This window comes from Hyperolius riggenbachi, chromosome 2 (genome assembly GCF_040937935.1).
Source record: "Hyperolius riggenbachi isolate aHypRig1 chromosome 2, aHypRig1.pri, whole genome shotgun sequence".
NCBI classification, from domain to species: domain Eukaryota; kingdom Metazoa; phylum Chordata; class Amphibia; order Anura; family Hyperoliidae; genus Hyperolius; species Hyperolius riggenbachi.
Window position 1 is genome coordinate 477894297 of NC_090647.1, and position 205234 is coordinate 478099530.

A 205234-nucleotide genomic window follows, 5' to 3' on the forward strand; every position below is an offset into this window, starting at 1 on the left:
ATGCGTTTTGGGGTGTATTTTTACACATACCCATGCTAAGTGGGAGAAATATCTCTGTAAATGACAATTGTTTGATTTTTTTACACACAATTGTCCATTTACATAGAAATTTCTCCCACCCAGCATGGGTATGTGTAAAAATACACCCCAAAACACATTATACTACTTTTCCTGAGTACGGCGGTACCACATGTGTGACACTTTTTTGCAGCCTAGGTGCGCTAAGGGGCCCAACGTCCTATTCACAGGTCATTTTGAAGCATTTGTTTTCTAGACTACTCCTCGCGGTTTAGGGCCCCTAAAATGCCAGGGCAGTATAGGAACCCCACAAGTGACCCCATTTTAGAAAGAAGACACCCCAAGGTATTCCGTTAGGTGTATGGCGAGTTCATAGAAGATTTTATTTTTTGTCACAAGTTAGTGAAAAATGACACTTTGTGAAAAAAAACCAATAAAAATTAATTTCCGCTAACTTTTGACAAAAAATTAAATCTTCTATGAACTCGTCATACACCTAACATAATACCTTGGGGTGTCTTTTTTTTCTAAAATGGGGTCACTTGTGGGGTTCCTATACCGCCCTGGCATTTTACAGGCCCAAAACCGTGAGTAGTCTGGAAACCAAATGTCTCAAAATGACTGTTCAGGGGTATAAGCATCTGCAAATTTTGATGACAGGTGGTCTATGAGGGGGCGAATTTTGTGGAACCGGTCATAAGCAGGGTGGCCTTTTAGATGACAGGTTGTATTAGGCCTGATCTGATGGATAGGAGTGCTAGGGGGGTGACAGGAGGTGATTGATGGGTGTCTCAGGGGGTGGTTAGAGGGGAAAATAGATGCAATCCATGCACTGGGGAGGTGATCGGAAGGGGGTCTGAGGGTTTGGCCGAGTGATCAGGAGCCCACACGGGGCAAATTGGGGCCTGATCTGATGGGTAGGTGTGCTAGGGGGTGACAGGAGGTGATTGATGGGTGTCTCAAGGTGTGATTAGAGGGGGGAATGGATGCAAGCAATGCACTGGCGAGGTGATCAGGGCTGGGGTCTGAGGGCATTCTGAGGGTGTGGGCGGGTGATTGAGTGCCCTAGGGGCAGATAGGGGTCTAATCTGATAGGTAGCAGTGACAGGGGGTGATTGATGGGTAATTAGTGGGTGTTTAGGGTAGAGAATAGATGGAAACACTGCGCTTGGGTGGTGATCTGATGTCGGATCTGCGGGCGATCTATTGGTGTGGGTGGGTGATCAGTTTGCCCGCAAGGGGCAGGTTAGGGGCTGATTGATGGGTGGCAGTGACAGGGGGTGATTGATGGGTGGCAGTGACAGGGGGTGATTGATGGGTGGCAGTGACAGGGGGTGATTGATGGGTGATTGATAGGTGATTGACAGGTAATCAGTGGGTTATTACAGGGGAGAACAGATGTAAATATTGCACTGGCGAATTGATAAGGGGGGGTCTGAGGGCAATCTGAGCGTGTAGGCGGGCGATTGGGTGCCCGCAAGGGGCAGATTAGGGTCTGATCTGATAGGTAACAGTGACAGGTGGTGATAGGGAGTGATTGATGGGTAATTAGTGGGTGTTTAGAGGAGAGAATAGATGGAAACACTGCGCTTGGGTGGTGATCTGATGTCGGATCTGCGGGCGATCTATTGGTGTGGGTGGGTGATCAGATTGCCCGCAAGGGGCAGGTTAGGGGCTGATTGTTGGGTGGCAGTGACAGGGGGTGATTGATGGGTGATAGGTGATTGGCAGGTGATTGACAGGTGATCAGTGGGTTATTACAGGGAAGGACAGATGTAATTAATGCACTGGCGAATTGATAAGGGGGGGGGGGGGGTCTGAGGGCAATCTGAGCGTGTGGGCGGGTGATTGGGTGCCCGCAAGGGGCAGATTAGGGTCTGATCTGATAGGTAACAGTGACAGGTGGTGATAGGGGGTGATTGATGGGTAATTAGTGGGTGTTTAGAGAAGATAACAGATGTAAACGATACATTTGGGAGGTAATCTGACGGCGGGTTTGCGGGCGATCTAATGGTGTGGGTGGGTGATCAGATTGCCCGCAAGGGGCAGGTTAGGGGCTGATTGATGGGTGGCAGTGACAGGGGGTGACAGGGGGTGATTGATGGGTGATAGGTGATTGGCAGGTGATTGACAGGTGATCAGTGGGTTATTACAGGGAAGAACAGATGTAATTAATGCACTGGTGAATTGATAAGGGGGGGTCAGAGGGCAATCTGAGCGTGTGGGCGGGTGATTGGGTGCCCGCAAGGGGCAGATTAGGGTCTGATCTGATAGGTAAAAGTGACAAGTGGTGATAGGGGGTGATTGATGGGTGATTGATGGGTAATTAGTGGGTGTTTAGAGGAGAGAATAGATGTAAACAATGGATTTGGGAGGTGATCTGATGTCGGATCTGTGGGCGATCTATTGGTGTGGGGGGGTGATCAGATTGCCCGCAAGGGGCAGGTTAGGGGCTGATTGATGGGTGGCAGTGACAGGGGGTGATTGACGGGTGATTGATGGGTGATTGACGGGTGATTGACAGGTGATTGACAGGTGATTGACAGGTGATCAGGGGGATAGATGCATACAGTAAACAGGGGGGGGTGGTCTGGGGGGGGGGGGGTCTGGGGAGAATCTGAGGGGTGGGGGGTGATCAGGAGGGGGCAGGGAGCAGGGGGGGGGGATAAAAAAAAAATAGCGTTGACAGATAGTGACAGGGAGTGATTGATGGGTGATTAGGGGGGTGATTGGGTGCAAACAGGGGTCTGGGGGGTGGGCAGGGGGGGGGTCTGATGGGTGCTGTGGGCGATCTGGGGCAGGGGGGGGAGAAATCAGTGTGCTTGGGTGCAGACTAGGGTGGCTGCAGCCTGCCCTGGTGGTCCCTCGGACACTGGGACCACCAGGGCAGGAGGCAGCATGTATAATACACTTTGTAAACATTACAAAGTGTATTATACACTTTGTATGCGGCGATCGCGGGGTTAACATCCCGCCGGCGCTTCCGTATAGCCGGCGGGATGTTGCGGCGAGCGAACGGTGACAGGCGCCGGCGGAGGATCGCGTCACGGATGACGCGATCGCTCCGCCCATGCCCTTAAATGGACCGCCGCCTCTGTGGGTGAGGCCGTCCTGCAGGGCTCCACTTCCCCGCCGCCCCTGTGTAGTGGGCGGTCGGGAAGTGGTTAAAGAGACACTGAAGCGAAAAAAAAATTATGATATGATTTGTATGTGTAGTACAGCTAAGAAATAAAACATTAAGATCAGATACATCAGTCTAATTGTTTCCAGTACAGGAAGAGTTGAGAAACTCCAGTTGTTATCTCTATGCAAACAAGCCATTAAGCTCTCCGACTAAGTAAAGGTAGCCATACACTGGTCGATTTGCCATCAGATTCGACCAACAGACAGATCCCTATCTGATCGAATCTGATCAGAAAGGGATCGTATGGCTACCTTTACTGCAAACAGATTGTGAACCGATTTCAGCCTGAAACCGATCACAATCTGTGGTGGTGGTGGTGCTGCCGCCGCTTCCCCCCATCCCGCATACATTACCTGCTCCGCTGGCGCGAGTCCCGGGTCTCCGCTCTTCTTCTCCGCTCTGGTCTGGTCTCTGGCATGCTTCCCTTCTTCCTGTCTGGGGGAAGTTTAAACAGTAGAGCGCCCTCTACTGTTTAAACTTCCTGCCGGGACAGGAAGAAGGGAAGCATGCCGGAGACCAGAGCGGAGACCCGGGACTCGCGCCGGCGGAGCAGGTAATGTATTGCAGCTCTATTGCGTCGGTCGTCGGGCACTCGAACGCCGCTAGCGATGCGCTCTTTACCCGCAGGCGCTCGACGGTTATTTTCCGCACGGCGCGATCGACGGGATCGGACGGAATGGATCGAAATTCAGCGTGTAGCGCGAACGATTGGCAGCAGATTCGATCCCAGTGATCGAATCTGCTGTCGAAACGGCGGCAAATCGGGCCAGTGTATGGCCAGCTTTAGTCGTGGAGAGGGCTGTTATCTGACTTTTATTATCTCAACTGTAAGTTAACTGTTTACTTTTTCTCTGCTAGAGGAGAGGTCATTACTTCAGACTGCTCTGAAAGAATCATTTTGAATGCTGAGTGTTGTGTAATCTGCACATATAGAATAATTGCAATGTTAGAAAAAACACTATATACCTGAAAATAAAAGTATGAGAATATTTTCTTTGCTGCTAATCTTCTAGTAATTATTCATAGTACACAACCAATTCATTATATCATATATTTTTTTTCGCTTCAGTGTCTCTTTAAGGAATGATGAGATAAGATAACTCTCTCACTGTGTGGAAGTAAGTTTTCTCTTGCCTTATTATTTCCAGCATGATCTAAGTGAATTGAGGCCAATAACTGAGCAAACTTCAATCTCTATTGTGTCAAAATGAGACAACACACAATGTTCACCGTATCATGTGCAAATATTATCTATATAATCATATATACCTGTTTGGAGTGGGATCATGCACTTTTCAAGAGTTTAGAGGCACAGTTGTGTATTACTGAGATCTGTGCTGAATGAAATGGAACAGATATTTTCTGTTTATAGGGAACCCTGAAGTGAGAGGAATATGAATTTGAAAGGGCATTAATAGGGGTTACACAAATATTTATTATGTTTAATTTGTTTCTTTATATATCCATACATACAGAATCCAGACTCGCAAACTGTCCGACACCTTTCTTTTATGGCTAGCATTATAGAGAAACCGTAACCAATAATCAGTAGCTGATACCCCTTTTACATGAGAAATCTATTCCTTTTCACAAACGGATGTTCAGGGGGTATGGCTGATATTGTGGTGAAACCCCTCCCACAGGAAACTGTGAGGACCATGATTCCTGGCAGTTTCCTGCCTGTGAACCTTGTCGCATTGTGGAAAATAACTGTTTACAGCTGTTTCCAACTGCCAAAAAAAAAGCAAGCAGCAGCTACTTCCACTGACATCACCTGCCAGCAGTAAAAATGTCACCATGTGATGAATGTCAGAATGTAAATCAGGGAGAGGAAATCTTTTACAATGAGCAAACACTGACTAATTCATTTATACATAATTATTGTAAAAATGAAGCATGAATGAATTATTTTCACTGGAGTTTCTCTTTAAGTTTTCAGCAATTTGTGCTACTGTAGCTCTTCTCTTAGGTCAAACCAAATGGGCAAGACTTTGCTCATTATTGGGCACCATAAGCTTTCTTGCCAGTTCAGCAGTTATCCTTCTTTGGGCCACTTTTCATAACTGCATGCCAGGAACACCCTACAGAGACTTTTTTTTTGGAGATTCTTTGACCCAGTTATCTTGCCATGCCGTCTCAACTTGTCCATTGTCAAAGACACTTGGGGATGGATTCACAAAACTTATTTCATAAATTCTATCCGTACAGTATACATAAAGCTGAACTGCATATTGCAAGAAAGCAAGGGAGGAAAAAAAAACACTTGTTCCTTTTTAAGTTAATTTTAATATTACTTTTCTTGCCTTATCTTGGTATTGTTTTTTCTTGTTGGATGCTTAATCAGACCCATAGAAATGGGCACATGTGCGCTGATCACATGGCAATATGTGTCTTCAGAGTTCTCTGTTCCATAAGTGGGAACAGACATTACATCTCAAAGACATAGGCCAGAGGGTAGATGAGCTAGAACACAGGACAGAATCTAGCAAATGCATTAGAACAGGGGTAGGGAACCTATGGCTCGGAAGCCAGATGTGGTTCTTTTGATGGCTGCATCTGGCTCACATACAAATCAGTAGGAGTTGATTCACAAGCAGTGCAAGTAAAATTTTTAAAGTAGGCACGCTACTGCTGTAGCATGCACTACTAACTTACTTGTGCTCCCCTCAAAACGTGCGACTGCTCAAATTGTCCCACTCTGGACCCTGTCATGTTCAGTGACTTTGTAGGACAATATCCCCACACTTTGATTGTCCTAATATTGAACCAAAGTGTGGGGATCTCATTCTCGTCCTACAAAGTCAATCACCAAGTCAGCTAGCTAATTGTACAAGCTGTTAGTCGGTATTTCTCCTGTCTGGCTCTCGGGGGAAATTGCTGATATTGTTGAAAGCCAAGAGAAACTGAAGACGTGTGTGACACTTCCGCTGCGCGGCGGATCAACTCTATACACATCACCATGGCAACAGGGTCGTAAGCCATATTGTCCCAGTTTGAAACATATTGTATGGCTCTCACGGAATTACATTTTAAAATATGTGGCGTTCATGGCTCTCTCAACCAAAAAGGTTCCTGACCCCTGCATTAGAAGAACACAACATGCAACTGAAGGCACAAGACACCAGGTTAGAACACTAAAATTCTAAGTCCAGCTTAAAAGGAAACCATGCTATACCTGGTATTTTCGCCACTCTAGTGTGCTAATTGTGTTTTTTGTTTTACTAAAACTCCATGCAAAACACAGTTCATCAGAAAAGCGTATTATTTAGTGAGCTGTGTGCAAAATGAAATCATCATTTCTAAAAACTTCTTATGACTAAAATATAGATAAAAAAAAAAAAAAAAAAAGTTTTTCAATATACCCTTACATTAGCAGCTCCTCCCATCTCATCACAGCTCTGTGATGCTGCAGTATAAAGAACAGGAAAGCAGAGCCAGAAGGGGGCAGACTGAATTCTCAGTCAGGGATTTGATCAGGGCTGATAACAAGCAGGCTGAGCAGTGAAGGATGAAACAGAGAGCAGGGTAGGTGTTTTCTCTAATGTTCCCACTGATATATATGGTAAATACATGAGGGTGCTTCGTCTCTGGTTCACTTTAAGGCCCGGGACCCACTAGCAGCACTTTGGGACCGTTTGCATTTGCCGGCAATCATCTATGTGCTATGGCAATGGAACCCTATGAGGGTGGTTCTACTGCAGCAGGTGCGTTTAGCGATCAGGCAGCTGCACTTCTGGAGCGATCCCATTGATGGGATACAGGTCCAAATCGTGATTGCTCTGGGAATTGCGGAAAAAAATCATGAACCCCTGCGATTTTGTGGATTGCCAGCACTTTTTGAGCACTTTACTGATCACAAAGCAACGGCGGTTCGTGAAATCTTAGAAGCCCAGTTGGTCCCAGGCCTAATGGTTGACAACACAGCATTTATACCCTTCAAGGAACGACCAATTTGGAAACCACTATCGTAGTAGAGATCCCTACTTTTCAACCAATGCCTCAACTACCACCAAGGCCCCAAAGACAATGTGGTACAGCCTCTTAAAGTAATAAATCACAGTAGACCCTCAGAGACAATAAAAGATAAGTGTATTTTTATGACCCTACTCTGAGAAGTGTCACACCAACACAGACAAATTCAGGAGTTTCTTTTTAACAAAGATGTTTTGTTTTCAATTCAAAGTTTAGAATTCATGCCAACATTTACACTGGACTGACTGACTGGCCTCATAGCTATCATTTGAAAACGATGATCATTCCTTACTTGCCCACATGAGGGCGACATAGTGCTTCTGCAGCACAGGCAGCTATGCTCTTCAACATAAATGTTGTAAACTAATGCAATTTCAATACAAGTAGCATCACAGCAATTCTGTTTTCTTGAAGATCTTGGATTATTTATGTTGTCACATGTGTCATTTTTACATCAGTGGACCATGCAACTTTTGTGCTTTTTTTTCCTACTGTTTCATAATAAAGTAAGGTGTACAGCAGGGGTGTAACAAAAAGGTATGGAGCCCCCTGAGAAATTAGCAAAGTGATCCAAACTTCACCTTCTATTCCTTACCCTCCCCTCCTTTCTTCCACAAGTGTGGGCAGCAAAAAAAAAATACACACAAGCAGACAAACACACGCAGACACACTTTCCCCCCCATCACCGTCCCCCCACCTAGAAGAGTAGCGCAGAGAGCAGTAAAATATTAACAAGCGCTGCAGGTCTCCTCGGTGCTTCCCAGTAACTGCATGATCTATGCCGCCATCCTCCGGCTACTGAGCATGTAACTTGCATCAAGCTCACGATCTGGAGGATGGCAGCATAGAGTGTACCACTACCAGGAAGCACTGGTGAGATCCACAGCACCGGAGCAGGTAAATATTACAAACGGCTCTCTACTCTGCCAGAGGAGGAGCGTGTCCCCATCATAGCTGCCGGCATCCCTTTGCAGGAGTCGCAGGGGCTATTGTTATATCCAGGGAAGATTGTACACAAAACGGGGCGCTGGTCAAAAACATGGAAACCCCCCCCCCCCCCCCCTGACCCTGCACCCACCCCAACATAGCAGTATTAGTGCACAGGAGGAATGGGAAGGCTCTGTAAGACCTGAAGCCCTCTGTCTCCTTAAGGGAGTATCTTTTTTTTAATTGGAATTTGTTTCAGAATCCCTTTAAGAAGCCCCCTGCAAGGTAGCAGCTAGGTGGCCCCTTTGTTCGCCACCCTACCTACCCTATTTGTCCAACTTCCCCCAGATATTATTAGGTTGTCCCATGCCCAAGGGCCCCAATTCACTGCAGAGTGAACACTGTTGAAAGATGGGAGTGTACCGGCTGGACAGGTGAGCACGCTACAGTGCTAGCGCTCTGCAGCTGTAAGGTCTAGTAAAATATAGGAAAAACTTTTTTTTTTTTTTTTTTACTAACAATCTGTAAAAAAAAAAAAAAAAACAAAAAAAAAAACCTGTGTGTTAACTGGGACAAAAGATTCAAAGCTTTTTTTCCCCTTTTTATGCACTCATCATTAACACAGCCTTTATATCCACTAACAAGAAAAAAAAAAACAACTTTATTGGAGGTTGCAACATGTTTGTACAGCTCACACAACACAACAGCCTACATAGTCGCTGTGTTCTCATCCCATCACAAGTATGAGTCTGGTCAGGCACAGCTGCCATAAAACTGTAAATAGTCCTGTAAAAAGTGAAATCTTGAAAGATGTACACAAGCAGCATTCACGATCTGACAGGTTTTTCCCCCATGTTGTTCAAATCTTAGTAAAAACTTTGCTTTGGTTCTACTGTAATTTGCGGTGGGTGTAACAATGAAGCATTATGGGAGTATGTTTTATACTGAACATTTGCAAATACCGTCTGTTTACAGAATGTGTTCAGTAAGCACAGTGACACCACTCAGTAATGACAAGAAACAAAAATCAGATTCAAAATGTGTCTTTTAATTAAAAAATATATATGTGCATTATTCTAGTACAACATGTACTGTATTCTTCTGATGCAGGCAACATTTCTTTTTACAATATTAAAAATTTCCATATTTACATGACTAATCTAGATAGTATAAAACAATGATTTTAAAATGTTTTTTTTTTCTCCTGTTTTAAATGAGCTGTCATAAAATGTTACAAGCAACTCATTAAACATTGGTTCAGCCATTTTTTTACGTAACATAATTGTGGGGCTGTAAAAACTATAAAAAATACCAAGTTTATAAAAATAATGCACTGTACATATTTCTGGGCTTTTTCATTATAAGATTTTCCAAATGGCAATGATGTTTTTGTCTGTCAGGGCGACCAGATACTGAAGCGCGGGATCCACAACTACTGTGTTGATTACTGTCTCTTCCACTTTCTCTTGTCTTGAAACAGAATCTGGCCAATTAACAACCTGTTTGTGAAAAAGCAGAAACGTTAGCACACACATGAAATATATAAGTATAATATTTCCCTGCTTAGTAGAGAGCCCACTACAGCACCAAAAAGCAAACGTGGACTGAAAGTACACGTATAAGAATGAACTGTATGTGTATTGCTAATGGTAAACAGAACAATAGGAACATGTAACTGAGTCTTATATTATTATTTACAGTTAAAGGGACTCCAAGCACCTCTCATGGGTATGCCTTTAACCACTTTTTCCACTGCTACAGTATATCTACGTCATCTGTGGCACCCTCCAAGCCACCATGACGTAGATATACTGATTCAGCTTGCAGCCCTGTTGTGCACAATTGGGTGTGCTGCAGAGCGCACCTCCCGGCATGGTCAGCTGCATTACTAATTGGTGAACGGGAACATGTTCCCTTATAGCCAATTAGTCCACCCCTTCGCATGAACAATCGCTGCAGTAGTCAACTGCAGCGATTCTTCATCTGTCCCTCTCTGTGCACAAATCATTAAAAAAAAATAATCAAGCAGCCTCACTCACCTTACCTCGTTGCTGTGACTATCCTGAAGCTCGATCCTCCAATCCCCGCTCTGCATTCAGCCCCGCTATGTCGAATATCCAGGTCCCGGCTTGATGACGCAAGTGGGGCTGACTGCAGAGCGGGGATCGGAGGCTCGGGCTTCATGATAGTCGCAGGAACCAGGCGAGGTGAGAGAGGCTGCTTGCTGGATGATTTTTTTTTTAATAATTTGCACACGGAGGTGGCTGCCTGATGAGGATGGGGGGGAACTGGCTATTGATCCTGGGGGGGTATTTAAAAGGGGGGGGGGACGTTAAGATAACTGGGGGACATCTGGCTAACCGGGGGGGGGGGATCTAATAGTGAGGCACATCTGGTTACCCTGGGGGGGGGGGGGGGGATATCCTAATACCGGGGGCACATTTGGCTATGATGGAGGGGGGGTCGGTGCTAATCCTGAAGGCATTTCTGGCTAAAATGGGGGAATGCTGATCCCGGGGGCACATCTGGCTATAATTAGGGGCACTATTGTTAGGGGACACATCTAACTATTCTGGGGAACATAATACTAGTGGCATGGTTTTTATGACAGTAGCACTTTTTATTTTTAGGCTGGAACCGGTAAAAACTGAGAAATCATGCATTTTTAATTTTTTTCCCTCTTTTTCCCATTAAAATTAATAGAAAACAACTATTTTCTTAGTACAAAATACCCCCCAATGAAAGCCTAGTTTGTTTTGAAAACAAAACGGTATATAGATCATTTAAGTGTCATGAGTAGGGATAAAGGTATTGTTGATTAATTAGGGTCATGGCTAAACCGTCAAAACGGCTCTGGTCCATAAGGGGGAAACAAGGTCTGGATGCAAAGTGGTTAAGCCAGACGACTTCCAACAAAGTCGTGCTATGACCCCTCTGGAGGAGCGTCTTGCAATGGCCATGCGTGTCACTACCTCTTCCTGCTTCATTCAGTGATGCACTTCTCTAACAGAGAAGACTGTGGCGACCCGGAAGTTATAACATAGCCAAGATGCCAGCCGCAATTTTTAAATTGAAATCTAACTAAAACTGTTTGGTGTAGAACGGCGATTTAGGCTTCAAATGAAAGAGAGGAGCACAAGCTACAGAAAGGCATGCATTTTTTAAGTACTTTGCAGTACTGGTCGGAGTCTAAAGGCGTACCCATGTGAGGTGCTCGGAGTCCCTTTTAAAGACGCAGGTGTCAAACTCAAGGCCTGCAGTCCAAATGCGGCCCTCCTTGCCATTTTACGTGGCCCTCAGGAGCTTCCAATGTTCATCATAGTAAGTAGCAAAAGAAAGACAGCCCAGCCTTCCTGCTCCAAGGAGCACACCCGGCAACAGTGATTCTGATTGAAACTTTGTTGGTTTGAACCAGGTGCAGCAATAACCCACAGGACATCACCCGACAAAAATTAACATTAGATCTCCCTCCATGGATCCAACAATGTGTTGTGTCTTCTATTCTTCCTGGCAGCTGCACGCTCTGTGCTTCCATACCTCCTTCTCCCAATCACGTGACATGCCTCTGGTGCCAGCGGTGTGCAGCATAGAGCATGTGGCTGTCAGGAAGATCAGAGGAGACCTGGAGCAGGTAAATATAAAACAGCTCCACTTAGCTACTTACTCCGCAGAAGGGGGAGGAGCAGACCCCCCCCCCCCCCTTCCCACCCAAGTTGCTATAGTTATGCCACTTAATTTGAGACTGTTCAATAAATGTTAAATCTTAATAAACAATTTGGCCCATGATTTAGACAATGTTTTCGGCCCCTTGCTTGATTGAGTTTGACACCCCTGGTTTAAAAGATTAATTTGTAAGACTGAAGTTTTGCACCCTCTCCTTCTAGCAGACTATAGCAGCTTATTGTTTTTCTTGTGTTATAGCATTGCAGCTACAATTAGTATTTTCTTCTTTTATATCTCACCACCTTAATGAGCCTAGTTGACTTTGCGCTCATCTAGTTTTTGTTACTATGCATTCTTATGGATTAGCTGGCAGGCATGCGCAGGGATTATTGGCCTAAGCATAAAGTTTGCTGGTAGAGATACAAAAGAACTCCCGGCACTGTCATTGTTCAGACTTTACTCAAATACATCAAGTTGCATAACAAATGTGCAGCATAAAAGACAGGGTACCTGCACCAGCTGTGGGATGCCAAGTGGTATGACAACCCAATGTCCGTTTCACGCTTCCACTGCTACTTCTGGGGCTCTGTATATGATCGAATTTAGCCTAATGCTCAGGCAAGGCCTGAGCTCATACATGTCAGGGAGCACGGGCGCCAGAACATATATCCGAAAAGCTCGTTGGGCATGTTCTGGGGTGGTTCTGTGTGTAGCAACAGTGGTCTCCAGGAGAGAGTGGGAAACCTCTGAAGGATCCAGGGGCCTCCCCCTTCTTAGGTAAGTAGCTACATTTATTTTAATCCGCCTCAGGTACACTTTAAGCTGACAGCAGGTGTTTTCATAAAAAAGTGAGCCAGTCAAACCCAGAAACTGCTGAATAATTGGCTGACAAGTGGATATTTAATCAGCAGGGACTGAATTGCCTCTTCTCAAGTCAGCAGAAATTTTTTATGAAAAGTTGGAACTGAAGCTCATTTGTATTTTGTCACCCAAATCTGACTACATTCATCTGTACATGGTGCAATGTAAGAACTGTGACCAGGACTGTGACATGAGCGCTATCCATCTCTGTCCGTATAGTCTGCTATAGTCTGTGTGGTTGAGCTTCAATTAGCACAGCCCTACGGTCATGGTTCCACTTTCTTATTTAAAGAACAACAATTCTACAAAGCACTTAATGAAAGGATCCCTGAGTAAAGGGTTGCTGTACTAGTGGTCCTGCTCTTATTGCTCTAGGCATGGTACATTAGGAGGGATGCCTGCATACATGATGTGTTTGTTGGCAACTGTGCACACCCATGCAGGCTTAAGTGCTCTTCACTCTGTTATTTCCTGCTAGCACCGCTGAAGTCTTTCACCTACTTGTGAAGTACAAACCTCTTCACAGACACATTGTATTTAAATGTGGAACAGAAGCGCCAGCAGGATAAAAAAGTTCATAAAATCTTTAAAAATGCTTTGAAGAAGTGGTGGGCTTTCCTCCCAGAAGCAGACAAGAGATCCTGTTTTCATATAAATCAATACATTTATTATACGGTACCCCAAACAATAGTGCAACGCGTTTCGCAGGTCAAGCCCGCTTCATCAGGCGAAAATTGGGGTCAATGTTCCCAATTTTTGCCTGATGAAGCGGGCTTGACCTGCGAAACGCGTTGCACTATTGTTTGGGGTACCGTATAATAAATGTATTGATTTATATGAAAACAGGATCTCTTGTCTGCTTCTGGGAGGAAAGCCCACCACTTCCTCCAAGCATTTTTAAAGATTTTATGAACTTTTATCCTGCTGGCGCCTCTGTTCCACATTTAAATACACCGTGTCCACTCCTGGTGGAGGGGAGTGCTACCCCCTATCTTGGTTCTTTTCTACAGAGAGCGACTTCTTAACCCTGAGTGAGGACAGGCCTAATCTCCTCATCTGCCTTTATAGTGGTTGCCTGAATGGTAACCCATGTTTGTGAGTATAATTTCTCTCACTTAACTATTAGACAAATTATCTTAACATACTAACACCGTATTGGGCTCTCGGTTTTCTCTTTTATTTTCACAGACACATGGTTTGTACTGTAATGCAGGACTGGCAGGGAATGTAGTCTGGAGTCGATTGTTCTTCCTACTTAGAGTGTTACCTGGACCTAACCAACCCACGCAGTATCTACATTTATAGAGAAGGGCAAGCAAGCAGTAGTGCAGTTCAAAGTACAGCATGTGGCTGGATAGTGTAATGGTTAAGGGCTCTGCCTCTGACACAGGAGACCTGGGTTAAAATCTTGGCTCTGCTTGTTCAGTAAGCCAGCACCTATTCAGTAAGGAGTTTCTTGGGCAAGTCACCGTAACATTGCTACTGGCTACTGAGTGCGCTCTAGTGGCTGCCTCGCAAGCGATTTGAGTCCGACAGGAGAAAGGCGCTATACAAATACTGCAATTATTATTATTATTATTTAGCCCATGAAAAAGGTGTTCTGCTCACCCCTGGTATTTTTTGAAATAGAAGATGCACTTTTCTTCTACAAAAATGGGGAGAAAAAGTCAGTGTCTTATATTCCAAATAAAGGAAGTCCCCGACTTAAGAATGTCTGCCGCTACGAACTGCTGCGATGTTGGAGACTACTTGGAGTCCCCGTGTCTCCTCCGCTCTCCCCATGTCCTCTTACGCTCCCCCTAAAAAAATTAAACCAGCTGAAGCACGGCTCACTTATTCCATCAGAGCCTTCGGCGATCAGAGAAGTCTCCTCTCTCTCACTGCTCCCCTAGTGCTGGTCCCGTGTATTGATGCGATCAGTGGAAGCTGACACTAGGAGAACAGTGAGAGATAGGAGAGGTCTCTGATCACCACGGGCTGCGATGGATAAGGAAAGCTGTGCTGCCGCTGATTTAATGTAATCGTGGGGGGGGGGGGGGGGGCGAGGGACAGAAGGGGACACAGGAGGAATTAGAATTTGCTTTGTTCAATTGAGTATTGTTGGCTTTTGTACTTTTTACATTTCACAGAACCACTTTAGTTACACATTAATTTACAGAGATGTTGACAAAGATACACAAGTCCTACCTTTGTGGGCTCCTTCAGAGCCTTGCAGGGGACTCCTTTCTGCAATTCAACTTTAGAGGATTCCAGATTGTAAATCCACACTTTCCCAGCATCATCACCACAAAACACACAAAGACCTCCTAGAAATAAAGATTACATATCATGGTGGGAACAAAAATGACAATTGCTGCTGCTTCATATACTGTAAGGGTTCAAACATCCTAAATAGCAGTGCTCATCCTTGAACGCATAAATTGTCTTCTTGTAGGCTGCTGCATGTGGACCAATCCGAGGGAGGGAATTTTGGCGATTTTGGTGGGTTGGCTCAATTTGAGAATGCTGCAACATTTTTGTACAACAAAGATCCTCCGTTTTGTTTGGCAGTTTTTATTGCTGTGTGCCGCTTGCAGCATTTTAGGTGCGATCCTGGAGCCGTTGCATTCGTGGCTACAGCAGCAAAACCACTATTGCTCCAGGAAATCGCAGCACTTCAGAGATGATGCAAGTTGCTGGTGTTTTGTGTTTCCACAAAGTGTTTGTAGTGGGTCCCAGTCCTTACCACGTTTGGCTCATACAGCACTATGTACAGAATCTTCTCATTTTTACTACTTCACTCGACGAGCTGTTTTACCCTTCCCACAAACAATTTTCACCTTTTAGCGCTCCTCTCATTCATTTAGCAATAACTATCATTGTTTACTAAACTTTTTTTTTACCACTAGATGTCCCAACATAGTCTATCCTGTGTGATGCGAACAGAGTTCGGAGCACACAGGCAGTGTGTGTTACAGGAGTGAACATTGGCTTCTTGCATGATTCTTCACTTACAGCGGCACTTGGATTGGCTCAGGGAACCCATGTTCCCGTTCGCCAATCCCAAATGTGTCAGTGTCGGCGGGTGCATGCGTTAAAACAGGATAGCAGCTGCAAACAACAGGTGTAAACAGCTGCAAACAGGATGTTTTAATACATCCAGTTTGCAGCAAGAGGTTAACAACTGGAAAGATAAATAAGTGCCCACAATACAATAGGACTCTCTACTGTTCACATATAAATTAGCTTATATCAGTAGGAAGTGTCCAGCATTTTCTTTTAACTAACACAGGTATTGTTGCAGAGAGGACTTAAGAGATAGGACGTACCTTGAAAAAATAAACATTACTGTACGGAAAATGTAACAAGAGTAGGCAAATGGTTCTCACAAAATTAGGTTGCTTGTGGTGCCCATTAAAGGTACAATCCCACAGCCAATTGATCGTTTCTGATTGCCATGGTAATCAATCCCAAGCGATCGGTTGTGTACATTAATGGCTGAATATACAGTAACCAGATCAATGGAATCGTAATTTGGGCTTTTAAATTCATTTTTTTATGAATACTGTGTCAAACCGGAGGAAAACCTCCTCCTTTTTTCCTTTTAACACAGTTTTATTATAACCTTGGCACCTGTTTCCCACTGTTTTTATTGCAGAGATAATGCTTCATTGCAAAGATATTGTAGAGATAATGCTTTACATCCATTGATAACATTCCACACAAGTCTGAAATATCATGGAGGGAATAGGTCACCAGGACTGATACCCGATACCATATTCATTTCATTTAATCCATGTACATTATTGAAACGTGTCTCTGTATGCAGATTGGGAGAGAGGAAAATATGAGCTATAACAAGGGTGTGAAATGTGGGAATATAAAGGGATGAGATTTCCCTCTACAGAAATGCCCTGGTGCCCAAGGTGCGTGCATGAAGAAGGGAGCTGGACATAGGCGCTAGTAGAATATATATATTTGTATATTGGTGTATAGCATAGTCTGAATTATTTTGTACCCCATGTTTGTTTCTTACTTTGTACAGCACCGCGGGATATGTTGGCGCTTCATAAATCAATATTAATAATATAAAGTTTGTATCAAAATCTAGCACACTATAAACCCTACGCCTAATACTACCCGTCCCTTTTAGCGGTCTATGTTGGCGCCGCGCGACTCCCAAATTACCTGCCTTGGCCAAGGTTCTTCTTATCTGCTTGACAGCTAACACAGAATAAACTGTACATTTAAGATAAAACGATGAGCAGAGGTGGGGTGTACTGTACCTGAAGAGGATGTGAGTGTGAGGTAAGGCAGGTCAGTCTGTGACCACTTCAGTTCTGCCAACACAGCTGCTTCCACGCTCTTGCTGTTTTTAGATCGCTTTTGCTTGACAGACTTACTCCAACTCCAAATGTATATAGATCCCTGCATTGCACTTTTTGATGCTGTTGACAAAAAAACAAAAATCTAGAATTCATAATGGCCAAATACAAATACATTAAGGCCACAAACAGAATTCAGCAGTGTAAGGAGATGACACAGACACTATAAGTAGGCATACACTATAAAACCGACTGCTCTGCATGAACTCTCCATCACCCAATTTATCTAGGCGGATTTATATACTAATGCTGGAGAATGCTGTAGAACATAAGTGATAAAGCCTGGGCAGCATTTATTTAAAAAAAAAATGCCTGTTAGGTGCCAAAAGTCGAGTCAGGTAAAATGGCAGTGCCACACAGCCACCAATAAATGGTCTCATCTCAATTCAAAAATTCTTCCTTTTGCCACAGCAGAGTGAGGAGTTTTTCAGCCTCACCCTGCACCCAAATCTCCAGGCGCATTCACTACATGTACACGTCAAAAGTATCTAACCTCTCATTGAGTCATATCAGAACATAGTGGAGGGGCTGCTGAGAGGTTAAGTGAATTAACAGTTGTCATGTACATGCACCCAACTATTAAATTTAGGTAGTTCTGCACGTAATAAATGTTGAGGGCAGAGTAAAATGATGGTGGGTGTGTTTGTGTGTAAGTGTGTATATGCCCCCAATTTCTCTCTCAAAAAATCCCCAGGTGTGTGTATAAGGCTCATTAGCTCAGTGTGGAATCAGCCCTCTTCTGGGTAGCACAATATATGCTGGATTGACAAACAAGATCATATTTCACATTATTGCTGATAAAGACTGCTATTAATTTCAGTTGTGTTTGGGAAAAACATTAGGTGTGTGCCTTTTAGAGAGGATGTGTCAACTGTAAGTTTGCACCAACAAAGTGGTTTCATAGCCACGCCAGTATCGGCATTCACAAGCCTTAGCAGTACCTCTCACTGGTTTGTAGTGCTAGGCTTAGGGTATGGGGTAGGGATCGAGTTTTCAGATTTGGACTAGTTAAACAGATATACTGCAGCCATTTAAATGGCACCAATATGCACAGTGAGAGCATGAGTGTGTTCTGCTAGCTTGGATTTTTAAGTAGTCGAATATGACCTACAAACTGAGCAACAGTGATTCTTCCACCACAAATATGGCTGTAGTAGAAACTCAACTAAGGTATATTTGCATATTGTAGGTCATAAATGCATATCTCTGCCCCACAGCCTGCATGTTAGCCCTGAACCCAATAAAACTGTCACACACATGACTATTTGGCAGTTCAGAGAAGAGCACAGCTGTCTAATAAGGGTTTGTGAGCCATGGCCTGCTCCTGTTGAATTCGGAACATAAAAGCATCCATAGATTTCTGCAGAGAGAACACGGCTTTGAACCCACCTATCAGATCATTGTCCAGGAATGCCAATCCATCGATAATCCGGAAATCACTGTCCTTCGATTCCTTATTATATACTGGAAAACTAATTTCCAAATCATAGGAGCTGTATAAAAAAAAAAAAAAAAAATAGAAGAAAGTCTAAAAGTCAGCCAAAACAGTTTAAAGAGAATTTGAGGTGGGGTTCTGACAATGCTATCCACATACAGAGGCTGGGTCTGCTTATATTGCCCAGCCTCTGTTGCTATCCAGATCCCCCCTAAGTTCCCCCTGCACTCTGCTATCCCCCATAAATCACAGCCAAGCTGCCGACACGCAGTGTGTCACAGCGGGCTGTGTTTACCTCTGTACTGTCAGTCTGCTGCTCCCCCCGCCTCCTGCATAGCTCCGGTCCCCGCCCGTGTCCCTTCCCTCCCCGCTGATTGGAGAGAAGGGTTGCGGGCGGGGACCGGAGCTATGCAGGAGGCGGGGGGAGCACGCAGAGTGACAGTGCAGATGTAAACACAGCCTGCACAGCGCGGCTGTGATTTATGGGGGATAGCAGAGTGCAGGGGGAACTTAGGGGGGGATCTAGATAGCAACAGAGGCTGAGCAATATAAGCAGACCCACCCTCTGTATGTGGATAGCATTGTCAGAACCCTACCTCGGGTTCTCTTTAACATAGTTGAAAACTAAGTAGCAGTAATAAATATTCTGCTCAGAAGAAAAACATCAGTTTATTGACTTTTAGCCTCTTACAAACACAGTATTTATACTGCATTTTACACCTCTATTGGGTCTTCCATTTAGTAGTCTCTGAACAGGTTTTATTACTGGGGAGTTTGCCGGAGCTCAGGTACAATTGATATACTTACCTAAAAAGAGAGGGAAGCCTCAGGATCCTATTGAGATTTCCCTCACTACTCTGTTGTCCATCGCTGAGTGCGCCCCCCCCCCCCCCCGGAAGATTAGCGACAAGGCATTGTCTATGTGCTCCATGCTACTCCATTGAGTTCTCCCTTTATCTAGTTGACACTGCAGCAGCAATCAGAGACCACCAAAAGAAAGCTCTATTTGTGACAAGAGAAGGAGGTAAGATTCATTTGGGTGCCAAGTTGTATGGCTGTGCAAAAAAACTGTTAAAGCTGCAGTGGGCTGAATTGTAAAAAATGTCCTGATCACTAGGGGGATAAACCTCTGGTCCTCAAGAGGTTAAACCTCGTCTTCTACCACCAGGCCTTTTATCATTATTTTTACATTTTTATGATGCCATTGTTTTAGTTTCCTTATTTACTCTTTTAGCTGAGCAATGCTGGTATGATTTTATTGTTCTATGGAAGGCCAGGACTTTCTTTTGGCCGCAAGAAATAAAAGCGACTTAATTTTAACCTCCTTGGCGGTTCAATTTTTCCGCCAAGGAGGCTGCATTGCACTTTTTTTTGTTTTGTTTCATGTAGCTACCTGAGTGGTAGCTACATAAAACACCACTAGAGGGCGCATGTGTCCCTCTAGTCCGATCGCCGCCGGCCACAAAAGTAAACAGGAGATCGCGTATAGAACGCGATCTCCTGTTTGGCTTCTCCTGTCGCCATGGCGACGATTGGAATGACGTCATAGACGTCAGCCGACGTCAGACCCATCCGATCCAGCCCTTTGCGCTGCCCGGGACTGATTGGTCCAGGCTGCGCAGGACTCTGGCGGGGGGGGGCCTCTTCCGCCGCTGCGTGCGGACGATCGCCGCAGAGCGGCGGCGATCGAGCTGGACGCGCAGCTAGCAAAGTGCTGGCTGCGCATACTGCAATTTACAGGACAGGAATCGCCCCATTAGGGGCTGAGATATCCTCAGCGGCGGCTTACCCCGAGCTTTACCGCTAAGGAGCAAAATTTGTGTTCAAGTGCTGGTCATTAGGGAGTAATAGGATGTAAAGAATACAAAGATCTATATATGGAGCCAGTAGTAAAGAGGTTAACTGCGCTGCCTCCTGACTATTCATACAGAGGAAAATGTCCAGTTATTACCGTCTTCCTTGCTGCTTGTTCAGTGTTACATCGAAAACAAAACAGCCTTTTTCACAAGCTGCCATCAGGTACTGATCTGGAGCGGGGGGAAGCAGACAGAGGCGCAGAGGGGTGGAGGTGGTGTCCAACGTCAGTAACTGGCTGAAATACAACACACATTAAAGTGAAATTTTAATATATCAAAGCTGACTCACACTGGCAGAACGGCAAGTCCACCTTTTATGCAATTAATATCAATCCCGTTGATTGCCTGATTAGTTATCGATTGGACGGACAGGAAAGCCAAATCAAGTACACAAAAGGTGAACAACGATTAATCCCATATACCAATGGGTTCTTGTTAGGTTACAGTGATCAGTACTTTGCACATGCAGACAGTGCAACAAGGGCTCAATCAATTAAACAGATTTGGGTGCTGGTGGGAATGATGCAGGAGCTCTCTAATAATGCTTAGTACATACCATACAATTTTCTGTAAGATTTTCTGTTAGATTTACCTGCCAGATAGATAATTTCCAACATGTTGGAAATTATCTATCTGCCTAGAAATTAGGCATTGTTCTACTCAACAGGAGATAACAGGCATTGTTCTACTCAGCAGGAGATAACCAGAAGACAATGCACAAGAGGTAATGACCAGTCTCTACCAGTACTTTACAGAAAATAATCTAATTACAGAAAATCTAACAAAAACATTTAACAGAAAATGGTGTGTACTAGGCATAAGGACTTGTTGACATTGTGTTCAGCTCGCGTGTCTGTCAGTAGGCTTTTTTTCTGAGTTTTCTTAAAGCGTTTTCTGGCGATTTTCTGCTCGTTCGCTTGCTTTTGTAAGCGCTTTTGCAGAGCGCTTTGGTCTTTTGATCCCGAAAAAAATCCGGAAACAATAAATACAATGTATTTTTTTTTTTTAAACGCTCATGCAATCGCTTGCCAAAGATTTTGTGAGCGTTTTGCGTTTTTCCTAAGCCTTCCATTGAGGCAAATCGCCTCAAAAATGGCCCAAGCACCGCTTAGAAAAGCGGATCGCAAACGAACCGCTCAGATATGAACTCTCTCATAGAGAATCATTGCACAAGCGTTTTCAGGGTGATTTTGAAAATCGCCCGCGCTTAAATTTTTACAAAAACGCCTTTAATGTGAACAAAGCCTAAGGGCCTTTTTCCATGAGCAGTTGATAGGCAGTGATATGCCTCTCAAGCTCTCACAACTGCTCGCTGCTGCCTGGTAACTGCTTGCTAAGAACACAGTTCAACTGCCTGTGGACATGGTCCCTAAAAGAGTAATAATAGCTATTTGAACCCCTCAAGAAACTCTAGTTATTATCCATGTTCCACAGATCTCCTTTCATTGTGTCTAAAGGCCTGTACACACGCTTGATGTGTAGGAACGACGGATCCGTCAGACCCTCCCGCTGGGCGGGCGTTCCAGCGACAGGCCGGCGTGTGTACAGTCTGTCTGCAGACTGATAAGGCTGTTTCTGAGCGATCCGCCTGACCGATAAGGCTGTTTCTGAGCGATCTGCCAGGCCGATCGCTCAGAAACAGCCTTATCAGTCTGCAGACAGACTGTACACACGCCGGACTGTCGCTGGCACGCCCGCCCAGCGGGAGGGTCTGACGGACCAATCATTCTTACACATCAAGCGTGTGCACGGGCCTTTAGGGCGCTTATGTGCACTAGATTGTTCCAGATCATCTTTTCTGAGCGCTGGTCGAGGCTATTGTTCTCCTCCTGACCCTTCCCACTCAAACGTGTCCAGCGTCATTGTCCCTCCGACACCTCCATAGCGTTAGAACGTAAGGTTAGCCTATAGCCTAGCAACGCACCTGTACAAAACTCCCTCTGAAATGTTGCCCAAGGGATTGAGTTTCAAGCAGTCCTTATGTGTGTATGAGCCTTTACTGTGTTCACATAAGTACTTTGTTAAAGAAAACCTGATACGTTGGGGGGGGGGGGGGGGGGGGTTGGAGTGGGGGGTCGATTTTACTTACTTCGGGCTTCTTCCAACCCCTATTGCCTTACAGTTCCATTTCCTCCTGCCCCCTCTGCCCCTCCATAAGAACTCTTGTCCTGGCCTACTAAGCATGCACGGAACTGGAGTCTCCTGTACGTAGCTGAGTCCCCACATGCGCAGTAGCCTGGGATTGGTCAAGTCGGCAAGCTTTCAGAGTAGCACAGTGGCACAACTAAGCGGTTAGGGGGGAAACTGAATAACCTGTTAGGCTATGGAGGCTGGCAAAAGCCCCTGGTAAGTAAAATAGAACTTGTTCCCGTCTCAGGTACACTTTAAGAGAGCGAAGCTCATTGTTCCTGCCATGATGGACCCAGTAATACTTACACAGGTGGAGCAACACAGCAGCTGGGGAGTGGAAAACATACCACACAACAGAAATCTAAAAGAAGAGGAACGGACATCATGGATTCCTCTAGACACTCATAACAGCTCTAGGCATTTAGAAAAACCCAAACAGTACTTTGGGCACACAAAAACAGGTATTTCAGCTTTACTAAAAATAACAAATCTGCCTCATGTACAATATGATAGTATTAATGGATAGGGTGCATAAATAGTTTGGAAACTGTCCATACATTAATGTGCGCTGTATGGAATAGAATTGTGCAGTTGTTATAGGTCAACATAGTCATAAGACTGGGTAAATAGCAATTAACCGTATAGCTTACCTAGCTCTGAAGTTGTATTCATGGTCGGGAACTCCAATATCCCACAAAATGATTCTCTTGTCATAGGAGCCAGCTTACATGAGGGGTACAAACAAACAAATCACTATGAAGTACAGTTCTTCAATAAATCTTTTCAAAGTGTTAAATCTTTTCATTGTGTTTCTTGATGGCTCAGTCTATCTAGTGATTGGAGATTGTATGTCTGTAGCATGAGGGAAGATTTCTTGTCATGGATCATGAGAGAGTTTCAGATGCCATTAGTTATGTTTGCAGAAAAAAAAAAGCTGTTCAAAATCTGATAAATGAAGCTTACAAGATGTTATGTTAAAAAACAATTTACGTTTTTTCAATATTTTTAATGAAATAAAATAGCCAAGATACTCCTAAAACGACAACAAATTTTGGAAGTCGCTCCTGACTGCATTTGGAGAACCAACCACGACAGGCTGTGTCATTTTTACCGCAGTGACTTTTCAGTAGAGCACAGCAGCTTAACAGCTTTTTGGTAGAACATTTTGAGGATGTTCTACATAGTAATGTCACTGTGTTTATCAAACATTTAAGGTTAGTAGATTCCCAAAGGTACTGTATTTTACAGGTCATATAGTTCTTTTATTCTTACTTACTGTAGAGGAAAGTGTCCTGTGAAGGGCTGAAGCACATGATGGCGATGGCTTTCTTATGAGCTTTTATCTCTCCGTAGCACAGATTGACTTTGGGATGCATGAGTCTCACTGCCCCACATTTCCCACCAGCCGCCAGGACATTGATCTTCCTCTTTTTTCCTTCATTACCGATGACGGTTAATGTCGTCCAGGCCAGTGAAAAGAATTCCTACAATATTTCAGTTTTATAATTAGTAGAACATTGTGTGCTCATTTTTAAGGATCCTTATCCTAAAACTAGCTCTAACTGTTGCACAGAAGATTAGAAAATAGTTTCAAAACATACTTAAAATACTATACAAAAATTGTAAGCACACTGCTATAAAAAAATAAATTGATATTGAATAAATAGGGCATGTGGTATTTAGCTTGACTGCTTCGTAATGAAACAGAAAAAGGATACACTACTACTCTCATAATACATTATTAACATTCACTACTTTCCTAATTTTTCATTTTGGTAGTTTATCAGTTTATAGATGCTATATTTTTGGTAACAATGTATAGGAATAAAATTTAAAGTGGATTTATACTCCTAAACTAAACTAAAAATTCAGCAATTACTCTTAGTTACATAAAAGTAACATTTGAAAGTATTCCCAAGCATTCCTTGAGTGTAAAGACATACTGAAAAGGGAAGTAGAAGCTTGCTTATGTCTGGTCATTGGCAAAGGCAAACATCTCCCTGTGCCTGTGACTTTACTCTGCCCCCTCCCTCTGCTGAACAGAAATATCACACTGGCAACATCTGCGTCTCTTCAGCAGAAAAAGAGGGGGCAGAGTTACGACACGTGAACAGACAGATTATTGTCTTTGCTGATGACCAAGATGAATAAGCTTCTACTGTTCTCTACAGCGAAAATAAACGATTTTACGCACAGAGAATACTTGGGAATGCTTTCTAATGCTCTGAACAATAAGATGCACCTAGGTTTAGATGACAAAACTCAGGGGAAAAAAATTGCTCCCGCCAAACTGCCTCTAAGCTACACTACACTAACCCCTGCTGTCCCCACCAACTAAACTACACTAACCCCTGCTGCCCCACCAGCTAAGCTACACTACATTATCCCCTGCCCTCCCTAGTTACACTGCACTACACTAACTCTTGAGACACTACACTAACCTTTGCTGACCACCAGCTACACTACACTCGCAGCAGGTCTCACCTGATCCTGCTGCCGTGATCCTCTCCTCCTCTGTCTCTGGTCATCAACCTTCTGTACAGGCGCCATCCTTTCTGGTTACTACATCCTTCCTAGTTACTGTTGCCGTGTTACTGTGCGACCGGACAGCGCCCTTGCATGACCCCAGCACATGAGTCAGTAACTAGGAAGGACATTGCGTGTACAGCAGGGATGATGTGACGGCTTCAGACAAAGACTGAGGGGAAGAGGAGCGTGGCGGCTGGGGTCCTGCAGTATATTCCGAATATAAGACGCACCTATTTTTCCCCCCAGTTTTGGGGAAGATAAAGGGCATCTTGTATTCTGAAAAAATATGGTATTTGTTGCAATAAACTTCAAAACTCTACTCACCTCTCCAGGATATTTGTATTTCTTGAGAACTTTTCCAGTTTCACAGTCTATAACGCAAACGGATTCTCCACCGCATGTTGCGATAACTGAAAAAGTGAAGCACACCATTACGTTTCTACTTTTAACTCACATTAAGGAAGTGTGATGATACCAGCAATGAAGCAGATTGCTTTGCAAAGGGTTTAACCACTTCAGCCTTCAGTGTCATATCACTTTATGCATCCGAGCAACTTCCACCTCCCACTCATTCGCCAATAACTTCATCACTACTTATCACAATGAAATGATCTATATCTTGTTTTTTCCACCATCATTTAGGCTTTCTTTGAGTGGTACATTTTGCTAAGAATTTTTTATTAGAAATCCATTTTAACAGGAAGATTAAGGAAAAAAAATTAAAAAAATTCATTATTTCTCAGTTTTCGGCCATTATAGTTTTAAAATAATACATGCTACCGTAATTAAAACCCATGTATTTTATATCCCATTTGTCCCTGTTATTACACCGTTTAAATTATGTCCCTATCACAATGTATGGCGCCAATATTTTATTTGGAAATAAAGGTGCATTTTTTTCAGTTTTGCGTCCATCACTTATTACAAGCCCATAATTTAAAAAAAAATAACAGTAATATACCTTACTACATACATATTAAAAAAGTTCAGTCCCTAAGGTAACAATTTATGTAATTTTTTTTTATTGTAGATTTTTTTTATTTTACCTATTGGGGAGTGTGGGAGGTAAGGGGCTAATTTTAAAAGTAAAAAAATGTTATTATCTGAAAATGTTTATTTCCAGATGTAATTTTACTATTTGGCCACAAGATATCCTCCCAGCTCACTTCTGAAAGCGTAGCATTGCTACGCAATACGGAAGTGATGCGAGGATGATACAGTAGGGGCTTTGTGAAAGACGGAGCCGTCTCTTAGACGGTGTTGGTCTTTCATACGGGGACTAAGATCAATGAATGGGAACTGTGTTCCCATTCATTGATCTCCGGGCTAATGGAAGGCGGCAAGAGCCCCTGGCAGCTGCAGCAGTGTAGTCTATCTGTATGGAAATATCCGTCCAGATAGGATTAAGTGGTTAACTAGAGCAATTAACAGATGTGGTCCCATAGTCAATTAACTTCTTCTCCTGTGTTTTCTTCTAGAAATAAGGTTTCATTGTCTCTTTAAAATAACTTTTCAGCAATTTGCAATGGAAAAAGTACTGAAAAGTAGGTGGAAAAAGTACTGTCAGGCAGGGAGCACACTTGTCTCAATTTTTTGCACACAAAGTGTGTTTCTATGCAGGAAAACACACGTTTTTTTCACAGCAGCTGATGTAATTGATAAAGAAAACTGACAAAATGTGCAGAATTATCATGCAGAATGTAAGTTTTTTTCCTGAGCGCGAAAAATGCGTTAAGTGTGAACTAGCTCATTGATTAACACGAGTTCTGATTTTTTTCTATGCAGAAAACGTGTACGAAAACAGTGTGTTCCCTGCCTCAAAATTATTTTGCTTACTGATGGTTTAAAGGCATTTCATTGGAAAGATGTAAAAAGTACAGAGAAAACTAAAGAGAAATGGTTAACAGGTGGTCCCCCAATCTACAAACGCCTGACATATGAACGGCCAGCCGATACGAACGCAGCAACGATACCATCGCAATAGTGTCCTTTCTGCATGAGAAAGCAGCTTCAAACTTCCCCCCCCAGTGCCGGCGCATGTACCTGTAGCAGCTGCACAGCATCGCGTCCTGTATGTCACATGACATACAGGAAGCAGTGCTGTAAACTAGAGGATGCAGGAGGCAGAGTGGCTGGCTAGACGGACAGTGCTGGATTTGGGCTAAAATGCCAGTCCAGCAATGCTACTTGGAGCAGAGGGAAGGGAGGCTAACCGAGGCAAAAAAGGCGGGACCAAACAAAGGCGGGGGTGGGTTAGAGACAAACAGAGGCACGGGGGGGGGGGGATGTCAAACAGAGGCACAGAGGGGGGATATAGAGAGTCATGTGTGTGTGTGTGTGTGGGGGGGGGGGATAAAAAGAGGTACAAAGGGGACAAACGAGCACGGGGGGGGGGGGGGGGGGGGCAAACAAGCACTGGAGGGGACAAACAGGCACAGTGGGAGAGAGAGAGGCACAGAAGAGGACACTGAAGGCAAAGGGGGGCACATAGGAGGCAAAGGGGACAGAGATACCACAGCGTTCTGACTTAAGAACTGATTCAGGTTGAGAACCAACCTACAGTCCCTATCTCATTCATTAACCAGGGACTACCTGTAAATAATCATATTCACATACTCCTGTGCTATGTCTGGTAAAGTAATCATTCAGCAAAATAAAAGCATGAATAAGTAACAAAAGTTGATTTCCAGAATGTTGTCATAGTTATTTATGGCCTTGTGAATGTAATTTCTTTCCCCTTATGAATTGTGCATCACCAGCACGCAGAACTGAAGGCTCCAATGTGTGTACACTTTACGATCCTTCTGGTGCTGCTCACAAATAATGAAAGACGCAGTAGACAGGTTCTGAAAATCAGCAGCACCTAATCCCATTCCTCTTTGATATATGCTCTTTCCAGTGATTTGAGTTACAGTGTACCAATTTATCTATCCTATTTATCTATGAGCAGTGCAGAGCAATCCAGGGAAAGCTGAACCTCACCCACCCACATTCTCGCCTTCTCTGACCAACTGCCGGTGGAAATTGAGCAGAGCAAGACAGAGACAGAGTAAAGCCTCAATGACCCAGAGCAGCATAATCACAATTTATCGGCATGATTTTCTGTAAGTGGGGACAACTCAGTACATATATCAGCTCAGGGCCGGATTTACCATAAGTCACTGTAAGCACGAGGCTACAGGCGCCTGATGATGGAAAGGCGGCTCACTCCCCTCCCCAAGTGCCTTCCTCCCTCTCTCTATTTCTATACAAAGTCCCAGGGTGAGTGTAAATGAGAAGTTACTCACCTGACTCAGCATTCCACTGATGAGATCTACCTTAAACTGGGCCACCTCAAGCTACTTAATACTTTGTGTCACCTCTAGCTACTTAATACCGAGAGTACCTCTGGATACCTAATACTAAAGGGCACCTGTAGCTACCTACGCAGGGAAGGGGAAGTAAGGGAGAAGTGACACCTGGGACAGCCTTGCGGTGCGGTAGGCATTTGTAGGTTCATGGAGGGCGAAGTCTAAGGTGCCAGGACATTTGTGCCTATAGGCTCCTTTGAGGTAAATCCAGGCCTGTATGAGCTGCTACCTGGACAGCTGTTTAAGGACTACAGAAAAAAAGGTCTTCACGCTTCTGCCTGTTAAGTTATATACTGTAGAGAAGAAAAAAAACTTTACAGATACTTTTTTTTTTTTTTTTTTGTCTTACCCCCACTTGAAAGAGAATCCAGAGCAGGTTCGAAAGCACAAGACCACAGCTGGGTGGAGAAATCATCACTGCTGTTACTTTTACTGTGGCACTGAAGAAAGTGAATTGGCTCCACATCAAAAGCTTTCTGAAATCAATTTAAAAAGTACAGGTTCACTCAAAATGTACAGTAACCCCCCCCCCCCCCCTCAGAAACACAGGGCTGCTGAAGTACTGTCAATACTGGACACTGGGGTTTAACTCGCATCTCTTCGGAAATTGTTTTTAGGCCAGTTTCACATCGGCAACCAGTGTTTCCATTGCGGTGCAATCGGATGGTCACATCGCACAGCACCGCTAAAAACAAGCTTTGTATCTACCTGCGGTAATGTAATTCTTGGCAGCAAAACTCACCATAAGCAAGACTCTGTACTGCTCACTTCCTGTGACAGAAATATGTGTTGGAAGCAATTTTTCTGGTGCACAACCAGATTAAATTGGCTTCCGCACAAGTTCAAGATATCTACAGCACCATCGTCTTACATGACTTCCGGACAATGCGCGTTATCGCAGATGCTGTCCCATAACGTGCTGATGACCTAGCGTCAGATCGGATACTTCCGGCGCATCGCACCCAATCTGAAATTTCCCATAGACAATCATTGCTTTAGCGTCACCCTGTGTTAAAAATGGGTAATTCAATGAAAACGTACCAGTGTGAAAGGGGCCCCAGAATTTTGTCTACCATCCCCACTATCCTTTTGACCATTCTGGGGTTGGCTCTCCTCTTGTGGCTGCGTCCACAGGGGTCGGCAAAAGTCCCATGATCATTTTAATTGCTTAATACTGTATTTTCAACTGCATCACAAGAATACCAAAAACTGCTTGTAGATGATTTTATAATGTATGCCCTTAACATTATTGTCATCTGCAATGAGGGGTTCATTAAATTTGGTGTATGTATGGTACATCTGCACATTCACTAATTGATAGAAGAGCTTCATTTGGAAGTTACACTGGTTTCAAAACAACAATGAGCAGGCACATTAATAGCCTAAAAAAATGTTTCACAATACCACAATAGAAAAATCTCCACCTGGCTATACTAACAGAAAGCAAGGTGCGAGTTGCAGTCATTCATGTATAGTGCAAATCAGCAATAAATGAACAAGCAACCAACAAACAAATATAGTTAACATGTACATAACAAAAAAAAAAAAGGAAATAAAGTGAAGCTATAGTTCTTTGAGCTGTACAGGATATATCAGATTTTGCAGGGCTATCAATGTGCCACTTGTTTTTAACCCTTTAGCATCCAATTTATTTTGAGTCTTCCAAGTGCTCCGGGCCAATTTATTTTAGCACTTTCCTGTTTCGTATCTGTTACATTTCCTGGCTTCTAACTAGTAGTGCTGTAATGTTTATTTTTGGCCACTTGTCACTGGGGGGAGGGGGCAGCAGGAGACAACAACAGAAGATTTCTGCTTTCCGTTTTTATATTTTCTGCTAGTATAGAGAGATCAAAGCATTCCAAAAATTTCCAGCACAACCAGTTCTGCCGACTGAGGTCAAAGGCAGTGCACTTATCTCAAACGAGATAACTCTATTGAATCTACTAATAGGTTAAATGATGAGTGGGAGAAGCTGACTCAACAATGCTTACTAGATAGTCTTTTGCAATGCGAACAAGAATTTTGCAAATATTTCTTCATTTGTCTGGATGACCAGACCAACCTATTTTTTGATCACAAACTGGTATTAGCATTTCTCGAGGAAAAAGTTGTATATGAAATCCTGTTTGGGAGAGTAAACTGGCAGTGAAGGGGTTAAATTATATAAGGTCTGGAACCAACTAGCAGCGCTTTTCCAGGCACTTGTGATTTGAAAAGCTCTTGCTCTGGCCCGATGCACACCAAAACCCGCTAGCAGATCCCCAAAATGCTAGCAGATTTTGAAACGCTTTTTCTTATTTTTCTGAAGCGCTTCAGCTAGTATTTTGTGGTTTTGGGTAGCGGTTTTTGTGTAGCAGAATTCAGATATTGTTACAGTAAAGCTGTAAATGAACAGCTTCTGTAACAAAAACGACTGCAAAACCGCTCTGAACTGGCGTGTTTCAGAGCGGTTTGCGTATTTCCTATACTTTACATTGGAGGCAGAAACGCCTCCGCAATCCAAAAAATGCCTCACCCCGGGAGTATGCGTTTCAGCAAAACGCCTCCCGCTCTGGTGTGGCCCACCCCATTGAAATACATTACCCTAGCGGATCCGCAGCAGCAAGCGGCTGCAAAAACGCCTGATAACCTGCTCGGTGTGCACCAGCCCTATGTGTGTGTTCTCACTTGTGGGATGGGAGTTTTAAGAAATCCCCCATATCATTGCATTAGCAAGAGGTTTTCAAATCACAAGCGCTTAGGAAAGTTCTGCTAGTGGGTCCCAGGCCTAACACCTTATAAAAGGAAGACTGACATCTAAGCACTGCCTTTTCTGCAGTTAATACTGTGCGAGCTAAACAAGATATAGGAAAAATAAAACATCTTGTGATAATTTATACTTTAGACCATCAAACAATGTAACCAAGCCTATACATTTCTTTGGGGATTTGGATATTAGGGGAGGGCCGTGGAGTAAAAAGAAATAAATACGATCGCTTGACTTAGATTCTGAGTATTTTATAAAATACTGATCCCCTGCCTGATTGGATAAACGTCACATAGTGTACAGTCAACTATATAAAGATGCAACCAACACGGTTCAATTTGAATCAGGAAAGAAAACAAATACAAAGAGGCATTACTCACTTTCTTGTTTATCTCTTCTTCCCGTCTTTCTGTGTCTTCTACCCTCTCCTCTTTGCATTTTCTTGATGGTGTGCTCCTAGGACTTGCAGCATGAAGTACAGATAATGTATCCTGAGCACGCTCACTGGCAGAAGTTATCACTTGACTCTTGCCTGGTGTCCTGTTTTGAGCACTCTGGACTGGTGTACCCCTGTGTGGGCGTTCACGAGTGCTGGATGACCTACTAGGTGTTAAAGGAGTTGCGAGCACATCAGCAGACCGTACGCGCTTTGAAGGTGTCCCTACTTCACTCTCCATTTCACGTTTTTTCCTTCTTGGAGTTAATGGGACCTTAGGAAAGATATAGGAGGACAAAAAAAAGCACTATTAAGTAAACTATTTATTAAAAAGGACTGGCCATACACCCTATAATCTTGATATTGATATATATATATGTGCATAATGGTCAAATATTAAAAAATGTTTGAAAGACGTTTTAGATAGGCCTTATGCTAAACAGGCATCTTAAAATCCACATAGGGAATTGAAAGCAACCTTCTGGGGTGAAAACCTCTACAATGAGAATTCCTCCGGTCCACCCACGCAATTTGTTTTCTTTGATCAAGATTCCTCCTCTCCCTCGCCTGCACGGTTTCCCCATGGAAGATTATCTTGAAGCTGCCATTTGCAAGATGGCTTCCATCTCCCACCCATTCTGCGATCTTGCAGCATGGGACAGTAAGTCACCTTGATAAACAAGGCAGCTACACAATCACCAATAAGGTGACCGAAAGCTACATGGTAGACAGACACGAAAACTCAATCAACCATCTGAGTAAGTCAGTGGCATTGAAGGAGGAGATGGATCTCAGTCAAAGAATATGCAGTCAGAGGGGGTCTACTTGGGGTGGCACAGCAGGAGGTTTCAGCGCATGGCGCTCAGCACCCAAAGTAGGCGAAGCCACAGCAGTAATGTTATACTGCGTGGAGTGCATAAGGGTAATTCGGAATTCAGGCGACCGCCAGATTCCGAATTACCTCTCCATCCGAGTTGCGACAACTTGGAGGGGGAATAGTATTTTACGCTGCTGGGATTTGAGTGGCAGCAGGGTGAGTCTGATACCTAATCATTGCTAAACTGCAGAAAAAAAAATGCTTACCACAGAATGATCTGTACTTGCAGATAGTGGTTCAGGTAATGTATCAGAATCCCTTTTCTTCTCATGCAAAAGTGAAGAGATGAGCTCCTCTGCTATTATTTTTACCTGGGTGAATTAACAACAGACACTTGTATTTAACAAACAGAAAGTGAGATAACAGACTTCACAGTTAATTACTATTGACATGTGCAAGCTGGTTAAGTGGCAAGATAACATATGTATATATGGCTTATGCAATGTAGTGGGTGGACTGGTAATTTGCTATGGTGGTAAATATATTGAGGACCTTTTATACTTACCGCGTCAAGTCACAATACGTTCCCCCCCTCTCGCAGCTCGTCACAGTGGCCATTCAAGTTATTAAAGCATAAGGCACTGCAGAAGTAATGCAGAACCTGCAGTGTGTTACCCTGCAACTTCAGGAAGTGCACCGGAAATCCTGTGTTCATTTTTTTATCCTTCAGTCACACCACAGGTATGCTGCGTGGTGCAGCTTTTTGGCTGCAATGCAATTTTTCTGAATCGCACCGCAGCACATTAGTCTAAAAAAGACCATGAAGAGAGAAAAACATGGATTTCTGGCTTTATGCTAGGTACACACCATACAATTTTGCGTTAGATAGATGGTTCGATAGTTAATTTCCGATATGTCCGATCTTATTTTCGATCGTTTTTCTTATTGATTTCTCACAGAAGTGAATGGAAATAGATAAGAAAAGATGACAGAATCGAATTGGAAAATCGATCAGAAATTTGAATCGGAAATCGATCGGACGGAAAATCGATCAAAAAAAACGCATCGTGTGTACCCAAGCATTTGAGTTGATCCTTAGCAACCAACACTTTCTGAATGATTGACCCAAAGTAAGTACAGTATGCAGATCCAGTGCTCTGAGTCCACAAGCTAGGAGATATAATCACATGAATGGACTACATCTCCCAGCATGCACTGCCGTGGCCAGAGGCACGCTACATCACCGCAGGTATTTCATCCTTCTGTAGTGCGGCACAATGACAGAGAAGATGCAAGCCCCCATATAAACATAGGTAAGTAAATGCACACAGCCCATCAAAAAACCCCACAGCATTTACGAACCTTTCTTAAGGGAAGGTTCGTTTTATATATTTAATTTAGGAGCACCCCGGGGGTCAGGTGCCTTTAATTTAGGAGCACCCCGGTGCTCAGGTGCCTTTAATTTAGGAGCACCCCGGTGCTCAGGTGCCTTTAATTTAGGAGCACCCTGGTGCTCAGGTGCCTTTAATTTAGGAGCACCCTGGTGCTCAGGTGCCTTTAATTTAGGAGCACCCCGGTGCTCAGGTGCCTTTAATTTAGGAGCACCCCGGTGCTCAGGTGCCTTTAATTTAGGAGCACCCCGGTGCTCAGGTGCCTTTAATTTAGGAGCACCCCGGTGCTCAGGTGCCTTTAATTTAGGAGCACCCCGGTGCTCAGGTGCCTTTAATTTAGGAGCACCCCGGTGCTCAGGTGCCTTTAATTTAGGAGCACCCCGGTGCTCAGGTGCCTTTAAGCCAGCAGGTTAGCATCACATACAATCAACCTGCATTTTTTTGTTCTTTATTTAAGTAAACCTGTAGTGGTGAGGGATATGTAGCCTGCCATACAAAATTCCTTTAAATTGCAGTGCCTGTGTGGCTGTCTTACTGATATTTCTGCCTTCATCAGTGTCTGAAACAAACAACTAAATCAAGCATGGCCTGCATCCTTGTTCTGGGGTCTTTGGCCTAAAGTACTGGAGGCAAAGGGTCAGCAAGGCAGCCAGGCAATAAGCATAATTTAAAAGGAATTAAATATGGAGGCCTCCATATCCCTCTCACAAGGTCAGAGTGCCTTTCATATTCCACTTATCTCAGGGTTCCTCTAGAGGGGTTGGTAGATAATAGAAAAACAGATTGATGCTGAGAACAACAATGCCTTTCAGTATGTAATGGGTGGACCTCCATAACAAACAACTACCTGAAAAAGAAAAACCATTAGCTTTGATGTGTACTATAATATAGTAGAGTTTGAGTGGAGAGGTTTTCGATTTTTATATTTGTTTGGCTTTGGCTTAGATCTACCAAACTGTTTATCATTTTAAAGTTCACTGGGGCATCTTGCAGCGATCCCCTCCAAGCGGAACAGCCACACGCCTCCTCATCACGTCCCCATGCGCGGAAAAGTTTAACGCATGCACAGTACAGGAAAACCGTATGCATGCGCAAACCGTTATTTCCGATGGTAGCGTGATCAGGGTGCGTACAGGCACAGGGCCGCGCATGTGCAGTAGCCTCCGACTGACCATGACCTGACAGCTTTGAGGGGGTCACCCCTGCTTCCTGGGGGGCCGCGGAAGGTCGGCGTAGGCACAGGATAACTGCTGAGGTTTTTTTTTTGGCTTAAGGCCTCCTGCACACTACATGCAATACCGATTTTTAATACGATTTGATTTATGATTCCGATTAAAAAACGTAGAAGCATGCAGTACTTTATTTTTTTAATCTGAATCAAAAATTGAATTGTAGAAAAAAATTAAAATCGGAATCGCATGTAGTGTGCAAGTATCTTTTTAAAGTGGACCGAACTCAGAACTTCCTCTCTGCTCTAAAAGATAAACAGCATAATAATCTTTACAGAAAAATATGTATTTGTTGCAGCTGATAGAAATCCTGCAATAAATCTGCAGTATGTCTACTTCCTGCTTTCATGGAAGCAGACATAGGGTTAACATCCTGTTTTTACAAGTTAGTTGTGCTGGCACAGCTCAGAGATCAAATTACAGTTGTGGAATTAGACAGGCTAAACTCTCTAAATACATACAGGGTGGATTAATCTGTGTTTTCCTCCTTGTGTCCTGTACACGATTTCATGTCCACGTTCAGCCACTCATAATCAACAACTAGTTCTGTCCTTCCAGAGCAGGTAGGACAGAGTTTCTTCTGCAATCTAAGGTTTGAGGTCTTACCTTCCACTTGGTGAAGTCTTTCAGAGAGTTTGGACCATACTTCACATGATTTTCCACAGACTTCAAAAACTCTTTACTAACAGATTTAATCATGGTTGGTGTGGGCTCATTGGGAAGCTTGTCCTTGTAGTTCTTTTCCCAGTAATTTTCCACCTATGATAACACATACATTTATATTAAAATGACCGTACTTTGCTGCCACACTGAACATTTAATGGCATGTGTGCGCCATTTCAGTATATAGAGGATGGCCAGGATTTATTTCCCCCTTTCAATGGCTTAGGTTTCTCCTCCCCATTCAATAAAAAACCCCTGAAAACCCCAATAACACAGTATCACTGGTGAAGATCCAGTGATAACATCAAGCAGCATCTTCTGGTTTGGTTCCCAGGGTGTTGCGGAGGGAAGCTGCTGTGGCACTTCAGTCATGCTTTCTCCCTAATGGTGCCCATACATGGAACAATTTTTTCCGATTAGATCATTTCGTGCGATTACTCCATTAGATTGAGTATAAAGATTTTTCCAATATGTCTGATAGATTTTTATTGAAAAAATAGAATAATTTGTTTGTCATGATCAAAAAGAAATATTCTTTTTGACTTTCATTCGATTTGAGCATTTAGGTCGATTAAATGGGAAAATCGAATGTTTTTATTGTACCATTTAGTGGCTTTTGGAAGCAGGCCATAAAACACACACACTAATTTTAATCTCCCCTTTGTTTGATTGACAGTCTTATAAAAAATCTGCTTTATTCAGTTGCAAAACAAACAGAACAACATTTAGCACTAAAACCTTATCAGCATTGTTTCCTCAGCTATATAAGAGTGTTTTGCTTTTTTTTTTTTTTTTTAAAGATTTTTATTTTTGAAAAAAGTTTTTGTTTAACAATAATAACAAAAAGACACAAAGCGCTTCACATCGTGCCCGAAATTCACATGTTTTACAATGACCAGGTGACCAACCAGCGTCACCATGCCAATAATAACAGGGCACAGTGAATATATCTAAAACATTTCAGCTAAAACAGGTATTCTATTTTAAATGACAATGAGAAATTGGCAATAACATCGCTTCTCTATAACACATGGCTGCCCCCATGTGTATGACTTAGTAAACCGGAAAGGGTTCCACTTAGGTTTCAATATTTCTGGTGCACCTGAGGCCCAGAGGGAACATACACTCAGGATACACCCTCCTAAGATATCTCGGTTCAAGCTGTCCAGGTACGTTTATTTCCCTGTTAGAGCTGGTTCAGAACAAAAGACAATACAAGACAGGACAGAAGACAACACAAACACAGTAAGAAGAAAAGAAGAGAAAGAGAGAGAAGGTCCGGCCGGCCCCAGATGTACAGGGAACCACAGATGTCTGTATAAAATTTTTGGTTTCAAAGAGTCTCCATCATATCTTATATAAAACAAGACGCTCACACTACGCCAGGGTGGTGGGATGGGGGGTGTGTTAATTCCCCATTCTATTTTTATATTCATCAGATTCAGTAAATTCAAACCAAGGTCTCCATGTTTTCAAGAACTGTTCGTTTTTTGAATAGATTGTGTGTGATAGGTCCTCCATGCGTTCGGTTGCTTTAATCTCGAGCAGCCATTCAGCTATTGAAGGGGCCTGGGGTGACTTCCAATGTCTGGCGATAATTATGCGGGCCGCATTAATCAAATGTTTGGAAAGGGATTTCTTATATTTCCCAAGTGTTCTCGGTGTGTTATGCAGCAGATAATAGGCAGGATCTTCGGAGGCCTCGACCCCAGTTACCTGCGTGATAATGGTCTTTATGGCATCCCAGAATGGGCCAAGGGCTGGGCAGCTCCAAAATATGTGTATCAGGGTTCCCGTATGTGTCCCGCATCTCCAGCATAAGGAACCTCCCCTTTGTTTGATTGAACGGCGTTGGCCATATTTACCACCCACCTTCCCCTCAGATAAAAGGGGCAATATACTTCACTCATCCAATGTTGGTCTATGGCGACGATAGATGTAAAATACCCCAGGGCCCATGAGCGCTGCTGGAGACACACACACACACACACACACACACACACACACACACGGGCTGTGGAGTCGGTCCAAAAATCCACCGACTCCGACTCCTCGACTCCTCTAATTTGCATATTACAATTTTGTTGATTAAAAGTATGTAACATGAAATTCGTCTCTTAACTGCCAACGCTTAGGAATTTTACAAGACAACTGAAGTGAGAAGGATATGTAGACTACTATATTTATTCCCTTTAGACTAAAACTAGTCCTTGGTAAGAGTACTTGTAAAAGGTACAAACCGGAACAAAGAACATCTATCAGGCCCTAGGCAATGTAAGTGTGGGTACATGTAAGAATGATGTGCAGGTACTCTGTAGGGGAATGAGGAGATTCTTCCTCTATTACACATTCTTCATGCACAATCTGAACAAGGTTTATGGGTGACAGACAACACCTCTGTGTTCAATGTGCGCAGCATTCTCAGTGGATTCCCTGCAGCTCTGTGGGGAGTGCATATGTAGAGTATAGTACTACTGTGTAACAAAGTAAACCTGAGACAGATGAAATTAAAGTTTTATACATACCTTGGGCTTCCTCCAGCCGCCTTCAGGATAATCAGTCCCTCGTTGTCCGCCTCCACCACCTGGATCTTCTGCTATGAGTCCAGGTACTTGAGCCAGTCGGGCATAGTGCGCATGAACACACTCCGCCGCCAGGAGCATACTACACCTGTGCAGCACTATTGCGCAGGTGCAGAATGTTCCTGGCTGTGGAAGCGGCATGTGGCCGGACAGCGCTGACTGGCTGAATTACCAGGACTCATAGCAGAAGATCCAGGTGGTGGAGGACAGCGAGGGGCTGATTAGCCTGAAGGGGGCTGGAGGAAGCCCCAGGTATGTATAAACAAACTTTACTTTTCATCCGTCTCAGGTACCCTTTAATTTGTAGTCACCAAACCAAATTTTAACAACATATCAAATTATTTGATTTCATCAGCAAAGGGAGTGCATACATTTGCATAAATCAGCATCAGTGCAGAATTATTTCCATCTCATTGACCATCTCTATTAGTGACACAGCTACACATCAGGCTTTATTCTTACAGCATAGATGTTATTTAGTATATATGTTACGGCCAGAACCCGAAGTCTGGCCACTTCGGGTTCTGGCCGGTCAGAATGCGAAGTGGCCGGCTCATGCGGCCAAAGTAAGAAATGTGTGTGATTATCGGACTTTGGCCGGCCAGAACGCGTTGTGATTTCACCCGGCCGGCCAAGTCCCGAAGTCCCCCTTACTGCCGGCCAGCTGCTCTCCTCTCCCCACCGCCAGAAATCTCAGCTCCCCTCTCCTCCCCCGCTACTCAGACCTCCGATCAGGGCGACCGCACCAGCGAGGCAGAGAGAGGCAGAGCAGCTGCCAGCTCACGCGAGACCCGCAGGACCCGAACACTTCAATGCAGAAGTGTCATTGAACACTTCCGCATATGAAGTGTATGGGTCCGGGCGGGTAGCGAGTGCGCTGCGCTGCTCTGCCTTTCTCCACCTCTCTGGTCGCCCTGATTGGAGGTCTGCAGCAAAGCTCCCCCAGCCCAGCAAATCACCCCCAGCTATGCAAGGCACCCAGCAAAGCCCATAGCCCCCCCCCCCCCCCCCGACCATGCATTTCCAGCCATCAAATACCCCCCAGCCATGCATAGCCCCCCAGCAAAGCACCCACAGCCATGCATAGCCCCCCAGCAAAGCACCCACAGCCATGCATAGCCCCCCAGCAAAGCACCCACAGCCATGCACAGCCCCCCAGCAAAGCACCCCTAGCCACGCACAGCCCCCCAGAAAAGCACCCACAGCCATGCACAGCCCCCCAGAAAAGCACCCACAGCCACGCACAGCCCCCCAGAAAAGCACCCACAGCCACCCACAGCCCCCCAGAAAAGCACCTGCATTTATGCATAGCCCCCCAGCAAAGACACCTCCCCGAAGCCATGCACAGCCCCCCAGCAAAGCACCCCCAGCCATGCATAGCCCCCCAGCAAAGCACCCACAGCCACGCACAGCCCCCCAGAAAAGCACCTGCATTTATGCAAAGCACCCAGCAAAGACACCTCCCCGAAGCCATGCACAGCCCCCCAGCAAAGCACCCCCAGCCATGCACAGCCCCCGAGCAAAGCACCCCCAGCCATGCACAGCCCCCCAGCAAAGCACCCACAGCCATGCAAAGTGCCCAGCAAAGCACCCAGAAAAGCCCCCTTCATCTATGACTAATCACCACTGTAATTTGATCTCTCCCCTGTGTCACCTGACTGCCACAGCAGAGCAGCTAATTTAAAAGCACAGGATGTTATCAATATGTCTGCTCCCAAGAAAGCAGGATGTAGACACACTGCCGATTTATTGCAGGATTTGTATCAGCTGTAACTAAGAAATGCTTTTCTTTAAAAAGATTATTATGCTGCATCTTTCAGAGCAGAGAGGAAGTTCCGAGTGCCATTCACGGTGCTGGACAGGACCCAGGATGTTCTGGGATTTGTGCGTTTTGGACTTTGGCCGACTGACTTTGGCCGTTTCTAGAACTGGCCGGCCAATGTCAGAAATTCCCAGCATTTTGGACTTTGGCCGACGTCAAATCGGCCAGTTCTAGAAACGGCCGGCCAATTCTAGAATTGGCCGATTTCTGGTTTTGGCCATAACATATATAAGAGATTCCTGTGTACACATCATATATAAAGTCACAATCAGATGTGTATATCTGACCTTAAAAATACGGGGACTGCTTTATTGAAGCAGCACAAGTAACTAATTTTGATTGGTTTATTTCATTTTTGTGGACTAAGCACAGCTATTACTGTATATATACTGTATATATACATTATTTTTAATGACTATTATCTGAGAAATAGAACATTTTATCATATTTTCTATTTTAATTACAGTTACAAATTCATTAGGAGTCGGTGCATTTTTTCCCGACTCCGACTCCAGGCACCCAAAATTGCCCGACTCCACGACTCCGACTCCACGACTCCGACTCCACAGCCCTGACACACACACACACACACACACACACACACACACACACACTTACACACTTGTGCTTCCTTCGACCCCTGCAAAGCCTTGTCAGCATAACAACTCTCCCGTCCTGCTGTCCTGGCACACTGCTCCGCTGGTGCTCCCCATCTTCATCTTCGCTGGCTGCTTCTTCTCCATGACCCCTCGCCTGTCAGTACGCAATAACATGTCAGGTAACTGAAAAGCAGTGCACCGGGACAGATGAAGATGAGAGTGCACGGATTGGAGCAGCACGTCAGAACAGTTGAGTTGCTATGCTGCCAAAAATGGTGCAGAAGCCCTGGGGAACACAGTAAATTTGAGGGGGGGGGGGGGGACATTGAAATCTTGGGGGGTAGCTGGCTCTGGGGGCTGAATATGATGTGGGGGGCAAGGGACGCCCCCAGGTTAATTTTACCCCAGGCCCCCATTATGGCTTCAACAGGCCCTGGGGACATGTCTAATTTAAAGAATGAGGGGGGAGGGGGGATGAAAGAGGGAGTGAGGATAAGGTCCACCATGAAGGGTTGATGACCTCATGGGGAAAGGAGGAATGTGGAGGGTACACTCCTTTTATTACTTAGGTGGGTGCGTTAAAAGAAACTGGTCATAAGCTTTGCATATTATTTGTTTACCTGTAGATTCCCTTACTGGGAGCTGTGGTCTGTATATTTGTGTGCCCAATCCTGGCTGATGAGCATAGACTTACCCTAGAGGACAGTTCTCGGTGGTTGACAAACCGAATGTGATTGGCTAGAGAAGTGATATCTTTATTGTTCAATCGTCGCAGCTTCGGTAGAAGACAGCAGACTTTGTAGTTATCACTGACCTGAGTGAAAAGGAGATTATATTGCAATAAGTATATGACAACCATTTAAAAAATGCAATTAATTAATATTTACATGTAGTCTTATTAAAAAAAATTATATATATATATATATATATATATATATATATATATATATATATATATATATATATATATATATATATATATATATATATATATATATATATATATATATATATATATATATATATATTTATTAATAATAATAATAATAATAATAATAATAATAATAATAAAAAACAAAACAAAAACATTCTCATCTGGAAAGCAGAGCATTCACCCGAGACATTGATTCCCTAAGGCCTTGTTCACATTGCGTTCGGCTCGCGTGTTTGTCCGTGGTGGGCTATTTTTGAGGCGTCTTTTTCCCGATTCCCGGCGCTTGTGTGGGCGATTCATTTTTGTGCTTAGCGGTTTTCTAAGCGTTTTTTCCGAGAGGTTTTGTAATTCACTCCCTGACGCAAGTCAGGAAGTGAACGCTTCGACTCGGAAAATAATAAATACAATGTATTTATTCTGAACACGAACGCAACTGCTACATAAAGCGATTTTGTGAGCGTTTTGAATTTCCCCTATACTTTCCACTGAGGCGAAATTACCTCAAAAATGGTACATGCAGCGCTTTACTGAACGGACAGCGCACGACCCGCGCTGATATGAACCTTCTCATAGACATTTATAGTCCACGCGGTCGGGGGGCGTTTTTAAAAAAAAAAGCCAAAAACGCCTGCAGTGTGAACAAGCCCTAAAACAACATCAATATTAGCTAGAGCGGCAACAAAATAAATCTATAATTATCAGACAGTCATTTACATTTAAGTGTGATAAATTGTCTGGTCCATAACAGCATAAAGCAAACCTGTCAGCACTGACTGGTCCTTCCTCAACCTGTCAGATCCAATGCATTGGACCTGACAGCTTAAAGCGGATCCAAGATGAAAAACTAACTATAACAAGTAACTTGTCTATATATCTTATCTAAAGTTTAGATAGTTTACACAGCATATCTAGCTGCACACAGCTTCAACGTTTTATGATTATTAATCCTGTGATACAATGAGGGCAGCCATGTTCTGTTTGTCACATTGTCACAGGCTGAGGGCTGAAGATGCTATCAGCTTGCCTGTGTGTAAATTCAGTCCCCTCTCCTTCTCCCTCTGAAATCTCTGGCTAGTAATCTCCTCCTGCCCAGACTGAGCTCCCATAAGCCCTTACTTCAGTGCCAAGGCACTGTGAAAAGTTGTGGGTGAGGCTTGTTTAGTTTATAGGGAATTAGAGTAATAAAACAAAACAAGTATTTGGCTTGAGGAATGCCCAATAAACTATATGAAAGGAACACAATTACGCAATGAGTAAAAGTTTATCTCGGATCCCCTTTAAGAAAGGATCAGTCAGTCCAAAACACTGTGTGTCGCGCCTTATGGAGACCCGGCACACTTATCCTTTGTGTCTTTAACTTCCTTAACGGTTATTCCGAGTCAGGCTAATCAACCCGGAAGAAGGAAGCATGGGAATGACGTGGAACGAGAATGAAGTACAACGTCTAAGGCAGACGCATTGGGTAAGTTTACCCCCCCCCTCCCCCCTCGCCATGGGCAGCCCGATCCCAAACTTCAATTCCAAATAGCTACGTACTCCTAGCTACTCGGTATGATAAACCCTACACCAGGGGACGGTTCAAGCACATCAGTGAAAGCTTATTGGTAATTAACACTTTGCTATACATTGATTTTCCAAAGACTGAAGGCACAATTAAATCTGTCACTTACTGTCAGGTAGAGATTTTCTTCATACAGGACTTCCTCCAGACTGGGAAACTGTCGCAGAGAGGTTACATCTTCAATCTGATTGTCACTGACATTCAGCACCTTCAGTTTAGGCAAGTTGATCTTTTCTGGGATCTCGGATAGTGAGTTCCCGGAGAGGTCTACTTCCTCCAGATTTACCATTTTGGAAAAAAGAACTGGGTCTATATCTTTTGTTTCCAACTGCATCTTAGTCAAGCTGAAAATAAACAGGTGGATAACAACCAATCACTTTTTAATGGTCAATTTTTTCAAGGCAGATTTGAAAATGGAAATCATTACGAAATGGTTAAAATGGGCAAAAAAACTGTTCAAAGTTCTTAGATCCCTGCAATGTACTGAGGAGCACCCGAAGTCTGAAACAGGCTGTCTACTTGTGGGGTTGATGTGGCTGCATAAAATTTAAAGCTATAGGCGTGATACACACCAGCGGTTCTAGATACAAGCCTGGCTACAAGGGCATCAAGAGATAATTTGCATATTCAGTAGCGGTGCATTGTGGGTAAGCATGGTTGTTCACTTAAAGCGGAATATAACCCTGCATTTCAACTTTGCTATAAAACATTATTTACAGTATATTATTTGCAACCAGCATTTTTTTTTTTTACTAGACCAGCATTGGAAGGGTTACACAGGCCTTTAAAGTTCCTGGAGATTTCTGCAGACGCATCTGAAGCTGAAATAGATACATTTTGTTTACATAAATGTATCTAAGTGTTGAATGTGACTCATCTCTCTGACTGAGAAGGAGCTGGAGGACAGCCAAAGAGTGTGTAACATTTATCAATAAATACATTCAACTAAATAGAATGTAGCAATCTGAACTTCTGCATATCTCTCCACGGAACTTTAAACCTCTGTGTTTAACCCTTCCAATGCTGGTCTAGTAAAAAAAATGCTTTTTGCATATAATATGCTGTAAATAATATTTTAGAGCAAAGTTGAAATGCAGGGTTATATTCCGCTTTAAAGCTGAATTATCCAAAGTACCTTCTGTTTTAGGAAGGCAAATCACACCTAGATTTTTAAATAAATCACACAATCAAATATGGTTCTGATCAAGCAATAGACGACTGCAAAAGATGCACAGATAAATGTTACTAAACATTAAAAAAAATTTGATTTTTTTAAATGTATCACAGTCACCCTTGTGAAGGGGTAGGATTAGGCATCTAGTGAAAAGTCAGGTAATAAATGTTGTTTTGTTGGAAGGAGGAAAATGCTATACAAATCTGATCGACATTGACAAGGGCCAAATTGTAAAAGCTAGATGACTGGGTCCAAAGTGTGATGATAAATACTCCGGAGTATACACCTGGCCTTTGGTTCCTTGTATAGTTGGTGAAAAAAGATCATAAATGCTCCTCCAAAACCATACGCAACAAGACTTGATCTAGCCAGCCCCATTGCACAGCGTCCAATGCTCTTTCCGCGTCTAAGGTAAACACAGCAGCTTGCCTATGGGTTTGTTAAGCTTGGAGGTGTAATCTCCACAGTCAGCATGCAACACATAAGCTGACGTGAAGGAGGTACACACACCAGCACAAGGAATCAGGATATCCCCAGTTTAGTGGAGGAGAGGACTGACTCCAATAGGAGATTGTGGTGCACAGAGCCGGTGCAGATCCGAACAGCCACAAACAACACTTTCGTAATAACGTCTCAGCGCAAAGTAGCGCTGAGCGCATAAACCAGGACTGAGGAGATCAGGACAGGTAGACAGAATGAACGCTTGCTTAACTAGCCACTACTTAATGACAGCAAGCGTCCACAATAAAACAGACTGGAATGAGGTAGTCAATGCGTTTGCAGCAATGGCGTGCCTCACAAAGACAGGACAGGATAGTCAGGAAATAGCAGGATCAAGATAGATGAACGTAACACAGATAAATATACAATAATTATGATTTCCTAGCGTATTACAATTACAGCTATCAATGAAACTATTTGTAACGTCTGACTAACATATGTATATATCGGCAATGAACCGATATATGACATAAGCAGGAACTCTGACTAAGACTGGAGTAATACAGGGAACAGGACTCAGAAGGATTCGCTATCTCTTCGCAGAGATGAACGCAATCCACAAACAGGACCAGGAACAGGATAACTAGCTCAGCGTGCTGGAACGCTGACTAACGGAACACAGGATATAAACAGTTCGTGTACGTATATATCAGCGACACTGATGTATCAACGTAACACGAATACAAGGAAAATAATAAACGTGCAAGTATGCGTATATATTGGCGATGAACCAATATATGACACAAGACAAGCAAAGTAACAACTTCTAGAAACAAGAGCAGAACTAGGAGGACTCGCTGACCCCTTCGCAGGAGTCAGCGCAGTCCACACGGACTAGGAACGAGGTGGGGCACGGGCAGAGTAACAGACAGGATCTGAGACTATGGTAGCCCATGAGGCATTGCAGGAAGCAGTTCTTTATACTGAGGTCATCCAATGGGAGCAGACCTGCAGATTCCCACACAAGTGAATGGTAATTAATCACAGGCTGATAGCAGGAAAAGGCAGACAATGATATGCAGCCTGCAGGAAAGGGATTGCCCCTCCATTGCAGCAGACAATGTTTGTTTACACAAAAGCATATTAAACTGTCATTAACTTCAGAGCGACTGCAGATGGAATCAGCAACTAGTTTAAGTGCAAACCAAACTATGCAAGCAAATGCATGTAATGACATTAGAACTGCTTGGTTTGCAATACCACTGCAGTCAGCAGTAAACGCTGCAGAAGCGATCATAACAGTACCCCCTCCCTTAAACGCGGCCTCTGGACGCCTATGAAAACTGACATATTTCTCCTGAACCACCCAAACCAAAAAATCAGAAGTGGGAAATCCAGCAAACTGATCTGACTGAAAATTCATGAAGGTCGGATCAGCCCGACAAAACCAAATTCCCGAATCAGTCTCACCAAAACTAGACCAATTGGAACCAGAACCTACCGAACCATGCCCGTCAGCACTACAAGCCTCAGTGTGACACCCATCAGAACCACGACTTCCAGAAAACAACCCCAAGAAACTCTCTGAGCGATACCCACCGCCTTCCAAGGACTGTCCTTTGCAATGCCCACCGGAACTGTCCTTACCAACACAAAACCCACTGTTGAACCAGTCCAAGGTACCAGGACAAGTTTCCTCAGAGATCTCCCAGAACACTTGGAAGCTCCAAAGAGATCCCCACAGGTCAGAACGCCCCTTAGGCTCACATGGAGAACTATCAAGAACCCCTATGGAACCCAGGGCAACTCCAGAGTCAGGGTCACAAGGACAAACATCAAGATCAGGGCTTTTAGGGACCAGAACCATCTCCGGGCATGCAGGCCAACCGGCAACATCAGAACATGTCTCCACTAGGGAAGCACGTGAGCACGCTAACACAGACACATCTGGGCACTCTGGCATACGAAGCACATCTGGGCACAACGGCACAAGAGAAACCTCTGGGCATGTCAAGGAACTGCGAACCTCAAAGTCAGTCAAGACAGGACCGAAACCAGAACTGGGCAAAAAAAATTCATCATGACTAGACTTCACAGTTACTGGATTCTCACTAAAAACTGCAGGATCAGACTTAGATGTCGCTGATTCCAGCAGGGTTATTAACAAATCATGTTCAGGGGCATTTACAAGACAGGGCAAATCTTCTGATGTATGCACTGAACTAGACAGGGTTCCCATAGCTTCTTCTGGACTAGACAGAGACTCATCAAATACACTGGACTGGAGCTCATGAAGGGCTGCAAAACAAGTCAATATTGCAGCAATCCCCACTGAACTAGGCAAAACTGAGAAACTCACTGGACAGGAAGGGGACTCTGGAACTACTGCCACACCGGGCAGAAAACCAGAATTTTCCAGGATACAGGGCTGGGTTTCAGAAACACTCATTAACCCGGACTGAAATTCTGAGATTTCTACTATTTTTTCCAGCGAGTCAGAATTATCCATGTTACAGGGCAAGACTTCTGAAACATTCAGAGGACAGGGCTGGAGTTCCTCGGCTGTTACAACACTGGAGAGGGACTCAACAATATTGGTTAAATCAGACTGTGTACAGGGCAAGGTATCTAACACACTTGCTAACGAGGACAATATTTCAATGGCTTCTGCTTTGCTGGGCAGAAATTCATCAAGTTTTATTAGAGCAGACTGTAATTCCAAAACAGCTGCTAGACAAGTGAATATTACTGCAACACCAACTGAGGTAAGCAGTGCCTCAGACTCCTCTGCTAGAGGGTTTGAAGTATCCAAAGTACTGGGTGAAGCATAAGACTCTGCGACCACAGCTTCACTGGACAGGATCACTGAACAGTCCATATTGCAGGGCAAAACCATGGAAGCACCTGCTGGACAGCATAATGATTCTGTGACCTGAGTTTCATTGGAGAAATCTACTGCACAATTCATGGTACAGGGCAAATTCACTGGAACATTTTCTGAACAAGGTAATAATTCTACGATTTCAGGTTCACATAGCAGATGCTCTGAGCTATTCACGAAACTAGAGCGAGGTGTAGAGACAGGAAGATCAAGACACAAAGTTTGTGCATCTGAAGCACTATTCAATTGTAAAATTGGAAAATTCAGATGCTGGGGTTCTGAGGTTTCTAGACAGGATTGCTGGGACTCAGAAACTAATGTAGTGCATCTATTGGCATCTGCTGGATCAGACAGGAGTTGAACTTTATTAACACAGGTAAATTCTACAGAAGTGTTTGCAGAGGCAGGCGATGATTTTCTAATGTCTGTTTCACTGAACAAAGACTCATGAGTACTGGCTAGGCTGGACTCAGAAGTCAGCAGGACCTCTGGATTCTCTGCTGAGAAATTTGTGCAGGGCAAAGTTAAGAAAGTATCAGTGGCTTCTGTTTTACTGGGAAGTAACACTGAGTTATCCATGGTACAGGGTGGAGTTACAGGAACATTCACAAGACATGGCAGGGACTCAGTAACTGGAGAAGTGGGACAGTCTCCAATTGACAGTGTGTCTTCCCTGGTATCAACTGATTGAATCGCATAAAAATCGTCCAAAATCATCTTCCACACATCGATCAATGGAGCCACAAAGTCATACCCACACACACCAGTTTTTATTAGGTTATAGGCAGACTTAATGCATGCATTCAATACTAATTCACTTTTTGCACTGTAAAACTGACAAAATGAACTTGCATCTTTCTTCCATTCATAGACCAGGGCTTCCATCTCTCCTTTCTCAAATGGAGGATCCCATGCATATTTAACAGCTGAGCATTCCGGCTGATCAGAGTTTGCAAATGTGTTAGTGGCAGAAACATACATTGGGTTATTTAGCAGGTGATTGGCTGATTTCTTATTCCTAAGGATCTCCAATACCTGTAGCAAGTGTTGAACTGTAGTGTATGCAAATTTCCCTTGCTGCACGAATAAATTGATCTGTTCAATACTCTGTAATATATCTTCATAATCATATTCAGATAATTCATTTAAACAAGAACTTTTATTTTCCCTGGCTAGCAATGAAAGTTCATTAGTAGTTTCATAGGTCCATTTGACTCCCCTGAATGGTGACTGAATTTCATTATCTGCTACTGGCGGAGTCTCATTACAGATCTGATGCGCAGTCGCCAAGGGCAACGACTCCGCTGATTGTAACGCTTTTCTTTTGGAGCGTTTACGTTTGGCTTTAGACCCTGCTGCCTTAGCAGAAGAAAAGTTATCAGAACAATTATCTGCTTGCTGATTATTTTTGTAGGCAGTAGAAGGAGCAGCTGATTGACAAGCTGCCAGGAGCTTATCAAAAGGGCTAGGCAAATCGGTTTTGCGCAGCCAGTTATGGATCACAAACGCTAGAAATTCCAGTGGTCTCTCTTTTAAATTGGTATGATCCAAGACATCGTAGGCCCACTGAAACAATCTTCCCTTAAATAAAACATAAACTAGCTGGGGGGCCCACGTTGAAACAGGAGTAGCCTGGAGCTCGGGATTGGCCAGGAACCTGGTACATTCAGAAAAAAACTCATTTTCTGTTTCAGAATTGAGTTTCTCAAATTTCTTAAAGGAACAGGAACCATAACAAACAGTGTCATTTTTGCTGGGAACCCCCCCCCCCCCCCCACAATGGGGATTGGTAATGGGGCTACCATAATGTTAAGCTTGGAGGTGTAATCTCCACAGTCAGCATGCAACACATAAGCTGACGTGAAGGAGGTACACACACCAGCACAAGGAATCAGGATATCCCCAGTTTAGTGGAGGAGAGGACTGACTCCAATAGGAGATTGTGGTGCACAGAGCCGGTGCAGATCCGAACAGCCACAAACAGGTAATAAATGTTGTTTTGTTGGAAGGAGGAAAATGCTATACAAATCTGATCGACATTGACAAGGGCCAAATTGTAAAAGCTAGATGACTGGGTCCAAAGTGTGATGATAAATACTCCGGAGTATACACCTGGCCTTTGGTTCCTTGTATAGTTGGTGAAAAAAGATCATAAATGCTCCTCCAAAACCATACGCAACAAGACTTGATCTAGCCAGCCCCATTGCACAGCGTCCAATGCTCTTTCCGCGTCTAAGGTAAACACAGCAGCTTGCCTATGGGTTTGTTAAGCTTGGAGGTGTAATCTCCACAGTCAGCATGCAACACATAAGCTGACGTGAAGGAGGTACACACACCAGCACAAGGAATCAGGATATCCCCAGTTTAGTGGAGGAGAGGACTGACTCCAATAGGAGATTGTGGTGCACAGAGCCGGTGCAGATCCGAACAGCCACAAACAACACTTTCGTAATAACGTCTCAGCGCAAAGTAGCGCTGAGCGCATAAACCAGGACTGAGGAGATCAGGACAGGTAGACAGAATGAACGCTTGCTTAACTAGCCACTACTTAGTGACAGCAAGCGTCCACAATAAAACAGACTGGAATGAGGTAGTCAATGCGTTTGCAGCAATGGCGTGCCTCACAAAGACAGGACAGGATAGTCAGGAAATAGCAGGATCAAGATAGATGAACGTAACACAGATAAATATACAATAATTATGATTTCCTAGCGTATTACAATTACAGCTATCAATGAAACTATTTGTAACGTCTGACTAACATATGTATATATCGGCAATGAACCGATATATGACATAAGCAGGAACTCTGACTAAGACTGGAGTAATACAGGGAACAGGACTCAGAAGGATTCGCTATCTCTTCGCAGAGATGAACGCAATCCACAAACAGGACCAGGAACAGGATAACTAGCTCAGCGTGCTGGAACGCTGACTAACGGAACACAGGATATAAACAGTTCGTGTACGTATATATCAGCGACACTGATGTATCAACGTAACACGAATACAAGGAAAATAATAAACGTGCAAGTATGCGTATATATTGGCGATGAACCAATATATGACACAAGACAAGCAAAGTAACAACTTCTAGAAACAAGAGCAGAACTAGGAGGACTCGCTGACCCCTTCGCAGGAGTCAGCGCAGTCCACACGGACTAGGAACGAGGTGGGGCACGGGCAGAGTAACAGACAGGATCTGAGACTATGGTAGCCCATGAGGCATTGCAGGAAGCAGTTCTTTATACTGAGGTCATCCAATGGGAGCAGACCTGCAGATTCCCACACAAGTGAATGGTAATTAATCACAGGCTGATAGCAGGAAAAGGCAGACAATGATATGCAGCCTGCAGGAAAGGGATTGCCCCTCCATTGCAGCAGACAATGTTTGTTTACACAAAAGCATATTAAACTGTCATTAACTTCAGAGCGACTGCAGATGGAATCAGCAACTAGTTTAAGTGCAAACCAAACTATGCAAGCAAATGCATGTAATGACATTAGAACTGCTTGGTTTGCAATACCACTGCAGTCAGCAGTAAATGCTGCAGAAGCGATCATAACAGGGTTATTGGGTATGCCTTCACTTGTTCCAGCACTGCCAGCAGCCTGCTAACATTTGCCACTGATGGATGGCAAATGCTATGTAATGTAGATGGTTGGTAAGGCCCCTGTACCATATGGAAAAGTAACTTGCAACATGTACCCCATATTTTGCCCAATATAATTTCTTTTTAAGTTTTGGTATATACTGTATATCCTCATATATAAGTCAAGAAATTTAGGTCTGATTCACTAAAGAAAAATATAGGGGGTCACCTTATACACAAGTCAGATCTATATTTCTGACTCATAGCCAGGGAACCTCTCTCTCCTGCTACTTATTGCAGAGTGAGCCGCAAGAGAAGCCTTTCAGGACCGAGAACCTTGTCTTTGATGCCTTCACAGTGTTTATTTTTCCTTATTTCAGCACCCACCTCTTGCTATACTCCCCATGTTGCAAGCTGTAGTAGCTGACAGTGACTGTAGCGCCAACGTTTCTGTGCATCTTTGGCTTATGACATCCTAAGCTGTAGTGGAAGTCACATATCTGTCAATGCAGGGTTCCGTGTCCTATGCGCTCATGCTGGTTAGCGTAATCAGTGTCTCTCCGACTGCCATGACAACAGCTGGAGTGACGCTGATTACGCTAACCAGCATGAGCACATAAGACGTGAGAGGAGATCACAGAACATGGAACCCGGCATTGACAGATAGGTGGCTTCCACCGTGGCTCGCAACATGGTTGGGTATAGCGAGATGCGGGAGCAGAAGCAGGGGAAACTAAGCATGGTGAAGGTATCGAGGATACGACACCCGGGGCTGAAAGGCTTCTGCTGCAGTTTTTTGTATTTTTATTTTTAAAAAAATGTTCTAATTGACTTGCATTAAAACCGCAGTAAAATCACGGCAAAATTGCCGCATTCGTGATTTTTTAAAAAAAATAAGTTATCGATGCAATTTTGCTGCTATTTTAATGCAAGTCAATGGGGGCATTTTTTAACTGACTGATAGAAAAAAAATGCTCGGAGGTGAGGCTCAGCCCTAAGATGGAGTATTCGACAAAAACTTATATTGTTGCTGAGGTAGCAACTGACTAAGAGATATTACTGCTTTCCTGTTGTGTGCTGCAGCCCATCTTTATTTATATATTTCTTATGGAGACTGGGGATCTCCAGGCTGCGTGCATGCTTTGCATACTATTGCATATCATTTGGTTTGTGTTCACTGAGTGAGCCTATACAGCTTGAGGAAGGAGTTTGCCTCCGAAACAGCGTCTGTCACTGTCCCTGGGCTTTACTTCATGCAATAAAGAGCGTAAATACATCTACGTGGTGTTGCTGATCTCTACTACTTATAATATTTTTTTTCATACATCAAATGTCTAAATTATTAAAAACGTCTAATAATGTTTGCCCACCTTAACAGACGGACTTAAAGACAGAGACCTGACTGAAGTAGAGTGACTCCGAGACAGACACACAGTGATGGCTTGTTCACACTAGGGGCGTTTTTGCCCTTTTTCCAGTGCAGGCAATTTTCAAAATCGCCCACAAGATGTTTGTGCAATGAATATCTATGAGAAGGTTCATATCAGCGCGGTTCGTTCACTGCGCGTTCAGCAAAGCGGTGCCTGGAGCATTTTGGGAGCGGTTTTGCTATAATGGAAGGTATAGGAAGAGCGCTAAACCGTCACAAAACCGCTTTATGTGGCGATTGCTTTCGCATATTTTAGACCAAAAACACTGCATTTATTATTTTCCGGGTCAGAGTTCACTTCCCGACTTGCGCCAGGGAGTGAGTGAATGACAAAACCGCTCTGGAAAAGCGCTTTTACCAGAAACACAGCACGTAATGGAGCACCGGGAGGGGGAGAAAAACCCGCCGCACAAAATCGCAAAACGCTTGTGATTACGATTTTAGGTGTGAATGAGGCCTGACTTAAGTGATAGGGTAGAGCACACAGGTTAGATGTAGGGTTAGACAGACAGTGACTGTAGTGATAGGGTAGAGCACACAGGTTAGATGTAGGGATACACAGACAGTGACTGTAGTGATAGGGTAGAGCACACAGGTTAGACGTAGGGTTAGACAGACAGTGACTGTATTGATAGTGTAGAGCACACAGGTTAGATGTAGGGTTAGATAGAAAGTGACTGTTGTGATAGGGTAGAGCACACAGGTTAGATGTAGGGTTAGACAGACAGTGACTGTAGTGATAGGGTAGAGCACACAGGTTAGATGTAGGGTTAGACAGACAGTGACTGTAGTGATAGGGTAGAGCACACAGGTTAGATGTAGGGTTAGACAGACAGTGACTGTAGTGATAGGGTAGAGCACACAGGTTAGATGTAGGGTTAGACAGACAGTGACTGTAGTGATAGGGTAGAGCACACAGGTTAGATGTAGGGTTAGACAGACAGTGACTGTAGTGATAGGGTAGAGCACACAGGTTAGATGTAGGGTTAGACAGACAGTGACTGTAGTGATAAGGTAGAGCACACAGGTTAGATGTAGGGTTAGACAGACACTGACTGTATTGATAGTGTAGAGCACACAGGTTAGACGCAGGGTTAGACAGACAGTGACTGTAGTGATAGGGTAGAGCACACAGGTTAGATGTAGGGTAAGATAGGGTACCTGAATATGTACCTTAAAGGTAGCCATACACTGGTTGATTTGCCATCAGATTCGACCAACAGATAGATCCCTCTCTGATCGAATCTGATCAGAGAGGGATCGTATGGCTACCTTTACTGCAAACAGATTGTGAACCGATTTCAGCCTGAAACCGTTCACAATCTGTTGTGGTGGTGGTGGTGCTGCCGCCGCCGCTCCCCCCGCCACATACATTACCTGCTCCGCAGGCGCCACTGTCCCTGGTCACCGCTGCTCCGTCTCCGCTCTGGTCTCCAGGTCCGGCATGCTTTACTTCTTCCTGCCCGTCAGGAAGTTTAAACAGTAGAGCGCCCTCTACTGTTTAAACTTTCTGCCGGGCTAGAAGAAGTGAAGCATGCTGGACCCGCAGACCAGACCAGCGCGGAGACGGAGCAGCGGTGACCGGGGGCATTCGTGCCGGCGGAGCAGGTAATGTATGCGGGCTCTATTGCGTCGGTCGTCGGGTACTCGAACGCCGCTAGCGACGCGCTCCCTACCCGCGGGCGATCAACGGTAATTTTCTGCACGGAGCGATCGACGGGATCGGACGAAATGGATCGAAATTCGGAGTGTTGCGGGAACGATGTGACAGCAGATTCGATCCCAGTGATCGAATCTGCTGTCGATCTGGTGGGAATCGGCCTAGTGTATGGCCAGCTTAACTCTTGGGCCCATATGCAATTCCCCTTTTCTCCTAAGTTTTCTCTTAGGTGATCATTTTTCATCTTCTCTTTAAAATAACTTTTCAGCGTTTTACAATTCAAAAATGACCAAAAGTAGTAGAAAAAGTATTATCAAAATGATTTGGAGTATTTTTATTATTTGCTGGGGGTTACATTGGCATTGTATTAACAAGGCGTGAAAATATCAACTTGGAGAAAGACTGAATTGCATATGGCCCTGGATGTCTTATTTACAAAATGATATTTGTATGTTCTCCTCTGAAGCATGGAATACCTTTGTTTAGTGTCTGTGAAGTCCCATTCTGTAGTTATTCCCACTTCCTGCTAGCCTACGGGGGAGAAGTGGGAATACCTGAGAAATGGGGCATCAAAGTAAACATGGTATTTTCCTATAACACATAATTAGCTACCTACCTTTGTCTCTGTGAAGTCTCTTTCTTTAGGTATCCCTACTTCCTCAATGTAGATTTGCTGCTGGTCTTCACAGAGGAAGAGGGAATATTTGAGAAATGGAACATCACAGAGACACAGCTAATCATGTACCAGAAGAGAATATAAAAATAAATTTCATTAAACCCCCCCCCCCCCCCCCCCCAAGAAAAAATAAATTAAAAAAAAAACCACACAAATGTGAGGTAAAAGATGACTAGCATCTATTAGATTAGGGTAGTGTAGTGTAGGACCTGCCCTAGAGGAGTCAACCTTGGCGTGGTGGGCAGGCTTAATATCTTTTGATCAACGATCTTTATGTTAAAGTATCTGCAGCATTTAAGGTTCCCATACATGTGTTGATTTTACCCGGCAGATGCAATCAAAAAATTATATTGGCGTCAATTCACAAATCTTCTCATAAATTACTTATTTTTCACTTATTTAATAAAAATAACCTTTCAGCAAATTTACAAGCAAAATAATCACTCAAAGTAAGTTGTTTAACTTAATCTCAATTTTACTTTTCTTACCCTAAGGCCTCTTTCACACTAAGACGTTGCGTTTTAGGGGATGTTAAGGTCGCATAACGTGCCCCTAACGCAACGCATGGTGGTAATGAAGTTGGACCTCAGATTGAGCTGCGTTATGAGGCTCTTAGTGCTATCCTGGGAAGTTCGGATCTTTTCAATGATTCGGATGATTCGAATCGGATCATTGAAAAGATCCGGATCTTTTACCACGGGGCGGTGCGGTATTTTTACCACACCGCATCTCCAGGCAATCAAAGTCTATGGAAACTTTCATACTTCCATGAGGCGATGGAAGTAAGGTTTTCGCCACATCCCTGACGCAGGTCCAAAACTATGTTAACACTGCGGTGATGCATCTGCGTCGGCCTGGAAGTCATGTTAGTCTATGGCGACACCTGGATTTAGAAAAATTACTCACGTGACATGGAAGCATATTTTAACATTACGCTTCTGCATACCCAAAGCAGGAAGTGATGGCAAGCGCGCGTCACTTCCAGCTTGGCTAGTGGCCAGACAGGGTACATTGCGCCAATGCTGGTTTATAGTGTAAAAGCAGACTCAGATGTCGATTTGGTTGTCTGGTGCTGGTCTATATCTATAAACAATTATATTAAACTAAAGTCCTGCTTACTTTTTAGAAGCTGCAGCGCCAACAGACTGTGTAGTTACTGGTGACTAATGAGTCAGGTCCTTATTACCAGTGCCAGGGATGCCTGTAAGTATGCTGTGACTCTCCTGTCATCCTGTCCTGCTCTGACTGACATTGTGCAGCCTCCAGTGAAGACGATCTCCCTCCTTCTGCATCTGTCTCTGTGCTGCTGTCACTGCAGGGCTGGTCTCATAGCAACACACAACTTCCTCCCCAGCTCAGTGCTGCTGGTATCCCCCTCTGCCATCAGATGCAGTATCTGTATGCAGAACACAGTGCCTGCACCTCAGGCCGCAGGATCTCTCAGCAGAGCCCAGTATTTCAATCCTCCCTCCTCAGCTCAGTCCTCAGCATTACTGGCTAGCAGGCATCAGATGACTGCAGAGGCAGCTGCTGATTGGCTGGAACCTGCTGCGTGACAAGGAGGTGGAGCCAAATGGGACAAACACAGCAAGAGACAGCCAGGTGGGCTCCCAGGACTGCTATTGGCTTGGGGGTGGGACTTAGAAACTAGCAGCCAGTGCAAAACTGTAAGTAACCTAATTTACTGTAATTAGGTTACTTACAGTTTTGCAGGGGCTGCTAGGTTCTGTGCCCTGTCCCCCCGTCAATAGCAGTCCTCAGAGCCCTCCTGGCTGTCTCTTGCTGCCAGTCATCTGTGTTTGTCCCGTTTGGCTCCACCTCCCATTCCTCATAGCACAGCAGGTTCCAGCCAATCAGCAGAAACCTCAGCAGTCATCTGATGGCTCCTCCTAGTTCACACTTCTTTTCTTGCCTTCCTTTGTTGCCCTTCATGGCCTTGGGTCTCATCTCACAAGGGTCATGAAACAAGTGTGGGCATCATGATCTTCACACCCATAACAAGGCTAGCCACACAAACACCTGATCTGAAGTATAGTCCCCTGTATCGGAGGAAGGGAAGGTTAGTAGTTGGGGCCCCCCACAGCTCTGAGTTGCTTCTCTCTAGTTATGCCCCTGGGAGGGGGTGGGGGGGGGGGAGGTTTGCCAATTTAAGGGCTTGTTCTCACTACGGCGATTAGCAGGCGTTTCCCGCTAATCACCGAAGCGCTATCACTTTTTAAAGCACTAGTGCTATTCTAACCCTATTGGCAGTGATCTCACTGCCACGATTGGCACGGATCGGGGCGATTAGCGCCAATCGTAAAACGTGTTACCTGCAGCATTTTGCTGCGATACTAGAGTGATCACAGTACAGTGCTTAATAAAGAGCTGATCACGATCACTCTGAATTGCAGAAGTGTACAGCGATTTTAACTGCGCTAATCACTGTAAAATCACTTGTACAAAGCGGTAGCGCTACCGTTTTGCGCTTTTAAATGTGAATGTGGCCTAACAGCACACGACAGAGTGGGAAGGAATGGGCGGGGTGAGTAGGAGAACAATAAGCTCAATAACCTTGTGGCCGATACCATCCGCGATCTGGATTGCTAGCCAACACATCGACAGGACCAGTTTTTTTACCCATTAGGAGCCACATATAGCAAAGTTATATGTTGCTGCGTGTCCGTTATTTTTTAGAGGGGGTGGAGGTGAGGGGGGGGGGGTTGCCACTGGGGAAGTGTGCCTTTCCCAGCCTGGCAGGGTGTGTAGAGTGGCATAGGGTGCTTCTCTATAATTAACCTGTTCCAGGTGGCTGAATGACATCTCCTCTCCTCCACCGGCGGCGCTGCAATCTCTGCATCCTCCTCAGAGTTTCGATCACATGGTATGACGTGATCGTAACCCAGGGGAAGGTGTCAGTGATGCAGCGCCGTCTGGTGGTGGAAGAGGGGTAATGGAAGTTTTATTTCAAAACTATATAGCTGAAACGTAAAAAGTGATTTTTTTTTTCTCCCATTCTTCTTCCCTTTAAAATGCATATAAAATAAAATAATGCTAAGCAAAAAGTACCAGCCTTATTTGTGGGGAAAAACAATGTAAAGATCATTTAGCTGTGATAAGTAACGATAAACATATTTGTGAAGGAATGGGAAGCGTGTGAAATGTGATTTCACTTTTTCCCCTTTCTTTTATCTTTTTCCTCCTATACTTTCAATCTTTCCCCTTTTTCCTCTTTCCTCTACGTTCCCATCCAACTAAGTCCCCCTATTTCTTTTTCTACCCCTCCTTTATTTTCCCTACCCCCCTCTCCCCCATCCTTTTTTTTTTATCCCCATCCTTCCATCATAAATTGTATTGGACATAATTTTTATGTTTGAGAGCTTGGCTTGTTTATTATGGTAGTGGTTCTTGAGGGGGCTCACCCCATTATTAACTACTGGCCAAACACATAACTGCATATGGATTTTTTGAGGATTTATAGAACAGCATTGTTTTGGGACTGGTTATTGTAATATGTTGGTAAATAGTGTCAATACAATATTTGTAGTGTGTAAACAGACATCCCAATTATGGGGGGCAAAGGCGGCCTGTAAAAAGAAAATTAAAATATTCCCTTTTTCCTCATGATACGCTGTATATGGCGATGCAGGAGGAGGGGGCAGTCGCCTCTAGTCCACTCCGATGGGCGCGTTGTCATGGAAAAAGGGGAGGCGGAGAGTACATGTAATTAGAGAAAGAGCCTGGGGGAGTGGCCGCATTACGTAGGCCTGACCTTGGGATATGGAGGTTAAGAGGCAGCGTTCCATGAATGGATAACTAAAACTGCGCAGTAGCGGAAGTGATGTCATAAGGAAATGATGTATGCACTCCAGGATGGGAGCAGGGTGATGTCTCGTAACAGGATAGGACGGCGAGGAATAAGAGCGTTGTACCCATTGTGGCCAATGCACATCCACACTGGATTAAGGGGTGGAGTAATGTAGCCTAAAAAGCTCTGACATTAGGTAAATCAGTAATCTTACTCATAGATCAGCCTGACCCAGAATCTCCTGTACCTACCCCACCATTGCAAATTGTAACATTTAAGTATTTGGGAGTTACCATCCATCTAGATCCTAAGCAATATATACAAAATGAGGTATACCCTCTTCTTCAGCTGGTCAGAGATAAGAGCAGATCCTGGACCAAACTTCCCCTCTCAGTAACTGGTAGAGTGAACCTCGTAAAAATGATCCTTCTCCCCAAAATTTTATATGTCCTGCATCATTCTCCAGTATATATTACCCAACACTTTTTTAAACGCTTAAGGTCATTAATACTTAGTTTAGTATGGAATAATGGGCGAGCGAAATTACGCTATACGCTAATGCAAAACCCCAATGGTGAAGGCGGACTGGCCCTACCCTCATTTCAAAAATACTATATTGCGGCACAGTTACAGCAAATAGCAGCATGGTTTTCCTCAGATATGTCTTTTAACCCAGAATTATATGGCTATGATAGGGACCCTAGATGCGCTTCCCTTGCTCTAGACCTTATGCGGGGTACTCTACCTCATGGCCCAAAATCACATACCCTTCTTGACCAAGCAACTAAAGTATGGCAGTGGATTCTCCGATACTTCCCTACCACCCAAACGGAATCCCACACACCCCTTTGGAATAATAATCACCTCCCCAAATTCATGGGCCTCCCTGATGTCCACCTCTGGGTGTCAAAGGGTATAGTCTTCCTGGGTCAGATTTTGGAGAAAGGCAAGCTCCTTTCATTTGGAACTCTATCTTCCAGATTTGACCTCTCTTCTAAACTCTATTTTAGATATATCCAGTTATCCCATGCCTTCAAAGCCCAATTCGGTACTTCAACAGTAGCCACGCACACATCCCTCATTCTAGATAAGATTCATAATGGTCAGCAGAAGCGTATGGTGGGAGAACTGTACTCCATTCTTATTCAACACAAGTCGGACATATATAACGCCCCATCTAGGGGAAAGTGGGTGACATGTGGCCTTGAAATTAATGATGAAGACTGGGACGATATCCTGCAGGCGGCTAGACTTACTTCCCCTTCTATTAGAGAACGCCTTACTCAGGTGTATATGATTCACCAAGCCTACCTCACCCCCCCTAAAGCTAGCCAAGTTTGACCCCAGTGTATCCCCTATCTGCCCTAAATGCTCCTCCACTACTCCTACTTTCTTCCACTTAATTTGGGAATGTCCCCCTATTGCAATATTTTGGAAACAATTAATACAATTTTTACATGACAAAATGGGCTGCCCTGTGAAGATGGATCCGGCTATGTGTATCTTAGGTTTAATTACTGATGATTCTATGCCTAATAACACCAAAACACTGATTTCACAAACCTTATTTCAAGCTAGACAAGAAATAGCCCAAAATGGCTCTCAGCCGAATCTCCTACACTCCAAGCTTGGATAACTAGAATAGATCGCACTCTCTCATACAAGAAGCTTATCTATCTTCGCAGAAACGCCATAAACAAATTTTATCTGGTATGGGATAGTTGGATAGAGAGATAGTCACTTTAAAGTTTTGGTCCTTCTCCGCCATAAGATGCTTCTCCATCTTTCAAGCTCCCATCTGACCTTCAATATTATGATGTATTATACCATCCGGGTTACAATAGTAATGTGTGCCTCAAGTGTATGTTAAAGCCCTCTTTTCTTCACTCTACAATGTATAAGATTCATAAACTCTTAAATTACAACATTTGACTTATGTATATCCATACTCTTTTTATGCAATTATACATCCTGTCTGTTAATCTGCATGTATGTTCTATATACACTTCTGTATGTATGTTCTGCCTTGCACCAGGCAGTGTTGTAATATTTGCTGAATTGTTCTCAATAAACTTCGTTTTGGGTTAAAAAAAAAAAAAAAAAAAAAAAAAAAGCTCTGACATTGGCATCCATCTCCGTGTCCCTGTTGAGTCATTTATGACGAAATATGTCGGGCGGAGCTTGGATGTCGCACTTAGAGCTGATGTGTGTGGAACCTGGCATCTTGGTGTCCTTAAAAACTGCAGCGGGAAGGCAGATGGTGGAGCAGGAAAGAGCCAGCCAAGGCCCAACACACGGGGGAGAGCCCTGTCATAAAACTCTGAGCGTATTATATCAGCAGACAATTGTGAGTGCAATATTTATTCTATAATTTTAATAAAATATTACGGTTTTACACTAAGATTTTTCCCCAAGGTTTATTTGGCAATTTATAATGAAGATTCCTCCCAGTAACCACAGCTTCCAGTTAATCCAGAGTGGTGTAGGACAGCCCTAATGCTAGGTACACACCATACAATTTTGTGTTAGATTTACCTGCCAGATAGATAATTTCCAACATGTTGGAAATTATCTAACCATCTTTCTGCATAGCAATTAGGAATTGTTCTAATCAGCAGGAGATAACCAGAAGACAATGCATCAGAGATAATGACCAGTCTCTACCAGTACTTTACAGAAAAACCAATGCTGGGAATACACGTTACGTTTTTTGCGGAGAATCGTTCTGATAGATGCCTTCGATTATAAAATTCCGACATGTCCAATTGTCCGCTCAATTCTGTAGAAGATGAGAAAAATGAGCGGAAGATCGAACGCGCAGAGAATCGAACGTGAAAAACGTAACGTGTATTCCCAGCATAACAGAAAATCTAACAGAAAAATCTAACAGAAAATTGTATGGTGTGAAAAATGAATCAAGATAAGAGAATCGAGCCCAGAATCGAGTGCAGAATTGTGCGGAAAAAATGATCGGGTCGCAAATTCGCAAGGAAAATTTTACTGTGTGTACCCAGCATAATTTTCTTAAGGCACAGCTAGACTTGCTCAGTGGGTCACTGCATCTGGTGAGTTCGTTAACATTGGGTGTGGTGGGGCTGACATCTGAGGATCTGATCAGTGTACCCATTATATGGATCTTTTTATGATCAATTTCTCAGAGAAGTGAATGGAAATTGATAAGAAAAACTATCGCAAAATCGATTGGACAGTAAATCTGCTGAAAAACCGCATTGTGTATTCCCAGCATTATGCTGGGTACACACGTTGCGATTCGCGGGATCGATTCAATTATTTACAACATGTTCGATCATGTTTCGATGGATACAGCCGTCGATTTTGCATTAAACAGAGCTGTTATCAGCAGTAACTGTCAGCCAGGAATCTGATGGCTTTGGAATGCATCCATCCTACATCTTCATCACCAGGAGGCTCACCGGCACAAACTACTGTACTCGCTGTAACGTTATTCCAAAGGGATTGCATATACAGCAGACTATAAGCCTCTGCTTCCATATAAAACTACAGTACCCAGCTATTGTGCACGGAGGAGATGCAAAGAAAGAAAAAACACCTTCCCAAAGGCTGGGTATCTAGTAGAAAAGTAAGTATGGCCAGCGGTGCAGAAAGATTCATGGTAATTATCAGTCATAAAATAAATAAATGCATCAAATAAGTAACACTTACTTAAGTTTCTTCAGATCTTTCAAATGGTTGGATTTAGGAAGGCCCTTTTTTAATAGAATGTCTGCTGTTATTTTCACCATTGTGGATCCTTACTGACTCCCACTCCTGAACGGTTACCTAAAAATACACAAATCATTAGAATGCCACAGCATCTCAAAAGGCTGGAAAAAGAGTAAAACAAATTGGGTTTAAGAGAATGCCAAAAATGTATATACAACAAAGAAGTGTTGCCATTCGCCAATCAACTTCAAAGTGTAGGTTAATTTACACTGATCTAGATCGGTGCAATTCCTATTATAAAAACTCATACACACATCCAGCTACAGTCCTGGTCAAAAGTTTTGAGACTGTCAAAATGTTAGTTTTCACAAAGTTTGCTGCTAAACTGCTTTTACAAACAACACAGAAGATTTATATTGCGCTTTTCTCCTAGTGGACTCAAAGCGCCAGAGCTGCAGCCACTGGGACGCACTCTATAGGCAGTCGTAGTGTTAGGGAGACTTGCCCAAGGTCTCCTACTGAATAGGTGCTGGCTTACCGAACAGGCAGAGCCGAGAATCGAATCCAGGTCGCCTGTATCAGAGGCGGAGCCCTGAACCATTACACTATCCAGCCAGCTTGTTGTTTATGCGATGTACTGTAATATTATTATAAGCACTTCATACGTTTCAAAAGCTTTTATTGACAATTACATGAGATTTATGCAAAGAGTCAGTATTTGCAGTGTTGGCCTTTCTTTTTCAGGGCCTCAGAAATTCGACTGGGCATGCTTTTAATAAACTTCTGGGCCAAATCCTGACTGATAGCAACCCATTCTTTCATAATCACTTCTTTGAGTTTCTCAGAATTATTTGGTTTTTGTTTGTCCACCCGCCTCTTGAGGAATGACCACAAGTTCTCAATGGGATTAAGATCTGGGGAGTTTCCAAGCCATGGACCAAAAATTTCAACGTTTTGGTCCCCCGAGCCACTTAGTTATTACTTGTGCCTTATGACACGGTGCTCCATCGTGCTGGAAAATGCATTGTTCTTCACCAAACTGTTGTTGGAAGAAGTTGCTGTTGGAGGGTGTTTTGGTACCATTCTTTATTCATGGCTGTGTTTTTTGGCAAAATTGTGAGTGAGCCCACTCCCTTGGATGAGAAGCAACCCCACACATGAATGCTTTACAGGATGCTTTACTGTTGGCATGACACAGGACTGATGGTAGCGCTCACCTTTTCTTCTCCTGACAAGCCTTTTTCCAGATGCCCCAAACAATCGGAAATGGGCTTCATCGGAGAATATGACTTTGCCCCAGTCCTCAGCAGTCCATTCACCATACTTTCTGCAGAAGATCAATCTGTCCCTGATGTTTTTTTGGGAGAGAAGCGGCTTCCTTGCTGCCCTTCTTGACACCAGGCCAGCTTCCAAAAGACTTCGCCTCACTGTGCATGCAGATGCACTCACACCTGCCTGCTGCCATTCCTGAGAAACCTCTGCACTGGTTGCACTCTGATCCCGCAGCTGAATCCTCTTTAGGAGACGATCCGGGCGCATGCTGGACTTTCTTGGACGCCCTGAAGCCTTCTTAGCAAGAACTGAACTTCTTTCCTTGAAGTTCTTAATGATTCTATAAATTGTTGATTTAGGTGCAATATTAGAAGCCACAATATCCTTGCCTGTGAAGCCATTTGTATGCAATGCAAGGATGGCTGCTGAATGCGTTTCTTTGCTGGTCACCATGGTTAACAATGGAAGATCAATGATTTCAAGCATCACCCTCCTTTTAACATGGCAAGTCTGCCATTCTAACCCAATCAGCCTGAGAAAATGATCTCCAGCCTTGTTCTTAACATTCTCACCTGAGTTAACAAGGCGATTACTGAAATGATCCCAGCAGGACCTTTAATGATAGTGCAGTGACTGAAATGCAATTGTAAGGTTTTTTAGGGATTAGGTTAATTTTCATGGCAAAGGACTATACAATTCATCTGAACACTCTTCATAACATTCTGGAGTATATGTAAATTGCTATTGTAAAAAAACTTAAGAACTAACTTTTCTAATTTCCAATATTTTTAACAGTCTCAAAACTTTTGGCCAGGACTATATGCCTGTAGCCTGCTTATTAAGATGTCATGGTCAACTGTATCAAAGGCTGCCGAAAGGTCTAGTGGTCTCAGGATAGAGCATTCACCTCTGTCTCTTGCCATGAGCAGGTGGTTGCAGATTTGGATGAGGGCAGTTGCAGTGCTGTGATATTTCTGGAAGCCAGACTGGAATGGGTCATATACAGTGGCTTGCAAAAGTATTCGGCCCCCTTGAGTTTTCCACATTTTGTCACATTACTGCCACAAACATGAATCAATTTTATTGGAATTCCACGTGAAAGACCAATACAAAGTGGTGCACACCTGAGAAGTGGAACGAAAATTATACATAATTCCAAACATTTTTTACAAATCAATAACTGCAAAGTGGTGTGTGCGTAATTATTCAGCCCCGAGTCAATACTTTGTAGAACCACCTTTTGCTGCAATTACAGCTGCCAGTCTTTTAGGGTATGTCTCTACCAGCTTTGCACATCTAGAGACTGAAATCCTTGCCCATTATTCTTTGTAAAACAGCTCCAGGTCAGTCAGATTAGATGGACAGAGTGTGTGAACAGCATCTTGCCACAGATTCTCCATTGGATTTAGATCTGGACTTTGACTGGACCATTCTAACACTTGGATATGTTTTGTTTTAAACCATTCCATTGTTGCCCTGGCTTTATGTTTAGGGTTGTTGCCCTGCTGAAAGGTGAACCTCCACCCCAGCTCAAGTCTTTTGCAGACTCCAAGAGGTTTTCTTCCAAGATTGCCCTGTATCTGGCTCCATCCATCTTCCCATCAACTCTGACCAGCTTCCCTGTCCCTGCTGAAGAGAAGCACCCCCAGAGCATGATGCTGCCACCACCATATTTTACAGTGGGGATGGTGTGTTCAGAGTGATGTGCAGTGTTAGTTTTCCGCCACACATAGCGTTTTGCATTTTGGCCAAAAAGTTCCATTTTGGTCTCATCGGACCAGAGCATCATCTTCCACATGTTTGCTGTGTCCCCGACATGGCTTGTGGCAAACTGCAAACCTGACTTCTTATGCTTTTCTGTTACAATGGCTTTCTTCTTGCCACTCTTCCATAAAGGCCAACTTTGTGCAGTGCACGACTAATAGTTGTCCTATGGACAGATTCCCCCACCTGAGCTGTAGATCTCTGCAGCTCGTCCAGAGTCACCATGGGCCTCTTGACTGCATTTTTGATCAGCGCTCTCCTTGTTCGGCCTGTGAGTTTAGGTGGACGGCCTCGTCTTGGTAGGTGTACAGTTGGGCCATACTCCTTCCATTTCTGAATGATCGCTTGAACAGTGCTCCTTAAGATGTTCAAGGCTTTGGAAATCTTTTTGTAGCCCAAGCTGGCTTTAAATTTCTCAATAACTTTATTCCTGACCTGTCTGGTGTGTTCTTTGGACTTCATGTTGTTGCTCCCAATATTCTCTCAGACAACCTCTGAGGCCATCACAGAGCAGCTGTATTTGTCCTGACATTAGATTACACACAGGTGCACTCTATTTAGTCATTAGCACTCATTAGGCAATGTCTATGGGCAACTGACTGCACTCCCCACTTTGCAGTTATTTATTTGTAAAAAATGTTTGGAATCATGTATGATTTTCGTTCCAATTCTTACGTGTACACCACTTTGTATTGGTCTTTCACATGGAATTCAAATAAAATTGATTAAGGTTTGTGGCAGTAATGTGACAAAATGTGGAAAACTTCAAGGGGGCCAAATACTTTTGCAAGCCACAAACAACAGTATGTTGTTTTGTAAGATTTTGGCTTGTAGCTGGAGGTATACAGCTTTTTCAATTACTTTCCCCAGGTTAGAAATAGGTCTGTAGCTTGTCATTGCATATGGGTCCAGGGAAGGTTTTTTTGAGGAGAGGCCTCATTATTGCTTCCTTCAGTAAAGCAGGAAATATCCACGATTTTAAGGAGCAGTTTACAATTTTGAGAAATATTAGTATAAACAGGTCGGGGCATTTCAACATGAACTGTGTTGGGCCAGGATACAGGTCACAGGTAGTTTGGCGGAGGTGAAGGAGGATGCTTGTTGTGACTTCTTCAATTTCCTTGAAGTTTGACCAAGGTGTTTTCTCTGCTAATGGTCTTTGGCCATGTATTAGGCTCAGATGCTGTAAATTGAATGGTGGACCATATTGCAGAGACTTTGGGCTCTATTCTCAAAGACTTCCCGCATGCGGTAAAGTACATGCGGGAAGTTTGCACCCAAAATACCGGCAAGTTGGGATTCTCAAAATGTTCCGCATGTTTTTTCCGCATGCGGAAAAAGTGTGATAAAAGTGCGGGATTCATGCGGTAAAATTTCCACAAAAGTCGGTATTTTCCGCAATAAAAGATCAATTCTCAAAGATGTTCAGGCGCATCATTTCTTCGTTAATTACCGAATTTTTATCACCTACAAGTAGTAGGTGATATATTCCGCATCCCATTGACTTTAATGAAGTGTGGAGGCTTAAGGGCTGTGCTTGGTTACATAGTTACATAGTTACTTTGGTTGAAAAAAGACATACGTCCATCGAGTTCAACCAGTACAAAGTACAACTCCAGCCTGCTCCCTCACATATCCCTGTTGATCCAGAGGAAGGCGAAAAAACCCTTACAAGGTAAAAATTCCTTCCCGACTCCAGATGGCAATCAGATAAAATCCCTGGATCAACATCATTGGCATTACCTAGTAATTGTAGCCATGGATGTCATTCAACGCAAGGAAAGCATCTAAGCCCCCTTTAAATGCAGGTATAGAGTTTGCCATAACGACTTCCTGTGGCAATGCATTCCACATCTTAATCACTCTTACTGTAAAGAACCCTTTCCTAAATAAATGGCTAAAACGTTTTTCCTCCATGCGCAGATCATGTCCTCTAGTCCTTTGAGAAGGCCTAGGGAACTTTAACTTTTTTTTTTAAACACTTTTTCATGCGACCTTTTTACCGCATGATTCCCGCATGAATAATGCCTGTTTCCGCATCTTTTTTCCCGCATGCGGAAAACATGCGGAAAATGTTAGTGAATGCTGAAAAAATGCGGAGTTTACCGCTGGCGGGAATTTAGCGCTAAAATTTTGCGGTACTTTTGGCTCTTTGAGAATAGAGCCCTTTGTCTGATAAGAAATGGGCAACTTGGTCACCGAGGTCCTGGATATTACATTTTTGGCATGTCGGATTGCAGAATTTTCTAGACAAGACAAATAACATTTATATTGCGCTTTTCTCCTTGCGGACTCAAAACGCCAGAGCAGAGCAGCAGCCACTAGGGCGCGCTCTATTGGCAGTAGCAGTGTAAGGGAGACTTGCCAAAGGTCTCCTACTGAATTAGTGCTAGCTTACTGAACAGGCAGAGCCGAGAGTCGAACCCTGGTCTCCTGTGTCAGAGGCAGAGCCCTTAACCATTACACCACCAGCCACTGCTGTGGCTGGTGGTGTAAATCCAAATTAAATCCAGATTAAATCCAACATGTCCGATCAGGATTCGATTTGATCCAAAACAATGGCAAATCGAACTGAATCGAATCGGATCCCTATCGGACATGTCGGATTTAATCGGATCGTAAATAGAATCGTAATCGAATCGTAAAAAGAATCGTATTGTGTAGATGGGGCTTTAAACAATGCCCATTGCCTGGCTGACCTGGTGATCCTCTCCCTCTAATAAATTTTGATTATACCCTGAACAAGCATGAAGACCAGATGTTTGACTTAAGTTTGACCGCATACTTATTTCAGGTGTGTGATTCAGACACTACTGATGCATGATAGATCAGCAGGATGCTAGAAAACTGGCATTGTTTAAATGGAAATAAATCTGGCAGCCTGCATATCCCTCTCAGGTCAGTTGTCCTTTAAGTTACTGGCCCAGAATGAGCATTCAGATAACATGCTCTGACTCTGGTAGGACTCCAGTAGCTGCATGCTTTTTGCAGGTGTGTGACACAAAAAATCTAAAGCCTAAAGCTCAGCATGTCAGCCAGGCATCTGGCATAGTTTATAAGAACGTAGGTATCCACATTTTTTGGACCAATGGCCATATACCCTTCTTGAGATTGCTAGGGAGCCGAGCTAGGGGGGTTGCATTTCGGCGTGAATCAGCGGTGCTAGCATTACTTAACCAGATGAAAAATAAATCACTTGCGCCACGTGATAACGTGTTTCCCGGTGCATGGGAAAGCTTTATCTACTGTGTGCTTGTTGCACACAATGTGTGGTGCTTCATAATGGACAGTACCACGATAAGCGTGAAAGGGTTCTCAAACACACACACTCCTGCTCCAGTGCAGTGACTCTTCTCCTGCAATCACTCCTTAGTTCTGGGCTGGCACTTTGGCTGCCTTCACATGCAGAGGCCTATGATCCACTGCTCCATCAACACCAGCAGCAACATGCTGCCACTCAGAGCAGAGGTGGAGCTATTGCGTTGAGGTGGCGGGGCTAGTCACAGGGGTATTTCAGGCGCCTGAAGGGGCCACATGCTATTAAATACTTTAGAAATTGTTGGGGGGACACTGGAAAGGGCTTGTTGGGACGCAAATGGCCCGCAAGCCGGACTTTGGGCTTCACGGTTATAAGAGAATTAAAAAGGCAGCCATCGTATTCCTCTCACTTCAGATTCCCTCCTTCAAAATAGGTAAATGAGGGCTGGTTCATACTACGAGTGCTTTTCTAAGCACCAGTGATTTGAAAAGTGCTTGTTAATGTAATGCGATGTGTGATTATTAAAAAAATAAAAAAAACAACTGCTCAATTTGGAATACATTACCAAGCACTTTTCAAATCGCTTAGAAAAAAGCTCATAGTGTGAACCAGCCCTTACTGTTGCACCGGGCTCTTTTCTGGCACTCTCCATCTACAAGAATGAAAAGAATGACATTTGTGCACAGGGAAGAGCTTGGAATGGATTTCGAGTAGCTACCTACTTGAAATCACTCGGATTCGAAGTGTTAATTAGTGCACCTGAGCGGGCGGGTGAGTGAGGGTTAACTTACCCACGCTGCCTTCTGCTTCAATGCGTACCAATCGCGTCCCATGCCGCATTCTCGTCACTGCCACGCTTCCTCCTTCCGACTTGGAACGTGGAGTAGGACACGATTGGTAGTCACTGAAGCATAAGGCAGCATCGGTAAGTTAGCCCTCACTCACCCATCCCCTTATGTGCACTAACGCTTCGAATCTGAGTGATTTAGAGTAGGTAGCTACTCAAAATCCATTCCAAGCTCTAATTGTGGATAATGTTTTAGCCAAAATTAGGAAATTGTTCTATTTGTTTTTACTAACAATAAAGGCCAGGAACTACTACCCATGACCTGAAAAGTAGACTGGTATTGAAGCAGAATAAATGCGTATACAGACGTTACCATAAGTACAGGGAGCTGTGAAAGATATAATGCCATTTAAATTGATAGAAAAGGCAGACAATTTTTTTTTTTAAAAGACACACAATAGTTACTTGGCACCTAGTCTTTGTGAAACCTGGCCATTCAAAGACTTGTATTGAAACTTTTCAGGCACACAATTATCAATTGTAAACCAAATTAGAAGCACATACACATAGGGATTTTGTGCTGTCTGTCTGGACCTGCAGGGGATTGGAGACCACTATGAAACACAAGCTGCTTTATTTTCTCAAGTGGATACATAGACAGGTTTTTACCTAGAAACGATATAAATGAAAACGTAATTTGTCAACCCCCACTTCTGACATAATGGAGGCCTAAAGAGGATAGTCAGAATTTAAAATTGGAGCATATAACCCTTATAGACAGCCTACTAAATCAAATGATGCCCTCTGTGTCCCACATGTAGGGTAGTTGAAAGAAGTAAATAAACAAGTAACCATGTGTCTATATAGTACACGAAAATGTGCCCATACATGTAGCGATGAGGCTGATTATTGATTGATTTCAGCATAAAATCATTCGTTACAACCCCAACCCACCCAATGTTTTATATGCCCGTTGATGCATTTATACTTTCTCCTGAGTGTCTACTTCTATTTTGGTGCCCCACATGGCTGCTGACATCAAACACGAGGCACACCTGCTGTATTCCGATAGCAGCGTTAGGCCCCAATGCAAAAGTACAGTGGACACAGTGGCTGACATGCAGCAGACAGCATGACAAGTATAAATGCACAGGCACTGAAGGGGAACTAAAACATTTGGGGGGGGGGGGGGGGGGGCAGAGGCCAGGGGATTCCATTGCATTCGCCGATCCCGATTGTAGCACACCATTACCGCCACACACTCAATCAACCATGTCAGCCAGAGATTTCCCAACATGTCCAATCGATACAATAAATCAGTTTCAGGCCAATATCAGTCTTGGCAATCGGGCATGCTTGGGGCAGCACCAATTTTCATAATTTCATAATTGAATCAGATAGTTGATCGGCAGCTAAATGGATAGATGACCTATGACCCCCTTTAAATTCCAAAGACAAAATTACTTGTGCTTTACACTTAACTAATAAACCTGATATGAGAAAGAACACAACTTGCTCAATATTGGGCTTTCACATGAACGTGCAGCTAAAATGATGCAGAAACTGTAGCCTATAATAAGTACATACTTTAGATCACCTAGGTCCCCGGATTGCAGGACGTCCTCCCTCCAGATCTCCTCTCTCCAGTATGCTGCTTGCTTGCCACACTACCATCAGCACAACATTGCAGCTCCCGCCGGGATGTCGTCACTTCTGGTTACAGTCATGTGATAAGGAAGAACTTTTGTCCCGGAAGTGTCTCTGGCTCTGCCGCATGTGTGTGTTCTCCCTATGGCTGGAAGCGCTCCAGGCTGTGGCTGTAAGGGTATCCGCTCCTGCTTGTTGTGTGAGTCCCCTGGCCGGGAGCTGCAGACACAGAAGGTACATGAGCCAGTCATCAGCCTGTGTGCTGCTGCTGATGGCAATGCTGCTCTGCAGTTCAGCACATGAATGTGGCCGCCTGTCCACCGTATCAAAAATGCAGTTCAATAGATTTTTGTCTGCACTATACCGAACCAAAGTTTGTTCATGAAACGCTGTGAATCGCAAATGTTAGCAAAGTAGCGGGTGTTCCAACAAGCTAGCCTACAATAGGCATAATTCACAAAGTGGTTTCATCTTTTTCCACCTTATCTATGTTATATTTTTAAACTCCCAAATAGTAAAAATATAGTATAATTATGGTAAGAAAAGTAATATTGAAATGAAGTTAATCAGGAACAACTTACTTTTGAGTACTTATTTTTTTATTAATTAGGTGATAAGTCATGAATTTTTTTTGTGAATAGAGCCCATTGTCTAAATATCATACATTTAAAGTGATATGCCCCGCTTTTAGAGGAATCAGGGCCAGTTTCCACTAGCTGTCCTGCGAGTCGTGTGGCGGCACTTCCTGTTGTGCGAGTACGCAGCCAAATCCCAGAAGCCATGCCCAGCTATGGGATTCGCTGCCACTTGCGCTAAAAGATGCTGCAGTGTCGTCCGAATCGCTAATGCGATTCACACTGCTGCTGCAATATTACCTATGGCAGAGTTTCTCCATGCGATTTGCCTGCAGGGAAACTGCGGATTTGGCCCGATTTCTGCAGAAGTGGAAACAGGCCCTTAGGGCCCTTTTCCACTAGCGCGTTTGCGCTGGCCGAATCGTAAAGTCGCAAACCGCTAGCGATTTTACAATCGCTACGGTTTGCTTTTTTACATAGGAATCGCGGTAGGTCATTTCCACTACCGCGATTCGTTTTTGACAGGAACGCGAACGCGCGGCGGAGCGATATTTGCCGCGATTTTGCTATGCAGTGCATAGCTTAGCAAAATCGCGGCCGCAAACGTTGGGAAATCGCCGGTAATTGCGATTCGTTCAGCGTGAACGCTAGCGACTGCTAGTGGAAAAGGGCCCTTAAAGAGAACCCGAGGTGTGTTTAAAGAATGTTATCTGCATACAGAGGCTGGATCTGCCTATACAGCCCAGCCTCTGTTGCTATCCCAAACCCCACTAAGGTCCCCCTGCACTCTGCAATCCCTCATAAATCACAGCCATGCTGTGAGGCTGTGTTTACATCTGTAGTGTCAGTCTCCGCTGCTCCCCCGCCTCCTGCAGAGCTCCGGTCCCTGCTCCACGTCCCTTCCCTCCAATCAGCAGGGAGGGAAAGGATGCAGGCGGGGACTGGAGTTCTGCAGGAGGCGGGGAGAGCAGCAGACTGACACTATAGAGATAAACACAGCCAGCTCTGACAAGCTGTTTGTCAGCAGTGTGGCTGTGATTTATGAGGGATTGCAGAGTGCAGGGGGACCTTAGGGGGGTTTGGGATAGCAACAGAGGCTGGGCTGTATAGGCAGATCCAGCCTCTGTATGCAGATCACATTCTTCAAACCCACCTCGGGTTCTCTTTAATGTCAATACATTCTCTTAATACCATACATTTAAAGGGAGTCTGAAGCAATATTTAAAAAACAGATACTTAAAGAGAATCTGTATTGTTAAAATCACACAAAAGTAAACATACCAGTGCGTTAGGGGACATCTCCTATTACCCCGCCGCATTAAAAGTGGTTAAAAACAGTTTTAAAAAGTTTGTTTATAAACAAACAAAATGGCCACCAAAACAGAAGTAGGTTGATGTACAGTCTTCCTTTTGAATCTCAAGAGATCATTTGTGTGTTTCTTTACCCCTGCATCTCTCATGCACTGAAGTTTCAGGCTGCTCTTTTCTTCCTGCAAACAGCTTTGCCCTTGTCTGTAATTCCTCACTATGTGAAAGCCCAGCCAGCTCAGAGGACGATTTATCCAGCTTGTAAAAGATGAGAGAAGAGAGAAGCTGCTCTAATATAAATAACACACAGGCAGTGTGCATAGAGGGGCCTGGAAGGGGGAGTTCATAGCAGAACCACAACACTGAAGAACTTGGCAGCCTTCCAGACACAGGCTGACAAGTCTGACAAGAGAGAGATAAGTTGATTTATTACAGAGACTGTGATAGTACAAAGTGCTGCAGTAAGCCAGAACACATTAGAATAACTTTTGGAACTTGTAGGATGATAAAAAACAGGATGCAATTTTTGTTACGGAGTCTCTTTAAAGGAGTTAGCAGGCTTTTGGGCCCCCCCCCCCCCTCCCCATCTACTTACCCGTGGCTTCCTCCAACTCGTTGCCAGCGACATGTCCCACGACGCAGCTCCGCCCACGGCCCGGAATCCCCGCCGTTACTGAGGCCAACCTCAGGGTCGGCCTCTTACTGTGCCTGCGCAAGCGGCGCTGTCAATCACCACCACGTTGTCCGTGCTGACAACGTGGCGGCGATTGACAGCGCCGCTCGCGCAGGCACAGTAAGAGGCCGACCTAAGCGACCCTGAGGTCGGCCTCAGTACCGGCGGGGATTCCGGGCTGCAAGCGGAGCTGCGTCGTGAGACATGTCGCCGGCAACAAGCTGGAGGAAGCCACGGGTAAGTAGATTGGGGGGGGGGGGGGGGGGGGCAAAAAGCCTGCTAACTCCTTTAAGCTGTGTGCACACTTAAATGATTAATGAAAGGTCACAGACCAATTGTACCACCTTCCATTTAGTATGAGAGCCATACTATACACAGTCTATTCTATTGAGCTTAACTCTCCATCAGATAAAAATCTTTGCAAGATGATATACACTAAAATGCTGTAATCATTCAAAAGATCTGTTCCTGCAAAATGCATTCATAGTCTATGATATCTGCAGATCCTCATACACACCTTGTTTAATGGACAATCATCTGCAGATCAGATCCACCAGGATGGATTTTCAGATCGGCAGATGATTGTCAGATCTGCAGATGAATGTCTGTTAAACAAGGTGTGTATGAGATCTGCAGATACCATAGACCAGGGGTCTCAAACTCAATTTACCTGGGGGCCGCAGGAGACAAAGTCAGGATGAGGCTGGGCCGCATAAGGAATTTCACAAAAAAAGTCAATCAGCAGTGACCGAACCCCCCCCCCCCCCCCTCTCTCCCTTGCATTGATTTTTATTTCAAAATCAAATTCACAGTGAAGCAAACTATTTTGCCTATTTTACCTTATAGTTCTCTTCAGTGCTCCCATTACAAGTAATCCGCCGTGTCCCCGCCGCAAAACGAGGGCTGCAGAACCCCCAAATCGCCCGGGGGCAATCAGCCGGCATTTCCTGGAAGGGGCAGAGCTGAAGCTGAAAGCTCTGCCCCTCCTGACGTCAATCGCGGCGCATCGCCGCCTCAGCCCGCCCCTCTCTGTGAAGGAAGAGTGAGAGAGGCGGCAATGCGGCACGATTGACGTCAGGAAGGGCAGAGCTGAACCTGAAAGCTCTGCTCCTTCCAGGAAATGCCGGCGGATTGCCCCCCGGGCGATTTGGGGCCCTCGTTTAGCGGCGGGGATGCGGCGGATTACTTGGGAGCACTGAAGCGAACTATAAGGAAGCTTTTGCCGGCGCGGGCCACAAAATATTGTATCGAGGGCCGCAAATGGCCCGCGGGCCGCGAGTTTGAGACCCCTGCCATAGACTATGAATGCATACATATGGCAGCCTCCATATCCCTCTCGCTTCAGATGTCCTTTAACCTCCTGAGCGGTATGGACGAGCTCAGCTCGTCCATCACCGCCGGAGGCTGCCGCTCAGGCCCTGCTGGGCTGATTTTCCTCAAATAAAAAGCAGCACACGCAGCCGACACTTTGCCAGCCGCGTGTGCTGCCTGATCGCCGCCGCTCTGCGGCGATCCGCCGCGAGCAGCGGCGAAAGAGGGTCCCCCCAGCCGCCCGAGCCCTGCGCAGCCGGACCAATCAGTTCCGGCCAGCGCTAAGGGCTGGATCGGAGGCGGCTGACGTCAGGACGTTGGCTGACGTCCATGACGTCACTCCACTCGTCGCCATGGCGACGAGGAAAGCCAAACAAGGAAGGCTGCTCATTGCAGCCTTCCTTGTCACTTATGCTTGCCGGAGGCGATCGGAAGAACGCCTCCGGAGCGCCCTCTAGTGGGCTTTCATGCAGCCAACTTTCAGTTGGCTGCATGAAATAGTTTTTTTTTAATTAAAAAAAAACCCTCCCGCAGCCTCCCTGGCGATCTCAATAGAACGCCGGGAGGTTAAGGGATACTGTAGGGGGGTCGGGGGAAAATGAGTTGAACTTACCTGGGGCTTCTAGTGGTCCCTTGCAGACATCCTGTGCCCGCGCAGCCACTCACCGATGTTCCGGCCCCGCCTCCTGTTCACTTCTGGAATTTCAGACTTTAAAGTCTGAAAACCACTGTGCCTGCATTGCCGTGTGTCCTTGCTCCCACTGATGTCACCAGGAGCTTACTGCACAGGCACAGACCATACTGGGCCTGCGCAGTATGCTCCTGGTGACATCAGCAGGAGCGAGGACACGGGAACGCAGGCGCAGTGGTTTTCCGACTTTAAAGTCTGAAATTCCAGAAGTGAACAGAAGGCGGGGCCGGAGCATCGGTGAGCGGCTGCGCAGGCACAGGATGTCTGTGGGGGACCATTAGAAGCCCCTGGTAAGTTTAACTCATTTTCCCCCCCCCCTCCCCTACAGTATTCCTTTAAGCTATGCTTCCCTAATGACTGCTAGCTTATTTTTAGTTCACTTATGCAGACTAACTAAGTTAGAGTTGCTGTGAAACTATGAATTGCTGTAACAGGTACCTTTGTATATGTTGCAAATTTAAAAATGTTGTTCTACTGCTAGAAATTTAGAAAACCAAAGCCCTGAACTGGGGCTTTCATTTTCTGATAACTATCTTTTTCTACACATTTGAAATTTACATATCTTTCATTTTTTAGCTGATTTTTCTTCTTGTGTGTTTCGTTGTTTTGCAGACCAGGTCATTTATCTACATCCCAGAGAGAGGCATAGCTCAGGGCATAGAAAACACATATTTGGCTGGCTGGTGGTTTCCATTCCCTGGAGTTTCCTTGATAGAAGATTTTGTAACAGAAGATGAGGAAATGGAAATGGTGCAAATCATGGATAAGGACGAGTGGAGACCTTCACAGTCTGGCCGTAGAAAACAAGTAAGTTCACGTGGAGTCGGTACAAAAATCTTCCGACTCCTCAGTTTATGAAACCTCCGACTCCAGGTACCCAAAATGGCTCTGACTCCTCGACTCCAACTCCTTAGTCTAATACTTACCAGGGCTGTGGATTTTGTACAAAAATCATCCGACTCCTACTCCCGACTCCTCAGTTTATGAAATCACAGACTCCAACTCCAGGTACTCAAAATTGCTGCGAGTCCGACTCCACAACCCTGCTCTGATCATGGTATGTGAAGCAAGCAGTCTCTAGAAAGAACAATGGAGAGTGAGAGTACACACTTTCAATTATGATTGGCCAAACACTGACCAATTTTATGACCTCCATGTAATATGAGGATCAACAGATATTAAATACTATGAGCAAATTGTGTAGGTAAACCCACTTACTACATGGAGGTGATAAAATTGTTAAGTGATTGGCCAATCATAAGGCCTAAGGTTGGTCATACACTGGTCAATGTGGCCAACAGATTGGTCCCTCTCTGATCAGATTATGATCTAAGAAGGATCTATCTGACTGAATCCCTCCACTCACTGCACATATACTGTAATTGTAATAGATTTCATTGTGAAATCTATGAAAACATTTTTAACTGCCCAGTGCAGTGCAGCGCTATGAGCCGTCTATCTCCCGCCACTCTCGACCAGCTGTTGTTCAATTAATATCTTTCATGTAAATGACTTTGGCTGAAAGTTGGTGAATTGGACCATGCTGACATGTTGGGGCAATGATTTCTTGCAGATTCAATCAAATGTTTAAAGAGAGTCTGAAGCGAGAATAAAACTCGCTTCAGCTCTTATATTCAGTAGGGGCATGTGTGCCCCTGCTAAAATGCCGCTATCCCGCAGCTGAACGGGGGTCCCTTACCTCCCAAATCCCCTCCGTTCTTTGCGGGGATCTCTTCCTGGTGAGGCAGGGCTAATGGCCGCAGCCCTGCCTCACACGCATCTGTCAGCGCGTATCTCCGCCTCTCGCCCGCTCCTCTCAGTCTTCCTTCACTGAGAGGGGCGAGGGAGAGGCGGAGATCCGCCGCTGATAGACTTGCTGAGAGGCAGGGCTGCAGCCGTTAGCCCTGCCTCCAGCAGCAGCAAAATCTACGACCAAGTTGGTCGTAGATTTTGCAAGGGGGGATTTGTGGGGTAAGGGACCCCCGTTCAGCCGCGGGATAGCGGCGTTTTAGCAGGGGCACATATGCCCCTGCTGAATATAAGCTCTGAAGCGAGTTTTATTCTTGCTTCAGTGTCTCTTTAAGTTGGCCAGATATCGGTGGTAGAAATCGACCAGTGTATAGCTAGCTTGTTCATTTAGCCAGCCATTTAAAAAGATCCCGATGTGAGAGACATACGGAGGCTGCCATATTTATTTTCTTTTAAACAGTACTAGGTGCCTGGCAGTTCTGATCGTTCTTGGATCAGTAGTGTCTGAAACATCACACACCTGAAACAAGCATGCAGCTAATACGGTCAAATTTTGTCAGAAACATCTGGTCTCCATTCTTGTGCAGGGTCTATGGCTTGAAGTATTAGAGGCAGAGGATCAGCAAACTAGCCAGACAGCTAGAATTGTTTATAGTGTACCAGAGCTGAATAAAGAAGAAAAATCAATACTTACCTGCTGCTTCCTCCAGCACCATAAACGTTTGTGAGACCCTCGGCATCCTCCCTCTGACGTTCAGCCGCAATCAGCCCCGGCAACTGCCTCAGTCGCATCCAGTCTGGGTCCAGGTCTCTGATTGCGCTCCCGTGGACAGCAAGGTTCTTCGCTTGCACAGTAAGTAAAAATCACAGGACGCTACTGGCCCTGGAAGCGCAATCATGGAGGAGCCCAGGCTGGGCATGCGCAGTAGCCCACGACTGACTGAGTCGAACAGCTTTCAGAGGGGTGCTGCAGCTGAATGGAGGAGCTTGGAATGACAGCGAGGGCACAGAAGTACTAAAGGTGACTAAATGTCTTAGGCTTGTTTGTCAAGCAGTTCAGCCGCCCGACTGCCGGCCACATGCACCATTCAGCAGCAGTTACATGCAGCCAAATGGCAGAATATGGTTACACTGCCTATTTCATGGATGACGTGGCAGCGTTTTCCAGGGGCAAAAAAAAGAAGCTGCATGGGGTGGAGTGCCTGTCCACCACCTTTGCTGACCGCTAGCTAGCAAGTGCTTGGCCAGTGAGCAGAAGCAGCTGACAAGTGGAGAGTTCACCACCTTCAGCTGCTCATAGAAAAGAGGTCTAATATTGATCTGTTGCACTAGGGGACTCAGACATGAAAAAAAAAAATAGATTTATACCAACCTGGGGCTTCCTCCAGCCCCATCCGCATGGATCGCTCTCACGCCGCCGTCCTCCGCCACCTCTAACGCCGGTACTGAGTCTTGTAACTTCCGCCGACCGTGGCCAGTTGTACGCATGTGCAGGGACTCCCTGCGTCTCGCCGGCGTCTGCTTTATGCAGGTGCCTGTGCAGTACGGAGGTAGCGCACTGGCCAAAATGATGGGTCCCAGCGATAGAGACAGCGTGGGAGCAATCCATGCTGATGGGGCTGGAGGAAGCTCCAGGAATGTATAAATCTATTATTTTTCTCGTCTCTTTAAGTCCGGTACACACGCTAGTGTATTCTTGGCTGAGACTATCTCTGCTGAGAATCTAGTATGTGTAGAGCAGCCAAAACTCATCGACCTTTCCAGAGTGCCAGATCATCTCAGGCAAGTACAATGTTTACTCTCCTTACCCATGCTGCGGGAAGCCGCTCGGTCATCACTTCGTAGCAACAGCTTAGTGTGTTGGAATCAGGAAAAGTCAGGAAAATCTATGATAAACGTGTTGGAGGAGATGCAGGGATTTTGTGCCATTATTATGATGATGATGATGATGATGCATGGCTTGCATAACACCTTGCTGTAGTCAAAATGTAAAAAAAACTACTTTTGCATATGCAGGATTTTGGGCCAAAGGTGAACTTCAAAAAACAGAAGATAAGGGTCGGTGCTTTTACTGGGCTTCCTAGCTTCAGCAAAGTCCTCTGGGAACGCATGAAGACTCACAAGGTCCTTGAAGGGTTCCTGCCTGTGGAGCAGTGCAATCTGGATTATAACTCTGACAGAGGATCGGCCATTGATCCTCACTTTGATGACTCTTGGCTGTGGGGTGAAAGACTAGTCAGTTTGAACCTTCTTGCAGATACTGTGCTCACTATGACACATTCTTCTACAGATACACTGCAGATTACATCTGGGATCTTTCCTTCAAACAATAATGATAGTAACTGTGCAAGTAAAATACATGGTGTCCTCCAGGAGTCCACGATACCAAGTGGAGCACACACTGCCCTGATTCCACTAGCAGAAGTGGAAGTAGCCATACATTTACCCAGAAGATCGATGGTGATTTTATATGGGGATGCTCGGTATGATTGGAAGCATGCAATTCACAGAGAAAACATCATGAAACGGAGAGTCTGCAGCACCTTCAGAGAGCTGTCATCTGAATTCAGTACTGGAGGAAAGCAGGAGAAACTTGGACAGATGCTGCTGGAAGTAGCACTGGGCTTTCAAGGAATATCTGTTTAATGTGACTTTTATTATATATTGACTCCCCCCCCCCCTTTCAAGTGTACCCGAGGTGGATTCGGGGTGGTAGCATAAACAGAGGCATGTTCCCTGCTCTATATCATGCCTGTTTCCACTACGGGCCGTGTCCCCCAAATATTGTCTCGAGTGAAAGGGGTGTGTCACTTGCAAGAGAGGGACTCCTCCAAAATGCCTACTCTGGGTGTCAGGAACACCCCCTCCCTTCTCTCAATGACACTTCGTTGCCTATCCCCCCACATGTTCCTTGCCTTTCTGAGCTCTGTGCTTCTCAAATGAAAGCAGAGCTCCGCTTGTAGCGTTGTGACCCCTGAAAGTGAAACTAAGCCATTACATGCTTCGAGGGAGTCGGGGAGCAGTAGTGACCGCCGCTACCTGATGGCGGCTCGGGTACGTTTTCAGTCTTAAAGTGAACCTGTAGTCTCAGGAAGCACACAAAGTTATATACTTACCTATGTAGAGGGAAGCCTCTGGATAGTCCAGAAGCTTCCTGTGTCCCTCTCAACACTGCCACGTTTTGACCATTTTACCGTATCTGACAAGAGCTTGTTGGATGTGTTCTCGTGGCCGTGCAGCAAGCCGAAGCTAGTTGAGCAGCTCTGTGTTACTTTGCAGATGCAGCTGTACTTGGGCAAGCACAGTATGGCCATACTCGTTCCTGAACAAGAATGCAGCCAAAAACTGTAAAGAGAATCCAGGAGGACACAGGGCTATCTTCCCTCTACCTGGGTGTGTAGCTAACGGTTTGTCCCCTGGAAAGTACAGGTTGACTTTAACGCATCATTAGGGATAGTCAATCAGATGCTGATTTTATGCAAATATATGCAGCTTGAAAATGGACTAATCAAATCACACAATGGTTCCCTTTTGGTCCATTTTTCAAACTACAAAAAAACCTCTTTTATCCATCCCTACTAGTCAATCATATCATCGTCGTTTGTTAAATTAATATATTTGATACTAGATTGTTTGAAAATGTTTAATAAAGTATAAATTGCATCAGTGTATAGAATATCTGCATTGGCATTTTACTTATTGCTTGGGCAAACATTGAACTTCAAGCAGCCATTGGAGAGATGTAGCTAAACATGTAATGCTGTTGCTCTTCCTAAATTTCTTTCTGAAACTACAAAATAATGTATACTTACCTGGGGTTTCCTTCAGCCCCCTTCAGGCCATGGACTCTGATCTACCGCTGGCCGGACAGTAATTTTGTCCAAACATACAACTATACAAAGTTACCGGGGCAGCCAGCAGAGGACTGGAGTGGCCCCATGGGACGGCGAGGGAGCCCATGGCCTGAAGTGGGCTGGAGGAAATATAAATATCACCAACTTTAAATTCAAATAAAGAGAAGTTTATCGCGCTTCAAACTCCCAAGGCAATTTCAAATGCTGCAGAGACCAACAATTATCCAGTTGATATGCCCAATCGAAATTTCACGAAAAGCAGAATCATACATAGTGTGGTACTGCAAATATCTGTGTCCCATTACCATTCCACCTTACCAGTGTCCTTTAAACAAGGTGTATTAATCACTTTATGGGTAGCAGTTAGCATCAACAGGCAGCATCATCCAACACAGACCTCCACTCAGCAATATACTAGGACTCAAGCATATTAAAATAGTGAAGTACTGTTTATTAAAAAAAAAAAGTTAAACAGACACTGCACTCACAATTGTAGGAGTTTAGTCAGAGCACCTGATCTGCATGCTTGTTGAGGGGCTGTGGCTAAAAGTATTAGAGGCACAGGATCAGCAGGAGAGTCAGACAACTGGTATTATTTTAAATGGAAACATCCATATACTTCTCAATTTAGGTTCCCTTTAAAGAAAAACATTTCTCTGTTACAGCTCATACAAATCCTGAAAGAAATCTGCACTTTGTACTTCCTGCTTTTATGGAAGCAGACATATTGTTAAAATCCTGTGCTTTCAAATGAGCTTATCTGCCATGGCAGAGGGGAGAGATGAAATTGCAACTTGTGATTAGACACAAATGAGCGGGATTTAGACAGGCTAACCTCTCAATACATACAGGGTCTATTTCTCAGTTTTCTTACAATCCTGTGCAAGAGTTCAGGTCCACTTTAACTACCTAAGGACCGCCTCACGCCAATGGGCAGGAATGCGGCGGCAGTCCAAGGACCGTCTAACGCCAATTGGCGTCAAGTCCTGGGGCTGCAGTTTCTCAGGGAACGGCCGTGCACATGCGCGATCGTTTCCTGTCCATTCACGGAGCGGAGTTCCGTGAATAGCCTGCTAGCCGACGATCGCGGCTAGCAGGCTGCTTGTAAACATAAGGGGAAAGAAATCCCTGTTTACAAGCATACAGCGCTGCCGGGGGCCGCAGCGCTGTACGAGATCTGTGATCCCTGGCCTCTGATTGGCCAGGGAGTGCCGTCCTCCCATTGGCTGATGTCTATTAAAGGCGGCACAGGACGGATCGCCGTCCTGTTCCAATTTAGACACCAGAGGGAAGAGGAGGGAGATAGAGCCTCGTAGAGGCTCAGGAAAAAAAAATACAAACTGCCGCAGCGATCAGACCCCTCCGGCGGCATGTCCGATTTGGGACAAAAAAAAAGTAGGGGAGTCCGATCGTTGGGCTCTTTAGCTGGGCTGTGCAGGAGGCTGAAAAGCCTGCACAGCCCAGTGCTGCAATGAACAGCCTGGTCGTTAGCGCTGTGGTCATCAAGTGGTTAAAGGAGTCCTCAAGCAAGATTAAAGTGGTCTAACACCCAGCATTTCAATTTTGCTTTAAAAGATTGCTTAGCTTATGCCAGATTTTTTTTTTTTTAGCAGAAATTCACTGAATGGGTTAAACATGACGTTTTAGTGTTGCATTTAGCTAGAAATGTGTCTGTGCTGAGGTTTAGGTACAAATGTATATTTACAATTTAAATAAACAAACGCCTCTCAGAGCACAGAGGGCTTCTCAGACAGGCTTTTCAGAGGTCTATTTGCATTCCAAACAGATACATTTGTATCTAAACCTCAGCCTCCATGCCGATTTGTAGCTAAATGCAACACTAAAATGTCATGTTTAACCCATTCAGTGAATTTCTGCTAAAAAAAAATAAAAAAAAATCTGGCATTAGTTTCTAAGCTGTAAGCAATCTTTTAAAGCAAAGTTGAAATGCTGGGTGTTAGACTGCATTACCTACCCCCAATCTACTTACCTGGGGCTTCCTCCAGCCCCTTGCAGCTGACCTGTCCCACACCACAGCTCCGCTCTCAGCCGTCGGCCCAGGGTCCCCGCATGGTGTCTCACCAGGCGTCCTCTACTGTCCCTGCGTGAGTGCTGCTGTCACGTCCACAGCGTACGGCACAGTAGTTCAGCGCTTGTGCAGTACACTGTGGACAACGTAGACTTGATTGACAGCGGCGCTTCATGCAGGGGCAGTAAGGATGACCTCGAGGTCGCCCTCTGCACTGGAGGGGACCCTGGGCCGGCGGCTGAGAGTGGAGCTGCGGTGTGGGACAGGTCAGCTGCAAGGGGCTGGAGGAAGCCTGAGGTAAGTAAATCGGCAGGTAGTTAATCTTGCTTGACAACTCCTTTAAATTCACACTAAAGAATAAAATGTAGGAAAAGGGAAAAAACGGACGGTAAACGCATCCTATTTTATTATTACTGCCAATCAAATGTGCACCAACCTGATGCATTTCTCCAACTGTATTGCAAATGTAACACAAATTGGATGCAATGGAAGGGTGTCAGTTCCCAATAGGCTGGTCACTACATGGGAAACGCACACTTGTACCATGGATTCGGTTCCAGCGCCATTCAGTCCACTGTAGGGCAATAGAGACCAGAATAAACATGGGGCACCCCAATGGAAATCCTGCGGCAACAGGGAAATTCTCAGTTTATGGTGGAACAATGAGAATCTTCCCTGTTGCTATGTAGGATTCATATAGACTTTTCTTTAATCCAACAAGGCGCCCCATGCTTCTCTTGTTCTCCAATCTGTTTTGGAAAGAGTGGTGTTGCGAATGCAGTGGATGAAAACTGCAGCAATGTTACTGATGCGGCAAGGATGGGCTTACCGCACTGTTTCCACATGCGCTGAGTTTGCACTGTAGTGTGAACCAGCCCTTACACTATAGGTTATAAACAGAGTTTAGGGTTAACAGGCTATGAATTGTGCTGGAAAATCCTTTTAAATGAGTAAAACATTTACTGACATGAAAAAATAAATACACTAGTCAATGTTTAATTACGTGGTGAGTTACTTGTATGGGCGGCAAATGGAAAAAAAAAAAAAAACAATCTGATTCAGTGCTGGGTTTAATATTGACCATATGTCAGCTGTAACTGTAAAGCCCTTTACAGACTATTGTAAGCTACTTCAAATAATTGTTCTGAATGTATGGGCTAGCAGCCCTGTGACAGTCATACACATTTCATTCTGTCCAATGGAGAAGAGAAGAAGCAGGTCGGGCTCTGTAGTACCAAGGACAAAGGCATCAGCGGAAACATGCCACTGCAGCCCCTGGCATGTCAGCCAAACATTTTACAGGTGCAGGAGGAGGATGGCTATACAGACAGCAAACTGAGGGCCAAAACAATCACTTATGAAAATCAAATGCACACATCTTTAGGGTCACTCCTGAGCATTTCTGGCAATCTTTTTTTTCTTCCTGTTGCGTTTTGTGGGAGTGATCCAGATCAGATAAAATGGGATACCTTTATTCATGATTAAGTCCGTTCTTGGCATGTAATACAAATGTCTATTCAGATTCCTCTTCTGATTCTGCAGTACTGTGTTCTGAATCCTGATCATTTTCAGTTTTCTTCTCTGGTCCTGAAATAATACAAGCAATTAGGTGAAATGCCCCAAGCTACTGGATTTGTAAGAAGTGGTGATTTAAATCTAGGCAAGCATAGTCATCATAGCTGATACTAAATGTGCATACACATGTGGCAACTGTTGTTACCCATCGGGGATCACCTGAGCAACATTGCTGGGGCAGCCTGTACAGACGCCTGTTAGCGGTGTGGCAGATGAAGCGACCCATTGCCACGGGGGGGGGGGCGTCGGAGCGGCGTCTCTGCCAAGTTGATCTGGCAGGCGGATCGCCTGCTGAGTGGCCGTCACTGGTCGGCGACTTCTGTACACACGCCTCTCTGCCCATAATCTATTCCCTCAAAATGTCGGATCGATCAACATTTGGTTCATTTTTTTTTTTAATGAAAAACAGGGCTCTCTTACAGCAAGCCACAAGCGAATAGTTCACAGCTTAACATAGTACATGGTGAAAAACAAGCAAAGATTATAGTGACTTTTTCCTAATATTGTCCTATGTTTAAAGTATGAAAAAGTGTGAAAAAAGTCCACAGAGATCTTCTTCCAGCTTTCTTAAGGATAAATACTTCAAACTTCCTGAATCATATGGTTATAGTATACGCTCACCAGAAATGACAGCTGCCCCTCTCAGGATCAGCCAACAGCGCTTCTGGCCCAGCCAGTGTTTGCTCAGTGTTCCAGCGTGTCTTCCTTCCTCTATTTTGCTCAAATCATGAAAGACAGAAGAGACTCTCCAATAGTGTAACACTGTATATTGCAAATAGATTCTATTTCACCCGTGCTCCCGGTTTAAAATCAGCACCCAGTGCTCCACCACCGAATGCTCAACAAAGCCTCTCACCGCACAATCTGGCTGACCCAGCACAGACCAGCAATATTCACTTCACAGATGACATCAGGCATGTTCCCTTATTGGCAACTCTCCTAGGGCTCAAACAAGGCCAGACATAGTGTAAAATCTTCTTTTATTAAAATGGTTAAAACGTAGTGCACTTACAATTTAGTGGAAACAAATGCGCATGTAAAATCCTGTAGAGCTCTTTCAGCGTCCCTCGCTCCTTAGGCCACACCCAACTAGTTTCGTCCTATGACTCATCAGGGGCTAGGCGTTTTAACCATTTTAATAAAAGAAGATTTTACACTATGTCTGGCCTTGTTTGAGCCCTAGGAGAGTTGCCAATAAGGGAACATGCCTGATGTCATCTGTGAAGTGAATATTGCTGGTCTGTGCTGGGTCAGCCAGATTGTGCGGTGAGAGGCTTTGTTGAGCATTCGGTGGTGGGGCACTGGGTGCTGATTTTAAACCGGGAGCACGGGTGAAATAGAATCTATTTGCAATATACAGTGTTACACTATTGGAGAGTCTCTTCTGTCTTTCATGATTTGAGCAAAATAGAGGAAGGAAGACACGCTGGAACACTGAGCAAACACTGGCTGGGCCAGAAGCGCTGTTGGCTGATCCTGAGAGGGGCAGCTGTCATTTCTGGTGAGCGTATACTATAACCATATGATTCAGGAAGTTTGAAGTATTTATCCTTAAGAAAGCTGGAAGAAGATCTCTGTGGACTTTTTTCACACTTTTTCATACTTTAAACATAGGACAATATTAGGAAAAAGTCACTATAATCTTTGCTTGTTTTTCACCATGTACTATGTTAAGCTGTGAACTATTCACTTGTGGCTTGCTGTAAGAGAGCCCTGTTTTTCATTAAAAGTTTTAGAGAGTGATACACACACTTTTCGCAGGTGCGATCCAGTTTAAGCTGGGATATATTGAAAAAGGGAACTATTTGAGGAGCGCACATTTTTAGGTTGTGATTTTGTTTAATTTGGTTCATTTTGCCAAAGAAAGGATCGAAAGTATCGACAGCGGACAGGATGGAAGACATAGGTCCATCAGGGGTGTTGGTAGATAGACGACCCATAGCGCTGCACCGAATCGAACAGTGAATACAGCAGTTCGTTCGATTTTAAATAGATACAATGCTGGTGTGTGGTAGCAATTGATACTTCCCTGAATAGATTCCTTTCAGAGAGGAATAGATTCCATCCATAAGGCTAGCTTAACCACTTAAAGTGGATCCGAGATGAAAAACGAACTATAACAAGTCACTTATCTATATACAGTGGGTTGCAAAAGTATTTGGCCCCCTTGAAGTTTTCCACATTTTGTCACATTACTGCCACAAACATGAATCAATTTTATTGGAATTCCACGTGAAAGACCAATACAAAGTAGTGTACATGTGAGAAGTGGATCGAAAATCATACATTATTCCAAACATTCTTTACAAATAAATAACTGCAAAGTGGGGTGTGCATAATTATTCGGCCCCCTGAGTCAATACTTTGTAGAACCACCTTTTGCTGCAATTACAGCTGCCAGTCTTTTAGGGTATGTCTCTACCAGCTTTGCACATCTAGAGACTGAAATCCTTGCCCATTCTTTGCAAAACAGCTCCAGCTCAGTCAGATTAGATGGACAGCGTTTGTGAACAGCAGTTTTCAGATCTTGCCACAGATTCTCGATTGGATTTAGATCTGGACTTTGACTGGACCAGTCTAACACATGGATATGTTTTGTTTTAAACCATTCCATTGTTGCCCTGGCTTTATGTTTAGGGTCATTGTCCTGCTGGAAGGTGAACCTCCGCCCCTGTCTCAAGTCTTTTGCAGTCTCCAAGAGGTTTTCTTCAAAGTTTGCCCTGTATTTGGCTCCATCCATCTTCCCATCAACTCTGAACAGCTTCCCTGTCCCTGCTGAAGAGATGCACCCCCCGAGCATGATGCTGCCACCGCCATATTTGACAGTGGGGATGGTGTGTTCAGAGTGATGTGCAGTGTTAGTTTTCTGCCACACATAGCGTTTTGCATTTTGGCCAAAAAGTTCCAATTTGGTCTCATCTGACCAGAGCACCTTCTTCCACCTGGTTGCTGTGTTCGCCACATGGCTTGTGGCAAACTGCAAACGGGACTTCTTATCTTATGCTTTCTGTTAACAATGCCTTTCTTCTTGCCACTCTTCCATAAGGGCCAACTTTGTACAGTGCATGACTAATAGTTGTCCTATGGACAGAGTCTCCAACCTGAGCTGTAGATCTCTGCAGCTCGTCCAGAGTCACCATGGGCCTCTTGACTGCATTTCTGATCAGCGCTCTCCTTGTTCGGCCTGCGAGTTTAGGTGGATGCCCTTGTTTTGGTAGGTTTACAGTTGTGCCATACTCCTTCCATTTCTGAATGATCGCTTGAACAGTGCTCCTTAAGATGTTCAAGGCTTTGGAAATCTTTTTGTAGCCTAAGCCTGCTTTAAATTTCTCAATAACTTGATCCCTGACCTGTCTTGGACCTGTTGTGTGTTCTTTGGACTTCACGGTGTTGTTTCTCCCAATATACTCTTAGACAACCTCTGAGGCCCTTACAGAGCAGCTGTATTTGTACTGACATTAGATTACACACAGGTGCACTCTATTTAGTCATTAGCACTCATCAGGCAATGTCTATAGGCAACTGACTGCACTCAGATCAAAGGGGGCCGAATAATCATGCACACACCACTTTGCAGTTATTTGTAAAAAATGTTTGGAATCATGTATGATTTTCATTCCACTTCTCATGTGTACACCACTTTGTGTTGGTCTTTCAAGTGGAATTCCAATCAAATTGATTCATGTTTGTGGCAGTAATATGACAAAATGTGGAAAACTTCAAGGGGGCCGAATACTTTTGCAACCCACTGTATCTTATCTAAAGTTTAGATAGTTTACACAGCAAATCTACCTGCAAACAGCTTTAAAGGAATACTTAACCACCCTGGCGTTCTGATTAAATCGCCAGGGTGGCTGCGGGAGGTTTTTTTTTAAATAAATAAAAAAACTATTTCATGCAGCCAACTGAAAGTTGGCTGCATGAAAGCCCACTAGAAGGCGCTCCGGAGGCGTTCTTCCGATCGCCTCCGGCGCCCAGAATAAACAAGGAAGGCCGCAATGAGCGGCCTTCCTTGTTTTGCTTACATCGTCGCCATAGCGACGAGCGGAGTGACGTCATGGACGTCAGCCGACGTCCTGACGTCTGCCGCCTCCGATCCAGCCCTTAGCGCTGGCCGGAACTGTTTGTTCCGGCTACGCTGGGCTCGGGCGGCTGGGGGGACCCTCTTTCGCCGCTACACGCGGCGGATCGCCGCGCTGCAGCGGCGATCAGGCAGCTCACGCGGCTGGCAAAGTGCCGGCTGCGTGTGCTGCTTTTTATTTCATTGAAATCGGCCCAGCAGGGCCTGAGCGGCAGCCTCTGGCGGTGTTGGACGAGCTGAGCTCGTCCAGACCGCTCAGCAGGTTAAGTAATCAAAAAAAAAAAAAAATGACTTCTACTCACCCGGGGCTCTCCTCAGCCCCCTGCAGCTGAACGGTGCCCTCGCCGTGTCCCTCCGATGCGCCTGGACTCGCCGGCGGGCAGTTCCGGTTTAACCGTCACCGTCCGACAGGCTGGGAACACGGCTTGTTAGCCGCGTTCCAGGCCGCAATAGCATTATAGATGGCGCTATTGCGGCCGGGGACACGGCTAAGCCGCGTTCTCAGCCTGTCGGCCGGTGACTGCCAAACCGGAAGTGCCCGCCGGCGAGTCCAGACGCATCGGAGGGACACGGCGAGGGCACCGTTCAGCTGCAGGGGGCTGAGGAGAGCCCCGGGTGAGTAGAAGTCATTTTTTTTTGATGACTTAAGTATTCCTTTAATAGAAAATTATTATTTCTTCCTGTGATACAATGACAGCAGCCATGTTACATACAAATTCATCATACTGTATGACCGTCATCAATATGGCGGAAATCCCTTGACGACTGTGTACGTGTGTGCGTTCGCGATGAACCGGCGCTTGCAGGCGGTTGTGGCGACATATGAGCTGTGCTCTCCACGCAGGACCTTTTTAGTCCCGATTTTTGACCACTCTTGGCCCCTCCGTATACTTTTGCTATGGAGTGTGCCAACCTTGGCACTTATGTGCCATGCTTACTGGGACCTTTTCTTCTTTTTCCTGTTTTTTTTTCAATATTTACATTTAGTTTTTTGATTCTGCGTGTTTGTTGGTCCCCTTTTTCTGGGCACAGTACCTGCCTTTTCGCAGCATTATGTCCGCCGCTCGCGCTGTTTTCTCTCCGCCGCGATCGCACACACCATGCGTATGACGCTATGAGTGTGCGGAGTAAGAGGTGTGTCTGCTTAGCATTGTAGATAAGTAGTGTTGGAATCAATGTGCTGGCAACCACGCCCCCTTGAGAAAGCCGGAAGCCGGCGAAACGTCGGGGGAGCTGCACTTTCCCTGCATGGGACGCCACGCCGTCCCGATCTTCACCTAGCCAGTTACCACAGCTCTGTCCGGCAGCCACCCGGCCATGCATGCTATCCGGGTGAGCCTACCATCAACCACACTGCCTGGACCCTGAGTACTGCCGAGTTCCTGTTATCCCAGGAAACACATGCGGATTACTACCACCATCCAGCATTGATATATCAGGCCATCATCAGGAGCCCTCTCAATCACGAGATCGAGATGAACTGACAGTAGCTCCACAGCGGGCCTTCAAGGTGTTGGTGAGACAAGCTTGGCTTGACATTGATCACGCTGTCTGTTTGCTGCGCTGCCATGCGCTTATACAGTATGAGCTGCTGCTAATAGTGCCTGCCTTTTGTGCTACATGTGCTTACGCTATTGTTGTCTGCTAGTGACATTTGATCGATTTCCATCAGCCTGTACGTTCATGTCAGTTTTTCATTCCTTTCTGATGACAGCCAGTATCCAAGTTCTTTGATGTTATGAGAACTTTTGCCTCTTTTCAATGCTGACGCCAACTGGATTGCTATTTCCATCTTAGAGTTAGATGCCGGCGTACGGATGTGATTGCATGTGGACTGCCTGGGTGGATGAGTTGTGACGGGGTGGCCATCCCATGTGCTTTTAATAATAATTTTTCAGTAATCTTCTTCAATAAATCTTGATATGACATTTGGCATATGTTTGTAATAACTAGTGTTTATTTATTAACTTAACTATCTGCCCGGGTAACATATATCCTGCTCTTTCTATTATCACTGCCACTATATCGATTATTATTACAGCAGCCATGTTGTTTGTAAACATTACACAAAGGCAGGCTTATCTGCACCATCAGCACTCAGACTGTGAAAAAAAACCTAATCCCCCCCTCCTCCCCTCTACCTCTGAAATCAATGGCTAGTAACACCTCCTCCTCCCCCTGCCCAGACTGAGCTCCCATGAGCCCTTGCTACTGCCAAGGCTCTTTGAAAACCTGTGGGTGTGGTTTATTTAGTTTATAGGGAATTAGGGTATTAAAACAAAAACAAAAAAGTATTTGGCTTGAGGAATGCCCTATAAACAATAGGAAAGGAACACAATTATGCAACGAGTAAAAGTTCACCTCGGATCCACTTTAAGTCTATCTGGACGGGTATATCCGTCCAGATAGACTGTGCAGCACCTGCTGCCTAAGGCGCGCGATTGCGCACGCTCCCGCCGCCTGCTGTTAGCCCCCCGATCAGTGAATGGGAATATAGTTCCCATTCACCGATTTAAGTCCTCTGCAGAAAAACCGACTGTCTTATCAGAAACCGTGGTCTTTCTGCAAAAAAAAAAAAAAGTTTCTCATACTCTTTCTAGTTCATGGAAGCAAGATCGTTCGCTTCCAGGACTTTGACTGTGGCCATCTTGTGGCCAAATAGTTAACAACACCCACATACATTTTTTTTAATTAAATAATTACATTATATTACATTTAAAATTAGCTGTTTACCTCCCACACCAAAAATTACCCAAATACATTTTTTATTTAAAAAAAAATGTACAATTAAAAAAAAAAGTTTTACCTAAGGTAGTTACCTAAGGGTCTGAACCCCACATACATTTTTTAATTAAATAATTACATTATATTACATTTAAAATTAGCTGTTCACCTCCCACACCAAAAATTACCCAAATACATTTTTTATTTAAAAAAAAAAAAAAGTACAATTAAAAAAAAAAAAAAGTTTTACCTAAGGTAGTTACCTAAGGGTCTGAACTTTTTAAATATGCATGTCAAGAGAGTAATTTTTTTTTTTTACTTATAAGCTTGTAAATAGTGATGGACGCAAATTGAAAAAAATGCACCTTTATTTCTAAATAAAATATTGGCCCCATAAAATTGTGATAGGGACATCATTTAAACTGTGTAATAACCGGGACAAATGGGCAAATAAAATACATGAGTTTTAATTACGGTAACATGTATTCATTTCAAACTATAACGGTCAAAAACTGAGAAATAATGAATTTTTTCCATTTCTTTCTTTATCTTCCTGTTAAAACGGATTTAGAAAAAAATAATTCTTAGCAAAATGTACCACCCAAAGAAAGCCTAATTATTGGTGGAAAAAATGAGATATAGATCAATTAATTGTGATAAGTAGTTATAAAGTTATTGGCGAATGAATGGGAGGTGAAAGTTGCTCGGATGCATAAGATGAACAACACTGTAGGCTGAAGTGGCTAAATTGGATTTTTAAAAAAAAAAAAATCTAAAAAAAAGACTAGAAAATAAAGAGAGAGTTTTTCACTCTCTGACAGTTTTTATTAGTGCAAATAAATATTACATAAAGCACTCTACTTTTGATGCTACAAGTGCGCTAACCTGACTATAATTTAATATTTAAATTAAATACAAACCTTTTTCTTCTTTGACTTTTTTAGCCTTTTTCTTCTCTTTCTGTTTTTGTCTATAAATAAGAGATCAAATATCTCTATTTAGTTCCATACAGTGAATACATTTTCACCTATGCCACAATTATAGGCAGAAATTATAGTGTGTGATGTTTCCTACCTTTTCTCCCAATCTATGCTGTAAATAGAGTAAATCGGATATAAAAAGCAGCTTTAAAGCAAATAAATGTGAATCACTCTCAATGCACCTGATATAATAAGCTGGATAGTAAGCTCAGATTGTACTCATTTACAACCATGGCAACACTATTGTGTTTTGAATGGGGGGGGGGGGGGGACCTGTGGGTTCCTATTATTACTGTTAACTTATGGCGCTGCCTGCACTTTAAGCACTCTATTCAGGTTGAACAGTCACCTCCTACCCCTACATTCCAGAACCCCGATTTCCCCTCAGGTCACTGTCCGACATCATACAAATGGTGGATCTCTCAGAATCTTTTGAACGCTTCCTTTCAGATGGTAAAAGGCAGTCGTTAATGGGCATGATTTCACAAAGCTTTTTCACCTATTTTCACCTTATCCATGTTACATTTTCAATCTCCCAAAGAGCAAAAATATAATATAATTAAGGTAAGAAAAGTAATATTGAAATGAAGTTAATCAGTAACAACTGCCTTTTAGTAATTATTTTGCTTGCAAATGTGCTGAAAGGTTATTTTTATCACTTAGGTGATAAATAAGTCATGTTTGAGAAGTTTTGTGAATATAGCATTGTCCTTTAGAACTGGGTTTCTCTTATCCCCTGCAAGGTTTTTAATGAGGAACTCCAGTGAAAATGTAATAAAAAAAGTGCTTCGTTTTTACAATTATGTATAAATGATTTAGTCAATGTTTGCCCATTGTAAAATCTTTTAAATCCCTGATTTACATTCTGACATTTATTACATGGTGACATTTTTACTGTTGACAGGTGATGTAGCTGCTGCATGCTTTTTTGGCAGATGGAAACAGCTATTTCCCACAATGCAACAAGGTTCACAGACAGGCAACTGCCAGGAGTACCACGGTCCTCAGAGTTTCTTGTGGGAGGGGTTTCACCACAATATCAGTCATACAGCGCCCCCTGATGGTCTGTTTGTGAAAAGGAATAGATTTCTCGTGTAAAAGGGGGTATCAGCTACTGATTGGGATAAAGTTCAATTCTTGGTCTGAGTTTCTCTTTAAAGCCAAGCAAATTTTCCACTATTTCCACTCAGTGGCAAAGCAAGGACGGGAACTTCAGTTAACTTTTTTTGAGGTGGTCAGTGGGACCCGGAACAAAAGGATGTCTTTTCCTGCTTATATTCTACGCTAAATAGCTCTTCTCAGCCACAGTTATAATGTTGTGCCGGCATGGGAAAAGGATTTTCACATAGCAATGGACTCCGAGCAGTGGTTTGATTGTTTTAAATCCCTGTCATGGGGTAGCTTTAAATCTTTACACCTGGAGGTAGCACTCAAATTGTTGCACAGAACACATATAGTGCATGAGAGGTTACACAGATTGGACAGAGCAAACTCTCTCTGTTTTTTTTGTTGTTGTTTTTTTTGAAAAACTTTTTATTTTTCATATATAAACAGGAGGTAAGAATGCAAAAAATAGCTGGTACATCAGAAGCAGGTACAGAACATGGAGATACAAAAGGTGACTTACAAAGGTACTTTAGCTGAGAGTGAGGTTCATGCCACAAATAGATGTGAGCCTTGGGTTTAAATATAGGGACAAGTCATTCTTGAGAAAAAGAGAAAAAGAAAAACCAAGGGCTTCCCGAGTTCCAGATCTACTGACCTGAGTAGTCGAAGGTTTATAAGCCTTCTCTTGCATTAAGTCCAGATATTATGTTGCGGATTGTTCTTGCATTGTATTTCCACCTCCCCTCCCCCCCCCCTTATAAATTACTAAAAACTCCCCCTCCCCCCTTTTCTTCTCTTTGCTCTCTCCCAGGCTCAAACTGACGTTAAGAGTCTTCAATTGACCGTGAGAGTCTCAGATCTCCTCTCATGAAATTAGTAGCTATGGTGTGCTAGGGGTCTACTAGGTCAGGAATACAACATAGGTTTGGCAGGTTTACGGGTTCAAGTATGGTTGGGTTCAGGGACAATCTCCAGAGCGCCAAGTGTTCCCAATAACTGGTAATAGGCATGCCACTCTGAGTATTTGAAAGGTTCCATAAAGTCTCTGATGTCCTTTGGAGGGATGACATGTAAGATATATGGTTTCCACATATTGAAAAAGCGTTTTGTACCTTTAGATATGTTTAAAGTGGCATCTAGTCTTTCCAATTTCATCAGATAAGAGAGTTCATCGTGGACGTCCTGTAGGGAGGGGGGAGTTGGATATACCCATCGGTTAAATATGGATTTTCTGGCAGCCAGTATGATGAGGTGTGCAATGTCCGGTATTGAGGTATTAGGGAGTCCTTGTTGGGATGCATCAATGTAGTTGAACAAAAGGAGTGATGGTTGCTGTGGGATTGATTTTTTGCAAATAGTTTTCAATAGGGAGACCACCTCAAACCAGAAATTTCGAATTTTGGGGCAAGCCCATATGCAATGAAATAGATTTGTGTTTTGTTCAGAACACTTGGGGCATTGGTTCTTATAATCGGCTGGGGGTACAGTATAGTGGATATCAAAAGCATATTTTGCGCTAAACAAATAGAAAATGCGAATCTCGCCACTTCTCACTTGTCATGATACTTCTAAGTATATTATTTCCCTCTACAATTTTGGTCGCAATTTGCTCATCTTCCATATTAGATACCCAACTTTTAAAATTCTGTTTTATTTTGGACTCCACATTTAGTAGTGCTAAGGATTTTGAAGCTCTGGTAGGCCTGAAACACACCACAGGAGTTTTTCTGAGCGTTTTGAGTTTTTAAATCTGCTGCTAATGTTATCCTATGTGTCTGTGCACACTGGAGCAATGAGGTTTTGTAAAAAACCCCATAGCATTACATTGGGAAGAGCTTTTAGAGGTTTCAAAAGCTCTTCCCAATGTAATGCTATGGGTTTTTTTTTTACAAAACCTCATTGCTCCAGTGTGCACAGACACATAGGATAACATTAGCAGCAGATTTAAAAACTCAAAACGCTCAGAAAAACTCCTCTGGTGTGTTTCAGGCCATAGAGATAATTTAGTGCCTCCTGGTTTAAGAAACGAGTTAACCACTTGAGGACCTAGGGCTTTCTACCCCTTAAGGACCGGCCACTTTTTTTCCATTCAGACCACTGCAGCTTTCACGGTTTATTGCTCGCTCATACAACCTACCACCTAAATGAATTTTGGCTCCTTTTCTTGTCACTAATAAAGCTTTCTTTTGATGCTATTTGATTGCTCCTGCGATTTTTACTTTTTATTATATTCATCAAAAAAGACATGAATTTTGGCAAAAAAATGATTTTTTTAACTTTCTGTGCTGACATTTTTCAAATAAAGTAAAATTTCTGTATACATGCAGCGCGAAAAATGTGGACAAACATGTTTTTGATTAAAAAAAAACCCATTCAGTGTATATTTATTGGTTTGGGTAAAAGTTATAGCGTTTACAAACTATGGTGCCAAAAGTGAATTTTCCCATTTTCAAGCATCTATGACTTTTCTGACCCCCTGTCATGTTTCATGAGGGGCTAGAATTCCAGGATAGTATAAATACCCCCCAAATGACCCCATTTTGGAAAGAAGACATCCCAAAGTATTCACTGAGAGGCATAGTGAGTTCATAGAAGATATTATTTTTTGTCACAAGTAAGCGGAAAATGACACTTTGTGAGAAAAAAAAAAAAAAAAAAAGTTTCCATTTCTTCTAACTTGCGACAAAAAAAAATGAAATCTGCCACGGACTCACCATGCCCCTCTCTGAATACCTTGAAGGGTCTACTTTCCAAAATGGGATCATTTGTGGGGTGTGTTTACTGTCCTGACATTTTGGGGGGTGCTAAATTGTAAGCACCCCTGTAGAGCCTAAAGGTGCTCATTGGACTTTGGACCCCTTAGCGCAGTTAGGCTGCAAAAAAGTGCCACACATGTGGTATTGCCGTACTCAGGAGAAGTAGTATAATGTGTTTTGGGGTGTATTTTTACACATACCCATGCTGGGTGGGAGAAATATCTCTGTAAATGACAATTTGTTAATTTTTTTTACACACAATTGTCCATTTACAGAGATATTTCTCCCACTCAGCATGGGTATGTGTAAAAATACACCACAAAACACATTATACTACTTCTCCTGAGTACGGCGATACCACATGTGTGGCACTTTTTTGCACCCTAACTGCGCTAAAGGGCCCAAAGTCCAATGAGTACCTTTAGGATTTCACAGGTCATTTTGAGAAATTTCGTTTCAAGACTACTCCTCACGGTTTAGGGCCCCTAAAATGCCAGGGCAGTATAGGAACCCCACAAATGACCCCATTTTAGAAAGAAGACACCCCAAGGTATTCCGTTAGTAGTATGGCGAGTTCATAGAAGATTTTATTTTTTGTCACAAGTTAGCGGAAAATGACACTTTGTGAAAAAACACAATTAAAATCAATTTCCGCTAACTTTTGACAAAAAATAAAATCTTCTATGAACTCACCATACTCCTAACGGAATACCTTGGGGTGTCTTCTTTCTAAAATGGGGTCATTTGTGGGGTTCCTATACTGCCCTGGCATTTTAGGGGCCCTAAACCGTGAGGAGTAGTCTTGAAACGAAATTTCTCAAAATGACCTGTGAAATCCTAAAGGTACTCATTGGACTTTGGGCCCTTTAGCGCAGTTAGGGTGCAAAAAAGTGCCACACATGTGGTATCGCCATACTCGGGAGAAGTAGTACAATGTGTTTTGGGGTGTATTTTTACACATACCCATGCTGGGTGGGAGAAATACCTCTGTAAATGGACAATTGTGTGTAAAAAAATCAAAAGATTGTCATTTACAGAGGTATTTCTCCCACCCAGCATGGGTATGTGTAAAAATACACCCCAAAACACATTGTACTACTTCTCCCGAGTACGGCGATACCACATGTGTGGCACTTTTTTGCACCCTAACTGCACTAAGGGGCCCAAAGTCCAATGAGTACCTTTAGGATTTCACAGGTCATTTTTGTTTCAAGACTACTCCTCACGGTTTAGGGCCCCTAAAATGCCAGGGCAGTATAGGAACCCCACTAATGACCCCATTTTAGAAAGAAGACACCCCAAGGTATTCCGTTAGGAGTATGGTGAGTTCATAGAAGTTTTTATTTTTTTGTCACAAGTTAGCGGAAATTGATTTTAATAGTTTTTTTTTCACAAAGTGTCATTTTCCGCTAACTTGTGACAAAAAATAAAATCTTCTATGAACTCACCATACTCCGTACGGAATACCTTTGGGTGTCTTCTTTCTAGAATGGGGTCATTTGTGGGGTTCCTATACTGCCCTGGCATTTTAGGGGCCCTAAACCGTGAGGAGTAGTCTTGAAACCAAATGTCGCAAAATGACCTGTGAAATCCTAAAGGTACTCATTGGACTTTGGGCCCCTTAGCGTACTTAGGGTGTAAAAAAGTGCCACACATGTGGTACCGCTGTACTCAGGAGAAGTAGTATAATGCGTTTTGGGGTGTATTTTTACACATACCCATGCTAAGTGGGAGAAATATCTCTGTAAATGACAATTGTTTGATTTTTTTACACACAATTGTCCATTTACATAGAAATTTCTCCCACCCAGCATGGGTATGTGTAAAAATACACCCCAAAACACATTATACTACTTTTCCTGAGTACGGCGGTACCACGTGTGACACTTTTTTGCAGCCTAGGTGCGCTAAGGGGCCCAACGTCCTATTCACAGGTCATTTTGAAGCATTTGTTTTCTAGACTACTCCTCGCGGTTTAGGGCCCCTAAAATGCCAGGGCAGTATAGGAACCCCACAAGTGACCCCATTTTAGAAAGAAGACACCCCAAGGTATTCCGTTAGGTGTATGGAGAGTTCATAGAAGATTTTATTGTCACAAGTTAGTGAAAAATGACACTTTGTGAAAAAAAAATAAAAATTAATTTCCGCTAACTTTTGACAAAAAATTAAATCTTCTATGAACTCGTCATACACCTAACATAATACCTTGGGGTGTCTTTTTTTTCTAAAATGGGGTCACTTGTGGGGTTCCTATACCGCCCTGGCATTTTACAGGCCCAAAACCGTGAGTAGTCTGGAAACCAAATGTCTCAAAATGACTGTTCAGGGGTATAAGCATCTGCAAATTTTGATGACAGGTGGTCTATGAGGGGGCGAATTTTGTGGAACCGGTCATAAGCAGGGTGGCCTTTTAGATGACAGGTTGTATTGGGCCTGATCTGATGGATAGGAGTGCTAGGGGGGTGACAGGAGGTGATTGATGGGTGTCTCAGGGGGTGGTTAGAGGGGAAAATAGATGCAATCCATGCACTGGGGAGGTGATCGGAAGGGGGTCTGAGGGTTTGGCCGAGTGATCGGGAGCCCACACGGGGCAAATTGGGGCCTGATCTGATGGGTAGGTGTGCTAGGGGGTGACAGGAGGTGATTGATGGGTGTCTCAAGGTGTGATTAGAGGGGGGAATGGATGCAAGCAATGCACTGGCGAGGTGATCAGGGCTGGGGTCTGAGGGCATTCTGAGGGTGTGGGCGGGTGATTGAGTGCCCTAGGGGCAGATAGGGGTCTAATCTGATAGGTAGCAGTGACAGGGGGTGATTGATGGGTAATTAGTGGGTGTTTAGGGTAGAGAATAGATGGAAACACTGCGCTTGGGTGGTGATCTGATGTCGGATCTGCGGGCGATCTATTGGTGTGGGTGGGTGATCAGTTTGCCCGCAAGGGGCAGGTTAGGGGCTGATTGATGGGTGGCAGTGACAGCGGGTGATTGATGGGTGGCAGTGACAGGGGGTGATTGATGGGTGGCAGTGACAGGGGGTGATTGATGGGTGATTGATAGGTGATTGACAGGTAATCAGTGGGTTATTACAGGGGAGAACAGATGTAAATATTGCACTGGCGAATTGACAAGGGGGGGTCTGAGGGCAATCTGAGCGTGTAGGCGGTCGATTGGGTGCCCGCAAGGGGCAGATTAGGGTCTGATCTGATAGGTAACAGTGACAGGTGGTGATAGGGAGTGATTGATGGGTGAATGATGGGTAATTAGTGGGTGTTTAGAGGAGAGAATAGATGGAAACACTGCGCTTGGGTGGTGATCTGATGTCGGATCTGCGGGCGATCTATTGGTGTGGGTGGGTGATCAGATTGCCCGCAAGGGGCAGGTTAGGGGCTGATTGTTGGGTGGCAGTGACAGGGGGTGATTGATGGGTGATAGGTGATTGGCAGGTGATTGACAGGTGATCAGTGGGTTATTACAGGGAAGGACAGATGTAATTAATGCACTGGCGAATTGATAAGGGGGGGGTCTGAGGGCAATCTGAGCGTGTGGGCGGGTGATTGGGTGCCCGCAAGGGGCAGATTAGGGTCTGATCTGATAGGTAACAGTGACAGGTGGTTATAGGGGGTGATTGATGGGTAATTAGTGGGTGTTTAGAGAAGATAACAGATGTAAACGATACATTTGGGAGGTAATCTGACGGCGGGTTTGCGGGCGATCTAATGGTGTGGGTGGGTGATCAGATTGCCCGCAAGGGGCAGGTTAGGGGCTGATTGTTGGGTGGCAGTGACAGGGGGTGATTGATGGGTGATAGGTGATTGGCAGGTGATTGACAGGTGATCAGTGGGTTATTACAGGGAAGAACAGATGTAATTAATGCACTGGTGAATTGATAAGGGGGGGTCAGAGGGCAATCTGAGCGTGTGGGCGGGTGATTGGGTGCCCGCAAGGGGCAGATTAGGGTCTGATCTGATAGGTAAAAGTGACAAGTGGTGATAGGGGGTGATTGATGGGTGATTGATGGGTAATTAGTGGGTGTTTAGAGGAGAGAATAGATGTAAACAATGGATTTGGGAGGTGATCTGATGTCGGATCTGTGGGCGATCTATTGGTGTGGGGGGGGTGATCAGATTGCCCGCAAGGGGCAGGTTAGGGGCTGATTGATGGGTGGCAGTGACAGGGGGTGATTGATGGGTGATTGACGGGTGATTGACAGGTGATTGACAGGTGATCAGGGGGATAGATGCATACAGTAAACAGGGGGGGGTGGTCTGGGGGGGGGGTCTGGGGAGAATCTGAGGGGTGGGGGGTGATCAGGAGGGGGCAGGGAGCAGGGGGGGGATAAAAAAAAAATAGCGTTGACAGATAGTGACAGGGAGTGATTGATGGGTGATTAGGGGGGTGATTGGGTGCAAACAGGGGTCTGGGGGGTGGGCAGGGGGGGGGTCTGATGGGTGCTGTGGGCGATCTGGGGCAGGGGGGGGGAGAAATCAGTGTGCTTGGGTGCAGACTAGGGTGGCTGCAGCCTGCCCTGGTGGTCCCTCGGACACTGGGACCACCAGGGCAGGAGGCAGCCTGTATAATACACTTTGTAAACATTACAAAGTGTATTATACACTTTGTATGCGGCGATCCCGGGGTTAACATCCCGCCGGCGCTTCCGTATAGCCGGCGGGATGTTGCGGCGAGCGAGCGGTGACAGGCGCCGGCGGAGGATCGCGTCACGGATGACGCGATCGCTCCGCCCATGCCCTTAAATGGACCGCCGCCTCTGTGGGTGAGGCCGTCCTGCAGGGCTCCACTTCCCCGCCGCCCCTGTGTAGTGGGCGGTCGGGAAGTGGTTAAAGGGCGTGAGTTTGGCAATAGTAGAGATATTGTATAGGTGTGATTTAGCATATGACCTCATTTGTGCATACATGAGATAGTGACGATTTAGGAAGTGGTGTTCCTGTTGCACTTCTTTAAAAGTAAACCATCTATTCTCCAAGATTAAAGAAGAAGGTTCCCAACTTTACTAGGCCCTTATCTTCCCGGATGTTGTAAGTTTCGTGCATCAAACCTGGTGTAAAACCCGTGTGTCCCCAAAGGGGCATATACAGTGGTGTGAAAAACTATTTGCCCCCTTCCTGATTTCTTATTCTTTTGCATGTTTTTCACACTTAAATGTTTCTGCTCTCATCAAAAACCATTAAATATTAGTCAAAGATAACAAAATTGAACACAAAATGCAGTTTTAAATGATGGTTTTTATTATTTAGTGAGAAAAAAAACTCCAAATCTACATGGTCCTGTGTGAAAAAGTGATTGCCCCCCTTGTTAAAAAAAATAACTTAACTTTGGTTTATCACACCTGAGTTCAATTTCTGTAGTCACCCCCAGGCCTAATTACTGACACACCTGTTTCAATCAAGAAATCACTTAAATCGGAGCTATCTGACACAGAGAAGTAGACCAAAAGCACCTCAAAAGCTAGACATCATGCCAAGATCCAAAGAAATTCAGGAACAAATGAGAACAAAAGTACTGTAATTGAGATCTATCAGTCTGGTAAAGGTTATAAAGCCATTTCTAAAGCTTTGGGACTCCAGCGAACCACAGTGAGAGCCATTATCCACAAATGGCAAAAACATGGAATAGTGATGAACTTTCCCAGGTGTGGCCGGCCGACCAAAATTACCCCAAGAGCGCAGAGAAAACTCATCCGAGAGGCCACAAAAGACCCCAGGACAACATCTAAAGAACTGCAGGCCTCACTTGACTCAATTAAGGTCAGTGTTCACGACTCCACCATAAGAAAGAGACTGGGCAAAAACGGCCTGCATGGAAGATATCCAAGGAGCAAACCACTTTTAAGCAAAAAGAACATTAAGGCTCGTCTCAATTTTGCTAAAAAACATCTCAATGATTGCCAAGACTTTTGGCAAAATACCTTGTGGACCGACGAGACAAAAGTTGAATTTTTTGGAAGGTGCTGGTCCCGTTACATCTGGCGTAGAAGTAACACAGCATTTCAGCAAAAGAACATCATACCAACAGTAAAATATGGTGGTAGTAGTGTGATGGTCTGGGGTTGTTTTGCTGCTTCAGGACCTGGAAGGCTTGCTGTGATAGATGGAACCATGAATTCTACTGTCTACCAAAAAATCCTGAAGGAGAATGTCCAGCCATCTGTTCGTCAACTCAAGCTGAAGCGATCTTGGGTGCTGGGGCAGGACAATGACCCAAAACACACCAGCAAATCCACCTCTGAATGGCTGAAGAAAAACAAAATGAAGACTTTGGAGTGGCCTAGTCAAAGTCCTGACCTGAATCCTATTGAGATGTTGTGGCATGACCTTAAAAAGGCGGTTCATGCTAGAAAACCCTCAAATAAAGCTGAATTACAACAATTCTGCAAAAATGAGTGGGCCAAAATTCCTCCAGAGCGCTGTAAAAGACTTGTTGCAAGTTATCGCAAACGCTTGATTGCAGTTATTGCTGCTAAGGGTGGCCCAACCAGTTATTAGGTTCAGGGGGCAATTTATTTTTCACACAGCTCCATGTAGGTTTTGAGTTTTTTTTCTCACTAAATAATAAAAACCATCATTTAAAACAGCATTTTGTGTTCAATTATGTTATCTTTGACTAATAGTTAACGGTTTTTGATGAGCAGAAACTTTTAAGTGTGACAAACATGCAAAAGAATAAGAAATCAGGAAGGGGGCAAATAGTTTCTCACACCACTGTATTTTGAGACTGCCCAAGGGAGACCAAAAAGCTTACAAATTTATTTCCATGCAATAATTGTGTCGCGTAGCAACTGGCTAGGTTTGATTCTGGTTGGCAGGATTGCCCATGGGGAGTGGAGTAGGGCACTAAGGTGCCAGGGTCCAGCTACGGCACTTTCTAGATTATAATTTGAGAAAGAGCTGGTCTTCGATACACAGTCTCGAACATGTCTTGTTAAGCAGGCTAAATTATATTTTCTGACGTCTGGGAGGTTTAGTCCTCCTGATTCCTTAGGTAGTTGCAGTCTATTAATTTTAATTCTGACTTTTTGCCAGCCTATAGGAAGGATGAAAAGGCTTTGTTTAATTTATTCAAGTCTTTATGCTTGAAGAGTAGCGGGAGGACCTGCATTGGGTAGAGTAGTTTGCCAAAGCTTATCATTTTGATCCATCCAGCTCTTCCCGCCAGTCCCAAGGGGATATTTGCCCAGCCTTCTAGTTGGGTTATTACCTTGTCTATAGTAGGAGTTATATTATCAGAATATAATTGGAAAGGGTTTTTATTTATTTTGAGGCCTAGGTATATGATTTGGCTTTGGGCTATCTTCACTCCCAGAGAGTGTGGCTGAGCTAAATTTGCTTTGTGGGAGGGAAAGAGGAGCTTGCTTTTATGGGCATTTATCTTAAATCCTGATTCCCTGCCTACTTTTTCTATTATGTCTAATATAGTAGAGAGACTTGCTGGTGGGGATTATCTAGGAACAAGAGTATGTCATCTGCAAACACTGCAGAGGAGACTCTTTTGTCACCTGTTTTGATACCATTGATATTGTTATCTAGCAGTCTGGCTAGTGGTTCTAGTGCGATGTTGAAGAGCAGCAATGACAAGGGGCACCCCTTTCTCATGCCACGGCACAATGGGAATGGTTTAGAAAGAAAGCCTGTGGTAGCAATTCTAGCTCTAGGGTTTGCATAAAGAAAATGGTAAAATTCAATGAAGGAGTCTTTGAAGCCCATTTTGATGAGGACTTGTTTGAGCCAGTTCCATTGTACAGCGTCAAACGCTTTTTCTGCGTCTAAAGTTAGTATCGCTGCGTTTTTGTTTGAAATGGGATAAGCTTTGACTTGCTCCAGGATCACAAGGAGACATCTCACATTTGTCACCGCTGCGCTTCCCTGTATAAATCCTACCTGATTGGGATGGATTAAGTATGGAATACCGTATATACTCGCATATAAGCCGACCCCCCAACTTTTCCCTTAAAAACCAGGGAAAAATGATTGACCCCCATATAAGCCGGGGGTAGGAAATGCTGGATTGGTGCAGCCCCCCAGTGTGTCCCAGTATAGCTAGTATAGTCCCCAGTATAGGTAGGTAGTGTCCAGTATAGCTAGTATAGTGCCCAGTATAGCTAGTAAAGTGCCCAGTATAGCGCCCAGTATGGGTAGGTAGTGCCTCAGTATAGCTAGTATAGTGCCCAGTTTAACTAGTATAGTGCCCCAGTATGGCTAGTATAGTGCCCCAGTATGGCTAGTAAAGTGCCCAGTTTAGCCAGTATAGCGCCCAGTATGGGTAGGTAGTGCCTCAGTATAGCCAGTATAGTGCCCAGTTTAGCTAGTATAGTGCCCAGTTTAGCTAGTATAGTGCCCCAGTATGGCTAGTAAAGTGCCCAGTTTAGCCAGTATAGTGCCCAGTTTAGCCAGTATAGTGCCCAGTTTAGCCAGTATAGTGCCCCAGTATGGGTAGTATAGTGCCCAGTTTAGCCAGTATAGTGCCCAGTATAGGTAGGTAGTGCTCCCCCCGCTCCCCGCTAGAATTTGGTTATAAATCTTAGCTAGTGATGGAGCTATGTCTTGTTTTAGAATTTTAAAGAACTCCGCGGTTAAACAGTCAGGTCCTGGGGCTTTGCAATTGTGGAGATTCGTTATCCGAACTTCCTCTACTGTTACTAGGGCATTTAAGAGGTCTGACTGCGCTTCCATTAGCTTTGGTAGGCGTATGCTATAGAGGATAGAATCTGTGGAAGGAAGGATCAGGAACTCATGGGTTTTTATAGAATTCACTATAGTAATCTGCAAATAGGTTGTTGATGTCTTTAGGATGATGAACGATCACTCCATTTCTGTCTTTAAGCCTGTATATACGTGATTGGGTTGAATCCTCCCCCCCCCCCCCCCCCCCCCCAGCAAGTCTTGCAAGAAGTCTAACCAATTTACTTCCATATTTATGCATATATAGGTCTTTATATGATTTTGCATGTAGTTCTCTTGTTTTTGCCCATATGTCTAGAGTTTTTTTTTGCTTCTCTTCTGTTTTAAAGAACAACTGAAGTGAGAATATGGAGGTTGCCATATTTATTTCCTTTTAAATAATACCAGTTGCCTGGCAGCCCTGCTGATCTATTTGGTTGCAGTAGTGAATAATACCAGAAATAATCATGCAGCTAATCTCCCTGAATCTGACAATTTTAGAAACCCCTGATCTGCTGCAAGCTTGTTCAGGATCTATGGCTAAAAGACAGAGGATCAGCAGGATAGGCAGGCAACTGGTATTGCTTAAAAGGAAATGAATATGGCAGCCTCCATATCCCTCTAGTTCAGTTGTTCTTTAAGGTATGTTCCTCCACAGGCAGTATGGTTCACACACTGATGATATAACTGACGTCCTCCAGTCTAAGTTATCTATTGATCCTAAGATACTTTTCATGGGGTATAGGCCTAGTCAAATGAAACATGCTCCCCATAAGTTGATTCAATTTATTACGATTGCTGCAAAACACCAGATTGCCTCACAGTGGCGTAAGCTGGATCTCTCTTAAAGGGACTCCGAGCACCTCTCATGGGCATGCCTTTAAAGGTGCGTAAACACGCACTACCAGCGGCAACGACGGGTCCACTGGACCCTCCCACTAGGCGGTCCTTACCCGACAGTAGCGCGTGTACGCGCTGTGGGCGGACTGATAAGCTCAGCGGATCGTTCAGAAACAGCCTTATCAGTCCGGCCGCGCTACTGTCGGCTAAAAGACTGCCCAGTGGGAGGGTCCGGCAGACCAGTCGTTGCCTCTGGTAGTGCGTGTGTACACACCTTAAGCCAGACGACTTCCAACAAAATTGTGCTATGACCCCTCTGGAGGAGCCTCTTGCAATGACCATGCGTGTCACTTCCTCTTCCTGCTTCATTCAGTGATGCACTCCTCTAACAGAGAAGACAGGGGTGACCCGGAAGTTATAACATAGCCAAGATGGCAGCCGCGATTTTTAAACTGCAATCAAACGAAAACTTTTTAGTGTAGAACGAAGATTCAGGCATCTAATGAAAGAGGAGAGCAAAAACTACAGAAAGGTATACATGTTTAAGTACGTTGCAGTACTGGTCGGAGTCTTAAAGGCATACCCATGAGACGTGCTCAAAGTCCCTTTAAGCTTCCTTTAGAAGTTAATTCAATCCTAGTGTGTGAAAAAAGTGTGGCCACCTACAATGACACCATACTCCACTTTGACAAGGTCTGGTCTCCTTGGATTACTAAGATGGGAGGTTCTGGTGTTCAGTCTACGTGCTAGCCAGTCAAAATGTTTTGTTAAAAGCTATCCCATAACGAGTACGCTAACCCTCTGGGTCACACTGTCCATATAATATTTTGTGAGATTTGAAATCTGGGCCCTTTATTATGCAATTTTATTGTTTTCTTTTTCCTGTTCTTGTGTTTAGTCATAGGTTATGACTTTTATATGTAATTTCCAGAAAAATGCTCTACTACGCTCTAGCTGTAAGTGGAGTTCTGTTGTAACTCTTAAGTATGCCTTTTCCAAACCAATAAATACTTTGGAAACTAAAATAGAGCCTCAAAAAAATAAGTTCTTGTTTTTATTTTAAAATATGGGCCGTTATCCAATTAAGATTTTCTTCGTCTGTTTTTCCAAGGAGATCATTTCTCATCTTTTGTTTAAAGAAAACCTGTACTGAGAAAAAAGGCCCCCGGATGGGGGGGGAAGCCTCCGGATCCTATCGAGGCTTCCCGCGTCCCACGGGGGTCCCGCTGTGCCCCTCCAAACGTAGGCGATGTAAATAATTACCTTCCCAGCTCCAGCGCAGGCGCCGTATCGGCTCTCCACTCGGAGATAGGCAGAAATACCCGATATCATTCGGGTCCGTTCTACTGCGCAGGCGCAAGTCTCTGGCACCTGCGCAGTAGAACGGCCCCTACTGAGATCGGGTATTTCCGACTACTTCGGAGCCGAAAGCCGAAACAGCGCCCCCGCTGGAGCCTGGAAAGGTAAATATTGAACAGGCTGACGCATTTGCCGGGCCGGCTTTGAAGGGCTGCAGCGAGACCCTGGTGGGACAGGAGGACGGGGGAAGCCTCATTAGGATCCAGAGGCTTCCCCCTCCCGAGGTGAGTACCCCCCCAGGGGCCGTTTTTCTAGTTGCAGTGTCTCTTTAAAATAACTTTTCAGCACTCTCTGCAATTGAAAAAGTACCAAAGTAGTAAGTAGTAAGAAAGTACTGTCAAAATTACTCTGAGTATTCTATTGCTTGCCGATTACTTAAAAGGCATTTTATTAATATGGTGTGAAAAGATCACCTATGAGAAAACGTAGGGGAAAAAGTGAATTAAATAAGGGCCAGGGTGTATGTATAAGTATTATGCAGTGGGTGATGAGGTGCCAGTGTCCAATGTGTTATGTTACTAAAGAGTTTGATAAGTATTATGAATCTTATCCACAATTATAGACAAAAAGACGTGTAGCAATTACCTTTTTAATCTGCGTTTTGCTGTTCTCTCCTCTGCTTTGATCTGGTTCTCCTTTATCTTTCTTTGGAATTCTTCATCTAATTGTTGCTGCAATATGACAAATCGTTAATGTATGCTTGTTTTATTACGAGTCACAAAAATTATGAAAATACATTTCTTTTTATTTCATTAACCTCCTGAGCAGTATGCCAGACACTCTGTCGGGCATGCCGCATCAGGGATTTTGCTGGCCTCAGGAGTCCACCGCTATGAAACTTACTCACCTCCCCAGGATCCAGCGCTGCAGTTCTCTGTCCATCCTCCGGGTGGCGCTATAACCCTGTAGTGAGATCGCTTGGTGTCGTCATGACAAAAGACGGCAATCTCACCAGGGGGATGCAGAGTTTCCGAGGACTGGAAGGAAAATGGCTGCCAGCACCTGGAGCCCGAAGGAGGTGAGTTACAAAGCCTGCTGCGCATAAGGCTCTGCACAGACCTCCTGGCAGCTACCACATGTCAGACTCGGGGTTACCGCTCTGAGCTGCGGTTTTCTGTCCCAAGCCTGACTCGGGGTTACCGCCAGGGAGATTAAAGGATACTCAAGCCAAAGTGGTCTGTTAAAATGGAGGCTACTGTGATTTGTGGGCATGAATACGGAGGCTTTCCGCTCCTCCCGATCACTCCCATGCCGCTTGGTTCTGCTGCAAAAGGCCCAATTAGCAGCAGCGACTTGGCCAAGCCGCCAACCTTTAACCTGGACATAGTAGGCTGCGCATGCATAGTATATCCGATCCACCCCCCTTGTAAAGCAATAACGCCAAAATCTAAAAAATACTTTGTAGGTGGTCTAGACTGGAGTGTGTGCTTTGGGAACACAGGACCTAGTAAAAAGGGGGGGGGGGCGCAGTCACAAGTGTGGATTGGACATACTACTATGTCTGGGTTAAAGGTCGGCAACTTGGCCAAATCACTGCCACTAATGGGGGCCTTTTGCAGCGTAGCAGCATGGGATTGATCTGGAGGAGGTTAGCCTCGAAACTCATGCCCACATATCACATTAGCCTCCATTTTAACAGACCACATCAGCTCAGGTATCATTTAACTGATTGTGGACTGACTTTTTAAAAAAAAATTCACTTCCCGGTTACTGCGATTGGCTCACAGTGATCAGGTGGTCTGACCATGGTAAGGACCTCAGCTGTCTTTCAGGGATGCCCCATGTCTCCCATGCACGGGAACTGGCGGCATTAAAACGACACCGCATCAGGCTTAGGCAGCCACAAGTGCAGCGTAATTTTAAACTACAGCCAGTGCAGAACCAGTTAAAGAAACGGTAAATGTTTGTTGTAAAATGTATTACTGCATTACAGTGCACCTATTTATGTCATGGAACATCAGAATCACTTTGCTATGAGTCATCTGGGTACTGTTCTAAAATCCCTGTTTCCCCAAATCCTATCCACCATACTTCCTATGGGTAGGACTTGGGGAAATAGAGATTTTAGAACAGTATCCACACCATCCGAATTATGTGATCTTGAATGCTGGCAGAACTTTTATTCACGCGTCTATCAAAAATAACATCTTAATATTTACAAACAAACCACACTTCTGTATAAGCAAGGAGTAGATGATCCCCTACAAACCTCCCAACTCTTAGAACACTAATACTAATCTCTTCTTTGAAAATATTGTAGGGCTGATTTCTCTAGACTGGTGACTACAAGGCTGGAGCAGGCACCCCAAGCAAGCAATCTGGTTTCTACTATGAGAAACAAAACAAATCACCTTTTCAGATATAACATCCATGAATTCTTGCCTCTGATACTCTCTGCGTCGGAGGTGACGATAAACATGGAACTCCCCACTGCCAGCACCAGCACTGGAACCTGAAAAATAATGTTTCAGTAACACTGCTTTCTTCCTGTAACTATGGTAATATAATTCACATCTACATCATTCAATGCACACAGAAAGGTACCAAAGAATAATGTTAAATATGAATGAATAGCCCTTTCAGCCAGTGTATATCAGGTGATGCTTGGTCTAAGAGTGCTGACATTTTTTTTTTTTTCTACAAATCCAGGGTGGGAGGAGGCGCCCCAGTGTGAGTGTAAGCTAACAATATGGGAGTTAATAATGAACAGTGTTACCTCGATAAGGAGATTAAAGACTAATTTATTGGACACCAAAAACCAACAACACGTTTCTTGAGTTTCAGCTACTGCCTCAGGTTAATAGCACAGTGTGTTTAAACACTGTAGCATGGGCGCGTCTTAGGGCCATTTTCCACTCCTCAGTTTCCTGAATGAGTTGTCTGACAGTTGCATTGCTGTCAATTATTTTTCTGCATGTGAAAAACTGTTATTAACCCCAGTATGAGTTTACACTCACACAGGGGTGGCTCCTCCCACCCCATATAGTCTACTCCCCCTCTTAGGGGTTACCCGTGCCAATGATATCCAGTGGTTCCACTCAGGGCTGTGGAGTCGGAGTTGTGGAGTCGGGCAATTTTGGGTGCCTGGAGTCGGAGTCGGGAAAAAATGCACCGACTCCGACTCCTAATGAATTTGTAACTGTAATTAAAATAGAAAATATGATAAAATATTCTATTTCTCAGATAATAGTCATTAAAAATAATGTATATATACAGTAATAGCTGTGCTTAGTCCACAAAAATTAAATAAACCAATCAAAATTAGTTACTTGTGCTGCTTCAATAAAGCAGTCACCGTATTTTTAAGGTCAGATATACATATCTGATTGTGACTGTATATATGATGTGTACACAGGAATCTCTTATATATACTAAATAACATCTATGCTGTAAGAATAAAGCCTGATGTGTAGCTGTGTCACTAATAGAGATGGTCAAGGAGATGGAAATAATTCTGCACTGATGCTGATTTATGCAAATGTATGCACTCCCTTCGCTGATGAAATCAAATAATTTGATAGGTTGTTAAAATTTGGTTTGGTGACTACAAATTAACCACTTCAGGACCACAGTCTTTTCGCCCCTTAAGGACCAGAGCCTTTTTCTCCATTCAGACCACTGCAGCTTTCACGGTTTATTGCTCGCTCATACAACCTACCACCTAAATGAATTTTACCTCCTTTTGTTGTCACTAATACAGCTTTCTTTTGGTGCTATTTGATTGCTCCTGCGATTTTTACTTTTTATTATATTCAGCAAAAAAGACATGAATTTTGGCAAAAAAATGATTTTTTTTAACTTTCTGTGCTGACATTTTTCAAATAAAGTAAAATTTCCTATACATTTGAGCGCGAAAGTTATTCTGCTACATGTCTTTGATAAAAAAAAAACCATTCAGTGTATATTTATTGGATTGGGTAAAAGTTATAGCGTTTACAAACTATGGTGCCAAAAGTGAATTTTCCCATTTTCAAGCATCTCTGACTTTTCTGCGCACCTGTCAGGTTTCATGAGGGGCTAAAAGAGGAAAGTACAAATACCCCCCAAATGACCCCATTTTGGAAAGAAGACATCCCAAAGTATTCAGTGAGAGGCATGGTGCGTTCATAGAAGATTTTATTTTTTGTCACAAGTTAGCGGAAAATGACACTTTCTGACAAAAAAGAAAAAAAAAAAAAAAAAGTTTCCATTTCTTCTAACTTGCGACAAAAAAAAAATGACATCTGCCACGGACTCACTATGCTCCTCTCTGAATACCTTGAAGTGTCTACTTTCCAAAATGGGGTCATTTGTGGGGTGTGTTCACTGTCCTGGCATTTTGGGGGGTGCCTAATTGTAAGCACCCCTGTAAAGCCTAAAGATGCTCATTGGACTTTGGGCCCCTTAGCGCAGTTAGGCTTCAAAAAAGTGCCACACATGTGGTATTGCCGTACTCAGGAGAAGTAGTATAATGTGTTTTGGGGTGTATTTTTACACATACCCATGCTGGGTGGGAGAAATATCTCCGTAAATGACAATTTTTTATTTTTTTTTTTACACACAATTGTCTATTTATAGAGATATTTCTCCCACTCAGCATGGGTATGTGGAAAAATACACCCCAAAACACATTATACTACTTCTCCTGAGTACGGCGATACCACATGTGTGGCACTTTTTTGCACCCTAACTACGCTAAGGGGCCCAAAGTCCAATGAGTACCTTTAGGATTTCACAGGTCATTTTGAGGCATTTGTTTTCTAGACTACTTCTCACGGTTTAGGGCCCCTAAAATGCCAGGGCAGTATAGGAACCCCACAAGTGACCCCATTTTAGAAAGAAGACACCCCAAGGTATTCCGTTAGGGGTATGGTGAGTTCGTAGAAGATTTTATTTTTTGTCACAAGTTAGTGAAAAATGACACTTTGTGAAAAAAACAATAAAAATCCAATTTCCGCTAACTTTTGACAAAAAATAAAATCTTCTATGAACTCATCATACACCTAACAGAATACCTTGGGGTGTCTTCTTTCTAAAATGGGGTCACTTGTGGGGTTCCTATACTGCCCTGGCATTTTAGGGGCCCTAAACCGCGAGGAGTAGTCTAGAAAACAAATGCCTCAAAATGACTGTTCAGGGGTATAAGCATCTACAAATTTTGATGACAGGTGGTCTATGAGGGGGCAAATTTTGTGGAACCGGTCATAAGCAGGGTGGCCTCTTAGATGACAGGATGTATTGGGCCTGTTCTGATGGATAGGAGTGCTAGGGGGGTGACAGGAGGTGATTGATGGGTGTCTCAGGGGGCGGTTAGAGGGGAAAATAGATGCAATCAATGCACTGGGGAGGTGATCGGAAGGGGGTCTGAGGGGGATCTGAGGGTTTGGCCGAGTGATCAGGAGCCCACACGGGGCAAATTAGGGCCTGAACTGATGGGTAGGTGTGCTAGGGGGTGACAGGAGGTGATTGATGGGTGTCTCAAGGTGTGATTAGAGGGGGGAAATAGATGCAAGCAATGCACTGGCGAGGTGATCAGGGCTGGGGTCTGAGGGCGTTCTGAGGTGTGGGCGGGAGATTGGGTGCCCTAGGGGCAGATTAGGGTCTAATCTGATGGGTAACAGTGACAGGTGGTGATAGGGGGTGATTGATGGGTGATTAGTGGGTGTTTAGAGGAGAGAAGAGATGTAAACACTGCACTTGGGAGGTGATCTGATGTCGGACCTGCGGGCGATCTACTGGTGTGGGTGATCAGATTGCCCGCAAGGGGCAGGTTAGGGGCTGATTGATGGGTGGCAGTGCCAGGGGGTGATTGATGGGTGGCAGTGACAGGGGGTGATTGATGGGTGATTGACAGTTGATCAGTGGGTTATTACAGGGAATAACAGATGTAAATATTGCACTGGCGAATTGATAAGGGGGGGTCTGAGGGCAATCTGAGCGTGTGGGCGGGTGATTGGGTGCCCGCAAGGGGCAGATTAGGGTCTAATCTGATGGGTAACAGTGACAGGTGGTGATAGGGGGTGATTGATGGGTGATTGATGGGTAATTAGTGGGTGTTTAGAGGAGAGAAGAGATGTAAACACTGCATTTGGGAGGTGATCTGATGTCGGATCTGCGGGCGATCTATTGGTGTGGGTGGGTGATCAGATTGCCCGCAAGGGGCAGGTTAGGGGCTGATTGATGGGTGGCAGTGACAGGGGGTGATTGACGGGTGATTGACAGGTGATCAGGGGGGATAGATGCATACAGTACACGGGGGGGGGGTCTGGGGGGGGTTTGGGGAGAATCTGAGGGGTGGGGGGGTGATCAGGAGGGAGTAGGGGGCAGATTAGGGACTAAAAAAAAAAATAGCGTTGACAGATAGTGACAGGGAGTGATTGATGGGTGATTAGGGGGGTGATTGGGTGCAAACAGTGGTCTGGGGGGTGGGCAGGGGGGGGGGTCTGAGGGGTGCTGTGGGCGATCAGGGGGCGGGGGGGGGGAATCAGTGTGCTTGGGTGCAGACTAGGGTGGCTGCAGCCTGCCCTGGTGGTCCCTCGGACACTGGGACCACCAGGGCAGGAGGCAGCCAGTATAATAGGCTTTGTATACATTACAAAGCCTATTATACACTTTCCGTGCGGCGATCGGGCAGCTAGTAACCCGCCGGCGCTTCCGAACGGCCGGCGGGTTACAGCGAGCGGTGGGCGGAGCCAGTCCCCGGCGGCTGATCGCGTCACAAATGACCCGATCGCCGCATAGCCACTCCCGCAGCCGCCCCCGCCGATGGGCGTATTGCGGTCGTTTGGGCCCGGACTTTGCCGCCGCCCATCGGCTGGGGGCGGTCGTTAAGTGGTTAAAGGGTACCTGAGACGGATGAAAAGTAAAGTTTTATACATACCTAGGGCTTCCTCCAGCCCCCTTCAGGCTAATCAGTCCCTCGCTGTCCTCCACCACCCAGATCTTCTGCTATGAGTCCTGGTAATTCAGCCAGTCAGAGCTGTCCGGCCGCATGCCGCTCCCACAGCCAGGAACATTCTGCACCTGTGCAATAGTGCTGCACAGGTGTAGTATGCTCCTGGCGGCGGAGTGTGTGCATGCGCACTACGCCCGACTGGCTCAAGTACCTGGACTCATAGCAGAAGATCCAGGAGGTGGAGGAGGACAACGAGGGACTGATTATCCTGAAGGCGGCTGGAGGAAGCCCCAGGTATGTATAAAACTTTAATTTCATCTGTCTCAGGTTTACTTTGTTACACAGTAGTACTATACTCTACATATGCACTCCCCACAGAGCTGCAGGGAATCCACTGAGAATGCTGTGCACATTGAACACAGAGGTGTTGTCTGTCACTCATAAACCTTATTCAGATTGTGCATGAAGAATGTGTAATAGAGGAAGAATCTCCTCATTCCCCTGCAGAGTACCTGCACATCATTCTTACATGTACCCACACTTACATTGCCTAGGGCCTGATAAATGTTCTTTGTTCCGGTTTGTACCTTTTACAAGTACTCTTACCAAAGGACTAGTTTTAGTCTAAAGGGAATAAATATAGTAGTCTACATATCCTTCTCACTTCAGTTGTCTTGTAAAATTCCTAAGCGTTGGCAGTTAAGAGACGAATTTCATGTTACATACTTTTAATCAACAAAATTGTAATATGCAAATTAGAGGAGTCGGAGTTGAGGAGTCGGAGTCGGTGGAATCCTAAACTGAGGAGTCGGAGGATTTTTGGACCGACTCCACAGCCCTGGTTCCACTGGACATTTTCGATTAGGGTGCAACCATTCTCTGTATAAAACATATGGACATTTATTTCCCCAGGTGACAACTGATTTATCATGTATTCCAGTTGGGTAATCACAGAGGTACAGGACAGTGGGGGTGCCAAGTGCCTGACAGGCTGTTTCACGGGCTAAACCTGCTTCTTTAGAGGCAAAAAACAATTTTTAATATTAATAACAATATTCACCCATGACATCTCTGACAAATTCTGGTGGAGCTCTTGGATTCCATTCTTTTGGCCTTTCTGGTATTTGTGTTACTTTGTCCTGTAAAACAGAAGATATTCATCCAGATTAATTAATAGAGGTTTGCCAAAGTCCAGTATTACAATTACCCAGCAAAACAAGCATTACCTGCATTTTAAGCTAATGTCCCTCTTGCTCTTTATTTCTCTAATTAAGTAGTGGAAAAATATTTATTTTTACCTTCAAGTTCTCATCTATTTTATTTTATTAATTACTCACTGTAGTCATATCAGTCAAGTTTTAAGGGACAACTGGAATGAGAGAGATATGGAGGGTGCCATACTTATTTCCTTTTAACCTCCTTGGCAGTATGATTCTTTCTGGATTTTAGGGTCTAAAAGCAGTGCAATTTTTTCACACGCTTTCAGACCCTAAAACTGGGAACAAAATACCTACCGCAGAGAGATCTGCAGCATCCCCTGCACTTCCTCACCTCCCTGGGATCCAGCGCTACAATCCTCCCTCTGTCCTCCGGGTGAGATATATAGTGAGATCGCCAGAGGGATCCAGAGCCTCCAAGGACCGGAAGGAGAATGGCTGCTGGCGTCTGGATCCAGGGGGAGGTAAGTTAACAAAGCCCACTGTGCGCTGTGCTCTGCATTAACCTCCCGGCGGCTACCACGAGTCAGGCTCGAGGTTACGGCTCTAAGTTGTAGATTTCCAGCCTGAGACACACACGGGGTTACTGCTAAGGACGTGAAACAATGCACATAGCCTGGCTGTCCTGCTGACCCACTGTTTAGAATACTTTTAGCCATAGACCCTAAAAAAGCATGCAAATCAGGTGTTTCTGATATTAATATGACAAGATTAGCCACATGTTTGTTTCAGGTGTGTAATTCAGACAATACGCCAAAGAGATCAGCAGGACAGCCAGGCAACTAGTATTGTTTAAGAGGAAATAAACATGGCAGCCTCCAAATCCCTCTCACGTCAGTTATCCTTTAAAGAAAACCAGAGCCCACGCAAAACAAAGAATCAATACTTACACAGGGCTTCCTCCAGCGCCATAAGCACATGAGAGTCCCTCGCTGTCCTCCTACGATCTGCCGTTCAACCGCAATCAGCCCCCATAACTGGTTCAGACGAGCCAGTCGTGGTCTTCTGCATATGCATGGAGGTCCCGCGAATGTGCAGAAGACCACGACTGACGCAGTTAAACCAGTTACCGGGGCTGAATGGCAGACCGCAGGACGATGGTGAGGGACTCTCACATGCTTATGGGGCTGGAGGAAGCCCCGGATACGTATCGATTCTTTGACTGCTTGAGCTCTAGACCACTAACGGTTAAAAGAAAAGAAAAAAAAAAAAAACCACGAACCCCACAATTTAAAATAAAACTACAAATGCCATGAGACGTCAGCTGTTCTGAAATTTGCTGTCTGATCGCAGCTCTGCACTGTCTTCTGGAAAGTATGGTGAATCTGCTGCCCACAAACCCTCCCTATCAGGGTATGGGAGGGGTGTTTGACCAGTATGCCACCAGACTCTTCTCTTGCAGGAGTCCATGGAGGGAGTTAGTGCAACCAGCAGGGGCGACGCGGGGAGACTTTGGACAACATGATTCTTTTTAGTTTGCAATATTAAAGCTGCATCCTCAATGAAGGACAAGGACCAGAGAGTCAGGGACAATCATGAGATTACGGCTATCCCTTTAAAATTGTTTAAAAAAATAATGATACTTTTTAACCATTTAAGACTTAACTTACAATCTAGAGTGATGGAGCAGGAAAGGATAGTGTGACAAGATATGGATTTAAAGGGAAACTGAACTGAGTAAAATTTAAAATAAACACATGATGTAGCTGCAAATAAATATTACATACTTACTTCGCCATCAGTTCCTTTCCAGGTCTGACAAAATTTTGTCAGGACTAAAATATACCAGTTGCTGTCAGTTAGAACTGAATGTGCAAGGTAATGTCCATGTTTCCCTATGGCTCAAGTGGGCGATATAACAGTTTAACAGTATGCTGACCAGGAAGCTATTATGGGGTAATGGCCATTTTCAAAATGGAGGATGGAGAATTCCAGCGATCACAGTGGACAAATGGGACGCAGGAGAGGAGAAAGAGATTGATGAGCAGACTACATGGGAGGCAAGTATGACCTGTGTATGGTTATTTTGACTTTTTATTTTCAGTTCAGGTTCTCTTTAAAGTGAACCCGAGGTGAAAATAAACTGAGGAGATAAGCAATTATATTTATCCTCCTCCTCCTTAAAATGACTTTTTTAAACACCCCATGATTTTTATATTATATTTACACATTTAGAAAGTAGATTGAATGTTTTGTTCTTTTTGCTCAGTTGCAGTCTATTAAGTGTCCCTAAATGAAAATACATGAACTATATTGACCATATTCTCTCCCCCCTGCTCTCAGAAATATGTAGAGAAATGTATTGTGTCAGGAAAACTTTTATGGCTGTAATTTGTTTATCAGTGATGTTTACTATATTCCTGACAAGCTACTGACAAGACAGAAGCTGTCACTTCCATCTTTAAAAATTAACTCTTTCAGGGAGCAAAATAAAACAAGTAAAACATCCTGATTATTAATATGTTTAGTACTGTACATACACATGTTTATCTCACCATGTCACATGTCGCCTCGGGTACACTTTAAGCAGTGGCTTTAAAATAAGTTCTTCAGTATTGGTCATGTGAACACCTAGTCTCTCTCCTCCCTAGATTTGGATGCATAGTCTACCTCTGCAAGTTTAGGATATGCATCCACAGCTTGCAGAGGATAAGAACATGCTGTCACAGGACTAGCGATGGTCAGCGAGATGCAAACTAAGAGATAACTAATAACAAAAAACAAGCCAAAGTGGGAATTCAACTTTAGTATATACTAGTTAACTACCTCCATATTTCCTGGATAATAGTAAAGTGTCACTTCAAACAAGTTGTTAAATAACATAACCATGGGGGAACTACAAAACCAAACATATAGTAGATAGATAGATAGATAGATAGATAGATAGATAGAAGCAAAGTTCATCAGCTTCGTTAGAAGCTGAGTTGGGCATTTGCGCCACATTCATTCCCCATATCATTACCGGGTTCCTCATCAGCCTCTCCAGCTTCAGCCTCTGCTCATCGGTGGCATTTTTTGGTATAATGAGCGGCTGAGGCTCTTTTTTGGGCCGCACTGGCTTTGCAGCTTCTTTCTCTGCCGCCATAGAGAATCCTCTGTTTGCATCGGCGCGGAGAGATGACGACACTTCTTCATTGCAGGTCTTCTATCACAGCCATTTTCTCGTAGACTAATTCGCCCACAATTAGGGAACTACACACCGTAACTTCCTAGAGAGCAGAAATAGTACGTGAGAGAGCCCGACCTCTAGTGGATGGAAAACAGATCAATAGACTACAAAATCTTAGCAATAGTCCATGCTGTAACTCAGCGGCTTACCTGGACTATTCATAGTTGGTGCTCAAATATTTTGAACCCCCCCAATTCTGGACAAAATTGCGATCATGACAACAGAGAGAAAATATTCAGTGCATGAAAAGGAAAAAAAGATGAATTATGGATGGAAGGTTTCACTGGAAAGCAGAGCCTAGATGAAAAGTCTGTACAGTCACAACAAAATGTTGCAGGGGAAAATAACAATGGAGGAAAAACGTTTTAGCCATTTATTTAGGAAAGGGTTCTTTACAGTAAGAGTGCTTAAAATGTGGAATGCAAAGTCGTTATGGCAAACTCTATACCTGCATTTAAAGGGGGCTTAGATGCTTTCCTTGCGTTGAAAGACATCCATGGCTACAATTACTAGGTAATGCCTAATGATGTTGATCCAGGGATTTTATCTGATTGCCATCTGGAGTCGGGAAGGAATTTTTCCCTTTTGGGGCTAATTGGACCATGCCTTGTAAGGGTTTTTTCGCCTTCCTCTGGATCAGCAGGGATATGTGAGGGAGCAGGCTGGTGTTGTACTTTATACTGGTTGAACTCGATGGACGTATGTCTTTTTTTTTCGTGTCAATTATTTGCGTGGGCTTTCAGTCCTAATGTGTGTTCACATAACAGAAAACCTCAAAAAGATGGATGAAGTAAGAAATAACCCTAAATATGCTCATTGTGCTTAACTGCTTCTTCTGGTACCCGGATTGTTTCCAGGTAAACGACATTAATCCTAGGAAAAAAAATATAAGAGTTACCTAACAACAACCTACCTAAAAAAAAAAAAAAAATTTTGTCTGTGGCTCCTTCCCAGATCCAAGACAGCTGCTGCTACAGTAGTAGTCAAGTTGAACCCCCCACCACCACATGAAATGACATGGGCAGGATGCACCGCTACTATGGCAACTAAGAGCCCAAAGCATCTCTGTGGTAGGAGCAACAGTAAAAGGAGGACATTGTGCCACTCTCCGTCGCCACTCCCTCATCACAGTGGCCATTAGTCTCTATGAGACTGACCACAGTACCCACGGTCCGATGAAAGTACTACGGAAGATGCAGAGGCGACGCAGACTCTGCATTGCAGCATGGTACAAGAGGTACCGCTCGGCGCACAACTGCATTGGAGTCAATGGCACTGCAACAGTGTGGTGCACAAGCGCCACTCGGTCAAAATCCAATGACTCACTTCCTGTCCATCACTGAGCAGGGGGTGGGGCTAAACAAATAACCCTGATGGTGCAGTCTGCCGCAGGGTGTGTGAAATAGGAAATAGTGTGGTGCTATTTTCCTATGGTGGGCTCTCCTGCTACAGGACAATCGCATTGCACCAAGTGCGCAATTAGCCTTACTGTTTTCCTTGAGGATTTGAGTACTTTAATGTGCTGCCCTTTATCCTATATAATAATACTCAAGTTCATCTGCGTCCCCTGTCCCTGTGTCCGTGTGTTTGCGCTAATGCGCATGTGCTGCACACATGCTTTTGGCACAGGAGGATGATTAGGGTAGGGGCTGGGCTGGCATGCATGGCGGTCATGTGCGAGGGTGCGTGCATGTGCGTAGACATGCGGCGATCACAGGGGCAGGAGGGGGGTTGTGAGACAGACCTAGAACCCGTTATATTAATGGGCTTAGGTCTACTAGTCTACTTATAAAATATGTCTTATTTATTACTGGCCACAAGTGTAACGCCCTCCTATGGAAAATAAATAAGTACAAATAAATGTACTTGTGAACAGAGCTGTGGAGTCGGTACAAAAATCATCCGTCTCCGACTCCTCAGTTTATGAAACCACAGACTCTGACTCCAGGTACCCAAAATTGCTCCAACTCCTCGACTCCTTAGGGCATGTTCACACCTAAGCAGGAATCGTGCAGTTCCCGCTAATCGCTAAATTGCTAGTGTTTTTTAAAATGCTAGCCATTTTAGCCTATGGAAGTGTTCACACTTGAGTGATTTGCGATAATCACGGGCCTTCCACGATTATCGCTAATCGCAAATGTGTTACATGCAGCATTTTTCCGGTGATTTTGGAGCGATCGCGATTCTATATATGCTAATGGCGATCGCTCCAAAATCACCGGAAAAATGCTGCATGTAACACATTTGCGATTAGCGATAATCGTGGAAGGCCCGTGATTATCACAAATCACTGAAGTGTGAACACTGCCATAGGCTAAAATAGCTCTAGCATTTTTAAAAACGCGAATTAGTCCAGTGATTTTTCCACGTTAAAACCTGGAAAAATCACCCGCGGAAAATGCTAGTGGTTAGTGATTTTAGGTGTGAACGAGCCCTTAATCTAATTTTTACAAAGGCTATGGATTTTGTTCAAAAATCATCCAACAGATTCCGACTTCGACTCCTCAGTTTATTGAAACCTCCGCTTACAGGTATCCAAAATTGCTCCGACTCCTCGACTCCGACTCCTTAGTCTAATTTTTACAAAGGCTACGGATTTGGTTCAAAAATCATTTGACTCTGACTCCTCAGTTTATTAAAACCTCCGACTCCAAGTACCCAAAATTGCTCCAACTCCTCGACTCCGACTCCACAGCCCTGCTTGTGAAAAGCTAAACAGATAAAAACACTGAAAACACAAAGGGCTTGATGCACTAACCGCCATTAAGCGGTGCAGGCAGCACACAGCAGTATTACTGCTACATTCGTCAGCAGTGTTAGGCAATTAGCACTATTCGCCGTACATGACTGGTAATTGCGTAATGCTGCTTGCGGTAGTATTATTGCCATGTGGTTAGTGCATCAACCCCATAGTATCTAACTAAACTAGCATTGCTTAGTAAACATCTGTCCTGGACAGTTTTAGAATTTTGTATCCAGCTTGATGATCACTTACAAGCTTGTTTTTTAGCGGGCAGAGGCCAGAGAGGCTCCAGCCTCAGGGCGCAGTGTAGGAGGGGGCGCACAACTCACTCAGCTATCATTCCCCTATTGTGTTTGGAGCAGAGAGAAATAAGAAAAGGGGATACATGGCAGAGACTGCAAGCCAGATAACTAGAGATTTAGGTGTTGGGGGCCCTGGGGCGCCTCTTAGTCTAATAGTAATCAGTGTGTGACGGCTGGGGTGGTAGGGATGGAGGGGCGCGCTTTGGTGTCTCAGCCTTAGGTGCTGGAGGACCTTGTCCCAGCTCTGCTGCAATCCGCATAAAAAAGTGGATCACAGACGTTTTGCCAATCAAAAGAGCACCACGATTAGTGATAGGCTCAGGAATACTTAACTAGCCGCATTTGTGATTCTAATGAGGCTTTACAGCCTCAGGTGTGCGGCTGAGAGAGAGGGGGTTAATTGCGATCATGACAACAGAGAGAAAATATTCAGTGCATGAAAAGGAAAAAAAGATGAATTATGGATGGAAGGTTTCACTGGAAAGCAGAGCCTAGATGAAAAGTCTGTACAGTCACAACAAAATGTTGCAGGGGAAAATAACAATGGAGGAAAAACGTTTTAGCCATTTATTTAGGAAAGGGTTCTTTACAGTAAGAGTGCTTAAAATGTGGAATGCAAAGTCGTTATGGCAAACTCTATACCTGCATTTAAAGGGGGCTTAGATGCTTTCCTTGCGTTGAAAGACATCCATGGCTACAATTACTAGGTAATGCCTAAGGATGTTGATCCAGGGATTTTATCTGATTGCCATCTGGAGTCGGGAAGGAATTTTTCCCTTTTGGGGCTAATTGGACCATGCCTTGTAAGCTTTTTTTCGCCTTCCTCTGGATCAACAGGGATATGTAAGGGAGCAGGCTGGTGTTGTACTTTATACTGGTTGAACTCGATGGACGTATGTCTTTTTTCAACCAAAATAACTATGTAACTATGTAACAAGGGTAGTAATGTGACAGTAGGGGCAGGTCAATATTGTCTGGAGTAGTTACTATGTTGCTCTACAAAAGAGGTCTTTGTTTATTGTCACTTATGTTACTTTTCTTCTCTTTTCTCATCTTTGTCTAGTGTGGGTCCATGAAGATTTGAGAAAGGACTGTGTAAGTCTGAAACGCCTGTGCGTCATCTTTGACCCACGCTATTTTAGCATGTTTTAACTTTATACATTTAATAAAAGATATTATGTTGATGGTGCGGATCTTGAAGATTTACTACGTATTGCTTGTGACTCCAAAGTGGATCCCTGCACATCACTTCATTACATTGGTGCAAGAACAAATCTGACATTCTAGTGGTTGAACTCGATGGACGTATGTCTTTTTTCAACCAAAATAACTATGTAACTATGGGTAGTAATGTGACAGTAGGGGCAGGTCAATATTGTCTGGAGTAGTTACTATGTTGCTCTACAAAAGAGGCCTTTGTTTATTGTCACTTATGTTACTTTTCTTCTCTTTTCTCATCTGTGTCTAGTTATTTTCCTGGTTCTGTTTACAGTTACCTATAAGTAAAATTGAAAAAAATAGAAGTCATTAACAGTTTTCTATACATTCTAAAGTTGAATGATAAATGTACTGTCAAATAATGGTTTACCTACCTTTGCGCAGTTCAAATTTATAAAAAAAAATGTTTGAAAAGAAAGAGTATGTGGCCCAAAGTTACATGTAGTAGCTGCTATATTGAAGAGTCAGGCCTCTTTCAAAACTGCACACGTTTTCAAGTGGGACATCTGGGTAATTAACCCCCTCTCTCCCAGCTGCACATCTGAGGCTATTAAGCCTCATTCGAATCACAAATTTGGCTAGTTATGTGCTTGTAAGCCCATCACCAACCACGATTGGCAGCGGTGCTGTTTTCCCACTAGCGCAATTTTTTTTTCAAATTTCCAGCCTGCACAATTTTTAACAGATTGCGGCACAGTAGCGGCAGTGGAAATGGAAGGTAATGCTGGGCATACACGGAGCGTTTGTCCCTTATCAGTCGAGCCGCTGATGGCTCGAGTGATAATATCCAACAGGTCTGATGACCCACCGGATAGATTCCCCGCTCGATCCCTGCGGGCGGACAATAGCAGGGAATCGAGCGGAAGATAAGGAGCGCCCGCGGGGATGGGCAGGTATCGATCCGGAAGGCGGCAGGAGTCGATCCGGTGGCTAATCGAGCCGCCGGATTGGACCGTGTATGCCCAGCATAAGACAATCACAAGGCAGCGCGATTGTACTTCCTAGTGGAAAGGGGCCCTTAACGCTGGGCATACGCGGAGCGTTTGTCCCTTATCAATCGAGCCGCTGATGGCTCGATTGATAATATCTGACAGGTCCGATGACCCGCGGGATAGATTCCCCACTCGATCCCCGCGGGCGGACAATAGCGGGGAATCGAGTGAAAGATAAGGAGCGCCCACGGGGACGAGCAGGAATCGATCCGAACGGCGGCGGGGACGAGCGGGAGTCGATCCGGTGGCTAATCAAGCCGGATTGGACCGTGTATGCCCAGCATACGACTTATTTTTAATAAGTTGCCCGCACTGTGCTTCTTTGACAAAATATGCTTGAGTTGTACAAAAAAAAAAAAGAAAGAAAGGAATGTAGGCTGTTTTATGCCTCTGACAAAACATGGGAGGCAAAGAGTTGTTTTTTTTTTATAGATTTAGGTTATGTTCAGATTAGTTAGTTATCCGACAACAGACATATAAGGGGCCATAGAGGTACTGTGATTTCTCTACAGTTCTGACACCGTTGGAGAAAATGATGTGCCTAAAGAAACAACCCGTGGTCAAGCTGAAAAAAAATGCATTCTTATTTCATATTGCTCCAGCTGGTTCGATGACGGTTGGTATAAACTATAGGCCGTTATTTAGGAATGTTTGTGGAGGCACATGACGGGCACACGTTGAGATCAGTGATATAAACCATTTTCGTCGATTGCTTCATCAACAAATACACAAATTGGACAGAACGCAGCCAGCCACAGGAGGAAGCAGCTGACTTCCGGTGACTCATCTCTGTAGTAGCTACAGCTCCCGGAAGTAGTCACAATCATGTGACAGTTGTGTGTGTAACATGTCAGCACCCAGGAGAGGGAGGAATGAAGTGCTCTGTTCTGATGGATGGTTTCGCTGTATCCCAGTACCGAGAAGCAGGAGCCATGTCCCACACAGTGCTGGCTGGAAGGACGTGCTGAGGATCATACTGATGGTGCACTGCTGGCTCTGTGTAAGCGCCAGGTAAAACGAGGAAGTTGTCCAATGCTTACGTAGACTTAAGTTTCACTTTTCCTGCTTGTAGTCAACTCTGATAGTAAACGTATACAGTGGAATGGACGCGTTGCTGCTGCAGTAGTACCGCTTACATATCACTGTAAATATGTGTCATGCTGCAGCAACTCCAGTCAGGCATGAAGTTACTGATTTGCAGACTGTAAGCCATACCTCCCAACTTTTTGAGATGAGAAAAAGGGACACTTAAGCCAGGCCCCTGCCACACCCTCACCACGCCTCTATTCACGCATACCATAAAGATTTCATAAGAAACGTTTTATAATTCAAACCACACTGTTTTTTTTTCTATCCTGGTTCATTTTCCTTCATATTCGCATTTTAAAATTAGTAATATATCAATTTAAAAGTTGGTAATAACGTTTAGAGTCAATCAAACACATTTTTAGTAGATAAATCTATATATTTACATAGAAAGAGGGACAAAGTCCTGGAAGAGGGACAAAGGAGGGTGAAAGAGGGACAGAGGGACAGGGCTCCCAAAAAGGGACTGTCCCTCCGAAAAAGGGACAGTTGGGAGCTATGTGTAAGCCACTGCAGACATAAAGTTGGGGAATTAGGTACACATGCGTGACAAATGTCGCCCAGCAGGGATTGGGATTTTATCTGTCCAGTGAAAGTTTGGACTGAGTTCTATACTGATGTGTAGCTATGCTATAGGCTAGCGGTGTGTCCTTTAGCTACGGCAGGCTCTGGCCCCTTAACCCTTTCCACTCGTATGTCCCGCATACATACGGCAAAGCTAGAGGTGCTCGTATGTCCCGCTATGCGGTACATCCCTGCAGCAGCGGTTTGCAGCACATCGGGACCACTGTAAACCCCTGATCACTCTGCGCCTATTAGTGGACATGTAATACTACATGCCCACACAGGTAGTGCCCCCCCAGCCACCAACCAGAAATCCTTTGCTGTGTTTTTTTTTTTTTTTTAAATAAAAAATGGTTGCCGATTTGAATCTGCAGATTCCTTTCTGCAGATTCCTTGCAGATTACTTTGCAGATTTCTTGCAGATTGTCTGCAAAGTTGCACAGAATCAATGGAATCCTATGGAATGGGCTGGGGGGAGTGTAAATAGTAGCCAGTATTTTATTGCTAATATGCCCAATCGAAATACCAAAGATTGCATTGTGTGTAGGGACAGTAAGACCCCGGGTGACCTATTATTGCGAAACTTGCTCATGCAGGCCCGGATTACACCCAGGAAACTGTTTTTCAATTTACCATACCTTGGCTTTCTCCTCTGCTACCAGCCAATAGTAGATGCCAAACTGTCCAAACAAGGTATCAAATTAAACGTTGTGTTCTTTAAAATAAGATATACCATGTTACGGTGTTATGTTCCATGTTAAAATGAGAGAGAGAGTAAGAGGGAGAGCGCATTTCTTTAAATAAAAAAAACTCCAAGCAGAAACCACTTCCTTTAGGGCTGGTTCACACGGGCGTCTGCTGAGCTTTTGCTTGGCATTGCGTTCAAACGCCAGCGTTTAAACGCCAGCGTTTAAAAGCTAGCTTTTGAAAGCTTTTGAAAAGCGTTCAAGGCTAGCAGTTCTGGTCTCTGCTATTGTTTCCTCGCGTTTACCGCCTCTGAAAGCAGCATGTTGCTTTTGAGACTAGACGCAACGCTGAGATCTACTGCCAGGCTTTCATGAAAGCCTGCAAAAGCCAGCTCTAAACGCTCCCATTCACTTGCATGGGATGGCAGTAGATCCCAAAAAACGCTGCGTCTGAAACGCTGCGTTAAACGCCACAAAAACGCCCGTGTGAACCAGCCCTTAGGAAAGAACGCCGAGTGGAAAGGGTTAAAGACTAGAGGCTTTTTTTCATTGCTTCATTTGTTATCACTGTGATTGACTTACCTGCTAAGGCAGAGTTCCCCAACCCTGTCCTCAGGGCCCACCAACAGTACATGTTTTGAAGAAAACCAGAAACATGCACAGGTGGGGTAATTAGTGGCACAGCAGAGCTGATTACCTACCTCTGTGGATTGCCACAAAATATGCACTGTTGGTGGGCCTTGAGTACAGGGCTGGGGAACACTGTGCTAAGGAGTCTTTCCTTGTTCCCCCAGTCCTCATAGTCACCTCTTGAAAAATCTGACTTTCGGCTACAATCAACTTTTTGGGCAGGAAGAGGCAGGCTTACTGCGATATTCCCTTAAAGTGTAACTGTCGGGCATAAAATCAAAAAACAATTATTTATTTTTATCTCTTATTGGCCAATATATCTCATGCTGAGACAATGCACTTTTTATTGAAGAGCTGAGTGGGAGTGCCTGAAGACTGGGAGAAGGGCGGGCAATGCATACACAATTCAGGCAGAGGAGAGTAATGGAGGAAATGACATCAGAATTGGCTTTAAGATAGACAGTTAAAATGGAGAATCCTAAGAAGGATTTTCTCTTTTTTCTTTTCTTACTACAGAACAATCACTAAAATCAAAACATGGACAGTGCAATACATATGTTATGTAAGTAGAGCAAGCATTTATCTACTTAAATATGTGGGGGGGGTCTGAGATAGTATGGCTGATGGCTCCTCTTTAAAGTGGACCTGAACTCTGGCACAGGACAGAAGGAAAACATAGAGAAATGCACCCTGTATGTATTTAGAGAGTTTAGCCTGTCTAATTCCCCCTCATTTGTGTCTAATCGCAAGTTGTAATATGTTCTCTACCCTGTGTCACATGACTGCCTATGGCAGAGATGGCAGGTAAGCCCCTTTGATAGCACAGGTTGTTAACAATATGTCTTCTTCCATTAATCTGGAAGTGGAAACAGTGCAGATTTATTTTAGGATTTGTATCAGCTGTTACACAGAAATGAGAGGACTTTCTGAGTTCAGGTCTGCTTTAAGGAGAGTGAATGGGACAGAATAGAGGAGTGTGACAGGAGGGGACATTGCAGCACGCCTGCCTCTTCCTGTCTGAAGATTTAACTTTAGGCCAAAGTTTGATTTTTTTTTTTTTTCAAGGCGTTATTAGAGATCGGGAGATTGTGTAGAGGAATGGACAATGCACATAAGTATGTGGATCCAGCAAAAACATACCTCTGTGCTTACCTTAGGTAGCTTTGCCTTGGGTTAGGTGTACTTTAATTACTACAAAGTGACCTGAATTCATTTTAGTTAGAAGTTTGTCAGTGTGTCATTCTGTTTTCTGTTTAAGAAGCCACATAACATTCTCTTGTATTTGTTTTATTGCAGAACTTCATTGGCTGACGACATGCTGTTTCCATATCCTCATCTTTCTAAGCATGGCCCACGTCGTAGCCATCGTGAGACTAGAGACTGTTTGGGTGTTGCCCATGGTAACACAACACATGAAACATGGCCAAGCAATAATGACACTGCAGGGCCTGTGGCCTTAACCAGGACTTACATCTCAGTATTTTCAGGTACTGCTACTGAGAAAAAGACTATCTATGGGCACTTTACATTCATAAATAACCCCCTCAGAACTGTATCTGTAGTGGAGCCCAGTGGTCCTGGAGGATGTGCTAAAAATGTTACTGCAACTGTTAAAGAAACTGCACAGTATGGAAAGTGCCTTGTGGCCCAGAATGGAGGATTTTTTAATACTACGACTTTACAGTGTCTTGGTAATGTCATCAGTAATGGCAAACTGGTGCAGAACTCAAAAGGGATCCAAAATGCTCAGTTTGGCATTAGGGCAGATGGCACAATGGTGTTTGGGTAAGAAATTCACGTGTATAAATGTTAAGTCTAATTTGTTTTTCTTCTACAATCTAAAAATAGAAACACTGATCTGTGACTTAAAGGGAATCTGAAGTGAAAATAAACGTATGAGATAACCATTTGTATATGTAGTACAGCTAAGAAACATTAGAAAAGTCTCATATTGTTTCCAGTACAGGAAGCGTTTCTGAAACACTTATACATCAAAGAAACAGTGAAAGACTACTTCAGATAATGTTTTACTGCAGGGAAGTTCAAAGGGTTATTAGCTCTGCTCTGTTTCTTAGTTTAAAATACAGAGTGCAGTTTGTAAATTGCAAATATAAGGCCCGGTTCACACTTGCGGTTGTCTGCCAAACGGACCGGATGACCTGACCGGATCCGGATCGGAACCGTACGGTTCTGATCCGGATCCGATCCGGATCCGGTCAGGTTGCATCAGGTGTCCATCAGGATGCGATCCGGATCCGTTTGGCAGAAGTAACGTAAAACACCAAAAAAAAGTTGGGGTCTGGGAGGTCAGCAGAAGGGGGACCTGTGGAATCAGGCCCTCTGCTGTTTAGCACTCACCTCCACCTGCGACATGCTGCCAACATCTCCGGATCCGGATCCAGCTGTGCTGCTCCACTCCAAAATGCTTGCCCACGTGTCCCCATCCAATATCGCCGCAACAATCCGCATAGGAAGTGGGGTAGAACATCCGGATTTCTCAGCCAGTGTGTTGTGCGCTCTCCGGTTCCCATTGGTTTGTATTGGCCGGATGGTGCAGTCCGGCTCCGCCCCGGATACGGCTGCCGGAGGGGCCGGATGAAAAAATAGCGCATGTTGGAACGGAGGCCGGAGTCCGGATCCGGCCCGGATCCGGTCCGGCTCCGGTTCTGCAGAACGGACCCATGTGAACGGACGCATAGGCTTTAATTGCTATGCCGTGCGTCCATTCCGTCCGTTCTGCAGGCGGTGCGGCTCCGGCACGGCGATTCCGGAGGGCCACCGCTAATGTGAACCGGGCCTAACAGAATGATCCAATGTTAATAAAAAAAAAAAAAAAAAAAAAAAAAGCTATATAACTGAAAATAACATTAGACTCTTTTCTTTGCTATTAATGTTCTATTATTCCGTAGTACACATACAATTCAGTATAAGTTTTGGGTTTTTTTTCGCTTCATTGTCACTTTAAAGTATTTTGAAAATAAATGTAGGGCTAGGATTCCTTAGTGCGATTCACTGAACACACCAAGGATCATCCAATAAAAATTGTGGTTTTAACTCCAAGGGCCTCTCCACATAAATCCATTGCTCTTATGCTTGCGTTCATGCACTGCAAGTGTTTCCGTTGCTGGCTTTGTTGTAGAATTGTGCTGAGGCATCATTTGATGCCCACACATGATAGGAAAATCTGTGCAGTAATAGTTTACAGAACTATAAGCGTGCACAGGAATGCAACAGACGTGTGTGGAAGGGTCCATACCACTCATGAACTATGTACAGTATGCACTTTGTACTTGTGTTGCTGGATGTTCTGATTGTACAGTCCCCGCTGTTCTTTCTGTTTTGCACTTTGTACAGCACCTCAGAAGAGGTCTGTGCTATGTGATGACCAGTGATTACCTGATTCTTTAAAAAGAATCTGCCCACAAGTGCCCCCTCTCTGCTCCCTTCCTCGCCGTGAGCACAGTAGGCGGTTGCAGTATGTGTGTGCAGCATTGCTTCTACGCCATGTTACAACTGCCTTTTAGTATACCGTATGGGATAATAAAGTGTGCTTTCTGATTTGTAGTTCTGGCCAGAGCAGGATCTTCCATTAGGCAACCAAGGCAGGTGGTTGGGGCCTTGTGGCTCTCAAGGGGCCCATCTGCCACCTTCTTTGACCTCTCTCCATTCCAGCTTACCAAAAGGATCACAAGGAGGGCCCAAATCTACTACCTTGCCTAGGACCCCATTACATCTTAATCCATGTCTGGCGCTGGCAACATACTAATGTTTAACCCATAAGTGCTCCTCCGCCCTGCGCCTTTTCATGTCATGTCACAAAAAGCAGGCGTTCAAAAACTAGAGGTCTGGCATGTATGCTGTTGGTGTGTGGCCACCTGGACGGGTGATATACCAAGCTGTTTTTATCACCACAGTTTGTATTGTTTGCAACTTGTGCCCACATGATCTACAGAAGTGTTTAGTATTGTAAAAGTTATTGCTGTATCAATCAGGGCTGTGGAGTCGGTACAAAAATCTTCCGACTCCTCAATTTCTGAAACCACGACTCCAACTCCGACTCCAGGTACCCAAAATTGCTCAGACTCCGACTCCTCGACTCCGACTCCTTAGTCTAATACTTAACAGGGCTGTGGATTTTGTACAAAAATCATGCGACTCAGTCCTCAGTTTCTGATACCACGACTCCAACTCCGACTCTGGGTGCCCAAAATTGCCTCGACTCCACCTCCGACTCCACAGCCCTGGTATCAATAGCGATAAAGCTGAATTGCCAAAATTGCCAGGAAACTTAAGGGGTAAAAAATCCTGTAACCTGAAGTGGTAATCATGGCTGAAAATCTTTAGAGTGATTTCAAGTCATTATTTCAACCAGAAGAAATCTAAAGTGTGTGTAACTTGAAGCTTTGTACCCATGTATGAGGGCTGTGGCCTGCAGAGGACGGGACTTAATCCCTCCATGAAATAATGAGAGGAAGAAGAGTAGGAGTCACTGCAGGTGCTAGGCAATAGAAATTAGCCAAGGTTTTTTCCAACATAGCCAACTGCTGAAGAGGAAAGGTCTGAAGACAAGGGACACCTGTATACACAGTAGACTGTTACCTGAAATGATCACATACTAACATTTTGTGTGATAAAACTATCAGGTTGATTCACTAAAAGAAACGCGCACATCAGCATGAGTTAATTTGAACAAGCGCAAGCTAATTTTAACAAGTGTACGCTACGCACTGTCCTGTCAGCATAGTGTGCGCTATTTAGTTACGGTCGATCGTTCTAAATGCTGTGCGATAGTGACATAGCACAACCGAGATACTTCACTATAGCAGTTGCTTCTACATTAATTGACATAGTAACGGCCGCAGTAGTGAAGTATCGTGGTATGCCTGCGTCACTATCGCGTGGCATTTAGAAGGATTTGCTGTACCTATAGAGCACATGCTATGCTGCCAGGACCGCGCGTAGCTTGCGCTCCATAAAATTAGCTTGCACGTGTTCAAATTAACTTGCGCTGATGGGCACATTACTTTTAGTGAATCAACTTTCAAATATGCAGCTTTTCATTTTACTAAATTCTAAGTGAAAACAGTAGTTAAAGCTCTAAAAATATCTTCATTTGTGATATGTATAAAGAAAAAAAAAATTAGAAAAAAGTTTTTATTACTAAACTTGGTAAATTAAAACTTGGATGTGTATGCATCTACTTCTGTATAGTCTGGTAGAGATTATATAGAATGAGCTCACCTGAAGTTTGTGTGAATACTTTTTTTGAACAGTAAAGGTGGCCATACATCAGGCGGCTTGGCGGCCGATTGTCCATCCAATTCAATTAATATTATCGAATTGGATGAAAATCGGTGCTGCCAAGTGCATGCCCAACTGACAAAGCGACCAGTTTTGACACGAAAATTGGTCACATTGTCGATCACGCGTGCTGCAACATGTCAGGCTGAAGTTGGTTGGTCGGGTGTGCGGCGGCCGATTTCAGAACGATCAACAAAACCCCTGCCGCTGTAATCTATAAGATGTGCCCCCTCCACCCCCCTCACCGTGTGTGCATTTATAGATTACCTGTCTTGTAGCAGCCTCTGCGCAGGATCCGTCCATCTCACCGGGTTCTTACAGCCGCAAACACGCTGGCAGCGCATAGCGTCTGACATCAGACTCTTTTCGCCGCCAGTGTGTATGCGGCTATAAGAACCCGGAGAGTAGGACGGACGCCTTTGAAGGCTGCCACAGGACAATGCACACACTGGGGAGGGCACATTTGTACATGGGGGGGGGGGGGGCAGCAGCGGGGCAGACGCAGCGGGCTCAGCCGATTCCCTGAAGATTTCATGCTGACATCGGACGGGAGTCTGCTTGTAGTATATGGGCAACCTCGACAGAGACAAATCCCTCTCTAATCAGATGCGATTAGAGATAAATTTGTCTCTTTGTTGAATCCGCCCATAATTTGTATGGCTACCTTAAATACATGTTTTATGGCAGTACAGTATATTATGTGCAATTGCTGTGCAGATCAATACTAACCTGTTGAATTAGCACTTATTTCAGTATTGGATATTATTCTATTTCTGGGCTTCCTATTCTTATGTCTGGTGCCTTTAGTGGAATTTTCTTTGCAATCAATTATACATTGTTGTTCATTTTTAATTTTCTTTATGTATATATTTTAGTTATTTGTCAGAAGAGGAAGTCTTGGATACTGAAAATCCCTTTGTGCAACTTGTGAGTGGAGTTGTTTGGCTGTTGCGAAAAGGGGAAGTCTACGTGAATCAGAGCAGGAATGTAGAATGTGATGAAACTCAAACAACAGGTATGAATACAGTGTGCCCTGGCTTTCTTCTAGCTGAAGGATATGTATCAGCAAAGGGGAAAATATCAGGAAACCAGCTATAAAGATGAACTTTTTCTTTCAATATTCCAAAAAGTGCAAAAGATATACAAACATTCTTCAATCCATAAATTCATCCACGGACAAAGAGCAATAATGATTGTATAGTGTAATACAAGTGGAAGAAGATTTTTTAGTGCTCAGACACACTATAAGCACTTTCTGATCACTTTTTAAAAATCGCTCTCATTCACTTGCATTAATATTGGGTAAGAATCGCCACGTTTTTTACGCGTCCGTGATTTTATGCAATCCCTGCCTTTTTTTTTTTTTATTGCAGTTTTAATGCAAGTGAATGGGAGCGATTTTTAAAAAGCACTGATCAATAGCATATGCTCAGAAAAGCACTTATAGTGTGTCTGAGCCCTTAAGGCAGGGATGTCAATCCGGTCCTTCGAGGGCCGAGGTCCTCACACAGTTTTGACACAGCTCAAATTAATTGATGGGACTGAATCAGGAAAGGTGTGGTCCACCAGATAGAACACATTTCTCTTTCTCAGTCCATCCTAAACACTGGCATGGATCTGGCCCTCCAGGCCTGGCGTTCGACATCTGTGCCTTAAGGTTTAAAAAATGCTCAGATCTGTGTAGAGTGTAGGTTTAAGTCTGCAGATAGAGGATGAGTTGGGAGACTTCTCCCCACAATGCATGTCTTGAGGAGATTATTAAAACTTTGGCAAAGCTGTCATATCTGTGTAGTAAGTCTTCCTCCCATGAGCAAACGTCTGGGGATTGTTTGTTAATTTTGGGATAGGAGATGTTGGATAAACCTATTCACTTGTAGACAGGTCAGGTCTCGTTCACACCGTTCATGATTTGAGTTATCACGGTTTAGTGAAACAAGCCTTATATGCGCTGCGCAGCATATAGTCGCACTGCTCCTTGCATTTTTGGCAAATTGCAGCACTTTCCCGCTCCGCCTTCAGTCTCCCACCGGCGAACGCCGCTCGGAGACTGTTAGACGGGGAAACCACTGTCTAATAGGGCTGTACAGCACTGCGATCTAAAACAGCACTGTACTGGGGACAGCCGTATGACACAGCTGTCCCCCTGGGGGACACAGGAGCGATCTGCTGTGATAGGCTGAAGCCTATCTCAGCCGATCGCTGTGATAAGCTCACTCTGGGATGGAGGGGGGGGGGGGGGGGGGGACAAAAATAAATATAAAAAATAAGTAAATTTTATAAAAAAAAATAAATATAAAAAAAAATAAACAACCCTGGGGGCGATCTGACCCCACCAACTCTGAAGGGGGGTGATCACTTGTGTGCTGAGTTGTGCGGCCCTGCAGCAAGCCCTTAAAGCTGCAGTGGCCTAATTGAGGAAAAATGGCCTGGTCTTTAGGGGGTTTAACACCGCGGTCCTTAAGTGGTTAAGATGGCCTTCCTGAGAAATACCCTATTCCACACCACAGGACAGGAAGTAAGAGAAAGAGTTACATTGCGATCATTAAGCAGTTACCTCATACGGTGCAGAACAAAGCTAGAGGCACTATAGTGACCAATAAAAGAATGCATTAAATTATACACTATACCTACTTTTACAGTAATTATCCAGATTTCTATATCCAAAACACTTCCTATATCTATACATAGCTGTATATTGGTTTGTAGCCCCGCCCACCCAGTGTTGCTTAGCCTAGGCTGTTTAGCTATTCTCCTCCCAGAGTACTCTGGGAAACCAGGCATTATTTTCACTGGCTTTGGAATTCTCAGAAACAAACATTTTTGCAGTGATGCGCCTGCTCTTCTCATATCATAACCTGCAGGATGAAAACCTGTACATAGTGCATTACTGTTATATTTTCACACTGACACCCCAGTGATTTAAAGTGCTCCACACGTGCTCCACACTTGGTGTAATAATTGCCACGACCCCTTCAGAATGCAGGCTCACCAGATATGGTCCACCTCACTTTTCAGGTGGGTCTCTCGCATGAATCAATAAGCCAGCGAACCAACAGCCTCAAATCTTCAAAAGAGTTTAATCCAGATTCCTCTTATAATCACAATAAAACAACAAGGCCAAACATAGCGTAAAACCGTAAAACATTAGTAGCCAATGCCCTGCGCTAAAATGCACTCACGTCATATAGGTGGATAATGCGCATATCAGGCCCAGATAAGCCTTGCGGTGTCACCTCCAATGCGGTTTCGGCGTCCCGTCTCCGCTGCGGCGCTTCCGCTTGTGTATAACTTGTAACCGGCTCGTGCTTCCCAGTATGCTCCCAGTGACGTCAGGCGCTCCAAGCTCCGCCTTACGCGTTTCGTCCGCAAAGGACTCATCAGAGGCTGACGTCACTGGAGCGTCCGACGTCCTTTATACCAATTTCCCCCGCGCTGACTCCAACGCGACCCGTAGGTCGCGTGCGACCACGTCATCACATTCTGATTAACATATGCTGAAGCGCATCATCCATCTTGTCATGCGCCTCAGTTTCGCTTCCGCATCAGTGGGCCTTTGATCTTATATCAGCCATATATCTCCTGCACTGACGCCATCTACTGGATGACTACCTAACTGCTATCATTCTATGTTTAATGCACATAAAAAACACTTTAGATTTGCAATTAAATTTTAAAATTTGTACATATCTTTTCCTGACTACTACATCAAAACCTCTAAAAATGGCTCATCTAATGATCAATGCCCCATTTGACTCGTCATGCATGGAGGTGGCACCCTGGTGATTAACCCGCAAATCACCATTTATTATTATTAATTTTCATTTACTTCACTTCTCAAACATCTATTCATGTCTGTGCAAAATAACCTTCTTAGGTTAGTAACCTCCTATTCAACCATGGATGTCCCAATCAAAGGGGCCCCATTTACATGTGTACCATATATACTATGGCCACCCATGGGGGAGAAACCTGTGTCCAATATTTACTTACCCTGTGCCCCTAAGGCTTAACTACTCCCCATTCGCCCTTCTAAAATAACACGGGGTGAAACAGTGCAATGTGCCCTCATATTAATTTATACTACAGCCACAGATTTCTCGCATCTTTGTATACATATCCTGTCCCCCTGCCCCTCTAAACAATGTGGAAAGCTGTCTCTCACTAGTCTACAACCTCATACCCCCATATGGGATCCAATATACCAAATTCAAACCTACAAACCTCACAGGTCATTTGTTATAAAACAATTTAAATCGAATTCTACATTCATACCCTGGGGCGTCATAGTTTTTAAATTATAAATCCATCGCCCCTCTGCCTGAGAAATGTCCCGGACCAAGCTGGACCCCCTCCATTTCTTCACATGGGCCTCTATACCCATGAATTTCATATTTGCAGGATTACTATCATGAAATAACCTAAAATGGTTCGACACACTATGCGTGGCCAAGCCCTTCCTGATATTGGCCACATGCTCCCCGATTCTTTTATGCAATTTCCTGGTGGTACGGCCAACATATTCCATGTTGCAGGGACATTTAAGTAAATATATTACCCCTTTTGAATTGCATGTGATGCATTGTCTTAATGTCACCATCTGTCCCGTATTATTTGATATGAATGAGCTTCCCCTTTGTGGTAATGCCTCTCTGCATCCCCTGCAGCTCCGGCACGGGAAGAAGCCCTTTTGTCCCAGCATGTCACCAGATCGAATTTGGGGTGGGTTAATAAAACTGGGTACCAACTGTGATTTTAAATTCGGGGCCTTCTTATATATAAACCCCGGTTTGTCGGGTACCACCTTACTCAAGGCACCATCCAACCGCAAAATATTCCAGTGCTTCTTAATTATGCCTTCAATGTCCCTATATTGACCATTGTAATTTAACAATATGTCAAAGTCCCTGTTTTTTTGTGGTATTACATTGTTCACTTTATTTTTCAATAGGTCCCCTCTATTCATTGCTGTTATTTCTTCCACCAGTGTATTGAGGGTATTCTCCTTATATCCCTTTTCCATGAATCTTTGTGTGAGTATTTTACTTTGTTTTTTAAAAGTCTCCACCTCAGTACAATTTCTCCTTATCCGCATCAGTTGTCCCTTGGGTATGTTCTCCAACCACCTCTTATGGTGACAACTTTCTAGCGGGATATACCCATTTTTATCCGTGGGTTTAAAAAAGGTCTCTGTATTCAGTAAATTATCTTTTTTCTTAATCACTAGGTCTAGAAACTCGACCTGGTCATATGCCTGGGTAAATCTCATTTACCCAGGCATATGACCAGGTCGAGTTTCTAGACCTAGTGATTAAGAAAAAAGATAATTTACTGAATACAGAGACCTTTTTTAAACCCACGGATAAAAATGGGTATATCCCGCTAGAAAGTTGTCACCATAAGAGGTGGTTGGAGAACATACCCAAGGGACAACTGATGCGGATAAGGAGAAATTGTACTGAGGTGGAGACTTTTAAAAAACAAAGTAAAATACTCACACAAAGATTCATGGAAAAGGGATATAAGGAGAATACCCTCAATACACTGGTGGAAGAAATAACAGCAATGAATAGAGGGGACCTATTGAAAAATAAAGTGAACAATGTAATACCACAAAAAAACAGGGACTTTGACATATTGTTAAATTACAATGGTCAATATAGGGACATTGAAGGCATAATTAAGAAGCACTGGAATATTTTGCGGTTGGATGGTGCCTTGAGTAAGGTGGTACCCGACAAACCGGGGTTTATATATAAGAAGGCCCCGAATTTAAAATCACAGTTGGTACCCAGTTTTATTAACCCACCCCAAATTCGATCTGGTGACATGCTGGGACAAAAGGGCTTCTTCCCGTGCCGGAGCTGCAGGGGATGCAGAGAGGCATTACCACAAAGGGGAAGCTCATTCATATCAAATAATACGGGACAGATGGTGACATTAAGACAATGCATCACATGCAATTCAAAAGGGGTAATATATTTACTTAAATGTCCCTGCAACATGGAATATGTTGGCCGTACCACCAGGAAATTGCATAAAAGAATCGGGGAGCATGTGGCCAATATCAGGAAGGGCTTGGCCACGCATAGTGTGTCGAACCATTTTAGGTTATTTCATGATAGTAATCCTGCAAATATGAAATTCATGGGTATAGAGGCCCATGTGAAGAAATGGAGGGGGTCCAGCTTGGTCCGGGACATTTCTCAGGCAGAGGGGCGATGGATTTATAATTTAAAAACTATGACGCCCCAGGGTATGAATGTAGAATTCGATTTAAATTGTTTTATAACAAATGACCTGTGAGGTTTGTAGGTTTGAATTTGGTATATTGGATCCCATATGGGGGTATGAGGTTGTAGACTAGTGAGAGACAGCTTTCCACATTGTTTAGAGGGGCAGGGGGACAGGATATGTATACAAAGATGCGAGAAATCTGTGGCTGTAGTATAAATTAATATGAGGGCACATTGCACTGTTTCACCCCGTGTTATTTTAGAAGGGCGAATGGGGAGTAGTTAAGCCTTAGGGGCACAGGGTAAGTAAATATTGGACACAGGTTTCTCCCCCATGGGTGGCCATAGTATATATGGTACACATGTAAATGGGGCCCCTTTGATTGGGACATCCATGGTTGAATAGGAGGTTACTAACCTAAGAAGGTTATTTTGCACAGACATGAATAGATGTTTGAGAAGTGAAGTAAATGAAAATTAATAATAATAAATGGTGATTTGCGGGTTAATCACCAGGGTGCCACCTCCATGCATGACGAGTCAAATGGGGCATTGATCATTAGATGAGCCATTTTTAGAGGTTTTGATGTAGTAGTCAGGAAAAGATATGTACAAATTTTAAAATTTAATTGCAAATCTAAAGTGTTTTTTATGTGCATTAAACATAGAATGATAGCAGTTAGGTAGTCATCCAGTAGATGGCGTCAGTGCAGGAGATATATGGCTGATATAAGATCAAAGGCCCACTGATGCGGAAGCGAAACTGAGGCGCATGACAAGATGGATGATGCGCTTCAGCATATGTTAATCAGAATGTGATGACGTGGTCGCACGCGACCTACGGGTCGCGTTGGAGTCAGCGCGGGGGAAATTGGTATAAAGGACGTCGGACGCTCCAGTGACGTCAGCCTCTGATGAGTCCTTTGCGGACGAAACGCGTAAGGCGGAGCTTGGAGCGCCTGACGTCACTGGGAGCATACTGGGAAGCACGAGCCGGTTACAAGTTATACACAAGCGGAAGCGCCGCAGCGGAGACGGGACGCCGAAACCGCATTGGAGGTGACACCGCAAGGCTTATCTGGGCCTGATATGCGCATTATCCACCTATATGACGTGAGTGCATTTTAGCGCAGGGCATTGGCTACTAATGTTTTACGGTTTTACGCTATGTTTGGCCTTGTTGTTTTATTGTGATTATAAGAGGAATCTGGATTAAACTCTTTTGAAGATTTGAGGCTGTTGGTTCGCTGGCTTATTGATTCATGCGAGAGACCCACCTGAAAAGTGAGGTGGACCATATCTGGTGAGCCTGCATTCTGAAGGGGTCGTGGCAATTATTACACCAAGTGTGGAGCACTTTAAATCACTGGGGTGTCAGTGTGAAAATATAACAGTAATGCACTATGTACAGGTTTTCATCCTGCAGGTTATGATATGAGAAGAGGAGCACTGTCTGCATATGTATCAATAGACTGTCTGTGGATTGATGATAGCGAAGACTCTGAACTTGCTGTGGACATAACTACTAATTAATCTTGGGAAAGTTTTAGTGGGTGGGCGCATTCTGTACCATTATAATTCCAGTGATGCGCCTGACAGGACTAAAGATGTCACCACCAGTGATACATTTCAGAATGTGAATCTGGGTGAGGAAAGAATTTACAATAGGCAAACACTGACTAAATAATTTATAAAGGAATAGTATAAAAAATAAGCAATTTCATTACATTATTTTCACTACAGTTCCTCTTTAAGTGAGCAGAGATCTCCAAAATAAAGCATACAGCAGCAGCCACTGTATGGAAATGTATTTATTGTATTTATAAAGCGCCAACATAATAAAAAAAGCGCTTGAAAAAGCGCTTTGTATAGCGATTTACCCAGCACTTTAAAGAGACTCTGAAGCGAGTCTCAATTCTCTTTTTAACCTATATTGATGTTAAGCCCCATCAGCACAGCTAAACCGCCGCTATTCCTCTGGAAAAAAAGGGGTTAATACCCCCAAATCCCCTCTCCTGTGTCGGGGGAGCGCTTCCTGATTGAGGTGGAGCTACAGCCATAAGCTCTGCCTCAAGCGCATCAATACCCGCTGATCGCCGCCTCCCCCGCCCCTCATCTGCGTACACAGAGATGGGCGGGGGAGAGGTGGAGATCCGCGCTCATAGCTCTGCCTCCAGGAAGATCAAAATCCACGACCAAGAAAGTCGTGGATTTTGCTGGGGGCATTTGCGGGGTATTAACCCCTCGTTTTGCCGCGGGATAGCAGCGGTTTAGCTGTGCTTATGGGGCTTAACATTAATACAGGTTAGAACACAAAAGGGTTTGTCAGCACCCCAAGTAATATTGACTGCATGTGCTGGGGTAGAACATGTATACATAATACTATAAGAGAAAAGATACCCCTATAAACAGCACCACTGCAGACCGTATATATCAATCAAAAAGTTCTTTATTACAATCTTTGCAAACACATATCAATGATACACAAAATTAAAAACATCTAAAAACAGCATAATAATGTATTTCCAGCCATATTTACTATAATGGGCCTGCAAGATATAATAATCTGTTATGTTCAATCTCAGTGAATGTACAACCTGTAACCACTGGGGGCTCAGAGAATGAGCCCCCTCGTGGATGAACCCCGGGTTCAGTATGAATTATAAAGTGCAAAAAACCTGTGTATAACAGTGCATATCAGCCCTACTTGGAACCATGAAAGTGCATATAGTGCTATATTATCACAAACAAACAATCATTCAGCATATGCAATAACCAGGATGAACCCGGGTTCATCCACGAGGGGGCTCATTCTCTGAGCCCCCAGTGGTTACAGTTTGTACATCCACTGAGATTGAACATAACAGATTATTATATCTTGCAGGCCCATTATGTTTAATATGGCTGGAAATACAATAGTATGCTGTTTTTAATTTTGTGTATCATTGATATGTGTTTGCAAAGATTGTAATAAAGAACTTTTTGATTGATATATACGGTCTGCAGTGGTGCTGTTTATAGGGGTATCTTTTCTCTTATAGTATTATTAATACAGGTTAGAAAAGAGAATTGAGACTCGCTTCAGAGTCTCTTTAATGAATAAATAAATTGTATTTATTAATTCCCGGGGGCAAAGTAATCACTTCCTGACTGACGTCAGGAAGTGATTTAAATAATTGCTCTGCTAAAGCGCTTACAAAAATGCTTATAACACGCAGAGCGATTAGACTGCACTGATCGATTTTTTTTTTTTTATTTTTTTTTTTTTTTTTTTTTTTTTTGTATAGAAGTGACCAAAAAAATGATTGGAAATCAGATCAGACTTGATGGGAATTATTAATTCAAACTGTCTGACAGGATATTGCATGGTGTGTACCATGCATACCATACACCATGCGTTTTTGAGGCAGATAGATGGTTCGATAGGTAATTTCCAACATGTCCGATTTCACTTTAGATCATTTTAGTGCTTGATTTCTGATAGAAGTGAATGGAAATTGATAACAAAAGATAAGAGAATCGAGCGTAAAAACAAATCGAAACACGATCGAATGGCAAATTGACTGCAAAAACGCATCGTGTATTCCCAGCATTAGACGCTTGACTGGTACACCTGGTCTGATCAGTGCTCTGTGCTTAGACAGGAACAGAAACGGATGCGCAGAAAGTATCAGACCTCAGTACCAGTGGCGTATTTAAGGAGCTATGGGCCCCGATGCAAGTTTTACAGTGGGGCCCCCCAAGCACTCTATACATAACAATTGATACGGCACACCAAAACCTGTCAATGCCAACTACAGTGTCAGAGATGCAAAAAGGGGATGGGGAACAGTTTAATGATTACCACTATTCAAAGCATCTATAGAAGTGATTCTTATGAGCACAGGACCAATAGAGAGCTAATACTGTAGTTGAGGGAGGGCCCTTCAGGCTCAAGGTCCCTGATGCGGTTGCTACCTCAGCAACCCCTATTGCTACGCCTCTGCTCAGTACACATATGAGAGTACAGCGTTTACACAGAATTGAGCAGCATTGAGAAGCAAGGGGATTCTGAAAATGTACAGAGATATTATCAGGGCTGTGGAGTCAGAGACGGGGCAATTTTAGGCACCCGGAGTTGGAGTCGGAGTCATTGATTTCATAAACTGAGGAGTCGGGAGTCGGATGATTTTTGCACAAAATCCACAGCCCTGTTAAGTATTAGAATAAGGAGTCTCGGAGGCTGAGCTATTTTGGGTACCCGGAGTCGGAGTCGTGGTTTCATAAACTGAGGAGTCTGAGTTGGAGTCTGAAGATTTTTGTACCGACTCCACAGCCCTGGATATTAGACTTGTTAGCCTTTTTTTTACCATTTCTTTATTTCAACACCTTATTGTTCCTTTGTTCATTTCCAGGAAAATTTGATGAATTTATTAATAAGATATCAGCTAGGACAGCAGTTGGACATGATCGATCTGGGCGACTGATTCTGTTTCATGCGGATGGACAAACTGATGGAAGAGGGTGAGTGTTGGGTGGAACCGGCAACATATTTACTTGTAAAGCCCAGCTTAAGGTTTGTTTCTAAGTTTTTGGATGGCATGGAAATGGAATCGGGCTTAAATTGTTTCCCGGTCCCATTTTAGGCTAGCAAATGCCCACTGAAATGTGACATGAGCTATTTAGGCATGTTTCTCTTACAGCAGAAATGAAGAAGCATGTGTTGATGATGTAATGAGTTTGTACGTTTCTGGCTGATAATGATCCCCAGTCATTTCTAGTGCCTGAGTAGGTTAAAATCACCACTACCAGTCATGCACTGGCTTCTCATTGTTGCTAGTTTTGTTTTGCCAGCTCTAGAGGCAGATGATCCGCAGGACGGCCAGGCAACTGGTACTGTTTAAAGGAAAATAAAAAGGGCAGCCTCCATATACCTCTCAGTTCAAGTGTCCTTTAACAATCTCTGGATACCATTAGTTTTTGGTTTGTTTTTTTCTATGATTATAATAGCCTCAATTCTTGTAGCTATGTGCAGTAAATATTTTTGTTGCTAAAATACCTCATGCTGTATTTTCCTCTTTGTTTAGAAATGTTGAAAAATCTTTCAGAATTGCTAAACATGCGGTAAATGTATAAAGTGCGGTTAAAAAGTGTGTTATTTCAGCGGTAAGCATGTGGTAAATAAATAATAGTAGTCTTTAATTGTCTTCCATTAGTTACGACCTATGAAAAGTATTAATTAGGTAGAAGAGGCGCCCTGGTGTATAATAAAAGCATTTAAGAACAGTATACAATCAACAAAGGATTGAGGTAGCTTACCCCACAGACGAAAAATCTCTGTGTAAACAAGACTTTTGTAGTGGTTGCCCAGGCAATGCGTTTCATGGGTCCGAGCCCGCCCCCTCAGGCCAATATCCATGTCAAACTAAGCAAAAGGTTTAGCATAGGGAGCCTCACTATGCTAAATCTTTACACCAGGGCGCCTCTTCTACCTATTTAGTGCTTTCCATACCCCCATACGCCACCCGTTTGAGGGGTGGAGACAAAGTACCCGTGGTTTCACCACGGTGGAGATCTGTTTCCCTTCTTTTCTCGAAGAGAGTGACAGCATCCAGGTCTCTGGCGATCTCCCCGAGTGGAGTCGGGTTCATTGTCTCCACCTGCTTCCTGTGGTCGGTTGCCCCTCTGCAAACCCACCTTTGTGTGTAGTTCTTTTACTTTTACATTTACCATTTTACTTTGACGTACTGCACCATTGGGCTCCCTTTTTGTCTTCTGTGCCCTCTTCTAGAGGGTGCCCCGACACCCACACCCCACTACTATGAAAAGTATATTTATAGGCAACTCCTGTAAAAAAAAAAATCCAGTAAATATTTGGAGTTTTATTTCTATTACTCTTTTCTATTACACAACCTGAATAGGAACTCCACTAAAAAAAACTGCAAAATGCATACACATAGACTTTACCGCCAAATACAGACAGGTCTTAAACTGATTGGTAAATTAGGTGCTAACATTCCCCCTAATTTCCCTGAGAATTCCGGTGGGGGGGAGGGAGTGTTTGCGGTAATTCATGACTAAAATTTACTGCATGCGGTAAAACATCAGTAAAATCTAACAGAATTGCTAACTATCATTACCGCATGATGCGGTAAATTACTGTATATGCGGAATTTTGCTCGAAAACCCTACCAGAATTGAGGCTATTATGTTTGGAAATATTTTTGAGAACAATATATCTGCAATTAAAAATACTGTGTATCCTGGAGCAAGTATTGACTTTCAGAAACCTTGTTTTCACAACTCTGCTGTGCTAACAACAACATAGTCCTTGAAGCTGTAAAGCAAATATAACTTGTTTCTTGTCTTTGCTTATCTCCTGACTCCTCAAAGCAGGTGAGTCAGCCAGCTGGCTAGATATAGCATTAAAGAGAACCCGAGGTGGGTTTGAAGAATATTATCTGTATACAGAGGCTGGATCTGCCTATACAGCCCAGCCTCTGTTGCTATCCCAAACCCCCCTAAGGTCCCCCTGCACTCTGCAATCCCTCATAAATCACAGCCACGCTGCTGACAAACAGCTTGTCAGAGCTGGCTGTGTTTATCTCTATAGTGTCAGTCTGCTGCTCTCCCCGCCTCCTGCAGAACTCCAGTCCCCGCCTGCATCCTTTCCCTCCCTGCTGATTGGAGGGAAGGGACGGGGGCAGGGACCGGAGCTATGCAGGAGGCGGGGGAGCAGCTGAGACTGACACTACAGATGTAAACACAGCCTCACAGCATGGCTGTGATTTATGGGGGATTGCAGAGTGCAGGGGGACCTTAGTGGGGTTTAAGATAGCAACAGAGGCTGGGCTGTATAGGCAGATCCAGCCTCTGTATGCAGATAACATTCTTTAAACACACCTCGGGTTCTCTTTAAAAAACAGATAGCTGCTGCACATGAATTCTGAAGGATTGTTTTAAAGAACAAGTGACACCCATGCTAACCTAGAAATAAAAAACACATATATAAGTAGATACATACTAGTTCTACTTACATAGGAAAAGCAGAGAATCCTATTCTTGACAGTTTCCATCTAAGTTACCTTTGAATGAAGCTAATCCTGTCATTACCTCCCTTTTTTTTTTTTTTTTTTTTTTTTTTTTCCCCCTCCTCTCCTCTTGCTTATTGTGTATTTGTTATTCGTTATCCGCCTTCCACCCAGAGTATTCAGACACTCCCACTGAGGTCTATACTAGAAAGTGCACGGTCTTATGTCATTAGGAGTGGGAAATAAAGGGAAGAGGAGGAATATATTCTAGATAAAAAGTCTCCCAGCATGCAACTGTTTTGCCAGCCGATGGCAATGGCAATTAAAGGGCCAGTGCTCCTAAGCTGTGTGATAATGCTAAACCATAACTGCAGAAAAAGTTTTCTGAAAGTTTTCAAAGCAGGATTAGCATCTTTATCACTTAATACACTCAGACCAGTTGTTGTTGAAATTATATTTTTATGGTGAACTGCTTTTAAAATGTTTAAATATCGAATGGCCAATCCAGTGATGTTTCATGAGAAAAAAACATGCGTTTTTACAGCCTCCCACCCTCTTTTATGCAGACTAGTTCTTCTGGAAGCTGAGGGTAGAGCCATTAAATCAAATATCTAGGTATAAATCTAAAAATCATGTGTAATAGCTTCTAATCAAAGTTCACAAATCTTGCCGCCTTGTGTGAAATGCGGCATCTGCAACTGTCTTGAAATTTTGCCAACACAAGAAGAAGCAGCTTTGTGAGAGGTTTTAGACTTTGGGTGTGGCTGCTGCAGATTCCTTTATTGCATCCTCTCCACTGTTCAGACTGCAGGTGGAACGGCACAGTCCAAATCTATGAGAAAAAATTGCAACCTACTGCACAGTCAGTCAGTCAGTGAGTGGTGCAGGAAGTCTAGGTTTCCTGATCAGGGGCCTGATGCACTAAACTGTGGTAAGGTTGCCGTGTGCAGGCAGTGCATGACAATTTTTACCGTTTACTACTGCTGGCAGTTGCCTAATTAGCGCGGACTGTGAGTATTGTATTGCTAGGGTAACCCTAGCAACGTTTTCCTTACTTGGGTAATGCAGGTTTTGCTAATTGGGTAACTTGCACTATGCTGCCACTGGTAGTACAACTATGACTAAGGGCAGATGGTAGGCCCGATATGCGTCAGTTGATACGGTGGTTTTATTGCACCCTGTAATGTGGAGTCTCTAATAAAGAAAACCAGCTTTTTGCACCGACCTCATCTGGTTTGCGGATCCTTTTTTGCTTCTATGTGTGGATTGGGCTGGCTTGCCTGATCCTCCACTGACTGTTATGGTCTAGGGGGTTAGAGCATTTATGAACTCACACCTTGCCAGTGGTAGTAGCGGTAAAATTCTTGTGCACTGCCTGCACAAGGCAATCTTACTGCAAATTAGTGCGTTGCTTACGCGCTTGTATAAAAACAAGCTCTGCAACGGAGTTCTCACACAGCTCTAGGAAGACCTCTGTACCTGAAATAGAGCATCCATTTCTGTATGCCTGACTTTGCTCACAGACCCAGAACTGCAGGGTTTACAAGTAGGATTCATATTTTCAACTTTGTTTTGAAAAAGCATTACTAATTTAATCTTTTTTATTTATTTATTTTAGTCTGAACTTGTGGGAAATGGCTGATTTCTTAAAGAGTCAAGATGTTTACAATGCCATAAATCTGGACGGAGGCGGATCAGCCACTCTGGTTCTTAATGGGACGTTAGCTAATTATCCTTCTGATCACTGGTGTGTACTAAAACTGTGCATGTGTTTGTGTGTCATTTCTATTTTTTATTATTTTTACTGCATGAGAGAAATCTAGATACTCCTGAAAATGCTGTTACCTGGGTGATGATCCTCAGGACTTGTTTCATTTGAGTTAAAATCACTATGTTAACTAGGATAGTAGCTTTTTATTTAAAGGATCACTATCTCAAAAGAAGTAGGCAGTTTAAAATCTGACAGAACCAGGTTTTGGGCCAGTCCATCTCCTCATGGGGGATTCTCAGGGTTTTCTTTGTATTCATTAGCATTTCCTGAACAGCAGTTGCAAAGTCTGACAAAATAGTGTGCCAGTGAGTAGGGAGGCTGGTATCTTACTATTTTGGCAGTTAAACTGCCGTTCAGGAAATGCTGTAGAAAACAAAGAAAACCCTGAGAACCCCCATGAGTAGATGGATTAGTCCAAAACCTGTCGGTTCTGCCTACTTTTTTTTTGCAATAGTTGTCCTTTTAAGTAGGTGAGCAATAGCTGCTTGTATACCACTTATATGACTGGTATACTTTTAATTAAAAAAAAGACACTACAGTTTAAGCTTATGACACAACACTGAACTGAAAACCCAATCTCCAGGCCAATTACCAAATGTCATAAATCTGCACAGCGAAGGCTACTTTCAACCTATGCACATTGAGTTGCAATGGAGGTGAAAAGTCGCATTGCAGGTTAGGAGTGCAAAGTGAAGCTTACAGTACATTTAAAGAGACTTTGAAGCTAGTCTAAATCCCCTTTTTGAACTTTTGAACCCCCCAAATCCCCTCTGATGTGTCCGGGGAGCGTTTCCTCATAGAGGCAAAGCTAATGGCGGTAGCTCTGCCTCTTAGCGCGTCAATCCCGGCTGATCGCCACCTCTCCCCACCCCTCTCAGTCTTCCATCACAGAGAGGGGTGGGGAGAGGCAGAGATCCGTGCGGCGATTGACACGCATGGAGGCAGAGCTGCAGCTCATAGCTCTGCCTCCATGAGCAGCAAAATCCATAACCAAGAAAGTCGTGGATTTTGCAGGGGGGATTTTGTGGGGTATAAACCCCTCGTTTTGCTGCGGAATAGCAGCGGTTTATCAGGGATTATACTGCTTAACATAAATACAAGTTCTAAAAGGGGATTTAGGTTCACTTCAGAGTCTCTTTAAGTATGCTTCACTGCCACTGTAAATGTGGATGTTGTCTGTTAATGCGCAATATGCTGCATGTTATTCCGATGGCAAATGCCTCACTGTTGATGTAAGCATACATTGCGATTATATTGTCCGTTGCGATGGAATGCAATGGCTGCAGCTTAAAGAGTGACAATCCCACTCATGAAGCATCTTCCACCAGCACTCACTAACTTGATCATGCTCCCCACATCTTTCTTTAATGAAGAATCGGTACAAATCATTCCTCCATTGGTGTCCTGACAGTGTCTGGATCACCACAAGTGTCCATTACAGATGAATAAGTGACAACTGTGCCTACTGCAGCCAGGTAAGGTTAAGCTGCAACTGAGGCTCAGCTGTTTAAAGTGGACCTGAACTCTTGCACAGGACAGAAAGAAAACCTTGTGAAATGCAGCCTGTATATAGTTAGACAATTTAGCTCGCCTAATTCCCCCTCATCTGTGACTAATCACAACTGTAATTTGATCTCTCCTCTGTCAGTTGACTGCCATGGCAGAACAGCTAGTCTGTAAATACAGGATGTTAAAAACATGTCTGCTTCCATGAAAGCAGGAAGTAGACACACTGCAGATTTATTTCAGGATTTGTATCAACTGTAAGAAATGGTTTTCTTTGAAGGCTATTATGCTGTTTCTTATCTTTTAGACTAGAGAGGAAGTTCTGAGTTCAGTTCCGCTTTAAGGTGGCTATGTACTATTTTAGATGATGTACACGTATCTCCTCTAGATCTAGATCTAATATTGAACATATTGTGGATGTTACTAGCTTTGTATTGCTTGGTGCAGTACACAGCTATGAAGCAGTAGATCAAGCGCTGCTCCTGTCTTCATGTCTGGAATATCAGCTTCAATGCACAGAAATTCTAGTGTTTATAAAATATTTTCTCGAGAAAAGTCCTGCCCATCATCTGTAATACCAACTTTCACTTTGCTGGTCTGCAGACTGTAAGAAATGTTTTGTTTTTGTTTTGTTTTGCGTGTCTCTCTCTAGTCCAGATAATGGTATGTGGCGTTGCCCTAGAACTGTTTCCACCATTGTGTGTGTCCATGAACCCTACTGTGATCCTCCTGACTGCGGCGGTCATGGGAAGTGTGTAGCAGGGGAGTGTCATTGTACTGGCTACTGGACAGGAAGCTCTTGTGACATCCTCCAATGCGGAGCTTCCAACTGCACTGACCATGGGATCTGCACACACAGTATGTATAGTTTTATTTATTATTATAACTTCCATTTCATGTCCTAGCGCAGTAGCAGTGTTCTCCCCAGAAATGTTTTCCAGCCGGGTGGCATGAAATAGTAACCGGGTGGCATGAAAAGGTAGCCGGGTGGGGCGAGATGAGAGAATGCAGGCTGGAGCTTCTGTGCACAACTCTTACAGCAGAGGAGGAGGTGACTGATGACAGCCGGATGCTCACCAAAGCTTGCTGGGTGGAGCACCCTGCTTAAAGAGCCTGGAGAGAACACTGCAGTAGGCATCAGGTGATGTGATACACAGTCACCAGCAGGGGCTTTCAGGTTTGCAGTGGGAACCTGGAGACTGAAGAAAGGTGCCAGTAAATCACTGGTGCTCCTGTTCTGTAGGAGTTGTTGGAATGATCCAACATAACTTCTACAGCCCCACAGGAGGAATTGCATATATCTGAATAGACGGCTACACTTTTCCTCCTCTCTGGGAGAATTTACTGACTGAAGTTTGTCAGGAAGTGATTTTGCTGACAATAAAGATTAGATTAGAGCATTCAAAATTACGGTACTTCTTTTTTTTTATTATTATTATTATTTTGTTTTTACGGATTCCATAAATGATGTTTATTTCTTAAATAGTTATAATCAATCCATGCCATTATTTTCAGAATTGATTTTTTTTATTAAATTTGTTATAGTGCCCCTTTTAAAGAAAACCTGTAACATCAAAAAGTTCCCCTGGGGGGTACTCACCTCGGGAGGGGGAAGCCTCTGGGTCCCAATGAGGTATCACACCCGTTCCTCGGGGTTTTTGCTGCAGCCCTCAGAACAGTGGCGATGTAAATATTTACCTTCCCGGATCCTGCGCAGGCTCTGTGGCGGCTCTTGCCTCCGAAATAGGCAGAAATACCCGATCGCCGTCGGGTCTGCTCTGCTGCGCAGGCACAAGTCTCCGGTGCCTGCGCAGTAGAGCGGCCCCGACTGCGTTCGGGTATTTCCGTCTACTTCGGAGCCGAAAGCTGCAACAGCTCCCCCGCTGGAGCCTGGAAAGGTAAATATTGAGCAAGCTAATGGATTTGTCGGGCCGCTGTTCGGAGGGCTGCAGCAAGACCCCCGTGGGACAGAGGACGGCGTGGGAAGCCTCATTTGGGACCCTGAGGCTTCCCCTCCCGAGGGGAGTACCCCCCCAGGGGAACTTTTTGATGTTAGTGTCTCTAAGGTTTTCTTTTGCTCTTTGTACATTAAAGGGTATGCGAGGTGGTGGATATATGGAGGCTGACATATTTATTTTCTTTTAAACAATGCACATTGCCTAGCTGTCCTGCTTATCCACTACCTTATACCCTAATACTTTTAGCCAAAGACCCTGAACAAGCATGCAGATTAGATATTTCTGACAAAAATCTGACATAAGCTGCATGCTTGTTTCAGGGGTGAGATTTGGATGCACGCTGCTGACCAGAAAGGTCAGCAGGTTTGCCAGGCAACTGGTATTGTTTAAAATGAAATAAATATAACAGCCTCTAACCTTGGGTTCCTTTAAAACTGTTATGAAATCCTGGATTAAACATGCCGGTTTTCAGTTGATTAAATGAACCTGCTAGTGTTTGTCTCTACCCACCCCATGTCATGCTACAACCTCTGCAACAATGCAGAGATCATGCCATGATCATACAAGATGGAGGGTTATTGGGAATTGACAGCTATTAAATCTGATTGCAATTTTTTAATTTACATTTCTTGCTAATAATTCCCTCCTTGTATTACAGATGGGTGTCTTTGTGATGCTGGCTGGACAGGCGGCAACTGTTCTGATGGTAATTTTTTTTAATATCAGTGTGTTTAATTTTTTTGAAAAGGTGTCATTTTTTTGCTGCATTAGTATGCGTCTCCCTCTGCTGAACTGCAAATATATCCTGAAAGTGGTCATGGTTTTCTACCCCCCTGAGATGTGGAAGAGCAATAAATCCCATTCCTATTTCTGTACTCAGCAGTTGCAGCCAGTGCCAAGATGTTTTTAAAGAGTTGTCTATCTTGACATATTTGAACATGCTCTGAACCTGGAAACCTTCAAATCTACACACCTGTTCAGACAAGCCTATAATTTCCTATAGGTAGCCTAGTAGGTTCACTGCCTCACCAACTAACCCCTCCTTCCCTAATGTCTCCAACCCACTACCCTATTCATTGTAAACTCACAGGGACATTGTCCTGGAGTTTCTTATTCTTATCATATGAACGTGCACCAGTATTGGTGATGTTTCAAACCACAAATCAACTTTGTAGAATTTAGGACATCCAGCAATACAAATACAGAGTTTTAAACTGCTCATGGATCTCTATGCTCCCAACTGTTTTTTTTGTTCTATGTACAGCGCTACATAAAATGTTGATGCTATATAAAAATTAATAATAAATACTAACCAATCACCTTCTTTCTGAGTTGAAGGTCCTTTCCCCTCAGTGTTTCTATTGGCTGCTCAACTGATGTGACTCTCCTCAGAGCTACAGCTGATAGCTGTCAGCAAGTTTTCCTCATAGCAGAGTCTGCTGTTCAAGTCTGTCTAATGCGTTATACTTAGGACATGATTAAGCCCAGTTATGACTGATAGTATTATACCTACAAATGAATAACACTTTTTTTCTATTCAAACTATTATAAATGCTATTGATCAGTACACAGGGGTGGATACAATAAGGCAGCCTCTGAACAATATTCATTTCTACGCACATCATCCAAATATGCTAGCTAGTAAATGGTAAAGCCATTCTTTGGCTTTAGAACAGCCAAATGTCTTATTAATCCAGCGTGAACTTCATTCCATTCTTCTTGAAGATGCACTCATGTAGAGATCTGTATCACTTCAAGGAAGTCCAGCATAGCTTCTGTGGTGTTCTGGTATTTAGAAGGACCATGGAAGGGGTTTCATTGAGTCCAGTGTGGCCAGTTTTCACATACGAGTTTATAGTTTTTCAGTAAGTTTTCTGACCAACACATTATCTTTTGTCCAGTGTGTATTCAGGGTTACTATGGAGATGGATGTGCCAGCAAGTGTCTGTGTCAGAACAATGGAACATGTGACCACGGTAATGGGAAATGCACCTGCCCGGCTGGATTCAGAGGGCTCTTCTGTGAAGAAGGTATAAGTGAAAAAAATAAATGGAATTTTCCTTCACTCTTTTAACATAGTTTAAAGCACACCTGAACTGTGCTTAAAGTGTACCTGAGACCAGAATCGTGTCAGGTACCATACTGACCTGGGGCTTCCTTAAAGAGGAACTCCAGTGAACAGTTCTACTGTTAGCAGGTGATGTAGCTGCTGCATGTTTTTTTGGCAGTTGGAAACCGCTGTAAACAGCTATTTCCCACAATGCAGCAAGGTTTACAGACAGGAAACTGCCAAGAGTACGTACTATTCTTGTTTCTTGTGGGAGGGGTTTCACCACAATATCAGTCATACAGCGCCCCCTGATGCTCTGTTTGTGAAAAGGAATAGATTTCTCATGTAAAAGGGGGTATCAGCTACTGATTGGGATAAAGTTCAGTTCTTGGTCGGAGTTTCTCTTGAAGTCCGCTCGTCCCTTGCAGTCTCCCCTGGTGGCTTCGGTCCCCCACGGTTCAGCCCAAAAGCCTGGCCGAGTCGCACTTCATTGGCAGACGCGCTCCTCTGTTGCGCTTCCATGGCTGGGAACATTCTCCATTTGCGCAATACACTCCCAGGGACAGGAGCACAGTGGGGGAGTGCGCCTGGCTGGGCAACGCATGCACAATGTAGCGCCACTCAGCCAAGCTTTCTGGGCTCAGCTGCAGGGGATTGGAGACGGCGAGGAATGAATGGCCTTAAAGGACAGGTCCGAGCTTGAAAAAAAAAACGGGGCTTCCTCCAGCCCCTGGCAGCTGATATGTCTCTCGCCACAGCTCCGGTGTCCTGGGATCCCCTCCGTTGGAGATGCAGATCTTGCAAGGTTGGCATCTTCTACGTGCGGCCGCGGCGTTTAGGATCGCGCTCACATGCCTGCAGCGAGGGACATATCGGCTTCCAGTGGCTGGAGAAAGCCCAGGGTAAGTAGATCTGTTTTTGTTTTTTATGCTCTGATGTGTCCTTTAAGGGGGCTTAAAGTATGGAACCTGAGATGCTTCTTGTCTCAGGTTCCCTTTAAAACAGTTGTCTTTTACTTACCTAGGGCTTTGTCCAGCACTCCGTAGTCTTGTAGGGTCCCTCAGTGTCCTCTGAGCCCTTTCCGTTGCTCAGGAATTCCTGCTACTATAGATCCAGTCGTGCTGACTGTGGATGCGCCGTCCCTTTCACTTGCGCTCCCAACCCCAGCAGCAACTACGCTTGCGCAGTTCTCAAAAGAATGAACCGCACATGCACAGAATGGTCCCGTCAATAGGAGCATGATCATGGAACATGCGCGAACAGGAATGCACATGCGCAGTTGGAGCGCTGGTTGCTGGAAGAAGCCCCAGGTAACTAAATGTCAACAGTTTTAAGCACAGTTCAGGTGTGCTTTAATTTAGAGATCACTAAAGCATTAATGTATGTAAAAATGTAACTGTACCTTTTCAAATGTAATCTTCTCTGTAGTTTTAAAAGCAACAGTATATGTTCTGAGGATGTAGAACTATGCTGTGTGGTCACTCTGGAACTATACAGCCGCTCCCTTAGCCAAAGTATTAACTATAGTATATGACCATTCCGTGAGAGATTGTGTTGTCAGTTTGCTGCATCCACAACGCAGCTTTACTTCCACTCTATGGGGTTCATTTATAAAAGATTGAACGGAGTATTTTCCACTATTCTTGCATATTTGACAATCCATCACAAACGATACAATTCTTAATAAAGTTGGTCTGAAATTTCCAACATGTCCAATCTCCCAAAAAAAAAAAAAAAAAAAAAAGAAAGAAATTCAATCGGATTTGTCAATTAAATACTAATAAAAGCTCTCGATTTTTCGGGACAACCGATCGAATTATTATCGAATTGGTGAAGAATTGGATCTTTTAATTGCATATGTGGCCACCTTTACAATTTGTAACTGTATTTGCTACTTCTTTTTTTCCCATTGGACAAATGATCACCAACAAATGTGAAACTTTTTTTGTAAAGTAGACCATATTTAAAAAGGGTAATGTAGTCCCTATTTTTTAGGAGTGGAGAAAACCTTTATTATCTTTTTGATGCATGGCGTGGCATGTGGTTGGATAGTGTACTGGTTAAGGGCTCTGCCTTGACATGGGAAAGCAAAGTTTGAATCCTGGCTAGATTCGGTACCTATTCAGTAAGGAGTCCTTAGGCAAGACTCCTTAACACTGTAGGGTGGCCTCTTGAGCATGCCTTTGGTGGCTGCAGCTCTTGAGTGCTTTGAGTATGAAAGGAGAAAAGCACTATACAAATGTGGTGATGATGATGATTATTGTGTGCTCTGTTGTATAGCAAATAAAAAGGCTGGATTTAGCTGTAGGATGATGTAAACAATTTAACAGCCCTTAGCGGCTTTATAGATTCTGTTTATGTTTGAAGCTAAGGAGTGTATAGAATCTGCTGCCTCTTCTTATTAGCTTCTCCTTCATATGTGACCTGATGATTATTTACTTTATTTTCTGTTCTGTTTTAACCCTTAGATTGCCAATATATTTTTAACAAAGCTATATGCCAGTGCCAGCTATGTTTGAATTGTTAGTTAAATGTCTTGCCCCATTGTTCTCACTTGAGTGAATGAGCCTGGATTCTGTGTCTTTCTATCTTTTGACAGGTTCATGCACTGTATGCTTGCATGTCAGAATCAGAATCAGCTTTATTCGCCAAGTACGCGGAATGACGTACCTGGAATTGTTTTTGGTACACATGGCATGGCAGTCGAACATATACAAACATAGCATGTACTACATCAAAAATAACATGACACACATGGTGTGAGCCTAGGGAACATGCATTCAGAGCAAGGACCAGGGGATGGCTGAACTGGTCATGGGGGGCTCGAGGTTGAGTTCAGAAGGTGTACCGCCTGAGGGAAGAAGGTATTCCAGCATCTGGTGGTTCTGGATGGGATGGCTCTGAAACGGCGGCCCAGAGGGAGAAGCTTGAAGAAGCGGTTGTCGGGGTGGGAGGGGTCTTGCGAGATCTTGATGGCTCTTGTCCTCATTCTGGTAGTGTGGAGAAGATCAAGGGGCGGCAGGGGCACTCCGATCTTTTCTGCGGTGCTGATTACTCTATGCAGTTTGTACTTGTCCCTGGCAGATGCCCCTGCATGCCAGACGATGAGAGGAGCACAGGATGGATTCCACGGTAGCCGTGTAAAAGCTCTTAAGCAGTTCACACGGGATGCTGAATTTTTTCAGCTGGCGCAAGAAAAATAACCTCTGCTGTGCCTTCTTCTGGATTTTGGTGGTGTTCTCCCCCGATCTTAGGTCATTAGTAATGGTTGTGCCGAGGTATCTAACGCACGGAACCCTGGAGACCTCGGTCTCCCCAATGTGAACTGGAAGAAGGGGGGCGGGCGCTTCCTATAGTCCACAATCAGTTCAACAGTCTTTGCCGCATTGAGGACGATATTGTTGTCTTTGCACCAGTTGCAGATCCTGTCTATCTCATAACGATAGGCATGCTCGCTATTCCTGCTGATGAGACCGATGATTGTTGTGTCATCTGCAAATTTAATGATCTTGACAGAGTCATCGGTTGAGGTGCAGTTGTTGGTGTATAATGAGAACAGGAGCGGGGACAAAACACACCCTTGCGGTGCTCCTGTGTTAGTTGTTGGCTCGCTGGAGTAGCAATTGCCAAGCTTAACCTTCTGCGATCTGTTTGAAAGGAAGTCTCTAATCCACCTGCAGAGGTAGGGGGCTACTCTCAGCTGTGCAAGGTTGGCAAGCAGGATGTCTTGGCAGATGGTATTGAACGCAGAACTGAAGTCCAGGAACAGGAGCCTAGCATAAGAGTCAGGTCTATCGAGGTGCTCCGTGATGTATGCCAGACTGATGTTGATGGCGTCCTCTACCGACCTATTGGCCCTGTAGGCAAATTGATGTGAGTCCAGGAGGGCGTTTGTGGATAGCTTCAGCGAGGCAAGAACGAGCCGCTCAAAGATCTTCATGATGGTGGGGGTTAGGGCTACTGGTCTGAAATTATTGTGATCTGTGTTCCCCGTTTTTTTGGGGGACTGGCATGATCTTGGATCTTTTAAAGCAAGAGGGGACCTTGCCTTCTGTTAGAGACCCATTGAAGATGGAGGTGAGGACCAGAGCTAGCTGGACTGCACACGTTCTCAGACAGATTGACAACACGCCATCCGGGCCTGAGGCTTTCCTGGGGTTGAGTTTGCGTAGGTGACGTAGCACCTCCGCTTCTTGGACTGCCTCTGAAGCTGCGGGACCACTGTCCTCTAAGTTAGGTGGAGGGAAGTGTGCCTCTCTAGCCATGGACCTAGAGACTCCAGGCTGCTTGGGACTTTGCTCGAACCTGCAATAGAAGCCATTGAGTTCATCAGCCAGCTGAGTTCTAGGTAACGTTTGCTGCGGGGGGGGGGGGGGGGGGGGGGGGCTTGAAGTTTGTAACTGCCTTCAGGCCTTTCCAGACCTCACGTGAGTTGTTGGACTGAAGGCTCAGACTCAGCTTGTCCGAGTAGGCCCTCTTTGCATTTTGTTATAGGGCTTACATTAGGAAACCTACAAATTCAAGGGAGTTTTGGGAGCCTTTGTGTGGCGTATGTGACTACACAAAATGGTGCAATTTTTCTGCAAACGAAGACCTCTGCTTTTAGCTTAATTGTAAGGACAGTAGTGGTTCCTGGATGGCTGGTCTGCCGTGAGTATTTGTGAGTGTGTGCAAAGCTTTGAGTGGAAGGGATATACTTGTGTGCCAGTTTTCAGGTGACAAGGCTGCTCTCACAGAAGAATGTGACCAGCGCTGCTAATGTACCTCATAACCTCTTTAGTAACCCTTTATTAAAGGACATCCGAAGTGACATGAGATAGACATGGGTATGTACAGTGCATAGCACACAAATATCTATGCTGTGTTCCTTTTTTTTTTTTTCTTTCTCTGCCTGAAAGAGTTAAAAATCAGGTATGCAAGTGACAGTTTGTCTGGGTTGGGACCGGGTCGGACTGTAGACCAACCCTCAGTGTTAAGGAATTGCAGCCATACAAACATTTCCCAGCAGTAAATTGCTTCTGAGAGCAGGAAAGACATAAAAAGGGTCAATAGTTCACAGATTGTTAGCTCTGGCATACTTTAATGAATGTGTCATTGAGAAGAGGTCATGAAACAGTAAAAACTTAAAAAGTAGATTTAAATATAAAATAAAACTGAGATCTCGTAAAAAAAAAAAATTGAGGAGGATGATGGATGCAATTGTTTATCTCATTCGTTTTTCACCTTGGATGTCCTTTAACCCTTCAGCAGCCAATTTATTTAGAGGCTTGCAAGTGCTCGAGGCCAATTTTTATTTTGGTACTTTTTGTTTTTTTGGTTTTTTTAATATATATCTTTATTTCGTTTCCCTGCTAACAGTACTAGGGGGCTGTGTGAGACAATAACAGAGGATTTCTGCTTTCAGTTTCTATATTTTCTTATGCAGAGAGAGATCAAAGCAGTCAAAGAATTTACACCACAACAATTTATGCCAACTGCAGCTAAAAGCAGTGCACATATCTCAAACGAGATAACGCTATTGACAGCTGCTAATGGGTAATAGGATTTTCTGTTAGTAAAAAGGCAAACTGACCCGTCACATTTTCAAGTGCAGCAATATAAGTCCTTGTAAGATTTCATTCTGAACACAATTACAAATGTACACTAAATTCCCTAAAACCCTTTACAGCATTGGGGGTTGAATAATTTTGAACACAACTGTAAGTGAATGGGCATCTTAACTTTACAAAGGAAGTAGTCTGTGTCTCATACTAACCCTCCATGTGGTGTGATGTGTTTTTTTTGTAGTGTGCCCGTTTGGTTTTTATGGTTTACAGTGCCAAGAGGCCTGCCATTGCGAGAAGCATTGTTACTGTGATCATGTGACAGGAAACTGCAATGTCACACAGGAGCCTACAGTGAAGGAACTGCTAACAAAAGGTTTGCTTCCGTTGTTTACTTATATTTTGAATCAAACATAATTGTAACCCATGTGATTGCAACTAAGGTTTTCTCACCTTGTATTTCAGTTGGACATTGTATGGAATCGGTGATGTATTCAACCTGGTGGAAAGCTGTGCCATCTGATGCCAAGATGATCTATTTCACCGAGTAAGCTTTTGTTTATTTTTAATTTTAATCAGCCCCAAACAATGATGCATTAGCTAAAACCTTGATTGTGCCACAAGACTGATATGTTGTTTTGAATTTTGAGGCTTGGATCATGCTACAGACAAGAAAGCAGGGGTGTAACTAGAGGGGTGCAGCCCCTTCGATCACAGGGAGACCCAGAGCTGTGGGGGCCCAAAATACTAACCTTCCTTACCTCTGATACAGGGGACTCTACTTCAGATCAGCTGTTTGTGTTGCTACACTTGTTACGGGCGTGAAGATCATGATGGCCACACTTGTTTTATAACCCTTGTGAGATGGGCCCCAAGGCCGTGATGGGCACCAAGAGGCGGCAAGGGAAGGCGTGTGCACATTGGGGGGCCACCTGGATATAACGCCTAGTATTATTTATTTCCTAAGACCGTTGTTCCTGTATGTATTCTAGCTTCTCCGGTTATTTTGTGGCATGTTGGGACTGGGTGATGGATTCCCTGCACTAATCGTACCTTTCCATTATGTTTTTGCAAATAGCTGGATTATTAGGTTCTTCTGTATTATTTTTTTCTTTGTGATTGCCTATTCTGTCATTGTATTTTGATGCTGTGTATATTGCACTGTCGGTTGTTTGTTACTTTGTTTAAAATCATAATAAAAATTTAAAAAATTGGGGGGACCCATCAAAGTTTTGCTGGGGGGGGGGGGGGGCATGACTGCCACTGCAAAAATGTCCAGTTTTTGGCATAGAAGAGCATTGGCTGGTTCTTTACACATTGAGCACCTTCCAAGGGAAATCCTGAAAAGGTGGCTGGAACTGCACAGGACACTTGGAGAGATTACATCTGTGTGTGAATAGAAATAACTTGACCAGTGTTTCTGGGTGTAATACTTTGTGAGTCGGCTGTTGTCAGCAGTGGTGTGTTGTAACAAAGCTGCTTTAGATCAGGTAGCAGGCTTCTGCTTGTGAAATTCATGTTAATTCTATCATGTGTGCATCATGTTTGTTGGTTTTGCTAAACACATAAGGCATTTGTTGTTGTTGTTGTTTGTTTTTTTTCTTTATTCCTGCTTCTTCTGCTTGTGATATTAGTTTTTTTTTCTGCCTGTATTAAGCACTCCAGGTCTGTGCTAATGCTGGGAATGAGGAATTGTGTCAAGAAAGGTAAATTAAATGTGTTTCCAGGTGCGTTGCTGTGCTCTGTGACATGGCTAGATTGCTTTTCGGTGTGCGGGTGGGTGTTGCAGCGGCGGGGATCTGGTGGGTCTCTACCTCCTCACACTGGAGCAGAAGATTACCCAGCGAAAGGGGAGGAGCTGGACTGACATCAGCTCACACACTATAGCTCTGCTACCATTGCACTCGCGCCAGCATAATTCCTTAGTTACTCACCATAGTGTGGTGCCGGATGGTGCAAATTAACCGGCACCCCCAGTGACAGGCCTAAAAGCCTATAATATGTAAATTACATGGAGGAGGATGGGGTCAGCAGCCATCAGTGTCTGACTTTGATCTAAAGGAGCTGATGCTGTGCCAGGGTTTATCCTGCAACAGCACCCCTAGTGACAGCCATATTTTCCTATGTCGGACTAATCTGTTTCTTTGTAGCATATCAAGATTCTAAGTACAAGGTTGCAAATATTTTTTTTTTTTTATTTTTTTTTAACAAATCGATTTTTATTGTTTATATAAAAGGAGAACATAACACATACACTATAGCACCGCATCCACGCAGGGAAGGTAGGCATAAGAATCCTGTATCATAATATTCATACATATTACATAGATCATAGTCATATACAACATATGCTGAGGTTGCAAATATTTAAAGCACACTTGAACTGAAAAAAAAACTGATGAGATAAACAAATGTATCGATAGTCCTGCTAATAAATAGGATTTTATTGGAATCTCAAAGTCTTTATTTTTACGTTTAAGTTTATAAACGCAAAATAAATGTTTAAATGATCACAGCTGTAGATGTTTAAAGAGTAACTAAAGTGAAAAACAAAGAGCAGTTTAACTTACCTGAAGCTTCTTCCAGCCTCCTGCAGTCCTTCTGTGCCCTTGCCGTCCTTGCGACCTCCGAGTCAGCCGCATTGTCCCTCTGAAAACTGGCCATTCATGGGCTACTGCTCAGGCACAGCCTCGAGCCGCATGCCTCCTGATCACGCTCCTGTGGCCAGGAGTGTTCAGCACATGCATAGTTGCAATTTTTATGTACTGCACAAGCTCATAACACACTCAATTAAAGCTGACTGATGGGTGCTGCAGCTGACCAGAGGATTGCAGAACGACACTGGCACAGAAGGCCTGCAAGGTGCTAAAAGTCCCAGGTAAGGTAAACTGCGTTTTTTTTTCCCTGCACGCTGCACTTGCTTCATTCTACTTCCTGTTCTTGCGTCTCATTTCCCTGAAACGGCGCCCCCTGTGCGCTATTACGAGATGATGATACGCAAGAACAGGAAGAAGAATGAAACCACTACAGCGTGCTGGTCCCCGGAAAGTGAGTATTTGTACCCCTGACACTGCATCCCCCCCCCCCCCCATCCTGCCTATACCTATCTCTGGCTACTTCTGCTGTGGCCACCTATCCTACCTACGCCTATTGCTAGCTACCTATGCTGCAGGCACCTATCCTGGCTACACCTATCCCTGGCTACCTATGCTGCGGCCACCTTTTCTGTCTATACCTATCCCTGGCTACCTATGCTGCGGCCATCTACTACTGGCTACACCTATCCCTGGCAAATATGCTGCGGCCACCTACTACCGGCTACACCTATCCCTGGCTACCTATGCTGTGGAGACCTACTACTGGCTACACCTATCCCTGGCTACCTATGCTGCGTGCCACCTACTACTGGATACACCTATCCCTGGCTACCTATGGTGCTTCCACCTACTACTGGCTACACCTACCCCAGGTTATGTATGCTGCGGCCACCTAGTACTGGCTACACCTATTCCTGGCTACATTTTCTGCGGCCACCTAGTACTGGTTACACCTATCCCTGGCTACCTATTCCACAACCACCTACTACTGGCTACACCTATCCTTGGCTAACTATGCTGCAGCCATCTACTACTGGATACACCTATCCCTGGCTACCTATGGTGCGTCTACCTAGTACTGGCTACACCTACCCCCAGGCTATGTATGCTGCGGCCACTGGCTACACCTATCCTTGGCTACCTATTCTGCGGCCACCTAGTACTGGCTACACCTATCCCTGGCTACGTATGCTGCGGCCACCTACTACTGGCTACATCTATCCCTGGCTACCTATTCCGCGACTACCTACTACTGGCTACACCTATCCTTTGCTAACTATGCTGCAGCCACCTACTACTGGATACACCTATCCCTGGCTACGTACGCTGCAGCCACCTACTACTGGCTACATCTATCCCTGGCTACCTATTCCGCGACCACCTACTACTGGCTACACCTAACCTTGGCTAACTATGCTGCAGCCACCTATTACTGGCTACACCTATCGCTAACGCCCCCAGGACTTTTGCAGGAGCAGGGTGAACCTTTTTACAGTTTTATCCGGCGCCCCAAATCTCCCAGCGGGGTAATCATATGTATGCCGAGGGAGTGGGGGCACGTTATTTAATTATGTACTATATTGATTCTGGCGGCCACATCCAATTATTTATGCACTACCCTCTAAGGGGAGATACTCGGGTACCTGTGTACAACTCCTATCTCAAAAATATATTAACCCGAGTGTCTACTTGTGCTTAAAACAACATTTTATTGATTATCTGCAAAATGGCAATGTATAATACTTAGTTCACACATAATTAAAAACTTTTCTAAAAACCAAGGATGGACCGATGAGCTTGCTTCTATATAATTCCCATCATCCTCATGAAGGTATGTCGCCGATTTGATCGCCCAGCCAAAGCCTATGCAGATCAAACGGTTACCCTTTCATGTATGGACTCCTGTGGGCCCACCACCAGGCGCACACCCTGAGGCCTCCACATGCATACACTACACAGTGCACTGTGTTGTTATGTTGCTCATTAAGGTATCAATCCATTCGATATCTTCCCTGTTGTCCATGAATATAAAGTCCACAAGATGGGGGATATGTGGAATATTACTTGCACTCATGCTTCCCTGAAGGGTCTCACAGTTTTTGGCAAATCAAAACAATCCTCAAAGTAACAACAGGTCAGCCCAGAATGACAACCAATGCTGCTGCAGCAGCTTCACTTTTTTTCACAGCAACTCTTCAACATCTCAGATCACTGCGGAATGACAATTTGCAGATGCCAGTTGTAATCAAATTACTCACGGCCACCCGACAATCCAGCGTGCACTCTGTGCTTCCGAGGGAGCTAAGCTCAGGGCTCATGCGAACTCCACCGCCCGACGCTGTATCCGCATCACCTCTTTCTGCACTTCACACTCCGATCAGTATGCCACCAGCTTGCGGGGGATTCACTGTAATGAATTTGATGAACGTCTATTCTGCCTTATCTAGATGACAATACATGTATATGTTGCCCTCTTATATGCCAGAAAGGAAGATGGTGGAGTGACAGCAGGGAGGAGTTGGGCAGCTACAGATGACAGCCTCTATAAGGAGAGAAGGCTGCGTAGGAAGCCAAACCCCATGACACTTTGAAAAAGCCCTGAGGGAGGGGCGAAACGCGTCAGTGGGCGAGGCTGGAAGGACACATGTGAGCGCTCACATACCCGGGACGCCGGGCAGCACTGTGAATCCCCCGCAAGCTGGTGGCATACTGATCGGAGTGTGAAGTGCAGAAAGAGGTGATGCGGATACAGCGTCGGGCGGTGGAGTTCGCATGAGCCCTGAGCTTAGCTCCCTCGGAAGCACAGAGTGCACGCTGGATGGTCGGGTGGCCGTGAGTTATTTGATTACAACTGGCATCTGCAAATTGTCATTCCGCAGTGATCTGAGATGTTGAAGAGTTGCTGTGAAAAAAAGGGAAGCTGCTGCAGCAGCATTGGTTCTCATTCTGGGCTGACCTGTTGTTACTTTGAGGATTGTTATGATTTGCCAAAAACTGTGAGACCGTTCAGGGAAGCATAAGTGCAAGTAATATTCCACATATCCCCCATCTTGTGGACTTTATATTCATAGACAACAGGGAAGATATCGACCGGATTGATACCTTAATGAGCAACATAACGACACAGTGCACTGTGTAGTGTATGCATGTGGAGGCCTCAGGGTGTGCGCCTGGTGGTGGGCCCACAGGAGTCCATACATGAAAGGGTAACCGTTCTGCATAGGCTTTGGCTGGGCGATCAAAGCGGCGACATACCTTCATGAGGATGATGGGAATTATATAGAAGCAAGCTCATGTGTCCATCCTTGGTTTTTAGAAAAGTTTTTAATTATGTGTGAACCAAGTATTATACATTGCCATTTTGCAGATAATCAATAAAATGTTGTTTTTAAGCACAAGTAGACACTCGGGTTAATATATTTTTGAGATAGGAGCACGTTATTTAATGCAGGGGGGTGGGGGAAGCCCGGGTCCAAAGAATTGTATAACGCCTAATACCATCATACCGTGGTACTCTTTTAGACGGTTATCATACCGTGGAATTTCATACCGTTGCAACCCTAGACTGTACATGCATGTTTGTCTCATCATATGTCAGTTCATGTGCCATTGAAAGATGCAGCAGTTCATTAATCTTCTGAGATGTTGGTGGAATTCTTACCAATTATCCATAAAATTACAGTTTTCCAGCAAGGTTACAAGCTTTTTTTTTTTTTTTCTTTTTTTAGCCCGTTAATATATCGTAAGCGGTCTTATGCCACGTACACACATACGGGGATCAGGACCCAATCCCTCAGGTGACATTGCAGGGCCAAGGCTGCATAGACTCATTGTGGAGGGCTGATGGAGTGGCATGATAGTGACGTCACACGGTGACCGGGGTGAGTGGCGAGAGCAATGCTCTCAGCCGATGCCCGGGCAAATTGATCCACTACACTGAGTGCCGCCCAAGGTGTCCGGTGCCTTTTGTGACCACTGTGCACACGTTAGGTTTTCGACAGAGGTTGTCGTCATCTGAAACCTTGGCTAAATTTCATGTGAGTTGTGTACGAGGCTTCAGTTGTACCGTGCATATACTTGACTATTAGTCGAGAAATGTACAACTGGCTCAGTGTTAAGGTCGCCTTATACTCATGTCAGTCCTAAATTTTTAGACTTCTAGCCTGGATGGGGGGGTGTCCTCCCTCTCCTGTCCCCAGTCCATCTGTCCAAGTGCTAGCTCCTTTGAGCTCCCCTCCCACCCATTACTATGCACAGGGGAGCTACCTCTCTCTCCCAATTTCCCCAGGATTTCTGTGCAAAAAGTGATCTAATTATTTTTCATAACCTTTATTTCCCTGTAACTTGCCAAAACGTGTCAAGCAAGGGTGTAGTATACAGTGCAGGAGAGTATTGACGTGTATGCAGGTCAATACTGTTCACAGTATGTTTTGTATTGACTTGTATAACTGTCATTACTGCTAGGGAGGTTAAAGGTAACCTGAAGTGAGAGGAATACAGTGGTTGCCATCTTCTATAAACAATTGCCTGTCTTATGCCTTGATGCTCTGCCTCTAATACCTGGTCACTGGCCCATAGGGGAGCACGCAGATCAGATGCTTTGACTCTGGTCGGACTCCACTGCCTGTATGCTTGTTGCAGGTGTGTGGCTCAAAGCAACTAAAGCCAAAAGTTCAACATGGACAGCCAGGCAACTAGCATTGTTTAATATCAAAATACTAGCCTTGCTGGAGTAATTACTAAAGCTTAACTTTTAATAATACGTTTAAAAATGTAGTTCCTGACTTATAGCCTATACGCTATGTTATAGTGAATTTATTGTTGTTGTAATGAATGTAAATGTCACTTTAGCACTGGGCACTTTTTCACCCCGGACGAAGCTCCCAATTAAGTGAAACATGTAGGGTATTGTGTGGGGTTGTAACTGTTTACATTACAATCAGAGCTAGGAGGACAATCTAGTGAATATGCAACAAGAAAACTGTACTGATTCTAGTCCCCTACCCATTGGCCTCAATTCACTAAGCTTTATCAAACACTTTATCAAACGTTTGATAATTTATCTCATGAGTAAAATCTAATTTTGAATTCACTAAGGTGTTATAGATCCATCAAATCTTTTAACAATAAAATGTTCAATAAATCTATAACACCTTACTGAACTCAAAATTAGATTTTACTCATGAGGTAAATTATCAAACTTTTAATAAAACTTAGTGAATTGAGGCCATTGTGCAATCTTTTTCACTTCTTGCTAGTCAGCAACTATGTTTTTATATGTATTATTAAAAGTTACGTTTTAGTAATTATTCTCCTCTAGCAAATCTAAAGCCGCATCTACACGAGTAGATGCGGCCGCGATGCTCCTTATCAATCGAGCCGCTGATGCGGCTCGATTGATAAGATGCGACAGGACGGATCTCCGCACCGCCGATTCCCTGCTCACTCCCCGCGAGGGGACAATGGCAGGGAATCGAGCAGAAGGTAAGCGGCGCCGGCGGGGATTAGCGGGCACGAGCGGGGAATCGAATGCGGCGCGCGAGCGGGGACGCGGCGGGCACGCGGAAGAGGCGATCCGGTGGCTAATCGAGCCGCCGGATCGCTGCAACATCTTATAGTGTAGACGGGGCTTTATACTCTGATATTGCATAGTTCCGGTGTGTATTTTATAACTAGCATTGTTTATAAGATAATGAAGGTGGCAGTGTCCATCTTCGCCTCACTTCAGGTTACCTTTAACTCAAGTCTCCATATACCACACAAGATGTACATAAAGACAAGACGAAGTATTGTTGGGATTGGCATGGTTTCTGTGGACTTTTCCAACAGACATCCCCATTGAACATTACTTGCTTCCCTGGCATTCAATTTCCCAAGGATTTCTGTGCAAAAAGTGATAAAATTAAATTTTATAACTTTTTTTTTTCCTGTAACTTGCCAAAATGTGTCAAGCAAGGGTCTGGTATACAGTGCAGGAGAGTATTGACGTGTATGCACGTTTATACTGTTCACAGCATGTTTTGTATGGACGGATATATCTGTCAATACCGCTAGGGAGGATGACTTTAGTAACATTGGTAACTAGTATAGTGTTCTGCATAATAACCCCTTGCTCCTCTTTTTGCAGGAAGACCTGGGTGATAATAAGCAGCACCCTTGCTGTGCTCCTTGTGGTTAGTGGTGCATTGAATGTCAAGCAAGTGTGGACATGCAGAGAGCGACGTACAGGCTGGATCTATTCCTATCATCAGCTGCGAGAAATGAATGGGAATGTGGAAGTTCCTGATATGTATGAGACCTGTGACTTGTACAGCCCAGATCTCGAGATGGACACTTCTCGTGTCGAAAGAGGAACTTGAAGGTTTTGGGTAACCTAAAGCAGATGGATCATCATTACTTATGCAGTCTGTGACATGCAACACCTTGTGCCTTTAACGCAAAACATGCCCTCTACTGGGTTGTAAAACTTGAAGATGACGAATGAGTAACCATCACTTAAAGCAAAATTAAGTCAAATTTAAAAAAAAAAAGACAGCCCAACAGATAGCAAATCCACAATAGTGACTGTGTTTAAAGGGAACCAAAACTGAGAGGGATATGGGTGTTTCAACAATACCAGTTGTCTGGCAGTCCTGCTGATCTCTTTGGCTGCAGTAGTGGCTGAATCGCACACCTGAAACAAGCATGCAGCTAATCCAGTCTGACTTCAGTCAGAGCACCTGATCTGCATGCTTGTTCAGGGGCTGTGGCTGAAAGTATTAGAGGCACAGGATCAGCAGGTCAGGCAACTGGTATTGTTTTAAAAGGAAAAATCCATCTACTTCTCAGTTTAGGTTCCCTTTAAAGCCCCACCTTTATAAAATGTCATTGTTTTGAACAAGGCCCTTATTCAACTTACTTTTTATCCTAAGTTTTCTCCTAGGTTACATTGTCACACCGTATCAATAATATGGCTTTTTAAGCCACCAGCAAGCAAGAGAATACCCAGGATAATTTTTACAATAGTTTTTTTTTATCTACTTTTTAGTACTTTTCCAATGGCAGAGTGCTGAAAAGTTAAGATGAAGAATTATCTCCTGAAGGAAAAGTGGATTGAATAATGGCCTATTCTAGTTAGGGATGATCAATGAGATGCAAATAATCCTGCTGAGGAAGTATTCAATTGGTCCATTTTCAAGCAGCATAAATTTGTCTATAAAATTTGCATAATCCTGCATCATCTCAAAAGTATTTGCATTTCATTGCCCATCCATATCTGAAGTAGTGTTTGAAAATATACCTTTTGTAAGTGCCTGGTGCTTTAATTCGATGTGGTAATCCACACATTGGCCCTTGTTCAATTCACTTTTTCTCCAGAGTTTCCTCCTAGGAGATCATTTTTCACCTTATGTTTAAAATAACATTTCAGCCCTCAGCAATTGAAAAAGTAGGCAAAAATTTATTCTGAGTAGTTTCTTGCTTGCGGTTGGCTTAAAATGCATTTTATTGATAAGATATGAAAAGATCACCTAGTCGTAGGAGAAAACGTAGGAGAAAAAGGGAATTGCATATGGGCCATTGTTTTTACCTGTGCTTATTAGATGTCCCTCTCCCTGCTCTGCTGCAGCAGAATGGAGATGGAAATTCAAGCCCATTTAAAACACGTCTGTTTACATTGTTGTAGTTTTAAAATGATGTCCTTTTAAAACTTTGGACATTATTGCTGTGGCTTTTCTGTATGTTGGGATGGTTTCTTTATTTGAGCTTTGTTTTGTTTTCATTGAGCACATGCAGCCTTCAGAAATGTGGTGTTTTTTAACTTTAAAGAATGTATACTGTTTCTGCTTCTGCCATCTGCACTGCCCTGCACTGGATTGCTTCTGTATTTTCTGTGAAAAATTATGTAGTTTGAACTTATCTACTGTTAAAAGGTGCCAAATATATGTGCGACAATGGGGTGCCAATCCTCTCCATGCTGGCAGCCACAAGCAGTCATCTTTATGAAGCATTTACTATTAAGGCCCAAGTTCAGGCACTTACAAGCACATGCTATATCATTTTCTCACTATAAAGTTACGACTTCACCAGTTGTTGTTTTTTCTATCTCCCTCCGAGACTGACTTCTGGCACTTAGCCCTGCCCCCTTACTGATGCAGGCACTTGGCTCGTCCCCTTGCAGACGAGTGCTGTGGTACTCTTTTATTGGAGCTACAGAGTGCCATAGAAGTGTCACAGCACTTGTCTGCAAAGGGGCGGGGCTAAGTGTTAACGCATACGTGGGTGTGAAGTCATTACATTTGTTTTTTATTTTATAGTATCTAAAGTTTTGTTGTGTGTGTTGTTTTTTTTTTTTGTTGCTTTTTTAATCCAGAATGTAAAAATGAATAGACTGCACCAGTTGATAGATCCTAATGCCCACTCATCAATCTCCAGGTACCCCTCCATTCAGTTCGAAGCCACGCTTCTCTGTTTAATGCCAACAGTTCTAATCGGCTATCAGTCAGCAGGGGGGCACGGCTTCAGCAGACAGAACAGTCACTCTCCTCCATGTGTGACAAGAGTGTTTCAGGATCACTGGCAGTGAGCAGGCAGCTGTAGATCACAGAGGAGGAGGTGAGGCTCTGTGGATTGGTGTAACTAGTATTTTCCTATTTCATTTTTCAAAAACTTTTTTTTTTCCTTAAATAAAAATTGTTGGGGCAAAATTATAGCAATGCTCTATTTAGTGCGTAAAAAGCATATGCCTAAACCTATGCTTTAATAAAACCAGCAGCACAAATAATTATTTGACTAGGTAAATGAAAATGTAATAAAAAAAAAGTTTGATCAGCACCTGCCTGTCAACCCAAAGCAACAGTACAGCTCAGCAAACCACTTACATTGGAAAAGCTAGAATTCTGTTGTGTCACCAATTCTGATATCTCAGTACATAACATCTAAAAAAAATATGACACCTGCAGTGCTTTATGCAAAATAATACCGCGCTACTGCAAATTGAATTCCTTTCTTGCAGTGTATGAGATTTAAGGGGCATAGAAAGATAATTTGCATATTCAGAAGTGATGTATCATGGGAAACCACAGTTGCTCACTTAAAGCTGAATTATCGCAAATACCTTCTGAGTGTTGCTTTTTGGTAGGAGGGCTTTTCAGTCTCTTAGTCCCATATACTTTGCTACTGGTTCTGGGTCACCCTGAGCTGTTTTGGTATTCCATTAATATGGGCTGTGATCCTTCTAGTGCCATACTTCTAACTACAGCAGTTTTGTTTTTTGTAGATACCATGGCTACTGATATTATGCATTCAGAGAACTGTGTATGATTTCAGTGCTCTGAATGGTGACCGCTGTGGCACAGTAATTGTGTCTTAGAAATATGTGGCTCTTGCTGTACTTAACTGATTGATTTCTCTTAAAAAAAAGAGTAGGAGGTGCTAAAACAGCAGCCACTTCAATGTAGGCAAGTGTGCCCACAAAAGTGCAATCTGGATGCTATTTTTTTATCAGTTAGATCACTTGGTTGCGTTTACTGAAAATTAAGACTGATCGTTTCTGTTGGATTCCATCCACATTTCACTCTTTTGTTGAAAGAGAAATGTTTTGTAAAACCACAATTTTCCATCATTTTGGATTGAAATGGTGTGTGTGTATCATTTGGCAATTCAACAGTTTTTTTTCAGTTGGCATAATTGAAAATGACTGATACCGCCATCTCTTCCTGTGCCCTTCTTCCACCACCGGGTGGCACTGTAGTGCTGACATGATCTCCTGGATCCCGATCACATGTATGATGTGATCGGAACGGAGAAGACATGTCGGGATTACATCGCCACCGAGGTGGAGGAGGGAAGAAGCCAATCCAGCCGTCCGGACTGGTAACTATAAACGCTCCCTGGTGTTGTGGCTGGCAGTATAAAGCAGGCTGAAGTAAATGTAGAGTCCGCCTATTGGCCGTGCACACAGCCTGTGCTACTAAATCTTATTATTTGAACTAAGAAGTTTTGAATAATTGCTTTATTGTAATTTAAGTGTGTGGATGATGGGTTTGTCTACGTATTTTTTATTTATTTATTTTTATTTCCTGGTTTTGGACTATAAACAAACCTTTACTCTGTATTGAGAATGAATTCAGGGATAAAATGGCAATAGATAATTTAATTAGCTTAATTAAAAGATATTTCTAATTTAAGTGGAAGTCACTTTGTGCCTCTAACCCACCAATATACAGGGGCCCTTACTCCTGCAGCTTTGTTTTCATTGCATAATTGGTAAATGTGACTTTGGGTTACAGTATCTATTTTTATGCTGTTGCATTCTGGGAAAATCGAAATTTCTTGAGTAGACAGTACTGTATGTAAAGTAAAAAGATGTACTGGAGGTTGATAGGTGTATACACATGCCCGTCACCTATAGGGATTGGGACCCAAACCCTAAGGTGATAGTTTTGGGCACAGACTTCATGCAGACATCATGTCGCTTGGCAACAGTAAACAGATGTGTAATTTTTCTGTGGATAGGGGAAGGGGCACGACGGCACGTTGCATGATGGGAGTGGCTTACAGCTGGCGGGGAAAGAATTTAACAATCCACTAATTTGTCACTGTCCTCTTTAAAGTGTACCCGAGGTGAGAGTGATATGGAGGCTGCCATATTTACCATATATACTTGCGTATAAGCTGAATTTTTGAGCATAGAGAGCACAACATCCTCGCTGCCCCATCGGTGCTGTCACCTATCAAAACGGAGGTGCCGTTTCCGTTTCCCCCAGAGCTCCCCCGCTTTGCCGTTTCCACCGGTGTAGCTATGTGTAGAGAGCAGCAGCGTCACGTGCAGCAAGGACAACAATGGTTGATTTGCATATTTTAGCAATGATGCACTGGGAAACCTCTCAGAGCTCACTCCAACCTGAATTATCGCAAATACTTTGTTTTAAGATAGCAAACTTTTTTTTTTTATTTGTGTGCAGCTCTGGGGATTCCCTTGCCTGTTACTCTGCTCGCTGTGTCTCATATGATGCCATCTAGTGGCGCCTGGAAACACAGCGAGTGGAGAGAGGGGCAAGGGAATCCCCAGAGCTGCACATGACGCTGCTGCTCTCTAAGCATAGCTACACAGGTGTAATGTCAGAATGGGCAGCCCGGAAGCAGCCTTCCTCACGGAGTATCACGCATGCTCAGTGGGAAGTTAGACATTATTTACCTGAAATATCTCCGCTTCCGCACCACGTACACTCCCGAAATATTCAGGGGAGGGAGGGGACCCCCAGATCTAGCTCTGTGTCGAATTGCAGCCCCCGAGCCCCGCTAGTTCCCGAGATAGGTTTGCTGCAATCAGTCTCGGAAACCAGCGGGGCTCGGGGGCAGCAATTCAGCACAGAGCTAGATCTGGGGGTCCCCTCCCTCCCCTGAAAATTTCGGGAGTGTACGTAGTGCGGAAGCGGAGATATTTAGGACGTTTTACGTGGCTGCACAATTTAATGGGACGCAGGCTCCTACTGCGCATGCGGGGCTGCCCATGCTGACACTACACCAGCGTAGCCACCACGGAAATGGCAAAGCCCTGGGGGAAACAACTCCTGCTGCTCTCTAGTCTCTACGCATAGCTACACCAGCGTAGCTACCACGGAAACTGCAAATCGGGGAGCCCTGGACTGTGGCCGCGGGCGTGCCAAGACATAAGAGGGGGGGGGCGGGGGATGCAGCACATGAGTGCGTGATCACTGCATGATCCCTTACAGACTAATAAGCTCACCCTAAATGCATGCTCTTTTTGAGAGATAATACTGCGTAATAATCTAGACTGATTATAGTATCGTCCCTAATGAGAACAGGACCTGGGAACCTCTGTCAGCTACTGCTACAGCACAACTTGAATCATATGAAGAGTTGAAGTGGAACTAAAGTGGAAGTGGAACTAAATTAAAAAGGAAATAAATATGACAGTTTCCATATTCGTCTCACTTCAGTTGCTCTTTAAACATGCAGATAGGTCTGCTTTAAATTCCTTCAGAAAAGTGAAGGCAGACACAGTTTTGAAGCATACATGGTAATGTTGCACATTCACTCACTTATAGAGCATTACCTCAAGATAATGTATCCATGCAGATTTTTTTTCTATCTTATACATGAGAAAGATCTTTAATTGTTATTATTGGTCAGCTTCGTTTCAACCAAGCCAAGTATCAAATTGGGCAGGGACAGTCAAGGAGACACTAATGATTCTGGCCAGCATGCAGATAAAATGCAAATTGTATGCAGCTTTGAATTGGGCCAATAAAATGCACTTCCTGCTGATTTTTGATTGGCTGTGCAGTAGCAGCACTGCCTCTGATGAAGCCCATAGTCCCGAAACAGCTGTCAGGCTTTTTTTTTGTCACCCCCCACTGTTGATGTCGTATTAGCTGAAATAAAGGGCTTTTATGGTAAGCTGTGCCTTGCTTCCTCTTCTCTACTTTGCATTAACATTGGACTTTGTTAGAGCACGCTACCTTCTGCTCTTTCAGCTTCTTCAAACTCACGGCTGCACCTGGTGACGGTACATGCGTCGCCACGCCTACTGATTTTGATTGGCACATGAAAGCTGAGTACACTTTGTATTACATTTGTATATAAGACAGAATTATTTGCGACCTTGTGACGACCACTACACCAGTGTCAGATGAGATGTTAAAGATCCTCTTCATTCTTTTTCTTTTTTTTTAAGATGTGTGATGGGAATACTTTGTATTATTACCTGGGTCAGAGCCAGATAGTTAGTTATTTTTAATGGAAATTCAACGGTGCAAAATAATTTACCGTTGACAAGCAGACCTATTTCAAATTCATCAGCTGTTTGGGAACAGGGCTATGGAGTCTATACAAAAATCATCCGACTCCTCAACCCTGGTTGGGAAAGGGTGTGCTTTAGATGACCTGAGTTTTTGGTGGTGGTGGTGGGAAGTAGTGTTAGATGTTGTTTTCAGTATGTTTACTATACGCACAATTGTTCAACATTGAAAGTTGACTTTGCAGATGTTTTTGAGAACTACAGTGAAGGCAAAATGTAGTTGTGTTTCAGTGTTCCTATTGGATATTTTGTTACAGTTGAATCTGAAGTTGTTTACATTTACCTTACAATGTTACATTTCATACCTGCCTTATCTCCCCTGTCTTTTGGTTAATGGGATGGTAATTTTCTTGCTGCTTAATTTTGCATTTTTTTCTGAAATAAACAACCTATAATCTAGTTTTGGGTGTAGTAGGCATGGGGCTTCTTGCTTTTCTTTGTGCTAACAATTCTTACAAGTTCTGATCAGAAGAGCTCTTAATGAAACCTTCTAGCCATTGACCAATACTGTTGAAAACCCTGCCAAGGCAAAATATTTAAACCTGCAACCTCCCTCCATTAGTAGTAGCAAGAGATTCGGCATGCTGGATCATCTCGCCCAAAAGAAGGCTGACTGGGTTGTTTTCCTTGTTCTTGCCCCTCTGTCATGGGCCACATATTGTCCCTCTGCCACCCTCCATGGTGACAGATTGAGCCACTAGCCAGCAGAAGAAAAAAAAATATGTCAATTGAGTTTAACCATTTTAGCCTATCTGGACGAATATGTTCGTCCAGATAGGCTGTGCTGCTGTGCAGCCAGGGCCGGCCCGAGGCAGAGGCTGGAGAGGCTCCAGCCTCAGGGCGCAGTTTAGGAGGGGGCGCACAATTCATTCAGCTGTCATTCCCAATTGTGTTTGAAGCAGAAAGAAATAAGAAAAGAGGATACATGACAGTGACTACAAGCCAGATAACTAGAGATTAAGGTGTTGGGGAGGTTGGGGGCCTTGGGGCACCTATTAGTCTAATAGCAATCAGTGTGTGACGGCTAAGATGGGAGGGGTGGGGGGGCGCACTTTGGTGTCTCAGCTTTGGGTGCTGAAGGACCTTGTCCCGCCTCTGTGTGCAGCTGCGCTGTGCACGAGACACTGCCTGCCGTTAGCCCCCCGCTCAGTGAATGGGAATCTTATGTACTACAGTATTTATTAAGAGTATGTACCCAGCTTAATATGTAAATAATATTTAGAAAATTATCTGACTTACCTGAATTGTGATATCAGTGATGGTCATGTAACTGTTGCTGCTACTTGTAGTCACTCCCCTTACTGTAGTGAGGGTAAGGCATGGGCAAGTTGTTAGTCAACAGCTCATCCAATCAGTGTGAGGATGTCAAGCTGGCACTCAACCAGCCTTCTACAAGGGTCAATGAAGGAGGGACATGTTTTGGATGGCATGGCTCTTTAGAGTTAAAAATGAAAGGTGGTGTTACATCATTTGATTACAGCCAGAAACAGACACCTGGGATATATGCATTGTGCAGAAAATATCAGGGGTCATGTGATTATAGACAACATGTCTGCTGCCAATGATAGTGGTTTCCACATGGCTCCCATTCACCTGTATAAGAATAGATGTGCATCCCAATACAAGTGGATGGAAGCTGACTGCACACATCATGATGCAAGCAAATAAAAGCTGTTTGTGTTTCAGTCAGGTGTGCACATCCTCATATAAGTGAATGTGAGATGACCACGATCAAGCCAGGTGCAAGTATCCCAACACAAGTTAAAGCAGATTGCAATAGACCCAGGTGTGCACATCCTTATACAAGTGAATAGGAGAGGGAACAGTATTCCTCTGAATGGCCTAGTGCACACCAGAGCGGTTTGCGATCCGCTTGCGGGTGCGGATCCGCTAGGGTAATGTTTTTCAATGGGCTGGTGCACACCAGAGCGGGAGGCGTTTCGCAGAAACGCATACTTCCGGGCTGCTGCAGATTTTGGATTGCGGAGCTTTTCTGCCTCAATGTTAAGTATAGGAAAAACGCAAACCGCTCTGAAAAACGGCAGTTCAGAGCGGTTTTGCAGGCGTTTTTTGTTACAGTAGCTGTTCAGTAACAGCTTTACTGTAACAATACATGAAATCTACTACACCAAAAACGCTTCACAAAACCGCAAAACGCTAGCTGAAACGCTACAGAAAAAGAAGAAAAAGTGTTTCAAAATCTGCTAGCATTTTGCGGATCTGCTAGCGGTTTTTGGTGTGCCCCAGGCCAATGAAAGTAGCCGTCACTGCATGCAACTGACTGCTCAGACAACACCCAGGCTAAGATCAGAACTTAGTGAGATCTTTTTCTTTTTATTATTGTTAATAGTTTTGAGGTTAAAAAGTAAATTTAGTCTAAATAATTTTTAAACTTCCCTAGAAAAGCCCTTTACCTCATTTTACCTCATTGCTCCTGACAAACGTTTGTCACAGATATAACTCAACTGTAATAGAAAGTAGTGGTCTATTCTGTCTGTATAGTTAAAGCGGATCTGAGATGAAAAACTAACTATAACAAGTAACTTGTCTATAAATCTTATCTAAAGTTTTTAGATAGTTTACACAGCAAATCTAGCTGAAAACAGCTTTAATAGAATGATTATTTCTTCCTGTGATACAATGACAGCAGCCATATTGTTTGTAAACATTACACAAAGGCAGGCATATCTGCATCTTGAGCAAAAAAACCTAATCCTCCCTCCTCCCCTCTGCCTCTGAAATCTTTGGCTAGTAATACCTCCACCTCCACCTGCCCAGACTGAGCTCCCATGAGCCCTTGCTACTGTCTGAAAGTGCCTTGGCTCTCTGAAAACCTGTGGGCGTGGCTTTTTTAGTTTAAAGGGAATTAGAGTATTAAAACAAAAGTATTTGGCTTGAGGAATTCCCTATAAACAATAGGAAAGGAACACAATTATGCAATGAGTAAAGGTCCGTACACACGCCGGACTGCAGGCAACGAAGGGTCCGTCGTCCCCTCCCGCTGGGCGGGCGTTCCAGCGACAGTCCGGCGTGTGTACAGTCTGTCAGCGGACTGATACGGCTGTTTCTGAGCGATCCGCCCGGCGGATCGCTCAGAAACGGCCGTATCAGTCCGCCGACAGACTGTACACACGCCGGACTGTCTGCTGAAAACCCGCCCAGTGGGAGGTGACGACAGACCCGTCGTTGCCTGCAGTCCGGCGTGTGTATGGACCTTAAAAGTTCATCTCGGGTCCACTTTAAGGAGACCAACAATTCATTACCATAATTTGTGTCAACAATGGTGATTTCTGGGTAGTACACCATAAGCTTCCCTCATACATAAGGTACTATCCACTCTACTCGAAGCTTGTAATTGCACTTCAGTGTTTTTCATATTGTAGGTATAAATAATAATACTGCACCTTAATGCCAGGCATATTTAAACCAGAGTCACAAAGTAGCTCTGGGATTAATAGGGTTTTAATTTTTATTTATTTTTTAAACATGAAGGGTTTGGGTTTTTCTTACTTTTTGTAATTTGCTTTGTTTGAATAAATGCAATACTGAACCACAATATATTCTGCTACTTTGAAACACAGAAATAAACTATTTTTAAACCAAATGGTCCTATGATTTATTTATTATATTGTTTGAAAGTTGGTTTGTTTTCTTACTGATCAGCTTATGGTTTTGCATGATTGTGCAAACCTCCCTGGTTTGTATAGACGAGCCCGACTCATACAGGGAAAAGTAGCTGAAACTGGTATGGACAAGCCCGACTCATCCTAGCAGTTCCTACGCAGGGTTCTGATTTTTCACACTAAAGTTCACAAATTTTTGCATATGAAAATTTGCACATGAACATGAATTTTTCTTGACAAAAAGCTGTTTTATATAAATTTGTGTTTGAAACTTTTATTATACCAAAATGTATACAAGACCCTTGCTTGACGCATTTTGGTAGGTTGCAGGCAAAAATTGCATGAGAATTAACTGAACTACTTTTTGCACAGATATTGAACACCAGGGAGGTTAAAGTCACAATTTAAACTGTTTGACTTCAAAGGATACCTGAAGTATTAAATATACTAATATGGTGTTGTCCTCTTTAGATAAACTCACCTTAGAACATTCCTGGTTTGCTCCAGCTTCGCTCAGATTCTCAGTTCTTCGCAAATGTTTTACTTCGGAGCAGTCTAATAACATGCTGGGTGGTGGCTGGAAAGTGTACTGGTTAAGGGCTCTGCCTCTGACATGGGAGATCAGGGTTCGATTCCTGGCTAGGTCAAGTACCTATTCAGTAAGGAGTTCAAGGCAAAACTCCCTAACACTGCAGGGTGGCCTCTTGAGCGCCCCTTAGTGGCTGCAGCTCTTGAGCGCTTTGAGTCCAACAGGAGAAAAGCGCTATACAAATGTTCAGATTAATATTATTAACATTAGCCACACACTCCCCTCAGCACAGAAACCGCTATGAATTGCATGGCCGAGTTCACGAAATACGCATGCCCAGTAAAAGGCACTACTCTCGCACAGAGGAAACAAGACGTGTATGAGCAGTTCATTTTACTCGTCATGCACAATTCATGATCTCAAAAGTGCTCAGTAAAAGTATGGTCATTCGCAGCCACATCTGCTGCAGCAAGGCAGGTAGGTTGGGTGCCGCATGGCACTAGCCTTTACCCCCCCCCCCCCCCCCCTTAAGGACCAGCACTGTTTTCTAAGATCTGTGCTGGGTGGGCTCTACAGCCCCCAGCACAGATCAAATACCAGGCAGAGCGACCAGATCGCCCCCCTTTTTTCCCCACTAGGGGGATGATGTGCTGGGGGGGTTGGGGGGGGGGGGTCTGATCACTCCTGCATGCGTGTGGGTGGTTGGGGCACCTCAAAGCCCCCTCCACCGCAGGATTCCCCCTCTCCCTCCCTGCCCCAGAGATCGGAGGCTGCACAGGAACGGATCTGTCCTGTGCAGCCTCTAACAGGCTCCTGCCTGTCATGTGACAGCGATCCCCGGCCGCTGATTGGCCGGGGATCGCTGATCTAAAACAACGCTGCTACTGTTAGCAGCGTTGTAAAAATGTAAACAAAGCGGATTATTTCCGCGTGTTCACATTTAGCCTGCGAGCTGCGATCGGCAGCCCACAGGCTATTCACGGAGCCCCCGCCGTGAATTGACAGGAAGCTGAGCGGCGGTTTCCTGATTAGCCTGCAGCCGGAGTTGCTGGTCCTGCAGCTACCACTTTGCCGACGCGCGTTATGAGCGCGCGGTCGGCAAGTGGTTAAATTGAGCAACTCCAATGTTAATTTCAGCTATAGCGGCACCCAGTGTATTATTAGGGCACGGGACTTATAGCTGAAAGGAGATTAAGGTGTAGCAAGGTACTAGTAGTGTTAGGCATAGGGAAAGGTTAGTGCTATGAGTCGGTAGGGGGCAGGTTAGTGGTTAGGGTAATGCCTTAGTAGAATATTGGCAATACTGCTGATGTTCTACTTGCCGCTTCTCTCAGTGCCCAATTTACTTGCGCTCTTTTCTTATGTATGTGTGCTGCTTAAAGTAAACCCAGAGATCAAGCGTTAGTAAGTTTTTGGCCCAGGTTTAAAGAAGAGCCTACCACGTCTCATCGTTCAGTGCATTTCTGCGGTCAATTCATGGGTCCCATGTTTAAAAAATAAATAAATAAATTGTAGTTTGTTGTCACTGTGGCATTTATTTATTTTTAGATCGTATAAGTATATTTAAATCTGAATTGTGAGATTAACCCCTTCGGGACCACCAATGGTTAAAACACTGCGTTTGCGGCTGTTTAAGACTGATGCAGCATAGTTTATCGCTATGTTTATAGGTGGCTCCCGGGCACGAAATGCAATAGCACGTCCCCGCCGGGAAACAGATCTTGGCTGTCTAAAGACAGCAGAGTTCCGCACATTGGTCAGGATCCGTTTTCATTGCCTCCTGACCCTGAGCAGTCCAAAAAAATGAAACTGGTACTTACCTGGGGCTTTCTTGAGCACACCGAATGCCGCAAGGTCCCCCGGCATCCTCCTATCTCCTCTCCCAGTCCCGCTGCTGGCTCCATTACCGGCAACGTTGGGCTGAAGGTTGGCAGTTTCATCCTGAACAGCGTCATCGCGCCGGCCAGTGTGACAGTCCTGCACATGCACGGTTCGGAGTCAGAAAACCATGCAGGTCTGTCATGCCGTCCAGCGCAATGACGCGTCCCCATGCAGGAAGAAACTGCTGACCTTTAGCCCAAAAGTCGTCAGTAATGGAGCCGCCAGCAGGACCCGGAGAGGAGCCAGGATGCTGGAGAACCTTGCGGCCTACGGTGGTCTGGAGGAAGCCCCAGGTATGTACCAGTTTCATTTTGTTTTTGACTGCTCGGTGTCCCTTTAAATTTAAAAATAAATGTATATGGAGACTTTATCCATCCAACATTGTTTTTTAATTTGCAGAGAGAGCCCTCAAACATTACCAAAAGGGAGCTGCACATTATTGGACCACCCAATTGTTCCCCACTAGTGTGGTGAAGTTTCAATTGCATATCAGTGTTATTGCACTCTGCAAGTTCGTCTTACAAACCTTTTTGGGTTAGGTTTAAAGCCCAGTACATACATACAGGATCTTCTCAAAAAATTAGCATATTGTGATAAAGTTCATTATTTTCTGTGATGTACTGATAAACATTAGACTTTCATATATTTTAGATTCAAATATACACAACTGAAGTAGTTCAAGCCTTTTATTGTTTTAATATTGATGATTTTGGCATACAGCTCATGAAAACCCCAAATTCCTATCTCAAAAAATTAGCATATTTCATCCGACCAATAAAAGAAAAGTGTTTATAAAACCAAAAAAGTCAACCTTCAAATAATTATGTTCAGCTATGCATTCAATACTTGGTCGGGAATCCTTTTGCAGAAATGACTGCTTCAATGCAGCGTGGCATAGAGGCAATCAGCCTGTGGCACTGCTCAGGTGTTATGGAGGCCCAGGATGCTTCGATAGCGGCCTTAAGCTCATCCAGAGTGTTGGGTCTTGCGTCTCTCAACTTTCTCTTCACAATATCCCACAGATTCTCTATGGGGTTCAGGTCAGGAGAATTTCGCTTGGTACATTGAAGTGGCCGGGGCTGTTCCCATATGTGCGGCGTGCGGGAGCGATTTGGCGGCGGGCCAAATCTGCACGACGGGACCCACAGAATTCGCCTGCGTCGGGAATCCATGCGAATCGCCGCTAATGTATTTAATAGGAAAAACGCATGCTTTTTTACATGCGTTTTTATCCGCGATTCGCGTGCAATTTTGCACCTTTTTCAATGTTATTTTGCCCTGGCAGAGTCATGGTTAATTTCGCATGGCACCCTGCCATGCGAAATCGCAGGTAAAAACGCATGCGGAAACGCATCCGCATGCGTTTTTACAAGCGTCGGCATGCCGGCGAAATCGCGTCGCAACAGTGGAAACGGGCCCTAAAAGATATGCAACAGAATAATAACTCTTCTTTGTTACAGCTGATACAAATCCTGCAATAAATCTGCAGTGGGTCTACTTCCTGCTTTCATGTAAGCAGACAAAACATAAACATCCTTTGTACACCAATTAGCAGCTTCTGTGGCAGAGGATATTCCTGAGCTGACATGGCTGACAAATCAAATTAATTATTAGTCACAGATGAGGGGAAATTAGACATGTGAAACTCTCTACATATATACAGGGTGCATTTCTTTGTTCTCCTTCTGTCCTGTGCAAGAGTACAGGTCCACTTTAAAGCATGTAAAGGAAGTCTTAGGGCCCGTTTCCACTGTTGCGACGCGATTTCGCCGGCATCCCGACGCTTGTAAAAACGCATGCGGATGCGTTTCCGCATGCGTTTTTACCCGCGATTTCGCGATGAAGTCAGACTGGATTAGCTGCATGCTTGTTTCAGGTGTGTGATACAGCCACCACTGCAGCCAAAGAGATCAGCAGGACTGCCAAGCAACTGGTATTGTTTACAAGGAAACCTATCCCTTTAGGGCGGGGAATGTGGGAGGAAACCAAAAGCCAATATATGGCCAGTGCACACCAAAAAGCGCTAGCGTAAAAGCAAATGCTTAGCACTTTTTGATTTTTTTTTTTTTTATGCAATTCTAGGCATGTGCCTAACGATTTTCTAAGTATGTCTGTTGTTTTTTGGAACGTTTTGGTTTAGCGTTTATATTTTGTTACAGTAAGGCTAGTTACACACCGGGACGTTGTGTTATAGTGGACGTTATGGTCGCATAACGTCCCCTAACGCAACGCCTGCCGGTGTTGGTAGAGGACGTTGAGTGAGCCGCTCTTTCTGCACTAGGGCACTCCGCATCACGTGGTACCGCCAGCCAATCAGCGGCCACCAGTGCAATGCATATTGAGTAGCCATGTGCGCGGCTACGTAGCGGTCTCTCCCCGCCCCAACACTGAGCATGTGCAAACAGTCTAACGCGGCTTAAGCCGCTGAAACGCTATAGTATGCTGCATGTTCTGCAGAACGTGCAGCGTTACATGTAACGCAACGTGGGCAGTGTGAACAGCCCCATTGACTTAGTATTGCTGTGGGTTGGGGAGCGTTACAGGCTGCACTAACGTGCGCCTGTAACGTCCCTGTGTGGAAGCAGCCTGAAGCAGTCACTGAATAGCTTATGTGACAAAAATGCTTGGAAAATTGCTGTGATCTAGCACATTTCAGAGCAATTTTCCTCTTTCCTATACTTAACATTGAGGCTGAATCGCCTCAGAAATCAGCAAAAATGCTGCAGGACCCGTGTTTGCACTTGGGAAAAAAAGCACATCACGCTGGTGTGCTCCATCCCATTCAAATACATTAGCCAAGCGCTTTTCAAAGCGCTAGAGTTTTTAAAAACGCTCAGAAAAGCTCTTGGTGTGTAACAGCTCATAGTGTAGTTTGTGACATGGATTAAAGGACAACTGTAGCAAGAGCGATATGGAGGCTGCCATATTTATTTCCTTTTAAGCAATACCAGTTGCCTGGCTATCCTCCTGATCCTCTGCCTCCTAATATCTTCAGCCATAGCCCTGAACAAGCATGCAGCAGATCAGGTGTTTCTGACATTATTGTCAGATCTGACAAGATTAGCTGCATGTTTGTTTCTGGTGTTATTCAGACACCACTGCAGCCAAATAGATCAGCAGGGCTGCTAGGCAACAGGCATTGTTTAAAGGAGAACTGTAGTTAGAGGTATATGAAGGCTGCCATATGTATTTCCTTATAAGCAATACCAGCTGCCTGGCAGCCCTGCTGGTCTATTTGACTGAATAAGTGTCTGAATCACACCAGAAACAAGCATGCAGCTAATCTTGTCATATCTGTCAAAATTGTCAGAAACGCCTGATCTGCTGTATGCTTGTTCAGGGCCTATGGCTGAAAGTATTAGAGGCAGAGGATTAGCAGGATAGCCAGGCAACTGGTATAGCTTAAATGGAAACAAAAATGGCAGCCTCCATATACCTCTCACTACAGTTCTACTTTAAAAGGAAATAAACATGGCAGCCTCCATATTCTTCTCACTTCAGTTGTCACAGCACACAATAAAGGGTTAAAAAGTCGCTCAGCAATTATGGACAAAACAACAAAGGGAGATTTTACTCTTTATATACCTGAAGAAGCGGAAACCTACCCCTGAGAAGCGCATTGCAATCTGATCATTTTGTTTATTTGAATCATTAAATTACAGTTCTTAAATTCACCGTTGAGTTTTTTTTTCCCTGAAGAAGGCTAGTTTACCTTTACCTCCTCTTTGTTTAAACTTTTTAATAATTGTATTTCACTTTGGTGCCTCTAAACCACGTACATAACACAAGAACTCAACATTGACATCTCGCTAACAATCTGCTACTTGTGTTGCAGATACGAAAAAATGACTTCTAAAGTTCCTGGTCCACAGTCTGCTATTACTATAGGTTGTTATGGTTGTTGATCGATGCAGTCCGTGCCTGCCCCTTCGCACTCTAGTGTAATGATGCAATCCAAGCATCAGCCACAGCCAGGGTCGGGCTGACACATAGACTGGGGAGGCTCCACGATTTAGATTGATGACTGTGACTGGTTATAGAAAGATCTGCAGGCCAGGCAGCATAATCTGCCACCCACATGTGTTTATTAGATGCAGCGCAGCAGAATGAGCAGTTTTAGGATATGTGACCAAGGGTTTGATTATTTATTTGTAACACGGTAAAACAGCGAGAGTTACCTCTTCTTGATACCTCAGGGCATGCTACACGTACTAGTGTCCGCATAGCATGTGTTACTTAGCAATAGCAGATCATTTCAATAGTCGCATATATCGATACCGTGATTCTTCACTAGCATGGCCAGCCGCTACTACGTTAAAATCGGCTGTGCTAGTGAAGTATCGTGGTAGCGATATGTCACTACCGCACAGCTATTAAAAGGATGGGTGTTTGCTAAGAAAAGCACACTACGCTGCCTTTAGCACGCATAGCGTGCCCCGAGATATCATTAAATCACGTTCATTTATTAGTGCGCATAACAAGAGGTAGCTCACACTGTTTCAGTGCATTACTAATAATGAATCAGGCCCCAAATGAGAGTCTATACATTCACCTATCAGGCTGCAATCTCTTATGTGTGCTGTACCGCGTCTCAGCAGTATCATTTTTTGGCATAAGGCCCCATAAACGTTCTTGATATAAGGGTTTGTGATCACGTCAAACAAAATCTAGTGTCAGTTCAGGTTTCCCTGGTGTCTAATGATTAAAGGTACCCATACATCTAGTGACTTGGTGGCCCAATTAGATAATTATCAAATTGGATGAAAATTGGTGCCACCATGTGCATGCCTGATCAACAATGCAACCAATTTCCGGCCGAGCATGTCAAACGGATATGCTGCAAGCAATATGGAACAAGCTATGAAACACCGGGCACTGCCCCCCCAGTGCATAATTTATTGTTACACTTAACTGGGAGGGGTGCACTTGGGTAGCTCAGCCTCTGTTGGTTGTGGAACTTGTCCTGGCCCTGGAAATACCCACAGAGCCGGAAAAATCACTGTGCTCTAAACTTATGATACAAATTTCAAGGATTTTTCTTGCAAACACCATTTTACATAAAAGATGACATATGAACACTTTGATTCAAAGGGAATGTGCAGGCTCCATTAAAACAAAAAAAACTACTTACTGTATATTCCTGCATATAAGACTACTTTTTAACCCTTGAAAATCTTCTGAAAAGTTGGGGGTCGTCTTATACGCCGGGTGTCATTGATGCTGGGTGATACGCCCTATCCTGTTACCGCCTCTCGGATCTCCCTGCTGAGGGAGAATCTATTCTTCCATACCGCTCTGATAAACAGGTAGACAAGGAGAGCTGACCAGTCTACATAAGGAGAGTTGACCAATGCAACAACTCAATTGACTATATACTGTTATATACTGGGTAACACATACAGTACAGCACCAGTATCTGTTCCTACACAGCACCAGTACATGATTTTTTTAATTTTTATTTTAATTTGGTGTGCGTTGGAAGAGGGGTAGTCTTATAGGGCGAGTATATCCCAAACTCTATATTTTAACTGCAAAGTTGGGGGGTCGTCTTATACGCCCAGTCGTCTTATACGCCGGAATATACGGTACCCGGGGCTTCCTCCAGCCTGTGGCAGCCGCTATGTCCCACACCGCAGCTCTGCTCTAAGCCGCTGGCTCCCGGTCCCCTCTGCTGCAGAGGCCGAGCACCGCTGTCAAATCCACGTTGTCCGGAGTATAGTGCGCAGGCACAGTAGTCTACACAGTACACACTGGACAACGTGGACTTGATTGACAGTGGCGCTCGTGCAGGTGCAGTAGAGGACTACCTGGCAAGGTCGGTCTCTGGACATAGCGGCTGCCAGGGGCTGAAGGAAGCCCCGGGTACATAAATCTTTTTTGTTTTGTTTTTAGGTTGCATGGATATTCCCCCTTTAAAAAAAAAAAAAGTGTAAGTGTATACTCACACCATATCAGCTGCAGATAAGATAGAAAATACACACCCAGGACATCCAAATTCCTTGGATCAGAACCATTACAATACCAATTTAATTTGCACACTGTGAAAATGACATAACTGCTGTGTCCTTCCTCTTGTCTCCTGGATGTTCACTGCTCATTTGCAGCTGCAGTACAGACTGTACCTCAAAGCACCATCGAGAATAATGAATTGTTTTATTAGTATGACATCAATTCCCTCTTTCTGGGGCAAAGGAGACCACTATGTTGGTACTTGAGTTAAATTAAAAAGCAATCTTTTTAAACCTAAAAAGCAATCTTTTTAAGCCTTCTCAGTAATTCGGAGATAAGCAAAAGTCACGTACATCATAAAATGATGAGGAGAACCATTCAGTTCACATTACTAGGTGGTATCATCATTCTTCTGGTGAAGTCCAAACATAAAATCTGCTGGTAAAGTCTCTGGAGTCATCCGAGATAACTGATCATCATGTGATCGCAAAGTCCAAAGCTTCTCCAGTTCATAGGTGTTCCTGGCTTCTGGCAGCATAAAGTGCACCACAATATTACCTAGGTGGAAGAGCGCAAGAAGTCACATGGCATGAACAAATGGCTTAGATAATGCTTGTGGGCTTATTTATAGAGTACAGATAGTCCCCAACTTACAAACGGCTCTAGTTACAAATGTCTCCTACATACAAACCAAGTTGTCCTCATGTACAAAATATTTTGCAATTTTTGATATTATTACAAATATTTGTTGTTACATTTACAGTATCGTATAAACTGTTGTAAGTAAAAGAAACCTTAAAAAGATAGATACTCACCTATGGAGAGGGAAGGCTTTGTGTCCCACAGAGTCTTTTCCCCGACCACTGTCCCCCTGTGAAAGTTATTCAACCAACTGGTCAAATACGCCTTCAGAGTCTTTGTGAAGGCTTCAGAAGTACTTGCCTTCGCGAGTACTTCTGAAGACGAGCGGGTCCGTACTGCGCACACACAAGCTCGAGGATGTGCAGTACAGATGTGGCAGTCTTTGGAAGCGCTCAGGCACACAAGTGCTCCCAAAGCCTTCTGATGACTCCCAAAGGCATGGACTTTCACAGGGGTGGGGGGGGGGGGGGACGACAGCGGAGGGCCGAGGCACAGAGAGAGGACTGGGAAGGCTCTATGGGATGCAGAGCCTTCTCTCTCCATGCGGGGGAGTGGCGTGAACAAAGAAGTTGGTCATGTTGATCCGCTGGGTGGATATTTTGTGGAGTGGGGTTAGGGATCGCTGTACACACGCCTATCAGCAGAGGAGGTCGTTATCCCATGCCTTTCACATTTGTTTGCTTACCGGAAAAAGGAACTTGTCATGTTGATATTAGGCAGAACATGTAACTTAAAGGGACACTTAAGTCTCTGAAAAAAAAGAGTTTTACTCACCTGGGGCTTCCAGCAGCCCCCTGCAGCTATATAGTGCCCATGCCTACTCCATCAGATGCTCCTGGCCCCGCTGTCAGCCACTTCCGATTTCGGCAACAGGAGCCTACAGGCCGGGAACGCGAGTGATTCTTCGCGTTCCCGGCCACAATAGCGCCCTCTATGCTGCTATAGCATATAGCAGCATAGAGGGCGCTATTGTGGCCGGGAACATAGCATATAGCAGCATAGAGTGTGCTATTGTATTGTAAGCTCAATTAGATTGTAAGCTCGCAAGGGCAGGGTCATCCTCCTAATGTTTACTGTTCTTGTAACAATATTTGTGCTGCTTGGAACTTTGCTGTACATTTGTTAGTGTATCTATGTTCCCCTTGTCGTCTTATTGTGCTTTGTAAAGCGCTGTGGAATATGTTGGCGCTATATAAATAAATAATAATATTTGTGTCGGCTCCCGTTGCCGAAACCAGAAGTGGCTGCCGGCGGGGCCAGGAGCATCTGATGGAGTCGGCGTGGGCACGATATAGCTGCAGGGGGCTGCTGGAAGCTTAAAGCGGAATATAACCCTGCATTTCAACTTTGCTCTAAAACATTATTTACAGCATATTATATGCAAAAAGCATTTTTTTTTTTACTAGACCAGCATTGGAAGGGTTAAACACAGAGGTTTTAAGTTCCGTGCAGACGTTCAGATAGTTACATTCTATTTAGTTAGATGTATCTATTGATAAACAGTTACACACTCTTTGGCTGTCCTCCAAGCTCCTTCTCAGTGAGAGAGATGAGTCACAATAAACACTTAAAAGATACATATTTGTAAACAAAAAGTATCTAACTGAAGTTCGGATGCGTCTGTAGAAATCTCTAGGGACTTTAAATCCCTGTGTTACCCTTCCAATGCTGGTCTAGTAAAAAAAAAATGCTGGTTGCATATAATATACTGTAAATAATGTTTTAGAGCAAAGTTGAAATGCAGGGTTATATTCCGCTTTAAGGTGAGTAAAACACATTTTTTTCAGAGACTTAAGTGTCCCTTTAAGGCCAATGCAAAAAAATGACACACAAAAATTTGGATACATCAACACCATGCTTTTATTCATTTTCAGAAAAATCGCATGTGATTTTCCTGATGTGTAAACACAATGCTACCATGGAAACGTAGCCTTACTTCGCCAATAGACAGCCTAGCAATTGGTACGTATTATGCAGTTGTTGAGTTCCCTGGCTAAAGGTGAGCATTATCTTTAGAACATTTAGGTAAAGATAATAAAGGAATATGGTATGTGGCTTATGGTCTCACTAGTGTGACATCACACACGCTTCTACGTTACTCTGGCAACCACGTGGGGCTTATGTATGGACGGCGGATGGCGCCTGGAGCCAGCAGTGGACGTGGAAGGTAATGTATAGTTCACCAGAGGGGGGCACAGCGTCGGGTCAGCGAGGTGGTGGATGCAGCGTCACAAGGCTGATTCCAGATCGATTTTAGCATGACATTGACCCGGAATCGGCCTGTGGTGTATGGGCAGGCAACAGATCTCTCTTCAATCAGATTTGATCAGAGAGAGATCTGTCTCTTGGTCGATCTGCCAATACATCGTCTGATGTATGGGCACCTTAAATCTCTCAGCAGCCATAAATTAAAATTATTTTACGCCTGAAGCATTTGAAAACCTACCACCCTGCTTCATATAATGCATAAAAAAAAATATGCTTTCCATATTTACCCAGTTAAAATAATGAGAAAGAAAGTGATCTCTTTCTTGGATAAATATAATAAAGTAGTAGAAAATGCTATACAATCCAAGGACACTTACCAAAGTCTACACACATCCAATCATCTGTGTCTCTTCCCTCTAAAAGGACATGTGGTTGGTTTCTTTTCTTTAAATACTTGTACTAAAAAAAAAAAAAAATTGGAAAACATTTAGTCAAGGTTCAAACCATTCTCGTTTTCTAATTTCCTTTAAAGAAAACATGTAATGAGAAAAACCTCCCCTGGGGGTACTCACCTCGGGTGGGGGAAGCCTCCGGATCCTATTGAGGCTTCCCCCGTCCTCCTCGGTCCCACGGCGGTGGCGAAAATCCTCCCAGAATGGCGAGGATGTAAATATTTACCTCCCGGGCTCCAGTGCAGGTGCAGTATTGGCTCTCCGCCTCGGAGATAGGCAGAAATAGCCGATCACTGTCAGGCCGCTCTACTGTGCAGGCGCAAGTCTCCTGCGCCGTAGAGCGGACCCGACAAAGATCGGCTATTTTCGCCTATTTCCGTGAGTAGAGCCGCAACAGCGCCCCTGCTGGAGCCAGGAAAGGTAAATAAATCAGCGCTTATCCACCTTGTCGAGAGGATTTCGGAACACTTCGGGGGAGCCAGCGCTGGACTGCCTGCAGCTACAGCAGAGAGGGAAGACTCGTTGGGACCCTGAGGCTTCCCCCTACCGAGGTGAGTACGCCCCAGGGGACTTTTTTTGTTACAGGGTCTCTTTAAAAGGCATATATTGGAAAAACACTACATTTCCCCTAAATCTGGGCTCTCTATTAAACCTTCTTTATGCCACTATTGGACTATTATATGTTTGTAACATGCTGTTGTGAAATAAAATTAAAAAAAAATCAGATACCTATGGAGAGGGAAGGTTCCAAATCCTATAGAGCAGTGATGGCTAACCTTGGCACTCCAGCTGTGACAAAACTACAAATACCATCATGCCTCTGCCTCCCCGAGTTATGCTTAAAGCTGTCAGAGTATTGCAATGCCTCATGGGACTTGTAGTTCCACCACAGCTGGAGTGCCAAGGTTAGCCATCGCTGCTATAGAGCTTTCACAGTGCTCTCATGGTGTCCGTGTTTCAGTGTTGTCTTTGTTTCAAATATGCTGCCTCCTGGACCTTTTGGAAGTCTTTGGAAGCACTCGTGTCCCTTAGTGCTTCAGAAGATGGGCGGCTCCATACTGCTCATTTTTGGATGCACTCAGGGACATGGGTGCTTCCAAAGCATTTGAGGATCCCCAAAGGCGTATTCAACGAGTTGGCTCAATAGGTGCAATGGGGGTGACAGCACAGGAACGAGGGGGCCATGAGAGGACCAGGAAGACTATAGAAACCAGAGCCTTCCCCTCTCCAGGTAAGTATTTAACTTTTTTTGTTTTTTGTTGAGTTTTCTTTAAAAAAAAAAAAAAAAAAGAATGCTGAATCTGACAAAAATAAATAAATAAAAATCGATTTTCAATCAAAATAGGAATCTAAGTGATTGGGAAGGGTCTTTCTTTCTTCAGGATTATGTGGGTGGTGAGAGGGGGACACTTGAGTTTCTAATCCCTCCCCAACCACTGATGGCGAGGTTGCACTGAAGACCCCACCAGCACACACAGCAACAGCATAAAGTGATGTGGGAGATTTAAAAAAAAAATGGATGAGAAAGGGTTAATTCGCTGTAGTAATTTCTTTCCAATCTTGCATACAGGGTTTCTCACTTGGCTCGCTCATCTTCTGGAACTCCCCAAGGACTCTGAAATGTGTAACATTTTCTGGATGGAGTTCAGTCAGGGATGTTCTGACAATGACAGATACTCTAAAGTTAACATGTCAAAATATACAGGCCCTACCAACACACCTACGTAATTTATGTGAGCTGAAAATTGGACCTTACCACTTGCAGAGTGTACTGTGCCATTGCTTGCAGATGCCTCGTAGAGGCTGCTCCAACTATTACAAAATACTCTGCATACTTCATCTCTGGAGGCGTTCTGATTACACAAAGGTCCTTGCCATTCTCCTGCCGTAGCAGATTCACAAGTACGTTGATGTTAAACTCTGGGAGATCCTTGGCTGAAATGAAAAGTGAGGACACATTTTATTACATGAACCATATTTAACCAACAGTAAATGGACAAATAGTATAACTGTTCTTTGCTGGTCATTGTTGAACATTACAGGTGGCCTTTTCCTGACTAATAATGCTGCTCGGCTGTCTGCTTAGTGGGTCCTGCTTTCATTTTCATTAAAGTGGACTCTTGAGCTCTTGCAATGAACAGACTTAAAGTGTAACTGTCGGGCATAAAATCAAAAATCAATTCTTTATTTTTATTTGTTAAACAAGTAATAAGCATGCTAACCAGGCAATCCAAAAGTTAAAATCTCTATTACTTTTCTTGTTTATAAATGATCATTCCCAGGTTTACCTGACTCTTATTTGGTACGTTGCCGCAAAAAGAAGTTGCAGGGCATGCTGGGTTGTCTTTTTTCGCTTCTTTATTTTCCCTCAGACTAAACTAATGTACAGAAGCAAAAAAAGACAATCCAGCACCTTCCCTTGTGCGGCAACGTTCCAAATAAGAGTCAGGTAAACTGGGGAATGATCATTCATCAACAAGAAAAGTAATAGAGATTTTAACTTTTGGATTGCCTGATTAGCATCCTTATTATTTGTTTACCAGATAAAAATAAAGAATTGATTATGGATTTTATGCCCGACAGTTACTCTTTAAAACTGTTCATTCCACATAGAAATGCTGTAAAATTCAGCTGCACTGAGCTGTTTGTTTATTTAGATACAGTTGAGTGTAACCAGTGTGTAATCAGTAGGCATGACTCACAGCACCTCAGTGTTAGCTGTACATTAAAGACAGATGCTTTAACCCTTCCTTTGCTCCCTGAAAGGTTATCCAGTACATTCTCAGGGCTTTTTGGGGGATTTCTATAAAAATGTAATAAATAAGTTTTTTCCCTGATTGTTTTCATACTGTCCCTAATCTTTTAGAGCAGAGTGGAGGTTCTGAGCTCAGGGTTTGTAAAATCATATTAGGACACAGAGGCACATTCTGTATACAATGGCCAGCCTCTGTGTCCTTACAGTGTGCCTCCAGGCTCCCCCCGGGCTCTGCTGTCCCCCATTTAAAATACCGCCAAGCTAGCGACACGCAGATTGTCGCTAGACTGTTGTTTACCTCTGCCTGTCATTCAGCACTGCTCCCCCGCCTCCTGTATAGCGCGTCTCCCCACCTCTGTAAGCCGATTAGAGGAAGCTTACTGAGGCGAGGAAGAAAGGGACAAAGGCAGGAAACCGCGCTATACAGGAGGTGGGGGAGCGGCAGTGACTGACAGTCAAAGGTAAATACCAAGCTAGAGACAATCTGCGTGTCGCTAGCCTGGCGGTTTTTTAAATGGGGGACAGCAGAGCCCGGGTGGAGCCTGGAAGCACACTGTAAGGACAGAGAGGCTTTGTATACAGAACGTGCCTCTGTGTCCTAATATGATTTCACAAACTCTTTAAAGGAATACTATCGATTCACATATTTTTTTCAATTGACACAGGAATTGTTTGGGAAGTGCTGCTAAGTACTGGTGTATACATTTTAGTAGAAACTTCTTTGTTTACTGTTTGCAAAATACTTTCAAACTTTACTGACACCAAAACTGAGGGCTGACTGAGCCATGAGGAGAGGGGAAATTCCCCTCACACTTGATCAGTTAACTCTATGTGTAACTCTGTGTGTGACACAGAGAGCAGCTGCAGCTCCTGTGTCCTGTGTTTCTGACTGAGGTGTCTGAAGAGAGCAGAGGAAATGTAGCTAATTGTCACAGCTTTTCATACTGTTTTGCTTTCAGAGTTTGATATGTTATTTGCTTTCTGTAGTCTGAAATGCAACTCTGGCTGTGCATTGAAGCAGACACCCCTTCTGCAATTGATTTGTCCCAATATAGCTAAATCCTACCCTCAATAAATTAAAGCTTTTGCTTCTGATATTTAACATGAAAAGTAGGAAAATGTTTACACAGCTACTTAGACATTAATTTGCACACTTTCATTTTAGAACACTTGGGTATCGATAGTATTCCTTGGATATAAGGACATGGAAAAGTACTACGGCAGCATAATTTGTGTGGAGAAAATGGATGCCGTATGGGCTTGTTCACACCTAGGGCTTATTCACTTCGCACGAAAATGCCCATGTTTCATGAGAAACATCGAAAAATTCATGATTGCGCACAGAAACCGTTACACGTTATAGCGTGCAACAAAATGCACGCACGAGTGTGATAAGAGTTATCACGGCTTTGTGAATCACGCCCCTAGGGTGTTTTTGGTATTTTTTAAGGCGATTTTGAAAATCACCTTAAAAGCACTTGTGCAATGAATCCTTATGGGACTGTTCATATCTGCGCGTTTCGTCAGCTTTCCGCTGACCAGTTGCTGTCAGTTACAGTGGCTTGCAAAAGTATTCGGCCCCCTTGAAGTTTTCCACATTTTGTCACATTACTGCCACAAACATGCATCAATTGTATTGGAATTCCACATGAAAGACCAATACAAAGTAGTGTACACGTGAGAAGTGGAACGAAAATCATACATGATTCCAAACATTTTTTACAAATAAATAACTGCAAAGTGGGGTGTGCGTAATTATTCGCCCCCCTGAGTCAATACTTTGTAGAACCACCTTTTGCTGCAATTACAGCTGCCAGTCTTTTAGGGTATGTCTCTACCAGCTTTGCACATCTAGAGACTGAAATCCGTGCCCGTTCTTCTTTGCAAAACAGCTCCAGCTCAGTCAGATTAGATGGACAACGTTTGTGAACAGCAGTTTTCAGATCTTGCCACAGATTCTCGGTTGAATTTAGATCTGGACTTTGACTGGGCCATTCTAACACATAGATATGTTTTGTTTTAAACCATTCCATTGTTGCCCTGGCTTTATGTTTAGGGTCGTTGTCCTGCTGGAAGGTGAACCTCCGCCCCAGTCTCAAATATTTTGCAGTCTCCAAGAGGTTTTCTTCCAAGATTGCCCTGTATTTGGCTCCATCCATCTTCCCATCAACTCTGACCCGCTTCCCTGTCCCTGCTGAAGAGATGCACCCCCAGAGCATGATGCTGCCACCACCATATTTGACAGTGGGGATGGTGTGTTCAGAGTGATGTGCAGTGTTAGTTTTCCGCCACACATAGCATTTTGGCCAAAATGTTCTATTTTGGTCTCATCTGACCAGAGCACCTTCTTCCACATGTGTACTGTGTCCCCCACATGGCTTGTGGCAAACTGCAAACGGGACTTCTTATGCTTTTCTGTTAACAATGGCTTTCTTCTTGCTACTCTTCCATAAAGGCCAACTTTGTGCAGTGCACGACTAATAGTCGTCCTATGGACAGAGTCTCCCACCTGAGCTGTAGATCTCTGCAGCTCTTCCAGAGTCACCATGGGCCTCTTGACTGCATTTCTGATCAGCGCTCTCCTTGTTCGGCCTGTGAGTTTAAGCGGACAGCCTTGTCTTAGTAGGTTTACGGTTGTGCTATACTCCTTCCATTTCTGAATGATCGCTTGAACAGTGCTCTGTGGGATGTTTATGGCTTTGGAAATCTTTTTGTAGCCTAAGCCTGCTTTACATTTCTCAATAACGTTATCCCTGACCTGTCTGGTGTGTTCTTTGGACTTCATGGTGTTGTTGCTCCCAATATTCTCTTAGACAACCTCTGAGGCCATCACAGAGCAGCTGTATTTGTACTGACATTAGATTACACAGGTGCAATCTATTTAGTCATTAGCACTCATCAGGCAATGTCTATGGGCAACTGTCTGCACTCAGACCAAAGGGGGCTGAATAATTGCGCACACCCCACTTTGCAGTTATTGATTTGTAAAAAAAATGTTTGGAATCATGTATGATTTTCGTTCCACTTCTCACGTGTACACCACTTTGTATTGGTCTTTCACGTGGAATTCCAATAAAATTGATTCATGTTTATGGCAATAATATGACAAAATATGGAAAACTTCAAGGGGGACGAATACTTTTGCAAGCCACTGTATATATCGGCAGCTGTCAGTTACAACTGTCGTGTGCAAGGTAATGTCCATGTTTCCCTATGGCTCAAGTGGGTGATAATACATTTTAACAGTGTGCTGACCAGGAAGCTGTTATGAGGTAATGGCCATTTTCAAAATGGAGGATAGAGAATTCCATTGATTACAGTGGACAAATGGGACACAGGAGAGGAGAAAGAAATTGAGGAGTACACAGGAGGTAAGTATGTGTGTATGGTTATTTTGACTTTTTACTGTATTTTCAGTTCAGGTTCTCTTTAACAAAATAATGCAAGACTGAATATGAGTCAAATACTACCCCCAGGCACAGGGCTTGGAAGGGGAAGGTGAGGGCGTTGACATTATTAGGGCACACATTCACAATAATTACAGGCAGGGAAGCTGAAAGTGATTACGACAAGTTATGTTTTCCTCATGTTAAGTTTTTGTTTTTTTTATATTATTTTTTGAACATCTTTTACTTTGAACATTTTATAAAGAATAACAACTAGTAAAAACGGCCCACCGGTTAAATAAAAGGCGCTAGGCCAATGGGCACATGGCACACACGCCCGCAACCAAACGTCAAAGGCTGTGTCCCCACAACGCACGCACGGCCACAACCAACGCCCTCCTGTCCACCGCTCCCCGAAGTCCGCCCGTGTGCCGCGCATGCTCGCCAGGCACAACAGATGCACAGACACAGGGACAAGGACATTATTATATAGTATGACAATTATATAACCTCAGCATATTATAGTAAGTCTTGTTATAGGTCATGTTTCAAACTTAGATCTCTTCAGTGACAGGGGGTAATATTTAAGTTCAGTTTAACCTGCCAAACAAATATACAAGTTGAAACAAACTGCTCCTGTTAACTGCTAGTGAATCCCTTGCTTTGTGGGCCTGAAAATACTTTGTTTTTGGAGAAGGTATTATTTGATACAGGCTTCAAAAGGTTCCTTCATGAACTGCACAAATCACTGCATAAACATCCCCTTTTTATCAGGGCTGTGGAGTCAGTACAAAAATCATCCAACTCCTCAGTTTATGATTCCACCGACTCCTCTAATTTGCATATAACAATTTTGTTGATTGAAAGTATGTAACACTGTAAAAAGGCATTCATCAATGCTAAAGCTATATTACAATGGCATCTGCTTTTGGGACCAGGAAGCTGACAGCCTGTCATTGCCAAAGTAAATGCCCCAGCATGTCGTCTGTATAATCAGAATCACTGGAGCCCCATATCAGCTGGGTTCTGGCATGTAGCTCTGCAACATTGAAGAAAAAGACCTTTTCTATATTTGATAAAGAAAAGGCCAGGGCCATTTTCTGCAAGAGGTGGAGCTATACACCAGAACCCAGCTGATACGGGGTTCCAGTGAATCTTATTAAACACAGACAATGTGTTTTTACATGTACACTAGAGATGCAATTTAACTAAACTTAGGATATACAGTAGCTGTAGAGTAGCTGTTAGGGCTGGTGCACACCGAGCGGGTTTTTTTGTTCAATGTATCTCAATGGGGTGGTTCACACCAGAGCGGGAGGCGTTTTGCTGAAACGCATACTCCCGGGGTAAGGCATTTTTTGGATTGCAGAGACGTTTCTGCCTCCAATGTAAAGTATAGGAAAAACGCAAATCGCTCTGAAAAACGGCAGTTCAGAGCGGTTTTGCAGGCGTTTTTGTTTCAGAAGCTGTTCAGTAACAGCTTTACTGTAACAATATATGAAATCTACTACACCAAAAACGCTTCCCAAAACCACAAAATACTAGGTGAAACGCTACAGAAAAATAAGAAAAAGCGTTTCAAAATCTGCTAGCATTTAGCGGATCTGCTAGCGGGTTTTGGTGCCCACCGGGCCTTACATAGAAATCAAAACTAGTCCTTGGTAAGAGTACTTGTAGAGGGTGTAGACAGGAACAAAGAACATCGATTGGGCCCTAGGCCTAACTTTGGGTATATCTTATGCTGGGAATACATGGGTTGATTGTAGTGCTCGATTCTCTGCCCAATCGTTTTGCCCGCACGATTCTCTTATCTTCTGCTCGTTTTTCTTATCCTTTTTTAATCAACTTCAATGGTGAATAGAGCGGCAAAACGATCGAACCGTTATCGGACATGTCGGAAATTATCTAACCATCTTAATGGCTCAGAATCGAGCCATGTATTCCCAGCATAAGAGTGATGTACAGGTACGCTGTGGGAGAACGAGGGGATTCTTCTTCTAGAAGTGGCTGGATATTGTACTGGTTAAGGGCTCAGGAGACCAGGGTTCAAATCTCAGCTCTTTCTGCTCAGTAAGCCTATACCTATTCAGGGAGGAGACCTTGGGCAAGACACCCTAACGCTGCTACAGCCTACTGAGCGTGCCCTAGTCACTGCAGCTCTGGCGTTTGGAGTCAGGAGAAAAGCGGAATATAAATGTTCGGTGTCTTGTCTTTACATACGATCTGTACCAGGTTAAGGGTGATAGACAACACCTCTGCATTCAATGTGCACAACATTCTCAGTGGATTAATAGCAATGCAGAGAGTACATATAAGAATTAGAAATATTTTTATTACCAACCATGACTGGGCTCGTGCCCAGAATTGGGTTTGGCACATACAGTAGAGATAAGAAATATAGATAATAGAACAAGCATAAACAGGAGTACAAATTGATATTTGAATAAAACAGGAGTATAAAAAGGAGACCACAGGGTACAGTTTCAAACACAGTTTTACATTACATAGTCTATCGATCCGACAGCTGGGGCGGGGGGTAATAAGTTATGGGGGTGGGCGCTGAAGGTGGGATGGCCTGAATGGAGTTTAAGAGGTTGAGATGGCACAAAACCTACGGCCTGAAGGGAGCCGACTGAAAAAGCGGTGACCAGGGTATGAGCGGTCGCTGGCAATCCTCAGTGTTCTAGAGTGTAGTCTGGAGTTTTGGAGGAGGACGAGTGAGATGAGAGGACTTCCGATGATTCTCTCCGCCGACCTAATGACCCTCTGGAGTTTGTATCTGTCTCTGGTGGAGGAGCCAGCATACCAGACTAGGGTGAATGAGCAGAGGATGGACTCAATGGTGGCAGTGTAGAAGGTCGTCAGCAGCTCCTGGGTCATGCTGAACTTCTTCAGTTGGCGGAGGAAGAATAACCTCTGCTGGGCTTTTCTTTGGGTCGAAGCGGTGTTTGCCTTCCAACTCAGGTCTTTGGAGACGATTGTGCCTAGAAGGCGAATGCTGGTCACTCTTTCGACCTCGGTGCAGTCAATGTAGATTGGTGGTGGGGTGGGGGCATGCTTCCTGAAATCCACTATCAACTCAGAATCAGAATCATTTTGCCAATAAGAGCAATTTTATTTAGCACAATAAGACAATAACAATGACAGACTGTGGAGACTAAACACCAAGAAGAGGTGGTGACACAAGGTGCAGTGTGGTTACAATTCCTCACAGACACATACTGGTTAGCAGCAACTAAGGAACCCCGGGGAGGGAACCATGGTGGAGTGGGGTGCGTGTCTGGAGTTTAAAGGGATTCTTAAGCTGGGGCGTGGCCAGCAGCCGAAGCAGATGGACGCACGCTAGCTCCGCTCTTCACCCTCCGGCTGCATTTGCCCGATATATGCCTGTTACAGTGCACCCAAAAGACACCCACTAGCCTGGTGAAGACCCCTAGCATACCCAGCACCCAGATGGGCGGCCGCCGAACCGACAAAACCGCGGAGAACGAGGTTCCTAAACAGACCTCGGCCTCCAGCAACAGAACCAAGATGGCGCACGAACAGCGGGGGGCAGCCTCTCCAACCCAGTCCATGAGCGAGAGCAGCCTCGCCTCGCAGAAGCAGCAAGGGGACCGCAAAACCCAAAGGCAGCAGGCTCCGGCAAAAGGCAAGACACCCGGGAGCAAATCTCAGCAACCTACCTCCTCCTCCACCAAGACGTCGCCTGAATCTCCACGCGCTGAGTCCCCAGGCCCGGCATCTGAAGCAAACAGCTCAGTTTCTACTTTGCTGTCAGTACAAGATCACAGACGACCCGCGACAACTGCACAAGGTACTGGGGACATAGCAGATAAGGACAAGGTCCTGCTAGAGCAATTCGAGCTAATTTTGCAACGGAAGCTAGACGAGGCCTCGGCCCGTATAACCCACCAGCTCAAAAGAGAAATAAGAGAGCTTGGGGCCCGAACAAACATACTAGAGCATAGAATGGACAATGCTTCTGTGGTCCTAGATGCACACGAAAAAGATATTGAAGCAGTGCAAACTGACACGCAATCGAACCAGCTTAAGTTAGAGGATTTGATAACAGGGCCAGGCGGGTCAATCTCCGGATCCGCGGGATCCCTGAAACAGTAACTGACCTCACCTCAACCATCACAGCTCTGTTCCAGGAATTGGACCCCACCATCCCAATAGAAAGGTTGGAATTTGACCGGATACACAGAGCCCTTACTCAGCTGAAACCTAACGGCCCACCCCGGGACATACTAGTCAAACCCACCTTTTATAACATTAAAGAAGCTTTATTGCGAGCAGCAAAAGATAAAGATAATTTAATCTTTCAAGGACACTCCTACCAGATATTCACTGATTTGGCTCCAGCTACAATCCAGAGGAGAAGAGCTATAAAGTCAATCTTGCAGATCTTGATGGCACATAAAATTAAGTACAAATGGGGGTTCCCTTTCAAACTGATATTTACTTATCGCGACAAGCAAATGGCAGTAGCATCTCTTGAAGAGGCCCAGCAAAAGCTGGAAACACTACACTTATGCCTACCAGCTGGATCCCCCGCTCGCAGCACAACATCTGCACGCTCTGCGCCTTTATGGGAGACGGTTAAGGCACGCCGCACTACCTCAAGACGGCGTGATCCCTCACACTCTTCCTCAAGAATGTCAGATCCAGGGTGAAACGTGGTACCGCTAGATTTTGAGTTTAAAATGGCCAGGACCTCCTGGCACTCGTTTTAAGACTTAAACCACTAGAGCTTTACTTCTTACTAAATGGAACGTTAATAGGCACTAGACAAGAAACTATACTCACCAGCAAGATAAAAGTTGGTTATTACTTTGTTTTCAACAAGATCCTGTTATTCTCTTTTAGCGCCTATTTGCCTTTGACACAGGAACTTTTGCTTTAGCATTTAAACTAGGTTGTGCACACTATTGTTCTCTGATAATGCCGTAGAGCCTCAGTTGTCCAGATGAACTGTTTATTAAGTAGTTCAGTTATAAGATGACAGGCATTCAATCTTTATTTGTTTATGTTTTTATGTTAAGCTATGCAGCCAGAGGAGGTCACTGGACCCCTGCCGAACGTTTGGCCAATTCCCAAGTACTACTGGGAATGACTCGGGCCCTCCCTGTGTCTTCAAGACACAGCGACAGCCATCTACTCAAAATGTTATGCTTCCCTCTGTTTGGTCTCCTTCCAGAGGGATGCGCCTCAATGTTGCTTTTTTCTTTTCTTTCTTTTGTACTCCTTCCCACTTCTTTTTCCCATCCTCTACCTTTGTATGTCCCCCATACTTTTTCGAGGTCACTAGCCCCAAGAGAGGGAGAAGTATGCAGAGCTTTTACTAACCAAAATAAACAGTATGGCATCCTCTGACCCAACAACGGGACTCACGATAATATCCCACAATGTGCAAGGCTTTAATGCTCCACAGAAAAGAACCAAGGATTTCAATTACTACAAGTCCTGTAGAGCGGACATAGTCTGCCTACAGGAAACAAGGTTCTCGGTTTCCTCCCACCCCTCCTTTCTCAGTTATCATTTCCCGCAGACCTATGGCTCATGGGCACGTGAGAAGGTGAGGGGGGTGACAATAGCATTTCGCAGGGGTCTACCATTTAAATGTGCAAAAAATATATCCGACCCAACCGGAAAATACGTACTTTTAGTAGGATCATTGGGGGACATGAACTTCACCTTGGTCTCATATTACGCCCCTAATACCTTCCAGGAACGCTTTCTTTCCCATCTAGTGCAAGTGATAAACCAGCATAGTACAGGAACTCTTATACTCTGTGGCGATACCAACGCAGTATTGGACGACGCCCTAGACAGATCAAAACCTGCAAGTCAACCTACTTTGCCCAAACCTATTGGAGCACCAAACCCTTCAGCAATTAATGTTTTATTTCGATCACAAAACCTTTTTGACGCTTGGAGAGAATTTAACCCTACAACCAAAGATTTTACATTCTACTCCAACCCACATAATAGTTTTTGCCGAATAGACCACTTTTTCCTACACCAACAACTCCTCTCCAATGTAACCAGAGCCAAAATCCTCACGGTTACCTGGTCTGATCACAGTCCCCTCTTAATTAACCTTTCATCCCTGGCCCCCAGGAAATCAAGTTATAGATGGCGAATGAATGACTCGCTACTCTCAGACCCAGATTCTCTGGACAAAATCCGTACTTACCTAGAGGAATACATGGAGGAGAATGGTGAGTCGGTTACGTCCCCCATTACGCTTTGGGAAGCCCTAAAAGTGACAGTGTGAGGACGAATCATAGGTTTAGCCTCATTTAAGAAAAAGCAAAGACAGAAAGAGGTACTTGACCTCACTGCCAACTTGGAAAAAGCTGAAGCAGCATGAAAGAATAATCCTACTCCCTCTCTGAAGAGGGATAGGGATCTTCTACGCACTCAATTGGACCTTAGGCTCACTGACAACGTGAAAAAGCAGCTACGATGGCAAAAAAATCGTTACTACAGATGGGCTAATAAATGTAGCACTTTACTAGCTAACAAATTAAAGCATAGAATATACAAACCTCCCACGTTGTCAGTTCGTCTACCCACAGGGCAAACTACTTTAGACCCGCAAAAAATTACGCAAGGCTTTCAAAATTTCTTAGGCAAACTGTATTCCTCTCCAAGCCCTCCTCCCACAGGGGAAACTAGATCATTTTTAGATTCCGTGGTCCTTCCCCAGATCCCTATAGACCTCATAGACCATTTAAATCACGACATAACATTAGAAGAAGTTAAACTGGCAATCAAGTCTCTCAAGATCTCTAAAACCCCAGGGCCAGATGGCTTTTCAGGTCTGTTTTATAAAAAGTTTACAACAGCCTTGAGCCCCCTTCTCGTCCCTCTCTTTAATGCTTTTAAAACAGGCCAAACCCCACACCCCTGCTCACAACAAGCGGATATAGTCATGATCCCAAAGACTGACCAAGAGCCTCTAGAACCACAACAGTTTAGACCTATATCTTTATTAAATATAGATCATAAACTTCTGGGGAAAATCCTGGCCACTCGAGTTAATAAATTCCTCGCTGATATAATACATAAGGACCAATCAGGCTTTGTGCCCGGGCGCCAAGCGTCAGATGCCACCTTACGGGCAATTCAAATAGCTGAACTACTGCAAATGCGAAAGATCTCTGGCCTGTATCTTTCGCTTGATATCTATAAGGCATTTAACCAAGTCTCTTGGGACTACCTATACGCAGTGTTGGACAAATGGGGATTAGGGGGTCCTTTCACCACCTGGATCAGAACCCTATACTCTAACCCATCTGCTAGTGTCCATTATGCAGGCTTTGTGTCTCCCTTATTCCAAATCCACAGAGGTACCCGTCAGGGATGCCCTCTATCACTCATTCTTTTTATCATGGCCATAGAACCCCTGGCAGCTGCCATTCGTCAGCATGAAAACATAAAGGGGGTAGGGCTAGCAGGAGTTCAACACAAATTGAACCTCTTTGCAGACGATCTACTACTCTTTATCATACAGCCACAATCTACTATCCCAACACTAATGTCCCTAATATCTAAATTCTCCCTAATCTCAGGACTGCAGATAAACACCAGTAAATCCAAAATGCTCAACATCACCTTATCGCCAGAAATCTGCCAATCTCTAAAAACCCAATATCACTTTGAAAAGGCAGATCCCACCCTAGAATACTTAGGAATCAATCTTACTTCTTTATACGAGACACTTTTCCGACACAACTATTACCCACTGGCCAAGCTAATCACACACTCCCTAACACAATGGTCCTCCTATGGCCTATCCTGGTTGGGTCGGATAAACTCTATTAAAATGACACTCCTTCCTAAACTTCTATATTATTTCAGATTGTTGCCTGTCCGAATCCCCCCTCACTTTCTCAGAATGCTGCAGAACAAACTCAATAGATTTATATGGAATAACGCCTCTCCGAGGGTATGCAAGAGCACGCTATATGTACACAAAAGGGAAGGGGGACTCGGAGTTCCTAATCTCTCAAACTACTATAAAGCGGCCCAGCTAATTCATTTTCTCGATTTATATAAAGGATCCAGCATGCCAGCATGGACCCTGTTTGATATACCGGCAGCCGCTCCTTAATCAATCCAAACCCCCATATGGCTGCCCAAGCAATCTCGCCCTGCAGGCCTGAGTGTAGTGATGCGACACTGTCTCTCAGTGTGGGACACGGTTCGATATTCCCAAAATTTAATGTCTCCAACTCTTCCACTCCTATCATTCATAGATAACCCCCTGTTTCTTCCAGGATACGAAAACCCGAGAAGTTTTTAGGTGGTGGAGGGACCAGGGTTTAGAGCAGATCAAGTCACTAACTAATAGTACTGGCCTACAATCATGGGAAGATTTAAGAGACAAATACCAAATTCCACCTCAAGAAAAATTCCGCCACTTTCAATTAAAACATTGGTTGAAATCTCTCTTCCCATCACAAACCCAATTCCCGATTGTTCTCACCAGATTCGAGAGACTCTGTGCTCAGGAACCCTTCTCTAAGGGCTCGTTTCCACTGTAGCGGTGTGGAATCGCCTGGATTCCACCGCAGAAGAAATCGCATGCAGGTGCGTTTTTTTACGCGTTATTTTACGCGATTACGCATGCGATTTCGCATAGGTTAGGCTATGTGCGTTTTTAACCATGTCACTGCCTGTGTTAATTTACATTGGTTCCTATGCGGAATCGCATGCGTAATCGCGTAAAATAACGCGTAAAAAAACGCATGCGATTTCCCTATTAAATACATTAGCGGCGATTCGCATGCATTCCACTAGCAGGCGAATTCGTTGGCTCTTTTGTGCGTTTTTTCACCGCTCATAAAAACGCACCACGCAAACGCTACAGTGGAAACAGGTCCATTCACTTGCATTACATGTGCGAATCTGCATGCGTTGGACGCATGCAGATTCGCGATAGTGGAAACGAGCCCTAAGGGAGCCATCTCATCACTATATGCTCTACTGAATGACCCACCAAGGTCATTTCAGCACAATTATGTTAAAAAATGGGAGACTGATCTCAGAGGGGCAAAATCGAAGGAGGAGTGGGAGTTGATCTGGACCACTACGTCCAAATTATCACTAAATTTAGCCTTAGTAGAATCATCCTACAAGGTAATGCAAAGATGGTACTGGGTTCCAGCCAGGCTCCGTCACATCTCCGGAACAAACCCAGGTTTTTGTTTCCGAGGCTGCCAAACAAAAGGAGACATTTTTTGGACATGCCCAATGATATCCAGATTTTGGTCCCGTATATATAGGATGCTGCAGGCATTATTCAACAAAGTAGTCACCAGAGACCCATGTTCAGCTCTTCTACATTATAAAATCGAGTCTCTCACGAAATATCAAAACACGCTAGCTCACTTTATTTTTGTGGCAGCCTTACAGACAATAGCAAAAGCCTGGAAAACACAATTTGTTTCTTTCCAGGAAGTGAAAAGCAGGATATCAGCCTATATGGTTCAGGAACAGATGGCCGGAGTCTTGGAAGACAAAGTAGTAAAGTATCACAAAATATGGGACACATGGGATCATTATATTACCTCAGTCCCCACCTAACGACTAGGTAAAATCTCGACCGGTAATCCTTTTTCCCCTGCGGACTGTGGCAGGGACCTCGAACTTCCCCCCCATTCACCCCCCCCCCCTCCCCCCCCTCCTCCTCTTTCTCTACTACTTTTCTTACTTCCTGCACTCTCTTCTCACATCCACCCCTGTATGTGCTTTGTGTGTTTTGTGTTGGGGCCTAGGCCCACTTTCCAGAACAGAGTCAGGGCAGTAGAAGATGGAAAATATGGAACTTAACTGTGTTATAACTACTCAATGTTGTATCCTGACTCAACTGTTGTGATATGCAGGTCTCTCCTGCACCAATTTTATATAATGTTAAAATATAAAACTTTCAATAAAAATTTTGAAACGAAAGGGATTCTTAAGCCTAGTAAAAAAAAAAAAAAAAATCATGTTTACTCACCTGGGGCCTTTACCAGCCCCCTGCAGGCTGTCCTCTGTCCTCACAGTCACTCTCGGACCCTCCTATGCCCCACCGCCAGCTACTTTCGATTTCGTCTCACAGGCTCACTGCGCTTGCGCAAGCCTGGCCACGAGTCTCCTTC

At 44.1% G+C, this 205234-nt stretch overlaps 5 protein-coding genes across 11 annotated transcripts in view; 2 read left to right on the top strand and 3 right to left on the bottom strand.

The window, feature by feature from the left end:
• Nucleotides 1-9181: 9181 nt before the first annotated feature.
• LRWD1 (leucine rich repeats and WD repeat domain containing 1) lies at nucleotides 9182-71307 on the bottom strand. 2 transcript variants are annotated; one of them, XM_068270264.1, is made up of 16 exons: nucleotides 71064-71307; nucleotides 62395-62511; nucleotides 43179-43413; nucleotides 41269-41388; nucleotides 35515-35667; nucleotides 32555-32659; nucleotides 31416-31745; nucleotides 28639-28765; nucleotides 25264-25349; nucleotides 23687-23894; nucleotides 23061-23133; nucleotides 20376-20516; nucleotides 18379-18482; nucleotides 16891-17052; nucleotides 14813-14931; nucleotides 9182-9600 (listed from the first exon to the last, which is right to left on the bottom strand). In XM_068270264.1, the coding sequence occupies exons 2-16, from the start codon at nucleotides 62472-62474 to the stop codon at nucleotides 9460-9462; spliced, it is 2184 nt and encodes a 727-aa protein (XP_068126365.1). In that variant the 5' UTR covers nucleotides 62475-62511; nucleotides 71064-71307; the 3' UTR covers nucleotides 9182-9459. The 2 variants fall into 2 exon arrangements, with proteins under 2 accessions (XP_068126365.1, XP_068126366.1); XM_068270265.1 differs by lacking the exons at nucleotides 62395-62511; nucleotides 71064-71307 and adding an exon at nucleotides 56043-56388.
• ALKBH4 (alkB homolog 4, lysine demethylase) lies at nucleotides 71224-81054 on the top strand. The gene is made up of 3 exons (XM_068270266.1): nucleotides 71224-71357; nucleotides 76294-76488; nucleotides 79447-81054. Exons 1-3 carry the CDS (start codon nucleotides 71268-71270, stop codon nucleotides 80074-80076), a joined length of 915 nt encoding a protein of 304 aa, XP_068126367.1. The 5' UTR covers nucleotides 71224-71267; the 3' UTR covers nucleotides 80077-81054.
• A 3311-nt stretch (nucleotides 81055-84365) lies between these two features.
• On the bottom strand, nucleotides 84366-119201 carry PRKRIP1 (PRKR interacting protein 1). 2 transcript variants are annotated; one of them, XM_068270270.1, is made up of 7 exons: nucleotides 118813-119194; nucleotides 118457-118703; nucleotides 115338-115416; nucleotides 109755-109855; nucleotides 107989-108074; nucleotides 92614-92663; nucleotides 84366-84900 (listed from the first exon to the last, which is right to left on the bottom strand). In XM_068270270.1, the coding sequence occupies exons 2-7, from the start codon at nucleotides 118577-118579 to the stop codon at nucleotides 84827-84829; spliced, it is 513 nt and encodes a 170-aa protein (XP_068126371.1). In that variant the 5' UTR covers nucleotides 118580-118703; nucleotides 118813-119194; the 3' UTR covers nucleotides 84366-84826. The 2 variants fall into 2 exon arrangements, with proteins under 2 accessions (XP_068126371.1, XP_068126372.1); XM_068270271.1 differs by lacking the exon at nucleotides 92614-92663 and having other exon boundaries at nucleotides 118813-119201.
• A 3566-nt stretch (nucleotides 119202-122767) lies between these two features.
• NAGPA (N-acetylglucosamine-1-phosphodiester alpha-N-acetylglucosaminidase) lies at nucleotides 122768-171835 on the top strand. Of its 2 annotated transcripts, none has more exons than XM_068270269.1 (11): nucleotides 122768-122803; nucleotides 128181-128669; nucleotides 133061-133200; nucleotides 142813-142921; nucleotides 147047-147175; nucleotides 149358-149563; nucleotides 151322-151369; nucleotides 152565-152693; nucleotides 158501-158632; nucleotides 158722-158803; nucleotides 166981-171835. In XM_068270269.1, exons 2-11 carry the CDS (start codon nucleotides 128200-128202, stop codon nucleotides 167210-167212), a joined length of 1677 nt encoding a protein of 558 aa, XP_068126370.1. In that variant the 5' UTR covers nucleotides 122768-122803; nucleotides 128181-128199; the 3' UTR covers nucleotides 167213-171835. The 2 variants fall into 2 exon arrangements, with proteins under 2 accessions (XP_068126370.1, XP_068126368.1); XM_068270267.1 differs by lacking the exon at nucleotides 122768-122803 and adding an exon at nucleotides 124816-124929.
• Nucleotides 171836-185824: 13989 nt separating this feature from the next.
• The window catches only part of MALSU1 (mitochondrial assembly of ribosomal large subunit 1), a 53398-nt gene continuing 33988 nt past the window's right edge, over nucleotides 185825-205234 (bottom strand). For all 4 annotated transcript variants that reach the window (XM_068270275.1, XM_068270276.1, XM_068270274.1 and 1 more), the window contains 3 exons: nucleotides 190696-190874; nucleotides 188865-188946; nucleotides 185825-186195 (listed from right to left, as the gene is read on the bottom strand). In XM_068270275.1, coding sequence (XP_068126376.1) covers nucleotides 186029-186195; nucleotides 188865-188946; nucleotides 190696-190874 — 428 coding nt within the window. In that variant the 3' untranslated portion in view covers nucleotides 185825-186028. The remainder of the gene's footprint in view (nucleotides 186196-188864; nucleotides 188947-190695; nucleotides 190875-205234) is intronic.

Excerpts from the sequence above, each read along its gene's own strand:
- ALKBH4 (XM_068270266.1), top strand. The coding sequence starts at position 71,268 with ATGGCTGGAAGCGCTCCAGGCTGTGGCTGTAAGGGTATCCGCTCCTGC. Across the intron at positions 71,358-76,293 it reads GGGAGCTGCAGACACAGAAG|ACCAGGTCATTTATCTACAT; the intron begins GTACATGAGCCA and ends GTTGTTTTGCAG. Across the intron at positions 76,489-79,446 it reads AGTCTGGCCGTAGAAAACAA|GATTTTGGGCCAAAGGTGAA; the intron begins GTAAGTTCACGT and ends TTGCATATGCAG.
- NAGPA (XM_068270267.1), top strand. The coding sequence starts at position 124,898 with ATGGTGCACTGCTGGCTCTGTGTAAGCGCCAG. Across the intron at positions 147,176-149,357 it reads AATTATCCTTCTGATCACTG|TCCAGATAATGGTATGTGGC; the intron begins GTGTGTACTAAA and ends GTCTCTCTCTAG. Across the intron at positions 152,694-158,500 it reads AGGGCTCTTCTGTGAAGAAG|TGTGCCCGTTTGGTTTTTAT; the intron begins GTATAAGTGAAA and ends TTTTTTTTGTAG.
- LRWD1 (XM_068270264.1), bottom strand. The coding sequence starts at position 62,474 with ATGGTGAAAATAACAGCAGACATTCTATTAAAAAAGGGCCTTCCTAAA. Across the intron at positions 41,389-43,178 it reads AAGAAAATCTCTACCTGACA|GTCAGTGATAACTACAAAGT; the intron begins GTAAGTGACAGA and ends CTTTTCACTCAG. Across the intron at positions 25,350-28,638 it reads GGATTCTCTTTCAAGTGGGG|TTATCGCAACATGCGGTGGA; the intron begins GTAAGACAAAAA and ends TCACTTTTTCAG.
- PRKRIP1 (XM_068270270.1), bottom strand. The coding sequence starts at position 118,579 with ATGGCGGCAGAGAAAGAAGCTGCAAAGCCAGTGCGGCCCAAAAAAGAG. Across the intron at positions 109,856-115,337 it reads ATTTGTCAGAGATGTCATGG|GTTCCAGTGCTGGTGCTGGC; the intron begins GTGAATATTGTT and ends ATTATTTTTCAG. Across the intron at positions 92,664-107,988 it reads GCAAAACGCAGATTAAAAAG|ACAAAAACAGAAAGAGAAGA; the intron begins GTAATTGCTACA and ends TCTTATTTATAG.